A 288,358-nucleotide genomic window follows, 5' to 3' on the forward strand; every position below is an offset into this window, starting at 1 on the left:
AAGAAATAGGTGCCAGCTGAGAGATTGCCCAGGAGAAAAGAGACGTGTATAGAAGCCAGATGTTTTATCTTCCTATAATATCAATATGTATCTCTGGACCATTTTGGAGAGAGAATGAAAATCTGTAACTTAAAATATTTTTAAGTTAAATGTTTTAAGTTAAATATCTTAAAATATTTTTTTAAGTTTTAAAGGAACATTCAGACTTCAAAGCAAAATTCTCCAGAATTTTTAAGTTAAAACATAAAATTGCTAAGAAATTCTTTGCTGGTAGGAGAAAATTCTGGCTCCTGCCGGAACTGGGGCTGATCCCCTTTGCTTTTAGGTTTGGGGGATAAGGCCTCAACGCCTGGCACCGAGTGAAGGCAGCTAATGTGATCTCCGGAGGCCTGGGAAGGGAAGCTCAGTGCCCAAGGGTATGACTCAGCCAGAGGCACAGGGAAGAGCAGCCTGGGGTCCCCGCGGTAATCTCAGCGACAGCGTCAAGCACTATCAGCCCCAAAGTCACCGGCTCCGCCTCCTCTCTCCCGCTCCGCCCAGCACTGGCTCCTCGTGGTTTTCACCAGTTGCAGCGCAGACCGGGTGGTCCCGAGGTATGTCCACGGTGGGGTGGCGCGGCAGAGAGACCCGCGAGCCCCCAAGGGGTCGGTCTGTGACCACTTTCCGGAAAAGAGCGAGGAACGCGTTCTGCGGGCAAAACGGGCCTCCACCGGCTTCCGACGACCAGCTTGGGACGCAGAGCCCTGGCGTCCCGAACAAGTGAGCGGCCCCAAAGGAAGGGCAGTCCAGGGTCACCAACCGGACCGCCATGGCTGCGCCCGTCCGCCGTCTGTGCCACATTGCCTTCCACGTGCCCGTGGGGCAGCCCCTTGCCCAGGATCTGCAGCGCATCTTCGGCTTCCAGTCCTTGGCGGCGCGGGAGGCAGACGGCTGGCGGCAGCTGGCCCTGCGCAGCGGCGACGCGGTCTTTTTGGTGAACGAGGGTTCGGGGACCCGGGAGCCGCTCTATGGCCTGGACCCGCGTCACGCCGTGCCCAGCGCCACCAACCTGTGCTTCGACGTGCCTGATGCGGGCGCAGCCGCCCAGGCGCTGGCGGTGCGGGGCTGCAGCGTGCTGGTGCCCCCCGTTAGCGTGCGGGACGCGCAGGGTGCTGTCATCTACACTGTTGTCAGCTCGCCAGCCGGCAACCTCAGCCTGACGCTGCTGGAGCGAGCCGACTACCGCGGACCCTTCCTGCCCGGCTTCTGGCCCCTGCCCTCTGCAACCGGCCGGGACTGGATCAGCCACGTGGACCACCTGACCCTGGCCTGCACTCCCGGCAGCTCCCCTACACTGATGCACTGGTTCCGCGATTGTCTGGGCTTTCACCACCTGCCACTGAGCCCAGGTGAGGATCCAGAGCTGGGCCTCGAGGTGGCAGCAGAGTCCGGGCAAGGGGGGCTGAGGCTCACTGCCCTGCAGACCCCTTCAGGCAGTACTGTCCCCACCCTCGTGCTGGCTGAGTCCCTGCAAGGGACCGCCAATGGACAGGACCAGGTGAAGCAGTTCCTGGCCCGGCACAGGGGGCCAGGCCTGCAGCACGTGGGGCTGTACACGCCGGACATCTTGAAAGCCACTGAAGGGGTGGCGATGGCTGGGGGCCAGCTCCTGACTCCTCCTGACGCCTACTACCAGCAGCCAGGCAAGAAAAATCAGATCTTAGCTGCAGGGCATGAGCCTACCCGGCTGGCTGGACAGGGAGTCCTGCTAGATGGCGATAAAGGGAAGTTTTTGCTTCAGGTCTTCACCAAGTCCCTCTTCGCAGAGGACACTTTCTTCCTAGAGCTGATTCAGAGGCAGGGGGCCACAGGCTTTGGCCAGGGCAACATCCGGGCCCTGTGGCAGTCTGTGGAGGAGCAACACACCAGGGGCCAGAAAGCCCGAGGAGAGCCAGAGCTGGGTACAGCCACCTGTCCTGGAGGTCTGGGGAGTCCAGTACAGGGCCTGCTGGAACTGAGAAACACCTAGGGGCCCAGGGTGAAAGGCTTTGTTCCTAGGGGCAGGTGTGGCCTCCATCTCATCAGTACCTGCCAGAAGTTGAATCTCTCACTGGGATCCAGAGGTGGGTTTGTGGTGGTGTTTTTTTTAAAAAGAATGAAAGGTTTCTTACACAGTCTATATCTAATATACATGGTAGATATAAAGAATAAAGGAATTACACCATTAGGAAGTAGAACATAACCAATACTTTTGAAGCCTCCTTTTGTGTCCTTCTCTGATCCCATTTCCCTCTATCCTGCCCCCAATTTTATGATTATTAACCCTTTGCTTCTCTGTATTGTTTCACTACATATGTAATGAAACGCTAAATAAATGATTTTGTATTTGAGGTAGGAATTGAAGACAGAACAAATCCTCCCCTCTGCTTCCCTTCTTAGGGAGCAGCCTCTGACAGGGGAGAAGGAAATGGGTCAGGGCTGATCCCAACCACCTGCTCAAGAGCAATACCACTACTCCAATCAGAGCTGAGCAGAGACCTGGAATAAGGGTGTGGAGTGTCGACCACTGGCAGGGACTCCCGGCAGCTGCCTCCTCCCTCTCTCCTAGGGGTTGAGGGAGGAGATCACTCTGGACAGAACACCCCCCCTCCATCTGCCCAGGGCAGGCTGGGAGTTCAGCCAGTGGAAGACAAGACCAAGCAGGACTTTATACCACTTTCTGGGTCCCTCGGAGGTGAGGAGGAAGAGGGCTAGGGAGAGGGTGGAAAGTCTCCAAAACAACTACAAAAATAAGCACTTTATTAAAAAACAGCATTCTCAAGGAGTGGGGGCTTCCAGAGGCATCACTGGGCTGCAATGTTGAGTTTGGATGCATCAGTGGGAATATGGGGCCGAAAGAAACTATCCAGGGTTTGCTGGCCTGGGCTGGGTCTTTTCCGGCTGGCTGGAATAGACACCTGGGATCTTCTGGAACTCTGTGCAGAAGCCGAATAAGGCACTGAGCGGGCAGCAAGGAATCCTCTCCTTCTACCCCTCCCCTCACTCCACAGATCTAGCTCATGCTCTAGCCTAAATGTTATAATAAGGCTTCCAATCTATTTCCAGGATCTGCCTCTTCAACTCTCTAAAAGGCTAATCTTCCTCAAATGTAAATCTGACTCTCTCCATCTAAAATGCTTCAGTGGCCTGGTGTTCACAGCCCTGACTCGCTGGATAGGCCCTGCTGACAGCTCCACCTAAAAAAAAACACTCACGGCTCCTCACCCTGCGGACTGAACTGTGCCCACCTTTACTCCCACTTCTGCTGGGCCTGGAAGAACAGGCTTATTGCTGATTCCCTTCCCAAATCTGGAGAATATTTATTTCTAGGACCCAGATTACCATCCGCTTCTTCCAAGCAGCCTTTCCTAATCCTTGCCTCCCAGATAGAACTGAAAGCCCTCTATCTTATATCCCACAAAAGCTAGTACAAACATTTCACACACCTGTGACACTATTATTTCCATCATTTGCTCTTGTCCCTTTTCCACCTAGACCCCAGACTGTAAGGTCTCCAGGTCAAGAACTATTCCTCTCATCCCAGTAAAACCTGGAATGGACAATGTTCACCCAAACGTGTGTCACTTAACTCACTGAAAACCTGTGGATTCAGGCCTAGGGAGAGATGGCTGGGTGAGGGCCAGGGAACTCACCTTGCAGGTCCCTGGCTGTTGGCCCTCATACACACGGAACACCTAGCCAAGAGAGGGAGAGTGCAAGGCTGGCATCTTCCCCCAAAGAGCCAGAGCCCTGTGTTCTAGCCTCAACTTCATACCCCGACACCTTTGGGTTTTTGGTTTTTTTTCTGTTTACATAGTAATAGGTTCATGCAGAACATGTAGGAAATACAAAAAAGGGCAACAAAGACAACAAAGGTAATGCCTTTTTCATGGCCGTGGAGACAGCTGCTGTGTGAAACTCCTCCCGGGTCAGCCAGCGAGCGCCAGATGGTGTGGTCACTGGGGTTTGCCCTTCCAGAGCCAGACCGTATACTTGATATGTCAGCTTGATATGAGAGAAGGTGTGGACCACCTGGGGGGAGGGCCAAGGGGCTGAAACAGGCCTGTGCATGTGGTCACAAAAGCATCATCCCTGGCCCCTCCATTGCTCACTCACCTGCCCAAGGTGCTGGAGGCGGGAGGCTGGGAGGGGCCCGGCCCAACTCTGTAGTTCCTGCAGCAGGGCCTTGCGCTGACATTGCCCTGACGGCACCACAGTCACAGATGGGAACTCCCACAGTCCTGCCAGCAGACCTGAGGTGGAGGGCAGCCAGGTATGGCTTGGGCCTTAGCTTCTGACTCCTCCATCTCTCCCCTTTTGCTCATGACACTGCCCTGCACTCCCAAGATCCAGGTACCTGAGTTGGGCCTCTGCACCAGCAAAATTCGGGCATCCCCAAGGGCCCAGGGCTGCTCTAGAACACAGATGGCAGAGCACTCCTCCCTGGGGGGCCTCCGGCTGGCCTTTCTGGGAAAGTTGGCAACTCCCAGGGTCTGGTCCCAGGGCTCTGTAGGAGGCGCACACAGCTGGCACTGCCCAGTGTTAGGAGCTGGGAACAGAGATCCCCCAAGTGGGCTTAAGTACCAAGTCCAGAGAGCAGGCCTTGGTCAGCTCTGCAGAATATTACTCAGGTTGTAGGATGAACCGGAACGAGGCTTCCACAGACAATGCAGCGAAGGGCTGGGGCTAAGGCTGGCACTCACCACATTCCTCCACGTCAAGACTGCCTGGCAGGCTCTGTGATGTTAGGAGCTGCTCCCGCTCCACCTAAGGGGCATAGAGCAGGATATCACGGTGCAGGGGTCATGCCTTAGGACCCCTGACTGCCTCTTCCCCAGATGGCTCACCCTCTGGTGTGCGCGGCACAGGCTCTGCACAGGGCACTGGCTGCAGAGTGGGCGCTGCGGGGTACACACTGTGGCCCCCAGCTCCATGGCTGCTTGGTTGAAGTCCCCTGGCCGGGCCGGGTCTACCAGCTCCTGGGCTAGGCTCCTACAAGAAGGGAACATCGCTGTGATCCAAAGACTGTTTGGAGGCACCCTTCCCCAAATCCCTCATTACCCCAATATCCTACCAGAGCTGCTGGGAGACAAGGGTGCTGCTGGCATCAGCACCAATGGCTCGGACACGGCAAAGCACTCGTACTACGTTCCCATCCACCACACCGGTTGCCTGGCATAGAGGAGGCCAGGAGTCAGCCTACTCTGGAGGAAGGTGGGCATGCCCAAAGTGGGGGTGGGCTCATGGGCTCACCTGGCCGAAGGCAATGGAAGCAATGGCTCCAGCTGTGTACCGTCCTACACCAGGCAGGAGTCGCTGCAAAGTCTCTGCTGTACGTGGCACATGGCCCCCTAGCTCCTCTACCACCTGATTGGGGTGGGAAGGCTCAAGGTTAGGAGACACCCAAGGCCCTGGGGCTCCCAGCCTGCCCCACTGCCTTACCTTCCGGGCTCCTTCTTGCAGCCGCCGGCCTCGAGAGTAGTAGCCCAGGCCAGCCCAGAGCTGGTTCACCTCCTATGGGTGGGGTCAGAGGTCAGAGAGCTCAGCAGTCAGTCCTCTATTATTCCCATTTCCTCTACCCTAGGGTGGCTCTCACCTCCAGGGAAGCCCTGGCCAGATCCTGCAGTGTTGGCCACTTCTACAGCCAGAGGCAGGCAAAAAGAGATGAGGTCAACGGTGAGAGGTAGAAGAAGCATTTTATATCCCCACCTCAAAGGACAGGCTCTCATCTGGGGTCAGGCCCACGACCCTCCCTTTCTTTCCCTGAAGTCACCTGCATCCATCGGGTATAATAGTTGATCACCGTGGCAACCTGCGTCTGCTGCAGCATGACCTCTGAGACCCACACTGGGGGAGAGGGGTTGGCATGAGGGCACTGCTGACCTGCCCTGCTCCTAGCCCACAGCCTCTGACCCCAGACCTGAGGGCATCCCATCAAAGTAGCTCTGCTCTCAGGAAATGTACTCACCAGCATACGCCCGCCTGTCCAGGTCCACCTCGCCCTTTGCCTGCCAATGCAATCCCAGATGGGGAGTTAGTGTGGCAGGGGCTGGGCACCAGCTTCCCGCCCTGCAATTCTTGTGCCTTGTCTGCCTACCCGCCTTCTCCAGGGTAAGTCCCGCTTCTCTTGGTCGTACCAGCTCAGCAGTCTCTCCCGGAAGACTGTGACCTCAGCTGCATCTCTGAATAGGTGGTACGGAGAGACAGAGGCCTGCAATACCACCTCCTCCTGCGGCTTGGCCAGGCCTGCGGGGGCCTCAGGAAACTCAGGAATTGTCCCTGCACAGGCTGTGAACCCGGGACCTCGGGCACTGCAGCCTGGCTGTAGTCTGCTCCCACTTAGGGCTTCCCCCAACCCCAAGTCCTTGCTTAAGCTTTGGACCTGGAGTAAGACCAGAATTCTCTAGCTGTGTATAGCCTTAGCTAAGTTTCTAGCCTTAATTTTCCCAGATGGTAAGCTGACTCCTTTGACTCTAGGTCATAATGAAAATTCAACAATTTCAGCCAAGTATAACGTATGTTTGTGCAGGACTTTCCCATTACAAAATATTTTCAGTTTGATAAACTCATTTGATCCCATACAAGCCACAAGAGGAAGGAAATGCATGTATTGCTCCACATAACTTATAAGAAAGCAACCATTAAGAGCAATTATCCCAAAGTCACATAGCAAAGTCAGAATTAGATCTTTAATTAGTTCCTTAATGCCTTGATATATACCATGCTCCCTTCCTAGCCTGAATCTGCCCTCTTTCATGGCCAATGAAGCCAGCCCAGAGTCCGAGCTCCTCACCATCAGGGGCGGAGGGCTTGGCCTGGCTGCTGCTGAGGGCATGGTTTTCCCTTCCCGCCTGGCTGGATGCCTGCTTTCTGCAACGCCTTTCCACAGCTGCTCGTGGCTTCTTCATGATGGCCTAGAACACAAAGGCCAGGCCAAAGTAGTCAGTCACGATGGGGCTGAATCTTTCGGCCCTGCAGGGGTGGAGCTCCCTCCCTCTCTACACCATTCACATGAAGTCTAACTTTTCTCAAGAACTCTCCAGATGTTCATGGGTTTGCTATTGACCATCTGTGACACTGAGGTATGACCAGTAGGGCTGAGCTTCTCTAAGTGGCTTCAGAGGGACCGGCATTACTATAGTCCTGGAGACACACAAAATAAGAGGCCAGGGCTGGGCTAGGTCAAGGACCAAAGCTTCCTGTGTGGGAGCACCTGTGTATCCCTGATGCTTACTGTGATACGTGTGTGGACAAGGGTTCTTGAGCAGTGTCTAGAAGCATGGGGGTGGGTAGGAGATGTAGAACATTTGTACTGAAATGGTATTTAGCAGTCATCTAATCCAAAACTTCTATAGAAAGGAGAAAACAAGGATCAGAGAGGGGAAAAGATTTGCCTAAGAGTAAATGGCAAGTTGGGGAGGAGAGATGAACTATTTTTACTCCTAGTCTTTACCTGATCTAGAAAACCATAGCTGGCTGGCCATTACCATCAGGTTGCTCTTCACTGCTCCTTTACTTTACTTCTGGCTGCCTTTTCTCTAATAGCTAAATGTAGCTACCATGTTTCCCCGAAAATAAGACCTACTGGACAATCAGCTCTAATGCGTCTTTTGGAGCAAAAATTAATATAAGACCCGGTCTCATATTGTATTATATAAGACCGGGTCTTATAGTATAGTAAAATAAGACCCGGTCTTATATTAATTTTTGCTCCAAAAGACGCACGATTGTCCGGCTAGATGTTATTTTCAGGGAAACACGGTAACAGTGAGTGCATGCTTACTACATGGCAGACCCTGTGCTAAGTGCTTTACCAGACTTCTCACTCAATGTACTGATGACTCCATTACGTATATTCTAGTATTGCTTCCATTTTAGTTATGAGGAAACTGAGGCTTGTAGAGATTAAGCATTCTGTCTGTTCCAACCCAGATCTGCCCCAGATCTTACTCTTGCACTCTGCTGTACTGCAGTCCCTGCTAAGCCGCTGGTTCAAACTCTCTCCTCAAACTTTTGACTTCATCAACTCATTTTCATCAAAAGAGCTTGCTTCCTCCTTCAGAGAAACAAAATAAATGTACAACAAACTTACTCCATCTGTACTCTCCTTCTCCTCTCCCCTATTATGTGAAAGAGTGGTCCCTTCTCCTAAATTGTCCAAGTTCAGGATCCTACTCCTTCAATCCCACCCCCCGTAAGATCCCCACTTTTCCCCTTCATAGTCAAACTTCCTTTACCAAATGGACTCACTTCCATAATTCATTCTACAATCCATTCTCCATAGAGTAAAACAATCTTTTAAGACGTGATCAAGTTATTTTCTAATTCAATAGCTTCCCATCAACACTGAACAAATATTTATGGAATGCCTACTATGTGTCAAGCAGTTTTAGGTACTTGGAATACTTCACTAAATAAAACATCAAAGGTTCCTGCCCTCGTGGAGCTTATATTCTAATGGGAGCAGACGATAAATAATACACATAAGTAAATTATATAGGATATTTGGTGGCGATAAATACTAGTATAAAGAGGAATAGTAAAGCAGGTGAAGGGGATAAGAAACGGGATAGGGGTGGAAGGTTGCAATTTTAAGGAATGTAGTCAAGGTGGGGCTTAAAGTGATATTTGACCAATGACTTGAAGCAGAAGTTAGCCACGTGGATACCTGTGGGAAAGACATCCTATGAAGGAGCTAGTGCAAAGGCCCTAAGGAAGGAACCTGGTGTGTTTGTAAAATAAGGAAGCCAGTGTGGTTAGAATGGAATGAGGAAGGGGTGAGTAGTAGGAAATAAGGTCAGACAGGTAAAGAGTGTGGGGGGCACAGATCACAAAGTTCCTTGTAGGCTATTGGAGGACTTTGGCTGTCACACTCATTGCTCTTAGAATAGAAGCCAATCCTCTTAATACAGCTCCAGGGTCCCATCTGCTTCATCCCCTCCATCCCTATGCTCAGCCATGTTTGCCTGAAATAGATGCTGCAATCCCCCAAGGGTCTGTCCACCTTGAAGCCTCACCCAATCCATTTCTTCTACTTGGATGCTCTTCTCCTATGCTTTAGCTAAGATCTAATTCTTCATGTCTTGACTTAAATGCCCATATCAGATCCCTCCGGTCTTACCCTCTTCTGAACTTCTCCATTGTAGCTCTTATACCAATTGCAATTTCACATTTATTTGTGATTCTTTGATCAGTGTCCACTTCCCCTTGACTGTAAAACTCCATGAGAGCAAGGACTGAGTCTCTTTTGTTGACTGTTGTGTCCCCTGAGCTGAGCACAGCGCCAGATAAATTGTATACAATAAGCATTTGTTAAATTAATGGGATGAGGGATAGTAAAAGGTTGAAAATGAACTATAAAGTGAATAACCAAGGAGAAAGGATTGAGCGTCCCCGGTGGGCCAAGAGGATGGGAACAGGAGCTCTTGGGAAAGGAATGGTCTCTAATTGAGACCATTCCCTCACAGTAGCAGGAGTCATGTTCAATTACCCCTCCAAGTCAACCATACCTCCTACCGTGTTTCCCCAAAAATAAGACTGAGTCTTATACCGTTTTGCTCCAAAAGACACATTACGGCTTATGTTTAGGGGATGTCCTCCTGAAAAATCACACGAGGGCTTATTTTCCGCTTAGGTCTTATTTTCAGGGAAACACGGTACTTGCTTACAATTTATCCCTTCCTTGTTGTCCCTACAGGCGGAGCCTTAATCCAAGTCCTTATGATCACCTGCCTGAATTATTTCAAAAGCTTCTCTGCTAGAAGCCCGCTCTAACCCCTCTGTGGCCTCCTCTCATGTCCTCCTCCTGCCTCTTTTACTTCCTGGAACGCAGCGAGCTCAATCCTCCCAAGGAACTTGCCCATTTCCAGAATATCCTTCTTCCTCCCACATTTCCCTGTCTTTGCCTAACTTGTATGCGTGCTTTAAGCTTAGCTCCGGCAGCGCCACCTTCTCTGGGGACCCTCACCCACACCCCGGAGCTGTGTCGATGAGGACAGCACAAACACACAACCCCCATTCCCGGCGGGTTGTACCCGAAGAAATAATTACCTCCCACGCTGCGTCCCGCGCCCAACGTTTGCTAGGGGGCGTGGTTCTGGCCACTCCGGGCGGCGAGTCGGCCCGCAATAGCCAATGGGCTCCAACGCGCTCGGAACCGACTCCTCCGCGCCAGAGCCGGGAGGTCTGAACGGAAGTCCGACCCGGCAGCGACTCGCGAGGCCAGCCCCCATCCTCGACTACAGGAGTCGCGCCAGAAGACGAAGCGGAAGTTCTGCGTACCCACAGAATACTCAGGCGAGGGACGCGCGGTGTCATGGCCGCCGACAGTGACGATGGCGCAACCTCAGCTCCAGCAGTCTCTGACGGTGAGTGGCTTTTCAGGGGCCGCCTTAAAAGCTTGTGTGCTCCGGGGGAGAGGAAGGCCTCGGGCCTTCTAGAAATCGACTTCACGTTTCAAAAGACGAGCCTCTTCCTTCTGAGCCAGCCACGAGGAGACTACAAGTCCCGGTGTGCCCTGCGGCTCGGGCTGCAAAACCCTGGAGCGTTGGGAGCATAGTCAGGGTGGATGGGGGCATGTCGGGAGATGTAGTGTGGAACTCATGACTCTTTTTAAGTAGGGGCAGGTTGGGAGTTGTGGTCCAAAGGAAGTGGAATATACTGAAAGTTCTGGTGTGAAGCATTATCTATCATACTTACAGGCTTACATGCTACTGCTGCTTGTAGCTGCTAGGGCACCATGGAAACAGTAGTATGGAGCCTAATGGGATATTAAAGCTGAACTTCTCAACCCGTGCCAAATAGTTCTGCAGGACATGGGAAAAAGAACCTCACAGATCATCTAGTCCAACCTTCCACTTCTACGGATTGTGATGCTGAGGGAGAAATGATTTTCCAAAAGTCTAACATAAGCTACCGCAAAACCTGGCTCTCTCCCAAATTTCAGGGCACTATTCGCTAAGCAAGGCCTGGGTGTAGAGCATGGTTGATACAAGGGCTTGAGGGGAAAGCTGCCGTTTCTTGCCTTCATTGAAAATGACCCCCATCCGCAAGCCATAGTCTAGCTTGGTATCGGTTCCCCCAGCCCTTGACTGAACGTTATTACCTAATCTTCCTCCTTAGCCCCAGGTGGTGTCAGCAAAAGCACAAAACCTGGGGAGGAGCTAGTGGTCCTGGTTCCCGTGGTGGATGTGCAAAGTGACAACTTCAAGGAGATGTGGCCATCCCTTTTGCTGGCCATAAAGACAGCTAGCTTCGTGGCTGTGGACACGGTGAGGGTTGGGGAACAGGGAGGGCAGATGGCTGTGAAAGCACTGGTGCTGGGCACCTAACTCAACTCTCCCTTTACCCACCCATAGGAACTGAGTGGGCTTGGGGACAGGAAGAGTTTGCTGAACCAGTAAGTATCAGCTGAGATCTCTTTAGTTCCAGCCTTGGGGTGGGGGTGGGGGTAGGGGGACAAGACCTTAACCTTGGAGTGGAGGTCGCAGTTCTGGGTGGTTTGGGTCCTTCATGAGGCTTATTCGCAGCCACAGTCACCCCCAAACCCAACCCCAAGGTGCATCGAGGATCGTTACAAGGCCGTGTGTCATGCTGCCAGGACCCGGTCTATCCTCTCCCTGGGCCTCGCCTGCTTCAAGCAGCAGCCAGACAAGGTATGGGCTGATCTCACCCTCAGCCCAGGTCTGTGGCTGGGTGGGGAGCAGGGTTGAGATCCTGGGGAACATCAGGTGTGAGGTTTCTTCTTACAAGTCTTGATGTAGCAGACCCTCCTTCTCTCCTAGGGTGAACACTCATACATGGTCCAGGTGTTCAATCTGACCCTGCTGTGCATGGAAGAGTATGTCATAGAACCAAAGTCTGTGCAGTTCCTGGTACAGCATGGCTTCGACTTCAACCGGCAGTATGCCCAGGGTATCCCATACCACAAGGGCAATGACAAGGTAGGCCTCCAGCCTTGAGACTGCCCCTCTGTGACTTAATTTCTCCACATCCTGGGCTGAGTGCATGGGGAAAACCTGCTTCTTTGGGAGTGTAGGGCATCACTAGAGACAGGGCTGGGGGCTGGGGAAACAAGACTGAAACATGGGTAAATAGCATTGGGTTGGGCAGGGAGGGAGAGCTTTCCAGGTGGGGGAGCTTGGGTTAAGTATCCTGTAAAGGAAGCGCCCTAGGGCATGCCGTCTTTCCCGATGACCCCTTTCTTTCCACCCAGGGTGATGAGAGCCAGAGCCAGTCAGTGAGGACACTCTTCTTGGAGCTAATCCGGGCCCGCCGGCCCCTGATACTGCACAATGGTCTCATAGACTTGGTGTTCCTATACCAGAATTTCTACGCACACCTGCCTGAGAGCTTGGGAACCTTCACTGCTGACCTATGTGAAATGTTCCCAGCCGGCATTTATGACACCAAATATGCTGCTGAATTTCATGCCCGCTTTGTGGCCTCCTATCTAGAATATGCCTTCCGGAAATGGTGAGAGACTGGTTAAGTGAAAGGGATGGGGCCTGGTGTAAACCTGTTTCATTCACTTAAGATATTTATTGGGCGCCTACTATGTGCCAGGCACTGTTTTAGGTGCTGAGGATTCAGCAGTGAACAAAACAGACAAAAACCCCTGTTCTCTTGGAGCTTATATGCTACTGGACCAATACCTTCTTGCACTATTGCAGTGAGCGGGAAAATGGGAAGCAGCGGGCAGCTGGCAGCCCACACCTCATTCTGGAGTTCTGCAGCTATCCTTCTAGCATGAGGGCCCATATTGACTACCGCTGCTGTATGCCCCCTGCAATCCATCGTCCTCATTCCACCAGTGTCTGTGACAACTTCTCGGTGAGAGCACCTGTCCATTTCGTGGGAGAGGGGAGGTCCTGATGTCTGGAAGCCCTCTCTAAGCCTCTTTCCTACCTCTAGGCCTATGGCTGGTGCCCCCTGGGATCACAGTGTCCTCGGTCCCACGATATTGACCTTATCATCGACACTGATGAGGCTGCCATGGAGGACAAGCGGCGACGGCGACGGCGGAGGGAAAAACGGCGGAGGGCTTTGCTGCGCCTGCCTGGGAAACAGACCTCTGCGGAAGCTGAGGATGGTCCTCCCATGAAGCAGGTCTGTGGGGATGGCCCCAAGCCTCAGGATGTGGAGCAAGAGGTGGCTGAGGATGAGACTAACAACCAGCCTAGCTCGGAGCAAGGTCACAAAAATGACTTGGAGATGGGACTTAAAGCAACAAGGCCTGAAACAGCTGACATGGCTACTTTAGAAGTGCCAGGGAGTAAGGCCAGCCCTAACCCAGTGCCTGGGGATGGACTGCATCGGGCTGGCTTCGATGCCTTTATGACAGGCTATGTGATGGCTTATGTGGGAGTGAACCAAGGACCCCAGCCCTGTAGCTCTGGACCCTGGCTACCTGAATGCCACAACAAGGTGTACCTGAGTGGCAAAGCTGTACCCCTCACAGTGGCCAAGAGCCAGTTCTCCCGTTCCTCCAAAGCCCACAACCAGAAGATGAAGCTGGCTTGGGGCAGCAGCTGACCCAACTTCTACCTAGCACCCAGAGCCCAGGAAGAGAACCCAGGGTGAAACTGAGGGGGTCTTGGTTCCTCTAGCCTATGAATGTCCTACTCCCAACTACTACAGAGTTGGGGAGGTGGGGCTCCCAACAAATACTGCTGCATTGCTCCTGGACCTTCTCCTTTACCCCAGAGACTGAGGAATAAGGGCGCAAGTAAGAAAGCTGACCACCTGTAACACCGACTTTATTTATTTTTAAATCTGAAAAGTATCTTGGGAAAGTTTTACCAAAAAAATCAGCAGAAACAAGTTATGAAAATATCTGACCAGCTTCATCTTTGGTTATTTCTTATTGCAGCTCTGTAAAGACAGACTGTTCCGGTAGCTCCAAACATAGCAGGGAGGGAAGAAAATCAGTCCATGTATAAAACCATTTAACCAAATGGGTGTATCACATGTTGACAAATACATAGAGCAGGCCCTAGGGCCTACAAAACCAGCCCCACTCCCAACCACAAGGTTGAAAGTCTTATAGGGCAGAACATTAAGACTCCTTCATAAATATGAAAATAGATTAATCAACTGGAAAAGATCCTTGAATAGGTTAGCTTAGAGCCATGACCACCACGCTGCCTTGCCTTCCCGTTGCATAGAAATGTAGTGACATGGTCTGACCGTGCAGTAAGTGCAAACAGCAATTATTCAAGTGTCTTAGACATAACTGGCAAGAAGCACCCCAGTCTTCAGGTCTGAGATATAGTCATGCCCTTTACGGCCTCCTGGTCAGTTCCAGGTTTCATCCAGTAGCTTATATGCCCCAGGAAAGGGCAAGAGACAGACCTGGGGTGGGAGAAGAACCTGGGGTAATAGCTGCCTGCCAGCTCACACCAGAACTAGGAGTCCTCTGGTCCTGTCTGCGGAAGTGCATTGGGGAGTCAGGTGGGAGCCAGAGCTCCTTGCTGGATTTCCAAGGCTTTTTATCAGCTGTTGGCCCTAACTAGGAAGGCCTCTCACTGCTGTCTCCCCTCTCATACACGCCAGTAGGCACTGGGAACCCCACAGTTGAGCCTGGCTTGGCCTAGCCTGCCTGCTCTGTGGACCCCAGGGAAGAGTCAAGGCTATGCACCAAGGGGGGGCCCTGTGGCTGAAGGTCCATCCCCAAGGTGAGGCAGGGATTAACCCCTCTCACCCATCCTGCTCTCCCTGGGTTTTCAGGCCTATGCCTGAGATAGAGAAGGGGACTGGAGCCAAGCCTCTTGGCTTTTCTTCTTCTACTTCCATCTCCTCAGAGGTACCTGCAAGGCATGGACTGGCACCTTCAGGCCTGGGCCCAAAACCGTTTTCTTCCTGGGGACTGGAGCAGTCCATGGCCTCATGAGCTGGAGCAGCTGGTGGGGCGGATGGTCGGAATGGTGGGATCTCTCTTACTCTGTACTTGAGACTACTGAGGCGCCGTGGGGGCCCATCAGATAGTGATTCTTCTCGGCCCACAAATGGACAGGCCTCTTGATGCAAGAACTCGGGTGAACCTGGCAAAGAACGCCACCGGCGGGCCGGTGGGGCCAGGGGTTCCTGCCAATCAGCCACAGGCAAAGTTCCAGGCCCTGGTGCATCCAGGTCAAATACCAGGGAGATGACAGACTTGCTGGGCAGGTCAAAGAACTTGATCTTGCCACCCTTGAGGTCCTGGCGAGCACTGAAAGGATTGATTTTTGGGGTGCGGGCAGCACCACCTCGTGGCCGGTAGTAGGGGTCCAAGACGTTCACTGTATGTGAGGGCTTACGGGAGAAGATGTCTGACTGGCTTCGAGACAGCCAGATAGTACGTCTTGGGCGTGGGGACTTGGGAGGGATCTTGTCATCTAGTGAGCTCAGTCGCTTCACCCCAGGTCCTTTCTCCAAGACTCCTGAAGAACAGTGCATCAAGTCAGGCTTATTTTCACTAGTCATAACAAATAGAAGCAGCACTTTGTACCACAAAGTGATTTCATTTGGGAAAGCAAAATAGATACTGTTGTCTTAATTAATTTCACCAATGAGAAAAACAGACTCAACAAAAAGGAGGCAATATTCCAAGTCACAATTCTTTAAGAGTCCAATATTTTCCCCATCCCCTGCCCTTCCACCTTTCTTCTGGATTTGGGATCCTGCAATCACTGCCCCGGAGGGTAAGACCTTGCATCCCAATTTCCTCCCTTGGGGTCAGATTAGATACGCTGGTCTAATCTCTTACCCTTGAATGTGGGCTGCAGCTTCCTGTCTGTCTCCAGCTCTTCCTCGTGTAGGCGGCTCAGAATTTCCTCCAGGGTCTTCCCAATCTCCACAAAGGATGGGCGCAGTTTGGGGTCCATCTGTAGTCATCCACACCAGCCATTAGACCTGCCTCCCTACCTTCTACCCCAAAGATGGAATTTGAGTCTTTCTGGCATCTTTCAAGACTCAGATGTGCAGCTAAGAGATCTTTTCTGAAGGCTGCAGATCATGAGGGTGATTCCCAGAGCTAAAGTCAGGAAAGGTGCTATTGTCTAATACTTTCCCCTAACTCAGCACCCTTTCTGTGTGTCTTAAACCCTTGTTTGGCAAAGAATCCTTCACAAGGGTATGCTCACATTGGTTTGTTCTTTCTTGAGCTCTGCTGCTAATGTGTTTTTGGGAGCTACATAGACAAGGCCCAGCTCCCCCTTGGTCATAACAGGTAGGTCCAGCCTGAGCTGTATGAAATGAAGGCTAACGAGCCTTTCCCATGCACTTTTAGGACCAACGACCCACAGTCCAACTAAAACCTGACCAAAGCTTCATCAACATCCAAGGCAAGGGGTGGTGTGTCTACCCTGCCGGACGAGCACTGGATATTACAAAACAATTTTCCTTTCTTTGGTCCAGGGCTCTGGAGAGTCTGGCAGGCCCTCCAGTCTGGCAGAGGAGAGGAAGTAGGCACTGTTATTCATCAGTGAAAATAAAGCCCCTCACAAGGCTAATTAGCAGCCTCTCCCTACAGTGATAACCAGGTGAAAAGGGTTCGGTGAACCCCTGACCGAAAGGGGGAGGAAAGACACTCACATTACAGCAGTTGAAGGTGAGCTGCAAAAAGTCTGGGGGACAGTCTCCCACCATGTGCTGGAAAGCGTCATAGTCCAGCCCGAAGTTCTGTGGAGGGATATGGTGGGGAGAGGGCAGGGGACATGGGTAGAGAGGTCATTAATCCCTCCATCCCTCCTGGCCTGCTCAGAAAGGCTGGGAACTGCCCCTGAGAAGTAGCCACACTGACTGAGTTCCAGCAACTCCACCCCAAGGACAAAACAGTTCCACAGCCTCAAAAGCAACCCCACCCCATGGTACTGACCCCATGCCTACAGCTCACCTCTGTGCGGGGAAGATAGTCCGGATCAGCCTGGATGCGCGCGATAATCTCACAGAGGATGATACCATAAGAGAACACGTCCGCCTGGTAGGTAGTGAAACCTCAGTTTCCCTCTCAATGGAGTGAGAAGTGGGCTTTCTGCCCCTCATGTCCACCAGCCCAAGCCTGGGCCCTCCTGCCCATATTTCACTTCATTGACTGGGTAGCTGCCAACTACCAGCCCTGCACTTTGCAAGAAGGATGTAGATCCCCACCCTGAATAAAGGGTGATCCTGACACCTTCTGCTAAGAGTGGATTCTAAGGAGAACCAGACCTTGGGGTGCCCAGACTCACCTTCTCATTGTAGGGCTCATCTCGGAGTACCTCAGGTGCCATCCAGAAGGGTGAGCCCACCACAGCCAGCTTCTCACTCCCCATGCTGTGGGGTGAGATTATACGGAAAATGAGCTTGCTGCTGGCTGGTGCAATGGGCTATCTGAATATTGGGAATTCTTCTCCCCCAGGGATGGGCACAGATTAGGACTGACCAAATTTAGGGAGCTAAGATGAGCTGTGACCAAGTCCTGGCCTCTGGGGAGGAGGCTGGAGTTTTCCTTTTACCTCAGTCCCTTCTGTAACCCCAGCACCCCTTAGGGCTACCTACCTCACATCGGGGATCTTCTCAGCCAGGCCAAAGTCAGCTACCACAGCAGAGTAACCATTCTCATCCCTCTTTATCAGGCAGTTCTAGGGTTCCCAAAGAAGAAGACAGTGTGGCTTAGAAGTAGGGACCAGCCAACCATTAAATTACCACCATCCCTCCCTGCCACGGGTACCTTGCTCTGTGATGAAACCGTACTCTTAGGCTGACCCCAGTGGTCAGATGACTTGGGGGCTCTGACAGCCATGTGAGATGAGTTAGGCCTGGGTCTTGGTGGCTGCCCTGGGATTCTCATGCTCCAAACACAAACATTTGTCTTTGCTTTCTATGTGCTAGGCATGGTTCTAAGTTTCAGAGGTACCTCAATGAACAGAAACCCTTGTCCTCTTGGAGCTAACAATCTAGTGGAGGAAGACAGACTATCAGGCCCCGGGCCTCCCTTTCTCTTTTCCTCAGAATGAAGAAACCAAAGGCCAGACCTGACCTTTTGCCAAGTAATGTAAGCACAGGACAAGCACCCAAGCCTACACTACCTCTCACTGCCAACAGGATCATAACCAACCTCCTCTCTGGTATTAAAAGTCTGTGATTTGGCTCTAACCAGCCAGCCTACCTCCCTACTCGCTCCCCTCTGCCACTGGTACCCCTATGCTCACATCTTCACCAAACTTCTCACAGACATGTTTGACTTGTGAAGCCTTTGCTTATACTGTTCCCTTCCATTTGGAATGCTCTTCCAATTCTTTCACCTCAGAAAATGTCATGTGTTTTAAGGCGAGCTACCTTTCCAGCCCTGTCCTCTCCAGCTTCACCTTTATTTCTCTCTCCTCTCAGCTCGTTTAATTCCTCCTCTGGGCCACTTCCTCTTACAGTCTAGCAGGCTATCAGCTCTTCGGGAGCAAGTTCTGGTTCCTCGCAGTATTCAATTCATGAAAGAGGTTCAGGTCGTGCTCACTGAACAAATGCTACTGTCTTCAGAGAAACGATGAACCCAAATAACTTATAAAGAAACCCAAAGCAGCAACAAGCTCTCTCCAAATAGCTGCATTCAAAATAGCCCTAAAGCACTCTGGCTCAGGAGGCACCTTACTCTACCCCTCTTCCTCCAGAGGCAGCAGAGTAGGGATACTTGGCTCACAGGGACATTTCTGGGGCCAGCAAGGCCCTATGTGACCCAAACCAGCCCTCCCTCCTCCTCACCAGCCTTGGCATCCAGTTGCCAAGCCATTGCCAAGTCACCTCCGGCTTACTCCACATTAGGTACAAATCAGTCCCTTACTCTGGCCTTGAAATGATCAACACTATTCTCTCTTCCTGATCTGGAAGAAGCCTGTGATTTCATCACATCCTCTCCTACCTTGGATCCCAGGTAGACGTGCACCAGCTCCAGCTTTCAAGCAGGACCGTCCTTGTGCTCGTCCTGGCGATAGTACTCCCATCAGTCCTGCTGGCTCAGCATCCCTCAGCTCCTTGACTTTGAATGTCTTTGAGACTATGGGCCCTAAGCCAGCTTGACTATTAGCTGAAGGCCGGGCTACAGGGCACTGGTCTATGAGGCAGCGGCAGCTCAGACCTGTCACCTGTTTTTCTCCCCTCCTCTTTCACTAACAACTTAGGGTCCTGTCTCCAAGGCTCAGTCCAAAGTCCTATTTACTATTTGCTTTATAGCCCTCAGAAACCTTGTTAAATTCAGCTTGTAAATTCAGCAAGTAAGGAATAGATCATGGCCGCAGTGCCCTGTCTTGTCAAAGCTGTTCAGTTTCTGCCTCACCTTCACCGTTCCTCAATGCAAACCACCCATTCAGAAGTAAGTGCCTTCAGAGTAGCTTCTCTGAGCAGCTGAGAAATGGCTAAGGCACTGGTGGATCAGAGCTCTACAACATGGGACAAGGTTGCATGCCTCTGGTCTGGAGTAAGACCACTTCCCCTCTTAAAGCTTCTCCACAGCCAATAGATGGGTATTGGAGCCAAAGACAAAGATGGGATACTGAAAACCACAAGTGCCCGACTTTAGGAGTCTGTATCTGAGGTGATAAGGAAAATGGGGAGGAGCCCTGACCAGGATTAGCCCCTGTGGGGTTTTCCAACAAACCCTGAGCCTGCCCTTAACAGGGCCTCACTCAGCCAGTGAGGTTTGTCTGGCAGCACTTGCTGTTTTTACTTTCTTATCTCCCACTCATTCCTCACTGGCTTCTGCTGGAAGAATTCTCACAGCGGACCCCAATGAGTTCTATGGCATTAAGCTCAATAGACAAAATTCGTTCTTATATTACTTATCTTTCTGCTGTTGACTGATGATTACTTCTGTCAGTGTTTTCACATCTCATTCAGGAATCATTAGTACTGGGCATGCGGAGGATAATTTGTTGTGGTCCTGGTACTAACAGACTCTATTAGAGGCTATTCCTGTTCCTTTTTGATTCTTCTCTCCAGACTAATATGACACAAGTTTTGGATTTCCTTTTCTACCTTTAGCTACTCTGCAGACTCCAGTGCAAGCTCTTCTTCCCATTCCACGAGAACGATGCTCTCAGGGTTCTATCTCAGGCCGACAGCTCCTGTGCTCTTTTGTGGGGAATAATCCACATTTCTCTAATTACCACCACTGTACTGATGACTCCCAAGTGTATATCCTCAGCCCTGACCTTTATCCTCAAGCTGCAGATTTGCACAAGCTGTCTATTTCTGGACATCGCCTCCTGGATTACTCATATTCTCCATACATGCAAACCTGGACTCATTTGTCCAAAAGCTAAAACTCTAGCTGTATTTTTGTGTCATCTGGTACTGTCAATTTCCACCCAGTTCGTTAAGCTAGAAACCTGGGATGCATCCTAGATTTTTTACTCTTACTCCAACTAATTTTAGCTTCTAAATGTTTTTCAGATCAGTCCCTCCCTCTTCATCCCCACTACCATTACCCTAGTTCAGGTCCTCACTCCTCCACTGAATATTGCAATACTTTTCTAACTGGTCTCTCTGGCTTGGCCAGGGCTTCATCTCCCTGATGCATCTTCTCATTCCAGCCAGCATGATCTTCTTAAAATGCAAATCTAACTGTGTTACTCCCCTATTTTAAAAGCAACAGTGACATATTGTATGATTCCACTTATATCAAATGTCCAGAATAAGCAAATCCATAGAAACTGAGACGGACTGATGGGAGAGGAGAATAGGATATGGGGTTTTCATTTTGGAGTGATGGAAATTAAATAGTGGTGGTTGAATATATAAAAAAACACTGAAATGTATACTTTGAAAAGGTAAATTTTATGTGAAAGTATATTTCAAAAAAGCTGTTACTTTATAAAAGTCGACAATAGTTCTTCATTTCCTATCTAAAAGATAACATCCAAGTTAGAGAGTATAATATGATCACACTCCTCTCTTTTCAAGTCTTATCTCTTACCACTCTAACCTCAAAGTCTGCACATCATACTGTTTATGCCTCTATGCCTTTGTTTATGCAATTCCCTTTACCTGGTCTCATCCGAAACATCAATGCACCCCCATGCCCCCCACACAAAACTTACTTAGTAGAATTCAATTTTCAAGATTCAAGTTAGGCATCATTTCTTCCAAGAAGCCTTCTCTATACCCTCAGGTTGGGTTAAATATCCTTTTTTCAAAGCATCCTAATACACTCTCCTCTCTCTAACCTTAGCAATTGCCATATTATAATGAACACGTCTGTTTCTACAGTCCCTTCCTATAGCTATAGATTGTAAGCTGTAGACTACCAGCTTTAGGAAAGCAGAAATGTCTTAAGAGGGAGGTGGCCTAAAGAATATTTCCTAGCCCCGTGGGTAAGGGAAAGATTGCCTACTTCTGTTTGTTCAGTACCCTAGAAATTATAAACTTTTTTTTTTTTTTTTTTTTTTAAGGAGGGCACAGCTCACAGTGGCCCACGTGGGGATCGAACCGACTATCTTGGTGTTATCAGCACCATGCTCTAACCAACTGAGCTAACCGGCCACTCCCTATAAAATATTTTTTAAAAATACAGTCCTAGTTCTTCTTCAAAACAACATTGTGAGGTGGGCAGATCTGAGATTTTTACAATTTCAGATGAGAAAAGTGAAGCTTACAACTATAAGTGGTAAAAACCCAGATTTCCCATTCTAAAGAGTCCCTACCTGATGATTTTGGCTTCTCCAGAGGAACAGGCTGAAAAGCTTTCCACTGGAGACGGCACAGCAGGAACAATGTCATCTTAAAATAGCAGCAATAGCTGGGGCCCATGGAGAAGGCAGCACTGTTTGTGTAGGCACTACAATAAAACCTCTTCATTTGTGATGCAAGCCCCTACCTCCAATGTGGGTTAATCCAAGGGTATCTAGTGTAATGATTGCATTTCTCACCCAACTTGGACATAGCCCCAGTACAGATTACAAAATATGAAGCTCAGACCATGGTGGGGTTCTGAAGAAGCCAGACCAATTTTCAGGCTGTGCGGGATGCAAGGTCCATTATACAGAGGATGAAAAATGCTTTATTCAAAGGTATCCTTGCCTAGAGTAAGCAGCAGACATCAGAGAGGCCCAGTCAGACTTCCTGAGGCGAGAGGGGACCTTTTCAGGTTCAAAAAGGAGCGCAGACACTGTTGCTGCCTGGCTCCTAGTCCTCTTCATCCTCACACTGCTACACGTTTACCTCTTCAATGGCGGGGAAGGATCCCATTTATCTCTATCTCTATGTAACCTGGCACAGACACACAGAAAGAGCTTAGCAAAAGTTTGTTACATGAAAGTTTGAATAAAGTGAAAATAAGAGAAAAGTTTGGATAGATGGCTGAAGCAAAGGGGCTCCTTTCAAAAGTATATGTCAAAGGCATACACTACTCATATGTACATTCGATTCTCTAGTGTGGGGACTGAGCTAAGAGACTCAAAGGGGTGGCCATGAATGCATTTCTGGAAGCCAACACAAATCCTTCAGAACTGGGTCAGAGCAGACACTTGAGAGCACTTCCTGAGGTCTCCTACAACAACTGCACAGTCAATATTGGCACTGAATAAAACCACCACAGCACAGGGAGATCAGAGACTGAACTGCCTTCCTAAATGCCCACAGACTGTCTCTTATAAGATGATCTGGTTTGCTGTCTCAGCCCTTGCCCTCCATCCCACCATGTGGTCCCATATCTTAACGGTAGCTCTTGTGTAATAATCTGCTCTATGTAATACCTGTCTCCCCAAGTAGACTAAAAGACCATGGATGGTACAGAGTGGGTTCCAGTAACTTCTATGTCCCCAATACTATGTCCTCTAATAACATAGTATAAATGGTTCCCCAAAACTACTGATGATTCTCATTATAAAAAATAACTATTAAAGAAAAAAAAAAACCCTACAGGGTGCCCTAAAAAACACTCTCTACATCGCTCCAGTATTCGACTTTGTTCCTAATTCATGCTCTCTTCAGTCTCTGAAAATTGGCATTTTCTGTTCCTAGTTGTATGGTATAGCCTAAGACCACAGTTGGATAAGCTTTACACTCTGATGGATTCATCGGAGTAGCTTCTATGGAGTACGTGTACACACACACACACACACCCCAACAACTAAGAAAAATGGAATAATTCATAACTCGTACTCCTAGGGGTAACCAAACACAGTGGTGCCTGCCTGATCCTGGGCAGTAATGGTATTAAGCAGAAACAAACTGCTCTCTCAGCTGCCCCTAAGAGACAAGTCTCATGTACAGCTATACTAGTTATTCCTAGAGCTACAGCTAAAAGCCTGTATGTGGTTATTGCCACTTCATGATGGAGCTCATGAACTGAATATTTTTAAAGCCACACTTCCTTCGAAGTAAACTATTAGCATTGCCACTGCACAAATCAATTTCTTTTTTTTCTTTTTAAGTTTTTTTTTTTTTTATTTTATTGGGGAATATTGAGGAACAGTGTGTTTCTCCAGGGCCCATCAGCTCCAAGTCGTTGTTCTTCAATCTAGTTGTGGAGGGCGCAGCTCAGCTCCTGGTCCAGTCACCGTTTTCAATTTTTAGTTGCAGGGGGCGCAGCCCACCATCCCATGTGGGAATTGAACCGGCAGCCTTGTTGTTGAGAGCTCACGCTCTAACCAACTGAGCCATCTGGCTGCTACTCTGGAAGCTCAGTGGCAGCTCGTTGTCTTCAATCTACTTGTGGAGGGTGCAGCTCACTGGCCCACGTGGGAATCGAACCGGCCACCCTGTTGTTCAGAGCTCCTGCTTTAGCCAACTGAGGCATCTGGCCCCCCTCAATTTCTTAGAAGTCATTACAAAATTAGACTGAACAGCTATATCTGACAGACTTTTCACTCTTGAAAGCAGTATTGCTGTAACCACTGACATGTGAATCGTGCAAAGGCAATACTCTTTTCAGGAGGTGCTCTGATAGGAAAGTAGGGATCGTTTTTGCCTCTGCCACAGGCTCAGGATGACTTGGAAAACAGCATCGCACATGGAATGTGTTCCCACTCCTTTAAATCCCTCCTGTGAGCTCTGCTCTGAGAAGCCCAAGCCTGATGGCTTCTATGAGGTCAAGGACAGAAGCTATTTCATGGACTGGGAACACTGAGTCCCAAGGATACTGAAGTCATTTGGAGGGGTGGGACAAAACCGGGTCTGGGACTCAAAATCTCAGCTCTTGAGCAGATGTTTTGGCCTCTGTGCTATCAAGGGCATTCTCTGAAAGAGGACCGGGAAGCCACTTCTCGAACAGGCTCTGTGCGAGGTGTGAGACACAACACGATAGTACAAACAAATATGAAGTGAACGCTACTAAAGCATACGTAAGCCTTTTATTGTCCTTCAAGAAAGCAAACTCAGACCCAAGGTTGACAATGAGGAGATAATTGGAAACCTCAAAACCCTCCTCTGTCCCTTTAGCCTTATTTCTCCCTTGGGGTTTCTCATTCTTATGGTCACTGTCACCACCATACAGGTCTCCTGGATGGGGCTGCTCTGGCCTAGGTGTAGACATGCAACTTTCTCCCTAATCGTTGCAACAGAGTTACAGTGAGGCTGAAACATTCAGACAAAAGCTCAGAGATGATAAAAGGGCAACGAACACAGACAGTCTCTCCTACTGGATGGTCTGGCTTGTAAAATTCACTTGTTTTTCTTCAGTTTGAGATTGGCTACAGTGTACTCCAGTTTGCAAAATCATTTGTTCTCACCACCTGGAAGTACAAGTATCTTCAGTACCTCCTTAAAGTTTAGACCCAAGAAAGCACAGCCCAGAGACACAGTTCTTTCTCCTAAGTTCCTAGTTTCTCATCTCAAGCCACTGACACTGGGCATACCTACTCCCTGTTAGGAAAACCAAAGGATAATAGTCTTACCCTATGGGTCCAAAAAGGTTACAGTCATTTTTTACAACATGACAAGCCCAGACAAAACCACATTCAAACGCTATCACAATGAGATAAAGTGCTGTGGGAGCACAGAAGAGAATATGCTGAGGTCTTAGGCACTCACTGGGGAAGCTTTCCTCCAGAAAGCCTAGCGATATTTCTTTTCTCTGAAAACCTATCGTCTATGGCTGAACACTCAATTGTGAAATGCTGTAGGCTGTTTTTCAATTAATTCCTAACAGGACTCTAAGTACCTCTAGGTCAGAAATTGTCCTTTTCTAATATTCCTTCATCCATGGTGCCAGGCACAGGAGACACTCATGTAAGTGTGGGGTGAATATCTGTATGGCTGATAAATAACTTGTCATGATCTCCTTCCACCTGGGAGGACATGATGCTTTCTGAGTAGGAAGCAAAAATTTGATTTTGGCTGCATGCCCAAGACGAAAACAGCCTATCAACTTAAGGCAGTGTCTAAGTTGAGACAACCCCACCCATTTGCCTGGAGGAAGTGCAGTTTTCTTAGTCCTGACTTTCTATAACATTCCAGGTATGAGAAAAAGCTTATAGAGGGAAAAGATACCACCTTCCATGTCCCAGCTGTCCAAGTATTTAGTCCTTGCTGATGAAAACGAAGGACTCCTCACAACTAGGCCTCAGATTGTCACCAGATTCCACTTGCCAGTCTTAGGGCTCCTTCACTAACAGTGCAGTTGACTACAAATGGCCCTGCCACAACCAGGGGGTCCTATGGTCACCTCCCAAAGCTATTTTCTGTGTAGTAGTTTATAAACCAATGACCAGGGTCCCTCAGGGACAGTACTACTGTTTGGAACACCAGAACCATTCTAGGGTCAGATAGCCAGAGATTGACTGCTCTAGGCCTTATTGGCTCTGAATGCACAGCCTGCTTTTGTTTCCTTTGCAAACGTTTTCTTATAACGGGCTCCCTTACCCCTCATCCATGACAGAAGGGGTGTAGGAGTATGTGTGTGCATGTATGTGTATGTGTTGAGGGTGGGGAACGAAATGACAGCTATTCGTGAGCAATTACAGAACTCCCATGTACCTCCCTAGAAGACCTTAAATCAGCTCTTGGACTGAAGTCGTATTAGATGATTTATACTTCTCACATCAGTGATCAAACACTATTATGTATATAAGCCTTGTCCCAGTGGTGTCCTGGGCCACTTGGCCCTGAGGTGTCTGCCCTGTAGCATGGCCAGCTTCCTCTAAAAGCAACTCTTTTCTAACCTGGTCACACAGCAATTTGGACAGCAAGAGAATACTACAGAGACCAGCTGACGCCAGAGAGGAACTGGCAGGATGGCAGAAACTCAATCGCACAGACAGAAAATGGGTCAGTACATTATGGCCCTCAAAACCTGCACTCAAGTGACTAAAAATCACTGAACTCCTGCTCTCAGTGAAGAGCTACTTCCTGGAGGTCATGAGAGAGAACACTAAGAGACAGGCTCCCACACTGTCTGGACTGCTGTCACTCCTATGGAGCAAAAACACTCTTAACCCTCCTCATGCCATCTGCTCCTGCAACACCCGTATCTAGGAGGCTGAAGTCAAGAGTGAAGGTTTTCAAGATGTATGTTGCCTGGCTCAACACTTAAAGGTACCTACTGTGAGCTGAGATTGGCTTTTGAAGGACTAGCTATACAGAGTAATAAGTTAAATCCTCTATAATTAAATGTTAAATCTATAAGTGATCTCCATCATTCTGAATCTCATTAATGACTGGTTTCTTAACAAAGCTTTCTCGGTAATGGAAGAGAGTGTCTCAAAGAGTTGTGCAAGTAAAGCCTTCGTACCTTAGATGTGAGGTCCCGATGGAAAATGCCTTTGAAGTGAAGGTAGCTGAGGCCCACTGCTATGTCATAGGCCAGTTTCACCCTCACAGTCCAGGGCAAATGCAGGTTACTGTCTAGCAACTGTTCCAGGTTTCCAGAGTTGATATACTGCAAAACAGAAGGAAAACCCAGCTACCATTTGTCGGGCTGTGAAACCACTACAGAATAAACACCAACAAGATAGAGAATGTATGTTTTTGTTTGTTTATTTCTTTTTAAGTTACTGAGGGCTTATTCTGCTTCTGGGCACAGTGGTAGGTGCTACACACAAAGATACCTTTCTTTAAGGAGATCACAATCTATTACGGGACATAGACAAACAATATCATGTCGTAAACGCTAATATATAGCAGTGTACGTGTACAACAGCACTGGGCAGTGCAGAGCAAAAAGTTACTCAATCTGAACATGTTAGAGAAAGCTGCATAGAGGAAATAAGGAGTCAAAGGATAACCGAGGGAGCAGGAAAGACAGACCACACAGAGGGAGCAGCATATGCAAAGATATAGGTTAAATGCATGGTCGTATAGGAAACTAATTTACTCGATATAGCGATAGTTCATGAACAGCAGAGGCAGGTGAGGCTGATATGCTTTGCTATTTTATTCTGCCTATAAGGAACAAAAGAAAGCCTTTTAAGCAGAAGAGCAAAATGTTCATGTTTGCTTTTTAAAGAACAGATTACTTTAGCAACGGTATGACAGATGGATTAGAGTGGAGAATATGGAGAGGGCAAAACAGGCTAGAAGATTATTACAATAATCCTGGTGAAAGAAGGGTGCCTGAGTTATGGCAATAGTGGAGGCGCTGGAATAGAGCAAGATTCAAGATGTGTTTAGATGGCAGAGTTTAAAAACAAACAAACACTTGATGGCTGCCTGGATGGGGGGCATGAGGGCAATGAAAAGCTATAGGTTGATCCCAAGCGATCGGTCCCTGGATGCCATTATAAATATCCAGAATACAGAGACAGAAGCAGGTTTCTGAAGAAGAGGCAATGTTAAAACATAGCGAGTTCAGCCAGGATGTGTTGAATTTAAAGGCTTGTAGGGCAACCAAGGTGGAGAGTCAGTTTAAAGTTCAAGAACAAAGGCTAAAGGCTTTGGAGGCAATTACATTGAGAGGAAGTCGTCACTGAGGCCAAGTGACATTGCCCAGGGGCTAACCTGTAAGGTGGGAAACTAACATTTAAAGGAGCAGGCAGCAGAATCAAGCAAGCGTGTCATCACAGAAATCAAAGGAGAACATTCCAAAGAGGAAAAGACCCAAAGTATCAAATACTACAGATCAAGTAAGATGAGCATTAAAAGTGTCTCCTGAATGTGTAACTACACTGGCAACCATGGCCAGAGCAGTTTCAGTAAAATCGTCAAGATCAGAGTAAGACCAAAGTGGACTGAGGAGTGAGTAGGATAAAAGCTATGGAGAAACTATGTGAAGATGCACTTTTTCAAGAAATTTAGCTGTTCATCATTTCTACATACCCGTGAAGGGCTGCGGGGCTTTTTTTTAAGAGCAAATAAGCATATTTATATAGAGATGATAATAAAAACAACAACAGGTAATATTTATTTATATAGTACTTACTTTGTGCCAAGCACTATTCTAAGAACTTTACATTAATTATCTCATTTAATCCGCATATAAATATAAGCCTATGAGGTAAGTATACTAATATCTTCATTTTACAAAGGCATTTAGAGGCTAAGAAATTTGCTCAAGTTATCCAGCTATTAAGGAGCAGGGCCAGGGTTCAAACCCAGGCAGTCTGGCTCCAGAGTCCATGCTCTTTAGCACTGCGTTACTACACTTGAGAGTCAGAGGACACAGCACCTGAGTCAGAGAGTCTTATGTAGAACACGAGCTCAAAGTCTTTTTGCCAATTATGTTACTGAATTTATTCAAACCATACATGATGTATTATTAGCTCCCTCCTCCTCCCCCCAAGGAAGAAAAGGGGGCAAATTCCTCTAAGCCTAAAATTAAGCTTTTAATACCTATTATAGGGGGCGTATTATTGAATTTACAAAAGACTAGGGAACCTAATGTAACAGGAGGTAAGAGATCTGAATTTTAGTCCATTTTTGCCTCTTAATAGTCATTTAACTTTGGACAGATAAACTAATAAGGCTATCCTTCAGTTTTCTCACCTATAAAATAGGTATGATAATCCCTGATCTATATAACAATGTTATAATGAGAATCTAATACAAATATATGAAAGTGCTTACAAAAATTGAAGTGCCAGACAATCAGATTTTCTGACATGGTAATATAAGCACCGAAAAGAACCAGCTGGGGGCAGCACGACGCTACATTTCAGATCCTTGGATGAGGCAGATAAGCTTGGGCAAGGCAGAGAGAATGGCTAAAAATACACCTGTCTTCTCAAAAGGGAAACCTGTCCATCGGCTTCATCCTGCTCGATAATCCATCTTTGGAAATCTCAAAATGAGATATAATGACGGCATTAACATAGTGCCTTCGTCTCTTTACGCTAGTTGAATTATTCATGGTTCACATTTGAGGTGCTCATTTGCTAAAAAGAAACTGAACCTGCAAACTCCAAGCTACGTGGGAGCAACAAAGCTGATGCCTAATCATGCAGATAAATTTCTTTAGTTCTGAGAGTCAGAAAGGTCTGAGAGGTGGTTCTTTCCCTTGGCATGGTGACAATGTGACATGGAAGGCCTGACTTCTGGAGCCACTCAAGTTTCCCAACTGAAGGCCAGGCAGAAAAGACCATGATGAAAAGGCTGTATATGCACTGTCTGTAGGCCAGACTAAGCCAAGACTTTTGATTCTAGTTCAGAGAAACACATGTTTATTCTGTTCAGCCATGTCTCTGAAGGCCTGAGAAATCCACAGACCAAGCCCAAGGGTGGAAAGCAGAGGAGAAAGGTGAGACAAAGTAAGGAATCACACAGACTAGTAGTGGCTGGATTTTCCAGGCAAGATGGGAAAAGCACAAACCAAGACCAGAGAGGGAAACCAAATGGAGTTTGTTACAATCAATTTCTCTTGCTGGCCTTTGGTGAATACTTTGGTAGGGCTGATAAACTTCTGGGCCTTCAGAAACCACAACTTCTCAATATCTCAAGATCTTTTGCATCTATGAGGACAGGAAGTTTGAGATCTGCCAACAAGGAAAATTTCTAAGTTGCTACACACACTGTGTGCCCATTAGTTGGAACGTTCACTTCCCCATAAACAACTCCCCGTGCAGACTCAGCTGCTGTGTCCTCTGAACAGCTCCCTCTACGAGAAGCAGAGGCAACAATAACTGCACTAGCACACTCAGCTTTCAGAGTTGAGGATAACAGCTGTTTGCTTTCATTTTCTTCCAGACCACTTCGTCGGGCAGCCCTAAAAAACAACTTAAGGCACTGGCTATACTTTAAAACTGGCTACACGTTAAAACTAGAGAGAAGTTTTACATTTTACATTTCTTATTATTGTTCTTTTAAACTTTCAAGTTCAGAAAACTATAATATCAGCCACTCACATGTGTTACAGGTTCTTCGATACCTCTTAGGGACTATTCCCCAACTTCACCTATACCAAAACCTGCCTCTCCTCCTCATGATCTAATAAAATTTTATAACAGAGTTTCTGCCATTTCACTTGTGCTTGATGCTTGGCTTCATTAAAAATTCTTTTCCTAGAAGGCACTCAATAAATAAATGTATGTTCATGACTAACCAATATTATATATGCAAGAAATCATATGCCAAAAGTCACCCTAAAAAGTCACCAAAGGGACAGAGAAGTGGACACTCAGTTCTCCACTTGGCAATATCAATTCAGGTTATTTCTACAAACACTTATTTAGCATTCCTCCCCTTTCTGACACACCCATATGAGAGTAAGAACCTGTCTGTTTACATTAACATTATAGCCCCCAGTGATTAGAAGAAAGCCTAGCACATAGTAAATGTGGATATATAAAGATGAGTAACATTCAGTTTAAAAAAATTTATTTTTTTTAATTTTTTTTTTCCTTGGGAATATTGGGGAACAGTGTGTTTTTCCAGGACCCATCAGTCATTGTCCTTCAGTCTAGTAGTGGAGGGCGCAGCTCAGTTCCAAGCCCAGTCACCGTTTTCAATCTTTAGTTGCAGAGGACGCAGCCCACCATCCCATGCAGGAATTGAACCAGCAACCTTGTTGTTGAGAGCTCGCGCTCTAACCAACTGAGCCCCTCAGTTTATATTTTAAAGAAGTACAGTGAAAGACATACACGTAAGGAAATAATACCAATACCCCTTCAGCAGAGGTAAATACCTGGGGTATAAAAGTAGAAACTGACTCTGCCTGAGGAGTTTAGAAAGTTTCAGAGAGGAAGTAACATCTGAGTTGGATCCTAAAAGATAGTTAAAAGTTGTCTAGGCTGAGAATACGGTTCTTCCCATGTATCCCCTGTGGCCTCTGATGGTTCCAACTCAGGCACAGACACATAAACATGCCCACACAGAGAATATTCTGGAGCAGCACGAGGCAATACCTACCACGCACTACACCCCAGGGCTCCTGTGCCAATTCTTGCTGATTCTAGTCAGCTACAGTAGCCTCACCCGATCATAAACAACCAGTAAGAAGGGTAAGACAAAATGGTTAGTTTTGCTTTTTTTTTTTTACTTTGAATTATCAATGTACTGATATCTGCAACCAGTACCTTATCTCTAAAAAGTGGTTCAAACCTACATTCAGAGAAGCTCTGAAGAAAAGATCAACTGCAAGAATTATTCCTTTTTGAAAACTCTACCTAACTGGCCAGGAGCTAGAGCGCTTACCCAAAGCAGATAAATGTGCTGCCGTCCAACTAACAGAGATCGTTTTTGGCCACCTAATTAGCAGGGTTGTCCTGAAGAAGATCCATCCACCTACACAAACACTGAAAACCTACTATGTGAAAATACAAAGGTAAATGGGGCCAGTCTCTGCCCTCAGTTCACAGTCTAGGAGAGATGACATATAATCAACTAAGAGCTTTTTTTTCCACATAGGACAATAACATGATTAGACATGCTACATAGAAATATCATTCTAACAATAATATAAAAACTGTATGGAAAAATCAGGAATTGAGGCTTAGAGAATAGTTAGGAAGCTTCTGGAATCTTCCAAGTGGGAGGTAAAAAAGCCCCGAGTAAGATAATGGCAGCAAGAATGGAAAAGAGGTTAATATCTAGAGACATCTCAGAGGCAGAATCAACAGAATTTTGTGTTTAATCAAAGGCAGTGACTAATTAAAAGAGATAAGGCATACAAAGTATGTCCAGCACAGTGCTTAGCTCAGAGTACACAACTCATTCTCCCCTATCAACACCTTATCATCATTCTTTCTGTGGGTTACTCCAGTAGCTTTCTAACTAGTCTTCTGGTTCCCTTCTTACATCTTGAACACACTTAGCCCTCATTCCAATCCATTTTACATAATACAGCCAAGATAATCCTTCTGAAATGCCAACCTGAAGCCACTCCCGTTAAAATTATTCAATGATGCCCTACTTAGGATAAAACCCACAATCTTTAGCATGGCATACAAAGCCTTTCACTCCTGCTTATAAAGGTTTCACTCCCGGCTTACCTGCACATTTGTACACACTGCTGATCCATTTACCTGGATTATCCTTCCCCCACCTAGGCCTGGCTAATCACTCATTGTTGACGATTCATTTCCCTTTCATGGATACCCAAATGTAGGGTTGGGAGTAACAAAGACATTCTATGCAAAAGGAACACAAATATAAATTGCAGAGATTAGTAGTTATTCTTTTTTTTTTTCTGCATAAAGTAGGGGAGAAGGAATGAAGGGAAGGTACTGCAACAGTCCAGATGAGAGATGGCCAAATGCCTGCTTTAGAGTGCTATTTTAGGCTTGAAAAAGTGGGCTAGAATTAGGATATGCAGAAGTAGAATCTAAAATATTTAGCAACTGAGTGATACATATGAGAACTGAGGAAAAAAATTCACAGGCAACTCAGAGATTCCAAATTGAGGTGCTCGGAGAAACAGCGGGAAAAGATGCTGTAATCTTATGTGTCGTCAGTGAGTCAGAAACCAGCACCAATGTCAAATAGCCAAATCAGTGGCTCGTTGAACCTCTGTTCTTTGGATGGGCCCTCTATAGAGGAGGGCCTGCGCCCCGACCTACTTTTCACTGAAGCCCAACAATGCCATTGTGTTGGCCACTGTATGTTTCTTGGTCGGCTCTAAACACAAAGGCTAGCAGACACCCCATCCTGCTGGCTTGGTTTAAAGAAGAAAAGAAAGCTTTGTTAGTGCCCTGGGTAATTCCAGGACAGGCATCCCAAGAGCACCCTGTGGGAGGCTTGTGCTCCAAAGGAGCCTCCTGTTCTCAGCTCGAGGCTCCACAGCCACTGCAAGCGTACATCGTATATCTGCCAAGGCCCAAGTTTGCCATGGCTCAGCCTCCATTCCAGGAGGTCCACCAGGGCCTGCTGGACTGAAACAGTCAGTAGTAATTAACTCACTCAAAGAGAAAGGGAATTCAACATGTGTTTCAAAATATTTAAATGTTTCATTCTCTCTGCTTTCAAATATGCCTATCTACTTCCTAGAATACTCTTCTTCCCCTTCATAGCTTTGCTAATTCTTATTCATCCTTCTAAACCCAACCCGAGTCTCTTATTTTGGAAAGCATTTCCTGATACCCCATCCCATATCTTGTGTCACTTTAGCCTCCTGTATGTATATTTTTATCACATTGTAGTATATATAATCTTGATGGCAGAGACCAAGTGTTTCTCAGCTTTGTAAGCCCAGTATCCATCCAGTAAAGTGAACAGTAATTGTTGAATAAACAAAGGATAGAGTACATTTAAATAAATGGAGGCCGGTTTTAAGTTCCCTCTTTTATTAGAAACCTTCCCAATTCAGTCATTAATGCAATTTAAGATCAAAAAGAGAAATATGTTTTTAGAGGAATTTTCTGATAAATACCATGTAAAACAAAGATTTAATAATGCCCACTGTACGGCAGGTACTATGGTAGCATTGGATAAAGTGAAATATAAAACAGTGTGTTTGGCCACTCAGTGATATGAAATTCGGAGAATCACTTTACCACCCTTATCAGCAGACTCCTTAAAGTGGTCAGAATCACATGGACTTAAAAAAATATGACTGAGATCTCCTTTTGGAAATTATAGAAGATATTTCTTTTATCAGTATCTAAAAGCCAAGCAGAGGAAGCTATAAAGATATCTCCCCTACTTCCCTCACATTTCCCACAGATAGACACTATGAACCTATTCACCACTTTAAAGAATATACGTTTGTTTAAGGTACCTGAAGTAGTACGAGTGTTTTTCTATGCATGTAAGCTGCTATAAACATCAACACGATTGCTTATCTACAGATTCAAAAGAATATGATTAAGTTTTCCCCATTGATTTTTAACTCTAACATCATCTCATAATTAAAATCTAATTTGTTAAATAAAGTAAACGTTACAAGATAAATCTGTAGAACAAATCTTCTCAAAGAAACAAACTAAGATAATAAGAAAACTGTTCCCTTTGTTCCATGAAGCTCTACTATAATAGCGATCAATGGTCTCAGACATCATTTAAGATCAGGCCAGGGCTCCTGACACTCCATCCTGTCTGCTTTCCTACCCCCAAATCCATAACTCTACCAGCAACATGGCTATTGGAGCCATGTTTAAAACCATTCTTCCCTCCGGCTTGCTACCCCACGCACATCTACAACAACCCTGCACTGTCCAGATCCAGACAGGAATATCTGACATTCACCTAGTGATTTGAGCTCAGAGTGAATGGAGCTCAAAGCAATCCCTTAGGAAGACAAAGCTCCTTGCCTGCCCACCAGATCTGACAATGGACAAAATGAAAATGGAAAGCAAAACAGGTTAACTTTCTAATTAACATGATTTATATTGAAGGAAACTGTTCTCAAATGAACCAATCATTTCTTCTACCTCCTCTGCCTATATCAGAACACTGTTTGGCCTCTGGATAAGGAAGAAGTCAAGCAAAAGTTAAAGGAGCCAAATGACGAGCTCAAATGTTATCTTGTAATGGCAAATGTTAGGCAGTAGGATAGGAAGGGAGGAAAGGTTTCAAAGGTTTCCAGTTTCCTATGTGGAAGACAACTGCCCAGCCCAGTAGTCAGTCAGGATAAGGGTCAGATAGGTAAGTAAACCCCCTTAAGTTCACAGAAATGCACAACGATTACTTGGAGCCATCAAAGGAAGGGGTGGGGACAGAGGAACTAGCCAGTTCTGGTTCTACTGCAAAGAAAACAGATTTGAGGTCTGGTGTACATATTAAGTATCTATATCCTCAAGGAAAAAGGGAGAGCCTTTTTTTAAACTTGGTTTCAGACCATCTCAAGTATCAGGATGATTTACCCTCCTTAATGAGAGAGTAATGAGGAAAATCAGATGGTTAATCTTGAGTGAAGTAAGTCTAGATTTATTTTACCAACTTGTTTAAAATTATCATTCATTTGTCAGCCTCTGGGACTCTTTGGGAAGCAGCTGATGCTGGTCTAAGGCCAACTCTCAGTTAGAGCAAAGAAGCAGATCTGGGCAGAATGTCTCTCAAAAGGGTTTTAGGGATTCTAAATTGTAAAACTTTTTTCTGAGTAACTAGAAGCAGAGAATGACCATAACACTGAATTCTGAAATCCTTTCCAAATAAACTCAGAAGGTCCTGACACACAACTTCATTGCATGAGTTCACTGAGAACAGGTTCAATGCCATGTTTAGATCAGTGTCTGGCAGATTAGGCCCCAATAAATACTTGTTGAATGAATTAAGTAAAGTGTCCCTAACCATTATGTGTCCCTAACCTATATATAGGGATCCCTTCTCCACTCTCCATGAATCAGTGATCACCAGCTAACTCAGCCTTCAAGCTTATGGTCTTGTCCAAGGAAGGATGCAACAGTGTGCTATCCTTGAAAGGCTCAAAGATCGAGTCTGCTGTTTCTTCTATAGTGAAGAGACTACAGACGGTCCCTGATTTACAATGGTTCGATTTAATGAGTTTTCAATTTTATGATGGTGTAAAAGCACTATGCATTCAGTAGAAATTAGACTGCAAATTTTGAGTTTTGATCTTTTCCCAGGCTAATGATATGTGGTATGATACTCTCTCCTGCTGCTGGGCCGCAGCAGCAATCCACAGCTCCCACTCAGCCAGGGGATCGTGAGGGTAAACAACCAACACTCTACCGTGTACTGTGTTGCCAGCATTTCTGTTTAAGGTAGGCTAGGCTACACTATGATGTTCAGTAGTTTAGGTGTACTAAATGCATTTCGACTTACAATGTTTTCAACTTATGATGGGTTTATGGGGACATGACCCCATCGTAAGTGAAGGAGCATCTGTATACTGATTACAGTGTTATGTTCAAAAAAACCTCCCAGGCAACCCAGCTGAGGGAGGCAAAGTATTCCAGCTGCACGCTCCAAGTTGTTCACATCTCAGGAAATAGCACTACCACTTACCTAGAAACTGGGCATCAACTGATTCCTCACTCTTCTTATCAAAGTCACAACCAAGGCCTTATGCTTCTATTTCCAAAACAGGCCTTTAAACATCTTCACAGATAACACCCCAGTTCAAGCTACCCACATCTCTTATATAATTTCTAACATAAGTTTCTGCTTCTGGTCTCTTTGCTTCCACTTTGTCCCTCTAAAATCTATTCTCCACAGAGCAGCCAAAGGCTATTTTTAAAATGCAAAATGTATCATATTACTCTCCTGTTTAAAATCCTTTAATAGCTTCCTTCTGTATTTAAAATACAATTCAAAATCCTTACCATGGCCTATTAGGTCCCACATAATCTAGCCTCTAGCTCTCAAAATTTTAATCAGGAATATCTCCTTGGCTTTTAGGTATTCTCAGAAAAGTGTTTCCATGACCTTATGTACAGGATAAATTAGTTGGTGTCAACATATATACATTACATTGCCCTTACTTATTTCATTTGCCATGGATGGAGAAAAAAAATTTTCTAAGGTACATGTTCATAGGGAAAACAATGCCCAAAGGCATGGAATAACAATATGATAGAATAGACCTGAAAGGCAAGACATTCTAAGCCCCACTGCATACTTTCCTTCTATAACATCCTTTCCAAGTGACCAAAGCTACTCATATTTTAGCTTTATCAAGAGAAACAAGTTAGTGAAGAGAATAAGAACCACACTAAACACAACTATCCTGAACTGGTGCCCTCGTAGCCAACACTCCAGCCTCTGGACATCTAAGAATCTGGTCTTTAGCTTCCCTGGCTTGATGGAAAGGCAGCGCCTGAAGAAGCCTGACTATTTCCTTCACCCAACTGCTACATTTTCAATGACCTGCTACCTATTTGTTGCTGGTGGTAAACAAAACAGAAAATGGTCCCAGTCCTCATGGAAGTGACATATGGAAGAGACAATAAACAAACATTCAAATAAATGAAGAATTATATGTTATGAGAGGTGCTACAATGAAAAAGGAAAGAATGCTATCCAAGAGAATGAGTCAAGTCACGATCTAGATGGGAGAAGGTTATTAGGAAAAACCACTACAACTAAGTAAAAATTTAAACGAAGACTTGAAAATTGAGGAGTTAAGTAGGTAAAAAATGGGAGAACAGCTTTTTTTTTTTAAGAGAGTTTATTTAATCTCTCTAATTCTCAGTTTCTTCTTACATAAAATAGCAATAATAATGGCTATATCTCAGGGTTGTCATAAGGATGAAAATAGAAAGTGCATGTAAATATTCCAGAAATACGAGCTATTTCTTTGATGAGTATGTATGATTTTATAATCAGAAAATAAGGCATTTAAAGGAAAAGTGTCCCTGATACTGCTAAGTACAATAAACCATTGGCTAAAACAAAACAAAAAATTTTTTTTCATCCAAACACCTTAGTTGACTTAAAGACTTATCAGGTAAGGAACACATCTGTTGTTTTATTTCCCAAAGTTCAGTGCTCAGTTCTATTCCTTTTGAGTGTACCAGAAATACATAACTGATTAGCTGGATAGAAAACAAGTTGTTGAGCAAATTAGTTACAGAGTCAAAGGATGACTATGCAAGAGGTCTTACAATTGAACAACGCAAAAGGCCGTTTAGAAATTATTCCATTCATGAGGCAAGAGCTCCAGCCATTCATACAGGTGCTAAAATGTGATATAAAATTTTCCTCAACTGCACTTTTTAGATGGCATAAAATGTTTGCTTCCCTTTCCCCCCTTTTACATCATCCAGCCAATATCCATAAAGTGCCTTCTAAACACAGGGTACTGCTGGAAGATTAGGAGTATTCAGATGAGTAAGACACTATCCTTGCTGTCATACATAATAACCAGCAGCACAGCACTTACAAAGCACTTTCATAGTAACCTCATTTGATTCTTGCAGCATCCTGAGACATTCTTGTCATCCTTTTTCTTTCTTCTTTTTTATTTAATTGGGGAATATTGGGGAACAATGTGTTTTTCCAGGACCTCAGCTCCAAGCCAAGTAGTTGTTTTCAATCTAGTTGTATACGGCGCAGCTCACCGGCCTATGTGGGAATCGCACCAGCAACCTGGGTGTTAGGAGCGCTGCGCTCTAACCAACTAAGCCAACCAGCCACCCTCGTGTCATCCTTTTTTAATAAATAAGGAAATGAAGCCCAGAGAATTTAAATAATTCGCCTATGGTTATTCAACTAGTAATGGGGGAGCCTGGATTTGCACCCAAGCCTTTTGACCCTGAAGCCTGGGTGCCTTCTCCTCTTGGAGCTTACACTTGTATCGGGAAACTAAAGCAAAAACAACTTAAGTACATGGCAAAATATGTAATAAGAGAGGTACAAAAACATTATCTAAGAGAAGAAGGTCAATGTAGGGAAACATTTTAACCGAGTAAGACAGGGTGGGGCACAGCAGTCGCAAAGAAAAAAAATCAGAAAACGTTTTATGGAGAAATAAGTGAACTTTGAGCCGAGTCTTGAAGTGAGGGAAGATTTCCATAGGATAAAGAAAAGAGTATATCTCAGGCTGAAGATATAATATGAATAAGGAGGCAGGAAAACACAGATCATGTTTAGTAAACACATAAAAACCAGTTTGCCTGTGGAGAAAAGGGAACCCTGGTGCACTGTTGGTGGGACTGCAGATTGGTGCAGCCACTATGGAAATCAGTATGGAAGTATCTCAAGAAACTGGAAACGGAACTACCTTATGACCCAGCAATTCCACTCTTAGTTATCTATCCAGAAAAATCCAAGACATTAATTCGAAAAAATATACGCACCCCTATGTTTACTGCTATTTACAATAGCCAAGACTTGGAAACAACCAAAATGCCAATCAGTAGATGACTGGATTAAGAAACTGTGGAACATTTATACAATGAAGTATTACTCAGCCATAAAGAAGAATGAAATCTTACCATTTGTAACGATATGGATGGACCTATAGAACATTACACTAAGTGAAATAAGTCAATTGGAGAAAGACAAATACCATACGATCTCACTTATATGTAGAATCCAAAGAATGTATAAATGAGCAAAGTAAACGAAATAGTCTCAGAGATATAGAGGAAAAACTGATGGTTGCTAGATGGGAGGTGGGGTAGGGATGAAGGAGAAGGGGAAGGGATTAGCATAAATTAGTAACTAAAATATTGCCACGGGGATACGAAAGACAGTTTAGGGAATATAATCAATAATGTTGTAAAGATTTTGTAGGGTGTCAGATGGGCCCGTGTCTTATTAGGGAGACAACTTCATGGACTGTGTAGATGCTTAACCACTGCACTGTACATCTGAAGCTGAAGCTGAATAATATTGTATGTCAACTATAATTTAATATATATATATATAGTCATGGGATATGGAGTACAGCATAAGGAATAGAGTCAATGGAATTGTAATAGATATTCATGATGACAGAGGGGCAATAGATTGGGGGAAGGGGGTTATCACTTTGTGAGAGGTGAAATGTCTAACTATTACATTGTTTTGTACACCTGAAACTAACATAAAAAAAAGAAGAAAAAAACAGTTTGCCTGAATTATAGAGTACTTGTTAAAGAAGAGAACTAGGAGCAAAAAAAGCAGAATGATGCTAGAACATAGAGGACTAGGATATCAGGCCAAGACAAGAGTTTATTCTGAATTCCATGTTTTAACCCTAGCTATACATCAGAATAACCTATGGAGCTTTTTGAACTTATTTTTAAATATTACAGATGCCTGGGCCTCACCCAAGACTTTAATTCAATAGGTCTCGTGTAAGGACCTGGCATCTATATTTTCTAAAAAGCTCCTAAGCAATTCTGGTAAACAACTAAAGTTATACACTGTAATCAACAAGAAAACCACTGGAGGTTTTGAGCCACAAAATGCCACTGATTTATTCAATCAATAAATATGATAACCAGCTATCATTTGTTGGGCACTGTGCTAGGAACCAATGGATATAAATGTAAACAAAATAGTGAAGAAATTTATAATCTACATATACACGCAAACAGTGAATTAAAATCAATAATACATACTATTGTATTATGGGAACATTTAAGAATGTTACCTAACTCATCTTGGGAGACCATAAGCTTCACAGAGAAAGTGATATCTAAGCTGGGTCCTAAAGGCTAAGCCAACGGGAGATGGAGAGGTTGGGTTTTAGGCAGAGGGAAGAGCTGGTGTAGAGGCCAAAGATGAAAGGGTCATGTCCTATTTGTGGAACCGAAAGAGGTTCAGTACAGCTATAGTGCCCAGTTGAGATAGGAGCAAAGAGGTCAGAGAAGAAGTGAGCAGAGATAAACAGCAGGACCAGATGTTTTGAGACTTTACCCTGAGGGCAATAAGAAGCCACAAAAGGGTTTTTATGCAGGGAGAAACAAAATTAGATTTGTATTAAACTCTGTGGTGTTGGCATAAAGACAAATAGACCCATGGAATAGAATAGAAAGCCCAGAAATAAACCCTCATGTATCAATAGGAAAGGACAGTCTAGGTAAAAAATGAGAAATGCAAATCAAAACCACAATGAGCTATCACCTCACACTCATTAGGATGACTACTATAAATAAATAAAATTTAAAAAAACAAACACCACAGATAACAACAAGTGTTGACAAGGATGTGGAGAAATTGGAACCCTTGTGCATTATTAGTGGGATTGTAAAATGGTACAACTATTACAGACAACAGTATCGTGGTTCTTCAAAAAATTGAAACTAGAACTATCATCCAGCAACCCTACTTCTGGGTATATATCCAAAAGAATTGAAAGAAGGGTCTCGAAGAGATATCTGCACATCCATGTTCACAGCAGCATTATTCACAACAGCCAAAAGGTGGAAGCTACCCAAATGTCCATTAACAGATGAATGAACAAGTGGAGTGTGGTATATACTTACAATGGAATATCATTCTGCGGTAAAAAGAAAGAAAATCTTGTCACATGTTACAACATGGATGAACCTTTAGAACATTAGTGGTAAGTGAAATAAGCCAGTCACAAAAAGACAAATGCTATATGATTCCACTTTTCTGAGGTACCTAAAGTAGGCAAAACCATAGAATTAGAAAGAATAGTGGTCACTGGGGCTGGAGGGAGGGGAAAATGGGGAGCTATTTAGTAAGTACAGAGTTTCAATTTTGCAAGATGAAAAAGATCTGGAGACCTGTTACACAACAATATAAACACATTTAATACTATTATACTACACTTAAAAATAGCTAAGATGGTTTAAAAAATAGACGTGTATTTTAAAAGGATCACTCTGGCTGGCAATATGAACAATATGGATTTAAGGTGAGGAACAAGACTGATAGGGAGACTAGTTAGAAGTTTGTGGGAAGAGATGATGATGACAGAAGGAACTGGAGAAAGATGAATAGATTCAAGATAGTTAGAAGGTAAAATGGATAGGACATGGTGATTGATAAGAAGTAGAAAATGGGAGAGATTAGGGATGAAGGAAAAGAGAACTATCATTTGTAAAAAAGCTAAGCACTATACTAATACTTCTGTAAGTTATTAATTACTCTCTTGACACAAAGTGCTTTATTAATTTGCTAAATAGGAAATAGGTACAAGCAACTACTACAGGAAGGTGAAATGTGCTAAAATGAGCATGTTAAGGAAAGAAATGCTTGTGATTCATTTTGGAAATCACTGATCTAAAAATTTACTATCTAAGTAAACAATGGTGACCATGATAACAAGAAAAAAATCAACATAAAGTGCAAGTAAACACAGAAACAGATAGTTGATTATGTTATCAGATATGGGAATGTTGAAATGCCCTTGAGTAGCAGGAAATGTGTGAGAGGTATATGGAGAGACCACCCTCCTTTCATTGTCCTACTTGCTATGGAATCCAAAGTAAACACAGCTCTCGACAGCCAACACAGACCCAATTCCTATGAATCATACCACTTTTCAAGTTAAGAAAAATACACTTGTCAAAACTCCTATTAGAAACAGGATTAGCTTAAACTCAAAAAGAGCTCTATGAATTCAACTGGTACTCTAGATTCACCAATCATGGAGAGGATTAGGAGAAATATTAGCTAGAAATCCCCTAAAGCATTTTCTAAATCCTTCTGCAGTCTTATCACTACCAACACTATGAAAAGATTCATTAAATGGATGGTCAAAACAACTGATAACCCAAAAATAAAAAGCCTTTCAAAGTGAGAGGCAACAAGCATTTATTTGAGATCCAAAAAAAGAATACCTATTTGGAAAGCACTGATTTAGGCAGAAGCCCCAATAATGGTCCAATTAGGAGGCAAAGGCAAGGGTATTTATGAGAAAGGGAAGGCGAACAATTACATCAATAGAAGGAAGGCATTTCTATTGGTGCACATAAGCTAATATAGTGATGTTATATTCTAAACAATGTTAATTTTCAGTCCAGGAGCCATCAGTCCGATTATCATACCATCTACTTTCTTGTTATCTTTGCAAATGGTTCGTCAGGACACAAGGTTGCTTTAGGCCCAGTCCAAAGATTATTTTGCTGTTTTAACATTTCAAAGATTTGACTCATGAGACATGCAAGGCAGCTCCTCTGGGATGGCAGCTCCGGCTCCATTTTAAAGTGGCTCCATTTATATCATTTTTTTTTTTTTATACAACCTTTGAAAAGGCAGATAGATGTCTTGTGACTAACAGTTTAACTGCTGGAAGCTCAAGTGTTGGGAAGCAGTGTTCATTCATTCATCCATCCATTTATCTATTCACCCAATTAATATTTATCATACGACTTTATGTGCCAGTTACTGAAGACTCAGCAATAACAAAATAGCCAAGCCCCAATCTTATAGTCTAGTAAACACAGGATTATAATCAGCCAGAACTTGATGCAAATCCCAGCTCCACTACTTAGCTAAGAGACCTTAAATTAATTTTTTTCTGAGCCCTCAGATTTCTCATGTAAAACAGGAAAAATACCACCTATGTTGTAGGATTGTGTGATAAATAAAAATACACGGGGACGGAGGGAAGCTTGGCAAGTCCTGGCATGCAGTCCTCCCTGGAATGCTGATGCTCTATGAAGTTATCTCCACTTGATGTCCAATAAATATTTCAAACTCAACCTGTTCAAAACTGACCTCTTGATCATCTCCCATCTTGTAGCTCCTATAGTCTTCCCCATCTCCGTTAACAGCAACTCAATCCTTCAGGTGTTCAGGCCAAAACTTCAGAGTTATCCTTGACTTCTTTCATCTTCTTACACCCCACAGCGAATGCATCAGTCAAGTCTGTTTTCTCTATTTTCAAAATAGATCCAGAACCACCAGCTCCACTGCTACCACTCTGGTCCAAGTTACTTTTGTTCATCTGTCACTTTTTTTGCAGTCTTTATTTATTGTGCAGACTCTATTGTAATAGTCTCCTAACTAGTCTTCCTGCTTTCACTCTGGCCTCCCTTTCATTCCAATTCACTGTACAGTAGTAGCCAGGGTGATACTGTTCAAAGATAAGTCACATCATGTTGATATAGGATTCTGGTGTCTGGTGCCCAGAGATCACGGTCTCACGTACCCGAAGAATGAAAACGTGGACTCGGAAGGAGAGGTAGAGGAGCAAAGAGTTTTATTAAAGTAAAAGTATAGCTCTCTTACGAGAGGGGGTACCCAAAACTGGGAAGCCCCCTCTCATAAGAGAGCTGTACTTTCTCCTCTACCTCTCCTTCCGAGTCTGCATTCTCATTCTTCGGGTATGTGAGACCATGATCTCTGGGCACCAGACACCAGAATCCTATATCATTTGGGGGCTCGTACAGGATATAAGGAGAGGTAAACACACTTCATGTTTCTGCTGCTGCTTGCGGGGCTTCAGGCTTCCATTTTAAGATTCTCTCTCTCTCTCTCAAAAAATCAGGCCTCCGTCAGCCATTTAAAAGGACTAGCGTAGCTGCCGACCTACAAGACTCAGAGGACCGGTCTTCCGGGACCAGAGGCGGCTGATCCCTGGATCTGCATCAGGAATGTTGGCTGCCCGCCGCCTGGCTATTTTCCTAATGAAGGGAGACACCGTTGGCGTGCGACTAGCAGCATAGATCCCGAATGACAATTGAAGGGGCGCGGCCATGGCGACACTCACGTGGGTCCCAAAGGTCTCCCAGGTCCCGCGCTAGTCCGACAGCCCCAAGTGGGTGCCTTAGATCAACCCTTCCACCACTGTCGCTCTTTCCAGTCTTTCCTGTCCTCAACACCTGTGAGATACTGGTCCGGGGTCTTTCCTGTTTAACCTCCTCACCCGCCTGACATCTTCTCCCCTGCAACACCTGAGGTAAGACAATAGAACTAATGGAACTGTTAGTTCTGTCCAGGGCTAGAATTGGGACCCCTATTCTACCCACAAAGGGTCTATTCTTAGCTCACCTTGCCAGGGCAATTATGGGCCCACATCCGGCTCTCTTTGAAGCCTTGGGCAACCGATGGTCCTGCAGTCAATGTAAGGAAGAAGCATGTTGTTTTTATGTAGAACATACTCGGTGTCAATTTTCTGGTGATTGTACCGTCTACCATATACACCTAGGACTACATCCCTAGCAGCCAGAATATCTCAGCCAGTTACTAGTCCACCTCTCCCATTGCCGGAATAATAGTAAGGCCTTCACTGACCTTACACATCTTGGCCATGTAGCATTTCTCTATAAGTCTATTATAGGATGTCTGAATTTCTTCTCCTCTAGTTATCAAAGTTTGTTCCCGCTTATAATAAAAGAGGCCCCCCTCCAAGTTCTGAGTATCATCTCAATAATCCGCTTCCTGTTAGATGAGGAAAAAGATATGGGCAACGGTCGGCAGGCCTACAAGATGCCAGAGGTCGTGGTATACACACTTCCACTACTGGGTGTTTAATCATTGGCCATCATCTCTATCGCCCAGGGCCAGGTCAAAAACAGACAACCACAAAGAAATACCCCTCCCCATGGGTACAACAAGGCAAGGTTTGGGAGTATGGGTGCACAGTCCAGGCAAGCATGACTACTCCCAGTGGCCCATGCCTCCTCAGTTGCTGGCATCTGGTCATGCAGAGCGTCGGAACACACAAGTAGCACCAAATATAGGGCTGCATCACGGCGAGGTTCAGAAACATGGGTGGCATGGCCCAGGTAAGTGTAACTACTCCTGGAGGCCCATGTCTCCTCGGTTACTGGCGTTTGGTCATGCAGAGCGTTGGAATCCACAGGTCCAGGGGACGCCTTGGAATTAGGTGACGGCAGGGAAGAGACAGCAAAGCTATGTCTTTCTTTTCTCCCTCTGCTTTTTCAGATGGGCAACAAGGCCTCAAGCACCTACACCTCTTTGGGCTGCTCCAAAATATTGGGACACTTATTCTAAAACGTTGGGACAAGTTTATCTTGGCCACCTGTTGTACTGCTATTGAAAGGGATCACATTTTAGAAGTGGCCCACTGAGAGGCAGATGAAGTATTTGCCAGAAACACACAAGGCAATGCCCCAGGACCAGATATAGTACCTTCTGCTGATCCTAACTGGAACTATAACACTGCAGAAAGGATGGCCAGACGTGACAGGTTTCTAAAAGCCCCCATCACGAGCATAGGAAAAAAAAACAACTAAACTAATAGTTCAGAAAAAAGGGAACTCTACCCATCTCCTAATCCACTTATAACCAGGAATGCCTGAAGCTGAGGTAACTGAAGGTAAAAGAGACACTTTTTAAACCAAGCGGCTAATTCTTAATCAAGCCAGACCTCCCACCCCTTGTTCCAGCTTCTTTGAAATTATAGGGGTAATTATAAAATCTCAGGACCTCTCTGTAATTGTTAATAATTCTGTTTATATATATCTGATCTCTAATATCTGTGCTTGTCTGTGTTTTATATATAATAGTGTTTTTGCCTCTCGATGGTATTGAGATAGAAAAATCATTGGCAGTCAGGGACATGGCCATAGTGGAGGGGATTAAGGCCGAAACCATAACAAAAGCCAAAGGAAATGACTTTAAAATAGCTAACAATTTCAAACTGCAGGGCCCGTCAGAATAATCAGCCCAGGTGCAGGGGACCAATCAGCTTGTAGTTAACAATTTCAAACTGCAGAGCCCACTCAAGTTAACTGCCCAAGTACAGGAGACCCATCAGCTCTGACTCAGGGACATTATAATTCCTAGCATAGCCCTGTTGGGGGGGTGGGGGGCCTTCCACTTTCGGATCCCCCCTCTCTCCGGAGAGCTTTTCTCTTGCGCTTTACAATAAAACGGTACTGCTTAAACCTTGCCTCTCCGATCTGCGTTTCCCATTCTTCGGCGACTGGGAGATCACGATCCCAGGAACACACCGGATACCTATATCATTGTCATACCTCTACTCAAAAACCTCCGAAGACTCCACAATTCATCCTGAGTAAAAGCTGAAGTTCTTACAATGGTCTGTAAGACTCGATGTGATCTGGCTTGTGTTTCCTCTATGACCTCCATCGACTACTATTTTTCTTACTTTCACTGCTGCAGCCACATCACACTCCTTGGAGTTCCTTGATCACACCAGGCACATTTCTGCCTCCATGTCTTTGTAGTTGCTGTTCCCACTGCCTAGAATACTCTTTCCCTAGATATTCACCCAGCTAGTTCCCTTATCTCCTTAATTTTTGCCTTTTCTGTAAGATCCTCCCTGTCCACATATTTGAAATTGCAAACCCCACAGCACTTAACACTATATATATCATTTGTTTTCTTATTTCGTCTAACTCCTCTGTCCACCCCCTGCTGATTACAATGTAAATTCCAAGAGGGCAGAGATTATTATTTGTTCATTATCATATTCCCAGTACCTGAAACAGTGTTAGACACATAGTAGGAGCCCAGTAAATATTTTTTGAATTAATAAATGAGCCAGAAGCAAGTTAGCAAGTTAGGGAAAAACTGCTTTAAGAATAAAGTAAACTAAAGGAACTCCTGCATTATTCGTGGGTTAGATTGCCAACTTCAAATGTCATAAGGAAAACATGTATAATTTATTTAGAGATTTTTTTTTACTAGTAAATGACCAAACCAAAAAAATTAAATAAAAGCTACTTTTTCAAAAGTAAAGACGATGCCAACATGTATTTATAGGAATACTTTTAGCTTTTTTACAAGTATAAATTAAATAAGCAAACTTCTAATTGTGAAAGGACTTGAGATGTGACATTTCACACTATGTTTTACTTCTGGCTCTTTCCACTGGGACTAATTCAGCTTTCTTTGAGCTAGGTCTACAGTAAACAATCATCTATAACCACAACCTAAACATATATAGTTGACCACGGAACAATGTGGGGGGAGGGGATGGTTAGGGAAATCAACCCCCATGCAATTGAAAATCCATATATAACTTTTGACTCTCCCAAAACTTAACTACTAATAACCTACTGCTGATTGGAAGCCTTACAAATAACATAAACAGTTGATTAACATATATTTTGTATGTTATATGTATTATATACTGTATTCTCACAATAAAGTAAGCTAGAGAAAAGAATATGTTATTAAGAAAATCATAAGGAAGAGAAAATACATTTACAGTAGTTATTTAAAATACTTTACAGTGTTTATTGGATGTATATTGAATACACATCCATCTATCTCACAGTTCAAACCCATGTTATTGAAGGGTAAACTCTACTATGGGCCCAGCCACACAGGGCATTATTATATGCCCCATTCAGGAGGCTGAGCTCTAGTAGAGAACCTGGGATTTGACATAACCTAAGAATGTGAAAGGGAGAAGTAAAGGCATTCCAGGTCCTGAAAGGCACATCTAAGGCCAGCATGTGTAGAAGATAGCAAGAAGACCTACCTAATTAAAGGGAGGGATTCATATTCTGAAATCAGGTTAGAGAGAGCCTAGAATGTTAAACAGAAGTTTTTAAACAGGAGCATCACATTATCAAAGTATGCCTAATGAAGAATATTTAAGTAGTAGCATATCAAATTGAAACAAAGAAAGACTAGAGACAGGAAAAAGAGCCACAAAGTATTTGTAGGAATCCAGCCATGGAATAAGATTGTGGCAGGAATAGAAAGAAAGAAGAATCAGAAAGACAGTAGAATATATTAGGATAGGATTGGGAACTAATTAAATTCAAGAGATGAGAAAAAGTTAAAACTAACTCCAATTTTTTTATTCTTTTATTTTTTTTATTTGGCTGAACAAGGATTCTAACAATAGAAAATGGTAAGATTTAAAATGGTGACCTAACCGAGCTAAGTTTTATTTGAAATAGTGGAAAACAGGAGATGATAGGGAAAAAAAGAACTATAATGAATAATAACCATTAATATATATGGAGATCTGAGAGTTAGCAGCACGAAGCAACAGCTGGATATTAAAAAAAAAATAGTTTCTAAGAAAGGGCACAGTACGAAATTTCTCAATATCCTTGTCATTAAACACTGAGTTCATGAAAGACACTATAGTGGAATAAAAATGGTCTTTGAGATGTAGCATCGAATAATTCACCTTTCCTTGAACCAAAGCTGACCAATAGGGGTGGCCGGATGGCTCAGTTGGTTAGAGAGTGAGCTCTTAACAACAAGGTTGCCGGTTCAAGTCCCACATGGGCCAGTAAACTGCGCCCTCTACAACTAGATTGAAAACAACGACTTGACTTGGAGCTGAGCTGTGTCCCCCACAACTACATTGAAAAACAATGACTTGACATCCCGGAAAAACACACTGTTCCTCCAAATTGAAAAAAAAAAACAAAACTGACCAGTAAAATGCAGCTTAAGTCACTTTTTGGAATTTCCAACGCTAGATCATAGGAAGTCTTGAGGTTCCCATTTGGGTGGCTTGTTCCTCTCACCAGTCACCATGTAAAAAGTCTGACACTATCCTGAGATCACCAAGCTGTGGGAAACTCAAGCCATATGGAGATGACCTAAACAATGAGACACCATGTAGTGAAAGAGAGGGAGCCAGGAGTAGTACCACGGCACCAGGCATATGAATGAAGAAGCCATATTGGAAGTGGGTCCTTCAGCTCAGCTGCCCCAGCTGACATGTGTGGATCAGAGACTCAGCAAAACCTTTCCGACTACCTGACCTACAAAATTGCAAGCAAAATGAAATGATTTTTTTAAGCTACTAAGTTTTAAGGTAGTTTGTTATGCAGCAGTAGATTGGGGAACAGGCTTTTGTTTATCCTGATAAGCCCAGAGCCTAGCAGAGTGCCTAGATTACAGCAGATTCACTTAAAGTGGTATGTATAAAGTGAATCTCTTTCTTCCCTCATAGACGTTAATTCATATCTTTGTCATTTTCCCTACTCTCATCATTCCTTTAGGAAGTCTTGAGTCACAGAGGCAATCATTGTTGGTACCTTTGGTGAGTCCTCTTAATTACCATTTGGTAGTAGTAGCCTCCCCCCTAAACAACCCCACGCTTGAAAGATTGGTATGGCTAAGCTGCCAAAGTTAACCCAAGGCAGGCACCAGATAATTTCACATGTGGCTCAAGGTAAATAAGGCCAGGAGAATACTCTGTACTGAGCCACACAAAAACAAAACAAGAAGTAGGCACAATTAATGGCAATATCACAGCACACCAAGAAACTGGAATCGGGGTCTGGCTGCTCATTTTTATAAATAATACATGAGTTTGGTTACTGAACCCACAGAGTTTCCTTTCATTGTAAGCTCTCTGATTATATAAGGCTTCTTATAAGTCTGAGAGAAAACAACTCAGAAACAACACGTTTCAACCCACATAAACAAGGTATTTCCAAAGTAACTATTTTTTAATAAAGAAAGAAGGTGTATAGTAGGGGTGGAAATGGTGAGTGAGAAGAGGATGAGGGCTCTGTGAATAAAAAATTCTCTTCAGCTGTCTGCTGGACTGATCCATTCCCTCATCAGCTAAAAGCATTTCCTTAAGTACCCAGTATCTGCCTGACTGAGTTTAAAGAGACTGCATCACCTGACTAGGCCAAGCAATTGCTGTGTTCATAGCAAAGTGGTTCTCATTGCCATTGTGGAAAAGAAACAAGTCTCTCCATGGCAGAAAAGGCAAGACAGACCCCCAAATATCCTACCTGCCAAGCAATTCTTTTGCTGACTCCTTTGACCGGAGACAATTATCACCTGAGACCCCTGCCCCACAACCGTATGCCCTCCTCCTTCCCCAATTCCCAATCTTCTAGGCACTGAGAGGTTCTACACAAAGAGCTTCTCTAAACTGTTTGATTACAAAGATGTTTCCCTCTTTGTGCCTTTCTGAACAAGCTCAAAAAGAATAGTGTAATGAGATGATGCATGATCGACCATCTCACTCTCTCTCCTCTCTTTCTTTGACCACCCCCTCCATCTTGTATATGGAAGAGAAAACATACAGCATGTAAGTTGGCGGCAGCTCCTTTTCAATTACAAATGACAGTCAACCTTAGGATAAAGTTGACAATGTAAAGACAGAGAAAAGAAATGGAAAGAAATGGGGTCTCTGGACCCCATCAAACCAACCCTTCACCTAATATACTGCTGGAATTCCAGTTATATGAGTCTTGCTGTTTAACACCATTTAAATATGTTCTGTTACTTGCCCCCACACATTTTAATATACACCATAACCAGGAAATACCTTTTGCCAAATAACCCGAAATATATGTAAAGTTAGTCAGACTCAAATTCTACACATACAACACATGCTACACATACAGGAATCTGTGCTTAGCACTGTGTGGAATACATAAGCGAATTAAGGACAGCATGTTGTAATGGGAAGAGAATAGGCTTTGAAGTCAGATGAAACTGGATCCAAATCCTACTTTGGAGAAGTCAATTAACTTCTCTAAGCCTTAGTTTTCTCACCTATAAAATAAGAAACGGGATTACAGAACTGTGAGAATTATGCTAATATATAACACACCAAGCAGAGCACTTGTAGTGGATGATTAATAACTGGGAATTATAATTTTAAAAATGAAAGTCTTTCCCCTCAAGTAGGGTAGAAAAAGCAAATAATTATGATCTGCTAGTTGGGAGTATTTATAGGGTATGGAAGAGTGCAACAATGGTTGCAGTTCTTCACACCTTACTGAATGAATGCATGCCCTTTGACACTTAACTTTGCAGTATGCTCCCAATATGGACTCAGGCATGTGACTTGCTTCGTTCAATGGGCTGTTGACCAAGCAAATTTGAACATAAGCAGAATCATGAAAAGCACTTGTGCAAATGGGCTGGCATACTCTTGCTATTCTGGTATCATCTTAAAAAGGACATGTCCAGGCTAGCCCACTGGTCCCACAAGGAACGATGAGAAAGAGCTGGAGCAAAGCTGCTCCAAGAAAGCTCAGCCTAGAGCAGACCAGCAGTTCACCTACAGGTGCATCCGTGAGTCCACGTGAGACCAGCAGCCTGCCCAACTGGGCGCAGCTCAGCTCAGCTAAACCCTGACAACTTGTAAGAAATAAATGTTTATTGCTGTAGTCTTTTGAGGTTTTTGTGGTTGGATATCATATAGCAATAACTAACTGACATATGGGTTATACTTTCTGTATTTAAAAACAGAAGATTTCCACTTCCTTGATATTCGTGACTAAATGAAAGACAAGGTTAATTCTTCTGAATCAAAGACCATACTTGAAGAGCATTCCTACTCAATACAATATGGATTCTTAATTCAACTAATTAAACCTAAAAAACGGTTCTGATCTTTTATCAAACTGTGTAACAAACACTTATTTGCTTAAAAACTTAGAAGTCTATTCTTACTTCACGCAGTTTAAGAAAACACACACACACACACACACACACACACACCCCTAAGTGTTTGACTTTTCCAAGTTCAATTAATGTCTACAATTCCAATCAAGACTCGTGGAAATGGTTCAAGCCCAGAAAAGTCCAGATCACCCTGTACATGAAAAATATTCCTCCTAATAATATCAATACTTTATAGACATTAACAAAAGTTGTGCTTGCCTACTGTAATTACTGATAAACAAGGAACTTTTTAGAGAAATAAGGAATGGTGCTCACATTTCTGCAGAGGGCAGGCATCCCACCCGTCAAGAAATATCTACTAAATATCATCCAAGTTCCAAGTGTTGTAGTAGATGTTGTTAGTAATTTATTTTTGTGATTCTTCTTGAAACAAATAGCTGTGCTGCACAGCCAAAAATGAAAGGCAATTACAACAAGTGTTGTGAGGATTTGGAGAAAAGGCAACCCTCGTGCATTGTTGGTAGGACTGTGAATTGGTGCAGCTACTGTGGAAAACAGAATGGAGGTAACTCAAAAAATTAAAAATAGAACTACCTTACGACCCAGCAACTCTACTCCTGGGTATTTAACCAAAGAAATCCAAAACACTAATTCAAAAAAATACGAGGTCTGACAATTAAGTTAGCAAACTCATCCTAGAAAAAGTGCTACATACCTCATTGCTGAATATCACTATGGTCACCTTCGAAGTCCTCCCCTTGGGAAGCTATGCACTGACCCAGCGCCTAGTCCACCCTTCAAAGCAATTTGGAAATCTTTTTCTGGAATTGCCATCAGAGCTGTCGTTGTATTACCCTTGATGTCCTGAATGTCATCAAAATGTCTTCCTTTTAATATTTTCTTTATCTTCAGGTAAAGAAAGAAGTCATTGGGGGCTAGATCAAGTGAGTAGGGAGGGTGTTCCAATACAGTCATTTGTTTACTGGTTAAAAACTCTCTCACAGACAATGTTGTGTGAGCTGATGCATTGTCATGATGCAAGAGCCATGAATCGTTGGCAAAAAGTTCAGACATTTTCCCGCAGCCTTTTCAGCATTTCCATATAGTAACTGTTTTCCATATAGTAAATCTTGGTTAACTGTTTGCCCAGTTGGTACAAATTCATAATGAATAATCCCTTGATAGCAAAAAAGATTAGGAACTGTGTTGCAACAAGTTTGCTAACTTAATTGTTAGACCTCATATATGCACCCCTATATTTACTGCAACACTATTCATAATAGCCAAGATGTGGAAACAAGCAAAATGCCCATCAATAGACAACTGGATAAAGAAATTGTGGTACATTTATACAATGGAGTATTACTCTGCCATAAAAAAGAATGCAATCTTGCCATTTGCAACAACATGGATGGTTTAGAGGATATTATGCTAAGTGAAATCAGTCAGACAGAGAAAGACAAATACCATATGATCTCAGCTAAATGTTGAATCTAATGAACAGAATAAATGAACAAACAGAACAGACTCAGAGATACAGAGAACAAACTGATGGTTGCTAGATGAGAGGGGTGTTGGGGGGTATGGGTGAGAAAGATGAGAATGGGTGAGGAAGTAAAAACTGGTAGTCATAAAACAGTCATGGATATGTGAAATATATTAACAGTATGGGGGATATAGTCAATAATGTAAAAACTACGTATGGTGAAAGATGGCTACTAGACTTAAGGGGAGATCACTTCATAAATTATATAAATGCCTAACCACTGCCTAACCACTGAAACTAATATAAAATAATATTGAATGTCAACAATTATATAGGAACACATACATATACATATATGGACTGTGATCAAAATATACAGTGAATGTTTAAATTAAAAAAAAATTATTACAGTAAAAGACACATTGCTATGAATCCCCCTCAAAATACTGCCCCCTCACTTCGAACACAATTATCCCATCGTTCTTGCCACTTTCTGAAGCAGTTCTGAAAGTCCTCTTTTGTGAGTATCTTTAGTTATGCTGTCGTGGCTGCCTCAATGTCCTGAATTGATTCAGAACGTTTACCTTACATGGTCATTTTGACTTTGGGGAAGAGCCGGAAGTTGCACTGTGCCAGATCTGGTGAATAAGGTAGATGAGGATATACCATCATGTTTTTAATTGACAGACATTACCATACCAGAAGGGATGTGTGACACAGAGCCTTTCCATTGTGATCACAAACTATGGTGAATGCTGCTGCCGAGTGCCGTCCAACAGAAAGGCAGGGATCTTCAATATGGGAAGCTGCACGTTGAACCTTAGTAACAGTGTGTGACAAGTTTCAACTTGTTTGGTGCCATCACTCAGGTGTGAGCTAAAGTTGAGAGGTGTGTTTTCAAGTATGTTGTAAATCATCCTCTAACATGACAATGCTCCATGTCACACATTGCTTCTGATACAGCAATTTCTGTCAAATACAAACATTACGGTGTGTTCTCATCCACCTTATTCACCAGATCTGGCACCATGCAACTCTGGCTCTTCCCCAAAGTCAAAATGATTCAGGACATCAAGGCATCCACGATAGCACAACTAAAGACACGAAAGAGGACTTCCAGTACTGCTTCAGAAAGTGGCAAGAACGATGGGATAAGTGTGTTTGAAGTGAGGGGGAGTATTTTGACGGAGATTAATGACAATGTGTCTTTTACTGTAATATTTTTTTATTTAAACATTCACTATATTGTTTGATCACACCATATATATATATAATACAGTCACAGGATATAAAGTACAGCATAGGGAGTATAGTCAATGGTATTAGAATACCTATGTACGGTGTGAGATGGGTAGTAGACTTGTTGGGGTAATCAATTTGTGAGGTGTATAAATGTCTAATCATCACCGCATTTTGTACACCTGAAACTAATAAAAAAATACAAAAGTGAAAAACAACTGTAAGGCAATTAAACGTAGGAGTACCCAGAGATCTATGTCATGATGGCCTTTGCCATCTGAAAACAACCAAGACCACTTGGATATTTGGACTTCACATCAGCCTAGTAACATAACAAAAATTATTAATGTCGTAGGCTATGTCAATACCTCATTAATAATACTGGAAATACATACTCCTTCACAAAACATGCACTGTATATTGTATATGACTATACACAAGCTATAAAGCAACAGAAAATATTATTTAAGTGTAACATGGCCAAGAGTATGTTGTATTAAGATCATTCATTTCTGCCATTTCCATTATACTCCACTTCTAAATTTTGTGACGTGACCCCAAATATTAAAGTATCTTCTTCTTTGTCAGAAAAACCAATACACAAGCCCTTCCAATGAACTCACATTTCAGAGAATAATGATATAAGCTGGGAGTACAACAAATATGTTTTACAATTAGTACTGTCAGAGCTTTAGCAGGTAGAAGGCTTGAGAGAAGGAGACAATTGTCTTTGAAGAATTTATAGACTCACTTCTGAGAAAAGAAATACACAGAAAATGTTTCTGTGATCTGGGATGCTGGTTTATGGGTGTGTACATTTGCAAAAATTTAGTGAGCTGTATACTTGTCATATATGTGCTTTTTCTGTTATGCTTTACTTGAATAAAAAATTTTCAAAACATTTAATGACACTAACAACAGTATAGAACTAAGTACCAAATGAAAAAATGTTGACAATTCAAAGAGTTCAGGAGGGACTAGTCACTGTTAATAATAAAAGCTATAATAGTTAAAATGTATTTAACAATTACTGTATGCCAGGCACTGTGCTAAATAAGCATTTTACATTCATCTTCAAAATATCCCTCTGAGGTGGTCATCTTATCAGCAATATTTGCCACAATTAATTACTCCCTTCTCCTTGAAACTCCTTCTTTCTTTTTATTCCAGGTCAATATGCTTTTCTTCCTATCTCACTAGCTACTCCTTCTATATCTGCCCTTCTCCCCAGACTTTTAAAATTGAAATACTCTAGGGCTTAGCTACTAGTCCTCTTCTCTATCTAGACTCCCTGGGGCAGGGAGTGTAATGACTATTATCATTATTCCCATTTTACAGATGAAAATATTGAGGCACAGAGGGATTCAAATCCAGGCAATCAAGACTTCAGAGTCCATGCTGTTAACCACTTCACTATTTCACCTTCTTTGGCCTTCCATATAAGAGGCAGGACATAGCTATACACATTCCACATTTTGGTGCTCTCCATAACTGAGAAAACAGATATACTCAAAGAGTGAGGCACATGAGATGCTCCTTCATAAGATATTAAGGCCTAATAACAGACACCAAGCCAGTAGGAAACCAATACTCTTGCAAATTCTGTTAAACAATTTTACTTCCTAAGTTTCTTCACTTTGTATTTTGGCACGCACTTCTTAAGGAGGAATGTGAAAACATTCTAGAACACAGATTCTAAAATCTAGATGCTCATGAGACTAATCTAGGGAGATTTAAAGAATACACTTGGGCCCTATGCAGACCTACGAAATCTAAAAGATTCCAGGAATCTGTGTTTCTGAGAAGCACCCAAGCAAATTCTGAAACTGGTAACTCAGTACCTGAATTTGGGAAGTCTTTGTTCTAGAGAGGATTCTCTGTTCCTCAGAGCCTCAGAAATGACTATCTCATATTTATCTGCCTAGAAGAGGCAGAAAATGAAATGAGAATGGAGAAGTAAACTGATTCCAAGGGGTAATGAGACCAATCAGGAAACTAGAGCAGTGACAGTGGAATTCTAGATCAGGACACCAATCATTTCTTGGTAATCATTGTTTTCATGATAGAATCTGCAGCCAAGTGATGCCATTCCATAGCTTAGGAGGGGGTCATCCAGGCATCGAGAACCAATTTAATAATTGAGCACTCGTATTCTCGGAATATTCAACAAGTATAATGAGAGAATCCAAGAGCATTAAGAGATATGGTCATTGTTTCCAGGCAACAGAAGAAAACATTGTTAACATTGCCATTTTTGCATAAACATAAATGCACACAAATTTTCCTTATATGTGCATGTAACAATCACTATGGAACCATAAATGCTGAAACTAAGGCAACAAAGTCACTTCAACACGCTATTGAAGTCTTACCTCTGTAAGTGCATGCAATTGTCCTTGATGTACACACACACCCATGAACCTACAAAACAAAACAGGTTGGTTTTTTTTTTAAATAAATGAAAAGAACATGAACATAACTGCCTACAGAGAAACTAGTTTAATTATCATATTTAGAAACAATCCAATACCTGTGAAGTCTCCTGGGTTCCTGTACAACCCTATAGCTCTCAATCTTTGACACTAGGCCGGTAAGTTTCTAAGTTTACCATGAAATATGTAGTTGTGGTGGCAAGACTTAGTGGTAAAAAGTAATGGTGGAAGAGGGAGAGGAGTAAGCCTTAAAACTAGCATAGTATAATGAAAAAAGCACCAAACTGGAAGTAAAACAACTTCATGCTCATTTCAGCTCTGTCACTATCTGACTACATGCTCACCCCCGACCCTGCCAAAAAAAGTCACCAACCTTAACACTATTTGGGGCTAGGTTTCCTCATCTATAAAGTAAGCAAGTTGGACTACCCAATCTGAAGGTCTGTAATTTATAAATAACAAACAGGGGAGATGGGGGAGCCCACATTTGCTGGATGACAAAGGACAAACTCCTTAACATTAAAAAAAAACAAAACAAAAAACCTCTTCCAAATATGTAAAACACACAACAGAATTCACAGAAAAAAAAGTATAAATGACTAATAAAAATATCAATATGTGCTCGAATTCACTCATAATTAAAGAAATGTACATTAAAACAAGAAGATAATTGCTTTTTAAATCTATCAAGAGAAAAAAGATTAAGATTGATAATGCTCAGTGTTGTCCAGAAGGTAGAAAACAAGAATGAGAAACACTGTTGAATTCTTGGCACAACTTTTTCAAAGGGTAATTGATCATATTTAGCAAAAATTTTAATTGCTCTTATTTCACTTCTACAAATTTATCTTACAAATATACTCAATTTGGGTGAGCGAAAATACATGTAAAAGGACATCTACTTCACCAGTATATATGAATTTAAATACCCACCAATAAAAGACTGGTTAAATATTTATAATATATTCCTAGACTGGAATACTATATAGCCATTAGAAAGAATGAAGTAGATCTTTATGCACTGATATGGGAAGGAAGATATCCAAAATATACTGTTAAATGAAAATATTTAGCTACAAATACCATTTGTGTGAAAAATGTTTGTATATTAATAAAAAAAGTCCAGAAACATTAATAATAAGTGGTACTGAGGGGGTAAAGTGGTACTATATACATTTTTTAGTGTATACACTTACGTTATTTTTCAGTTTTTTTAAACCAACAGGTTATATTTATATATAAATATAACTGGGTTATATTTCACAGATCAATGATTTCAAAAATCACAGATCAATGATTATGACTGATGATCATAAAGTGGGTGGAGACAAATGTCATAAAGTCAGTGACAATTGGGGTTTGCATTGCCAGGAAGGAAGTCTCACTAGTAATACCCACAATTAAGTTCTAGTTTAGAAGAACTAAGAAAAGGGAAGAGACTGACTACAAGTGAGCGGTGTAGCACAGCAGTGACTACGCTGGAAAGGGCTGTGAAGTTCCATGAAGGCAGAGGTCAGGTCATACTCTTTCCTGTGACCGCAGCACCTAAACAGTGCCTAGCAAATAGTATGCACATGCATTGATGAGTGAAAAGAAACTGAGTGAGGGAGAATGCCTGGTAGGCTGTGATATTAAAGCAGTTTTAAAGACATGCTGCTTCCACCAAAATTACTAATGTGGAAATTTCAGAGTTTCTCCAACAGGTAGTTTCTGGATCACTGTTTTTCTTCTAAGTGCATCCAGAGATTTGGGAACCTGAGAAAGGGAGGCAAGATCTAGGCAGTACTGAAAACAGGATGCAGGCTCCAATGACTAGTTGAAACTTACCTCTGGATTGGGAAGAAATGGAAAGCAAAACAGAGTTGGTTAAAAGGGCTCTGAAGTTGGCAGGTTTGGGTTCAAATCCTACCTCCACCTTTTATTTGGCAAGCATTAGTTTCCCTCTCTGTAAAATAGGACAATAACCTCCATCACTCTTTTGTAACTTTCCTTACTGCAGAAGACTCAGAGTTTTATTTAGCTCTGCATTTCTAGTACTTAGTATAGCATCTGGCACGTAGTAAGCAAGCTCAAGTAATGACTGCTCATTTGCATAAGTGAAGTGGTCCAGGGTCTGCAGTCAAAACTGCTTGGATTTGAATCCTGCCTCTGCTACTTACTGATGACCTCTCTGTATTTCAATTTCTTCACTCACAAAATGGGACATTAATATTCTAACCTAGATGGTTACTGTGAAGATGAAATGAGATAACTTGGGCTCCTGGAATATAAGCACTAGAAAATGTTAGCCCTTCTTCTTCGTTTAACATTTCTGACTCCTTCTCCAGACTAGAATATAAGAAAAGTTTTTAAGAGTACAGATCTCATCTCATTTGTTTCTATATACAGTGCCTGAAACACAATGCTTTGCACATAAGATGCTAAACAAGCATTTCTTGAATGAAAAAACAATCATCATCAAATTAGCTTCACACTGTAAACTCATTTTATAAGAAAGAACACTCCCAGCCAAGAGGTATTTATTTTATTTAGTCAAATATTTATATAGAAGCTAGGCTTCTACTAGCAAAATGACGGCTACATTCTAAAGTCATGGGTCTCCTAGAAGCTGGAGAGACCTGGTTTGGGGGTGATACACCCTTGCTTCCCTTGCCCCCAGGAACACCATCACTGTGACCATGACATCCACGGAGGTGTCACAGACAGCACATTCAGACAGCCGCTCACTTCGTGTGAGTTTTCTGTCTGCCTTCTTCCCCACCCCCTACTCACATCACCACATCACAGTGGTGTCGCACAACTCTACTTCTATGTGAAGCTTCTCTGCGTGACCTCCTTAACCTCATTTCCTTTCCACCACCATCACGTCCACAACAGTGTCACAGAGCTGGCAAGCTGAGACGGCATTAGCTTATATTGGAAGATGAGCTTGAGCGGAGTTAATCATTCCAGTTGCTATAAACAGAATATACTTTAAAAGGGAAATATTACTCATCCTTCACAGGGAAGTGATATATGTCTAGGAAAGCATTTAATATTAACAGTACATTTTCACTAAAATTTTTATTGCTAATTATATCAAAATCTAAGTTGTGGATAAAACCTCAAATCTTTTTTGGTATGAGACAGGACCTAAAAAAGTTACATTTTGAATGATTCTTATTCCCCACTACCACCACCCAAAAATCATGCCAGCTAGAATTACTTAGCTCAAGAAGGGAGTACTTTCTTAATGCATATGCATGAGAGGAAGTGATTACTCAACTTGTTATTTTTAGTTTCATATTACATATACGTACATGTTGAGAAGTAGGGAGACTTGTTTTTTCGTTTTTGTTTTTTTTTTAGATCAGTGCTTCCTAAATTTTAATGTAGAAACAAATCATGTAAATCATGTAAATTGCAGACTCTAATTCTATGGGGGCACTGAGAGTCTAAATTTCTAATAAGCTCCCAGGTGATGTTGTTTGGTCCATGGACCATACATTGAGTAGCAAGGCTCAATCTACACAAAAGACAGCTAATCTCTAAAGTTAGTAAAACTACAACAGGAAACTCCCACCTACCTCTGATACCGCTAGTAAATTAGACTTTGACCAGAGACTTATATTGCCTCTCAGTCTTTCCTGTAGCATGACTTAACCATTCCCCATAAAGTATCATTACCATGCTTTCCCACACCTTGGCCTTTTTTCAGGCTATTCCCACTGGCTAGAATGCACTTCCCCCCTCATTTCCACAGTCAACCCATCCTCAAAGCCCAGTTCAAATACTTCCTTTCCCACAAAACAAGTGTGGCTCCCCTCTGAACTGACATGCTCCAGAACTACCAAGGCACTCCATCTACACCTCTCCTATAGCATCATCATTTCCTACCTTTATGTCTTATAACATGCCTTATATTAATATCTCCTCTACTAGACCATAAACGCCTTAACAGCATTCTCTTGCCTGGCATATAACAGTATATAAACACTTGCTGAGTAAATTTAAAACACAACTCTGACCACTCAAAAATTACTGAGTACCTACCATACTCATATGCCAGACATTGGCAATGATTATAATGCTTATGACTAACTCTTAACTCTTAAAGAGTAGCTTACTATGCAAGCATTATTCTAAGCACTTTACATTATATTCATTTAATCCTCACAACCCAGTGAAGTAGTAGTTTCATTACCTCAATCATATTGATAAAGAAACTGAGACTCAGAGAAATTAAGTAACTTGCCCAAAGTCATACAGCTACGGTAATAAGTGACAGAGCGAGCAGTCAAACTGGAACAGTGGGTTCCATTATAATTACAGTGTTATATTACCTCTTCATATAGTTATAAAAAATATATAAAAATGAATAAGACACAATCCCTTCCCTTAAGAAGCTACTGGCTACTCAGAAAGCTTTTGTGGCAGCTCACAGCTCCTGATCAAAGTTCAAATTCCTTAGTATGTTATTCAAGAGTCTGAATGATCTGACTCAAACCTCCCTTACTTTATCTCCTATTACATCCACCTGCATTCTCCATGTTTTAGTTATACAACCCGCCACTCCTAAATATGGAGTGGGATTCTCCCACTTCCATATGTTGCTAGAATGAGTCCATCTGGAATCCATATTTCAAAGCTCTACCAAACCTTAAAAACTCAGTTCAAGAATATCTCCAAATAACAACATCAATAGCACCAAACATTTATATACCTTTTAGTATGCCAGGCACTGCCACATGTTGTCATTTAATTCTTAAAGTAGCCTTTTGAGGATGGTTATAATAATCCCTATCTTAGAGACATAATTTCAAATATTTCCCTAATCTTTCTAATCAAAATTAATCTTTCTCTTGCCTTTACACTCTTATCACTCCTTATAAACCTCTGTTGTAACACTTATCAGGCCTGCCCTTCTACATAAAGTTTTATCTATGCCTGTTTCTTCCACTAAATTAAAGGGTTCTTGAGGGCAGGGATGTTATGTGTGGAAGGGAACGGCTACTTGTTCACTAAATTGCTTTCCTTTTCCTCCTGAAGTAGACTACATGTCCATAACAATTGATTAAGACTATAAGAGTGCTGGCCAGTGGCGGAGTTCTAGGGGCAGAAGTGATGATGTCATTTTAGGCCTGTCCCATAAAAACCTCAACACTATCTTCCACACTTTATTTCTTCATTTGCCTGCAGATGAAGAAGTGGAGGAAACTAGTGCCCTGTCCTCAGTAAGAATTGCTCCCCTTCCACCTCCACCCAACATGCATTGGACTGGAATATGAATGAGAAACAAGCTTTTAAGCCAACAAGAGTTTAAGTTGTTTACTGCAGTAGTTAGCCGACCTGGATTAAACACACCATGTAGTTTGTGCTTCTATAGATACTAAAACACTGCATCGTGCTCAGTAAATATTTACTGAATTCAATTAAAAGTTAAAATTCTTATTCCGGGGCAGGCCCTTTCCTAGGCCCCACTATTATCAGCCAAGTTTCCAAAATGGGAAATGAACAAGATTATCCACTGAAGTATGGGAAGGAAATGAGAATTTTTACTTATATTATCTTTATGTAAAAAAGAGAAATTGAGTTTTATTAATATTTAATACGGGTTAATAGTAGCACCTAGGGATGCGCACAAAAAGGTTTTCCTGGGCCGGCCCGGTGCCTCAGGCGGTTAGAGCTCCATGCTCCTAACTCCAAAGGCTGCCGGTTCGATTCCCACATGGCCAGTGGGCTCTCAATCACAAGGTTGCCAGGTCAATTCCTCGACTCCCACAAGGGATGGTGGGCTCCGCCCCCTGCAACTAAGATTGAACACGGCACCTTGAGCTGAGCTGCCACTGAGCTCCCGGATGGCTCAGTTAGTTGGAGCGCGTCCTCTTAACTACAAGGTTGCCGGTTCGACTCCCGCAAGGGATGGTGGGCTGCACCCCCTGCAACTAAGACTGAAAGGACAACAACTTGAAGCTGTACAGCACCCTCTACAACTAATATTGAAAGAACAACTTGACTTGGAAAAAAGTCCTGGAAGTACACACTGTTCCCCAATAAAGTCCTGTTCCCCTTCCCCAATAAAATCTTTAAAAAAAAAAAAAATGTTTTCCTAATGGAATATCATGGTAGGCAGAAGCTGTCCAAAGATGTCCAAGTCCTAATCCCTACAACCCATGAATATGTTGTTATATGGCAAGGGGAATGAATTAAAATTGCAGATGGAATTAAGGTTGCTAATCATCTGACTTTAAAATAGGGAGACGATCCTAGATTATCAAGGTGGGTCCAATGTAATCACAACGGTCCTCAAAGGTAAAAGACAAAGGCAGAAGAATCAGTGTCAGTGTGAAAAAGACTGAATCAGTCACGTCAGATGTGGAGATGGAAGATGGAAGTGTGGAGATGGAAGAGGGCTGCAAGCCAAGGAATGCAAGCAGCCACTAAAAGCTGAAATAAGTAAGGAAACAGATTCTTCCCTAGAATCTCCAGAAAGGAACACAACTCTCCCAATACCTTGATTTTAGTCCAGTAAGACCTACGTTAGACTTCTGACCTATGGAACAATAAAATAATAATTTTGTTTTAAGCCAGTAGGTGTGTGGCAATTTGTTATGGCAGCTAGAGAAAAAATGTATGGGTCACTATCCTATGTCATCATGGTCACAGATCTAGAATAGACTTTGGGCTCTGACTCTTTCTAAACAAGCATAAGAAAAACAATATTATTATGTTCCTTGGTGACATTTATATCCAGTAAAATATTTCTTGACCTCACAGTTCTGTATAAAACTCAGAGCTAAACACTAAGTTAAAATGTCATCCCTCCTCAAAAGTTTATTACCTATACAGAAGAGCGAAGGAGACGCATGACAGGAGTCTAAAACGCATCTAGCTGTCCTCATTCTGGAACAAACAAACAAAACACTGACACTACTGTTAGACTTGGACCTCTCAATACCGCATAAAAGTACCTAGTAAGAGTTCTGTGGCCATTACGTCAAAGCTGTCAAGAAAATTACTACTTATTGCTCACCTACATTATACCTGGAAACTGTGCTAGGTGTTTTATATGTACATATTACCTGAGGTGGAATTACCTCCATTTTATCATCTAGGAAAATGAGGTTCAAAGCATTTACATGATTTGACAAAGGTCGGAGAAGGTACTAGAATCTGCATCTGTTTGGCTCCAAAGCCCATGTTTTGTTCTGTGACAATGGGTATGGAAGAAAAAAGTCAAGTGTTTCAATAATAACTTCATTTTTGATTTATAAATGCCTATCTGTAAAACAATGAAAATCTAACTGGTTTGCTTTAACAAGCCTTTCTATTGCCAAAATTTGAGCAATTAGCACCACGTGTATTGAAGGAGTTTTTCTGACCTGTACTTGTCTTTCCAGAAAAATGTCTGACTCCAAAGTTATGGTAAAAAAAAAACAACTAAGAGGCCTGAAGGGGCGGCCGGATGGCTCAGTTGGTTGGAGCGCAAGCTCTTAAGAATAAGGTTACCGATTCAAATCCCACATGGGAAGGTGGGCTGTGCCCCCTGCGACTAAAGATTGAAAACTGTGGCTGGACTTGAAGCTGAGCTGCGCCCTCCACAACTAGATTGAAGGACAATGACTTGGAACTGATGGGCCCTGGAGAAACACACTGTTCCCCAATATTTCCCAATTTAAAAAAAAAAAGACAAAAATAAAGCGGCCTGAAATAAACCTACAATAGAATATTAAAATGTGGGCATGATTTTTATATTAATATGCTTTCTAAAAGGCCTACATCTGAGACCTACTTAGAATGGTTAACTTTAAAAATGTTTTTCCAGAAGTTTTGATATATTTTTATCTGATTTCCTCCCATAATTTTGAAAGGAAAGGTCCTGTAACATACTCCACCAGATTCCACTAAGCTTTAACATGTGGCACTAAAAGGAACTGCTTTGCATTTTACTCCCAAATAAAGCAAAGATATCATTACACTCTCGAACTAGAAAAAATTACCAATAAGTAAAAAGGAAAAGAAAGGGTGATATCTCAGGTCTCAAGTTCCCAAAAGAGCTATGAATCTAAACCAATGAAAAAAGCAATAACATCCTTGGGTAAGGCTTGCTGCAGTTCAAAAGTGTGTTAGAGATATTACATCATGGAAAACTGGTTGTGCTAGGTCCTGGATATAAGGACACATAAGGAAAATTCAGCTGAACAGACATTAATCACCAAAGACTCACATCAGGTGACACTAAACAGCTGGTTCAGTCTGTCTTTTTCTTTTCTACCTCTGGTTTTTACAGCCCAATTTTAAGATAGCTAAAGGCAGAAGAAACATTGCTCAGCAATCACTAGAGCACTACATATAATAACAAGAGGACCAATCAGGTTGATGTTCTAATTTTACACTTTTTTAATGAAACAATATAAAATTCTAAAAAGGTAAAATTAGATATGCTTGCTTACAAATATTAAGCTACTTTAACAAATGCAAAAACATCCCAGATTTCTGAGAGAAAAATATCCTCTATCATGAATAACAACTGAAAGTAAACTGAGACCAAGAACGAGTTCATTCTGTAAGTATTTTCTTTATTTCACAAAAAATTTTAAACCAGATTGCTTAAAACTGCCATGCAAGGAGCAAAATAGCAAGTCTCTTGACAAAGGCAGAACTATTAATACATTTATGTAGTGACTTTAAATGTTCCCAAAATGCTTTTTCTTTAAATCTAGGAAGTTTACAAGAGAACTAGTAATATCCAGAAACCCAACTATCCACACTGTCTCCCCAAGCACAGAAAAAGCTTCCTCCTCCTTCCAAAGTTATCCTTTATTCTAAGATTACTCATAAACTCACACCAAAATAGTAAAATATAAACACAAACTTCAATTTATGTCAGCATACTTTTAAAAAAAATTTTATAAGAGTTTATTTGAGCCAAAGTGATGACACATGCTGGGGAGCAAAATCTCAAATGCTCTGATGTAAGCATACTTCTGAAACAACACTCTCAAATGTTTATTTCTTTCCCCTCTCCCAAAGTGGAAGAAATGTATAGAGGAAAAAGAACAATTCAATCTAACAAACATGTATCAAGAAATTACTATGTGCTCTCCATAGATATACAGAGCACTTAAATTTTTTTTTTCTGTCACATATATTCTAAGCATAGTGCCAGGCAAAGGATTAAGTAGGGGCTATAGAAAATAAACATGATGGTCCCTTCTTCAAGGAGTTCACAGACAAATGATGATGATGATGGATAATATTTATTCCGCACTTAACAATGTGTCAGATGCTGTTCTAAGTACTTTACAGGGATTACTTCATTTAACGCTTATGAAAACATTATGTGGTAGGTACCATTATTATCTCCATTTTACATTTTTTTAAAAAACTGAAGAGAGATTAAGTGGCTTGCCCAACATCACACAATTAACAAATGGCAGAGTCAAGACTGGATCCTTAAGTTTTGTGCTATTCAGCCTCAATCTCAGCTTCAGATGATTAGATATTAGTAATAACAATAATAAAAATAATAACAGTCAACGTTTAATGCCTTGCACTGTGATAAGTTCTTTTTTTCTTTTTTTTAAGATTTTATTGGGGAAGGGGAACAGGACTTTATTGGGGAACAGTGTCTACTTCCAGGACTTTTTTCCAAGTCAAGTTGTTGTCCTTTCAATCTTAGTTGTAGAGGGTGCCCTTCAGCTTCAAGTAGTCCTTTCAGTCTTAGTTGTGGGGGGTGCAGCTCAGCTCCAAGTCTAGTTGCCGTTGCTCGTTGCAGGGGGTGCAGCCCACCATCCCTTGCGGGAGTCGAACCGGCAACCTTGTGGTTGAGAGGACACACTCCAACCAACTGAGCCATCCGGGAGCTCAGCAGCAGCTCAGCTATAGGTGCCGTGTTCCACCTAGTTGCAGGGGGCGGAGCCCACCATCCCTTGCAGGACTCGAGGAATTAAACTGGCAACCTTGTGGTTGAGAGCCCACATGGACAGTGGGCATCGAACAGGCAGCCTTCGGAGTTAGGAGCATGGAGCTCTAACCGCCTGAGCCACCAGGCCGGCCCTGTGATAAGTTCTTTATATACATTATCTCATTTAATTCTCCCATCAACCTGGTATGGAAGTACTATTATCTACTACACAGATGAGAAAAGTTACTTGCATAATTTGCGTAAGCTCACCCAACTAGTAAGACACAACCATCCTGAACGTCTCCTCTGAATTCCAGACTTGTTTATCCAACTGCCAACTTGTTATCTCCTGATCTCGGATCCTCAAAATCTGTCTCTCACACAGACTTTTCCAGTGTAGTTAACCGCAACTCAATTCTCCCAGTTGTTCAAGTCAAAAACCTAAGAGTCATCCTTGACTCCTCCTTCACTTGTGCTAATATCCCACACCCAATCCATTAGGAAATCCCCTTGCCTCTACTTGCAAAACTATCCAGGGTCCAACCATTTCTTCTCCACCTTCACTGTTACCACACAGTCCAAGCCACCATTGCCTCTCTCTAGATTACTGCAATAGCTTCCTAACTTAATTTTCATGAATTATAAACACTTACATAGCTTCAAATAGGTATATAATGAAAAATAACAGTCCCCTAGCCTGCCTATATGACCACTGAATCCTACTCCCAGAGGGAACCACTTTCAACTCTAAGCTGTTTCTTCTATTCACCATCATAGCTCTAATACACTTACACTGCTATTTCTTACCTTCTACTGACTACCAACAGGGAGGCTGAAGATTCAGCCTTCTTAAATTACTTCCCTTCCAATACTGTTATAAGATAATTTTGGGTAAAAATCAATATTCCAGAGAAACAAATCAAGACTCAGCATTTACATTATTATGACTGATTATAATTATTACTAGTGCATTATATTTTCTTTCCTTTTTTTCCCTCCCTTTCTTCCGCCCCGCGCCCCAACTCCGGTTCAAGCCGTTGTTTCTCAGTCTAGTTGTGTAGGACACAGCTCCCTGGCCTATGCCAGTATTATGAGCCTTGTACTCCCCCAGCTGGGGCAGTAGGTCGCCAGTTGCTCACAGCAGCTCTCTCTGGCTGCCGGCTGCTCACGCTGGATGCCGGCCACTCACGCTGGCCACCAGCTACTCAGGCTGGCCACTGGCCACTCATGGCAGCACACGGTAGCACACAGCAGCCCCTGGCAGCACACAGCAGCCCGCAGCTCACGCCAACCTCAGGCTGCTCACCACAGCCCAGCTCCAGGGAGAGTTATTGTTCATAATCTTAGCTGCAGAGGGTGCAGCTCATTGGCCCATATGGGAATCACATGGGGAACCCCCGACCTCGGCGTTAGGAGCACGGTGCTCCAACCACCTCAGCCATCAAGTGGGCCCCTATATTTTATTCTTTGTATAATGTTTTTGTTTGCCTAATTTTTCATTTGCTTAGTTATTATATGCCTATGATTATTTTTTCCCAATGCCCCCAACAGACTTGTAAAATTTCTACCCTGTCAAACACATCTGGAAATCTCTAAATTCTTTCTTCAGACCTTCCTCCCCAACATCTCTCCCAGAGCTCTTAATCCTTCTGCTCCAGTCTGAACTGCTTGTTCTCTAGACTGTTGCCCAGCAGTCACCCTGGACTTGCTACCATCTTTCTACCTGCTTCTTTCTAGAGCTTATGGATTTCCTTTTTATTTTGTTGTCTTGTTCAGTCCCTTGTTTTGACGGGACACATCCTCTAGTAACTTCATAAGAAAAGGCACACGAGAGGCAAAATTTTCAAAACCTCGCATGTCTGAAAATGTCTTTATTCTACCCTCATACTTGACCGGATAGCTTGGCTGGATATAGAATTCTTAGTAGGAAACAATTTTTTCTTAGAGAACACTATTCCATTGGTCTAGTTTTCAGAGCTGGTATTGAGAAGTTTTATGCCACTTTTAATCATTTGTATGGAATATGTTTTGACTTGTTTTCCTCTGTGGACGTGCTTAGGATCTTATTTTTATTACTTATATTCTAAAATTTCATAATGATATGCTTATTCACTGTGCTGGTCACTGAGTAGGCCCTTTCAATCTGGAAGTTCATGTCTGTCAGTTCTAGAAAATGATCTTGTATTAATCAAAAATAGACTTCCTGAATTGATTGTTTAATTTTCTTATCTTTTCTCTCAATTTTCCATCTTTGATTTTTCCCTATTATGATTTCCTCAACTTTATCTGCTTTACCTTCTTCTATTCAAATGGTTTTATCATGTTTTTTAATTTCTAAGAACTCTTTGAGCATCTTTGTGGTTCTCTAATTATTCCTATTTTATAGTATACTATTCTTGTTTCACAGATGCAGTATCTTCTCTTTATCTCCTAGAAGTAAATAATTATAAGGTTTTTTGGTGGTTACTTTTTAAAGTTTTCTTCTTTTACTCAGGAGTATTCACTTTCTCCAAATCCACCGATTTCCTGGCAAGTGGTGGGACTAAGGGTGGGAGAAGGATGATTCCTGCCTGTCTGACAGCCAAGTGATAGAAGAGGACTAGAAGTATCAAGAGCCTCACTACTGTGTTTCCCCAAAAATAAGACCTAGCCAGACAATCAGCTCTAATGCGCTGATTAACATAAGTCTTGGTCTTATTTTACTATAAGACCCAGTCTTATTTTACTAGAAGAGCCGGTATAATATAATATAATATAATATAATATAATATAATATAATATAATACCGGGTAGTATATTAATTTTTGCTCCAAAAGACACATTAGGGATGATTTTCCGGCTGGGTCTTATTTTCAGGGAAACATGGTATTGAGCATACAGACAATCCTTTCCTCTCCCTCTTCTCAGTATGGTATTCGTTCCCTATCTTCTGTCATGTTAGATGCTTACCTAATATGAAGCACTTCTGTTTCAATTTTTCTCCAAAAAATAAACTCATCTCTTGTCAGGATAGATTAGAGTTAACTTATTAGATTCAATGAATAGGGATGGTGACTTGCTGGCCCAGTTTCCCCCTTAAAAGACTTTCAATCGTTCTCTTGTTTTCAGCCCAAGCCTCACACCCACCTTTAGTTCCTAAGCTTTTGTAGGTTTCTGTGATGCAAACTGGCTTGCTTCTAATTGGTATCCATTTCTATAGCTAGTACTCTATAAGGCTGGAAATATAATAGTGAACAAGAGAAAGTTTTACCCTCAAGGACCTCATCCTAGACTGGAGGCTACAAACAATAAGTAAACAAACAAGATTATTTTCAGAAATGATATGAGCTATGAAGACAAAGCAGAGGAAAGAGATCAATAGTGATATGGATGGCTGTTTTAGACAGGCTAATCAACAAAGATCTCTTTAAAGAGGGGATATCCCAGCAGAAGCATGCCATATGATTCTGGGATAAAGACATCAAAAGAAAAGAGAAAAGTAAGTACAAAGACCCTACAGTGAGAAAGAGGTTGGTGTATCTGAGAAATGAAAAGGCCAGTAAGGGAGGCTAGAATGGTGTAATTTAAAGGAAGAGTAATCAGAAATAAGGTCCAAGAGGCAGGTAGGTCAAGTCATTTCAGGCCTTGGACATCTAAGCCCAGAGTTTGGATTTTATTTAAAGGGTAACAAAATGTCATAGAAGAAAATTCATCGGGGGGATGGTATGATCTGATTTACCTTTTTAAAGTTCAGTTTCACTAGGACGGAGGGGGTTGCGGGGCTGAGTGAAAAAGGTGAAGGAGTTAAGAAGTACAGATTGGTAGTTACAAAATAGTCAAGGTAATGTAAAGTACACCACAGGGCATATAGTCAATAATATTGTAATAATTATGTATAGTGCCAGGTGGATACTAGATTAATTGGGGGGATCACTTTGTAAATTACATAAATATCTAACCACTATACTATATACCTGAAACTAACATAAAAGAATATTAAATGTCAACTGTAACTGAAAATTTTTAAAAAGTTCAATCTGGATAGTGGAGATTAATTAGGAAAATGGAAGTAGGATGGTGGCTACAGAGGTGACATAAAATAGTCAGTCTCGGGACATATTTGAAAGATAATGCTGAACCACTTGATAGTTTGAAATGGGGTGTGAATGGAAAATATTAGGATGACTCCTACAGTGTTTCCCTGAAAATAAGACCTACCTCGAAAATAAGCCCTAGTTAAGATCGTCAGCCAGACGGACGCATTTAGTATGTATGACAATGTTCCAGAAGATGATGACATGATTGTATTTGAATAAATGTAGATTGTTGTACATGAGAAAAATAAGACATCCCCTGAAAATAAGCCCTAATGTGTCTTTTGGAGCAAAAATGAATGTATGACCCGGAATTATTTTTTGGAAAATATGGTATAAGACCCGGTCTTATTTTCAGGGAAACACGGTAGTTTTTTGGTCTAAGTAATAGATGAATGATGGTTTCATTTGCTGAGATGGGAGTGGTCTAGAAAGGAAAAATTGGCGGTGGAGTAGGAAAATGATCAGTAGTGGTCCATAATAGGTACTCAATAAATTAAATGGTGGCCACTGTATGCATTAAAAATCATCTGTCGACAAATTATTAATCGTATATTTGTTGTTTGAATTAAAAATGCTTCTATTTTCCCCTTGGCAAAAAAAAAAATCATCTGTCAATTATATCTCAATAAAAATAAATTTTAAAAAAATCATCTACTTTCTAGGGTTCTACAACTTCACTACCCCACAGACAATTATATAAATATTACCGAAGCTTATTCCATATTTTATTTTACAAAATTTTTCTAGTTACATGAAATTAGAACTTAGACTCAAGTCCAAAGTCCTTATACCTTCTACTTTGGCACAGAAAAGAGAAAAAAAATGTTAAGACTCCCTTACCAATATAGTGTTATAAAATTTGCATTGAGGGCTATATTGAGACTCTTCCATCTAGTTACTCACTAGGATTGCAATGATAAAATCAGAAAGATCCACTTTAATCCATCATTTTTTTTCAATTTCCAGTATCATTCATTTTTCCTAGAATCTGGATACAATTAACTGTAACAAGACAGTGTTCAATACTATTTAGGCTTAATTTTAGGTTCTTTAAACTACCTCAGTATCTGTAAATGTGAATATTCACATTCCAATAACTGGAAAACTAAAATTTGACATAACAAATTTACTCAGTATTGATGTAACTACACACAACTTTATATGCAACACGTGGACTTTAATATTACAGAATTTGGCCTTTATAAACTAGCTTACACATAAACAAAGTCCCTCTTTGCTTATCTGTCCTAACCTATGAAGGTGCTGCACCAACAGATCCCCTCCCACAACTTTTTACTATGTAAACAGATGATTCCTCCCCTTAAGACAAATTGAAAAACCCAAAGTTCCCACCCAGGAAAAATCATTAACCCAGAATTATCAAATTCTAAAGCTTCAGCAGATGTAACACCAGAAATACATTATGGGTAACTCTCACTTATGTCTTTTACCTAAGTAGTACCATAGGAAATTATAATGGTGACCAAAAGAACACACCAGTTTCTCATTAAATTTTGTTTTAATGGATCTCAAAATTCTGTGATAGATTTTGGTCAAGTTGTTTACATTAAAAAGAACTGATTTTAAAAACTAGTAACTTAAAAACTGCCACACAAGAAAAAGCCCAAATGGTCCACAAAACGTTCTCGCCTTTCCTTCTGAAGGTTTTATGATGCATTGTAATCATTAACCAGTCTTTTACTATTAAACTTAAATGACCAATTGAGACAAAGAGTTCTGAGACCATTCTTCCACCCCTGATTTAGATTGAGGTGGCTGTTATTGTAGTTATTATTCATTTAGCCTTCTGAACTTTCTGGGCAGACTTGGTGACTGTGCCAGCACCAGCTGCCTTCTTGCCCACTGCTTTGATGACACCCACAGCAAATGTCTGTCTCATGTCATGAACAGCAAAATGGCCCAGAGGAGGAGAGTCAGAAGCTCTCAACACACATGGCCTTGCCAGGAACCATATCAACGATGGCAGCATAACCAGATTTCAGAAACTTGGGCCCATCTTCCAGTTTCTTCCCAGAATGACAATCCATCTTCTCCTTCAGCTCAGCAAATTTGCAAGCAATGTGAGCTATGTGACAAGCCAGCACAGGTACATATCAAGCACTGATTTGGCCTGGATGGTTCATGATAATCACCTGAGCCATGAAGCCAGCTGCTTCCATTGGTGGGTCATTTTTTCTGTCACCAGCCACATTACCCTGTCGAACATCTTTGAAGGACAAGTTCTTGACACTGAAGCCCCCATTGTCCCCAGGAAGAGACTGAAATGCTTCATAGCGCATTTCAACAGACTTTACTTCAGATGTTAACACTGATGACAAAGGTGACCACCATGCCGGGTTTGAGAACACCAGTCTCCACTCGGCCCACAGGGACGATACCAATACCACCAATTTTGTAGACATCCTGGAGGGGCAGACACAACGGCTTGCTAGTTGGACACTTTGGTGGCAGGATGCAATCCAGATCTTCAAGAAGCATGGTTCCACTGACCATGCCATCTTTACGGGCAAATTTCTATCCTTTGAACCAAGGCATGTTAGCACTTGGCTCCAGCATGTTGTCACCATTCCAACCAGAAATTGGCACAAAGGCCACTGTATCAGGGTTGTAATCAATAATATAGGTGCTGGCTTCTTTAATGATTTCCTTGTATCTCTTCTGGCTGTAGGGTGGCTCAGTGGAATCCATTCTGTTAACAACAATAATTACTGTGTTTCCCCGAAAATAAGACCTAGTCGGTCAATCACCTCTAATGTGTCTTTCGGAGCAATATATATATAATATAATATAATGTAATGTAATATATAATAAATATAATACTGGGTCTTATATTAATTCTTGCTCCAAAAGACACATTCGAGTTGACGGTCCGGCTAGGTCTTCTTTTCGGGGAAACACGATAGTTGTTTCACACCAGTGTGCAAACCAGAAGGGCATGCTCACCAGTCTGCCCATTCTTGGAGACACCTGCTTCAAATTCACCACCAACAATCAAGACAGCACAGTCAGCCTGAGTTGTGCCTGCAATCATGTTTTTGATAAAGTCTCTGTGTCCTGGGGCTTCAGTGATGGTCACATAATACTTGATGGTCTCGAATTTCCCCAGGGAGATAGCAATGGTGATCCCACGCTCACGTTTAGCTTTCCATTTATCCAAGACCCAGGCAGACTTAAAGGAGCCCTTTCCCATCTCAGCAGCCTCCTTCTCAAATTTTTCGATGGTTCTTTTGTTGATCCCACCACATTTGTTGATCAGATGACCAGTAGTGGTAGACTTGCCTGAATGTATATGTCCAATGACAACAATGTTGATGTGAGTCTTTTCCTTTCCCATTTTGGCTTAGATTTAGTGGTGGTTTTCATGATATCTGTGTTCCGGAAGCAAACCCATTGTGAAAAAGTTAAGCCATCATTTTTAAACACTTTCCATTTATTTTGGAACACACACTCACACATACACAAACCATACACACTTCTCAGATAATGTATTTTTTATACCTGAACACTTACAAATTATTCAATATTAATTCAATGTGATCTCTAACCACTGATCTGGTTCATTCCCTAATTAAAAAGGAAATACCAAAGCCCAGAGATCAAATAACTTTTCCAAGAGAATACAATTAGGAAACCATGGAGTTGTATTAAGTGAATAAGAGGAATAATGGAATACAGGGCTGGAAAAACATATCAGACCTTAACTATCAGTCTAAAGAATTTTTGACTTTCAATTTGATTTCAATTCTGAAATCAATGGAAGCCACAAAAAGTTTTTAAAGAAATAAGTTATACAATTAGAGCTATGGGTCAGGAAAAGTGAGAAGAGGGGCAGGGGACTAAGGGATAGGGAAAATAATTCACTCCAGGCAAAAGAGAAGAGGGCAGAACTGACAGATTGTAAGGGAAGGAACAGATATAAACGGCTTTGAAGATTTAGAATCAAGAGCTTAGCTGCTGGGCCAGCCCAGGGGCTCAGGTGGTTGGAGCGCCGTGCTCCTAACGCCGAGGTCACTGGTTCGATTCCCACATGGGCCAGGTGAGCTGGGCCCTTTACACCTAAGATTGTGACAACAGCTCTCCCTGGAGCTGGCCTGCCATGAACAGCCAGCAGCCAGAGGTTGGCGTGAGCTGCCGGAGCTGCCAGAGCAGCCGGCTGCCGCCAGCGAGAGCTGCCGTGAGCTGCCGTGAGCTGCCACAAGGCTCCTAATATCAGCATGGGCCAGGGAGCTGTGTCCCACACAACTAGACTGAAAAACAACGGCTTGAACCAGAGGGCAGGGGGAATGTGGAAGAAGGAGGGAAAAAGAGCTTAGCTGCTAATTAGAAGCAAAAAATAAAAGGAAAAAACTAAATTTGATTTGGGGGTTTTCAGAATGAGGGTAACTTAATAACTGAGATTAGGAAAACACCCTGCCATATCTTTATAGCATTAGCTGATACTAGTCTGTTTCTTAAATGTATGGTTTACTTCCTAAGGAGACTTTCTGGGAGACAGCCCTCTACTTCTCTTGTATTCACCATGATATGACCTTGCCCATGGTTGGACTGAATATGAGTAGTTCCAAGTAAATATTTGTAGAATTGAAAGCATATTCTCCATTTTAACAAAATGGCAATCATATTGTTGCAAATGGATTTTGAAGGAGAGCTAAAACAATTCTGAACAAAAATTAGTAAATAGGAAAATAAGTTCAGAATGTGGCCTAAAATATAAGTTAGCATAAGAATGTGAATGAAGAGTCTAAAAGAAATATTAAATTTCTCATGGAGAATAACAAAGAAGTATGAGAACAAATCTTAGTACAGGTCCTCAGAAAGGCCATTGGGGAGTGGAAGTGAGCAGGGCATGAAATTGGGTTACAGATCTTGAGCACAAGACTTCTTGGCATAAACAACCTTATTCACAAGAGGCCCAAACAATCAATCCCTGCACTCAACAAAGTACTTTATTGTTCCTTTTTTTAACTGATAACTTAGAGCAACTGATGATAAAACAACCAATCTTAACTGTATCCATGTATTAAAAAAATAAATACACACAAACAAAATATATATACCTACTGACCCTATGACTTACCAAGCCTACTCTTTTCCTTCCAACTAGAAATCTTAGGAGAAAGATAAAAGGAAAAGAGGAAGTAAGGAGGTTGGGGTCAAAAAAAGGAGAGAATAAAACTGTGAAAGTTCAGCTCATTCACTCTTGCTGGGCACAGAACAGCTGTGCCAGCAGAGGCCAAGGCATGCCTGGAGGATTCGATGCCTAGCACCTGGCAGGTTACAGATAAGCCCTAACTAGACTTTCCAAATCACAAATACAATGATTTTGAACTTTTTATTTTTTTTAGGCAGGAGACCCTTCCGTCAAATCTCTTATGCAGAAGTTCAATATAAAACAGATAAAAAGTAGAGCTGCTCTGGGTGAATAAAGAGAAAGGATGCGAAAGCTTCATCTGCTCAGCAACCTCCTTCCTGGGGTCAGCCCCATGGAGGCATGGCTGTGAAAATCCTAGGGTTCCAAGAGACGGATTCCTGCCAATTTAAACCTTACAATCTCAATTTGAAGGAAAACTTTGGTTCATTCTTCTTACTCAGCTTCTGCACCTATAAAAGAGAGCTTATACCTATAGCTTAAAAACAAACTATAAGCCATACTAACAGTCATAAAAATTTTTAATTATAAAAAAAATAAAGTATTAGTAAATTTCTAAGACAACTAGAAAAGCATTTAGGAAATAAATATTCTAAGAATTTTGAGAATAGAACAGAGTCATGCTTAGTTTAATATTTAAGGCATCCTAGGGAAGTATAATAAATGTTTCTACTGCTATAGTTAGTACTTCCCTAGGTAACAAAAACCAAGAGTACTCTGCTTGCTCTAGGCCACTAGTAGGGCAATTTCCTTTTGTTGTATTCAAAATATACAATGAAAGTGAAGACACAAAAAACATAAAGGATACAAACAATTAGAAGCTTCTTTTAAAAGTAAACTATTTCCAGCCTTTTAACTGCAGTATATTTGAGACAGATGGCTTATGCAGAACAAAGAGTCACCATCAGAGTGCAAACCCACCATGGGTAACAATAATTATAATTTTCATGTATTATATACTTGTTGTGGATTATAACAGATCCATAGGCTTAATATTATTATCTCATTTGTTGGCTTATTGTGAAGATCAAGATAGAGTTAACACTACCTTTTATGTATTAGAAAACTTAGCTGAGAGCGAAAAACACCACTTCTTGTAAATTAAAAGGGAAGGGTGTGTCATTCCTAAATAATGGGGCCAAAAAGAGATAGGCTAAGAAAGTAGATCAAGGAGACATCAGAATAGAAATGGTATCATTGGTCTCATCACACCACGTTTCTAGACTGGAACACATATATATTTAGCAAGAGCAAAGATATAGGTGGACTCTAGCCCAGTATTGTCCATTACAGTAACCACTAACTTCATGTGGTAATTTAAGTCAAATCAAATAAAAAATTCAGTGCCTTGTTCGCTCCAGCCACATTTCAACGTTCATTAACTATATGTGGCTATTGGACATCACAGATAAACATTCCCATCACTGCAGAAAGTTCTATTCAACAGCATTACTCTAGCAGAAAACCCTTGAATGTATTAAAAACAGTGGCAGACATTCAACAAAAGTTTGGTGAGTGAATAAATGATAAAAGACAGGCCTCGGTGGGCCATTTAAAGAACTAGCCAGAGGAAAAGAAACTAATACAATAACTAACACTTACTAGGCACTTAACATAAGCCACTAACATAAGTACTATTCTAAGTGCTATACATATACATATATATATATACACACACATACACATATGCATATATATATGCTATATACATATATATATGATATATATATATGTGCTAATTTATTTAATTCTCAGTAACAACTCTATGAGGTATTTACTGTCATTACCCTCATTTTATAGATGGGAAAACAAAGGATCAGCCAGGTTAAGTAACTTTCCCAAGATCCAAGATTTGAATCCAGGTAGCTTGATCTAGAATCTAGAGCCTTCATTTCTAATCACTATACTATACCGTACTACTTCTATTACATAACAACTATATTTTTAAAATTTTGCTGTGATGGAATAAAATTTATTTAAAGTCAATCCTCCTGTGCATTCACCAGTCAAGTTTACAGTGAAGAAAGTAAGAAAAATTGTGAAATTGAAAAGATTGGCAGGAAATATACCAAATGTTAATACTAGTTTGATCCCGAGGTGGTGAGATTAAGGGCAATTTTTATTTTCTAGTTTATGCTAACTCTATTTTCTAAATGTTCCACAGTAATGATGTATCACTTCTATAATAGTAACAAAAATAAAAATAGTATTTTTTAAGGAAAATGAAAATATGATCAGCTTAAAAATTTCTAAGCAGAATATCAAATCAAGACTCCTTCCATCTCACTCTCAAATATTAGAGGCCACCTAACTGATCTCTTGGCCACCAGTCTCCCCAACACTAATTACATCCTGTGTTTGCCATCAATTATCCTCTGTCATACTAGTCCCTGCTCAGAATCCAATACACCGAGCATAAAACACAATCTTCTTGGCTTTATGCAAAGCATTTCTGAATTATTTGGCTCAATTCTACCTTTCTACCTTTATCTACCAATACTATCCTATCAAATCCTCAGTTCTTCTAGGAGAAGCATGGTAGAAAAGTCCAGGCCTCAAAGTCACAGACCTTAGCCAACACAATCTCTTGGCCTCAGTTCCTTCAATGGAGAATAGTTGTGAAGATTAACTCTTTAAACAGGCACAAAGCACCCATCATACAACAAGCCTTCAATAAATGGTTTCTCATTATTGGTATTAATAGCCAAATTGGTTTTTATTCATTGACTCCTCAAAAAGCTTTACATTTTTAACTTATGTGCTTTATTTATTACTATTTTGCTCCTTTCTGAGTTCCTTCCCTATCTTCTAAAATCTATTAAAATTCAAATTCCATTTCGAGTCAACCTCCTCCAAGAAAGCTTCCCTGGCTCTGCCAAGTCAATATGATCTCTCACTCCTTTGTACTTCTATAGCACTTAGAGTTTACTCTACCCAAGTGGTGGTATCCTAGCTGATTTTTATTAGTTCTCTTCTCTTGTATGTATGCATAAGTCCTAGATCCCCAATTAGAGTGTAAATTCTGCTAGCAGACATTCCATTTTATATATCTAGATGCCTGACACATCACCAAGCATATACTAGATGCTCGAAAAATGTGTTAATCTGATTTGTGGATTGGGAAGAAAGTCATCATAATAAAAATACCGGCTGAACATTTTTGTAGTGGACTAGGAAGCCAATAATTCTATATAAAGATAGATGTTTCAAATAAGTAGTATAACCTAATTCCATAATTTACTACCGTGTTTCCCTGAAAATAAGACCTAGCAGGACAATCAGCTCTAATGTGTCTTTTGGAGCAAAAATTAATATAAGACTCGGTATTATATATATTATTATATTATATTATATTCCCGGTCTTATATTACAATAAAATAAGACCGGGTCTTATATTAATTTTTGCTCCAAAAGACACATTAGAGCTGATTGTCTGGCTAGGTCTTATTTTCGGGGAAACAGGGTACCACTGACCAAACATGTAAATCATACTTAAGCTGTATGATTTCTCTCTAATTAGCAATAAATGACCCTAGGTAAATAGCACTTTTAACTTTTCAAAGCATCTTACACATAAGCCCTACTTAAATATATATTGACTTAAATTGTCTTATTTGGTTTTGTAGGGGCTCAGAACAAGTCACCACACGATGTGCCTCTGTGGTATGCAGATTATTTTGAGCTAAAGGCAACCTAGACCCTGCAAGCTCAAGAGAAACTTCTGTCCCCCACCCCTTTAACTACCTAGAAGAATCTGAATTAGGGGCCTTGCTCATGATAAGAGATTATCAGAAATAACTTTTTTGACCTATCTATATGACAGGGCAAACTACGACTTACTGAACATCTGCTCTTCTTATCACCCCCGCAATGACCCTCTGAAGTCCCAAGGTGCCTTACCTCATCCATAGCTCAGAATATCAAATATACCTCATTTTGCCTCTCTGTCACTGAACCTCTCATGCATGTGGGGGTATTTAACTCTTTCATGTATGTGGGGTTCTCACGTGTATGTATGTAATTAAATTTGGTTATTTTCTCTTGTTAATCTGTCTCATGTAGATTTAATTATTAGACCAGCCGAAAGAACCTGGAGGGTAAAGTTTCTTCCTCCCCAATAGTTTCACTTGGAAATATACTCAACTCATTAAAAACAAAACAAAACAACACAAGACAGAGTGAATTATATACAAAAATAATTCTCCTTTAAAAAAGAAAACTATGAAATAAGTCAGATAAAGTTGAGAACCATATGACTTCACTGATATGTGGGATATAAGACTGAAAGCAACAAAGGAACAAGACAAACAAATAAACAAAAACTCAGACACAGGGCCAGCCCAGTGGTTCAGGCAGTTGGAGCACAGTGCTCCTAACTGAGGTCACCAGTTCGATTCCCACATGGGCCGGTGATCGGTTTAAACCGGAGTCGGGGTGGAGGAGGCTAGTGGTTACCAGAGGATTAGTGGGGAGGAGGGTGGTAGAAGAGAATAAACGGGGTCAAATATATAGTGATGGAAGGAGAACTGACCCAGGGTGGTGAACACACATGATGTATTATAGAATTGTATACTTGAAAGCTATGTAATTTTACTAATCATTTTTACCCCAATAAACTTTAATTTAAAAAAAAAGTAAATTGTATCACCACAAGTGAGTGCTGAAAGTTTAGGGTAGATAATCTAGGATATAATTTAATTTTTATTTTCATTTACTGATTTAATTACAATTCCTTATATAGCAATTAAAAATTAAATAACTGTATAAAGATTAATGTCTTTTCTCTTTGATACATTATTAAGTCAGCAATAGGAAACAACAGGTCTAATGAGCTGCTGTTCATTAGAGTGAAGCAATTTGAGAGACATAAGAAGTTGCTTTATTAAATTATAGTTAATTATCAGAAAATTATGCCTCAATAGGCAGAAAAAATCTACAGCATGCCTAAACCCCCAACAAGATAGATTCAGCAGGAAATCACGAATCCTTCTTTTTAGCTGTTAATGCTGTTCTAACAAGCCTCCAATAATGTTTCAGCTTTCTCAGTAATCCCCAGAAGGAAAGAAAAGCCATTATTACCTAAGGATGTTGGGATGGGAGAGTCTATTCATGAGCTGCACTTCCTTCAGCATGTTTGCCCGGTTACTGCTCAATGTGTTCATCTTAAGAGCCATCACCTGACCAGAAGCTCGGTGACGTACCTGGAAAATAAAACAGAACAGGAGGCTAAGGGCAGCAGCTACAGATGAGGTCAAAGTCTCCACATATAGAACATGCCATGGTGTTTTAGTGCCAGTTTAGATAAAATAGACATGATAGGAGATGTTTTTCTGTAAACTATGATTACACTAGGGTTTCACTTCCATTTAACGAAGATGAATTTATTCAAGAGCAAAATTATTTCACATTATGCTGGCCAGAAAAACACTGTTACTGTGTTTCCCCGAAAATAAGACCTAGCCGGACAATCAGCTCTAATGCGTCTTTTGGAGCTAAAATTAATATAAGACCCGGTCTTATAATAAAATAAGACCGGGTTTATAATATAGTATAATATAATATAATATAATATAATATAATATAATATAATATAATATATAATATAATACCGGGTCGTATATTAATTTTTGCTCCAAAAGACACATTAGAGCTGGGTCTTATTTTCAGGGAAACAGGATAATAACACCTCAAGAAATCACGTTTTTTTTTTGTAGTACCCGAGAAAAAAATTGGGCACATTTGTTAGGCTGGTTCTTCATGATCAACATTGCTGAATCTTAGGACACTAAAAGGAAAAAGTCCCTTTTGTGGAATTTTAAGTGTGTACAGAAAAGATATACACATAAGCCTCATAGAACACCTAATGGATAATAAAACCGTCTTTATAGGACACGAAAGACACATCCACAAAATCTTCTTGAAGCTCCATAAAATACATTATCTATAAGGGAAAAAAAAGCATTGCATGTTAAATATAGAAAAAAGTCGGTGAACCTTTCAAAGCCAATGTTGTAGTAACCCAGCCTAAAGTACCTTATAATAGTTTAAACACACTCAAGTCAGATACAAAACATATGAGCCACACCAAACACACTATTACCCATATGTACAGAGGAAAGTCCACTTCTAAAACATTCATCCTCTGCAGAATTCAATCTATTTTACATGTAAAAAATTATTTTATAACTTTAATCCACACTCCACAAGTTTCAAAAATCACAATACTTTACTTGCAAGAAAATTAACTGTTTTCACCTTCTAAATGTGGTCTCAGTAGAAGCAAAGGAAGACCACCAGAGAAAACAGTTTTTCTTACCCAAAAGAAACTCAGTTATTCACTGAGATGAGTGTTTCCTACTGAGATTTTATGAATGAGGCAATAGAAAAATGAAGTGCCAGGGACCTTATTACTTTCTTGTTTAAAAAATTCATGTCAGATCTTGTACAACAGGGACTTACTATGCAAAAATGTCATCATCCTATGGACTTTAAGAGTATTATTTCAGTATGTTGTACTTGAACAAGTGTAAATTCCAATACAAAACATGCTAATCTACTTAATTCTTCAATCTCCAGAAATTTCTTGAAAGGACAATAGCCCCAGAAGCTTAGCACATTTATTAATACAGGACAGATATCACAGCTTATCTCAGAATTCAAAGACACAAGGTTCAGAGTGGCCAGACAGAAGAGGGAGGAGGAAGGAAAACACTCAGAGCCACAGGAACTCTGATCAGAAAAACTGAGGCAGAACACTGGCAGTCTCTCCCCTCTTCTAGATCACTTAGTGAGATTTGGAACCCAACTCTCTTCTTAGTGCATCAATGCTGCTGTTGTCATGTACCTCGTGATAGATAAAAGAGAAGTGGCTTTCCTTTTCAGATCCTGCATGGATAACTTAAAAGAGACATTTATATACAAAGACCACATTGACAGTATTTTTCCAACTCTATTTACAGAAGACATCTGTGTTTTCATAAGAACTCTTCATTCTGAAAGTCACTCTTCATTTTTTTTCCATCATCTGAAACCTGTCACTCTGACTTTTTAACAAAACGTCTGCTTTTAAGAAAGTTTGATATTAAAGCAATGTGAAATTCAGGGATAAACAATCTGTGTTTCAAATTAATCAGAAGAAAAAAGAACCCTACTTCCTTAAACAAGAGGACAAGAGGATGCATGTGTTCATAACTCATTGTATTTTGGCTTTCATCTGCATAAAATATTCTTCTCCTTTCTTCTAGCCTCTCAAATTCCACTTATCTTTCGAGCCACATTCAAATATCCCCTCCTAACTGAAGTTTTCCTTGACTCTCTCTGGAAACTATTTGCGGTTTCCTTCTTTATACTACTTCAGAACAACCTTCATAACACCAGTATATCACTTATCACATAGTTCTATACATAAATATTTCCTCACTAGGCTATAAAGCATCTTGAGACCAGGAAGTATATTGTATTTATTTTTGTCTTACAGCGCCTAGGAGGTCTGGCACATGGTAGGGGAACAGGGAGAACAATAGCAACAACAGTTATAAACAATACTTCTAATATAATTTCTAAGGGCCAGCGAATCATTTATTTATCCAGGTGATTTCTTTGGGGGTTGGGGGATGGGGAAAAGAGTGCTTTTCTTTCTTTTTTTTTTTCCCCCCAGTGGCAGAGTTTGAGGGGAGGATGTAAACAGAAAGTATCAGGTTGGTGCAAAAGTAACTGCCGTTTTGGCAATTCTTTTTAACCTTTTAAAGAGCAATTACTTTTGCACCAACCTAATAGTATAAGATTTGGTCAAAATTTTCTGGAGTTTACCATCTAGAAAAGGACAAACAATAAGCTATATGGCTAGTCACATTAGAAAGAGAATTAAATACAGCATAAGAGTTATTTATATAGATATTGATGTGATGAGCACTTAGGGAAAAACTGCATAGGACTTCAGTGAAATCTCAAAGGGTTAATAGATTTGGATAGATTTTTTTTTTTTAAGTACAGAATAGACTACAGGTGATAAAGAAAGGAAGAAGTATCATCAAATATAGAGGTCCACAAAATATGGGGAATCTGCCTAAATGTAAGTTATCAAAACCACAAAAATAATCAGCCCTCAAATCTACTTTGATTTTCAGAGTAAAGAGAAGGTTTATTTCTACTTAAGTTTTAATCTTTGTTACTGAGAGGATTCCCAAGAGATCAATATCTTTAAATATCTTTAAAAATAAAGATAAGACCTCAAAAAATTAAAAATAGAATTGCCATATGACCCAGCAATTCTACTTCTGGGTATATACCCAAAAGAATCGAAAGCAGGTGTCAAAAATATACTTGTACACGGCAGCATTATTCACAACAGCCAAAAGGTAGCAGCAACCTCAGCATTTATCCACAGATAAATAGATAAACAAAATGTGGTATATACATACAATGGAATATTATTCAGCCTTAAAAATGAAAGAAATTTGATATACACTACAATATGGATGAACTTTATAGACATGCTAAGTGAAATAACCAGTCACAAAAGAAAAATACTGTATGATTCCACTTATATAAGGTACGTAGGATACTCAAATTCATACAGCCAGAATATAGAATGGTTATTGCCAGGGACTGTGGGAAGGGGAGGAATTTGGAGTTGTTTAATGGGTACAGAGTTTCAGCTTTGCAAGGTGAAAGGGTTCTGGAGATTGGTGGCACAACACTGTGACTGAATTGTACACTTAAAATTGGGTAAGATAGTAAATTTTACGTTAGGTGTATTTTACCACAAAAAGGAAGGGAGGGAGGGAAGGAAGACGGAGGAAGGGAGGCATGGAAGGAGGGAAGGAAAAGAGAAGAGAAAAATGAAAGAAAAGACAACAAATGAAAGAAAACAAATCACCAAGATAAGAAAATTACTACCTCTCCTTGACTTTTAAACTCATCTGATGCTGTATCACAGGATCTCCAAATCTACTTTCTAAAGAAGAACACAGCAGAGTGGTAAAGTGCAAGAGCTTTGGAGATGAGCAAACTGAATACAAGTTTTAACACTTAAATGATTACCGTGACTTCTCTTTGAATTCTTCTGTTGTAAAATGAAGAGAATGACAGTCTCTATCTCACAGAACTGTTATGGAGGATAAAATAATGCTATTTACTAGATAAATGAGATAGATAAATAATAGATAGCTAGAGATAATGTATATAAATTACCTAACATGGTGCGTGACACAATAAGCATTCAATAAATAGGTATTGTTTTTAATAAAATTAGAAAATTATATGCTCATAAGAATTTAGAATATCAGGTGAGTTTGAGATGCACAGAAAATGCATATAGTAATTTTAAGTAAAAATAGCAATATTCAAATCTGAATGTGCTACCAAGATTACTCATGTATCACAATGGGGAAAACCCCCCTTTACAATGGAGAGATCTGGTGGCTAGCACCTTAATCAAAGGGTCATATTTAACTTTACCAAAAGTGAAACACCCAACGTTATCAACCTTCTGATGACAGCTTGTTGAAATGTTTAACGGGAGTCTAATCATAAGAAAACAATCAAACATGTCCAAAACATCTAAAAGACAACTACACTCTTCAAACAAACAAAATGTGTGGGAATGTTCTAGATTATAAGAGGTTAACAGATATAACCACTGAAATGAAATCAAGGTATAAGACCCTGATTGGATTCTGGGTCAAAAAAACTACTAAAAAACATTTTGGAAGCAAATAGGGAAATTTTAATAGGGACTGGATATGAAATGATTTTACTGAATTAAGGTTAATTGTCTAAGGTATAAATAATGATACTACGGCTTTGTAGGAGAATGTATTCTTAAAAGATACATACAAGTTGAGAATCTCTTCTCTAGCACAGTGCCTAGCATTTAGTAGTTGACTGTTCAAAAAATGTTTGCTGAACTTAAATGGTTAACTTGAGTCAGGAAGCTTATTTTTTAGAGGTGAGGAAAAGCATAAACCTCTGACCAGAGAAATAGTAAGGAGAAAAATAACAATAAGTACAATAACATAAACTGTCACCAAAAAATTAATCATAAAGTTAACTATTTAATGAGTGCCTGAGGACTTCCAGTCAAGAAATCACAGTGAGTATACAAAAAGTATACAGTAAGCTGGTATAGCAATATTAATATTAAATAGAGTTTAAGGCAGCAGCTTTTCAACAGAGGTTATACCACCTCAATATGGAGGTGTTTCTGAAGTTTTCAGGTGAAATATTTTGGGTAAAACAATGATGCGGGAGGGAGTGTTGCCAGCCCGATATGCTAGACATCCTGCAAGGTACAGGACAGAACTATACAAGGAAGCATTGTTCCATGTTCTGCGTGAAATTCAGAAGTCTTGTCAGACATTCAGGTAAATGAAGAGCATATTTATTATTACCTCAGCTTGGATTCTGACTCCATTTTACATAAAAACAAAGTCATCGAGCATGGTTTTAATATATACTGAATTTTCTAGGAATGCAACTACCTTCTAAATTGAAAAATTGCTTTTTTGTTTTGTTCTGATCATTAAGAATTGGTCAACATTTCAGAAAATCAGACAACCAATGGCAATGCTGCTCCTGGTATCTGAATACCACTTCAACACATATGTATCAGAATCCATTTGTAGTTTTTATATTCATGGGGATTTATTTAGCCTTTATTTCAAAACATCAAATGTAAATAAAAAATGTTTTTTTGCTCTGCCCACAAATAAAGTTATCAATGTGCCTACTCTGCTAACTTTTTCCCCAATGAAACATTCAAGATTAAATGAACATTTTACAAAGAAACACTCAGATAAAGTTGGCAATGATATATCATACCTCCTTGTTTTCTCTCCATCAATCTGTAATTTGTCTTGGCATGCTATCCCTGTTTCAACTGAGGTTACTTCCCTTTTTTCCTATCACATACAAATAAGTCTGATCTGTTATGTTATTTGTATTCTAATATCCACTGGTATCTCTACTCTAATTTTTCTTCTTGCATGGAGTGTCTTCTGATTGTCTTCTCTTATACCTAAAACTAGTCATTTATAACAGGATAAAAGCATTTGACTGCTTCCTTATGTCTCCTAGAATAGTCAGGCCCCAAAATTTGCATACTGAAATCTTTATTTTTACTAATTTAATCTTCTTTTACTTTCATTTGTCATAGAGTTAGGATATCATGGTGATGTTTTATAATTATGAGCAATAGTAACCTAAATTACCTATCAATTTCATTTCAGCGTAGTTAAGTTACATTTTTTAAAAAAAATTGTTACAGCTTTTCACAAAGATGGTACCAAAAGCAAAGGAGGCCCCTGCCCTTCCTAAAGCTGAAGCCAAAGCAAAGGCTTTCAAGGCCAAGAAAGCAGTGCTGAAAGGCGTCCACAGGCGCAACAAAAAAGATCTGTACATCACTCCCTTCCAATGGCCCAAGACACTGCGGTTCTGAAGGCAGCTCAAATATCCTCAGAAGAGTGCCCCCAGGAGAAACAAGCTTGACCACTATGCTATCAGCAAGTTCCTCCTGACTACTCTGTCAGCCATGAAGAAGATAGAAGACAACAACACATTTGTGTTCAATGTGGATGTCAAGGCCAACAAGCAAACAGGCTGTGAAGAATTTCTATGAAACTGATGTGGCCAAGGTCAAATCCTGATCAGGCCTGATGCAAAGAAGAAGGCATATGTTCAACTAGCTCCTGACTATGATGCTTTGGATGTTGCCAACAAAACTGGAATCACCTAAACTGAGTTCAGCTGGTTAATTTTAAATATGAAATATTTCTCATCATAAAAAATTGTTATATCAATAACATAGGTCACATTTTTAGCACTTGCTACATAGTAGGTTCTGCTGTGTAACTGCTTTACATATAGTAACTCATTTAATCCTCAAACTGATTCTGTGAGGTAGGTATTATTACTATCCCCCATTTTATAGCTATGGAAAATGAGGCACGGAGAAATTAAATGACTTTCTCAAGATCATACATCTAGTAAATGGCAGAACCAGAATTTGAACCCAGGTAATGCAAAGAACATTGGGCCAGACAGGTTGAGAATAACCAACCTAAGGAAAAAAGCATTCTGTGCACACTACATAATAATTATTCTGTCAAGATAATAACAATCATGGTCTTATATGTATCTAACAACATAGCCTTATAATATATCAAGCAAAAACTGACAAAATGCAAGGTAAATTTGACAAATCCACAGTCTTCACGGGATATTTTGGCCTACCCTGCAGAGAATAAAAGTTGAAGCAGATAAGAAATGAGTATGGATATAGCACATTTTAATAAAATTGACACGCTTGATCTAATCCTGTCCTAACAAAGATGAGTTTGGTGTGTTTTTTCCCAAGTATACATGAAAAAATTTGCCAAAATGCACGGGTACTACATCATAAAGGAATTCTCAAAAAATTTCAAAAAATCAATGTGGTTCAAAAACCACATTCCTAGACCACTATGAAATACAATTAGAAATCAACAAAAGATCACTAAAAACAAGCATAATGGACAATACTAACTGTTTACCCATCATCTATTTTTTTCCCTTTGCATGACTGACAGAACCCCAATTAGATGGTAATGTTCTCAGTTAAAACATTCCACCTGGCAATCTTCTTTGCCGCTAGGGTGTCCAGGTGACATGGTCCTAGTAAGGAGATGAAGCGGGAATTAATAGGTGGGAATTCTGAGAATGCTACTGTATTCCTGGTGAAGTTGTCCTTTTCCTTCCTTCTCTTTATAGACTTGGAGCAAAGATGTAGTGCTTGCATCAAAAGCAGCTATCTTGTAACCAAAAGGACAAAAGCCACACGTTACAGACAGAGGATGGTATAGAAAGATTGGATTGTTGACGACTTCCTCAAGCAGCTGCACAGCATAAGAATTTCTCAAAATTTCTTGAGAAAAATTAATCTCTTATTTGAATAAGCCACTGTATTCTGGTTTCTGTAACATACTGCCAAAGATAATCCTAACTAATTTGCAAAAGATGAAAAATAAATGAGTTAGAGTTCAACTAAAAATGCTAGAAAACAAGAAAGTAAAATAATAAAGAGAAAAGCAAAAATTAATGCAACAGAAAACAAAGAAATAATAGACAGGTTCAAGAAACCAAGGGGGTTTCTTGGAGGGGAAAAAACTAATAAAATGAAGAAACAAAGCTCCAGTGACTCTGGATCAAAAAAAAAAAAATCTTTAATTTTCTGGTCCCTGCCCTCCCAGACTCATCACAGGCTTGCCATTCCTTTACATGTACCCACCAGACTTGAAACAAACCCAATTTCTCCCCAATCCTAGAATATTCCATGCTCACATTCCTCTGTGCCTCCACACATGCTTTTCCTCCTGCTTGAAATGCCTTTTCACTGGTTGTCATCAGACAAGCTCTCTTCCTCAAGAAAACTCAAGGGTGACCTCCTCTGGGAAGCCTTCTCTGACCCTTTCAAGTAAGGTTTGTACTGGTGCCCTGCATTATATTCCTTAGCACTTTATGAATATTTTCACACACTTAACAACTATGTATTGAGCAATTTTAGGCTCTTGCTAAAGGCTCTACTTTAGCAAATACTGTGTTTCAAATACATTTCCTGTCTTCCACTCTAAGCAAAGAGCTCTTTTACAACAGGAATTTATTTATTTTTCTATCCCTAGCATCTAGCTCAATATCCTACACCTAATGAGCATTAATTAAATATCTAATAAATAGTAAATAAATAAATGATTAAGATAGCAAACAATTCTAATGTTTATTACATGCTGGGATAAAAGTATCAGCCGAGTGTTATGAGATCACAAAAGGGAAGTAATTAACTCATCTCCTCACTGCAAAATAATATACTCTAGTATCTTTAACATGCCTTTGCATATATCATATTATTTACAGAAATACTTCCATGTATTGAGTGAATTCAAGTTGTACATACAACTTGTGTGCTTCCAGTTTTTGTTTTTCCAGCTGGATTAAGAGTTAAGGTGAAGGATCTTGGGAAATATTTCTGCATAGCAATATGCACACAGTAAAATTTGCTACCTGATAAATTATCCCTTTATGTCACCTAGTGCTGAGCTCAGCCCACAGAGACATCTGCAAAATTCTTTACTAATTAGTAGCCCAACTTCCCACATCAGCGCTGGAGGAAACATTAAAATATGTACTGAATGTGGCCAAAAGCTACAATCATACACTTGTGTGTGTGAACCTTAAGCATATATGTGATACAAATACAGAGTCTCCTTACAAACACATCATTTCACACAACCCCAAAACACTGAACCCCTGGTACCTCCAAGAGGATGCCAAACCAGATAAATGCAACAAGAAAAACAATAGGAAATTTAGCAAGAAGTAGTTTTGACAGACAATAAAGCTATATGCAACAAAGGCCATTTCTAAGGTGCAGAGCTCTAAGAAGCATTGGACTGCTATTATCCTCTTCCCGCCAGGCTTTTCAACGCTCGACTCTTTTAAAAAGGGGGTGGGAGGTGAAGAGGGAAGTTCCTTTTCCTCTTCATTCCTTCTTTTGTAAACCTCTATAATATGGTGTCAGCCCCTTGGAATTTGTCTGTGGTAGATTTGGCAGCTTCCCTGATCTTTAGGAACCTATCGCTGACTGCTGTTTGTCTCTTTTTCTTCTTCTCCACACTCCCTTCAAATAAAGATACTTCTCAAGGTTCAATCCTTGATGCTCTAGTCTTCTCTGTCCATTCTCTTTTCCCTGACTGTTTTTGACATCGAAAACAGTTTTCTGATGGATAAAAATATGCTCAATTCCTCCATAACATTGCTTTCATGCCAGAGTAATATTGTACAATTAAGGGTTTTCTCTATTTTCATTCTTCCTTAATGCCATTCTTGATATTGAGGGTTACTTTAATTCTCTGATTACCTGGGGCAGTTTAATTCTGAAATGGCTAATTTGATATGAGGAGACAGATAAGCATTCTCTCTCACACACACACAACACACACACACACACACACACACACACATCTTGCTTATGGATCATGTTTTGGAGTTGGGGGTGGTTCAGATCACTCCTCGGATTCATTCTTTTGCTCCCCAAATTACCTTGGTATAAACTGACGTCTCAGTCAGAGCCAAACCTGAAACCTGGTAGGTCAGAAATGCCTGATAGGCTTTCTTCTCCTCACCACCCTTAGATAAAATATGTACTGCCTCACATCATCCTCACGGTCCAGTTCTTAGCTATCTTACAACAGATGCCTTATCTACCTCCAAGTCATAGAGCTTAACTCTTTTCTGACACAGTGGTTATTAAAACATGCAGGCATTACATCTTGTTAGAACAGGACCACATATACACGGTGTTGATAAAAAACACTTTCTACAGGGAGATCTCAGAAAAGCATCTAGAGAAGGACAAATACAATCCTGATGTAAAACATAGACAATTTAGGAAAAATCCTTGTGCTTGTAGATTCAGGTTGCAACAACGATCACAATTAAAAAAAAGATTTACTCTCTTGAAAACTTTTGAGAGATTGAAAAATTACAGTCAGTTGGGGCACTAAGACAATTTTACAACACCCAGTATCTCACTTCTCAAAGCAGACAAGGCTACCAGAGAACACAAAACCTTTACCTTCCTAAGCACAAAAATAAAACATCCCAGACCAAATAACATTCACATACCGAAATGTTCCCCTTACTTTCCTTATACCACAACTGTTAATACTGCTACAGACGTAGAGTTTGCATGACAAGCTTCATGTGTACTAAATAATAAACGTATAGCCATGAATGTGAATAAATCAATTTTTCAGTACCAAGCAGATGGCAGGTATCTGGCTCTTATAGCTTGGTGTTTCCAAACCTAGTGCTGTCAATTTAGGAAAATATACCAGGAGGAGAAAGTGGGAACTTAAGCGTCTATCTTATATAACTAGTTTTATATTTGCCACACAAACTGAATCAGATTGAACTCTGTAAGAAAGTGTGTGTGTGTGTTCCAAAAATATAGCACAAATATGTAAAAATTAATAAAATAATCTACTTTTGTAGATTGGATCAAAATTACATGTACTACTCCATTTATCTATCAATTAGGTAGATAGGAATTCAAGTCCTAGTTGTACCATTTACTTGCTGTGATATATGTGGCAAGATACTAAACATCTTTGAACCTCAGTTTCCTCATTTATATAATGGAAGTATAACTACTTATAGGACTGTTGTGGTAATATAAAAAGATAATATATACAAGTTCTTAACACAGTACTTAGCACAAAGACCTCAACAGATCTTAACTGCACACATAGCAGAAATAATAATAACTAGCCCTCATGTAGGCTGTATTTTGTGCTAGATATTATTCTGAGTACTTTACATATATTAGTTTATTATATCTTCTCAATAACCCCATAAGGTAGGTACTGTTAAAATTTATGATAGAGACCTTAACCTGGACAAAATCAAGAGGGCCTGTGGGAAGAAGTAGGGCCTGTGAGAGATCTATCACACTCTATGTCATTGCAAGAGCCCTACAGGATAACTATGCTTCCAACATAGCTCTGTGATTGTAACAGCTCCTCCCCTTAACTTCCTCTTCCCCTCTATAAAGTACACTCTTCATCTTTGGTTCAGTTCATGCATAAGGCTCACCATATCCTCATGTACCAGATTGCAATCCTTTCTTTGTCCCAAATAAATCCTTTTTTGGTGACAAAATATCTAGGTAACATTTTTTTTTGGGGGGGGGGAAATCTTTTTATTTATTTATTTTTTTTTTTTTTAAGGAGGGCGCAGCTCACAGTGGCCCATGCAGGGATCGAACCAGCAACCTTGGTGTTACCAGCACCATGCTCTAACCAACTGAGTTAACTGGCCACCCCAATTAATTAATTTTTATAACTAGTTTCAGGTGTACAAAACAACATAATGATTAGACATTTACACACCTTACAAAGTGATAAGCCCAACAAGTCTACTACCCATCTGACATTGTACATAGCTATTCCAATACCATTGACTATATTCCCTATGCTATACTTTACATCCCATGACATATATATATATATATATATATATATAATTATAGTTGACATTCAATATTATTTTATATTAGTTTCAGGTGTATAGTGCAGTGGTTAGGTATTTATATAATTTATGAAGTGATCCCCTCGATACGTCTAGTACCCATCTGACACCATATATAGTTTTTACATTATTGATTATACTCCCCGTACTGTATTTCACATCCTCATGACTATTTTTTAACTACCAATTTGTACTTCCTAATCCCTTCACCTTTCTCACCCATCCCTCCAGCTCCCCTCCAATCTAGGAACTATCAGTTTGTTCTCTGTATCTATAAGTCTATTTCTGTTTTGTTTGTTCATTTATTCTGTTCTTTAGATTCCACATATAAATGAAATCATATGGTATTTGTCTTTCTCTGTCTGACTTATTTCACTTAGCATAATATCCTCTACGACCATCCATGTTGTTGCAAATGGCAAGATTTCATTCTTTTTCATGGCAGAGTAATACTTCACTGTATAAATGTACCACAATTTCTTTATTGATGGCCATTTCTGTTATTGATAGGCATTTATTTCTATTGATGGGCATTTCAGTTGTTTCCATAGGTTGGCTATTGTGAATAGCACTGTGGTAAACATAGGGGTGCACATATTTTTTCAAATTACTGTTTTGGATTTCTTTAGATGAAGACCCAGGAGTGAAATTGTTGGGTCATAAGGTAATTCTATTAATTTTTTGAGGAACCACCATACTGTTTTCCATGGTGGCTGCACCAGTTAACATTCCCAACAGTACACAAGGGTTCCCTTTTCTCCACATCCTCGCCAACACTTGTTGTTTGTTAATTTATTGATGATGGCCATTCTGACAGGAGTGAGATGATATCCATTGTGGGTTTTATTTGCATTTCTCTGATAATTAGTGATGTTAAACATCTTTTCATATGTCTACCTGCCATCTGTATGTCTTCTTTGGAGAAATGTCTATTCAGGTCCTTTGCCCATTTTTTAATTGGATTATTTGGGTTTTTTTGGTGTTGAGTTATATGAGTTTTTTAAATAAATTTTGGATATTAACCCCTTATGAGAATATCATCTCCTATTCAGTAAGAGGTCTATTCATTTTGTTGATGGCTTCCTTTAAAAATGATGGTTAGATGCCATAAAGTAAGTGGCAATGCCTTAACCATGTGCATATTGTTAGGCCCGAGGGCCTAACTTCTTCCATCCTTGTCAAGGGGAGTGCTAACCTCTCTTTTCATACAACACCCTAGTCAATTTTGTTTTATGGTTGACAGTACTATTATTATATCCATTTTGCAGATGAGGAAACCGAGACACAGAAGTAACTTACCCAAGATCAGAAAGTTTCTAAGTGGTGGAGCCAGGATTCAAAGGGAGATAGATAGTCTAGCTCCAGAGTCTCGCTCTGCTATGTTGCCTGTCAGTGTACTCTTATAACATACACATATGGTTTTTTTTCCTCACACAACACAACAAATATTTAGTTAGTGCCTTCTATGTGGCAGAGTCTGTGTTACGTACTAAAGATATAGAGATGAAAAACACAGGGAGTTGTGCTATAACAGAAAAAGGCAAACATGTAAACAAGTGCCATAAAATGTATCATTGTTCTGATAAAAGTCTGTATGTGACATACAGGAGGCATAAAGGAGGGAATAGTCAATCATGTTATGAAAAATATGATAATGGTAAGAAAGAAGCCATCTGATTTCACATAACCATCAAAAATGAAATCACATCTTAAAAAATAGTGGGCTGACAAAAGATTAAATTTAAACTGTTGTGTAAAACTGAAACAGAAAATAACGACATCAAAAATAACAAAAGCTACTATTTGCTTATTGAACTAGACATTTACAAGGTGCTCTCTATATTTCAGCTGATCCTTCCAACACTACAAGGTAGGCATTGTTATTATACAGGGTACAATGAAAAGAAGACAAACTTTGCCCTCATCTTAGATTAAAATTTCTTCGTAAGTCTCTCTCTTCCACTGACTAACACAGATACACACACACTGGTTCTCTTACCTCTCTTGCTACTCCTATGCAGGCTCCTTTGCCAGCTCTTCCTCCCTCTACTCAACCCTTAAACATTAGAGTTCCTGAATGCTTGGTCCCAGGCCTCCTTTTATTCTATTTGGCCCTATATAATCTCATTCATACCCATGGCTTCCATTGTTCTATGTTAATGGCTCTTAAATCTATATTTCCAAGCCATACCTGTCCTCTGAGCTCCGTATCTTTATAAGCAAGCAAACTGCTTACTGATCATTTCCACGTATGGTCTTATAAGCACCTCAAACTCTGAAATAATCAAATGTGAAATAATCCAAATCTGAAATAATCCAAATCTGAAATAATCAAACATGCCCCTCCTTCAGGGTTCATATATCCAGCTGCTAATATTTGGAATCATCTTTGATTCCTTCTTCTTCTCACCATCAAATCCAACCATTCACCAAATGCTACAGATAATACCTTCTAAATATCTCCATTTTTTTTACAGCATACTTACTTGTTATATTAAAAAGTATGTCTAGTATTTCAAATCGTTTTACTCTTCTCCAACCCCACTGCCACCACACAAGTCACTGTCATGCAGGAGACCCTGCTCGCTGCGCCATGTGTCGTGCGGGGCGGCCTGCGGGGTCTCTGGTCCCGCTCCCCACATAAGAACGCAGGACATGGTGAGGCCAAAAAGGAACACCCACAGAGCCATAGGCAGGGGAGTCACACCACTATACTCTCGCTGGCAGCTGGATTGGAGAAACAGGAAACAGGAGCCACACAATTCTCAACCCTCACTGCGCCGTTTGCAGGCTCAGCCCCCATCTGCTTGCTAGCCCCCATTTTCTGCTAGCGTAGCCACGGCAGTTATATTCATGGCTAATGGCTCATTGGTTACAGCTGACGGCCAACTAGCCACAGCTGATGGCCATCCAATCACAGTTGATGGCCATTTACTACCTGAGCCAGCACCTTTCTATGTGAGGCCGAGAGCCTGGAAACTGCTTTTTGGGGCTCTGTCCCCACAATCACACATTACATCTTTCACCTGGACCATTGTCAAACTTAATCTGTTCTTACTCTCTCCAATTCATTTGATAATTTGTAGTCAGAGTGATCTTTTTATTATAATCCATATCAGAACATATTACACCCTTGCTTAAAAGCAATCTAAGATGAAGTCCAAAATCCTCATCCTTGAGGACCTCTACATGATGAGGTCCTGAACAACAAATCCCTGCTTACCTTTGCAGCAGCATCTCATCTCTTACCAATCTCCCCTTAACCTTCTCTGCTCTAGCCATTCTAGATTTCTTTCAGAAGTTAAAGTGCACCTCACACTTCACTCGTCTAGGCCTGTGAGTAGACTGTTCCTTCCCCTTGGAATGTTCCTGTCCAACCTACTCCTTCACTTACCTAGTTACTACTAACCTTTCATGTCTCACCTTAAATTTCATCTCAAGAAGACCATCCTCCCTTTCTAAATTAGATTTTGGCTTTTTCGTACTCCCCTTGCAATCTGTTTGTGGCAACAGACTCTAGGTTGGCCTCCATGACCCCTGCCACCAGGTGTTCATGCCATTGTGTGACCCTCTCCCCTTAAGCCTGGGCAGGACTTGTGACTCACTTCCAACCAATGCAATATTGCAAAGGTGGCTTTAATCTAAATTTAAAACATTAAAAAGAATTAACTTCAACCTAAATGTTATGATGTTATACAAGATTGTAACCCATCTTGCTAGGAGACTCTCTCACTTGCTGGCTTTGAAGAAACAAGCTGCCATATGGAGAAGGAGAGACACATGGCAAGGAACTGAAGGCAGCCTCCAGCAAGAATGTGAAGCCCTCAGTTCAGCAGTCTACAAAGAACTGAAAGCTGCCAACAATCATATTAGTAGCCGATCCTTTCCCAGATGAACCTCAGATAAGACGGCAGCCCCAGCTGACACCTTGACAGCAGCTTCGTGAAACCATGAGGCAGAAGATCCAGGTTAGTAATACCTGGACTCTTGCTTGAACCACAGAAACAGATACAATAAATGTTCTCTTAAACCAATGCATTTGTGGTAATATTATTATGTAGCAGTAGGTAACTAATATACCACGTTTCCCTTTGTGTTGCATTACCCTTGTAAGTATTTATCATTAGATTATAAATTCCACAACAGCAGGAATAACAAGTCTTAATTAATCCCCACTGTATCTCAGAACTTAGCATAGTGGCTGGCATATAGAAGGACAACAATATATCGGATGGATGGATGGATGCCTACTCTGTGCCAGGCACAATACTATACCCTGGAGAAACAAAAGTAAATAAGACATGATCACTGTTCTAATGGAGCTTAATGCTCGGTAGGATGATAGATACTTTAAACAGACAATTTCAACAGAATATGATAAAGGTAACATAGGGTTTCTGTGAAGACACAGAATATGGGCATTTAACTCAGACTGCAAGGGTCCAGGTATGGAAGAAAAGAAAATCACCTCCCCAAGAGCAGTAAGATAAACAAGGCTTATTTTGGTGACCAAATCAGTACTAACAGTACCACTCTTCCAGGATTGATTTCATTACCAGTAATGCCTTTAGAATATAACCTGATTCTAACGTGACAAAGTATTTTGAGGTGGTGGGCTTAAAAACAAGCAGCCATACTTCTTGTGATGTGGGAAGACACATTTGAAGTACAATATTGGTTAACAAGAAAATCTGTGATTCCAAAGAAATTCAATTAATCTTCTCAAGGAGTGTTTGAAGATTGCTTCTCAAGAGATCATCTACCGTGTTTCCCCGAAAATAAGACCTAGCCGGACCATCAGCTCTCACGCGGCTTTTGGAGCCAAAATTCATATAAGACCCAGTCTTATTTTTATATAAGAGCGGGTATAATATAATATAATATAATATAATATAATATAATATAATATAATACCGGGTCTTATATTAATTTTTGCTCCAAAAGACGCATTAAAGCTGATGGTCCAGCTAGGTCTTATTTTCGGGGAAACACGGTATGTAATCAGGATTTATACTGGTCAGGTGACATGATCTTGTATATAGAAAATTCTGAAGAAAAAAAATCCACACCACAGAAACTATTAGAACTAATAAGAGTTCATTCAGCAAGGCTACTGGATACAAGATACACATATAAAAATCAATTGTATTTTGCTACACTAGCATAACCAATCTGAAAATGAAATTTAGAAACCAATTCCCCCTGCAACAAAACTGCTAGATACAAATTCCTATCCCTACAACTGAAGGTAGCTGGGGCATTCTCATTGTAGCACATAAAGTTCTCGAAGAGTCAAAAAGGCTGCAGTTCTGCCTGCGCTTTCCCAAGCAGTATGTCCTGTTGTCACTTTGAAGGACACCAATTGGCTTTGGCCTGATGTTGGCATTCTTTTCCTAGCTTGATCTTAGCCACTTCATCCTCCAGCACTCCCACTGCTAAACTTAAAGGAAGGGTCCTCATTGTATGAGTATAAGAATCTTCCCAAACCAAAGATCATTCTCTTAGTTTTTTGTACAACCCCTTTCATTGTAGTCACTTTTGTTTTAATAAAAATTTCCTTCTTTAATACCTAAAAAAAAGAATGAAACAATTCTTACAATAGCATCAAAACTTACAAGCTAAAACTACAGAACTCTTAAAACATTGGAGAACATTTGTGACATTGAATTTGGCAACAATTTCATGGATATGACAGCAAAAAAGCAAGAATACAAAAAATAGATAAATTGGACTTCATCAAAAATAGAGACAAATTGGACTTCATCAAAATTAAGAACTTTTGTGCATCAAAGAACACTATATAAAGAACTACAACTAAACAAAAACAACCCAATTCAAAAATGGGCAAAGAACCTGAATAAACATATCTCAAAATAAGATATACAAATCTTATTTTGCCAATAAGCAACTGAAAAAATGCTCAACATCACTAGTCATTAGGGAAATGTAAGTCAAAACCAAAAGGAGCTAATACTTCACCACTAGAATAGTTATAGTAATTTTCAAAAGAGAGAAGAAAAAAAACAAGTGTAGGTGAGGTTATAGAGAAATTGAAACCCTTGTACATTGCTGGTAGGAATGTAAAATGATGCAGCCACTGTGGAAAAATTTGGTAGTACCTCAAAAAGTAAAACATAGAATTACTATATGACCCAGTAATTCCGCTTCTAGATATATACTCAAAATAATTTAAAACAAGTACTCAAATAAATACTTGTACATGAATGTTCATAGCTGCACTATTAACAATAGCCAAAAGATGGAAACAATCCAAATGTCTATCAACAGATGACTGTATAAACAAAATGTGGTATTATTGATATATTGGAATATTATTGGGCCATAAAAAGTAATGAAACGTTGATACATGATATGACATGGATCAATGATGAAAACATTATGCTAAATAAAATAAGTCAATCATAAAGGTCACATATGATATGATTCCATTTATATGAAATGTCCAGAACAGGCAAATCCATAGAAATAGGAAGTACAATAGTGGCTACTATTAGTGGTGGAGCTGGGGAAAGGGAGAAATGGGTTTCTTTTTAGGACGATAAAAATATTTTAAAATTCAAGGGTGATGTATGCACAACCTTGTAAATATACTAAAAATCATGAATTGCATATTTTTAAAAGAATTTTACGGTATGTGAATTATTTTTCAGTAAAGTTGTTTACTACCGTGTTTCCCCAAAAATAAGACCTAACCGGACCATCAGCTCTAATGCATCTTTTGGAGCAAAAATTAACGTAAGACCCAGGCTTATATTATATTACATAAGACCCAGGATTATATTATATTATATTATACCCAGTATTATATTATATTATATTATATTATATTATATTATATTACATTACATTATACCAGTTCTTATATTAAAATAAGACTGGGTCTTATATTAATTTTTGCTCCAAAAGACGCATTAGAACTGATGGTCTGGCTAGGTCTTATTTTCGGGGAAACACGGGATAAAGAAGAACATAATATTGATACTTTGTTCTGAAATGGGATTCCAGTTTTATAGTTTTTACAATACATGCTAAAGTACAGAGTTATCTCATGGGGTAATAAAAGGTTGAGATATCTCAAGAGACTGAAACAATCACCTTCCTAGAAAGTCTCCTTCCAATTATATTCCTAAACAAAACAAGCACCAGTATTAAAAAGTAAGAGCCTTCTACTGTATCCCATATTAAGAAGCACTCTTAATTTGAAACAGTAAACAGGTTGACAACCACTGCTACACTGGCGCTGAATAAATTTTCCACTTCCCAGAGGGTGAAAGGCTGGGGCCATTGTACCATTTGGTTTTACGGTTACGTACCGCAGTTCTTCCCTAAATAGATTTCACTAACATCCAAAATATTCTAAATCATTTTCCTAGAAACAATGAAATTACCTTAGTTTCTGTTTTATGGTTTTAAAAAAAATGAAAAAGATTAGTAATCAAAATAAATTATTTGAAGCTCACAAACAATTTTAAATGTAAATCCAACCCATTTTGTTTCTAAAAGTATGTTTTCTTCCTAATTCAGTAATAGAGATTACAAAATACTTTCAACTTTTTTAATGCTTTTAGGCCAGGAATTTATAGTAATACTGACATTTGGGGCCAGATAATTCTTAGTTGTGTGGGGCTGTCACGTGCATTGCAGGATGTTTAGCAGCATCCCTGGCCTCTACCCACTAGATGCCAGTAGCACCCTCCTACTGTAATAACCAAAAATATCTCCAGACATTGCCAAATAGCTCTTCGGGGGAAAAACTGCCCCTGGTTGAGAACCATTGCCCTACTCCATCAGTCTTAATTATTTCTTAACAGAGCAAATTCGCTAATCTCATCATTAACCTTAAAAACAAATATATTTTTGTGAAATACAGTAGCTGACTACACCTAAAAGAGAAGGTCTCTTTTTCGGTTTGTTTTTGTGTGTGTGTGTGTTTTAAATTTTATTGGGGAATATTGGAGAACAGTGTGTTTCTCCAGGGCCCATCAGCTCCAAGTCGTTGTCCTTCAACCTAGTTGTGGAGGGCGCAGCTCACTGGCCCATGTGGGAATCGAACCCGCAACCCTGTTGTTCAGAGCTCACGCTCTAACCAACTGAGCCATCTGGCTGCCCCTGTTTTTGTTTTTTAATAAATCAGTTTTTAAGCATTCATATATATTCTCAAATACTCAGTATGGAAAAATAGAACTATGCTTCACAACTAACGAATTTAGATTTTCTTCTACACATAACTTTCCCAGAATACAAAAGTACCAGCTTCTCTGTCTCTCTCTTTTTCTTTCCTTATGATCAATAATTAATAATGTATCCTCATAATCAATAATTATGTAGGCATCGAAATGGAATTTCATATTCAAAACTTTCTACTTATACCACACTAATCTGTAGAATAAATTAATTGCAACCTAAAATATACCATACCCAATAACAATTTAATATTTTGGGGGATGTCCTAAGAAATTTACAATCCATAAACATAGCCCAAGTTTAACCAATAAAACTACCAGGTAGGTTAATTTAAGAAATGGGCTGCACGGTCTAAAAGAGTCCAAGTTCCTTCCAAACCAACTAATCAAAAAGATATTTTTACAACTGTACAACTAAAAAAGATTGCTTAAGCCAAGGTAATTTTTTAAAATAAATTTTGGTAAAGAAAAGGACAAATTATTCTAATTGTAATTCATGGGACTATTGACCCACACGACGTAAAATAAAGATCATGAGGACTTTGCTAGTAGTAGTTTCTCATCCTTCATAAAATATAGCCTATTTTTGTTACTTATCTAAAGCCAGGCGTCAGAACTAAATGAAGAATAGTATAAATTGAACAGATCACATAACTAAGGTCCATTTTAAGGATGAATGACCAGAAGGTCCTAAATTCTAAAACTGAATTACTTTAAAGGAATACAAATAAGCCACATAAATCCACATTCCTCAATGTGAAGTCACCCATCAACCAGTCTTCCTTTTGCTATCTAAGGCAACTAAAAGTTCTTAAGTTACCTGCCTAATTTATGTCTCCCAGAGCAGAAGTCAAATATTTCCTTTTATTGCCATGGATATACTTTTTATTTAATCCGACCTTTAAAGCTCTATAATCATTTGTACTTTGTAACCAAAGATAAAAACTAACCATTACCTAGCTGTGCAGTATAGTTATTATTGGCAAACTTTCTGTAAAGGGGTTAGATAGCAAGTATCTTAGGCTTTGAGGGCCATATGGTCACTGCTGCAACTACTCAACTCTCTCATTGTAGCACAAAAGCAGCCATAGAACATACATTAACAAATGGGTGTGGATATGTTCCAATAAAATTTTATTTACAAAAACAAGGTGCAAGCTGGATTTAGTCCAAGGGCTATAAATTGCCAAACTTTGTAACAAACTATTACATGTAAGAAGAAATAAATAGACCTATTCCTCTCTTTCCCAACCGATAATGTTCTCACCACAATACGAACTAATTACTTCCTAAAATACCATAAAATACAATTAACTAGCTTTCTCCTATTTTGTAATAGGCATTCATAATCAGATAATGTTAGACCCTATTGCCTTAAATGAGGAATAAGAACCAACTATGAGAATCAGGTTCGGGATTGAGATTTATACTATATACACTGTACAGAAAGCCTGAGCCAAACATAAAAATAAAGCCTTTAGGTTCAGATCTAGAACCTATATGACCCCAGCAAAGGCAGATGTGAGATCACTGCATTGGGACACATCCATAACCTAGAACACAAGAACTCCAAGGAAAAACATTTCCCCTGAAGATAGGCTTTAAATAAAATATAAATCACAGGAGAAACAAAAAACCATGGAAAAGAACCAGCAGACCAAATAGCAGCAGCATCCACACTCAAAAATTGCAACTAATCTGAAAGGGACTTAAAATAAACAAAAAATTTTAACGGTCAAAACTTACTCATCTCTGTGCAAATATATTAGAAAACCTATAAGGAATAATAATTTTCTAGTAAAACTAATTAAGCAAAATTGACTCAGAAGTAACAAAAATCTAAATTACTTAAAAGAATAGGAAAAGTTTTCAAAGTAATTGGCCAAGCATTTCGCAAGGGACTTCTACCAAATATTTAAGGAATAAATTATTCCAGTATCATTTCAATTGTCCCAAAGCATAGCGAGGAAAATACTTCCATATTATTTTTATGGGGCAAGCATAACATTGCTACCAAAACCTACAAACAAAAGCATGAAAGAGAAAACCACACACCATTCTCACAAATATCAAGGCAAAAACATCCCAGCAAAAAGAAGTTAGCTTCACATTAAAGAATAATACACCAGGAATGCAAGGATGGCTCACTATTAGAATACCTACTAACATAAATTTACTAAGAGATCAAAAGAAAAAAATACTTTTATCACCGTAAGTATTAAGAGGTCCCCCAGAGAATCAGAACCAAAAGGATATACAGATAGAAAGAGATGACAGGAAATTGGCTCAACAATTATGGAGGCTAAGAAGTCCCAAGGTCTGCAGTCAGCAAGCTGGAGACCCAGGAGAGCCAATCGTATAGTTCCAGTCTTAGTCCAAAGGGCTGAGAATCAGGATAGTCAATGGTATAAATTCCAGTCCAAAAGTTGTCAGGCTCAAGGCCCAGGAAGAGCAAATATTTCAATTCCAGTCCAAAAGCAGGAAAAAGACCAACGTCCCAGCTCAAGCAATCATGCAGGAGGAATTCCCACTTAATCATAAGAGGGTCAACCTTTTTGTTCTATGCAGACCTCAAATGATTGGATGAGGATCATCCACATGAAGTATCTGCTTTATTCAGTCTACTGATTCAAATGTTATTCTCATCCAAAAACACTCTCTCTCCTCTCTGGGTTCGGATCTGTTTGTAGCAACATGGCTAAATGCACCAGGAAGGTTGGCATATCAGTAAATACAGGATCCGTTATGGCACCTCCCTCAGGAAAATGGTGCAGAAAATTGAAATCAGCCAGCACCCCACGTACACTTGCTCCCTCTGTGGCAAAACCAAGATGAAAACACAAGCTATGGGGTGGCTGGTTAGCACAGTTGGTTAGAGTGTGTTGCTAATAACACCACAATTGCCGCATCGATCCCTGCATGGACCACTGTGAGCTGCGCCCCCCTCCTTAAAAAAAAAATTTTTAAAAATAGACAAGCTATGGGGATCTGGCACTGTGGTTCCTGCATGAAAACAGTGGCTGGTGGTGCCTGCACGTACAACTGCACTTCTGCAGTCACCGTAAAGTCATCTGAAGATTGAAGGAATTGAAAGACCAGTAAGTAGAAGCTCCACAATTTGAAACATTGCTAGCCTATAAACAATGGGTTAATTTATGTAAAAACAGACAAACAAACAAAAATCTCTCTTAAAGACACACCCAGAATAATGTTTGACCAAATATCTGGACGCTCCATGCCCCGGTCAAGTTGACACATAAAATTAACCATCATACCATAGATTCTGAAAAAACACTTGGTAAAATTAAACATTCGTTCTTCATAAAAATAATTCTTAACAAATAGATGATATTTTGTTAAGATTTTCAAGATCCAGTAGAATAAAAGATATTTATTTCAGCCCCCAAATCAGAAAACACAACAAGTTTTCCCATCAAAGTCAGGAACAAGATAAAGATATTAAGATATTAAATATCATTATTATTTAACATTTTAGGAAGCATTAGTCAAGCAGTTTGTTGAAAAAAACATGTGAGGTATAAAAAAATGGGAGATAAATTTATCATCATTCACAGCTGATATGATTATATACCATGAAAACCAAAGCAAGTCAATGAAAATCTGTTGCAAACATTAAAAAAATTTAGAATGCCAGCTGCATCAAATTTATATTTATATTTATTCTTTATATAATATAAATATATTTATTCATTAAATTTATATTTATATTTATTCTTGATATTGCATCAAACATCAATATGCAAAAATTAATAGCCCTCATATGCAAGCAACAAACAGAAGATAAAATGGAAGGCGAGTTCCCAATTACAACTTCAAGAGAAAAGAGAAAAAACTAAGAATAAACACTATAAGAAATGTGCAAGATATATATATATTTTTTTTAATTTTTTAATGTCTACTTAGGGACACAAATATTTGAACAGATGTAAAAGAATGCTATGTGCTTATACAAAAAGACTCACTATCATCAAGTTATCAATTCTCCCTAAATTAATCTAAAAATATACTCTAATCTCAATAAAAATGGCAATTGTATGTTTCTGGAAACAGGCAAACTGATTCTAAAACTCACATAAAAAAATAAGGAAGAAACACCAAGAAAAACTTGAAAAGAAAGAATAATGATGAGGAACTAGACTAAAGAGATATTAAAATAAAGCCACAATTAAATTATTATAACAGTGTGTACTGGTATATGAATAGACAGGTGAATGCAATAGAATATAGTCTAGAAACAGACCAAAATACTTAGGAAAATTCAGAATAAAGGTGACATTTCCAATCGTTGAGAAAAATATTAACAATATAATAAATGCTGCTGGTACAACTGTATAGCCATCTTAAAACTGAATTCCAGATGGATTATTTAAATATAAGTAGTAAAATCATAAAAGTGATTATAAAAAATGATAATTTTATTTATAATATAAGAGTGCAGAGGGCCATTCTAAATAATAAAAGAAATGGGAGTCAAAAATGAAAAAATTAAGACAGTAAACAACAAAATGAACTATTTGTAAAAATTGTTACAAGCTAGTTTAAAAAACACTGCAAGCTTGGAAAATATCTATAATTAACAGAACAGATATAAAGAAGTCCTACAAATCATTAAGATATAAGAAAAATGACCTTGTAAAAAAATGGGTAGTATGTGTTATGTAGAATTCTAGGCAATGAGGATACAGCAGTGCATAAACTGATAAAAAGAGATAAAATCCCTCCCTTCACTGAACTTACACTCTTGTAGTCTTCTATCTTGCAGTAGGTAAGTAAAAAAATAAATATAGATAACTGATATATAAATACACACATACACCAACACACTCTCAGAAACACACATACATATATTTGCTCATCTATGCACAGAATATCTCTAGAAGGATACATAAGGAACTATTAAATATTGGTTGCATCCAGGGAGGAAAACTAGGAGTCTGAAGAAGGTAAATGATTATTCATTGAATAACATTTATAGATTCTGAGTTTGTACCATGTGATTTTAAAAATAAGTTCAATTAAAATTAAACAAAATTAGATGTTCAATGAAAAGGATATCTGAAAAGAGAAACACATTTAAGAAAAACAAATAGAAAGTCTAGAAAAGAAAAATACAGTAAATGAAATAAAAAATCTCAATGGATGTTTCAACAATAGAGTAGAACACAAGTGAAAAGTAAGTAAATAGGAAAATAAACTGAGAATCACCACCCTTCCAAAAAACAAACAAAAAAAGGTAAGGAAATTAAAAATATGAAATAGAAATTAAGAAACATGAAAGATAGCATGACACAATCCAATATGCACATAATGGGGCCTTAAGAGACCAAAGAAAAGAGCAGAATTTAAAAAGATAATGCCCAAGAACTTTCTAGAATTAAAGACAGACATGATTTCTTAAACTGAAGTATATCACATCCTGGGAAGAATAAATATAAATAAATCCACTCCAAGACCACCACAGTGAAACTATAGAACAAAGAAAAAGATAATTCTAACTACCAGAACAAAAAGACTGATTACTTAAACAGGAGAAACAACCAGACTAAAAATTAACTTACCAGCAACAATAGAGGTCAATAAAAAAAAAAAGGGAAGAGTATTTGCGAAATGCTGAGGAAAATAACTATTGTCCTTAATTTTATAATCATTACATTATCATTTAAGAGTTTATTCAATATAAAGACAGAAGTAATCACAATAAATATAAACAGATTACAATCTGTCTCTTTATTGGCAAATTCAAATTCACATCAAAAAATTTAAACATAAAACTGTTTCATAGAGCACACAAAAATGTACTATCACAGACGAAATAAAAATAGAGATGAAAAAAGATATACTGGGAAAATAATAACCAAAGCAGTAGGCAAATGCATACGACGAGAAAGAACATTTATAACAGTGTGGTATGACAGAGGAATAGACAAATTTAAACAGTGGAACAGAACAGTGTTCAGAAAAACAGAGTTGTGTTTAAAAGTTTATTTTCGTTTCCCTTTTGATTTAATTAATAATACAAAATTTCATACAGGTTTAATTAAATGAATCATACACACACAGAAAGACACACACACAGACTAAAAAGTTCTAAAGAGCCTTGTACCACCCCTCTCCATAAGTAACTACTATTCTTAGTTTCTTATTTATTCTCAGAGTTTCTTTTTTTTTTTTTTGAAAAATCTTTATTTATTTTTTTTATTTATTTATTTTTTTAATTTTATTTTTTAAATTTATTGGGGTGACAATTGTTAGTAAAATTACATAGATTTCAGGTGTGCAATTCTGTATCACATCATCCATAAATTACACTGTGTGTTCACCACCCAGAGTCAGTTCAGAGTTTCTTTATGACTACAGAATCAAATACAATTTCTTACTTTTCTGTCTCTCTTTTAATAAAATGCAGCATAGCATACAAAATACTCCGAACTTGCTTTTTAAACTTATATCTGGGAGATCTTTCTGCCTCAGAACTTCAGAGCTTCCTCAATACTTTATATACTTGCAAAGTATTAAATTACATGGATGCTTAATAAGTTATTTAACTAGTCCTCTATGAATATTTGGGCTATTTACAAACATGCCATTACAAACAATAATCTTATAAACATGCTATTTAGCATGCTTGCAAGTATATCTGGATGATAATCCCCAAAAGTGGAATTTCTAGCTAAATGAAAGAGAATATATCTTTGTAATTTTGATAGCTATTTTCCATTTGCACCCTCCTTCCACTATAGAAGTTATTTACCACTTTACTTTCCTCCCATTAATATATGAGAATGCCTATTTTCCCATAGCCTCACCAAAATAATGGCATTATCAAACTTTTAGATTTTTGATACGGGATGATTAAAATGGTATACTCGTATATTGCATTTTAATTTGCATTGCTCATTATTTGGGAAGTCGAGCAACTTTTCATATATTTAATAATCACTTATGTTTCCTTTCCTGAAAACATTCTGCTCATAACCTAACTCAGCTTTCTACTGAGCTACTGGTTTTTCTATTGATTTCTAGGCACTGTATGTTAGGAGATTAACATTTTGTCCATGAAATAGCACATACTTTTCCCCAAGTTAGTTCTTGTCTTTTGACTTTTCTTAATGCTTTTTTGTCATGCAAAAACTATTTTGTAATTTTTGGGTAGTTGAATTTATCAAAATAATTTCTACAGCTTTTGAATTCTGAGTCATAGTTAAAAAGACCTTTCCTACTCCCACATTTTTCACAGGTGGAACAAACCATTCTTAAAAATTTTGACTCCAGCTTCTAGTCCCACATGTAAGGAGCTTGGAAGTAAAAAGCTGAGCAAACTGAAAAATGAACAAGTCTTAGATCTATCAGGGAAGTGAGGTCACAAGTCAAACCACTTGCCCCCAAAACTAAAGAGACAGGCAGGCAGATTCAGAGAATCAAAACTCACCAGAGCAGAAACTCACGAGCAGAAACTCCTGGCTGAAACAGTGCTGGGGTAGAAATACCTCAACTGTAATTGACTTAATTGCCAGAAGCACAGTATGGACAATTTTGAGAGTTAAAAACTCCAGGGGGATCCACCCATAGAGGTACCCCCATACTTTTGTTTTACCTTCAGGAACTCTACCAGGTTCTCAAAGTGAAGGCTAGAAATAAATCCCCTCTGATTTCCAGTCAGGGGAGGGGAAAAGGAATAATTTTTGAAATACACCAGAAGCTTCTTAACAAAGCCTGCCCTCAGGAGAAACTATTTACCAGAGCCTAACTTCCTCACGGGAAGGGAAAGAACCAATTCCAACACTTGTGTGCATCAAAGGACACTATCAAGAGAGTGAAAAGGCAACCATTGGGAGAAAATAATTTCAAATTATATATCTGATAAGGGATAGATCCCTTATATACAAATACAACCTAATTCAAACATCGGCAAAGGACTTGAATAGACATTTCTCCAAAGAAAATACAACAAAGGTGGCTCAACATCACTAATCATTAGAGAAATGCAAATCAAAGCTACAATTTGATATCAGTTCATACCCACTAGGATTGCTAATATTAAAAAGAAAAGAAAAGAAAGAAAGAAAATAAAAATAACAAGTGTTGGTGAGAAGGTGGAGAAATTGGAACCCTTGTGCACTGTTAGTGGTAATGTAAAATGGTCAGCCACTGTGGAAAATAGTATGGTAGTCCCTTAAAAAGTTATACATAGGCTAAGTGAAATAAAACAGTCCCATAAAAACAAATACTACATGATTCATTTATATAAGGTATCTAGAGTAGTCAAACTCATAGAAACAGAAAGTAGAATGGTTGTTGCCAGGAGCTGGGGAGAGAGAAAGGGGGAGTTGTTGTTTAATGGGTATAGAGTTTCAGTTTTGCAAGATGAAAAAGTCCTGGAGGTTGGTTACACAACAATACGAATATGCTTAACACTATTTAACTGCAGATTTAAAAGTGATTAAGATAGTAAATTTTATGTTATGTGTATTTAACCATAAAGTTTTTTAAAAAGTTAAACATAGAATCATTAATACTATATGACCCAACAATTCCACTTAGAGGTAAATACCCAAAAGAATTGAAAGCAAGATCTCAAACAGATACTGTACACCAAAGTTCACAGCAGTATTATTCACAATAACTGAAAGGTGGAAACAACCCAAATATCCATCAACAAATGAATGGATAACCACAATGTGGTATATACACACAATGGGACATTCAGCCATAAACAGGAATGGAATTCTGATATATGCTACAACACAGATAAAACTTGAGGACATTCTGATAAGTGAAATAAGCCAGACACAAAAGGACAAATATTGTATGATTCCATTAATACAAGGTACCTAGAACAGGCAAATTTATAGAGACAGAAAGTAGAATACAGTTCACAGGGGCTGAGAGGAGGGGGCAATAGGGAGTTATTGTTTCATACATACAAAGTTTCTGTAGGAGGATGAAAAAGTTCTGGAAACAGATAATGCACAACATTGTAAATGTATTTAATACCACTGAACTGTGCACATAAATATGGTTAAAACGGTAAATTTATGTTACGTATATTTTATCACATTAAAGAGAGAGGGAAAGAGAATAGAAAGAAAGGAATAGGAAGTGGTAAGTTGAGATAACTTTATGGAGGTGTTTTGGTCCCAAAGAGAACAAGCAACAAGGGATCATAAGGTCAAAATAAGTCACATGTCCCCCTTAAAAGAAGATTTTTTTGAAGTGAGAGAAATAACAGAATGCTTACATGCAAATGAAAATAATTTAATAGAGAGTGAAGTATGCCATAGAAAAGAGAGGGGAGATTTGTTAGGTAATGTCTTTGAGTAGGCCAATGGAAATAGGATATACCATAGAAATAGAAATACGGCTTAGATAGTTCATCCATAGACACAGGTATAAAGGCCAAGCAAGTGGGTAGAGGTGTGAGTTAGAAGCCATAACTGGTGACGGGAGGCTGCGGAAGTTCTCAGCTTGCTGCAGTATTCTAAGTGAATTAGGAAGTAAGCTCATCACTGAGAGAGAGGACTAGAGAAGAAGTCCTGGGAGTTTGGTGAGAGAAGAAAAAGGTATGAAATAATCTTCTGGGAGAATAAATGAACTTAGGGAAATATGATTGCTTGGGAGCATTAAAGGCTCAATTTTACTAAAAATAAGCAAACAAAAACTATATGTGTGGGTACATTATGTATGTCTGTGTATATATGTATATATATCTTCTAATACGTGTGTATAAATTTTTATATATGTATATAAGATGTGTGTATAATACATATATGCATAAGCACAGGAAAGGGTCCAGAGTATACATACCAAATTGTTAATAGTGCTTATTACTGGAGATATAGATATAGATGGGAGAGGGGGAAGTGGAATAGACTCCTAGATTATTTAGATTTTTGATCAGCATGCATTATTTTATAATGAAAATGATAAAATATCTCACAAGTTCATAAATAGCTTGAAGGCACAGTTTAGAATACTGCTCGAGATACACAGCGCCCTGACTAGGCAAAGCCTAAGTCCTAATTAAACACAACAATCAATTCTGCAGTGAAGCTGACCATCAACAAGACCATATGAGAAAAGCTGAGGCATCACTCACCTTGAACACTTCAGAGAAGAAGCCAGACCCTATTTTTTCACAGGTGAAGTCATCTAACCGTGTCAGTCTGGAAAAGGCACTTATAAGAGCCCGATAGGAAGACGGCCAAACTCTTCCCACCTGGGTCATGTTCCCATCCCCTCCACCACCTCCTTCAAAATCTTCAAGACGCTCCACACGTGGAGGAAATCCTGCAATCGAATTCCGTTTGCTTCGATCCATAGTCACAATAATCACTTTTTTCTTCTTTTAAGAAGGAACTCCACACATAATAACTTTTTGTTGAGTTTTACTTCTCTTCCGGTTTGACACTAAACAAGAGATCAAAAAGATACGACATTAAAACCATTAACAAATAAAAACATACAAATCAATGAACTATCAATGTAAAAATATTTCCTCTTTCACATTCAAGTTCCTGATTTTCAGATCTCAAATACACTTTATTCCTTTACCTTCAAAAAACAGTGATATATTTAAAACTGACGATGTAGTCAGTCTTTAACATGAACAGAATACAATGAAGATCACCTACTACATTCTAAAAAATAAAACAACAATGATAATCTCTCTCATTCATTGAGCACCCACTACCTAGGAAACATAGTATAAAAGCCAAAAATATGTCATGTCATTTGATTCTCAAAAAATCCATGATATGTGGTCAAGTAATCATACAGTCACTAAATGGCAGAGATAAAATTAAAATGCACGACTCTCTGATTCAAAAGCCTGTGCTCCTACCAATGCCCTTCATAGCCTCACATAATTTTCTCTTCATTTGAAAAATTATTAACTCCAAATACCAGGGATGCCAAAAAAAAGTATACATTTTAAGAGATCTTATCTATGTACTACTTTTCGAAGTTGAATTACGGTAACAATGTGTAGTATGATGTTCGCTCAAAAGATGGCATTAATCAAATGAATATCAGCATCATATACAACTTGAATACAGTTTTTCCTTTCTTAAAATGTGTATAGATTTTTTTGGCACCCTCTGTATACAAAACAAAGGTGATCAAGATTTTATACTTCAAATTATATAATTTTAGAAAAAGAAAACTACATCCAAAAGCAACTTAAAAATTCACTATTGATTAAACAGCATAGTCCAGCAGAAGTGACTGTAGAAGGCTCCACCCTATCTGATACATAACAAAGAATAAAAACACAAGCCCACTTTTTTCTTTTAGCCTGTCTCTCCCTACTTCTACTTCTTTCCAAGAGAATCAATTTTAAGGGTCTTATGCAAAATACAACCATGTGACTGAATATGACCCTGCTTCCTAAGCAATAGCCAGAAGTCAGTGGCACTCTACCCAATATGAACCAATCACAGTTCCTTTTTTAGCAATTTGGAATTAAGATATTCCAGCCTCAGTTTGGCTGCTTTCTAAAAAGGAAGCCATATAAACTCAGGAGTGTTGACCATGGCCATTTTCTATCACACAGCCTGGAAAGCAGAAAAAGTCAAGTGACTAACATAAGGCCAATTTACAAAGAAGAAAAAAAAAAGACAAAGAGAACTTCTTGATTTTCCTAATATGCTCTATCTAGTCCCCAATTCCTGAGGCCCAAATGCATCCTAGCTTAAGGTTCCATGATATATCCCTGTATCTTCAAAAATAAATTATTTTTGCTTAAACTAATTTCACCAAAGTCCACAGAAGGAAGAATAATCCAAGTTCTCAAAGAATAAAACAATTAAGTACCACTATTGAACCTCTGCCAAAAAGTGGCAACAGATCACTACATCAAAAATTTAGGATTATAAAACCAAAATTTTTTTTAGGTTTACAGCCAGTAGAGACCATAAAGTTTCAGTCATTCATTTTATATCTGAGGAAACATAGGCCCTGAAAGTAGAAATGATTTTCCCACAGCTATAAGCTAGTTACCAGCAAAGCTAGACTTGCAACCAAGAGTAGTAAGTGCACTTCTAAAAGTGTGTGTTAATTATCTGTTTAAAAATTACCCAAGGAGCTTGTTTAAAACCCAGATTCTTGGGTCTCAACCTCGACCTCCTAAATCAGAATCTCTTGGAGTGGGACCTGGAAATTTTACCAAGTTCCCCAGTGATTCTTTTTTTATTTTATTTTAAAGTTTATTGGGGTGACAATTGTTAGTAAAATTACATAGATTTCAGGTGTAAAATTTTGTATTACATCATCTATATATCACATTGTGTGTTCACCACCGAGTCAGTTCTTTCCATCACCATATATTTGCTCCCCTTTACCCTCATCTACCACCCCACCGCCCCATCCTCTGGTAACTGCCCAGTGATTCTTATGTACACTAAGAGTTGGAGACACTTTACAGCAGGGAAGGGGAATATTAATAGCTTAACACACACACACACACACACACACACACACACAATTTTATAAGTATTTTCTCATTTAATCCTCAAATTATACCATCAAGGTAAGTGTGATCCCCATCTTACAGAAAAAGAAATGAAGCTCAGGAAGGAACTTGCCTAAGGACATACAGCTGGTAGAACCAGAATTGGAACCAAAGCCTATCCAGCACCAAAGTTCAAGCTTTTCCCGTTTCATCATTAGGGTTTGTCCTCTACGAGAGTTGTGAGAAGTTAAGCTAGTCCTATCTGGGTAGAAAAGAGGACCAGGATTTGAGTGCCAAGAAAGGCCAAGTTAATTGTAATTTGGACAGAGATAGAAAAGAAGGAAAAAGAAACTTTACTTTAGAAAAATAAAATATAAGCTACTGAAGTTAAAATTGAATATATAAAACATACTTGCCTGCAAAATTAACTGAACAACTTGATAGGCGTGCCATCTACTGACCTTTTCATTTTTTAGATATATTTCATTTTGAATGAAACACATTGTTAACCTCCACAGAGCCCTCAAGAATAGAATCTGCCCTGGGATTGGCTTTGGAAGACAGAATTGTTTTTTGCAGCTCAACAGGTAGGGTTTTACATTCTCAGCTGGGTGACAGGAGGTAAGAAATTGCTAATTCCAACTGAGCTGGTTTGGGTGGAGTCTATTACAAGCTCACAATAGCACAAAAGACTGACATTTTTTATATTTTTATTTTGAAAAATAAATAGCTTTGTATCTTGGCTCACAGAACTTTTCAAGAGGGGGAAAGTATTTTTTAAAAGGTATATGCTTACAGAAACTCTTGACACATAAGCACAGGAGACCTGAACAAAGCTATTCATTTCATTTCAGCATTTTGTATAATAAAAAGGGAAACAAAGAAAATCCAAAGTTAGTCAGTAGGCAAAACAGTAAGTTGTAGCATATTTTTCAATGAAATACACAGCACTTACAATGAATTAACTATATCTAGCAACATGGATGTATTTCAAAAGCATACTGAGTAGGGAAAAGAAGCAAATTGTTAGCAGTATCAAAATTCAAAAAAACTGCAGGGATATCACATCCCTACAATATGATATCATTTTAATAAAAATTGTATTTTTAAAAATATATAAAATATACATATTATAGGCAAGATAGCATATTGATTAAAGGTATAGCCTCTAGAGCCAATGTGGGTTCAAATCCTTGCTCTATAACTTGTAGCTATATGAACCTGGTCAAATTATTTTAAAACCTCTCTACATCTCCAGTTCACCATCTATAAAATGGAAATAAAAATAGTACCTACATTATAACATTTTACATGTATTAAGTCATTTAATCTTTACAACAACTATAGGGTTATTGATTAAAATGTACAGTACCTCGCAGACAGTAAGCATTCAAATCTTGTTGGTTATTATAATTATTTAAAGATACATTTTTATAGTAAATGTCTAAAAACATGAACTGGAAAGATAGACACTAAGTTCATAGTAGTAGTTGCCTTGGTGGGAAAGAAATGAGATAAGGGAAACAAAGGAGACTTCATCTATAGCACTAATATTTTGGTTCCTTCTACTAAAAAAACACAAAAAACCTGTAACAACACAAAATGATAAATTTGCTAATTTTTTTGTTAATATTTGTTAATTCTGGGTGGTATTACATTGTATTCTTTTCTATATTTAATAATTTCATATTTTAAAATTATAGAAAAGGAATTTAATGGGGGCTGTTTTTGTTTTTTTCTTTTGTTTCTTTTCTTTAAGTCTACTGCCAATACAACAGCCACACAGTATGCTTAGGCCACGAAAACTGAAAACAATTTGGCAAATAAATAGCATCCCAATATGCAAGCCACGTCTTTAGATTCTCAAACTTTCATTCCGCAACGGTTCCATTATAGTTTTTGGTCCAAGAAGTATTTACGTCTTATGATAAAAACTCAAAAGTATTGAGAGAATTTTTGGATAGCCTAACTTATTTAAGTCCACAAACTTAAAATATGAAAGCATTCATGACAAAGAGATTGATATTTAGTTGTAGAGCCTCTATCATATGCTAAAGTAATACTAATTACTAAACAGTTGAAATCATTGGTAAAAAGTACAGACCCCTCAAGGGAGTAAGAACTTTATTAATCCATTTTGGAGAAATGCTGAGCATGGGAAAACTGCAAACCATGTCTTCTGCTCCTTTGGCCAGCATACCAGATGACCACATTTTAAATGAAATCAACAAAGCTATGAACAGCTTTCAATTCAATCTGACAAATTTTAATTAGCCATAAACAGCAGCAATGGTGTGTATAAACAGACTCTAAAACCACACCCTATTTTTTAATTCTGAGAATGATCAATTTTAAAATCAGAAAATAAAAATAAATAAAATCAGAAAATACATTCATTGCAATATGTGACATTTTATGATGTTTTCAGTCTCTGGATTACCTCTCTTGGTCTTATTTATGGAATATTACCTTTTGGTGCTAATAGTGCTCCTTAAAGTATACATTTTGAGGAAAACAGAGACAACTACAATTACTCTCACATTTACTAGAAAGATTCAATTTTTTTAAATGCACGTTTTGCTCTAAAGAGGCTACTTAATTCAAGAGACTACACTTTGTTGATCAACAATAATTTTAGTGATGTTGAACATTTTTCCATATGTCTGCTGGCCATTTGTATGTCCTCTTTGGATAAATGTCTATTCAGGTCCTCTGCCCATTTTTTAATTGGATTGTTTGTTTTTTTGTTGTTGAGTTGTATGAGTTCCTTACATATTTTGGATACTAGTTTGCAACAATATGGATGGATCTTGAGATTATTATGCTAAGCGAATAAGTCAGACAGAAAAAGTCGAGAACCATATGATTTCAGTGAGATGTGGTATATAAAATTGAAAATAACAGAAGAACAAGACAAACAAATGAAGAAACAAAAACTCATAGACACAGACAATAGTTTAGTGGTTACAAGAGGGTAAGGGGTGGGGGGGTGCTAGATGAGGGTAAAGGAGATCAAATATGTGGTGATGGAAAGAGAACTGACTCTGGGTGGTAAACACACACTGTGATACACAGATGACGTATTACAGAATTGTACACCTGAAATCTATATAACTTTACTAACAATCGTCACCCTAATGAACTTTAATTTAAAAAATAATAATTTTAAGCTTGTAAAAACTTGTAATTCTTAAATGAAAACTGATGATATTGTGATCTGCTTTACTAAAAATATTTCAGCTAGGACTGAATAACTCTCTAAATGTGACTATGAAAGAGTTCACGTACTACACACCAAGCGTCAAATTTTCTGCTAGTACTGAGGCACTCAAGAAAATCAGACTTAATGTATTTTCAACTATCTTGATAACATGCTGTATTCAATAAATGTTTCCAATATAAAAAAAAAATGTTTTTCAGCTAGAGTCCCAGTGGTTCTCATATAAAAATTTAGGGGGGAGGGAGGTCCCTGTCAGGGAGGATTTATTGTTACAATGGTGGAGGTGTGGGGTGGGTACTATGGACATTTTAGTGGATGGGGCCAGAGAAGCTAAATGTCCTACAATGCACAAAACAGTCCTGCACAACAAAGAACTGCCCTGCCCTAAATGCCAATAATGCCCCAGTTGAGAAACACTGGTTAGAAACGTTTAATCAGTTTTGTTCTTAAACTAGGAAATAGCCTTTCAAAAATGCCAAAATTATGTTGCTTACCAGGACACAAATAATTTTTTAGTAACTGTGTTCTCAATTTCAATATTTATAAACTTGGAAGTCCAAAAATGTTTTTCTTTTCTACATAGGTGGGTTTCTTTTCAAAGGCTAATTTCCACTTATATTGGGATTGATTTATTTTTCACACAAAAAGGTACAATTAACAGCTCTGATTGGGGAAAGAAATTTTAAAAGCTATCCATAAAAGTTAGTGAACTAAATATCCTATACACAATATTTCACATTTTATCTTTCCAAAGTAGGAATTCCACAAATCATTTTCCAGACAGTCAAGGAAACCTTTTTAGGACTTCCAGTTAGACCACAGTCCCATCTGAAATGCTTCTTGAAATAATAACAACTGCAGTCACCATTGACCATGCACCATGCATTCTACCAAGTATTTTGCGAATGCTTTCTCTAATCTTTCTGACAATCCTGCAAGTTTATCTCCAGTTTAAAGAGGAAGAAATTAAGACACTGAGAGATTAAAAGACTTGCCCAAATTCAAACAATCTATGACAGACTCAGGATTCAAAGCCAGTAATTTTAAATCCAAACAGTTCCCATTATGACACGTCTCCTCCAGGAACACGGCTAAATTTCTGTCAAAAAAGATTTGCATATTAGCTACATAGAAAAGCTACTATTCTCCACCCTACCTTAACATTGGAGACGAAAGAGTATATATAGATGATAGCTCCACCAGCCTCAGTCATTCAGTAACATTCTAGTCATAAAAATTAATATTGGTTTAGACAGACTGTTTAAAGAATGGATACCAAGCTGACAGGGAAGATATGCCAATTCCCAATCATTCCTTCTTTTCCATTCTAATGTACAGTACTTGTTGTTTCTTACTCTTTCATTTCACAGGAACAAAGTAGATGAAACTTCACAATAGTGTAGATGCAAATAAAATCCTGCAATGCACTGAACCAACAGGTAGCAGGATATTGCAAAGTATTAGCCAACAACCAAAACTCTTCTGTATCCATCCAAATATGGAATCATGAGTACACAGATGAGTACACAGAAGAGTTGGTTATGAAGTCCTACAAAGTGAGCGAAAAGAATTTCTAAGAATTCAGTGGACTTACACCCTAATATAAAGAGTAGAAAAAGAATGCAAACATAATACTTTATTATATTTTGTTTTCTTTTTATAATCTTAAAAAGTCCTTAACTAATTCAAAATAAAACAAGGATGTTATGGGTAAAATGTAGCCCAGAAAACTGGCCATTCTCCAGAATAGGAATACTGACAAGTACATTAACTGTGTTTATCAAGACCAACCACATGGAAAATCTACATGACAGGTCTGCTCAGCAGCTTCTAAACTTTCTATGGACCAACATAGCAAATACAGATGCATTTCAGGATGACTGCCTAATTAAAAATAAAAGCAGTACTGCTGAACTTGTCATCCTACTGTGAAATAATGAGCTGCAGTTTCCATTCAAACCAAAAGCAATCTAACATAAAAACTGGCATCCCTATTTAATTTGCCATGAACATATACAATGACTTATATTAGTGACAGATCAAAAGTCAGTTCTTAAAACTATTATCTCTTTTGGATAAGCACCTTATTTCCTGTTATAACTACAATCCACCAGGCCTTAGGTCATGACGTAACACAGAAACTTAGGTTGAAAATTGTAAAGGCATTTAGAGGTTAACTATTCGAATCTTTTGCCCAATTCAGAAATTCCCTCTATTAACTGACTCAAATGTTAACTGGTTCCCACTAGGTACAAGACATTATGGTAGGTGCCATATAATATTTACTGAGCATTCACTATAATCCACTTTTCCAAGTGTTTTATATTTAACATTCATAGCAGCTTCATAAAAGATACTATTATTATTTGTTTCACAAATGTGGAAACAAGTATGGAGGAATTAGATAATAACTTGTCCAAGCTCTTATAGCTAAGAAATGGTAGAGCCAGAATTCAAATCCAGAGCCTGTACTCTTAATCACTATACTAATACAGTACTACCTCTCTGAGAGAAGGATATAGAAAACCAAGTAAAACATGACTCCACCCCTCCAGGGATTTAGTCTCCCAGGAAAAACACATGTAAATCTATGAGTACAATTCAGTATGTTAATTGCTAATGACAGATTAGAAGTAAGGAGGACTTAATTAAGGCACTGGCAGGCAGGACAGAGAAGTAAGAAAGGAGACAAATGACTAAAAAGGTAAGCACGGTAAGGCCCGGTGGCTCACGTGGTTGGAGCTCCGTGCTCCTAACTCCAAAGGCTGCCGGTTCGACTCCCATATGGGTTAGTGGGCTCTCAACCACAAGGTTGCCGGCGCCCTCCACAACTAAGACTGAAAGGACAACAACTTGAAGCTGAGCTGCACCCTCCACAACTAAGACTGAAAGGACAAGAACTTGACTTGGAAAAAAGTACTGGAAGTACACACTGTTCCCCAATAAAGTCCTGTTCCCCTTCCCCAATAAAATCTTTAAATAAATAAATGAAAAGGTAAGCACCTGCATGTAGGAGGTACAAGAAGTACCTAGGATGACTCCAAGTTTAACTAGAACCCTTCCCATGTTTCTGGTTTGGGTGATTGGGGTAATGACGAGGGAAAAGATCTGTGAAGAGATGCAAATCCTTTTCTGATCTGAGTTTGAGGTGCCTGAAGGGAAACCAAGTGGCAACATCTAGGAAGCAGTTGGAGACACCACACTGAAGCTCAGGAGACAGGACTAGACTGGAGACACAGAATTGAAAGTCATGAGCGGGCCAGCCTGGAGGCTCAGGTGGTTGGAGCACCATGCTCCTAACACCGAGGTCGCCGGTTCGATTCCCACATGAGCCAGTGAGCTGCGCCTTCTACAGCTAAGATTGTGAACAACAGTTCTCCCTGGAGCTGGGCTGCCGTGAACTGCCACAGGCTGCTGAGTGCTGCCGCCACGTGACGGCCGGCAGTCATCCTGAGCGGCCGGCAGCCAGCGAGAGCTGCCATGAGCTGCTGTGAGCAGTGAGTAGCTGACTGGCAACCGACTGCCAGGGGGAGCCCAAGGCTCATAACACCAGCATGGGCCAGGGAGCTGTGTCCTACACAACCAGACTGAGAAACAGCAGCTTGAACCGGAGTGTGGGGGGGAGAAGGAAGAAGGGGGGAAAAAAGTCTTGAGCATTTACACATATTCTACAGTTTTCCAGAGCAGAGAATATGAGTAATAGCTAATATTTACTGAGTTGCTACTATGTGCCAAAATCCCAGTCTCCTTCGTTATGTCTGTCCTTAGGTGCCCTTAGATGAGATCAGATAAGAGTCCAAGTAAACAACAACACACATAGGACAAAACAGAAGCAAAAGAGGTTAAGAAAAAAACAAGAGAAAGTATGTCACACAAAAGTGGAAACAACGAACATATCAAATAATGTGAAGTAATCACAAAGCAGCCAAATAATGTGAAGAAAAGTGTCCACTGGATTGGACACTACAGACGCCAGTGGCAATTCAGCGTACATACCTCATTACTCCCCTTGGGAAGCTATGAACCTATGCCAGCGCCTAGTCCACCCTTCAAAGCAATTGTGGAACTCTTTTTCTGGAATGGCCATCAGAGCTATCATCGTATTACCCTTGATATCCTGAATGTCATCAAAATGTCTTCCTTTCAATATTTCCTGAATCTTCAGATAAAGAAAGAAGTCATTGGGGGCCAGATGAGGTGAGTAGGGAGGGTGTTCCAATACAGTTATTTGTTTACTGGCTAAAAACTCCCTCACAATGTTGTGTGAGCTGATGCATTGTCATGATGCAAGAGCCATGAATTGTTGGCGAAAAGTTTAGGTCCTCTAACTTTTTCACGCAGCCTTTTCAGCACTTTCAAATAGTAAACCTGATTAACTGTTTGTCCAGCTGGTACAAATTCATAATGAATAATCCCTCTGATATCAAAAAAAGTTAGCAAGATTGTTGCAACAAGTTTGCGAACTTGTCAGACCTCGTATATGACGCACTAGGTAGGGTGCCTGACACAGTGACCATTTAATAAATATGAGTCCCCTTTCTTCTCTCTCCCCCACCCCACCCTTAATCTTAGTTCTGGATACTGCAAGTATATAACAAATTAAGTCTGGGTTTTTTCTTCTTTATGACAGCCTTTCAGTTACTAAGTCTTCCCCAGGGCAAATATACACAAATCTTTCAGACTTCCCATGGAACATGGATGGCATCAAGACCTTCCTGGGTACCTTCTTTAAAGTTTAGTCTTAATTGCCCTCCAAACTGTCAAAGCCCCTCTAAAACACAATAGCAAAATATGTACACAATATACTTATATGATCTAAGTAGGGCAAAACTGAGTAGGGCTATTATTTACCATAATCTGGATATTAAAAAATCATAGTTTCTGATCTTCTAAGTAAACTAAATGTATCTGTAACTTTGTATAGTGGAATACGAAACTTGACACTAGATAAACTGATATTAGACCCCTTCAAATAAGCTTAAAGATACTAAAGTATCAGGGGAATGTATGAATTTTCAGGATATCTTTTTTGATAAATTTTCCTATTTGAGTTTAAGAAGACCTGAACATGACCACTTAAGTCAGAAAGGCAACTCACCTTTTTTTTCTGATACAGTTAAAAGACTATTTCAAAGACTGGGGGAAAGAAAGCAATCAAAAGGAAAGAGGAGATTAGGTTCCTAAGGTTAGGGTAGGTTGTTCTATAGTTTACATGACAAAGGTCAAAGAAGGAATCTGATAAAAGGGAAAATAAAAATTCATCACATGAAGTATTATAAAAAAATTCAACAAAAAACATTTTTTATTCAACCTTGTATCTCAAATATATTATTTCCATTAAAGGGGATATTTAAAGCTACGTATTAAAAAATGACAGTTACCATAAGCACACAAAGATATACCAATATACACAAGAATATTAACTTACATGTTGTCAGTAACAGAAAAAAACTGGAGACAATCCAAACGTCCATCAGTACGAATAGGTTAAATAAATTGTAGTATATCCATATAATTTAACATTATATAATCATTAAAAGAATGTGGTAAATTGTATACATGCTAACATGGAAAAATGTCCAAATTTCACTGTTAAATGACAATAGCAAGTTGCATAATAGAAAGTATAGTGTGATCTTGTGGTGTTTTTTTTTAAATATAATAGTAAACATTAGTATATGCCCAGAAAATAATTTAAAGGAATACAAATAATACACTAAAATTGTCATCTTGGTGGATTGATTGTAAGAGACACTCATTTTTTATGGAATACATTTCTGTATAGTTTTTTACAACGATCATGTATTACTTTTGTTTAAAAAATGAAGACAAAGTTACAACTAAAAACCATTTTCATTCCTTCCACAATAGTAGCTTAGACTACCACAGATAAAATTTATGATACAGAAGAAAAAGGGACAAAGAATGTAAAAACTGAATAATTATTATAATTACATAAATTTATGCACTGGAAAAAAATAAAGGAATTATACAAAGTGACAATGTTATTTTAGGGTGGAAGGATTATGACTTATTCTTTACTTATTCTAAACTTTCTGTAATGCTACATTGCTTCTAAAATTTTATAAAACACTATCAATTTATTGACAAGAAATGTAGCAAAGTACACATAATTTAACAAGCAATGTATAATGAACCTGAGTCTCTTAAGACATTCAATTATGAATATACAGAAATACAAATACAAAAGATGTAGTTATTAAACTGAAATCATATTAACTGCAGGGTATTACCTGGCATTTCTTTAACCTTCTGATGAGGGTTTGCTGCCTTGAAATATTTTCTTTCTGATTTAAGATCAGGAAAAAAAATTCAGTTCCAGTGAAAAATGTATTCACTATGTAATTATGGAGCTTTAACATGGCTTTTAATGTGATTTCCTTAAATCTATGAAACCTCAACAAGACTAGAGCTTTACTATGCCAGAATCCAGAGAGACAGCAAGTAACTATTATAAAAGGTTGATTTTCACACAATGCCTATTTTCATGTGTCTTTACTACATAAATATATTTCTTTTCAAATAAAGGATTATTTTTCAGTCCAAAATTTCACTCCAGTTTAAATACAACTGTCTTTGATAATATTTCTACTATTTCATGGGCATGAAAGATGTCACCATCATTTCAGACTAGCCAGGGGAACGGAAATATTAACCTGTAACGGTTCACATAACACACATGACAATTAAAAATCTTCGATGGGGCCGGCCTGGTGGCTCAGGCAGTTGAAGCTCCATGCTCCTGACTCCGAAGGCTGCCGGTTCGATTCCCACATGGGCCAGTGGGCTCTCAACCACAAAGTTTCCAGTTCAATTCCTCGAGTCCCGCAAGGGATGGTGGGCAGAGCCCCCTGCTACTAAGATTGAACACGGCACCTTGAGCTGAGCTGCCACTGAGCTCCCAGATGGCTCAGTTGGTTGGAGTGCATCCTCTCAACCACAAGGTTGCCAGATTCGACTCCCAAAAGGGATGGTGGGCTGCGCCCCCTGCAACTAGCAACGGCAACTGGACCTGGAGCTGAGCTGCGCCCCCCACAACTAAGGCTGAAAGGACAACAACTTGAAGCTGAATGGCACCCTCTACAACTAAGATTGAAAGGACAACAACTTGACTTGGAAAAAAGCCCTAGAAGTACACACTGTTCCCCAATAAAGTCCTGTTCCCCTTCCCCAATAAAATCTTTAAGAGAAAAAAAAATCTTCGATGACATTTGTTGCATATTAAATTCAAAGACTTTGCTCTACTAAAACTGGCCTAATCATTATCCCCCAGACTTAACCCACCTCTCAAGTGTAGCCTTCCCTTCCTCTCCCAGCTTAAGTGATGGTCATCTCATTCCAGCTATTGTACCCAACTAATGTCTTCTTGGTCTTCCTATCTCACTCTCACATCTTTTCCAACCTATTCTCCAAGGTGAGTAAACTTTTGAGAACTCTTCATGTGTGATATAAAGGCTCGTTCTCATCTGACCCCTACCCACATCTCCAGCCTCATCCATCTGCATTCCTCTACCCACAGACACAATCTGCTGCAAACATAGAGAACTTCATGTAGAGTCCTGCTTACACTTCAGTGCCTATGCATGTAATATTCTTTCTCCATGGTATGCTTTTTTAAATGTATTTGTCAATTGACAGTTGACATACAATATTATATTAGTTTTAGATGTACAACATAGTGATTAGACATTTATATATCTTACGAAGCGATCGCCCTGGTAAGTCTAGTACCCATCTGGCAACATACTGGTATGTTCTTCCTGACCTCTTCTACATGACTCTCTCAGTAATCATCTCATGTAGGATATGTTCTCTGACCCCTCAATCTCCGTTTTCTGTGCTTTGGTAATGCCTTGTACAAATCTCAGTTATTACAGTCATCACACACTATTTTAATTGTTGCTTATCGGTCTCTTTCACTGAACTATGAGCTCTATGAGGGCTTAGACTTAAACTTAAAACAAATGAAATATGGCATACCAATTCTAATACTATTACATGAATTAAAATTTACAGTGGAGAAAAGAATAAATAAGACACTGAGATTCCATAATTTCCATGTAAAAACATTCATTCTTTCATTCACTCAGTAAAAAAATATTTATTTAGCACCTACTAAGGGCCAGGCACTATGCCAAGCCCTAGAGAGTTGGTGATAACAATACAGACACATATACAAAAAGAATTCTGAGAGGATATAATCCAGAATGTTAGCATTGGCTATTAACACTTTGAATCTTGGGAAGATCTGAATAATTGTATCTTCTCCTTTAAAACCATCTCTACTTCCAAATCCTTCCTTAATAAACATACATTAATTTTATAATCACAAAAAAAGAAATGTGAGGGGTCCTCCCAAATTACAGATTTCTACCAATGAGTTGGAATACAATACCCAAAGTAAATAATGTGCAAATTTGTGAACCATAGCTAATGTGAAAACAAAACAATTTTTGAGAACTTTTAGTCAGATTCTAATTATACCTAATACAAAGAACAACAAGACTACAGTATGCAAAAATACTTGAGGATTTTCACAGTGCCTACTTTTGAAAAAGATCCCATGCAAATTGTCCAAGGAAAATACTGACCACAGTTGCAGAAAGGAAATATTTCCCACATTGCAGAAAGAAAATTATATCATTCTATTACATTTAATGCAGAAGAGCTGACAGCCTCTATACAACTTGTTCAGAAGACAAATTAATAAATAACACCATATTTCATTTGTATAATGATTTACAGCTTATAATTTACAGATGACAAAGCACTTTGACCTTCACAATAATTCTGTTTTCTTGCTCCCACTGGATAGTTTAAAAAATTAAGGACTGAAATGGAGAAGGCCTTTCTAACTATGACTCAAAATCCAAAAGCCATAAAGGAAAAGATTAAGAACTTTATCTATCGAAAAATCTAAAATCACTTCCTGAGAATAAAATAATACGTAGAAGTCAGAAGACAAATATCAAAATGGGAAAGCATTTGTAATACATACCACAGACCAAAAGAATGTACCTTATATATTATATTTATATATCATATATAGAGACCTAGAAATCAATAGGAAAGAGACCTAAGACTCAACAGAAAAATAGGTAAAGAATTTAAACAGAAAAAAAAAAGAATTTAAACAGGTAGTTTACAGAAAAGGAAATATGAGTGACTCAAACAATATAAAGAGAGAGATGCTTAACCTTAACATAATGTTTTAAAACTACTCTAATATATCATTTTTCTCTATCAGATTGTCAAAAATTCAAGTATGATATCAAGCAAAACACAATATTAACAACACTGATCCTGGAGCCAAGGTGCTTAGTTTCAATTTCTGTCACAGTAGCTGTGTGATTTGAGCAAGTCACTTAAATTCTCTATTCCTCAATTATTCATCTGAAAAATGGAGATAATAATAGTACCTACCTCAAAGGGATGTTATTAAGATTAAATGAGGTAATGTACATAAAACACTTAGAATAGTATCTGGCACATAGTAAGCACCATAGCTAATTTGGTGAGTGAACAAGCAGTATATATCGGAACAATCCCTAAGGAAAGCAATTTGGCAATATATCTCATAGTTATTAATGCATATATTTTTTGACTTAGAAATCCCACTTTCTGTAAATTTATCCCACAAATTCTCTTGCACACATGTAAATTAACATATGTTCAAAGGTCTTCATTATAGAATTGCTTATAATATCAAAAGACTGGCAGCAACACAAATGTCCAACGACATTTGTTGTTAAATTATGGTACATCGATTCAATGGAATACTATGCAGGTGTTTAAAAAAAAAAGAAAGAAAGAAAGATAGCAAAAGCTCTATATATACTGATCTGGAAAGGTTTCCAAGATTCATTAAGTGAAAAAGCAGCATGAGGGTGACGGAGAAGGGTGCATAACAGTGGGGAACCATGAGCTAACTTTTGCATGAAAAGTGAGAAAAATAAAATTATATATTCATATTTGTAAGCATTTGCCTAAAAAATGTCTAAAAGAATATAAAGAGGTGCGGCCGGTTAGTTCAGTAGGTTAGAGCACGATGCTTGTAACACCAGGGTTGCCAGTTGGATCCCTGCATGGGCCAGCGTGAGCTGCGCCCTCCACAACTAGATTGAAACAACTACTTGACTTGGAGCTGATGGGTCCTGGAAAAACACACTTAAAATAAATTAAAAAGTTAAAAAAAAAAAAAGAATATAAAGAGACTAGTAAAAGTGGTTGGGAGGGGGCACAGAACTACGTGGATGCGGGTAGGCATAGGAGTGAGATTTTCATTGTTTATATAAAACACAAACATGTAAATATTTACTTAACCATTTGAATGTATTACCTATTCAAAGATTAAATTTTTAAAAAACTAAAGCTCACAGAGGATAAGAAATTTGCCTACAATCATATAGCTAACAATAACAGGGTTGATTATAGTTAGGACTTCCATTGCTTTTCCTTATATCACACTGTCATTCTGAAATTTTCAGGCATGAAAGACTTAAAATTTATCACAAGTAGGCTTTTCTCTGAAACAACCACTACCTCTGAATGCTCAGCAAAAATAACACTAGTGAGACCACACTGAAGTCATCTCCATATGATGACTTAGGAAATAGTATAACATTCTGTTGATCCAAAACATTCACCACCACCCACACTATACAATGTAATGATTGGGCTTCATGTACCGGAAGGGGAGGAAATTCTCATAAAAGCCCTTATCATAGGTTTCAAATTCCAATACAACATTCATTTTGCAGAACAATAAAGTGTACAATACTAAGAATATGTCTATAAACACTTTTATGAAGTGTACGACACTAAGAACATATCTATAAACACTTTCACATAGGAAGAAAAGCATTAAAGCAAGTCATCTTTCTACTCATTTAAGACAGGGAACGAGTACATGTAAATATATAATTTTCTATTTACAATTAACATAAGTACAAAATGTTATTGGGGATCCTTGTGTGGAGAGTCCCTAACTTAGCCTCCCAACACATTCACTTTTAAACAGAATTAAACAGGCTCATCATATGTCAAATTGCAAAGGATTTGTGTTTGAGACCATCCCAAATATACATCTGTATGAGAGAATACATCATACATCCAAGGCACCAAGTATCTGAGGATCTCCACATTAATTTCACACACAAACATCTGTACCCTCTAGTACTACTTTCTAACAAGTGCCATGGAAGCTTCAACTCAATTCTGAGTCCCTCAAATCTGAGCAGCCCTACCTATTGGACCCAATATCTCCTCTGTTCCATTTCCTGCTATCATACTGGGTAATTACGACAACCATATTGATGACATATTCAACATATTTCATAGCCTTTTAACCTCCCACAACTTCAATAACCTATACCTTCATTCCCCTTCAACAGCACTGAGACAGTTACACCCTGTTGTTTTGTTTTTACCTTGAAATATTGAACTCTCAGTGATCCCATTCTGTATTTTTTAGAAAATCTGAATTCTACCACATTTCTGTTTGTCTCCTTATTCTCTAAGGATACCAGCCCCTCTGAAGATTTTACTTCTCATAACTCCAGCTTGGACCCTCAGGGTCCATCATATTACGCAAACTATCACTAGCACTGTATAGTTACTCTCCATTTTATCTTTTTTTCTTGTAAAATTACAAGTCCGGATCAACCCAACCATCCTTCTTGCCCTCCTGGTCTTAGGCTGCTGCAAAAAGTGTAAATTCCATGCTACTGGGCCATATTACAAATATACTATTTCTAATTTTAACTGCGCCTTCAATGTGGTCAGCAATCTTTTTTAAAAACTGCTTAATCCATTCCTGTTTTATTTTCCACTGAAGATTTCCACGGCCATAACCATAATACTCAAATCAGAAACGCACTATAGTTCCTTGGGTCTCCAGAGATCACTTGACTTCACAGATAACTACTGATCACATCAAGAAAATAAGGCCATCAAACTTTCTCAGTCTTTCTCTTCTATCACATCATTATCCATCTTGACTTCTATCCTTTGTGTTAAAGAATGAAATGCCCAACGTATTTCCTAGGTAAAATTTCCCCTCAACTTACAAAACTGTTTCACCCATACTAAAAAGAAAAATACATATGCACTGTAGAAGAAAGAACACAGGTTTCAAAGCTGGACAGACCTTGTTCAAATTCTTGTCTAAAGTTTTCCCAACTAGAAAAGAGGGATACTGATAACTAAATCACAAGGCTGCTGTGATCTATAAAGTATCTTTATAGCACCTGGCATAGTATATATTCTAAATAAAGATGCTTCACTACTTACTATCAGCTTTCCTTCACAACCACACATGTTGAAAGAGTAATTTTACTGCCTCCCATTTACTCCTCAATCTACCATGATCTGACTGTTGCCATCATTGTCACCATTATACCACCTAAAATGTTTTTCAAAGGAAACAAGTGATCTCCTAATTGCTAAATTCAGTGGTGTCTTCCTAATCCTCATTCTACCTGACCTCTGGAGCACCTGACACTGATGGCTACCCCCTCCCTTCTTGAAACTCTTTCTTCCTTTGGCTTCTATTATAATGCCATTCTGTTCTAGTTCTAGTCCCATTCCTTTAACCTCTCTTTCTTAGTGTCTATTACCCTTCAAACAATGATGTTCCTTCTGGTCCACAGCCCTTCTCTCCTTTCAGTATTACCATCCATACTAAGGCTTCAGATATCCCCCATATATTCTTTGCTGATCCCTCAAATTTACGTATTCAGTTCTAAACTTTCTCCCAATTTTCAGACCAAAATTTCCATCTACCCACAGTAATATCTGAAAAACACCTCAAACTGTATTTGTCCAAAACCAAATTCATTACTTTCCCTCAAAATTGCTTCTTCATGTTTGCTACTCCAATTAACACCACCAACCAACCCATCACATCAGCCAAGTCAGAAGCCTCCCCCGAATTCTCTCAACTCTATTTTGAAACCTCATGGAATTGCATGACAGTCCCTTCATTTTCCCACAGCCATTCCAGTTCATTCCCTCAGATCTGGATTAGCACACTAGTTTCCTGCCTACCTAGGCCTTCTGCCTCCACTTTCGATTCTTCCTCCACATATTCGCCAGAGATAATCCATCATACCAAACTACTGCTTACAAAGTGGCTCCCCATACCTACAAAATAAAGTCCAAATTATTCAGAAAGGTTTTCTTAAAGGTATAAATTGAAAGGTTTTTTTAAAATCAGACAAACCTGACTTTCATTTATCGCTAAATCTGATTACTGGCTTAGTCCCGAGTCTTCAAAGTAAAAGACAGAGGAGGGAAAACGAGGGATGCGGAGGATGATGACCGGAGAAGAGAAAAGAGAGGGAGACAGCAGTGTCTGAGGGGAAGGAAGTATCTTTCCAGGGAAGAGTAGGTTTGAGGGAAGTAAAGTGAAGGGAGTCCAGATCTCTGAGGGAGGAGGGTGAACTGAGACGAAGGAGGCTCAGTGTGGAACTGGAGGTCTCAGGAACAGTTCTCCGAGGGAATGAAGGTTTCCTGCCCAGGTCCCTGATATGAAGCAACTTCTAATGGGTTCCCGGCCTCTGAGGCGCGAGCGGGGTGGGGGTGTGGGATAGGGGAAAGAAGGGGGTTGTCCCGGGACCCTGAGGGAAGTGAAAAGGGAAGAAGAGGAAGGGGTCGAGCAGTGTCCCCGGCCACTGCGAGGTGCACCTCTGGGAAGCGAAGGGGTCCTATAGGTGTTAAGAGACCCGAGAGCCAATGCTCCGGAGCCGAGGCGGGTGTAGCAGCCGCGCGCGCGGGCCGAGGTGCCCCGGATTTGTGCCCTACGCGCTCTCTTGGCGTTACCTGAGGCGGGACTGAGCAGCCAGAGGGGTGCCTGCGCGAGCGGGAGGGGGAGGCGTCGGCAAAGAGGGAGCATAGTAGCCCTCACAGCTCGAAGGCGGCAGCGGCTCTTAGCCTGCGGAGGCGGTGGGGGTCCCTCGCGTAGAAGCCGATGATTCCGTTAAGCTAGCGACGGCGGAGGACGAGGAGGTTACTGCCATGGCCCCGCAGTCGGGGCGGTTTCCCCCGCCTACTTGGCGGGACCAGGAGGATGATCCGGCCCGCGAGCCAGAGAAGGCAGCTGAAAGATCCGCTGGGCTCCCTGGCCCCCAGCGACTGAAACGCCTGCCCAGCCGGTCGGAGGAGCTGAGGGCGGGGCTCTGGTGAGCCACGCCCCCTCCTCAAGCATATCTCATAACAGCCAATCAATAGTCAATCCTTGATAAACGAACTAGTGGATTTGCCCAATTAGCACCAGGAATGACACGTGGTATGAGGGTGGGCACAATGGGCGTCCAGAAAAGCCAATCAACAGCCGTAGGCGCCAACTCTAGAGGACGAAGGGAACCAATAGGAAGGAAGTGGGGGTAAAAACAGAAGAGGCAGTGTGTTTGTAAGGCGGAACCAACGCGGAGGGAATACACCTGGGGGAAACCTAAATCCAGGAGCCTCGCAGAGGGCGGGACAGTAAACACAAAACGGACCAATCAAAATTCCAAACATATAAGGGATTGGTAATTGAGAAAGCCAACAGAAAATGGATTAAATTGGCGCGGCTTTTGGGTTGGTGAAGGTGTATTTGAGTAAGGACTATCTGTTTACGGAAAAGTCCTCTGAACGCCGCGTCCTGCAGGATCTGAGTATAGTGTGTGTGTGTGTGGGGGGGGAACTGATGTTACATAAATAATTACTGTATTAACGACTTGAGGCAGTAGTAACAGCAGTGGGCCGGGTCAAACAAAATGCTGCGGAAGCAATTCATCTAGACTGAGATTAATTTCTGTGAAGATTTATTGGAAGAGGTAACTCTTGAGCTGGCTTGAAAACAAAGGATTTTGAAAGAATGGGGTTGGGATTAAAAATTTTGTTCAACTGTTCAACAGGCACATATTTCCTTACGTTTTCCATATGCCTGCACCTCAGGCGCTCATAATCTCATGCGTCAGTAGGGCTTTTAGGGCAAGTGCAGGCAAAGAAACGGTGGAATGTAGGTCTTCTTGCACCAGCATTCTCTGGGATTATAGATCACCTTTCCTAAAGACTGGTCTTCCACACCTGCTGTCAAAGGTCTTTGACAGATGAGTGGGATTTGAATATAGTAGTCTACCCTAATCCTTGGAAAGTTTCACTTTCCATAGTTTCACTTTCCACAGGGTCAACTATAGTTCAAAAATAGTAAATGGAAAATTCCAGACATAAAAAATTTTAAATTGCAGCCATTCTGAGTAGCATGATAAAACCTCACGTAACACGGCTCCATCCCGCCTGAGTCATAAATCATCCCTTTGTCTAAAGTATCTATGTTTATATGCTACCCACCTGTTGGTTACTTAGTAGCCATCTTGGTTATCAACTGTCCTGGTATCACAGTGCTTGCTTCAAGTAACACTCTTAATAATGTCTCATTCACCTCACTTCATCTCTTCACATAGACATTTTATCATTTTACATGGCAAGAAGGGGGAGTATAGTACAATAAGATACTTTGAGAGACCACATTCACAATTTTTTTTGCAGTATATTGTCATAATTGTTCTATTTTATTATTAGTTGTTAATCTCTTACTCTGCCTAATTTATAAGTTAAACTTTATTATTGGTATGTACATATAGGAAAAAAATGTATATATAGGGTTCAGTACTATCTGCGGTTTCAGGCATCCACTAGAGATAATTGGGACATATTCCCCGTGGCTAAGGGGGACTACTGTGGTTAGAGTATAGGTGGTGTGCATTCCTGGTGGCAATAAAGTTTAAAAAACGTGTGACAGGAGATAAAATGTGAAGAGGTTAAATGGGGGTTGGGCTTCAATGCCAAATGTGTCCTTTCTTTTTTATGCTGTGAGAGCTATCAAAGGTTCTTGAACAGGAGAGCAGCCTTAACAGGACACTGTTTTAGGAAGATTAATTAATTGGTAGCTTACAGGATCTCTGAAGGGAGAAAAGACATCACTCTAGTCCAGAAGCCTTTTCTGTATCATTCTTCTGGCAATAAGTCATGTGCTGCCACCTGGTGACAGTTCAAATACCATTGTTCCACATAGCTATTTAATGTTTCTACCTAACAGTAGCTCTAGCGCCCTCGCAAACCTGCCTCCCACAGAGACTGATGCAAAGTACTTGATAAATAAGTACCGTGTTTCCCCGAAAATAAGACCGGGTCTTATATTAAGTTTTGCTCCAAAAGACGCATTAGGGCTTATGCTCAGGGGATATCATCCTGAAAAATCATGCTAGGGCTTATTTTCCAGTTAGGTCTTATTTTCAGAGAAACACGGTAGGTCACTGGTAGCAAGTAGAATTGAATAATGCCACCATGCCAGATGTATCACCCACCCAGTAAAAGATGTAAAAGACAGAGGTCCCTTTCACCTGGTTCAGCAGGAAGACGAGCTTTGATGGAAAGTTTTCTGTTTTGTTTTTTTGTTTCTGTTTGACCCAGGTCTAATCTCTACCATTCCACTCTGAGCAATCTCCCTAATGCTGAGGGTAAAGAAACAAGGATTGCCTTATAGCTATTCAGGTGTCAAAGGCCCACTCTTCATGACCTGTCTGCTAGTTAGGCCAGGACCTTGAATGCCCCCTATAAAGGAAGTAGTTCTTGCCCTCAGCCTTTTGTGATGCTTTTATTTTAGATAACTGTCTCCTCTTCCCAGCTAGACTGAGCTAAGAGCTGGGACCTTTACATGAGCCCACTATACATCTTAGCTCAGGGCAAATACATACTACGACCGGTATGTATTATGCTCAATAAATATCCACTTGGTAAATGAAAAGCATCATATTTTGGCTGTATTTAGCAGTGGAAGAGACCTCATGAAAACTCAGTGACATACTGTTTCTACTAAGGAAATCCTGCACTGCACTATCTAGAATACAAAGCCCAGGCAAAGAGAAAGTAAAGTTTCCCTTAGTCTACCTAGGAAGATATAGGTATTTTCCAGAGAAAAACCAAATGGTCAAAGGATCAAAACCAAAAACCACAGGGTGGCCAGATGGCTCAGTTAGTTAGAGTGTGAGCTCTTAACAACAAGTTTGCCGGTTCAATTCCCGCATGGGATGGTGGACTGCACCCCCTGCAACTAAGATTGATAACGGCAACTGGACTTGGAGCTGAGCTGTGCCCTCCACAACTAGACTGAAGGACAACAACTTGACTTGGAGCAAATGGGTCCTGGAAAAACACACTATTCCCCAATATTCTCCAATAAAATTCTTTTTTAAATTAAAAAAGCCAATAGCCACAAGGCATTTTTAAAAATATGAAATATCACAGTGTATCACTCCTAGTAGAAATAAGTATTGAATCATAAAATTTGTTTCATGATTAATATATACATGTATATTTTCTGGGCTATAAGGTAAACTATTTCTTACTGGAGGTACAGTCAAAAAATTCTGAAAGCCACTGGATTAGAGGCAGAGAGACTGAAAGAAGAGAGACCAAGGAGGAGACGTCTACAGAAATGTAGGCTGGGCAACTGAGGATGAGGAGGTGTGGAAGGCTGCAGTGAGCCTCAAAAGCACAAGCTGGAGATGAGGAGAGGAAGCCCCCTATTGCCCAGGTCCAGGGCCCACCAGAATGTCTCACCCTCCCTGCAGCCCCACAGCAGTCAGCTCGAGCACTGTCTTACCTCATTCTACCCACCAGAATGGGAGCTCCCACCTCCTTCCAAGTCCCACTGAGCACAGGGCTTGAACTCAGAAGGTACAGCTATAACTGTCTAAGAACATGGAATTCAGAGAGGAAGGTGGCAGGAAGCAGTCATGTTACAAGAGGAAGAAACGGTACGATGAGTCTATCCCATGTGGGCACTGATTCACAGAAAACACGTCAGGGAGGGTTAAATCATTTTACTACAGTTGGTGGGCAAGGATGTGCAGGCAGTGACAAGCCGCAGGAGGGAGGGCAGATACCAGCTAGATCAAGAGGGAAGGGGCAGGGGGACCAGAAACAGGGCTTTGGAGAGGCAAGTGAGCAAAGAAGACTTCATCCTATTACTCTTATAAGTCCTTCCAGGTCAGTCAGGAGCATCTTGGGGCCCTTAAAGGACAGGTCCTCCTGCTCAAGGTTCTGGGCCTAGAGCTGAAAGTTGCTGTGTTCCAGGTTAGAAAGGGTGCTCTTCTGGAGATCTAAGAGGAGAGAAAGGGAACAGAAAACCAACCATCAGCAAACACTGTGATACACACATAATTAGGCCTTGAGCCTGTCTGATGGAGAGGGACATACAGGCCTCATTTGGGATAAGTAGCAACAGAGGTCAATGGATTCACAAAAAAAAAAAAAAAGAGGCCAAGACTCCATTCTATCCAGGGCCAAACAATCACGCAGCTGGCATTTGGGCACCATTCAGATTCAGCTTCACCCAGAGCTGGGATCACTGTCCTTACCCCTACCTAGCTTTCTTAAAAGTTCCCAGGTATTGTTGTTATACAGAAGACTGTCTTCAGAGCTAAATGAAGAAAGAGACATGGCAAAGGTGGCAGCCAGGGACAGCTTAGATTGGAGAACATGAACAGAGGTGCTGCAAAGGGAAACAGAATCAGAGGCAGAAATGGTGATGGTGGGTCAATGAGGCCCTTTTAGCAAAGAACTGTCCTCCTTCCTGAGGCCAGAAGTCCCCCTTTATCCTCCAAACATATAAAGATACCTCAGTGATTCTGTATCAAGTGAAAAATACCCAACACTGCCCTTATGGGCTGTAACCCAGATACTCGTACTACCCCTACTGGTCCATGTCAAATCTAGGATAGCTGAACTTTGGTCCCCAATGCCTGGCCTCTATGAGACAATTCCCTTCCACTGCCACAGGCACCCACAACCCCTGACCTGGGGAGGTCATGCTCCTGCTGGGCATCCTGGGCCTCTGTCCTGACAGCCTCTTTGCTCTCCTGGCCACTCTGCAGCTGGTCCAACATCTGCCAGACCATGATCGCAGGTAGAATCAAACCTCTCTCTCTCCAGGAGGAACCCCTTTCCCTATGACTGTCCTCTTCAGCACACTTGAAACCCTCAAGTGGGCAAGGACAGTTTCTCCTGGCCTGGAGCAGAGGGCTTGGGAAGAAGAACTTTGGAGGGAGGAAGAATCAACACGAAAGAGAAAAGAGATACAGGTAGGAAAGGGTATCCAGGCCTGCCTGCAGAACAGGACAGGTAGAGAAAGGGGACTCCACAGGGAGATATGAAAAGATAGGTCCAATCCTGGTCCTACCTTCCAGCTGCAGGCCTGAGCTTGCCATCCCTCAGCCATCTATTTCAGCAACAGCTCCTGGTGCTGGCCTGCAAATGAGAGAAAATGTAAGAAGACTCTTCTCCAACTTCTTTCCTTCTCCCTCTCTGCCTTGTGCCCAGTCTGGTGCTGAAAACTGAGCTAGAAGCATTCTGGTCCAGCTGATAGGAAGCTTCCAAGCTGACCCAGGAGAGTAGACTCACACCTCTAGAGATAAGACAAAATACTTGGCCAGATTTCTGAGTAGCTTAAGCAGTTAGAGCTATGGCCACTTACTGGGAAAACAAGAAGGCTTTCCAGAAAAGTGGACCAGTGAATTCATACCCTCCCCCAATCTTTTATTCATTCAGCTCATCACACAGCAACTTCAGTTCCTCCCTCAGAATCTTTGACTCCTCCCAAATCAGTTGCGCCTGCAGGGATGACAGCAGTGCCATTCTAAAGCCAATCAACAAGCCCAGAGGAAGTTACCAGAGTTCCAGGAGGACTGAAGGAGAGGTCTTGCCCATCCCTTACTTACTCATTTTGTAGCTCTTGGTGAAGGCCACTGGTAGCACTGCACTTTCATGGTCCTGTATGTATTTGGGTTTGGACCTGTTCCTGCACCTGGCTCTGAAGGCCTTGCAGTTCCCTTCTCAGCCCCTCCAGGCGTTGCTCCAGAAGAGCCCTCCACTCTGGGCCCCCCTGCAGCAACCTTAGTGATGCTATAATAGGAGAAGTTGAGTGTCAGCTCCTCTAAGAGCTTCACACTTGAGCCCAGACTCCACTTGCAAATCAATACACAAGCACACTCACAACAGGTGTGTAACAAAATTGTGTGCATACATGAATGAGGCTATGTGTATGAAGAAAAGAACTGGCCAGATACCTTCCAGGATACAGATCTGGTACTTCTGCTGCTCTCGTTCTTCCAGCAGGCCCTGTACAGCCTGCCTTACTACCTCAGTCACCTACCCAGGCAGAAAACCACATGAGCTATTGGGTAAGGGGCTTCCCCAGCCCCTGGTATCCTCAGCTCACACAAACATCGCACATATACACATAGGATCCCAGGCCTCACCTGAGCCTGGGATCTAAACTGGGATCTGAGAATAGTAACTTCATCCCAGCGAGAAAATGCCATATGGGCCTCAGCCCAGCTCAGCCTTTCTGGAACAATAGGAGTCTCTAGAGCCCAAGACTGTTGAGCTTCGACTCCTGACTGGGGAGGCAAGTGATGAGGCGAAATCCAGGTCCCAGTCAGGTCTGCTGAGGGAATAAGGAAAGCACAAGTGCAACACTTCTGTGTGTGTGTGTGTGTGTGTGTGTGTGTGTACACGCGCGCGCGCGCCCGCGCAGTGGGAGAGGGGCAAAGGACAGATGTTTGTTCAGGAAAGGAAATAGCTGGACACTTGAAGGAATAGTGGATGGTACATGCACTGGAAAAGGAAGATCTTGGAAAGAGAAAAGACTGGGGGATAAAAAAAAGAGACAATACTTACGTGCAGCAGAGATGCCAAGGGGGAAACAACCGCTGCTGCAAAAGAAACAAGTGCTTGTCCAGTGAGATCTGACTCCTTTAATCCACACTCCCAAATCGGGGGCCTCAGGCGTCCCCTTACCTTAATCCTGGCCACATTTCTGTCAGTAGCATTGAGAAGCGCGTGGAGCTGCTCAGACCAGCTCAGGCTCTTACTCATAACCTACGGCAGGGGTCTGGCTCCATGGCGTATTGTGCCCTTGCTCTCCCAGCCCAGGACAACCTATGCACTGCCCATGAAAGGCCACAACGTCAGATCAAAAGAGGGTAATACCAAGGGTGAGGATGCAATATCAGACCAAAACTGAGCCTCTGGCTAATCAGGGATGAGGTGTTCTTGGGGAACTGGGATAAAAGCGGGATACCCTGATATGCACCTATCAGGTGGGACTTGAAGGTGCCAAACCTTGGTCGAGACCTCCCCAGATACAGAACACTAGCGCCATCACGCCGAACCTGTGCTAGCTACTACTGCCGCCGCCGGGTTCAAAACATTCCAGTAAGCCAGGAAAGTCCGACTTTAGACTGGCTGCCCGGGAGCCGCTTGAAAAACAAGAGTTCGCTTCTCACCGAGACAACTGGCGACGGAGGCTACCGAACTACGTTTCCCCGGAGGCGATAGGCGCATTCACACCCTACCGTGAAGATCGCCGGGAAACCGAGTCTTTCTGACTCTGTGGTGGTTGTTTCTAAGGACAAATGAACTACGTATCCCAGGATGCACCGCTCAGAGTCAACGCTATTCTGCTGCTGGTTCCAGAAGTTCTTGGGAAATGGAGTCCAAGCTGTCTCGGAACTTAACGGTTCAGGTTATCCTTGAGACTCCATTCCCCAGCAAGCTCAGCGTGTAGCGTGCAGTATGGAGCCGCAAGTCGCAGAGCTGAAGCAGAAGATTGAGGACACGTTGTGCCCTTTTGGCTTCGAGGTTTACCCCTTCCAGGTTGGTTTATCTTGTGGTGCTAGAATGGGGTGTATGATTAGCCTCGGTGCTACCGGCATGAGGCCCGGAAGCCTTCTGATCCTTCCTAAGCTCCTCTGGCCCCGAGTCCATCTGACCTACCGAACAGTGTCAACGGGGACTTGGGTTAGGTAGAGGAGCTGTCGCACGTTTACCCTTTTACCCCATATAATGCCGGATTGATGAGTGGGAGACACCATATGATCCAGTAACCGTGTGGCTCTATCATCTACATAATTTACAGGCAGAAAGGGACCTGTGGGGCCAGAGTCACTTTGAAGGACAAGGCCTGGAAGGTTTTTGCATGGCTCGGATTTAGGACATCTGAGGAGGGAAGGGGATTCCTGGTGTTGAACAAGCAAACAATTGGCTGGTTTGTTCCATCCACCAACAGAAGGTTAATTCATGATGTTGCCAATCACCAGCGCTGGGCTGGGTCTAGAAACCCTGCACCCGACTGGCACCACCACCTACCCTTGTTTACATAAGTCGATTTCCTTGTTATCCAGTGTCCCCTGCACAGAGCCGTCAGTAGCATTGAGAAGTGTGTCGAGTTGCTCAGACCAGCCCAGGGTCCTATTCCTAGCCTGCAGCAGGGGTCTAGCTCCCTGGCATCTTGTGCCCTTGCTCTCCCAGCCCAGGACAACCGATGCACGGCCCAGGAAGGCCACAACGTCAGATCGAAAGAGGAATACTGCACTGTATACTTGGACACAAAGCTAAATTAGCTCAGCTTGAGCCCTTTGCCTGATGCTTAAGACACTGCTCATTCCCATTCCTTCCACTGGCCCATGGCAGTGCTAGGAGAGGAGACAGAGGAAGAAATAGGTTAGATCTAGTTTGAGAGAGGACTTCCCAGAATAAGTGAATTTGAGCTTTATTTGAAAAGACAGATTGGAAGAAAGGAGGGTTATTTACATGCCAAATATCAGAAACAGCTTGAGTAAAGGTGTGGAGGTGGTGGATGGCAGGTATGGGGGAGTAAGGATGCCTATCTGGTGGGTCAGGTAGACTTGGGTAGTTATTGTACTGAACAGAGCTATCTGCAGCCCTGCCAGTCATTCTAGACTCCTACTTCTCTCACTCCGTACCCCCATATCCAGTCAGCTACCAAGACCTTCAGGAATCTGTCTCCTGAATCTCCCAAATGCATTCCCTTCCATCCAACCTATCTATGCTCTGGTCCAGGCCACTATTTCTCTTTTGGATTACTGAAATAGCATCCTTGCTGTCATTTTGCTTCCAATCCATCCCCCACACTGCAGCCAGATTGATCTTTCTAAAACTGATCATGTTAGTTTACTCCCTAACTTTTCAATGGCCCTGCATTATCACCAAATTAGACCCATATTCCTTAAATTGGTATTCAAGGCCAGTTACAGCCTCACTCCTACCGATCTCTCCAGCTTCTCTCCCTCTGCTCCCCTCTACAGACCTTCATTTCTATCAAACTAGACAGTTTGCTGTTCTCCATATATACCCTGTACTTTTTGCCTATCTTTGTTTATGCTGTCACCTCTATTTAGAATACAAACCAGACTCTCCCTCCCCACATCAGCCTGTCAGCTTCTTTCCCAGCCTTAAAGACTCAGCTTCTAAGAAGCCTTTTCTAATTTCAGAGGACCTTCATCTGGCCCTGTCATTGCACTAATCACAGTACAATTTTTGCTCCTACCGTGTTTCCCTGAAAATAAGACCTAGCCGGACAATCCGCTCTAATGTGTCTTGGAGCAAAAATTAATATAAGACCGGGTCTTATATTATGTAAGATAGTAAAATAAGACAACATTAATTTTTGCTCCAAAAGACACATTAGAATTGTCCGGCTAGGTCTTATTTTCAGGGAACGGTAGTTGTTCATGAATTCTCTGCCTCTCTATTCTAAACTCCATGTCAAATTCAGACAAGTTCCCCATAAACACACATCACACAGCATCAGTAGAAATCCAACAATTGAATGAGATGGAGGCTGGGGCAAAATATGAGGTCTTGAATGCCAGGCTAAATTATGCATTTTCTCTGTTCCAGGTGGCATGGTACAATGCACTCCTGCCTCGAGCCTTCCACCTGCCCCTGCCAGGACCTACCCTGGCCTTCCTGGTACTCAGCACACCTGCCATGTTCGACCGGGCCCTCAAGCCCTTCCTGCAGAGCTACAACCTCCAATCACTGACTGACCCTGTGGACCAGTGTGTGGCCTACCACCTGGGCCGTGTTAGAGAGGTGAGCAAGGCTCATATTCTCCCCAACCTTCCAAACCTGCAACTGCTTCCAGCTCCTCCAAGCTCAATGCAGCATCTAGACCAACCTAGGGCTAGAAACCACATCCCAGGTTGGATGATATCCTAAAGTCAGCCTTGACATTGTGATCTCTCCCCATTCTGCCTGCTAACCCCAGGTTTGGACACCTTCCTCTAGTAGCGCCCGCAAGTCTGAAATCAATCTCACTCACCCTACACTGATGGACAACTACCATGTTTCCCTGAAAGTAACACCTAACTGGAAAATAAGCCTTAGCATGATTTTTCAGGATGACATCCCCTGAACACAAGCCCTAATGCGTCTTTTAGAGCAAAACGTACTATAAGACCCGGTCTTATTTTCGGGGAAACATGGTACCTGAACCTCAGACCAAACTTCCCTTGGCCTCCAAGTGAAATAGGAATAAGCCCAACGTCCCCCATGCTGTCACCTATCTTTGCCCTACACCTGGAAGCTTTATGCTGCCTTTGGAGCCTTTTGAGGACAAAACAATATTCCCCCACCACACACTCACATAGTTAGACTGAGTCTCCCCAAAGCTGGGCCATGTCTTCCTCCACACTGGGACTCCAGAAGGCAGAGCCAAGTCACCCCTCATAATGGAGGTTTCTGAGCAAGACCTTGTGTATTTCCTTTCAAATATAGGCCGTCCTGTATATCATTTTCTTCGAACTGGAACCCCCCACAAGTTTGAAGGTTGTGTTCCCTTCAAATGTGACTCCTGAGCACAGGACCATGTTCCCCCCACCCCAAATTTGAAGGTTATGTGTTCCCTTCAAATATGACTCCTGAGGACAGGCCCATGTTAACACAAATCAGGGATCTCTAGGACAAGCTCACGATTCCCCTCATGCTGAGTCTCTATCCTTTCCTCTATTCCAGAGCCTCCCAGAGCTGCAGGTAGAAATCATTGCTGACTATGAGGTTCACCCCAACCGGCGCCCCAAGATTCTGGCACAGACGGCAGCCCACGTGGCAGGGGCTGCTTACTACTACCAACGACAGGATGTGGAAGCTGACCCCTGGGGGACCCAGGTCAGAGGGCAAGTGTGAATGTCTCCAGACTAAGGCCCCTCAAGATATCAGGTCCCACATTCCTCCACTTCCCATGGGTAAAGGAGTTTGTAGACACAATCCAAGACAAAGGTGTGCCTTACCCAGGAGTCCAGCCACATGTACTTTCTGGAGTCTACCTGGGGACCTAACAGGTCAGAGAACCTTGTCTGCTTATAAAACCATTACAGGATGGAGAGGGCAGAGCATTGATGAGTAGTGAGAGAGTTGAGGCTCAGCCTAAGAAACCCTTCCTCTCGGCCAGTGAGCTCATAAGGTTGCCCAGATGGAATGGGAAAGCCCAGCCACAAGAGGCTCACAGGTAGAATCAGTGTCCATTAAGAAATGTGAACAAGCCTAGTTTGCAGTGATGGTAGTTGAACTTGGTGCCAAGGAGACGTCCCTGACTTTGCTTTTCTTTACCCTCCCTAGCACATAGCAGGCGTGTGCATGCATCCCCAATTTGGGGGCTGGTTCGCCATCCGAGGGGTGGTGCTGCTGCCAGGAATAGAGGTGCCAGATCTACCACCCGCTAAACCCCTCGACTGTGTACCAACAAGAACAGACCGAATCAGCCTTCTTGAAGGCTTCAATTTCCACTGGCGTGACTGGACTTACCGAGATGCTGTGACACCCAAGGAGCGATACTCAGAAGAGCAGAAGGCCTATTTTTCCGCTCCACCTGCACAACGCTTGGCCTTGTTAGGGTTGGCCCAACCCTCAGAGGAGCCTAGCTCTGTATCCGCTCAGTTTCTCTTCACCACACTCATACCCAAGAAGCCTCAGAATCCCAGAAGAGCCAGCGACTGGCTCAATCCCAGGGTCTCACCTCCTGCATCCCCAGGCCCTTGATGCCTTCCTCCTTGGTGGGATACCTATTTACAGTGGTACTTGCTAGGACTTATTTGGCTTTGGCAAGGCAAGAGGTTTTATTATGGATACAAGATGATTCTTTTTTATGAGTTATAGTAGAGATCTTCAACGAAGATAAGGCTCGAAGAAGTTTGGTCAAGACAACAGAAAATCAAAGACCAAGGTAACCAATATATGTCAACTATACTTCAATAGAAAAAAAAAAAAAAACCAAGGCAGATCCAGAATTCCCACCTGCTTTGGAATATGGGATTTATTTATTGCCTGTTACCATTTCTCTGCAGTGCTCCAAGAGGCTACTTGTTAACAGGGCCTAAGGGGCAACCATCCCCGAGTAATGGTATAAGTAATGCTTCAGGGTTGTTGTGGGGACTGAATACTAAATACCTGTAAAGCATTTCTGAAATTGTGCCTAGCATATAGTAAGCCATGTGTCAGCTGTTATTGAAGGCCCTGGGGAATCCTGCAGTGCTCACAGGTCCTTCTCTCTGAACACTGGAGGGGATAGGTAGGCTGGGAAGCTGATAAAGACAAGTGTCTGGACAGGCACCATACAATACACTGAAAGATCCTCAGCTCTGAATCTGCCCTAGCCTTAAGGGTCCAGGAGGAACCCACCTCCCCCTGCCCACACACTACCTCCCTCAGGACAATGATATGAATGAGGGCCAAAAATGGACTACCTTCAAGGAAGCCAAGAAGTGTTCAGCTCTGTTGTTTTGATACCAAAAGCCCTACCCTACAAACACCAGCCCTACCCTACAAACACCAACCCTGTGTGTCTCCTCCTCCTGTTTTTAAAAGTTACAAAAGTACAGAGCCTCTAATTCTGATCTTTTACTGAGCCAGTACCAGGCTTTTATCAGAAGCCAAGCTTCAGGATCTCATGCAGCCCTCCCAATAGTATAAAGGGTAAACGCCCAAGCAATCAGTCATTGGGGCCCTAATCTACAATGCAGCCTGTAACAAACTGAAGTGCCTTAGCCAACACTGTAGCAGGTCTTGCACTTCTTCCCAGACATAGTCAAACAAAATGGTTAACACCTTGGTTCAGTTCCAGTTCCTGTGTCTACTTGCATTTCCCCTCTATAATTTCCTGATTTATACAGCTCTCGCTCCTCATTTTCCCCTAAGGAAGGAAAGCAGAGTAAATCAAAGGCAAATGCCACCTTAAATGAAGAAACAAGGTCTCAGTTCCAGTTTAATAGAAACTACAAAAGATCAAAAGTGATGCCTCACTACTGTACACATCAATTGGTCTGCCTCATAGCAAAGTTCAGGCCATTTCCTCCACAGGAATAAAGGCCTGTCTCCCGTACCACATCTGGGCTAAATCTAAGGACTTGTGTTTTAAGCATGACAGTAGTACAAGAGGTTTTGTCTCATGGCTATCCACTAGCCCAGCACTCATTTCTGCTTAGAGAAATATTCTTTGCTCTTCTGGACATCAGGCTTGATGGTATCACTGCCAGGCTTCCAACCAGCTGGGCACACTGCAAAAGAAAGGTACCACTAATTAATAACCTGCTCAGTGGTGAGCACTACCCTCCTCCCAAGGACAAATGGATGCCTCAAAACCAAATCTGAGCCCTCTATAGCCTGAACACTTAAGCACCAGGAAGCCTAACCTACAGTATGTCTAAGATCATTCAGCCTTTTAGTACAAGGATAATAAACATATAATTTAATCCTCACCACAGCCCTAATATATCTAATTTATTCATGCAGCACCTGAAATGTAAAGAAATTAAGCAACAGCTTCAACTGTATGCACTTTTCTAAAAACAACCTTTCTAAAGCATGTATGGCAAGATTCGTTAATAGTAGATAGGCAAATGAGTTTTCATATTCTCGCTAATTTTATGTATGCTTCAAATACATTTTTTAAAAAATAAGTCTAAATGCCCTTCAAAAAAAATGGTGCTGAGTTAGCTGGATTTCCACATGCAAAAGAATGAAACTGGACCCCTCCTTACAGTTAATAACTCAAAAATAGGATCAATGACCTAAGTATAAGAGCTAAAACTATAAACTGAAGAAAACATAGGGAGGTAAAACTTAATAACCTTGGATTTGTAAATGTATTGTTAGATATGATAATGAAAGCACAAACAAAAAACAGATAAATTGAACTTGATCAAAATTAAGAACTTTTATAAAGGACACTATCAAGAGTTAAGGGGGCTTGGCCAGTTAGCTCAGTTGGTTAGAGCGCATTGCTCTGAACAACAAGGCTGCCACAGTTCGATCCCCACATGGGCCACTGAACTGTGCCCTCCACAACTAGACTGAACTAACTACTTGACTTGGAGCTGATGGGTCCTGGAAAAACACATTTAAATAAAAGTTAAAAAAAAAAGACAACCCACAGAATAGGAGAAAATATTTACGAGTCATATCTGGTAAGGGATTAATATCCAAAATGTATAAAGAATTCCCACAACTCAACAAAAAGACAACCCAATTCAAAAATGGGCAAAGGACTTAACAGACATTTCTCCAAAGATACACAAGTAGTCAATAAGCACATCAAAATATGCTTAGCATCATTAGTCATTAGGAAATGCAACTCAAAACTAGGTTTTCCGGGCAGGACCCCCTCCCCCCCCAATTCTCAGGAATTTTTCACTTTCCCCGTTCCCAAATCCCGCGATATGAACTGTTTTCTGTTCTCCACGATGAATCGTTTCCACAAAGTGATGGCTGATACTACCAACCACCTGGGTTCAAGGAGCTGATTTTCTTGATTTCCCAACCAACTTTTCTTGGGATTCAGAACGGGAAAGCAAAAAAATTCACGAGAACAGGCAGGAATTCATTCCCGCCCGGAAATCCTACTCAAAACTATGAGATACCATATCCACAAGGATGGAGATAGCATAAAAAAATTTTAAAAGGCAGTGTTGGTAAGGATGCAGAGAACCCCTGATATTGCTGAAGGGAATGCAAAATGGTGCAGTTGCTGTACAGGAGTTTGGCAGTTCCTCAAGAAGCGAAACATAGAATTATATGATCCAGCAATTCCTATGCATGTACACAAAATAATTAGAAACAAAGACTCAGACATCTGTTCACCAGTATTCTAGCAGCATCAGTCACAATAGCCAAAAAGTATAGAAACAACCTTGTATCCAAAAGATAGATACACAAAATGTGGTATGTAATTAATCAGCCTTAAAAAAGGAGGTTCTCGGGGTGGCCGGATTGTTCAGTTGGTTAGAGCACAAGCTCTGAACAGGGTTGCCGGTTCGATTCCCACATGGGCAGTGGGCTGCGCCCTCCACAACTAGATTGAAGACACCAAGCTGCCACTGAGCTTCCAGAGGGGTGGCCAAATACCTCAGTCCATCAGAGCGCCAGCTCTAAATGACAAGGTTGCCGGTTCAATTCCCGCATGGGATGGTGGGCTGCATCCCTTGCAACTAAAGACTGAAAATGGCAACAGGACTTGGAGCTGAGCTGTGCCCTGGAGAAACACACTGTTCCCCAATATTCCCCAATAAAAATAAATAAATAAATAAAAATGAGGTTCTAATACATGCTACGACACCGATGAACCTTGAAAACAGTATGCTAAAAAGACACAGATGGACAAATATTCTTATGATTTCACTTACATGAAATATCTAGGATAGGCAAATTCATAGACACAGAAAGTAGAAGTGACCAAGGACTGGGTCAGGGGAATGGGGAGTTATTACTGCTTACTGGCTACAGCCTGTTTGGGGAGATGAAAAAGTTCAGGAAATAGTGGTGATGGATGCACAACATTGTGAATATAATTAATGCCACTGAACTGTACACTTAAAATGGCAAATTATGTTATATATTACAAAAACACAAAAATTTATTTAAAGAAACTTAAATGACTTGTTTCCATACCCAAGAAAAAAATAAGCTAAATAAATGACAAAACGTGAACTTTGTAAACCCGTAACACGAACCTATTTCCTCATGCTCAGTGTTACTTTAACTCTGCCAAACTGGATAGTGTGAAATACAAAGGGACAGGAACTCCACAGAAGGCCTTGCACATTTCACTTAGTCTGCCTTGTACCCTCCTTCATAAGCAAAAGATCTGAGTTTGAATCTTTCACACACATGCAGAAAAGCACAGCCTTCAATGTTTTCCTACAATCCTGAGCTAGCAATGCTCCTTGGGCTAACCTGACGGAAGTGAGGGAAGGGGACCAATTGCTGAGTTTCCACTTCCATTAATATTTATTATTTGTCTAAGAGACATGTAGTCACCAAAGTCCAGTAATAGAGGAGCAAAAGTCTCACTTGTTCAAGTGAAAGGGGGTAAGACCCTTTCAGTCCATGGATGCCAGAGCCTCAAACCAGTTATCTGGGAACAACGTATAGATGGCACAAGTGCCAAATGGCAGACCCAGCTGCCATTACTTTCCTGAAATTCCCATTTGTTACATAGTTATTGTCTTTAGTGGCACCAAAGGGTTAAAACACAGATCCTAAGTACAAACAAGAACAAAGAGCAGCATAAAAGCAAAGACCAGGCCAGAGGCAGTCAAAAGTTTGGCAGTAGGTGCGAACAGTATACCAAAAAGATTCTTTTGTGTAGGAAGGAAACAAAGCTCTAGAACAGCCCAATTGTGACACAAAAATAGGAGGAATATATTTTAAAAACGTACACTTGAAACCTACATAATTTTACTAACCAATGTCACCCCAATCAATTTAATTTAGAAAAAAAAAAAAAGGAAGGAATAATGAACCAGAAAGAAAGACCTTGTCTGGGCACTAAAGCCTCAAGGCATTTAAGACCACACCAATTGTAACAGGACAGAAAGATCAACATTTGGATGTTTCAACACTTGGATCCAACAGTGTTGGTTTTTCAAAATCCACGGAGTCCAGCAGAACTGGTTGAGTTCTACATAAACCAGCCCTCAAGTGCCAGGTACTATGACTCTCCAAGGAAAAAATTACACCAGTCATGAAAATCTCAGTAATCTCAGACAGAAGTTCCCCAACACAAAAGGCCCTAAACATGACTTTTTCAACATTTCAATTACCTTAAAAAAAGGAGGACTTTGAATTTGGATTCTAACATTTACTATGAATTAAGTGCTATGTTTAAGTATTAGTTTTATTGGTCCTTAACAATAGGAATGTAGGATATAGAAATACAAATCATTATGTTGTACACCTGAAACTAGTATGTCAATTACATCTCAAAAAAATACAGTAATGTAGGGTTATTTATCAAATAAACAACACATGTAATATATCTCATACAGAGTGCTTGGTATTCACAGGCTCTTAAATGGTAACTATCATAAGCCATAAAGGTTGCACAAAGAAAGGCTGTTGCCTGTTCTAGAGGGATGGAAAGCGGCAGAGAGCAACAGTCTGAAGAAGCAAGCATCACAATCATGAAAGCTTGGGTTCAAGAGTCTAGCCTATATGCAAGGTCCTTTATTGGAAGATCCAGTAAAGGGCAAATTTTGCCACTCCTTCTCTGTGCTGAACCTCACCCCTCACCAGGGGGGTGCAGTCTCAACAGATATCTGCTCCTTCAATCTACTCCCACACAAGCTTCTGCAAACGGTGCCTTCTGACATCAGTACTCAGTGATCCCTATTAGCCTTCAACTCTAGCCACGCTACCGTGTTTCCCTGAAAATAAGATCTAGCCGCATTGATCCCTGAAAATAAGATCGAGATGCATTGGCTCTAATGCATCTTTTGGAGCAAAAATGAGTATAAGACCGGGTCTTATAGTAAAACAAGACCGGATCTTATATTCATTTTTGCTCCAAAAGACGCATTAGAGCCAATGGTCCGGCTAGGTCTTATTTTCGGGGAAAAACAGTAGCACTTTTGAGTCCCCCCAGAGAGACACCACTAATCCAGACTAACAACTTCCGTCTTCTTTAAATCACAAGATCAGGGGTGAATGAGCCTTAGAAAGCCAGTTATGAACGACTTCTAAAGAAAATGAGATATAGTAAGAAATGTATCCAAGTCTCCCTGTGCACTCCATCTGATATCAATAGCACTTAATCACAACTATCTTGTCCTCAATTACATTAAGCTCAGGGGTTCAGTGGTTCAAGATTCTCTTTCCTCACATACCCTGAACCTATAGCCTCAGCAGCTGAGTCCTTAAAACCAAACTAACTCTTAGATGGGATAAGGCTGTCTCATTTCAGCAACAAATACACTGAGAGGTAGAGTAAAAAAGCTACAGCCTTACAAACTCAAAAGCTGGGATCAAGTAGTGCAGTACTTTATCACAACACTGCAATGAGAATATTTAAGGACAGATGTATTAGTGTGGAGCAATAGGAAAAGGGCTTATATTCTAGTAAACGCTAAATAAAAACCTTAAACCAAATCAGCTTAGTCATGTTTAGATTTTAGAAGGGCAGACTCACAAAAACATGTGATCCTGAAACTTCTAAACGAAGAACATAGGTATTTCATCTGAAACCCTCTTGCCCTAAACTTTCCTCCTTAAAAAGTTCTACATTAAATATTTATAATATTTGGCATTTTGTGACTAATTCTTACAACTACAACCATTATACTGTACATATTTTTAAAATATAAAACTGCATTAGCTGTATCTGCCTATTGTCTGTCTTTGGGTAAGCTGTCTTAGTCTTATTTTCCAAATTTCAAAACTGGTCATATGTTACGTATTTTTAAAACCCAACAAAACAAATATGGACTACAGGGATTAACTCTTCTCCCAATAAACGTTTGTCAAGAATGGCATGCTTTATCTCTAGATATGATTCTCAACCTTTTGTTTCGCCCTTATATACCTGAGATCCTCCTACTCTCCTTTAGTAAGTTAAATCTGCAGCAGTGAAGGATTCGAAATGAGCAGGGCAGAAGCTGGGAATATGAAGTTGGAACAAAAAGCCTGCATATTCTCTTCCCCAAACTTTGCCATTACCCCACCCCCACAACCCACTATAATTCAGACTTCAACTTCTTGAAGAGACATAATCACCTTCTTCTTGTTCAACTTTGTTCCTACCTTCTTTCCTCCTTACCACCATTCTGTTGCCCCATCACCAGGCAGACTGGCTTACCTTCTCCATGTTTGTCAGTGAACTGGAAGGCCTGAACTAATCTCAGAGTCTCATCCACAGAGCGGCCAACAGGGAGGTCATTTACAGTGATCTGACGAAGGATACCTTTATCATCAATGATAAAGAGGCCCCTGGGAAGAAAGGATTGAAAAATGAGGAAGAGGCAGTATTGGTTTAAAAATTGTTTTGTTAGCATAGAGAAGTAATGGAAATGGGCTGGTCTCCCAAACTTGCACAGGCGTTGTTGCCCTTAGTGAGGAGGCCGCTACATAAAGAATGAAATGAGACCATCATGCTATACACCTTAAACTTAACACAGTGATGTATGTCAATTATTTCTTGATAAAACTGGTTTAAAAAAAAAAAAAAGAGAAGAGTCTCTACAGATCAGGGCTCTACCTTTCTCCAAACGAAAGGCCCTCGCAGCCAATCAGATAAGTCTGTTGATGAATGTCAGCCCCCCCGTAGGTATATACCTGAACGAGATGCCTTCATCAGCCTTTAAGACCCCATAGTCCTGAGCAATGGTGCGCTTGGGGTCTGACACCAAGGGAATGTTCATGGGTCCCAGTCCTCCTTGTTTCTTGGGTGTATTGATCCTATAGCAAAAGGCACACAACAAATCACATTCATTCAAACTCCTGTGTAGCAAATACATTAACTGTATCTATATTTTCCCCCTTTCCAGCATTTCTAATCTCGCTTCCCCAAAAAACTTCAAACTTTTTCCAGCAGTAAAGTGAATGGCTGAGGACAGTCACCAGGATATACTCAACTGCAACCCAAGCAGTTCCTCCTCTGCTGCTAGGTAGTAAGAAAGCAACAAGAAGTCAGAGCCTTTGCACTCCCTCTCCACAAAGGGCTAGAAGCCAATACTTGAGAAAGTCTATTGCCAAAGCCTCCCAGTCCCAGTTGCTGCTTAGTTTAAAAAGTCCATATGCCAAATGGACCAAGAGATTTACCATGCCAGGTGACAGAAGTGAGAATCCACAGAAGCACCAATCACTTGGCAGTTGAGTTTCTTAAATTCTTCTGCCCTATCACTGAAAGCAATGATCTCCGTGGGGCACACAAAGGTAAAGTCAAGAGGGTAAAAGAAGAACACAACATATTTTCCTGGGGGAAAAAAAGAACTTAAAGTTAGCCTTTGAACACTTGTCTCATTTGGGAGACCATCTCAGGGATTATGTAGATGCCTGATCACTGCACTATGCACCTGAAGCTGAACAATAATGAATGTCCACTATAAATATATATATATGTGTGAGTGTGTGTGTGTGTGTGTGTATATATATATGTGTGTGTGTGTGTATATTACAAGAAGTGGAGTACAGCATTAGGAATAGAGACAGTGGAAATGTAATGGCTCTGTGCGATATCAGAGGGGTAACAGATTGGGGGTAGGGGGTTATCACTGTGTGAGGGATATAAATGATAAATGTCTAACTATTACATCGTTTTGTACACCTGAAATAAAAAATTTTTTTAAAAATTTAAAAATTAAAAAAATTAAAAAAAATAAAGTTAGCATTTGAAACAGACATCCTTGCTTTATAGAGAATGGAAAACTAAAGACATTTTCCTATGGAAAAAGAGGCCTTTTTAAGTTGACAGCAGGCATAACAGCTAAATGCCAAGATGCTCACACACAGATGTCTCCTAGCAGCTACTTTCAGAACCTCTTACAGGAGGGCCCGCGTGAAAAAAAAAGTTCCGTCCAGTTCCATGCTTTATTTTTCTGCCTTCCTTATTAGCTGCCAACTACATAACAAACACTGTTCAGTCTAATTTTGATCTTCTGTGGGTAGTTAAAATTAGCATAAGCACCAAGTTCTCCAAAGAAAAGCAAGGATGCAGTTATCTACTGGATAGTGCAATGCCAATGCTTACAATCAGTGCCCAGAAAAGGCTGAATTGCAGGATTCTCTGCTGCAAGGCAGTAAGAGATCAACAAGAGGAAGTCAGAGCCTTTGCACTTCTTTCACAATGAACCACAGTAATAGGACGGGTAAGGTTTAAGTGATCACCTGAATCACCACAAACAAGTTCCAAACAAGACTGATAAGAAAAAAATTATCAGGCAAATGTTCCAAAAGTCCTGGTAGGAAACAAGACTTCTAGTTGGAATTTTACTGAAGTTATTCAGATTACCAACTGAAGTAGATCTTCAACGGGCCAGGTAGCCTCTCACACCTAATGGGATGAGATATTGGAACAATTCCAAATATTCAATTATTTCCAGGAAGCAACAATGTTTAAAACTCAAAACAAGTTGCTGTTAACATTCACTTTGAAAATCAAAATCATGACAAACTCCTCTAAACAACCTATGCAGGGCTTTGCCTAACAAACACACTGAAGTCTCAACAAGTCAAGCCCACGGGAGCAGAGGAGCTCTTCCTAAATCTCCTGTCTTTATACCCTTGGGCCAGGGTCACCACCCTTTGGTGCCAAGCTTCCCTCCATAGGGCCCCACTAACCTGCTCTCATTCCAACCAAGTGTGATGTATCAGGAAACCTAGTCACATGTTCTACCCAAAAGTTGACTCCAGGAACTGATTACTACATCAATAAGAAAGGTATACTTGACAGCTGAGTTTCAGGTTTGCTTACTAAGGAATCTGTATTCTCAATTTGTCCCAAAAGACCCAGCTGGCCTCACCTGCAAGGTAAAGGGGAGCCTTACTAGAACCTGTCAAGTGTCTGCATGAAGCTATAATAGAAAACAGCTATTCCAAATGTGGTATCTACTCTTCTCTAGGGGCAAAACATGAAGGGAATGTGCCTAAACCCTCTGCTTAATAACACAGTAGCTGTGACACACATATTTCATAAACTAAACAAGCAGCGTCAGAGCTCCAAATACAAGCTGAGACTTTAAATTGTTGAAAGTCTCTTACAATGAGATGAGACTATCTCCAATAATACAATTGACAAGTACTAAGAAGATAACTGAGCTAATACCGTGTTTCCCCGAAAATTAGACTTAGCTGGACAATCAGTTCTAATGCGTCTTTTGGAGCAAAAATTAATATAAGACCCAGTATTATATTAATTAGACCTGGTCTTACAGTAAAATAAGACCAGGTCTTACAATAATTTTTGCTCCAAAAGACGCATTAGAGCTGATTGTCCAGCTAGATCTTATTTTCGGGGAAACATGGTATGTTCAGGCATAGCGAAGTATGTGCTTTCTCCAGAAGCAGTCTGGACCTACGATAACTGCCTTGTGGTAACTGTTGACAATCACCTCACTCCAACACAAAGGCAATATAGCCTCCCAACCTAAAGACCTTGACCTAGGAAATATAAATCATTTTACAATCAAATGTAAGAGATACAGAAATTGAACCAGCCATCCATCCCTAGCTTGCAAAATAATTCCATTTTAATGAACCTAATATAATTACTCTTACCTTTGTATTCAGATAGACTGATATCTTTGAACTGACCATCTGGCATAACAGCTGTAGCTTTGAAGTTGGGGGCAGGGTGCCCAATTTTAGCATTTCCTGAAGACATCTTGCTATCAGCTGGTCAAGATAAAAGAGGAAATGAATTAGAAACAAGCCTTCTTTTTCTAGATAACTAGTACCCTTCATCTACTTAGACTTAGCTGGAGAACAAAAAATTAATCCAGTGGCCCTGAATATAGACATTAACTTTTCTATTATTAAGAAGCATAAGCTGATGGGGCCAGCGGTTGGAGCACCATGCTAACTCAGAAGGCTGCCTGTTCGAGTCCCACATGTGCTAGTGGACTCTCAACCACAAGGTTGCCATTTCAACTCCTCCAGTCGTGGCTCCGCCCCCTGCAACTAACATTGAACACAGCACCTTGAGCTGAGCTGCCTCCTGGATGGCTCAGTTGGTTGGAGTATGGCTCTCAACCACAAGGTTGCCGGTTGGACTCCCACAAGGGATGGTGGGCTGCGCCCCCTGCAACTAACAAGGGCAACTGGACCTGGAGCTGAGCTGTACCCTCCACAACTAAGACTGAAAGAACAACTTGACTTGTAAAAAAGTCCTGGAAGTACACACTGTTCCCCCAATAAAGTCCTGTTCCCCATCCCCAATAAAAATCTTTAAAAAAAAACAAAAAAAAGCATAAGCTGAGCTTTTCAACTTTTGAAACAAAACCAGATATACATATCTTTGAATATTAGCTTTTGTTTTCATTTAAAAATAGCAATTTCTTTATAAATTTAAGTAACCTCTATTAATTTTTCTTAATCATTTGTGCGATGGCATTTTCCTCTGTATTTTCATTATGCAGAAGCAGAGAAGGGAAGGTGGTTGGAGACTCTCAAACCTGAACCCAAATGCACAATGCAACACGGTGCCTGACTCCCTAAGGTGGGTCCTGTTGCCCTCCCTTTCCCTGGACTCCGCCTCCATCTATCTTTACAATATGAGAAGCACACATGATATTCTCCAGGTAGACTTGCCTGAGAGCAGATCCTAGCCAATACAACTGTTTGAGAGGCAAGACCAGGATTCTGGCATCTGCTCAATTTCAAAACTTTAGATGTTGTATTTAAGCCCTAGAAGTCCTTTCAAAAATGGGTTTCTAACGGGGGGTGGCGCGGGGGGGAGGTCAAGATCCTGGGGCAATAGATAGAACCAGATTCGATTTATCGCTAAGAAGCAATGTTACAATGGATTCACAGAGGTCAACGCCAAGGAGTTAAGATTTAATCCAGTAAGCCACCGGTTTGAAAGTCCCAAGCAACTAATTTTCAAGTACCAAAGTTTTGGATTCATACGATCACAATCAAAAGAAACGTTGTAAGCATTGATCATTGCAATCTTCTAACTCCTTAAAACATTTAATATCAACAACAGAAACCCAGTAAAGCACATTGCAACTTGGCAACCAAATATAGGGTGTAACTTTAATATAAATGGCTATCTCGTCCAAACCTGCTTTTTCAGGTGGCCCCCACGTCCACTAAAGCCCGACCTATCTGGGAAAAGGCTGTAGCCCGTCTGCGCCTCCTCAAAGGAGCTGCCCAAGAACTTCCCTGGCGAAAACCACGCCCCCACACGCCACCTCAGGTACCCTCCTGCCACTCCCATCATCACCCCACCCTAGAACTTCGGAAAGCACCAACAGAAATGAGTGTGAGCAGTCTTCACCGAGGGCATTTGTAATTACCACAAACCCCATTCTGCACCGAAGCTCCACAGCTAGTCACGGCCAAGGAACGGGCACAGCCTCTACTCCAACCAGGGGACTTAAACGTTGCCTCAGATCAATTTCCAGGTCCATTCTAGAATCTTCTCGAACGGCCCAGTGGACCTCCACCCCCACCACCAGCTCTACCCGCCAAGCCAATCTGCGCCCTGTGCCCGGTTGCCAGGGGAAAAGGAGACTCGAGCCGACATTAGCCTCGAGGCTCACTCCAGATCCCCGCACCCACGGGGTGGAGGGCGGGAGATAGGTAAGTGAGGGTGCACAAACCGCTTGACCACTCTCGGGCGGTCGGCCTCCCCCGGCCGCCTCCCTGGTCACAGCACCTTCAGTGGAGCCAGAAAGGCCCCGGGAGGAGCTGGAGGAGGAAAAGGCGACGAGCGGGGTGTGGGGGTGCTTCCCTTCGCCAAGGCCGCGCTGCCCACATAACTCACCAGAGGCACCAAACCAGTCAGGAAGAGGACTCCCGAAACGTGCCCCCGACGCTGTCTTTATAGCCTGTACAGATCTCGCGAGAGTCAGAGAGGATCAGGGGTACTCGAGGTGGAGAGAGAGGAGGGGGATCTGGCCCGAGCCCCGCCCCAACCCAACGCAGCGGGAATGACTCAGCTCTTTTCCTCTCTGGAGGCGGGTTTGGGTGCCGAAAGTACCAATCCCCCTCCCTGCAGCCGAAGGTTGGGGTTGGAGAGTGAGGCACACCCTCTTGACCTGTTGCAAACCCAAACGCTGCAGTCAATCCGGGATCTCTGCGGGGGCGGTGGTGGGGGTGGGGGAGGCCTGCGTACCTTGCCCTCAAAGCCCAAACCAGGGTAACGGTCCACTGCTGTCCACGTAGGATCACATCCAACCACACCAAGCCCTGCGAGCTATCTATCCAAATATTTCTCAGATATTCCGGTCGGGTCCCAACCGCCTCTGCCCTAGTGCTGATCCTCAGTACTCCTCAGTGCTTAGACAGCCTCATTCATTGTTCTAATTACTGCATTGCTTGCCGCTTTCTGTCTCCCATCCATTCCTTCCACTGCTGCTGGAGGGACTCTTTCTGAAATCTGATCGTGTCACTCCTCTGATTTGTGGTTTAAAAAAACTGGGGCTCTGTAGTCAATTTCCTGAATTAAAACTCCTCACTATCATTTTACGTATGGCCTTCAGACAAGAGTCTTAATCCATTAGGTTCACTTTTCTTACCTGTAAAATGGAAATACTATTAATTCTTTGTTGAGATCATCTCTATAGTTTATTTAGCACAGTACCCAGTTCTTATATGTTAGAAATTTTAGCTATTATTATTACTATAACTCTTGCTTCTTGACTGTAACACTCAGAACAGAGTAGCTATTTCAAACCTTTAGGCTTTTGTTCAAACAGGAAGAATCTTGTTTCCTCCCAATTGGCCTAAAGAAAATGTCTTTAAAGACTCAGCTAAAGTATTATTTATTCTGAAGCTGTTTCTGACCTAAGCTCAATGCCGCGATTCTTCTGAAGTTGTTCTGACTTTCGAGTGTTGAGCATTCCCTACTTTGTGTCCAAACAATGGCCTGTAAAAAAAAAAAACACACACACACACACACACACACACACAACAAAGCAACTTTTAAACTATTTTACTTGTTTACATTTTTGCCTCTCCTTGCTAGACTTTCTGGAGGATAGGGTTTGGGTCACATCCATCTCTATGCCCCCAGGTCACAACAGAGCACTGATATAAAATAGGAGCATTTAATAAATAGTATTACGGCCCCCTTTCTGTCCCCACTGCCCACTATCCTACTAACCCCCTTGGACCTCATAGCAGGATAAGAAATGGGAAGTGCTGTGTCATGCTGGCTGAGCTCTCAAATTTTTTTGGTATTTATCATCCTTCCTTGCAATAGTAATGATTTTTTCCCCCTTCCCTGCCTAAAGCTGAGGAGTTATTTGGCTATTATTCATTCCTTCTTGAGGAGGCAGATGAGATACAGATTTCAGAGCTTAATAGTAAGTAGATTGTTATTGCTAAGGGCGGATTAAACCAAGAACACACCGTCCTACTTCAGCCAAAAGACAATTACCATTTATTGTATATACCATGTGCCAGGCCCTGGGCTAGGCACTTGGGTCTATTTGTCTCATTTAAAAATCAAAAGAGTTATCCTGGCCCAGGGAAATAGTAACAACCTGTCCTCATGGGAATATAAAAAATGAAACAGCAGGACAGAATTCTGAAAAGAGAAATCTGTTGAACACTTGTCTAGTTAAGTGATTGTGGAGTCTCCTTCCTCAGATAACAGTAAGATTTCGGAAATGGGGGCAAAGGGGCCTTTTCCTTTATTCTCTACAGGACTTGGTATATACCTCTATCTCCATTTTTACGAATTTCCCATTGTTTTATCCTTACTTGTTCAGCAGTAGGACTAGTTGGATTTAGGGTGAGGGGAAAGATGAAGTTCAGTCTGATTCCTTGATTTCTTATCTTGGTGACATAAAAGTGATGTCATTTACCAGTGACATAGGAAACACTGGAGGAGAAGCAATTTTGAGGTTAAAAATGACAAACATTTATTGAACACTATGTGTTTTATATATGAGATGCCTGATGCTCAAAGAATTTAAGTAAATTGTCCAAGGTCACAGCGAATAGGTGTTGGAGTCAGTTGCCATCCCAGGTAGCAGAGCCATCATGTTGCACAATATACTAATGTGATACTTATATAGACTATAATGTGAATCGTGCTCCTGGACTTGTGCTTTACGGTGGTCTGGCCAGGCTGTATGACTCTACTCCTGACCCCTCTTTTAAAGGAAAAGATAATCAGTTTGGGTTGAAGCAAACAACCTTGAGATGTTCACAAAACATCCAGGTGGAGGTGTCCAGAAGTCACCGTTGGAGATGTACATTTGAGAATCAGCAGCACAGAGGTTTAATTACATATTTATTACTGTTCTATTTACAGGAGACCTATATTCTGCTAGGTACCAGACATGCAAAGATGAATAAGACACCATCTACTGAGGTATTTTCAAAATTGGATGAAGAGTGGGGTAATTCACAGAAATGTAGTGAAACCAGTTTTGGAGAAGATGAGAAAGAGCCCACTTTGGGGCATGTTGAATTAGAAATTCTACGGGGGAGGGCCAGGAGGAAGTTGGAAATGTGTACATTTGAGGATAAGCCTATGCGAAGGCAGAGACCCTGCCTGTCGTGTTCATCATGTTATAACCCTAGTACTTAGCAGCATGTTTCCTGGCACATGATAGGTACAATAGATATTTGTTGAATCAATCAATTATATATTTTTAAATCATTCACAATATCAAGGGTACTTGAAACTGGGCGAGTAAATGCAATTCCTGAGAAAGTGGAAAGAGGTAAGCTAAGACTAGAACCTCAGAGAATTTCTATGAAGGTAGGAGGAAGGACGAAAGCATTGAAAGGCAACTCAGAAAGAACATTTTGTGGGTGAAGGGTGACTCGTGAAGATGGACTGTTTCTACCAAGAATAATTTCCTTTGGTCAATGCCATCAGCATTGAAGTTTATTGCACCTAGGAAAGGGTAACAAAAAAAAAAAAAAAGAAAAAAAGAAATAAGTTAAGAAATCAGTTAGTGGATATACAATCTTCCACCTGTGAATTTTACTTAGGAAATTTTCTCTAAAATCCTTTAAATTAAAAAAAAAAAAAATCTAAGTTGCTGGTTGCCCAGGGCTTTATGTGGGACTTTGTTAGGAAGAATTGCTTGGAGTAAGGGCAACTATTGAGAAAATGCATGAATTGCATTTTGCTCTATTTCTTTGAAGTGAGGTCCTTAAATATTTTCTCTGTACAATTCAAATAAGTAAGACTCTTCTTTGGTGGCAAAGCACTGATTCCCAGTTCAGTTTTTCAGAGGATTTAGCTCCCTCCATCTATTAAAATAATATTCTCGAACATGTCAGTAACAAGAGGCCCCTTGTGAAAGAAAAAATATTCTTGAGGACCCTCCCCATGCTGGTTTAATTTTTTTTTTTATTAAAGTTTATTGGGGTGACAATTGTTAGTAAAGTTAAATAGATTTCAGGTGTACAATTCTGTAATACATTATCTATATCTCACATTGTGTGTTTACCACTCTGAATCAGTTGTCTTTCCATCACCATATATTAGACTGGTTTAATTTATTAACTTTAATTTTATTTCATTTTTTTATTCAGACTATTTAGTATTTTAATAGGTTGCTCCAGGATGCAGTGTTGAAAATAAGTTAAAATACTGTTTCATTAAAATATTTTCTTTGTTAATTACTACTACCCTTGCTGCTGATGATCTATTGCAAGTTGAAACATACAAGATGAGTTTCCTGAAAGCAGTACCCTCCAGGAATATGAATATGGTCTTAATGCTACAGTGCATCTTCTTCTGGGTTCCACATACCTAAGAGATCTGACAATTAAGTTCGCGAACTTGTTGCAACCATATTGCTAACCGTTTTTTTTATATCAGAGGGGTTATTCATTACGAATTTGTATCAACTGGACAAACAGTTAACCAAGTTTTCTATTTGGAAGTGCTGAAAAGGCTGAGTGAAAAAGTTAGACCACCTGAACTTTTCTCCAACAATTCATGGCTCTTGCGTCATGGTAATGCACCAGCTCACACGGCACTGTCTCACAGGGAGTATCTAGCCAGTAAACAAATAACTGTATTAGAATACGCTCCCTACTCACCTGATATGGCCCCCAATGACTTCTTTCTTTACCCAAAAATAAAGGAAATATTGAAAGGAAGACATTTTTATGACATTGTGGACATCAAGGGTAATACCCTGTGTGGGGACAGAGTCCCAGACAGCAGTTTCCAGGCTCTCGGCCTCACGTGGAAAGGTGCTGGCTCGGTTTTTAGATGGCCACCAGCTGTAATCAGATGGCCATTCATTGTGGCTGGGTGGCCATCAGCTGTTAGCTAATATAACTGCCATGGCTACGGTATGGGGTGGGTGGGTTGGTTGGCAGAGAAGCGAACGACGGATTGCGGCTAGCAAGTGGGGTTAGCAAGCGTGGGTGGTGGATTGTGGATTGCGTGGATTCTACTTTCTGTGTCTCGCCCGGCTGCAGGCGAGACTGGGGTGCAGGAAGACCCCCTGTCGGAGTACTGCCGGATGTTTGCTTTTGTGTCTCAACCAGCCACCATCGAGAATATAGTGGTATGACTCCCCTATCTATGGCTCTGTTGTTCCTTTTTGGCCTCACGATATCCTGCGTTCTTATGTGGGGAGTGGGACCAGAGGCCCTGCATTACACCCTATTTCCCTGAAAATAAGACCTTTCCAGACAATCAGCTCTAATGCATGTTTTTGAGCAAAAAATTAATATAAAACCCAGTATTTATTATATTATATTATATTATATTATATTATATTATATTATATTATAACAGGTCTTATAGTAAAATAAGACCAGGTCTTATATTAATTTTTGCTCCAATAGACTCATTAGAGCTGACTGTCCGGCTAGGTCCTATTTTCAGGAAACATGATACAATGACAGCTCTGATGGCTATTCCAGAAAAAGAGCTCCAAAATTGATTTGAAGGGTGGACAAGGCACCAGTGTTGGTGCATAGCTTCCCAAGGGAAGTACTTCGAAGGTGACCATGGTGATATTCAGCAATGAGGTATGTAGCAGTTTTTCTAGGATGAGTTCACAAACTTAATTGCCCGACCTCATATACTGCCTATGCCTGTGATGGTAACTCAATACTCCCACTACTGTTCTCTGTTCAAGCTAGCAAGAAACCTTTGTTCATACAGTGTTCTTGGACACAATCTGGCTTTCACTTAACAAAGCAGTATTTACATCATTGCACTGATTTGCTGTGGTAGTTAACTAACTCATCAACAGCCTTTTCTTCATAGCTATATACAACAAGTAAGGCAATTCAATGTGAGTATAAAGCAGATGTCCTAAATCAGTGATCATTTTAACATTAATACTTGCTAACCTAACAGCAGCCTGCCATATAGTCATAAACCATTAAAGTTAAGCCTATAAACCATTAAAGCTAAATGCTTTCATGTAATTATAACAAATGCAATCATATAAATCAAAATCACAGGGCAGCACTCAGTTATAAGGACATCCAGATGATTCAAAAATATGTTTATGTTAATTTTTTAATTATCACTGACAAAAACATTACATTTAACAGTTCTCAGAGAACACTTGAATCCTTAAATTTATAAGAATTCAATTTATAAAATTATATTTGGGACATGACAGACACCAATTTGAGAAACACTGTTATCAAGGGTATGTTTGTTAGAATTGAATACAGCTGCAAATAACAGACTAAACTCAAACAACGAGCTGACCAAATAGTGGATTAATTTTTCCAATTTAATAAGGAGGCAGTCCAAGGCTGGTATGGTTATTCCATGCTACTCTCTGGGATCCAGACTTCTTTTAACTTTCTGTTCCCAAATCCCTAGCATGCAGCTTTTATTCTTACGATTACCTTAAAATCATAAAATGTCTGCTCTACTTCCAACTTTATACTTATATTCCAGACAGGAAGGAAGAAAAAGGCAGCCAGAGGGGGTAGGGACTATAATGGAGAAGCAAAGCATTCCCAGAAACCCTCAGTTTACATATCATTTACCAGAACCATAGCACATGGCTTCTCCTAACTGTATAAGGGAGGCTGGAAGCTGTCTATTAGTTGGGCATGTTACCATTCCTAACAAAATTGAAATTCTGTTAGGAAGGAAGGAAAGAAGGAGGACATTGTGAATAGGCAACTAGAGTGATTGAACTTGATGGAATTTGAAAGGAGAAACTTAGGATTTTGACTGTGGCCATGTAAGAAAGTTGAAATGCTTGATAAAGAGACTCTTGTTTTGTTTTTCTATCCTTGCTAGAAGTGGCAATTTGTTTTATTAAAATTGCCTCATATTTATAATAAAGGCCTCTGTGTTGTACAACTTCAGGGGTTGATACACACATTATATTCTTTGAGAATAGTGCCCCGGGAATTGGGTAACACAGCAACCTTATTTGTAGTAATAGTTTTGGTATTGCAAACATTTCTTGAAGTGATGTATAACTCTTAGTTACTTACACAATTAAATATTTACTTATGAACTGTTACCTCCTCAAAAAATATAGAGTCCTATACCTTCAGAGTTGGAAGGAACCATAGTTAACTAAGTTAATGAATTTAACTATTAAGTTCCCACTATGTGCCATGTACTATCCTAACCCTGCACCGAACATGGAGCTTAAATTAACGTCCAACCTTCTACCTGTTAGAAGAATCTCTTCTTAAATAGACCTAACAGCCCCTGGGCCTTGGCTTGAACACTTCACTGATTACCCCTTTCTGTCTGGATTACCTTCCTCCAGGTGTTCATATTGGGCTGTCTGTTACCCCTAGAAGAATGGAGCAATTCGGCTGCATAGAACTGTGGTATTACCATGTAGAATACAGTGCAACTGTCTCCTTGCCCTGGCCTGCCCACCAAGTTCTGGAGCAGTTTGTTACACAAACATAAGTGACTGAGATCCCATGTAACTTCGCTCAGTCTCAGTTCTCTTCTCATTAAAATGGGATGACAGAGACCTCGGACACAGAGTAAATGCTTAGCACATACTCATTCCCATCATCATCCATCATTATCCTTACTACTGGGTTGAAATTTGTTGGTTTGGCTTCAACCCATCATTAGAGTGCCCCGAAAAATAAATGTATCTAAAGTAGCTTTTAATCTAAGTTTATTTGAATTTGTTTCCACTCATATTTATGGTTTTTATGTTTACAAATCTAACATCCCAATTCCTACATTTTAAATCAGACTCCTACCTTTCGTTCAAGTGTGATTAGGTATTTGTCGTTCTTCTGTCATTGTCCAGCCAGCTGCTGTTCACAATTCATTGAGGCGTGTAGTTAGGATATTGAACTCTTGATTTTAGGCTCAAGTTTGCATCCTCCCACACCTAACCAGAAACCATCAAAGTGTTGATTTTTTTCATCTTTTCCTCCATCTTCCTTCCCCTCCAATTTTAGGAGAGCTGGAATGAAAACACAGATACAGTCCAAACCTAAGCAGTAAAGTGGAAGTGCCTAAACAGAATCAACCATGGCATAGTTGTAAGCTAGACTAGCAGGAGACTTGCAACCTACATTTTAGAATTAAAGTTGGTTTTTACCTGCAGCCACCTGAAGCCTAAGGGACTATTGCTCAAGCCCCAACCCCCCTCCCCAACCAAATCCTTATAAACATAAGCATTTATTAGTTATTTCTCAACTCAGTGTTATCAACATTTTGTGTCTGATAATTCTTTGTTGGGGGAGGGGCTATAATAGGATGTTTAGTAATATCCTGCCCTCTAGATGCCAGTAGCACCCCACACATACATTGCCCTAGGTCGAGAACCTCTGAGCTAGAGAAAGGCAAATAAATGACTTAAGGACTCCTAGTCTATCTAATCTTCTGTCCCATTTGTCTGGCTGGAAGTGTCTTCTCTTTCCCCTGAAAGCAGGGGGAAAATATTTCTCTCATGCATTCATACTTTACTTCTAGACATCTCAGCCAAATCTTCCAGAAAAGAGTGCCTTGCTTGTCAGAAGCACTGAAATTAGAAGAGTGATAATGTTGGAGCTAGAAAGACTCACCCATTGTAATGACACTCTGGCTTGGTCTTCTGAGGGCCACTCTGCCACTGACAGATGGGAGAGGAAGGGGGACAGGACTGTTGCGAGCGCCCGTAAGGGCAATTGCTACATTTCAGTCTCTTCCTGAAAGTCAAGGGGACATTAATCCTGCAGCAGGGCCCTACGTCCCTGCGTGGTACTCGTGACGCGAGTGGGGTTCAGATACAGGCCTGGCTCACAGGTTCAGATACAGTGAGTAACACAGCTCTCTTTGGGAACCAATGTCCCTCCAGAGGCCAATGCTCTGGTAAGCACAAAAGGTTATACAGAATAGAATAGAATTTTTTTGTTTTCCTCTTCGTCAGCCTCCCCCAACCCCACTCCAGTTCAAGCCGTTGTTTCTCAGTCTGGTTGTGTAGGACACAGCTCCCTGGCCCATGCTCGTATTATGAGCCTTGCGCTCCCCCCAGCTGCCAGCCACTCACGCTGGTCACTGGCCATTTCTTGCAGCCCATGGCAGCTCACGCCAACCTCGACTTCTCATGACACTCCAGCTCCAAGGGGAGACATTGTTCAATCTTAGCTGTAGAGGGCGCAGCTCACTGGCCCATGTGGGAATCGAACCAGCGACCTCAGCATTAGGAGCACGGTGCTGAGCCACAGCACTGAGGCCACTTGAGCCACTGGGCTGGCTCAGAATACAGAATAGAATTTAATAATGAACTAAGTCCCAGAGTCAATTGAGGTGGTGAAGGTCCCTGGTCCAGGAGAGGCGACTGGGCCCACGATGGGTCTGAGGTGAGTTGGTCTTGCAAGGAAGAACTTCGGAGAATCCCGGAGTATGGTGGTTTGTACCTTGCAGAGGGTCTTAGTTGGAGTGCCGAGTCAGACTTCTCACAGCATTGCTCTGGAGTTCTTCTTTTATTCTCTTTTCCTTGGATTTGTTTACCTCTTAGCTGATAACCAGAAGTTGTTTGCCAGGAGTTTTTTACCTCTTAGGTGATAACCAGAAGTTGTTTTGGTGAACGTGTTTATCACTCAATTTTGTTATGCTCTGTTTCACACAAAAACATAAGCATGTTTATTTTCATGTACGTGCTCTAAACACAAACATGTTTACCCTCACTGCACTCTTATCAGTCTCACACATGTGCAGCCATAGTTCTGTCCCTACTAGTAAACAACTTGTTTTGCAAACCTCAATCCACATATGTTATATATTCTATATGCTCTATACAAGGACAAAAAGCTCTGGGAAAACAGACAGGTAGAAAAAGAGAGCTTTACCTCTGGGCAAGAAGGCTTAACTGATTCATTCCTAGCCTCAACCACACCTCTAACCACAAGCTGGGGATCCGCCTTTCATGGCGCCTTTAGTCATGTTCCCTTGACCTTCTGCAAGCTGTAATTCTGCAACTAGAGGCTTATCCACATTCTCTCCTTCCACCTTCCCCAGAGGAACATCAGGGCTGACAAGTGGACCCTAACCTGAGAACTCTAGGACCAGAGTGGGAGAGAAGGCAGGACTATTCCATATGGTTGAACAGTTTGGGCACCTGACCAAAGAGGCTAATGGAGATCTAGTAACCTGCCCCTAACCTGCTCATCATGTATGGTTCACCAAGCCGGATAAAAGTTGGCCCTTTCTAATTCTGAAGTAACACAGAAGAAAAAACTCTGCAGATGTTATAAACTAGAAGATTTTTCTCCCCTAAGACTTCTCTTCTTCAGCTTTAACAGCTCCATTTCCACAACTGCTCCTTATGTGACAATTTCCAAACCTCTTGCTGGTATCTCTCTAGAGCATTTCGCTTAGCATAATGTTGAGCATAACCTTCCTTATCCTGACATATAGGCCCTCCACGATTTGACGCCTTGTGTTTCTTCTCTTACATACACTTTATGCTCCTCTAACCATAAAGCATCTGTGTAATTCCTGAGTGTATCATGATGTTACAGGTCTTCCACATTCTGTTGCCTTATTCTTCTTTGCCTAACTCCTACTTGTCTCTCAAAACTGGGTCAAGTGTCATCATCCAGGATAACTTTCCTGACAGCCTCTCCATTCTCAATCTGAGTTTTGATATTCATTCTGTATTTCTACCATAGCCTGTGCTTATTTCTATCATAGATAGCACTTATCATATTCTGTAGTTACTAATTATTTCTTTATCCTCCCCCCCCCCCAGCAGACCATGATCTTAGTGAGTCAAGGTTATGCTTGTGTTACCTCATAGCACTGAAGAGAAAACAGATTGAGAACGGTTGCACTGGACTGTCCATTCCTTGAGGGCAGGGCCATATCTTCACCTCTGCATCTCCAGTGTCCAGCACTTAACCTGTAAGCAGTGCTCAGAGAATGTGGAATAAATGCATAAATGCCTCAGACAGAAGGGCATTGCTCTCGGGGGGCTAGCCACGCATTTGATTTATTGTTGAGTGTCATAAGGGTGCAAAAGGGACCAAGTTGGAGCCTGGAGGCTGATGGGATCCTGCCCTTACCTCACCTAAATAAGTACACCTGTATTTATCATAGGTGTATAAATCTCTTATTCATATCAGGAGCAAAGAAAGTTCTATATTAATCAATGTCTCAATTTCCCTTCTTTCAAGAACTGGGGCTCCTGCTGTCTTTCACCATAGGCTAGCAAGAACATTACATATAAAATTAAAAACAGCCCTCCCAGGTATTTAGTATTACTTTCTGAGTTCCCTGGGGGCAAAAAACATTATGGTCAGCTTCACTAAAACTGAACCAACCACAGACGCTCTGGTCTGGATGGGGCCCAGAATTGCTGACAGGAGGGAGCTTTAATTATATAATTAACCTATGCCTGAAAATCATCCTGTGACTTCTGTCCTTTCTGGAAAAAAAAAGAACTGCAGGCATTTTTTAAGTGTGTACAAATTGGGCCCCTAGTACCTTAGGTGGGAAAAATCAACGTGGTGATTTTCACGGGAGAATGTTTTTGACCACTAAGAGTTATAAACTGGATTTATTACTTCAGCTCCAAGAGGATTTTCAGACAGGGCCTGGCCAGGGAGTTCCAGAGCTCTAATTAGCTACTAATTTGGCCAGTTAAGTATTAATAGCTTGTTCAGATCCCAAAATATTTCATATAATGAAGGCACTGTTTTGCTTTTTAGGATCTTACTGGAAGCCCAGGCCCTATGTGAAGCTTAATCAGTGTTTATTAAGTGCCTGCTATTTTATTTCTGGGGACTCTGAAATTTTATGATCTTCTTACCCCTCAGAAATGGACTCAACTCAGCCATAAAAATGAACGAAATCTTGCCATCTGCCACAACATGGATGGACCTAGAAGGTATTATGCTGAATGGAGTAAGTCAGAGAAAGACAAACAACATATGATCTCACTTATTTGTGGAATCTAAAGAACAAAATGAACAAACAAACAAAACACGAACAAACTCATAGATACAGAGAATATTTCATGGTTGCCAGCTAGGAGGGGGGTTAGGGAGGATGGGTGAAAAGAGGGAAGAAATTAAGAAGTACAAAATAATAGTTACAAAATAGTCATGGGCATGTAAAGTATAGCATAAGGAATATAGTTAATAATATTGTAATAACTGCATATGGTATCAGATGGATACTAGGTTTATTGGGGTGATCACTTCATAAGTTATATAAATGTCTAATCACTATGTTGTACACCTGAAATTAATATAATGTATGTCAACTGCAATTGAAAAATAAAAAAATATTAAACAAAAAAAGACATGGACTCAAATATCTCTCCTTTATAGAATATGACCAAGACAAGTGGTTTGCCTATAGTTGGTCCAGGGCTAAAAGGCGGCAGCCTTATGGCAAAGACTTTTCTGCTAGATTCCCTAGTAAAAGGAAATCAGCACTAGCAGAACTCAGAGAAGTCACCTTCTTACCCTGATGAAGTAGAAGGGCACCAGCACTTCCCCAGGACTTTAACCTCACCCACATTCTGCCCAGAGAAGGAAGTCAGATTCCATTGCAGGATCTGACTCCTGGGCTCTGTCATGGCTGTGGCAGAGTAGGAGAAGAAATCCCCACCCCCACCGCAGGCTCATGGCCAGCCTCCTCCCTCATCTTGCACAACTTTGATTCTGGGTTAGGAACTGGCACTCTGGCCTTCTGAAGTCCTAGGACTTTGATCTTTGAAGCTGAATCAACTGACTACAGCTAATGCCAAACCGACTTTTGGTCATCTTTTTTATTTTTTCCCACTTAAAACATGGGCATTTTTCCACTACAACACTTATTGATCTATTTTATCCTTGTGGCTGTATCGTTTTTAGTGTACAGCTGTACAATAATTTATTTTGCCAATTACTTTTTTATGAACATTTGGGTAGTTTTTCTCTCCTCTAAACAACACAATTTTTAAAATAAGTAAATAACACCATAAATATCCTTGTCACAGTTTCATTATTTTCTTTGGCTAAATCCTTAAAATTGCTGGATCAGAATGAATGCACATTTAAAATTTTAATATATATTACCAAATTACCTTTAGAAAGATTATACTGTTTGCAGTCCCATCAACAGTGTATAAGTAGATCCCTTTTTTCATTCTGTCCCCAACACTGGGGCTTGATCTTTTTAATTTTATCAATCTGTTACCAGACAGCAGACCCTTTTCGGCACGGTGTCCAGGTTCTTGGCATCTTGAGCAAAGAATTGAATGAGACACAGAAATATAGTGGTGAGAAAGCAGTTTATTAGAAGCAAAAGTGATACGGGAGAGTCACTTCACTATAGGAATTTTAAGTCCCCTCAATATAAAAATTTTAAGTCTCTTTTTCCCTAGTTTCTTAGCTCCTTAGTCCCTGGTTTTAATCATTCTTCTAATCAGTTTCTAAATCCTAAACCAAAGATTGCTCCTAGCCTAAATCACAGAATGTCTCTCACCCCTGCTTAATAACTATGTGAAAGCCTTTGAGCTATAATCATTGTAGCCCAACATTCCCCAACCCATTCCAGACCTAACTCTTGGATAAATAAATACCACCCCAGACACCAAATGTATTTTAATACTCCTCCAGGCCAGTCCATACCTAACCCCTGGATAAAGTTAAGATAATAGGGCTTCGAGTCCTATATTTGGAGCCAGTGCTTTAATTTATTAACTAACATCTGTCTCTCCTCATTAGGGACTGTCAGGATATGAATTATGTCCCAGCAAGGCTTCCAGTTCACCCTGACCAAAGCAGATATGAGACCTCTCCTTTTAGTTAAGATCAGGTAGAGTGAGAGTTTCGTGAATCCCCATTAGGTAGGGACAGCTCTACCCCCTTCTCAGCTTGAAGCAGATACAGAAGAAAGAGACCTCCTGTCCCTCAAGTCCCCGCATAGATATATGGGGATCATGTCTCTCAGGAGAAATAAGGCAGGCAATTAGAAACAGGTAATTGGGTCTCTGCATTCCTGCATGTCCAACACAATCTATGCGGAGCATTGCCTGGAGACCTCTCAAATTCTTCTTGTATTTGCCCTAACCATTAGCCATTGTGTGAAGACTAAAAGACAATAAGTTAGACCTGTCCTGTGCAGTAGAGGTCTACAACGACCTCCATCTCACCCTAGCCTCATTATACCATCATTGTAATGTCGTACATATGCCCAGAAGTTCATTAATATTATTGTAACAGACTGAACTCTGGGAAGGGACATGTGCAGTCTAAGAGGGTGAGGTAATAGCCCCTTATCTATCATAGGTGTCAATCAAGTGGTCCCAGGCTGGAGAGGAACTGCCCATCCCAGAGAAAAAAAGACAAAACCCCTAGGCTCCTGTGAGCCACTGCCCCTATTGAGCCTTGCCTTTGCTTGGGTCCACTCCAAACTCTTTGGAGTGTGCTTTTTCTCCTGATAATGACACCTTAAGCCATTGAACCTTGAGCCCTTTTGAGTCTTGCTTTTGCTAGGCCCACTCCGAATCCTTTGGAGTGTATTTTCCCTTCTGATAATGAACTTTGAGCCCCTTGAGCCTTGCCTTTGCTCGGGGTCCGCTCCAAACTCTTTGGAGTGTACTTTCTCTCCTAATAATAATGCCCCCTGGGCCCCTTGAGCCCCTTTGAGCCCCTTGAGCCTTGCCTTTGCTCAGGGCCCACTCCAAACCCTTTGGAGTGTACTTTTTCTCCTAATAGTAATTTCACGTTGAGCCCTGAGCCTTGAGCTGCTTTTCTTAGTGCTCGGCCTGCTCTTAATTCTTTGGAGTGTACTATCTCTTCTAATAAACTTCTCTCTTACCACTTACCTCTGTGTCTCATTCAATTCTTTGCTCTAGATGCCAAGAACCTGGACACCATGCCAAGGAGGGCCCAACCGCCAGGAACGTAGTGGTTAAAATTCCCAATTCTCCTCCCCAAGGCCCATGTTCAATCCCTGGTGTGGGAAGCTAGTCAGGGCACTGCTGGGTTTAACCCCCTCAGTGCAGAAGCCAAGCCCAGCCCCCCTTTCCCGTAACAAAAATACACTCCAAAGAGATAGGAACAGGCCTGAGCAACAGAGTGGCTCAAAAGGCGCTGACTGGCAAGGACTTGGAATTTTTATTTCTTTCTCCTCTATAATTGTGGGGCTGCTTGACTGATACCTGTGATTGATAATGGCTAATGGTTATGGTAAACAAGGGCAAGTTTGGGCAGAGAGGGGAAGTCTTTTGGGTGGTCATTTGCCATAGACTATGTTAGACTTGCAGGAATGTTACCTGACGTATCCAGGCATCTCGGAGACCCAATTCCTGTCTCTAACTGCCTGCCTTATGTCCCCCTTGAGAGACATGATCCCCATAAATCTCTATGGGAAGTTGAGGGACAGGAGATTTCTTCTGTGTCTGCTTCCTGCTGAATGTGGCCGTTGTCCCTACCTATTGGGGATTCACGGGACTCTCGCCCTATCTGATCTTAGATGAGGGAAGGTGTCTTGAGATCCGCCTAGAGGACCATGTTGACCTCTTTGGTGGTGAGGTACTGGAAGTCTTGTTGGGGTATCACTTGGGGGTCCCTAGATGAGGAGAGACAGATTATAGTTAATAGAGTTAAAAGTGTTGGCCCAAGAAGCAGGACTCAGAGCCATAGATGCAGGGTGACTGTGTGATGAAATATTTGTTCAGCTTCACGGAGCCTGTGGTTTAACTGGTGTTTCTTGTGGTTTAAATGGTCATTTAGTCATTGTTCACCTGGGAGCTAGGCCTGGAGAGAAGCTATGCTACAATGACCACAGTCAATAGACAAGCTTTAGGGTAATTATGTAAAGCAGGGGGTAGGAGATTTCTATGATTCGGGTTAAAAACAATCTATTGTTTACGATTAAGAAACTGATTTGAAAAATGATTATAACAAGGGGCTACAAAGCTATAACACTACGGAAAAGGAGAGTTTTTATAGTGAGAAGCCCTTTCCTTTGGCCTGGATCAAATCGAATGCGAAAGTGATTTGTGTTTCTTTCATTAGTGTGTTTGAATAACCTTTTTATAGCTATTTTTCTTCCTTCTCTTGAGAACTGACCTGTTAAGAACTTTGTCTATTTTTTTTATTGAAATACATCTTTGTCTTACTGATTTTATAGCAGTTCTTTGCAAAGTAATATTTGAATCCTTCGACCATTAATTATTATAAACTTTTTTCTACTTTGTCATGTCTTTTAATCTTGCTTATGCTGACTTTTGCTGCACAATTTTCACTTTTATGTAGTGAAAACTGTCAATATTTTCCTTTATACCGTATAACTTTGATTGTAAAATTAAGACAGGCCTTCTCCACCCCAAGATTACACAAATAGTTTCATTTGTGTTTATTTACTTATTTACTTATTTAATATTCAAATCTTTTAATCTTCTGAAATCTACTTTTGTGTCTAACTTTATTTCCCCCAAATGGTTACTCAATTATCCAGACATTTTAAAGTGACATCTAAGGCTCTTTATGAACTGGCCTCATCCTACCTTTCCAGTTTCATCTCCCAATTTTCTCCCAGGAATTCTATGCTCCCTTCTTATCAAACCTCATGTAATTCCTGGAACATATATCTTTCTTCATTCGTCCACAGCTTTGTTGTAGCCACAAGGCCCGTGTGCTCAGTACATCAAATATTTAATATTCAATAGATCAGAGTTTGGAATAAGGACAGGTTTTATTTATCGAAATTGCACCAAAACAAGATGAGGGGAGATTTCCAGTTTTCTCAAATGCATCCTAAGAGAGCCCAGAATTCAGGAAGGGAGAATGGGTAGGGCAAGAGGTGGAATCCAAGGAAGAGCAGAGAAATCTCCAAATCTCTTTGTCTCCAGTTGGTCAAGACCAAAATTTAATTCAAGTCTCAGGCAGAACTCCTCTGGTCAATTAGCATATCTATAAAAATGCAGGCGAGGATTAAGGTGGAGTCAGGGAGAGAAGCATTTCTTCCTGTTCCAGATTTGCTAGACCATTCCTCTGTCCAGACTGCCCTTCCCAGCTACCTTTAACTGTCTGATCAACAACTGTTTATCCTTCCAGAAAATTCCTGGCACACAGTAGGTATCATTAAATGTTTGTCAATTGAATGAATAAATCAATCACTTCTACCCACTTTTAGCACAGAGTGGGTGATGTGCAATGGAAGGATGCAAAATTGGGAAGTGAATTTCACAGGGGAAATCCACACTGCCATATGACAGGCTGTCTGCTTCCTGCTGTGGTTCTGCCTTGCCAGCCCTGCCCACATCACTCCATCCTCTTCCCCTCCCCTTTCCAGACCCAGACCAATGGTTTCAGTTGACTGCAGACTCCTCACCACTATTTTGCTGCAGCATTGATCTTTGTGAGTGTGATTTTGGCCCTGACATAGTTATATCCTGTTTCCCTGAAAATAAGACCTAGCCAGACCGTCAACTCTAATGTCTCTTGAAGCAAAAATTAATATAAGACCGGGTATTATATTATATTATATTATATCATACCTGGTCTTATATTAAAGTAAAATAAGACTGTGTCTTATATTAATTTTTCCTCCAAAAGACACATTAGAGCTGATTGCCTGGTTAGGTCTTATTTTCAGGGAAACATGGTAGTTTCTATACCAACACCTGGAGCTCTACATAAATATGTGTGTGGACACACTTGTGTGAGTATGAGAGAGAGACAGAGAGAGAGAAGAGAGTGCAGTCCTTCTGCAGAATACTCCTCTATTCAAAAGTCCTGCTGTCTCTCAGGTCTGAGGAGCAGTTTCAGCAGCTTCACTGGGTGGAAAAGGGATAGTTCTCCCCCAGCCAAGCTTGCAGCAGTTTATTCTGAATACAAGTAACAGCCACTACCATTCACAAAGTCTCTGCTATGTATTTCCAGACACTTTACATCTATCGTTTCATTTAATCTGTTGACCTTTAAAAAAAAGACAAAGAGCCAGTTATTTTACCAGCAAAATGGATTTATTCTGAAATAGCAGAGGAGTTTCAATTTGGGACAAGCAAACTATGGCAAAACCTAGGCAAGTCCAAAGAACAGAGGAGAGGGGTTTGCTGTTATAGAGGAAGGAGAAAGCTGGGAGTAGCTGTTTCGAAAGAGCTAAGGCTTCTCTTTGAATGAATGTGGCAATTTACTGTGCTATAACCAAGAGCCCAAATCTGAAGGCAACTAGCTAAAGAGGTTTAGGTGATGACTACCAAAGGTGGAGGAGTTTTGCTGGGAGAGAAATTCTTCCTCCTGCTGTGGTATGTCCTCCTGTTTGGGGTATAAGTGGCAGTGCATAAGGACTCCCCCTTCAGGGCTTGCCGACTCCATTTTAAATGAGGTTTCCTTTATTTTTAACAAATCCAAAAACATCTCAGCAAGGCAGGTATTACAATCTCTGTTTCACAGATGAGGACACTTACCAAAGGTCACAGCTACTAAGGGGCACAGTAAGGATTTAAGCACAATTGTATCCAAACAACTATCCTGGTTAATTCACAATCAATCTAGGTGGGTAGATTGGAGAACCCAGGTTGGAGGTTCAGGGCTGTGAGATTCCCAGTCCCCCAGCCTGACATTCTTGGCACTGTATAACTACTATCTAACTTCTTTTTTTAATAACTTTTTTTTTTATTATTGGGGAAGGGGAACAGGAATTTATTGGGGAACAGTGTGGACTTCCAGGACTTTTTTCCAAGTCAAGTTGTTGTCTTTTCAATCTTAGTTGTGGAGGGTGCCATTTAGCTTCAAATTGTTGTCCTTTCAGTCTTAGTTGTGGAGGGCGCAGCTCAGCTCCAGGTCCAGTTGCTGTTGCTAGTTGCAGGGGGCTAATCCACCTAGGGAATCCTCTGAAAAACTATGAAAACCACACTTCAGACTTGTCCTAGCGGAAGCTGGGGAAACTGGGGCGTTCACCCACAGATGTGTGTCCCTCGATTTTTTTGAGGGTTTCCCCCGAAGACCTTAACTCCGTCACTCTTGCAGATTGCAGCTGCACACAGCCAAGCAGCTTGCTGAGGAGTGCACAAAGTCCTGGGACAGCAAAACTGAGAGCCACTGTAGAACATGACTAATACTGTGCGTTACTGATTTCTATATCTGTGTTAGATCTGGCAGGTTGATGCATCATACAAATCTCCTACAGCAAGAAAGACAGAATAATAATTGTTGGGAAATTGTGTACCCAACCTAGCTCACTTTTATCTCCAGCAGATGGCACCTGTACCAGTGCCTCAGGGTGTATGCTTTCCATAGGTGGTACTCCTGAGAATTACTGACCGACTGAAGCCTGACTCTATTCACGTCTTCCCTACTACTTTGTTCCTCCTTTGAGTGCTTGGAACATATGTAAACACAATTTTCAGACATTTGCTCATTGAGCCCTTTGTATGAGCCAAACATCATTCTTGGCACCAGGGTTACATCCATACAGATCAACAACCCACTAGGAGAGGCAGTGTTATCCAGGAAAAGTATGGACTTTGGAGTCAGAGATGTAGGTTGTAGTTTCATTTACTGTGTGACCCTGCACAAGTCATTTAGGCTCTTTTTTCAACTGCAAAAGGGGGATAATAATGGTCCCTACTCCTATGGTTGTTATGAAAATTAAATAAGGCAATTTCTATGAAATATTCAGTACAGTGCCTGATGCATTTAGTAAGAGTCCAATGAACATTAGCTATTGTTTTCCTATTAAAAATGGTAGCTAAACCATGTTTCCTAATTCAGTCTCTGGCCTTGAAGAGGGGTCCCAATCCTATAGGAAAGACAGGATAAAGCACACAATCATAATCCACAGTGAAGTATGGTACAGCGGAATCATCACCTCCTTGGAAGAAAGGAGGGGAACCAAAAGGATGAGGAAGTCGATCGCACAGTACAGCAGACTCTTGAATTGGACTACAGTATTCAAATGGCTGAGAAGGAGAGTAATGCCTCTGTGCATAAGGCCAGGGCCACTCCAAGTATCTACCCAGGCCGGTTTCTCACTCTTTTTGGGAAAATTAGTCCCCTTTATTGCTCAGATTTGCATATGGGTCCCCTGGGTACCTGAACTTTGTTTTTTTGTTCTTGGTTTCCAGCTCAGATAGCCCAACCTAGAGTAAGCAGGAAGTACCAGCAAGTAAAACACTGGGATAGCCCAGAGATAGACTCAGAGACTTGAGAAGTGGGCATTTCCTCATCCCTCCGACCTGATTACATTCCTCTCTGATTCTAGAAACTTCTGCCAAATGCTGAAATGCTCAGTGTGGCAGGGCTGAGAAATTCTTCCAGGGTTGTTGTTTAGAGTCAATAAAATCACACAGTCTAGCAGTGCCTGGCACATAAATGAATGGCCAGGGTCCACAGTCCATATACAGAAACGACGAACTTTCTATCTCTTGGAGTCTAGAGACCTGCTGTCTTCCTTGTTATGGTTGATCTTTGTGTTGCGGCTGCTCTCTGGGCCTCATTTTACCTGACCAAATAACGACCCAGCTTAGGTATATTGTGGGAACCCATCCAACCAGACTGTAAGGGAAAATGGAGCAAGAGCTTGGGTTAGTGAATCCGGAGGGAGAACCGACACCAGACGAACCTGCAACATGGCATTTGGAACCCTTCTTCCTCCCGCAGGAGGAGTTCGAGTGGCCAAGAGCGGCATCGCTCCGGCACGAATGCAATGTGGGCCAGCAGAGGCGCTGCCTGGTCTAGCTCCTAGGATCCGCCACGTGACCCGCGGCTCACGCTTCACTCGGCCCGCGAGTCCTCTACACCGCGCGGTCAACTGTGTCTAAACTCCAGCCAATCCGACCAACAGCTCCTAGAGAAGGAGATGGTGCAGCCTCCCATCTCTGACTTCCTCCCCAAAGCTCCTTCTCCGGGGCAGGAGCGGGGTCCACCCCTGAGCGTGAGGCTGAATGGCCGGCGTTCGCCCCTCCTCCAGGAGGGGCTTCCTCCTCACTGCCAGACTTAAACGTGGTCCCTGCCTCCACCATCAGGCCAACTTCCTTGCAGCTCAATCCCGGAAGCTGATGCTCATTGGGTCGCTAGCAGCAGAACTGAGCCGAGATCACACTATCCTGTTCACGCTCTGTGCTCGGGCGGAGGTGAGTTTCTCCTGCTACTGCCCCACCTTCCTTGCAGAGGAGATGGCTGTGATCCTTCACTACTGAACTGTTCGCCCCGGGATAGAGAGCGCTCTTATCAGTACACGGTAGAAGCCAGAAGTTTAAAATGCTAGCTGAAGGATGAGCAGCAGTTAGCCAGGCAAGGGTGGGACTGGGGGAAGGAAAGTGTGCAGAGGCGTGGAGTCAAGTTAGTGTAGTGGCTGCTTCTGCAAAGTCTCAAACATGGAGTCTGAAATGAAGAGGTGGAAAAATGAGGAAAGTGGGAGCCAGATTATGAAGGGTATTGCTAAGGAGTCTGGACTTTATCCTGTGTGGGAGAGAACTGCTGGAAGAGTTTGAACCTGGGAGTCACATGGTCAGATTTAGTGAATAGATTGTGGGGCGAGGGGCCGCACAGGAAGCAGAGTGATCCCTGGTTCAGGTAGGGGTGGTCAGAGCTAGAGCAGTGGTAGCGGAGGTAGATACAAATGGACTGGAAAAAGATTTAGGAAGTATATTAAAAAAATTTTTTCACCTACATCAAGAAGTGTATGTGTTATTGCAGTTTTAGGTTTTACATTAGTTTAGAGCAAGCAGTATCTTTTTTTATGTTTACTAGTATTAACAGGATTTTTAACCCAGCCAAATAGACTAAATCTTGGCCACCAGTACAAACAGAGGATGCCAAAAAAATGTATAAACATTTTAAGAAAGGAAAAAACTTAAAATTATGCCGATGGTAACTACTTTGAGCACCTCTTGTAATTGCAGAAGTCAGATATGACTTGTAGTATTCATCTTTTGTTATCGGAAGATATTGAGTATTACAATTTTAATATAGTTTTCCTTTCTTAAAATGTGTATGCATTTTTTGGCACCCTCTGTATATGGTGGTTTTTCCATGCTGACTTCATAAAAGTACAGGAGAAGATATATTTCCTTCCCATCACTTGTCAAAACCATAATCTGATAGTACTCAGAGATGCCTCAAATGAACTGAAATATGCTGTTTAAAGACCCTGTGGATTATACTGTGAACATGTTGTCTGGTTTGCTTTGAAGGTTGTTATCCAGGGCCTTGAATCCCTGGTGAGATAGAGTGTACAAAAAGAAGATCATGGGTCAGACACTGTGCAAAGTGCTTTAGATGTAGTATCTCTTAAAAATGGGGGGCAAAGGCTGAGGTTCAAACCCAGGTCTGTACAACCCCAGAGCCTGAACTATTTTCTCTGTGCTCTGCAGCTGGATTTGACAATTTTGGACATGTCAAGTCTCAGATACTTATAGGACACACAGAGGGAGCTGAATATGTAAAACTGGGATGGGAAGAATCAGTGCTCAAGGTGATAACTGAAGACATGAACTTGACTAGGGAGTGAAAGTAGGATTGGGGTCAACCCTGAGGGACACCAACATTTATGGGAGGAAAGGCCCGTGCAGCCAGGGAACGCTTATAGGAACACTGTTTTCCTCTTTTTTCTTGTGTTTTCTAGTTCCCTGCATTCAGGTAGCAGCTGTAGAGCACTCTGAGAAGACTGAGCCCCAGTGAGAAGCAGCCTATGATCAGGTAAGGATTAACATAGGTTAACAGTCGTGGTTGCGGATTAAGGTTGTGGCCCAGGCTGGTTGTGGTTGTGGTCCAGCAGGTTGCAGTTGCAGTCTAGCCGGGCATATTGTGCCCTGAGTCAATGTCAGTTGTTGCCAGACAATACACAACTGAATTCTGAGAAAACCATCCCCCAAAAAGCTCCCTGCTATTATATAGATGTATTCAGAAACGTAGCTTGAAAAACCCCCACGTACCTTCTCATCAGTGCAGTTGTCTCTCTTACACTCTGCCCACTCTAAGCATACTTAATAAATCTTCTCCTCGTTTCGTCCTACTTTGTCTTGTGAATTCTTTCACTACCTGCGAGCAACCATGACAACCTAGGTGCCAGCTTGGGAATAATATAATAAAATCTGAGTTCTGATGCTACTACCTCTTCCCCCACACATCCAGCTTCTCTTCTAGAATCTCTCCCAAGATAACAGGGTTTCTGAATGCTGCCAGAGTTCCAGCTAGGCAGTTGCTGATAAGCTCAAAGCCTATTAATGCAGCACTGGGCTGGAAAGCCATTGCCTCACGCTGAAGGTGAGGAAGTCAAGAGCTGGCAGAGAATGACTTTCTGTCCTAGAGAAAAATTGCTTCTGCTGTGGCCCCTCTATTCCCTCCTTTGGATCTCTTGTTCTTTACAGATTTTTTTTAGGTCTTCCTACCTCTCTCTAAGATTCCCAGCCCCCAGTTTCAATACAAAAGAAAGGGAGAAGCGAGCATCAGGTTTCTTCTTCCTTTTCCCCTTAGACCAGATTTTTGTTCCAGCTCTTAGCCCAGGTGTAATTTCAGAACCCTCCCATGTATGCTGGGAAATCTGGGAGAGGCCAACAAATTACTTTCTTGGGGATCAAGCTCAGGAAACCAGCCATAGACCCTAGGGGCAGCTGGCAGGCTGGTTCCTCCTGTGAAGTCCAGACATGCTTGCCTGATCCCTGGTAAGTTTTGTACCAAAGAATACGACGTGTGATTAAATGATACGGTGAATGTTTAAATTAAAAAAACTTTATTACAGTAAAAGACACATTGCCATTAATCCCCCTCAAAATACTCCCCCTTGCTTTGAACACACTTAATCCTATCATTCTTGCCACTTTCTGAAGCAGTTCTGGAAATCCTCTTTTGCGAGTGTCTTTAGTTCATCCTCCGTCATGACAACACTCCATGTCACACATCGCTTCTGCAATTTCTGTCAAATAAAAACATCACAATGTGCCCTCATCCACCTTATTCACCAGATCTGGCACCGTGCAACTTCTGGCTCTTCCCCAAAGTCAAAATGACCATGAAAGGAAAACGTTTTGAATCGATTCGGGACATCAAGGCAGCCATGACAGACCAACTAAAGACACTCACATGTACATGTGTCTGCTGCTGGCACGTGTATTTTATAGGTCTGTTTACCTGCCTGTTTCTTGCCTTTTTCCATTAGTTCCTCCTTGGATCCTTGACTCTGCCACTTCTTAGCTGTTGATTTGTGGCAAATAACTTCATGTCTCTAAGCTTGTTTTTTCATCTAAAAAATGGTATACTTCTCTTGTAAGAGCCCCTTCAGGCCTAGCAGCACGGTGGATGAGACCTCTGTGAGAGGATATCAGCGAATCTCGGTAGTTCTTACAACCTCCTGGGAACGTTCATTTCATCCTTAGAGAAGTGACGCTTTCCTGAGCCTGTTTTGTCCCTCAGTCTCACTTTGTGTCATAATGGCCTTTGCCTGTGAGGTCTCACTGGCTTGAGACCTTTTGTAGTCAAGACTAGGTACTTCTGGAGAGCCAGCCCACCTTTGTTTTAGGTACTGGAGCTCTTTAACACAGACCTTTAGCTTGGTAGAAGGAGGGGCAGCCAGGCTGGTTGTCTAGTTAGTGTTTATCCGGGAGTTACTGGTTTTGGTTAATTCTGAGCACCCTGTCTCAGCTGCTTCTGCTCACGGGCACATACACAAAACCGCATTTTTATTCTGTCATCTCTATGCCCACTTTACCACCCATATTTTACAGGAGTCTTAACCAGTGGGTAGCTGAAGGGGTCTTAACCAGTGGGTAGCACTGATCCCTGCACCATTCTCTTCCCATCTGTGTTTCAGGGGGCAATGGCAGCTTCCTGGGTCCTCCTGCACACTGGGCAGAAGATGCCCCTGATTGGACTGGGCACCTGGAAGAGTGAGCCTGGCCAGGTGAGAGATGGGGGAAGAAAAGACGGGCTTCTTGGACCTCTGCTAGGGAAAAGGCAGTATTTGCGAGACCCTGCATGTTCTTTAGCAACCCCGTCCCTATCCTTCACTTAAAGTGGGATGAGCCTGGAGGGCAATGGGAAGAAACAAGGGAAGAATGGCCGAGCAGTGTGCCCTTGACTTCCCCAGCTGACTCAGAGGAGGGGCCGAGGGGGTCAGTAGGGCCAAGGGCATGGAAAGGAACCTTTTCTATAACTGGATTTGCACTGAGTGCTGTGGCAGCTGTGGGACCCCTATGCTGACCCCTAATATGGCACTTACCACCCTCTGCTGTGATCATGTCTCCTGTCCCACTGGGCTCTGTGAGTGCTAGGCCTCTTTCACTAGTCTCATTCCAGAGGTAGGCAAACAGTAGGTGTCAGGGTTTGAAGAATAACTAGGTCAAGTGTATAGACCAAGGATTAGCAAATTTTTTCTTAATGAACCAGATGGTTAATAATTTAGATTTTGCTGGACAAGTTGCAAAATACTTATGTAACCATTTAAAAATATAAAAATCATTCTTAGCTCAAGGGCTGAAAAAAACAAAAGGCTGCTGCAAGACCTCTGCTGTAGACCCTTCCAGCCTCAGGGAGCCTGGGAATGGAGACTTGCTTTCCTAGGGTTGACACAGCTAGAGATTCAGCGTCCACCTGGCAAGGAGCCTCTTCCCAGCACTTGGTCATATTTTCTTGGACATCTGAATCAAAAGTTTGGGGACTAAGTTTGGGAGGGACGCTTCTCGGGCAGTGAAAGCAGCTTCTTCTCTCTGGGATTTTGACTAGTGTTTGAGGTGTGGTTGGATGACCTCGGCCTTTTTTCCCTTTGCTTTCCTTCCTATACCTTCCTAGGACCCTAGAGCCCTAGGAAGGGGTCTTTGTGCTCCAGGCAGGCACTGACATAGCCTGGGATAAGTCCAGGAGCTAGATGAAGGCAGCAGTGGAGGCCAGAGCCAGGGCCAGGAGCTAGACGAAGGCAGCAGTGGAGGCCAGAGCCAGGGCCAAGATGGGCATGGAGCAGCAGGGGTCGGGTCAAGGGGAAGTACATCTGGATATTAAGAGCTGCACCTAGATGGGGATCTTGAATGGCAAGGGCCTGGCACCTGGTTCTGCTTCTGATACCACGTTTTTAGTTGGGTTTTTAGCAAATTGACCTGTACTTCTACTTTGTGCCTGCTTTCTTCTCTCCTGATGGAGCCTCTAGGCCCAACTTCCATCTCACTTCTCCACCTTCCTTAATTTTTTCCTCCTCTCACCTCTTCTGCTCACCTGAGCTCCCAGAGCTTGCTTGGTCTACATGTCACTAAGGCTTTCTCTCCAAGAAGCCTAGGAATTATTTACCGGTGTATCATGTTTCCCTAACCAGCTCCTCAAGGCTGGGGACCTATCTCCATGACCTCTGCAGTGTATCCATCCATCTTCTGAACATGTTTGTAACGTGTAGCTGGGAACATATTGCTGGTTTTTTGCTGGGCCCTACTGAGATTGCTTGGGTAGGAAGGAACCATGGAGGTTAGTGGGATGGGGACAAAGTGTTTGGGGGTCTCTGAAGAGGGTTCTGTTCCCCTAGACTAGAACCGTCTTCCATCTTCTCACCTCCACTGCATGGATGACTGCAGTAGTATATTCCTGTCCACTTTCATCCTCCCCCCCCCGCCCAGTCAGTGACCCTTAGGAGGGCAGTTTCTGGTTCAGCCCAACAGAACTGAAACCTTTGCTTCTCTCACCTGGCAGGTAAAAGCAGCTGTGAAGTATGCCCTGAGTGTAGGCTACCGCCACATTGACTGTGCTGCTGTCTACGGCAATGAGACTGAGATTGGGGAGGCCCTGAAGGAAACTGTGGGGCCCGGCAAGGTGAAGACTGGGGCCACAGTGGGGTGGGGTGAGAGATCTCAGAGGCTGGGGCTGGGGCCTGGCTGGAGGCGTCTAGCATCAGCTCCCTTCTAATTCCTCTCCCAGAGGTGAGGGTGGGTGAAACTGGGTGCCCATGGCTCTTCTCACTATGGGCCTTGCCCCCTGTACCAGGTGGTCTCTCGGGAGGAGCTGTTTGTAACTTCTAAGCTGTGGAATACTAAGCACCACCCAGAGGATGTGGAGCCTGCCCTCCGGAAGACACTGGCTGACCTCCAGCTGGAGTATTTGGACTTGTACCTGATACACTGGCCTCATGCCTTTGAGTGAGCTTTGCCAGGGTCTTCATTCAGGATATCGGGGTGGGGGGGAGTCATGTTAATAACTTATCAGAAGTCACAGTAGCAGAGCAGGAGAGGAACATTCATCTGTGTGGCAAGCTAAGGAGCTTGCCGTGGGAATTCAGCCTTTTCTGCTATAGCAGCCAAGAGTTTAGCTACAGAAGAAGGAGTGTAGCTTCACATGGTGTGTTTCCTAGGGTATGCATGAATGGTCCCTCCTGCTCCCTTTCTGGAAAGAACTAGCTTCTGCTGAACTATGCCCTGGGGTTGCAGTAAAGAATCAGCTCCTGCAGAGGGTGTGAGAGGAGCCTACCATCAGCTCTGTGCCCTGTGCTGGAAGAAGGCTGCAAGAATATGCAACTCCCTGAGGAGGAAGGTGTTAAGAAAGACTTCCCTGAAGAGAGGAGATACAATCTGTGTCTAGGAAGAAGAGGAGGGGAAATGGTCATTCCATTTAGAGTTAACACCTGAGTCATGATCTGGAAGGGTGAAAAACCATGCTTGTTTCTCATTCGTGGCCCTTTGCCCTTTCTGGGCTTGGAGTATGGGGTATAGAGTGGCTGGATAGGCAGATAAGGCAGAAGTCTGGCATTTGTGCTAACTCTTTTGGGGGGTTGTCTTTCTCTCAGACGAGGGGATAACCCTTTCCCTAAGAATGCCGATGGGACTATGCGCTATGACTTCACCCACTACAAGGAGACCTGGAAGGCTCTGGAGGCACTGGTGGCAAAGGGGCTGGTGCGGGCACTGGGCCTGTCCAACTTCAGCAGTCGGCAGATTGATGATGTGCTCAGTGTGGCCTCTGTGCGTCCAGCTGTCCTGCAGGTGAGCACAGCAGAGCAGATCAGTTGGGTTTGGGCAGGGAGGTGTGCAAAAGCATGAGTGAGCAGATGGTGTGTCTACTTCATAGAGATGACTAGCAAGTTGTCAGAAATTTTGGTGCAGGATTCCTCTGCATAAAGAAGAACATTGAAATGTGGGAAGAGAATTAGATGGACAATGGAAAAGAAAGTGAGAAAAGCAGGCTGAGGGGAAGTGGGGGGTCAGCAGTGCAGGGTTGGCCAGGACAGCATGTCTGAGTGTGTGGCCAGGCGAGCTACGTGTGGCTACCTCATGGTGATTGGTTGTTTCTTGGCTCAGATGGAATGCCACCCTTACCTGGTTCAGAATGAGCTGATTGCCCACTGCCAAGCACGTGGCCTGGAGGTGACTGCTTACAGCCCTCTGGGCTCCTCTGATCGTGCTTGGCGCGATCCTGGTGAACCTGTCCTGCTTGAGGATCCAGTGGTCCTGGCACTAGCTGAAAAGCATGGTCGGTCCCCAGCACAGATCTTGCTCAGGTGCGGGCAACCTTGGAGAAAGGAGGTTAGGTCAGGGAGAAGGCTCTTGGGTTGGGAGGCAAGGGTTTAGGGGTTCCTTACCCAAGTGCCTGGATGAGGCCGAGAATCTTGCCATGTGGTCCAGGGGGAGGTCACTGTAAAGCATGTCTGCCATTCCAGTGGGACTCGGAGTCTCCAGGAGCTTAGAGAAGGCTGCATGGAAGACAAAACAATGCTTATGAGTACTGACTTCTCTTCCTCATCTCCCTCAATCCTACACCTTAGGTGGCAGATCCAGCGGAAAGTAATCTGCATCCCCAAGAGTGTCACACCTTCCCGTATCCTTCAGAATATCCAGGTACTTGGTGACGGGTCCTAGCTTCTTTAGCTCATTGGGACATAGTCTGGCCCCGACACTGCCTGGCTAAGGCAGTGTTCTGGAACCCCAACTTCCACTCACAAAGCTGGCTTTCCTGACCCCCATGCCCCATTCCCAGGTTTTTGTTTTTTAAGGAGGGTGTGGCTCACTTTGGTCCATGAGGGGATTGAACTGACAACCTTGGTGCTACCAGCACCACACTCTAACCAACTGAGCTAACCAGCCACTTCCTCCCCCGACCCCGCCATCCCCAGGTTTTTGACTTCACCCTTAGCCCAGAAGAGATGAAGCAGATAGATGCCCTTAATAAAAACTGGCGACTCATTGAGCCCATGGTTACGGTGAGTATGTATCACCTCCCAGAGTCAGGGAATGTGAAATTTGGAGCAGAATTCTGGCCCAAGTCTGGCCTCAGCCTTGCGAGTCAGAGGACAGGCAGAGTGGTGTTATTGGTAGGATTCCTGTCTAGACACAATGGGCTCTTTTCTCTTTATTCAGTTCGGGGAAGTAGTATGGCTCAGGGATAAAGGTATATAGCCTATGAGTCCCAGTCTGGCTTCTCAGTATCTTGTAAGCTGAAACATTGTTTAACTTCTTCAAGCCTCATCTTCCTATCTGTAAAATGATCCCAGTTCCTGACATGTAGCAAGCTCTCAATAAATATTATAAATGAGGGGAGCCTAGAAGGCATTTTCAACCTTGATAGAGGATTTGAGGTCAGGTTGAAGTCTGTTGCACATAGGGAAATAAATCGTTCCTCATCCTGGCTGAGACTGCACACTTGTAGGGACGGGGTCAACTATGTACCAGGCTTGGGTTTGGTGTTGGAATGCTGTGGATACTGTGGCCGGGGCCCTGTCAGTGCTGTGTGGTATCATGTTGTACACAAGTGAGGTTGTTTGGGAAGATTCGGGGAAAGATGCCCAGTATCTTTGAAATATTAACTCCTAATGGAGTCATGTCTGCCTCTCTTTCCAGGTGGATGGGAAGAAGGTCCCCAGAGATAGAGGGCACCCTCTGTTCCCCTTTAATGACCCATACTGAAACCACAGCTTCCTGGCTTCCTTTCCAGCTCTCCAGCTAGGAGGTCCTGCCATCCCCAGAGAAGGAGTTAATAAAGTCATTGGAGTATCTACATTGCTTACTTGTCTTATTTTTCTGGTCGGACCTGGGATGGAAACTATTTTCCTTAGGGATACTGGGTGCCACCTGCTCTGTGCCCAAACTTACCTTTGTTCTGTAGGAATCAGAATAGAGCTCAATTCCATTTCTAACTTTCCTGAATTAGGTACGTTAGTGAAGTGGCGCTATCTAGTGGCAGCTCATAGCACTGCATGCTGTCCCAGAGTCTTAACTGAGAATGCCAAAAATTCGTCACCTCAGTATTGAGATCAGGGCAGCGAGAGTCCTGTGGTTTCATGGAACTGCTGGGCCTGAGTCTTGAGTTCCCACCCATCCCCTACCCTGGTCAGTGCCTAGACTTAGGAATATGAAGAGGAAAAAAAAACTTAGCTTGCAAAATCAGGAAAGGTGGGAATGGACTTTTTCTCTTAGACACTATAGTCTGTGCATAGGCTACCTAAAGGAGGCAGAGTCAGCCCCAAGGCTTGTCACTCTGCACCTAAGGTCCTATCTTAACGTACTTAATAGTCCCAGCAGAGGCCACTGAGGTTTTAGGAAAATTCCTCTAAACTCCAGTCACACAAAACTCAGTTTTCCAGTCAAACAACTGCTCTTCGTTGAACAAATATTTATTGGGTACTTATATAGGTTAGGCACAATGCCTAATTCTGGGGAATATAACTATAACTAAGACACATAAGTCCTTACAGTCTACTTGAGACAGACTTTAAAGTAATTGCATAATTAGTTTAATTACAGTTGGAAGAAGTGCTATAAAAAAGTGCAGAGTGAGAAGACTACTGTTTTAATCAGTAGATCTGAAGGATGAATAGGGATTAATTAGATGAGAATCGGAATAGTGTTCTGTGCAAATTAGGTAGCTTGGGGGAAAAGCCTTGAAACTGGAAGAAGCTTCTGGAAAAACCTAAAGAAGGCTTGTGTGACAAACTGAAAGTGAGCAGAGGTGGAATGACATGAAATAATGCTGGAATTATCTAGTGGTCTGGTGACAGAGGGCCTAGGACAGTGGGTTAAGATTTGGGTTTTTTACAATGGGATTTATAGATAATGTAATTGTCGTGCGGGGTGTCAGGCGGGGTCTCTGGTCCCACTCCCCACATAAGAATGCAGGACATGGTGAGGCCAAAAAGGAACACCCATGGAGCCATAGGTAGGGGAGTCATACCACTATACTCTCACTGGCGGCTGGGTTGGAGACACAGGAACCAGGAGCAACACAATTCTCAACCCTCAATGTGCCGCTTGCAGACTCAGCCACCATCTTCTTGCTAGCTCCCCCTTTTTTGCTAGCCCAGCCACGGTAGTTATATTCATGGCTAATGGCTCACTGGTTACAGCTGACGGCCAACTAGCCACAGCTGATGGCCATTTGATCACAGTCGATGGCCATTTACTACCTGAGCCAGCACCTTTCTATGTGAGGCTGAGAGCCTGGAAACTGCTTTTTGGGGCTCTGTCCCCACAGTAATGCAGAATTGTACACCTGAAATCTATGTAACTTTACTAACAATTGTCACCCCAATAAACTTTAATTAAAAAAAAAAAATTTTTTTTTTTTTTTCATCCTGAATGCAGCAGGAAGCTATGGAAGAGTTTTTTGCAGGAGTAACATGGTATGATTTGTCTTAGAAACACAACCCTGGTACAGTGGATTACAAGGATAAAAAGTAGATAGAGGGAGGCATGTTGGAAGTTAGTCTTTTGTTTCTGGTCCTTTCGACCTGGAACATTCCATCCCTTGGCCCACTGTGTGTACTATTACTCAAATGTTCGGTTTAGCTGTCACTTCTTTAGGACTTCTTTCCTGACTTCACCTTACCCAGATGGCTTACTAAGTGATTCCATAGTTCCCTCTCACACTTTCATCATCCAAGTTTCCACGAGTATGAGGTAGTTTGAGAATGATGTCTATTGGTTTGCTGTGCTGCCACAATGGATGGCTTAAACCAGGGGTGTCCAAATTGCGGCTTGTGGGCCAACTGCAGCCCGCAATCCATTGTTGATTGGCCCGCAGCAAATTCCAAAAATGTATTTAGTTTACTTAAATAAACCAGGTGAGGCAATACGTACTTCACCTCGAGTGAGTGGCCCGGCTGTTTGTGTATTTTACCGCATATGGCCCTTGGTGAAAAACATTGAAAAAAGTTTGGACACCTCTGGCTTAAACAAAAGGAATTTATTTTCTCACAGTTCTGGAAGCTTGAAGTTGGATAACAAGGTGTTAGCAGGATTAGTTTCTTCTGAACGTCCTGAGGGAAGGATCTGTTCCAGGCCTCTCTCCTTAGCTTGTGGATGGCCATCTTCTCCCTGTATCTTTACATTGTTTTCCCTGTGTATGCTTCTGGTAAGAAAACCAGTCATACTGAATTAGGGCCCATCCTAATTACCTCATTTTAACTGAATTATCTCTTTAAAGACTGTCTCTAAATACAGTCACATTCTGAGGACAGGGGGTTAGGACCTAACTACATGAACTTGAGGGCGGAGGACACAATTCAGCCCATATAAGGAAGCAAAAGTTATAACATGAAGTTATTCACTAATAAGCTGACTACTGAAAAATTGTTCTTGACTCAAACATCTCACCCTGCTTAACATTAGCATTTCTCTATTTATCTTTGTCTAATCAGTGGACAGTACAGTGCACATTACCACAAAGTGAAATTACAAATCTTGGAAAAGATGCAATACTTTATGAAGCAATTAAAGTGATGTTGGGAAACTTCACACATCATACCCAAAGCCATTGAAATGTGAGGATTTGACAGTTAAGAAAATCAAAGACGAAGACACTAGACTTCAAAAAAAGATGTTTGGAATATCAAAATATTAAGGACGGCCTTTGGGAAAACTGGAGTCCTCAAGTATTTTTGCGAAAAGGATCCTTTATGTGATTGTTGTTTTGAATAAAAGACCACAGACTCACAATTTAAAAATGAGACTTGTTTTTATAAGACTATATTCTAGAAGGGAGTACTCATTAGCCAGAGGCTAGCACCACCATGTTCCAGTTCCTTACATCAAAAGTTTTTATATACAAATACAATCTAAGACCCCTTTCAGAAACTGTCTTATGGTTTGCAAGGGAGAAGGGGCTGTCTAACACTTGAGTAGGAAAAATGAGACCTTGTGACATTTTTCAGGGGAAAAATTGTGAACCTTGTAGTCAAAGGTTGGCAAACGGGCTGGCCCGGTGGCTCAGGCAGTTGGAGCTCCATGCTCCTAACTCCGAAGGCTGCCGGTTCGACTCCCACATGGGCCAGTGGGCTCTCAACCACAAAGGTTGCCAGTTCAACTCCTCGAATCCCACAAGGGATTGTGGGCTCCGCCCCCTGTAACTAAGGTTGAACACAGCCCCTTGCGCTGAGCTGCGTCCCAGATGGCTCAGTTGGTTGGAGCATGGGCTCTCAACCACAAGGTTGGCAGTTCAATTCCTCGACTCCTGCAAGGGATGGTGGGCAGCGCCCCCTGCAGCTAGCAACGGCAACTGGACCTGGAGCTGATCTGAGCCCTCCACAAGACTGAAAGGACAACAACTTGAAGCTGAACAGCACCCTCCACAACTAAGAGTGAAGGGACAACTTAACTTGGAAAAAAGTCCTGGAAGTACATGCTGTTCCCCAATAAAGTCCTGTTCCCCCTCCCCAATAAAATCTTTTAAAAAAAAAAAAAAGGTTGACAAACTTGAATAAGGATACTAGAGAAGGGGGACTGATAACATACATTTGAAAAAGATCACAGTATTTTTTCAGGAAAACATGATCTATGAAAGAATCCTGATATTTGCCCAAAGAATTAAAACATTAAAAATCTCTTTATTGGTTGAGATGTTAACGTCTAGAATAGTCATGACAAGTTCTGTTGATTTTCTTCTTTATATTCCTCTCTTCCATCCATAATTTGACACCTGTATATTCATAACATTGTATGCCCGTCCAGATATATATCTTTGTTTTTTTCTCTACCTCTTGGGCCTTTGGCCTTTCAAGATATTAATAGGTTGTCTTATACAACAGGACAAGCAAGCCCAAGCTAGCATAATACATATGTGGAGAACACATTTTTACCAGTGTAATTAGTCCATATTTAATTACTTTTAAATCTCATTCCATCTAAATTCCCTACAACCAGGATCTATCATAATCAATCAGAGTTTCTCTCAGAGTGGGGAACCAAGACTGTTTCTTTAATTGTAGGGGTATCCCTTTCTAATTGACTTTACAGTTTAATAGCTTGTGTTAATAAGACTGCAAACATCATCTTGAGCTGTGATCATGAGGTCAAGAGCCATTTGATTCTACCATAACAGAAATGAGATGACACTTCTATTTGTGGAGATCCAGGGTGCCACTGTTTGCATTAAAGCTTTACTTTAGTATTCCAGAGACATTAATATGACTGTTCTGGCCAGTGAAAAGAAACAAAAAGTGGTATGTGTTGGTTTCAGGTGGAAGCTTTAAGAACAAATGTGAGTTCCAACACATTCTCTCTTTCCCTCTGAAACAATGACAAGCAATGCTCTATATTCTTTATGGTCACTGTTCCATCAGCTTGAGACCCAGAGTGAGGATGAAACAGCGAAATCTCCAGCTGACCTGAGATGAAAATATAGTATCAGTGGAAACTGAATCTTATTGTATAAAGCTGTTGAAGTTTTGGGGTTACTTTGTACCACAGTTAAACTTACCCTATCTCAATTAGTACAGTTAAGCTAATATTTTATTTAGAATATATGCAATGACATTTGCAAGTGAAAGGGGTCTGTAATTTTATTTTTCATATTATCCTACTTTGGAATTAAGACATTAGCTTTTTTGCTATATATAAATGTGCTCAACTCACCATCTTTAAATTAAAGTCTTCCCTAAATTTTGTTAATAAAAATCAGAGTTCTATTACTATCATAGAAAAATTTTTGCTTTTTTTCTACATCTGGAAATATTTCTTTCTTTTTTCTTTTTTCTTTTTTTTTTTTAAAGGAGAGCGCAGCTCACAGTGGCCCGTGCAGGGATGGAACTGGCAACTTTGGTGTTATTAGTTAGCACCTAACCAACTGAGCTAACCAGCCACCCCCTGGAATTACTCGTTGAAAATGTGTTAATCATACCTATAAAACCATCTGGGCATTTTGGGAAATGGAAGACTTTAACTACAATTTTCAATTGTTTTATTATTATTATTTTATTTTATTTTTTACTTGGGGAATATTGGAGAACAATGTGTTTTTCCAGGACCCATCAGCTTCATGTCAAGTCATTATTTTCAATCTAGTTGTGGGGGACACAGCTCAGTTCCGAGTTAAGTTGTTGTTTTCAATCTAGTTGTGGAGGGCGCAGCTCACTGGTCCATGTGGGAATCGAACTGGCAACCTTGGTGTTATGAGCACTGCGCTCCAACCACTGAGTCAAATGGCTGCCCAATTGTTTTATTATTTATTGATCTACTTAAGTTCTCTGTTTCTTTTCGTGTCAATTTTGGCACTTTGTTTTTTTCTAGGACCACTCCATTAGGTTTTCAAATTTCTTAGCATATAATTATTCTTAATATAATTACTTTAAAATTGTGTCTATAGTTTCTATAGTCATTTCTTCTGGATTTTAATTTTTGCATTGCTATCTATATTATATATATCACAGATATCTATACTATATAATATACTGTTTTTCAAAGAACCAGTCTCTAGTTTTAATAATCTTTTATTTCTCTCTTTTTTCTTGATTTCTGCCCTATCTTCCTTATGTCTTTCCCCCTTGTTCAGATTTCTCTATTGCTCTTTTTCTCACTTCATAAGTTAAATTCTTAGGTTTTTTCTTTGTTTGTTTCCTGGCAAAATTTTTCAAGAGCTGGACTTCTTTATCTAAATACTCCTTAACTGTGTCCTATGAATTTTGACATGTAGTGTATTCATTATGACTCAATTCTAAGTATTTCTTAACTCCCTTCATGATTTTTTAAACCAAAGGGCTATTTATAGTATATTACTTATACCATATACAAATGTTAATTTTCAATGCAAGAAAACTTTGTGGGGAAGACAGTCTATATGATAATGATAATGATTTTTTAGAATTTATTGAGACTTTCTTTGTGGCCTAATACATGGTCCATTTTTGTAAGTGATCTATGATGTTTAAATATAACGTGTATTTGCTGTGTTTGAATCTAGATTTCTCTATATTTGGAGTCACTTGAGCATATTAATAGTATTATGTCTTCAGCATTTCTGCTTATTTTTATCTGCTTGTCATAATTTCTGAGTGACATGCATTAAAAATTTCAGCTACACCTGTCAATTTATCTCAGTTTCTTTTGCAATTCTGGTAGTTGTTACTTGATATATGATTGATATATCTAAGAAGTTTATTTCTCTCTTATGTAACATTTTGGGAGTAAGCAGCCCAGAGCTGGTATAGTGGCTCAATGATACTATACTAGGAACCTAGGCTGCTTCTTCTGTCTTACTGCTTTGTCATTCCTGAGACATTGTCCCAATTGACACGGTCTAATATAGTTCACCACCATGTCTTCTGAAAGACAAGCCTCTTCCCTTTGGAGTCTCTACATGGAAGTTACACACATTGCTTCTATTTACTTTCCATTAATCAGAATGTCATCATGTGAGCATTCTAGCTCCAAGGGACATTACAAGTTTGTTTTTTATTTTGATGGCTGTACACTAAAATAAATAAATAAATATCAGAGTTCTATTGCTACTATTCTATAGAAGGGAAAAAATAGATATTGGGAAACAAGTAGCAGTCTGTCACACGGGCTCAACATTTTGTGTGCAATCTTTCATTTAATCCCTTTCTTTTCAATATCTTCCTTCTACCCTCAACTTTCACTCACATCAACATTCTTTTTGTTTTGCCCTTTCCAGAAAATAATCTTCCAGTTTTTCTGTTGGTTTGTGGGAGAAGATTTAGAGGGTATAATTTCTTCTTAAAATTTTTCAATCTAACCCACTTTTTCAGCCCTATCTTTATTCCCTACTCCAAGAGGTACCTGTCACAACCAATTCCTGAGGCTTTTTGTGGTTTCTGTACTGGCAGTCTGGTTGCTTCTTGGCTTTCCTTATTGGGATTGGGATTCTCTTTTAGTCTGCTAAGTCAGTTACTACTTGTCCATCTCTTTTCCAGCTTTTAAAATTTTGTCGCTGTTGCTTCCTCTCCCACTCTCTTTGATCTTGTTTTACCTTTAAAAACAAATAAAAAATTCCTTCATTGTTATGTAGATGTATTTCAAAAGGGAATGAGTGTAAATTTATGTTCAACCCACCATCTTTAACTGGAAGACCTCCCTAAATCTTGTTAAATATAATTTTATTTTTCCCCCAAGATAGAGTCCCATTTACCCGCATTACTTACTATGAAATATTGGTTTCTATTTTAAGTATATATATATATATATATATATATATATATATATACACACACATATATATACACATTTAAATTTTATTTTGTTGGGGAAGGGGAACAGCACTTTTTTATTGGGGAACAGTGTGCACTTCCAGGATTTTTTCCGAGTCAAGTTGTTGTCCTTTCAATCATAGTTGTGGAGGGCACAGTTCAGCTCCAGGTCCAGTTGCCGTTGTTAGTTGCAGGGGGCGCAGCCCATCATCCCTTGCCAGAGTCGAGGAGTCCAACCGACAACCTTGTGGTTGAGAGCCCGTGCTGCAACCAACTGAGCCATCCAGGAGCTTAGCAGCAGCTCAGCTCAAGGTGCCCGTGTTCAATCTTACTTGCAAGGGGCAGAGCCCACCATCCCTTGCGGGAGTTGAGGAGTCGAACAGTCGAACCTGCAACCTTTGTGGTTGAGAGCCCACTGGCCCATGTGGGAATTGAACCGGCAGCCTTTGGCCTTAGGAGCATGGAGCTCCAACCATCTGAGCCACCAGGCCGGCCCCTCCCTTAAGTAGATATATTTTGAGTGAAATTATTTCCAGTTCTAATTATGATTATATGATGATTACTTTATTCATTCATTCAACAAACTCACTTTGGACATTGAATATGAGTCAGCCACTGTTGTATGCATTAGGGATTTAGCTGTAAACAAAACAGAAAAGATCACAGGGTGCCTATATACTTAGGAGGGGAAAAGAGTAAAACAAAACCAAGTAAATAACTTTAGAGTTTGGTAAGTACAATGGATGAAATAAACAAAAGGAAACTCATTTTGATTGAGTTTCCAGGGAAGGCCTCTTTGGAACAGTATTAATAGCCTTGCACATAATTGCTCAGTGAATATTATTAGTTTAAACAGATGAGTGGGTCACACGTTACTGGATTGGATTTCTCAGGCCCTAGCCCTGGCTCCAGAGAGAGATCTCCCCTTTCTCCACCCCAACCCTCCAGTCACCATGTTATCAGACTGGCCAGCCAGGCACAATGCTTATTGTTGAAGCAAGCATTACCCCTAATTCTCACAATATCCTTAAGGAGTCGATACTAATATTGTCCTCATTTTACATTTAATCTTAAAACGTTACATGACTTGGCTCAGGTCACCCAGTTAACAACAGGAGAGCCAATTTTTGTTTGCCACAGGAATTGGCATTTTCAGGTCCAGCTCTATACCCCCAAAGATTTCAACCTGCCTGAGCCTTGACAGACTAGGATAAGAATCTCCCAGTGTGCCTGAAAATGGACGTAAATAAAATCCTATACTGATGTCATCTAGGCTACGGTGGAAAGCAATGGATGATGCTCCAGGTGTGGGGAAGTGCAACCATTTCAGCCTGCCGGTTATCTTTCACTCAGTTGCAGGAAATTAGGCATACTGCTTTCCATAAGCTACTTGTCTTGCAACTTTCTGAGCAAGTCACACCTTCCTTGAACCTTGGTTTCTATTTCTATCAAATAGGGTTGATAATACCGATCTCACTAGCAGCATTTAAGATTAAGCAAGACGGTTAAGCTGTAAAATTTCTAAGCAGAGTACCCTCGCATGTACTGCGCAAATAAATTGTAGTTCAGAGTGGACCAAAAGAGGTGGGAACAGGCTAGTCAGAGTTGGAGTCTGGGTAGAGCCTAAGCGGATGGGGTCCGCGGATTGGGTCAGACGAAGGGGCCGGGCCAAGAAGGAGGAGTCAGCAGTGTCCTTCCACAGCACTGAGCTTTGAATCAAGCGCGGTAGTTTCAGGTGTAGCCAATCCTAGACTAGCATTTTCTTCCGTCAGTTGTTGCTAAGGCTAATAGCCACGCGTCTCTCACCGAGATCGGTTCTAACCGTTGCTGTACCCGTGCTCTGCTTTTGCGTGTCCATCCGTTACGACTCAGAGAACGGACAGAAAGTTTTAGACACCTCCCCAAGTATCCGGGCTGGAAAGAGGCTACTCGCTCCAAACATGCAGAGCAGCACCAGCTTCCCCTTTTGTGGAAGTCGCTGGCTGACGCCGAGTCAGGAGTTGTAATACCAATATTCCCGTTCTTCTTACACGACTTGCTAGAAAAGTAGGAAGTTGCTTTTTTTGGGGGAAAGCGGGCCAGGCAAGAAAGGTACCCCGTAAAACCAGAAGCCACGGTGGGGGTGTCCTTGGGTGAGACTAGGCTGAGTTCTGGCCCTTTAAACTCGAGGGGGAGGATCCGGAAGTGGATGGGCGGGATGAAAGGCCCTGATATATAAGAGGGCCCAGCCGCGCGGGGTCTCCAATCTGCCATTTTCTGTCCGCAAATAAGTCTCTGGCATCCGAAATTCCCTCTATTTTCCTCACAGGCTGTATTCCGTCCGCTGGCCCACCACCTCAGGGGAACGATGGCCGCAGACTCCACAGCCACTGCCGCCATCGCCGCGGAGCTGGTTTCCTCCGACAAGTAAGCAGGACCGTGGAGAGCTTGAGGCACTGGCCAGTCCACGGGAAAGGGGTGGTGGACTGGGGCTCCCCGGGAGAGGAGACCGGTGGGCGGGAGGACTTGCTTCCCAATGAACAACCGTTGCTGTTAGGGAAGGCCTGGACACTGGAGAAGCCCACCTCTTGCAGAGAGCCTGGAGTATTAGCCGTAACGCGGGTCGGCTGGCGCCCCCTGCCCCGGTTTTCGCGGCCGCCATCTTGCCGGGGGCAGCGGCGGCGGTCCTCATCGCCTGCCCCTCTTGTTCCTCCCGCGGCCCGGGGCTATCCGCGGGGAGGCGGGGCCCTAGCGCGTCTGTGTGCCTTTATGCCTCTACTGTCCCCGCACTCGTGGCGCACGCCTCCAGTAGCATCCCCAAACAACAAGGGGAAATAACCAATAGAGATTTGGCGCCAAAAACCAGAAAAGCCCTGCGCAAGGGAGGCTGGACCCGTGGGGTCGGGGGGCGGGGCCTCTCGAGGGGCGGGGTCTTGCGCCTTTGCGTTCACTTGCCTCCGCCGGCTCTGGAGCAGGGGGCGGGTACCTGAGGAGGCGGGAAAACTTCCATTGTTTGGGGCTGTGCGGCCGGAGCTTCGGCCTTCCGCAGTGGGGCGCGGTGACGCTAGTTCTCTGCGGCCTCTTGGCTCACCTGATGCCTTCCTACCCACAGCTATCCCCATTCTTAGGTCTGTGGTGGAGAACATCGTGGTTCTTTAGATTTTGGGGTGTTAGCAAGAGACCTGGCTGCTTCTGGGATTTTTTACGTGGACGCGAAGTATCTGCACCTAGTGCTACGTCTGGCTCTGCTCATTGGCCGCAGTGTTTGGTTGCTAGGTGAATAAGCAGTATGCACTGAGTGTAGTAGAATGACTGGAGGGAATGACATAAGACATGATTGCCACTCAGATCTACGTTATTTTTTGAATAGTGAAGGGAACACTCCGTTCATTAGAGGAAAAAACAAGTGCTCTTTTCCATCTAATAGGTCTGACTTCCGATCTTCCTTTATTTTTCAGGGGCCTTGTTTTACTTTTTTCCTTGTGCACTTTAGTAGAAGTTAGCTTCCTTCGCTATACAGGGACAGGCTGCTGTGAGGTTTTTGTGATTGATCCATTATAGGCTTACACTCTATGATTGTATCAGTACATTTACAGTTACCAGAGATCTACTTATCTACTCTACCTAGCACTTTTTGCTACCTACTACCGTACTTTTTGGGTCGTTTTGAATGTTTTTTTTTGCTTGATCCACATGAGTATACCGTGAAGTAATAATTATCTTCTATAGGTGAGAAAAATCAAGATTAGAACTCAGGAATTAATTCCAAATTGATAAGTGACAGAGTCTGCGTTAAACCCCAGTATTTCAAATTTATTTCTTCATTGCCAACCCTAAAGCTTACCTAGGAGGAAATTGCATGAAAACCTAATTAGCTAGTCTGAGAGAACAATAAAGGCAGCATTCCTCAGTTAATGTTGGTTGGGGCTATTCAAAGGTAAAACCGCACCTAAGGTGTTTAAGGGGGAGGGTAAAGAAAATGACTTTAAATTTAGACTTTAATAGGAATGCACATAATTCCAGCATAACCATCGAAAGAATAAAAACATGTATAACTTCCAAACCAGTAGAGAGAAAAAATCTAATGAGAAATAAACCTTGATTCAGAGTTGATTTTTAATACCAGCTTCGTAAGTAGTGATGTGGGACCACAGTTTTGTCATTATAAAAAGCTTCAATTGGGCTTCTGTTCCTCATGCCATTTAGACAACATTGCTAAAGGTAATCAATAATTGTCTAAATGCTAAATCAGTCCTTGTCATGATAGTTTTCTAACTAGTTTTTAACTGTTTTGTTTATGTTAGAAAAGATAAAGAATATAGCAGTTTGTACTGTAGTGATAAGGAGAAATGAGAGAGCTCAAAGTCTTGTGTGATGCATTGGATATTGGCTTAGTTATCTTATAATAATTCCTAAACTGCTTATCTGTTGCTTTTGATGACAGATGTCGGAATTGGTTTAGTTCAGTAATAAAGTTCTGGCAGCTCACATGCTAAGTGGCAAAGTCACTTGCCCTAATCCTAGTGATTCAGAATCCACAGCTTATTTTAACATCCTGATTTAAGTGCCAGGCTTTGTGCTTGATGCTAGGCTGCTACAGCTAGGATAAGATTGACATGGTTTCTCTCCTTAGAGCAAAACCCTGAGCAAGTTGTATATAGTTATTCTACATTGTTGTATAAATGGTTGCCTACTTGACATATTCGAGCACTTTGCACTATATCTTGGAGGTCATTCCTCATCAGGACATAATTTCCTTGTGGTTGCATTGTATTCTATTCTGTGTCTGTCTTACAACAAGTTCCCTATCGTTGGACATTTGAGTTTAGTTATTTAAAAAGAGTGCTGCAGTGACTAACCTTGTGATAAACCATGGACTAGTATATTGGTAAATTTCTACAAGTAGAATTGCTGGATTAAACAGTTAGTGTTCATTTGTTTTTGATAGATATTGCCAAATAGGCCTTCATAGACTTTTGTTAATGTAAACTTTTATTAACAATATATGGGAGCACCTTTATCCTGCATCCTTGTCTTTGACTATTGGATGGGGTAAAAAGCCCTTTCTCATTACAATTTTGTGTTTCTCTGAAGAATGAATGTGAAAATGTTTTCAAATGTTTGAGCTGTTCATGTTTTGTGTGAATGTGTTTATATCTTTAATCTTTCCCTGTTGGGCTTAATTTTATGTATATTTGCTAAGTTGACCTTTTGTAAAATGAACTCATTGGAGTAGAATTTATCAGCCTTCCATGGTTTCTGAATTTAAAAAGGCCTTCTCCAGATAAGTTACAAAGTAATTCTCCCATGATTTCCTCTAATACTTTTTGGCTTTGTATTTTACACGATGATTTTTCAAGAGGAGCAGAAATCCAGATTTTTATGTGATATCTTCATAGTTTTAAATGTAGAATTCTAATTAACATTAAAAAGTACTGAATAACATGTCTATGGATCAGGTAGGACATGAACATCAGTTTATAATTTTTGTTCTGATCCCTTGATTCTTAGAGTGTGGTCCCAAAACCAGCAGTATCAGTATTACCTGGGAAATTTAAGAAATACAAAACTTGGACCTCATAGTAGACCTACTGAATAAACTCTAGGGGCCGGGCTCAACATGTCCTCCAAGTGATTCTCATGTAGACTGAAGTTTGACAACCACTGCTTTAATCCATCTTCTGACTATACTAGTACTGCCTTAGTTCATGCCCTTTTTATTTGTTTAGGCCACTAAGTAAGAATAGAAGTAAATTCACTGTTGAGTGCTTTACAATACTTTTTAATAGTATCTTTACTGACTTTCTGTTTCTAACGTTATCTGCTTTGAAACTATTAATATCTTTTGTACTACCATCAGGTGTTTAAAAAGTAAATTTGATCATACTACACCTTCAGCTACTCACTTCAGAATAAAGATTTAAAACCTTATTAGGTTTGCATTAAACTAAATGATCTGGCTCTTGTATTAACTATCCATCTTCCTCCTCATTACATCTTGTGATGGGAAGCAGGGAGAAGCTAGTGCATATCTACTATAATTAAATATACATGTATATGGTAATGGGATATAAAGTACAGAAAGTTAATACTCAGGAATGCCTGCTTTTGGCCTTCTGAAATCTTCCAAATACCTATGACTTTATTCACTTTTTCAAACTATACTGAAAAGAAATGTGCAGCTATCCACCAAAATACATAAGCAAGTGACCCTTAAGTAACAGGTTTGAACTGCACAAGCCCACCTATATGTGGATTGTTTTCAATCAATATGTACTGTACTATAAATATTTTCCTATGATTTTAAAAAACATTTTCTGTTCTCTAGCTTACTTGATTTTAAGAATACTACAACTTATAATACATATAACAAAATATGTGTTAATTGATTTATTGGTAAGGCTTCTGGTCAACAGTAGGCTATTAATAGTTAAGTTTTTGGGGAGTCATACATTGTTCAAATTTTTGACTGTGCAGGAGGTCTCGGTGCCCCTAACCCAGGTGTTGTTCAAGGGTCAACTGTACAATGTTCATAGAAGCTGTTAAAATCACCAAAACCTACAAATGAGCCAAATGTCCATCAACAGTAGTATGGATAATCATTCTGTTTATATAATAGAATACAGAACAAGCTAGATTTATATGAATCATGGATGGATCCCACAGACATGATTAAATGACATGAAAGAATCTGATTTTGTTTACATAAAGTTCAAAAATCAGATAGAAACCAAATACTGTTATAGTAATCATTTTCAATGCTTTTGTTTATTTGTATAGATAAATTTCTACCTGGTATTTTCTTCCTAGACTTCCTTTAACATTTCTTCTAATGATAGCCTACCGGTGATGAATTCTCCCTGCTTTTATATGAAAGAAAAGGCTTTATTGCACTCATTTTTGAAAGATATTTCTCTAGCTATAGAATATGTTGCTAGTTTTTTCTTTCAGTATGTCAATATTGCTTCTCACTGTCTTCTGGCTTGCATTGTTTCTAACAAGAAGTTGGCTGTCATTTTTGTTCTGATTTTGTATGGCATGTATCTTTTCCTTTGCCTGATTTTTGTGGGGTTTTTTCTATCAATAGTTTTCAGCAATTTGATTATGATGTGCCTTAGTGTGGTTTTCTTCATGTTTCTTCTGCTTGGAGTTTGTTGATTGTTGGATCTGTGGATTTATACTTCTCATCAAAATTGGCACATTTTTGCCATTATTTCTCTTCAAAATTTATTTTTTCTTTAAAATTTTGATTTTATTGTAATTGTTTTTGCTATTATTTCTTTCAATATTTTTCTTTCTATTCCACTCCCCCCTACGCCCCCCATACTTTCAGGGACTCCAGGTACATGTATATTTGTCTGTTTAGTGTCTCACAAAATTCTTTGTGTTTTCATTTTGGATAGTTTCTCTGAATCTTTTCTTTAGGTCTGATTGCTGTTAATCCTGTCAAGTGTATTTTTTGTCCATAAGTTTGATTTGGGTATTTTTTTAAAAAAATACCTATTTCTTTCATCATTGTGCTTATGCTTTCCTTTACATTCTTGAGCTGGTGGGATATATTTATAATTGCATTAATGTCCTAATGCTTTAATGTGTCTCATTCTATTGTCTGTCATTTCTGGGTCTATTTCTATTGATTACGATAACTTTTTTCCCACTATGGGTTTTAATATCCTGCTTTTTTCACCTGATAATTTTTTATTTATATATTTTATCAGATATTGTGAGGTTTGTTGTTGGGTGTTGGAGTTTTTATTCCATTGAATATGTCTTGGCTGTTTGGGATGGAGTTAACTTGGAAACAGATGGTCCTTTTGAGGCTTGCCTTTAAGTTCTGTTAGACAGGTCTGGAACAATCTTTAGTGGTAATTTAACTCCATTACTAAAGCAGCACTTGATGCTCTCTGTGGTAGCAGGTCTTTCTACTCTGGCTGATGGGAGTTATTCTATACATCCTGTGTGATCTCTGAGGATTGTTTCATTTACTCCTTTCTGGTGGTTCTTTTCCAGCCTCAGTAGTTTTCTCATGCATAAACTGATCAACACTTAGCCTCCCAATCCCCAAAACAGTCTCCTCAATTCTGTGAGATGGACTCCGTTCAGGTTCCTTCTGTACTGTGGACAAAACTCTTAGGTAGTAAGCTGGGAACACTTGCAGGGCTCACCTCATTTGTTTCCCTTCTTTCTGATCACTGTCCTATGCCACTAGTTCAAAGTCTGAAAACCGATGTTTCATGTATTTTTGGCCTTTTTTTTTAGTTGTTTTGAGGTGGGAGGGTGAGCCATGGCTAACAGTGATAAATAGTATTATTGCACCTCACTCCTCACCTATGCGTGTGCAAAACATTTTGTGTATTCTTGCTGCCACTGGTGCCTGAATCTTTTTGTAGCCTGTATGTGCAGCATTAATGTGTTTATTTTTAGTACTGAAGCTGTTTTTGGACATTTGTGTTAACTACCACATTGTGTGGTCCATAGATTAGTGTTGGTTTGTGAACTGTTTTTTACTGGTCTACAAAGAGATAAGTATAAAAATTTGGAGTAAGTTTAGAAACAAATTTGACATTACTCTGACATTTCTGTATATTTTTTTTAAAAACCATCTGTTATTCACTGGAAATAAAAAAAATCTGGTCCTTCAATCACAAGTAATTTAAGAAGTTCTGTGCTGGAATTTGACCAGATTAACCCCTTGGTGAAACTATTTGAACATAACTCGCCTATGACAAACTTTAGATAAGGATCCCAGGCTATTTCAGGGTTCTGGGCAGATCTGCTTCTTTACCTGCAGCTGAAAGCCCTGCCTTATAAATTGTGTCTCATATGTGTGGCTGTAGCTGTGAAGTGTCTGCTTATTTTCAACGCTATCTCCCCCCGCCCCCCCCATTTCTTAGGGCTTTTCATCAAACTTGTGTTTACCAGTATAACATTCACAAAAGGATTGGGAGTTAGGAGCAAAGATTTTTGGATCTTTGCTGAAAGTAGCTGACAACTTTTTATCTTTAAGTCATGTTCTAGGACTCAGCCTCCAATATAGTTAGTCCCTACTTGTCATTTAATCTCTTCTACCTTTCTCTGTGCTTTTCTAAATAAGTTGTCCCTCTCTGCTTGTTTTGTTGGAGAGACTTTGTCTCCAATGCTTAGCACATAGTAAGTTACTAAAATTAAAATCTCTTTAGATTTATTTATTGAATTGAGTAAGCTGTTTTTTAATTGTTCATTTGTTTCATCCGTATATTGCATATCTATTTTCATAAATTTGGTGTAGCTAAACAAGAAAGTCCAGATGTGGAAAAACTGATCGACTCAGTTCTATTTGTTTTGTTTGTTTTAACCTTTTGGGGAGTTTTCAGTAATTGTCTATTACAGATAATGGAAAGCCCTTTTATCTTCTACAGTGTCTATTCTCTCATACTCTAGCTTTGTTTTTTCTGTACATACTCCAATTCTAATTTAATGCTTCCAAGGTGTTAGTACTCAGTAGTAAAGTTGCCTCTTTTCCCACAGTTCTTTCCTTTTTCTCCATTTCACCATCACAGCTAAGGGCATTCTCAGCTCTCATTTGTAATATAATGGTCTTTGTTTTTAAGCTCTGGTGTGCTTTGAGGGCACATTTATAAATGATGTCCTTTCTTATCTAAATATTGCCTTTGGGATATAGGTGAAAACTGATGATGGAGCAGATAAAAATGGCAAGGATTTAAATTAATACCAAGTGAATGGTGTCAATCTCTACAGGGTCCCTAAGCAGTAACTTAAGTTATCCCTGTCTTGAAACCTACCTAAGGCACAATTGTATTGTAAAGAAAGGGTTAAGCCTTCATTCCTTTTATTTACCAATTTTCAAAATAATGCAATGGTCTGTCGTTCTCCCAAGATGACTAATGAGTTTTTTTCTTTTTGTATTATTGAGAACTTAATGGATTTTAACATATTTGAAGTTTTTCAATCCATTGCAGTTATCTTTGTTGATGCTGAAATTGTCCCTTCTTTTGGCCTGTGGGATTTTTAGTCAGGTTGGTTCCTGAGTACTTTTGTAATATTTTTGTAAATACTTTGTAATATTTTGGAAATGTTTTGTAAATATTATTTCAAATATATAGAAAAGTTGCAAAAGTAGTGCAAAGAACTCTTCCTATGCGTTCCCATGGATTCCCCATATTTGCTTTATAATTCCTTTTGGCATGACCATAAGTAGATATGACTCTAAGTAATATTAAATATAGTTGTGTTGCTTTCTGGCATGAAATTGTCCCAGACTCACCCTTGTACTTCCCCTGTCCCAGCTTAGAATCAATTATTTCTCAGTGGAGTCTTGGTTCCTATTAGTGGGAAATAGTTTCGCAGGAATAGAGTCTGAGTGTTAAGGGGGTATTCATTGCTACTGAGTTGGTCATTATTGCCAAACCTTTTCAGTAAAACATTATGATATGTCTTAAAGATACTTACGTATTAGGACTTTTCAAAAATGAATGTTCTTGGAAACTTCTTTTTTAAAAAAACAGACCTTATTTTTAGTGAGCAGTTTTGTAGAATGAGGTTTGTCAGGAATGCACATATGGCATTATAACAGAAATACTGCATTCTCTTCCATCTAATCATAAACGCAAAGCTAGTATGACACCGTCTTGTTCATTGTGGTATACCTTATGCTTAGCAAATAAGCATTTAACGTATATTTCAATGAGTAAAATTAAGTAAATATTAAGATCTTAATGTCATATTGTGCTTCTAATAGTAAAATGGTAGCTCTTTTTATAGCATATTTTTCTTAATTTTTTACTTAATTTCCAGGCTTAAAATAACCTCTTTTTTAATTCCCCCCCCCTTTTTCATTACAGAATTGAAGAAGATGCTCCTGCCCCTTCTACCTCTGCTGAGAAAGTAGAGAGGTAAGATTTTTTTACATGATACAATTAGATTTATATATGGCACATAAACTATGAGTGTTACATAACTTGAGGGCAGTTATTTATTTTTTTCCTCTTCTTCTGTCCCTCCTCCCCTAACTCCAGTTCAAGCCGTCGTTTCTCAGTCTAGTTGCGTAGGACACAGCTCCCTGGCCCATGCTGGTATTATGAGCCTTGCGTTCCCCCCGGCTGAGGCAGTTGGTTGCTGGTCGGCCACTCACAGCAGCTCTCGTCGGCTGCTCCTGGCAACCCACGGCAGCTCACACCAACCTCGGCTGCTCACGGCAGCCCAGCTCCAGGGAGAGCTGTTGTTCATAATCTTAGCTGTAGAGGATGCAGCTCACTGGCCCATGTGGGAATCCAACTGGCAACCTTGGCTTTCCAACCACCTGAGCCACCGGGCCGGCCCGAGAGGGCAGTTATTTTTCATAGGTAACAAGACTGAATATTAGGGTACTTGTCTGTAATTTAAAATATGGAATCCTGACAATGATGTCTTTAGTTGCGTTTGTTTGTTTTTTTGTATTGATTAAAATATTCGAATAGTAACTTATTTAGTTCTGTTCCTTACTCAGTATACAACATGTCTGACAAATGCTAACCTATTTTTTGAATACTTTTGCTGATTTAGATCTGTATTTTGTAAGGTTGCCATTTTCAGTTTTGTTATTCTAGTTTAGAAGTCTTAAATTGTATTTTGAGCTCAAACCTACTTTCTCATGTTGATGTGTAACCATGGTTCTTAACCAGAGGTAAGCATAATACTTAAGTAGAAAGCTTATCCAAAAGATAGGTGCCTGGATTGCCTTCCTGGAGATTTTATTTGTTAAGCTTGAGATAGAATACATTTGTATGTTTTGGTTTGTATGTTTTGGAAAAGCTTTCTGATCATTCTTAAGCTCACTTAGGCCAAGAATCACTGTTTTAAATTCTCTTCAGTCCTTCCGTAGAATATCTCTGCACGTGTTTTTCATGAGTCTTTAGGGTTGTTTTTTTTAATGTTTTTCATGTTGTGTCTTAAATCCCCTTGTCATCTTGGTTATTTAAACTATGCCTTCTAGAAATACTACCTAATGATTTGTGAATCAGTCTGGATTTTGGGTGGAAGGAGTACTGCTCAGGATTGGTCTTAAACACACATTCACATAACCCTTTTAGAGGGTTAATCTTTGGATATACCATAATATTTAAATTTCTGGATTGAGCATAAGGGGTAAATGTAGCTAGTCTCTCTGACCCCACACAACACAGTGCTGATGTTTAATTATCAACATTGATAAGCATTTGTGATTTTTTTTTTTTCTTTTTTGAGGAGCATGATACTCTGATTCTGACAGAAACATGAAGGATGGTTGGGAAAAGCATGACTAGTCACATTATAAATATATAACAACTGACCTGAAGTGGATATTTAGTACTGCCTACCAGTTATAGCACACTTCCTGGTCAAGTCATTTTTCCATCTGCTAACCAAATTTATCTTAAACACTCAATACCATCATCTCTCTTCTTGCTCTTACTTGATTTTATTAATACTTTGTTTTTTGTTGTTTGATTGTTCAGTGAATAAGCAATAGGAAGAGAAATTTCTGAACACTGTGCCATAAATCTGTATAGTTCTCAGTGTATAGTCTACACCCTTAGGGTCCCCAAGACCCTTTCAGAGATTCTCTGAGATCAAAACTATTTTCATAATTGGAAGACCATTTGCATTTTTTTTCCTCCAATGAAGGCAGAAATTTATAATTCATTCTTTGTATAACCAACCACCTGTGATCATTTCTTGTCTTAACCATTCATTGCATAGCAGTTTTGAGCAGAGGAGTAAAATTGTGATAGGTAATGGCAAAATACTTTCTTGGTGGAAAGCCACAAAATAGTTTGGCTGATAATTAGCTGAAATACAATTTTTGAAAATATGTGCTGCTCTACATTACATATTTTTTATCTGCTAATTTCGACAATGATTTTTGTACTTAAATGTAAGATTTATATTCCTATTGCATTTATCCTAGTCAATTAACTCAGCCCATGAACATTTTCTTTTTAAAAAAATCGATATAAACTAAAAACAAAAACAAACAAAAAAAACCCCAGTTCACCCAAGTCTCCTACCTCCCACCCTGCCTCTGGCAACCACCAATCTGTTCTCTGTATCTACATGCTTGTGTGGTGTTTTTTGGTTGGTTGTTTTTTAGATTCCATATATAAGATAGATCATATGGTCTTTGTCTTTTGTCTTTCTCTGTCTGACTTACTAATATTTCATGTAGCTTAATACACTCGAAGTCCATCCATGTCACAAATGGCAAGATTTCATTCTTTTTTATGGTTGAATAATTTTCGATCATGTATATCAATGGACACTTAGGTTGTTTCTATGTCTTGGCTATTGTAAATAATGTTGCAGTGAACATGGGGGTGCAAATATGTTTTTTCGAGTTAGTGTTTTTGTTCTTGGATAAATACGCTGGATAATATGGTAGTACTATTTTTAATTTTTTGAGGAACTCCCATACTGTTTTCAATAGTGGCTGCACCAATTTACATTCCTACCAACAGTATACAAAGATTCTCCTTTTTTCACATCCTCACCACCATTTGTTATTTCTTCCTTTCTGACAATAGCCATTTTTCACTATGTTGAGATTGGCACTAATGGTACAAAAGCAGTGGTGGATAAATCTCCTGGTCCCTTAACATAAGTCAAAGCAGTGGCACCAAACAGTACAAGTAGTTCTTTTGTTTTTTGCTACCTGTTTGACTTTGGAATGTCCCTGATGTGAAATACTTCCAATTTCACTTAGGAATATTTGTAATAAAGTGCTGTAAGCTTTTAAGTTTATTCTTAGTCCTTCACTACATGGCTATATAATCTGAGTCAAAATGGGAAGCGTGTGGGTACTACTTCTGTATCCTGAAGTTTGTACAATGGTTGTCTTTAGGAAAAGCACTTGTGTAACTGAATTAAGGATTGAATTTTTCATGAAATTTTGGATTTACTTGGAAGAATGGCCATCAAACTCATTATTTAGACTTGGGTATTGGCAGACATTTTCTCTAAGTTGAGTAAAGTGAGCTTGTCACTTTAAGGGAAACAACTGAGAATATCTGTTACCAGTGATAGAAGTTGAACTTTCAAACGAAATCAAGTGTTTGGAAGTAATATTGATCACTGTGAGCTTGATAACATCCCAGTATTTCAAGACTCTTCTGATGAAATTGGTGGTGATTACAAAAAAGTAAAATGCACTTAACATAAAATTTCCCATCATAACCATTTTTAAGTGTGTAGTTTAGTAATGTTGAGTACATTCACATCATTGTGGAACCAGTCTCATTTTCATCCCAACTGAAATTGTACCCACTAAACAACAGGTCTCCGTTGTCCTCTTCCCCCAGCCCCTGGTAACCACCATTCTACTTCTGTCTCTGAATTTGTCTATTCTAGGTACCTCATATAAGTGGAATCATGCATCATTTGTCCTTTTTTTGTGACTGACTACTTAATATAAAGTCCTCAAGGTTCGTTCATGTGGTAGCGTCTGTCAGAATTTCCTTTTTAAGGCTGAATATTATTCCATGGTATGTATATACCACATTTTGTTTATTCATTCATCTTACGATGGATACTTGAGTTGCTTCCACCTTTTGGCTATTGTGAATAATGTTGTTAAGCTCTTGGGTGTACATCATCATCATCATTCATGAGTAGAACATCTATTCAGAGTACAAAATAGAGTAATGAGTACTGGTGTACTACCGTATTTCCCTGAAAATAAGACCTAGCCAGAAAATAAGCCCTAGCATGGTTTTTTTAGAATGCTTGTAATATAAGCCCTACTCCAAACATAAGCCCCAGTTAGGATCGTCAGCCAGACGGATGCATTTAGTACGTCCGTTGCAACACACGACGGACGTATTGAATTATAAAATAATATTATATAATTAAATATAAATAAATAATATTGACATTAATACTTAAAATAAATGATAATATAAATTGTAATTGTTTGTAAATACCTAAGCGGGCACCTTTGGACAAGAGGTAAATGCCTATGTAAACAGATGAACTCTAGACTTACTGCCGAATGACCAGTCGGAGTACAGACACACGCACGAATAACATGTGCACTTGATAATGAATGGACTTGACTGTCTAATATGAATCTTCATAATTCAATACATCGTGTGTTTTAACGGACGTACTTAATACACTGGTATGGAATAAAGAATCGTTTTCTGAATTTTGGTACCTGCAATTTTTCATCGCTTTTGTGTGGACCATCATTCTTAACTGTCATCATTTTTGTTGCCACTCCTGTCTCGTAAATCTTCAATTAACACTTGATTTAATGGTAATTTAAAGGGAATAATATTTTGACCCCCATACGAAGTAAGTCCAAAAAGAAAGAGCTATTCCGTCAAGTACAAGAAAGGATTTGTGGGGGACTCCCAGGGCAAGAATCTTATGAAAGAGAAGCAGGTGGATCTCCAAATGGTCTGAAAACGGCGCGCAGAGTACGATAACCTCGGTTAACAGGTGGACGAGGGAAATGCTAAGAAGCACAAATATGGATCAGGTGGGCAACCATTTACTGAGATGGAAGACATCATCTGTGAATGCATTGCTGACAGAAGAGCAAAGGCTTTGGTTGTGCTCAGGGCTGATATTCAAGCATTTGCCCTTGCAATGGCACCACAGTTAGAAATATCCCCAGAAGAATTCAAAGCATCACAACACTGGCTGGATGGCTTCCTTCAGCGATATGAACTGTCTCTAAGATTAACAACACTGTTCAAGCTGGAAGATACTGAAGTTACTAAATAAGCACTTGCATTCAAGTCCTTTGTTGATGGCATCGACTTTTCTAAATACCAGCTCTCCAACGTGATTGCTATGGATGAAACTGCAGTGTTTACGGGCCAAGGATCTCAAAGGGCAATTGATCAGAGGGGTGCCTCGTCAATCTACATTCCCTTCCCTGGTATGAAAAGTGCAAGTGTTACCTATATTTTGGCAATTCGTCAAGATGGAAAGAAAGCCCCACCTCTAATCATCACTAAGGGCTAGAAAGATAAGGTTGAACGTGTTCCAGGCATTTATGTTCTTGAAACCGAAAGAGCCTGGTGCACACAAGCAGTTATAAGGAAGTGGGTCGATTTAATGCTGCTACTTGTTTCGCGAGGTGGCCAAAGAGGTCTGCTAGGCTGGGATTCAGCCAGCACTCATCACGCTAAAGACATGAAGAACTTCCTTGCAGAGAGAATAGATCAAATAATGATTCCCGCAGGAATGACTACCTATCTCCAGACTCCTGATGTTGCAGTAAACAAGCCATTCGAGGACTATTTGCGCATGGAAATCAGTGACTACATTGAAAATAGAACGGAGAGAAATCAGCGTGGAAACTGTGAAGCCTAGCCTGCAAGAGGTCGTGACTTGGGTGAAGAATTCATGGGATAAAATCACTGACAGCTGTGTTGTCAATGCACTACAAGCAGGCTACATGGACAAGAAGTGCTCATTTAAGGAGAGCTCTATTGCTGGATTTGAGAAATTGGGGCTAATGGTTCTACAGGAAATGGATTCTCAAGAAGTTTAAGCCAAAATTTGGGGTTTGGAGAGAGATGGCGATGTTCCAGAAGAAGAGGACATGACTGTATTTGAATAAATGTAGATTTTTGTACATGAATAAATGTAGATTGTTGTACATGAAAAAAATAAGACATCTCCTGAAAATAAGCCCTAATGCATCTTTTGGAGCAAAAATTAATATAAGACCCGGTCTTATTATCTAGGACATTAGCAAATTCCAAAATAAGTACATTCAGAATCTAACCATTTCTACTATTTCCTGGGTCTTAGCCTAGATTCTTACTATCAGTCTTCTCCTATTACTGCTTTGTCTTATAGTCTCTTCATAAAGGTTCTACTGATATGATGCTGCTGTCTCCCTTCCCCTCCCTCGTATATATTCTATAGTCTTCCCCTAGCTTACTCTAACCACAAAAGTTTTGTTTCTTGAATACTTCAAGCAAGCTCCTATTAGAACTTCACACTTGTTGTCTGTGCTCTTCAGTGTTCTTCCCCTATATTTGTGTATTTGTATATTATATTTGCTTCGCCACTTTCTTCAGTTCTCTGCTTCAGTTCTACATTGTCAGTAAGTCCTTCCCATACCACTCTTGTTATATCCACAGTGCCTTGAACTCTGCCTAGCAATTTTAGGTGCCAAAATACTGGTAAATTGAATGTCAATTAAAAGTCAATTAAAAAAAGATTTACCTTTGCAAATAACTTGACTTCTATTAATGGAACTTAGACATCACTGATTCTTGCCCTTCCTCCCAGATTATTTTCTTAATATTTTTTACGATTTTATAAGGGTATAATTGACAACAGTAAACTACATATTTAAAGTGACTAATTTGATGAGTTTTTTAATGTGTATATACCTGTAAACCATTATCACAAGATAGCGACAGTCATCACCTCAAGGTTTCCTTACGCTCCTTTCTACTTCATTCCTTTTCCAGGCAACCACTAATCCGCTTTCTGCCACGGTAGAAGAGTGCATTTGGTAGAATTTTATCTATGTAGAATCATACTGTGTTTATTTTTTAATATGGCAGCTTTGATTCAGCATAATTAGTTTGAGATTCATCCATGTTATCACGTGTATCAATAGTTGATTGCTTTTTTGTTGGTATTTTATAATGTAGGTATATCACAATTTGTTTATCCATTTGGAATCCAGTTTAAGGCTATTAAAAATAATGCTGCTATGAATATTTATAAGTTTTAGTATGGGCATATATTTTCATCTCTCTTGGATGAAGTCCTTGAAATGAAATGCCTGGATGTCATATATGGTAGGTACATATCTAACTTTAAGAAACTCCCAAACTGTTTTCTAAAGTGATTGTACCATGTTACATTCCTATCAGCAGAGTACGAGAGTTCCATTTGCTCTACATGAACATCTTTTTATTTGCTTATTTACTATTTGTATATTTTAGGTAAGTGTCTGTTCATATCGTTTGCCCATTTTTATTGGATTATTTCTTACTGGGTCGTAAGTTCTTTATATATTTAAGATGCAGATTCTTCATCAGATCAGTTTTGCAAATATTTCTTCCAAGTCTGTGTGTTGCCTTTTTCATTTTAATAGTCTGTGTAGGTTATTGGTCCCCCTTTTTATAGTTTGTGCTTTTCTGTCATATTTAAGAGGTATTTGCCAAACTTAAAGTTAATCAAGATTTTCTTCAATGTTCTACAAGTTTTAAAATCTTAGATTTAGAAAGTCTATAATCTGTTTACGTTAATTTTGGCTTAGGACCTTGTCAGAATTTCAGTTGGCCAGATGAGTGAATTTTTTTGTATTCTGTTCCATTTGATCTATTCGCTTTTATTTATGCTATTTACCACATTGTCTTGATCTTGAAATCACTGCCTTTTGTCCTGTTTGCCTAAATGTTTCTTGATTTAATTTTTCTTTTAGCTAGTACAACTTGCTGTACGAATTTATGGTTTTTTTTTTTTTTTTTTTTAAAGATTTTATTGGGGAAGGGGAATAGGACTTTATTGGGGAACAGTGTGCTCTTCCAGGACTTTTTTCCAAGTCAAGTTGTTGTCCTTTCAATCTTACTTAGTTGTGGAGGGTGCCATTCAGCTTCAAGTTGTCCTTTCAGTCTTAGTTGTGGGGGGCGCAGCTCAGCTCCAGGTCCAGTTACTGTTGTTAGTTGCAGGGGGGGCGCAGCCCACCATCCCTTGCGGGAGTCGAACTGGCAACCTTGTGGTTAAGAGGAGGTGCTCCCACCAACTAAGCCATCCAGGAGCTCAGCGGCAGCTCAGTTCAAGGTGCCGGGTTCAATCATAGTTGCAGGGGGCGCTGCCCATCATTCCTTGCGGTCTTGAGGAATCAAACTGGCAACCTTGTGGTTGAGAGCCCACTGGCGCATTTGGGCATCGAACCGGCAGCCTTCGGAGTTAGGAGCATGGAGTTCCAACTGCCCGAGCCACCGGGCCGGCCCCTATGGTTCTTTTATAATTCTTTTTTATTTGTTGCTTAATTAGCAACTATTTATAGTAACACATAATATAGGCTTTGTGAGTAGGTAAACTTTTAAGAGAAAATATTCTAGTCAAGCTTTGAAAATGTTGCCTGTGAGATTTCTTTTGCTTTTGTAGTGATAAATGTGAGTCAGCTAAGCCTTGCCAGAGTAGTTCACAGGCTTAAAGAATTTATGGTTTAAATGTAGCAGGTATTCAAAAAATGTTGACTTAAAAAAATTTGACACATGAAAAAAATCTTTTTCTTCCAGTTTGGATGTGGATAGTGAAGCTAAGAAACTATTGGGTTTAGGACAGAAACATCTGGTGATGGGGGATATTCCAGCAGCTGTCAATGCGTTCCAGGAAGCAGCTAGTCTTTTGTAAGTACTGTGTTTTGCCATGATGTGATATATGTTCCTAATAAATTTGAGTTATCAAAAGTTGTGTTTTGGAGAAAAGGAATAAATTGCAAGAGTTTAAAAAGATGATTATTTTTCATGTACGAGCTTATTTCTATAACTAAAACTTACATATATACGAGTATGTAGGTTTTATAGAGCAATTTGAGCCTTTGATTTTCCTGAGTAACGTAATTTGTTTTCTGGTCATCACTAATTAGGGTGACCAACTTGTCCTGGTTTGTTCTGGAACTTTTCCAGTTTCAGCACTGGAAGTTCTGTGTCGGGGGAAATGCCTCAACCCCAAGCAAGCCATGATTGGTTACCCTATCACTAATGTTATTATTGGTGCAGTATTTTTCATATTCGTAGCATCTTTGTTATGTTGTAACTGCTAGGAAGTTGGTAGTTACCACCAGGTGACCATATATATAATATCTGTATCTTGGGGAAACAGGTTGGCTTTAGTGCCCCAAAATTGATTTATTTTAGCCAAAGACTTGAATGTACCACTGTACTCTCAGAGCGAAAAAGTATAAGTTAAATATTCAAGCAATAGCCTTTCAGCCTATGACTTGGTTTGAGCTAGTTTCCTCTAAGATAACTGTTACCAATAGCAACTGAAGTTAGTTATATTTCTTAATTAGTTGATTGGATTATATACAGTTGTATTGAAGAAATTTTCCTTATAAAAGAAAACCTTATAGTGAAGCTGGGTTTCAGGTTTGAGGCTCATCGTGATTAAAAGCCTTCTTCATTCCTTCAGTCAGTCAGGGTCATAGCAGTCCATTCTTTTTCCAACCTGACTTACCTTTCCAACATCTAGAACAGAATCTTATTCCTGGATGTCTGCAGTAAACTCATCTGATTCCTGGCTAGCTTCTGGCCTCTTCATTTGTCACTACCCATGTCTGAAGAACTGGGCCTCTGGTATTCAGTAGTGTGCTGGGGTAGAGCCCACAGTTTATCTAATGCTAAGTATTTAGGTATTTTTGTATAAAATTTTATGGTTATCTTAACAATGTAAAATGTTAAAAATCTAAGTAATATTAAGCACAACACACTTCTTAGCTTCCTCTAGATTCCTGAAGCGATTGGTATTTTTACTTTCCAGCCATTAAAAGAATTTAGGAGGAAAATTTGAGATGCAGTATTCTAATCTAGTAGATTACCCTTAAACATGGTCTTCATCATAATACTTCCTGCTTCGTTTCTTTAGTTACTCTCACTAGACTCTCAGGCTGGTAGGTGACCTGACTTTGCATAACTTCTGCCAATCCTTTATTCCATGAAAAGCAGTCTCCTTACTTTACGTAAAGTACCTCTTTCCTGTTTATCACACTTGTGTGATTTTTCACCTTCCCTCTTCCCTGTCTAGATATTAATAGCTCAAACTTACATATAGTGCTATCTGTATTTCTGAGCATTGTTTTAAATGCTTTTATATACATTAACTCAGTTCCTGCAGTAGCTCTTTGAGCAGTTCTTAACATTTCCATTTTGCAGATGAGAAAACTGAGGCACTGAGTTAACTTGACTAAGGCTATACAGCTGGTTAAAGGTTAGAAGTGGGATTTGATCCGAGGCATTCTGGCTCCAGAGAACGTGCTCTTAACTGTGTCATGATGCCTTTCCATGGACCTTAATCATCCTTTAGGTCTCAGCCGAAGGTCCTCTAACTATTCTGGCACACATAGACACCCATCTTGTAGCGAAGACATACCTATTAATGTAGTTTGGCTCTTACATTATATGTGGTAACTAGCAAATCGATGTCATTTAGAATATACAACATACGTAGATGAAGAACAGGCAACATTAACTTCATGCATTGTTTCTTAGGTCAATGTCCTTTTGATATTGATTAGAAAGCAAGACGGAGAGGAGAGTATTGGTTTCCTAGAAGGGTGTGTTACTGGAGAAATGTCATTTTATAATTAAAGAACTAGAAATAAATGTTTTAGGCTAGATGTTAATTCAGATCTTAGATGTTTATTCTCTTTGTAGAGGTAAGAAGTATGGAGAGACAGCTAATGAGTGTGGAGAAGCTTTCTTTTTCTATGGGAAATCACTTCTGGAGTTGGCAAGGTATGTCTTTCAAGCTGCAGTTTATAAGTATGATGTTTATGTTTTGTATCGCTATAATGGTCTATTTAAAACGAGCATGAAATATTGATGGAAGTTTTGAAAGGCACTTGATGCAAAGAGTAAAGTTACATACATAGTTTTTGTTTTGAATTTGGGGTCATTAGAAGCAGAGACCTATCCATTAGTGTGAACAGTCAATAATTTAGCAGATTCCAGTATAGAGAGAGAACCTTTAAAAAGCACCCTCAGCTAGTCTAAAATATTCATCCTTAGCAAGGACTGAATGAAGGACAATTTGAAAGCACTAGCAAGTAAGAATGTCTAGTAAATAAGACTCATAATAGTTAATAAGACTCATAAGTAGTCTTAACTGTCGGAAAGTTGTGTTTTCACCAGAATTTATTAATAACCAGAATAAAATACATTGAGGTTACACAAAACCAGCAAATGATCCGTGATCTATTTAATCTGAGTTCTGGTAAGTTTTCCAGTTTTGTATTGCATTCTGATGATTTCATGAAAATCTTGCCAGAATGTGTTTGGCCAATTAGGGAAATGTGAGTGGATGTGAAGTTTGGGAGATAATGGCCCTACTGGAAAGGAAATCTCTACTGATCTTGTTCTTTTGATAAGAGTCATCTGAAGGGTTTGCTTATTTCCTTAACTGCTCTCACAGCCTTAATTTATATTAGAAGTTTTGCAGGAGTACTTATAGTTTTATGTTCTCTGCAATTTGCTTATCCTTCTGTTGCGTTTATAATAGGACTGAAATTTCTGTCTTTCAAAAATTGTTAGGTTCTAGCCATCATACCTTTGGTACTTTTTCCTTTTGTTCTCCTAGAATGGAGAATGGTGTGTTGGGAAATGCCCTGGAAGGTGTGCATGTGGAAGAGGAGGAAGGAGAAAAAACAGAAGAAGAATCTCTGGTTGAAAATAATGATAACATAGATGGTATGTGGAGTTGCATGTGGCATTCAAGAGATGCGACGTATATTTCTTGTGTACAAGTGATGGAAATAGGGCTCTTCTTATCCTGTACGGTCTCTCTAAGATGCTTGGGTGATACGTACATCTGGTGGAGACTGCAGTGGAGGTAGCTGATTAGTTAAATCGACTGCAGGCTTTTGTGAAAGGATAGTTTCCCAAATAAATCTGTTACTTAAATTGATGTTGTAAATATTACAATAACCCTAAACATTTTTCTGATGCAAAGTTTTAAGTCTTTGCAGCTCAGTTATTTTAATAGCAATGTTTACAGAGTCCTTTTACATTTTTTGTGTATAAGAAAATTAAATTTCTAAGCTGAGTTTGGCTTCTAGTATTTTACATATCAGATGGAGGTCTATAATGTTTGGCGAATATTAAGCTTGGCATCTCTACCTAACTGATAATCAGAATGCTCAAGTAAAACAATACCTAATTTAAGGAGCTTGGGTTTCTTTCGCTATAAGTTGCTTTGCTAGCTGGGACTTATCCCTTTGCTTTTCTCAAAGGGGCAGATAATTTATAGGCCATATGCAAAAACTTAAACCAGGCTGTTTGAGGGTTTAAAAAGAATGTATTTTTAGTTTCCATTTATGCTTTTATCATTAAACTCGAAGACATGTTTATGCTTCATGTTCTTTAACCATGTAGAGGAAGCAAGGGAAGAGTTGAGAGAACAGGTTTATGACGCCATGGGAGAAAAAGAAGAAGCAAAAAAAACAGACGACAAGTCTCTGGTAAAGCCTGAAATTGATAAAGAACAGGAGACTGAAATGGAGAAGGGTGGAAGAGAAGATATGGATATAAGTGAGTCTGCAGAAGCAGAGGAAAAAGTTGAATCAACCCCAGATCAGTTAACTGAAACCACTGAAGAGGTGAAAGGAGCAGCAGCACCAGAAGAACTGAATGAAGCTGAGGTTGCTTCTGGGAAGCCAGAACAAGAAGCACCAGATGCTGAGGAGGGAAAATCAATTTCTGCAACTGACATCCAAGAAGAGTACAGAGAAAAAGGAGGCCAGGAGAAGCAGAGAGAAGTAATTGTGAGCATAGAGGAGGAGCCAAAAGAAGCTTCAGAAGAGCCGTCTGTTGTGACTGTAGAAAAGCAGGGCACTGCAGTGGAGGTAGCAGCAGAGCCTATAGATCCAACAGTCAATCCAGTGGATGTGGGTGGGAATGAGCCAAAGGAGCAGGTAGCTGCCTCTGAAAACGAGCCAGGAAAAGCTGTTCTTGAGCAGCCGGTAGGGCAAGAAGTGCCTCCTGCTGAAGAGTCACCAGAGGTGACACCGGAGGCTGCAGAGGCCTCAGCTGGAAAAGCTGGGTCAGAAGTCTCTGAGAAGCCCAGGCAGGAGGCCACAGTTCTCCCTAAAGATGATGCAGTCAATGGACTCTTAGCTGCAGGAGATCAGACTCCTGTTGAACCAGAGACTAATGCAGAAGGTTTGGCAGAAACAAAAGATTGCTCAGGACTAGAGGAGGAGGTCAGGGCAGAGTTGGTTCCTAATCAGGAGGAGACTAAGCTGTCCATAGAAGAGTCTGGGGCAGCTGGAGATGGGGTTGAGACCAAGGTAGCCCAGGGGGCTACTGAGAAGTCCCATGAAGACAAAGCTAAGATAGCTGCTAATGAAGAAACACAAGAGAGAGAAGAACAGATGAAAGAGGGTGAAGGTAACCGGGATATGCAAGAGCTGCAGTGGGTGGAGTACATTCTGGATTTGACTCACTAATCCTGGGTAAAAGCCAGCCTTCCATTCAGGATTTTCCGTCTGCCTTTGGATTAGGAAAGGGCTAATGAAAATGGGGCTAGTTTAAGAAGGTTCTGATAAGTTGAGCAAGTTAAATCAAAAGCAAGTCGTCTTTAGCTGGCTTATAAACTAATGCTTTTACTAACTGCAGAACAGGCCTCTGATTTCTGAGACTTGGCTAGCTCTCAGTAACTTGCTGTACCAAACTAGCCAATAAAGATGGATGGGGGGAGGTGGGGGAGGTATGGAAATAGTGGGCTAGGCTGGCAGAGAATGCTGAATGGATGTTCACTTGCATGCCTCTGGATTGTTTTTACTGTTCACACAGTTCCTTTTTCTCTGCTTTAGGAAGCAGGATAAGAGCAGTAGAATCCACTGAATTGGTACACTTTAAGCAGGCATGCCATTTAAATGAAGACAGTTAGCCCTTGAATGTTGTATCACCAGAGTGAAAGAATTCTGGTGATTTTTTAATTTTAGTCTGCAGGAAGTGTTTAGAGGCTTATTCATATTAGTTAAATTAGCCTCCTCCAAAAGATTAAAAAGCTTAACCATTAGCCCTCTTGCTGCTTTCTCCCCTCATTTCATGCTTGCTTTGGCTGCTAAACTGAAATTTTTGTTACTTAAAACATAAAGTGTGGATGCTTTCTTTGTAAAGTATTTAGCCTTAACTGTGATTCAATTTCATCAAGATATATAAGCCTCTAATTAGTAATTACATAATTGGCACGTCTGAATTGAGTTGTACTGTCATTTGAGGATTCTACTGTCTAAAGATTTATCTAACGTTGGTGTTAATAACCACAGGTATATACCAATTAATCATTATTACTTGATATAATTGACAGACTACTTCAAGAGTTCCCGAAAGTTTTAGATTTTCAAAGACTCATTATCAGTATTTCAGCTCATCCTGGTAAACTTCCTTCTACCTATGTGCAGGTCCCTGCACTCCAGCCAGCACAGGCATGGTAACCAAAAGTGAATTGGCTACATGGTAACACCATTGGGCTGCTTATGGGCTTTAGAAATTCTTTATGGAAAAAGCACACGACTGAATTCCTCAACTTAATTAAAAAAACCTCCCATGTCTTGATCTTTATTGATAGTGAGCAAGAATAGTAAAAAAAAAACTGCTGGCTCTCTTAAGTTGGACTTAGAATCATAAGCTACAGTAGAGATGTCGTGTTTCTCCAGTTCAAACCCTATTCAATTGGATCACAAGTAACATTCATTGTTAGTGCTCTCTCACATACATTACTTTTGATTCCAAAGGCTAGATCTGACTTGAATGTATTGTTCTTCCCAATGAACCTCACACTGAGCAAAGCAACTTTTATCCCCTTCCTTCTTTCATTTACCTCGTATCGGGAATTCATGTGGCAACACTAGCCTGCAGAAATCTTGTCAGTGGTTTTCTCTTAAAACCCTATTTCCTACCACCGCTTGGACTGTCCATATCTCTGATAAAGATCATTGGTCTTTCTTTCTAATTGTCAGGCTAGATATGATTGGTAAGTGAACAGAATTTTAATATTGTAAGCAAAAAGCTCAGTCATGCTCAGACGGGCTCTCCTGGTCAATCTTTCTTGGTTACCTGACTTTATCCTGTGGGAGTGCTAGAAAAACAGAATCAGCAGATTGCTTTTACTTTGCCATTAAGAGTCATTCTTGTGGTTTGCACTGTTCTGTACCCATATTGTTTTGAAGACGCTGTAAGATCAGAGAAATGGTATAAAACAATGTCTCATTTCTCTGAAGGATAATGATAAGCATACCACAAAGAAGAGTCCATTTTTAGAGAAGCTTGGAAAATATTTTCACGGCTCTCATGGACATCAGGGCATTTCCATTAATACCTGGTACAGATTACCAGGTTGCAAAGTGTTGTTTAAAGTAATGGCTTTCTCATTAACTTAGCTCCCTCCCTCTCCACCATTCCATAAAGGTGGTGCAGATTCCTCAAGAAAACCAGTGTTTTCTCAGACTAAATAATTTTAATTAAAAAATTTGATGTAAAACTGCAAATAATAGATGTTATACCATATTAAATGTCACCTTCTAACATTCTGGTATGAGTAGGAACAGATACCAGATCATTTAGAACAGTGTCTAGAATAACAATTACCATTTTGTCAATTTCTCCTGCAAATTGAAAAAATAGTGGTTTTTTGAGTCTGTTCCAAGAATACGCAGATCTGCTTCACCTGACTTGAATATCTGCTGGAGGATGGACTTCATCGTCAGAGTCAATACAACCACACATCTAGTCTAACAAAAGGGAACTAAGTACACAAACCACTTGAAAATTTAGGTATGGAAAGATAATGATGTGTGGTGGTGGGTATTTAAATACTAAATTACTTAGTATTAATATTTCAGAAATACTAAATTACATAAATAGGAGAGAAGTGAGCCACTTGATAAAACAGGGTTTGTTCACTATGGAGGTTAATTAGCTACTTGTAATTGACTCTTAGGGGATGACTTTAGTTTGTCCTACTTGATAATACATAAAAATTTTATGTGCCTGTTCTCATCCTGAAGCAGTATTGCTAGACTGATAAAAGTCCTTTTTAACCTGACTTCACGACTCTTAGGCCTAATTTTCATATTTATATTCCCATGGTAGGTTGTTAGGAGACAAAGACAATATTTGAGCTCTTTTGCTGGTGTTAAAAATGCTTAATGACAGAGATGACAGGTAGGCACATTATATCCAATTCATTAATTGTACCCCTAAAAGCCCATTTTAATCCCATGACATTCTGAACTTTGGTGTGTAGAGCTATTTATTAGCAACCTGTCCTTACATGCCGTTTTCTTGCAAGTGTGTGTCAATATGGTAAAATATGGTGTCAATATGGCTGCAGATTTTAACATGGTACTGGAGTGAAATAACTTGTGGTGTTACTGTTCACTCAAATTCTGTACATGCTCGAGCTGGCTGGAGTCTGTGGCATGCTCATTGGTTGAGAGTAAGGGCTATGCTTTTCTTTCCATAGCTCTGTTGTGGGAAAGCTAGTATCTTGGGCATTCTTGCTCTGAATGGACTGGAGTAATTTAACTTTTGGTACTTTCTCAGTCTGTGATTAGTATTATCTAATAAGTCTAAAGGCACCAGAGAAACTGGCTTAAGGATGCTTCCAACTGCTTCTGAGTAGATGGGAGCTTCTAGCCGGTGAATAAGAGGCAGTAGCTAATCTGTCTTCATCTGAAAGATGCAGGTTGACTTTTAGGAGAAACACTCAGCCTTTTGATTGTTGAAGGTCTGAACCATAGACACTATAAGATAACTCAATATTAGAGTGTAATCACTGGCCTTACATATATATCCAGTTCAAATGTGACTGATGTGGCTTAGCATCTGGCCTGTCCTACCTCAGAATATAGGTTATTTCACAGATACTTATTGGATCTCTGACTAGTCAGAAGATAGCCTTAGTATTATCAATACTGAGGAATTTTTTGCTTGTAGAAACTGAGGGCTCAGAAGAGGAGGATAAAGAAATGAGAAGGCTGAAGAAACACCCAATGAGTCAGTTCTTGAAAACAAGGTAAATGATGACTTGTTCTGTATCATTGTCTGCTTCCTTAGGTAGGACTGTGTGTGCCTTACTAATATAGGTGTGATTATTATAGCTAGCTATTTCTTGGTTAGGGATTGGGGATCCTTATTCATGCCTAGAATGGAAAGATCCATTTGCTCCCAGGGACCCAACACCTCACTTTAAATATCACTGACAAAGGCGATGGCTTGGAATAGAAACTTTGTAGGCACCCATTGTATAGGTGGTATTAGGGAGAACGTCTGAATTTTGAATCCTGTATCAGGTTTTTGTTGTTTTAAGCTATAATGAATTGTATATTTAGGTTTGTAATCTAAAGATTCCTGTCTTGTACTTCTAATGCCAATGATTTGAATGTACTTTAGTCTCTTCAAGAAAATGAAGAAGAGGAGATTGGAAACCTAGAGCTTGCCTGGGATATGCTGGATTTAGCAAAGATCATTTTTAAAGGTAAACTTGGTGATTCTAGGCTCAGGTTGGGAGCTGGGTGGCTGAAATAGAAACCAATTAGGGTTGGACAAATGCTTTTAAGGTTTCTGATCATCTTTCCTTTTAGGCAAGAAACAAAAGAAGCTCAGCTTTATGCTGCACAGGCACATCTTAAACTCGGAGAAGTTAGTGTTGAATCTGGTAATACATTTTCCATTTTTCTCCTAATGTTGCCCCCCACCTCATCTTTTTCAAATCTTTAACATCAAGCTTGATTGATCATAAATTGTGCGCAGTGGCTTTTAAAGACTGTAGGTGTGGGTTCCCTGCAGTCCCTAGGACAGTGAACAGTCTCTTCTGAAGACTTGATACTCTGGTCAAGTCTTTTAGGAGGTTGTTTTTTTGTTTTTTTTTTGTTTTTTTTTAATGTAATGAAGGGTCCTAGAGATGCTACAAAGAGATGTAAAACAGGCGTGCTCTGCAGAATGGTCTGAAATTCAAAGGACTGGACTAGAATACTAATTGCTGTTCGTTTGCTTGCTGCTTTTATCTTCATTAGAGAAATTATGTCCAAGCTGTGGAGGAGTTCCAGGCTTGCCTAAACCTACAAGAGCAGTATCTGGAAGCCCATGACCGGCTCCTTGCAGAGACCCACTACCAGCTGGGGTTGGCCTATGGGTATAACTCTCAGTATGATGACGCAGTGGCACAGTTCAGCAAATCTATTGAAGTCATTGAGAAGAGAATGGCGTGAGTTAGCACCAGCTGTTTTCACGATCTTGATGGATCCAGTTATTGACAAGGTTAAAAGTGGATCCATTTGTGGTAACTTACTGATCACTTCAGCCTGTTCTTTGTAGCTGTACTAAATGAGCAGATGAAGGAGGCTGAAGGCTCACCTACTGAATATGAAAAGAAATTGAGGAGCTAAGGAACTGCTGCCTGAAATTAGAGAGAAGATAGAAGATGCAAAGGAGTCCCAGCGTAGTGGGAATGTAGCCGAATTGGCTCTGAAGGCAACTCTGGTTGGTGTGGTTTCCTTTTGAAGTTTGATAATAGTGTGTTCAACTATCTTTGAAGGCATCATGGTATTGGTGTTCTGTTTGCTAGGAATCTGAGTTACCAAATTGGTTTCCAGGGAGTTGGAGGTCAGAGGGAATGTTAGAGCACTAGTTCTTCCTCTAGATAGTATGTATAATGCTGAAGAGAATACACTGGGGAGCCAGACTCTGAGTTTGACTTCTCTCTTTGCTACTTACTGTGTGTAACCATGGCCTATTAACATTTCTTTGCCTTAGTGACTCATCTGTAAAATGGGGATGATAGTATCTGTATGTTAAAATTCTTCTGATGGTATAAGACAAATAGTATTTGCATAACAATAGTAAACTATTGCTTCCATCTCTTCAAACTCCTCTATAGATTAGTGAGGTATTGAAAGCTTTTAACCCCGGATTGCCTGCCTCTGCTTTTGGGTGCTAGGGTGTAAGCTCCCTTTCTACACTGCAGGGGATGATAGGATACAGAGGGTTTAGTTTAATACCTGCACTCTGCCTATACACTAGGTGGGGGGTGGCAGGTGGCCCTATGGGTAGAGGCGGTTGGACAATGTTGCTGTTCTATGGAGGCCACTAGTATTTGAGGTCTTAGTAAGTTGCTGGGATGGTTGGGACCTGTTGTAGGACTGACTTAGTGGATTCTATCCTGGGACCCACTGGGGTTTATCATCTTTCACAGGTAGAGAGTTCGACTTCAGGTTTCACTCCTAGTGGAGGAAGCTCTTCAGTCTCCATGGTGAGTATTCAGGTGACTGATTTTTTTTTATTGAGGAACTGTTTTTCTAGGACCCATCAGTTCATGTCAAGTTGTTTTCAATCTAGTTGTGGAGGGCGCAGCTCTCTGGCCCATGTGAGAGTCGAACCGGCAACCTTAGTGTTATGAGCACTGCACTCTAGCCACTAAGATAACCGCCGCCCCTGATTTAGTTTTTTTGGTCACTTAATATTAGGTCTCACTGTCTTATGTATAGCTATACAATGCTAACAAAAGGCTTCCTTTTGCCAGATTGCCAGTAGAAGGCAAACAGATGGTGCTTCCTCATCAAATTGTGTGACCGATATTTCCCACCTTGTCAGAAAGAAGGTAAATCCACATGCAGTCATTTCTCTTTTTTTCTTTCTTTTTTGCTCCAAATAATGCATGAGGAATACCTTTCCTAATAACCGGGTGCAAAGGTATTTGCAAAGGTGGTAATGATTTGCGAGGGAAGGTCGTTTTACTTAAATATCTCTTACAGAACAACTCTTGCTCAAGGATTATCAGGAGAGCTGCTGGGAGGATTAGTCAGATCAGCCCCCCCACACCCTTAGGAAGCTGGCAGGTTTTCTTCGACAGTCATTCATTCATTCAGCAGACCTGCTAATACCGTGTTTCCCCCGAAATAAGACCTAGCTGGACAATCACCTCTAATGTGTTTTTGGTGCAAAAATTAATGTAAGAGCCAGTCTTATTTTCCTATAAGACTGGGTCTTACATAAGACCGAGTCTTACTTTAATTTTTGCTCCAAAAGACACATTAGAGGTGATTGTCCGGCTAGGTCTTATTTTTGGGGAAAATGGTAACTTGAATTCCTGTGAGTCTGCCTTCTGCCTATGTTTTGCAATAGTTTTTTTCTCTTGTGGGAGGGTCTTAACTCCTTTATTTCCTGATTCAAATGTAGGATTTCAAACTTGTGGTTTGGTTACTGTTCAGATCTACTCCTCACCCCACCGTTCCATTAGTGAGGCTGAATTTGTATGTTGGGCCAGACCGATTTATTCTGCAGAGTACAGGTTGGCTTCTTCTGTGGCTAGGGAGAGACCCTTAGAGCTGTGAATCCTGTTCAGGATCTTTGCCACCATGGGGAAGAGGGTTGTTAAGTGATTTTGTAGTTGTCCTTTTAAAACATTAAGTACTTTTGTGAAGACTTCATAATTATATCTTTAGAGGAAACCAGAGGAAGAGAGCCCCCGGAAAGATGATGCAAAGAAAGCCAAACAAGAGCTGGAGGTGAATGGAGGCAGTGGGGATGCAGTCTCCTGTGGAAATGAAGTTTCGGAAAACATGGAGGAGGAGGTGGGCAGTTAAAGCAGGGCTTGGACTCTTGCCTCATTTCCCCTTGTTTCAGGGCTTGGGGAAACCAGTTCTCCCAAGTGCATGTTCCCCACCTTGGGCCTGTTTGGATTGCTTGAGTACAACCCTCATTAAAACAATGAGGTTGTGCAGGAAACAGTTTGGTTATGGAATGCAGGATGTCTCTCTGACAAATGTAACCTATATACATACCACAGGTCCCGCTCTAACGAATGTATGAGAAAACAGTTAATTGGCAAGACCATTGGGTCACTTCTGCTTGCTCCTTTCCATGTAATGTGTCAACAATGTCTCTGTCAACCCTATTACAGAGAATTTAAGAAATGGCTTTCTACTTTGTTCATTGCCCTGTTAGTGTAGGGAGCAAAATGGAACTTAGGGATATGCGTTTACTTCCTCTGAAGCCTACTTAGTTGTGTAAGATAGAATGGCTTAAAGTGGGGTCACTTATGCCCAGGCTCCCTATTTATCTTCCAGGCTGAGAATCAGGCTGAAAGCCGGGCAGCAGTGGAGGGGACAGTGGAGGCTGGAGCTACAGTTGAAAGCACTGCATGTTAAGAGGGAGCAGAGCCTTCCTCCCAAGGGAAAGTGTTTTGTATATAATGTATTTTTTCACTTTTGGGGGATTCTTTTTGTATAACTTCAATAAAGATTGTAATCAAAGTTTGAGGCTTTGATGATTTTTTTTCTTAAATATTGGCTGAATCTGTGCCTTGGAGCACTCCGTGTTTTATATAGTGGCCAAAGGTACTTCCCCCACTTCTGTACTGGTCTCTGTGGAAAATTCTGATCCAAATTCCTGTCTGTTTAATGTGGAGCTGATCAAATCAAGTGTGGCTGCCGGCCCTTCGTCTTCCAATGGTGCTATATTTTTTCCGTTTCAAGTACTTGACTGAACCCAGCTGTCTTGCAAACTTTCAGTGGTGCTGTCCCTGGATGGGGGCTATAGAAACAAGACTTGGTGAAGATCTTGCTCTTTGGTGCTGATACTGTGTTGTGGACTCTGAGCTGATAACAGCCTCTAAACCAGGCCTTGGGTGGTACCTGTGTTTTGTCTATCCAGTCTCCAACGGGGCCCATAATTCTGTCCTGTAAAAAGAACTCTGAAGAAAATGGGGGTGGAACGGGTGTGATCCTCGAGGGAAACTGGTGTGCTGATTGTAGAGAATTGCGATTTCTGGTTTGAAGGTGGCTGAGGGGCTGACTGTGATGGACACTGTGGTTGGAAGAATTTGGGGAGGCTGGCTGGTGGAGTTATATTGTTTTCTGTACAGAAAGTTTGAATTATATCAACACTTGGAATTGTTATCTGTCTGCAGTTTTGACTTCTCAAATAAAGATGCTACAAAGAGCTCCTGGTCTAGACTTGTGTTTAAAGATCGTAGAGTGGGATCCTGGGCTGCCTGCCACACCTTTCCGTGTGGGACGTGTGGTTGGAAGGCGGAACCTAACCAGCAGTTCTGGCTGCCCAGTCTAAGGGTGCTGGTCTCTGGACACTGGTACTAACGCCATGCCCTGGGCCCTCACCGGTGTCCAAGGTCCAGGGCTAGTGTGAGACTGACTGGGCCGCCTCTGACCTGATCCTTAGTTGAATAACCTGTATGAACCAGGTTCTGAATTCCAAACAGTGCCTGGCCTACATTCCCCAAGGGGATTGAATAATTCTGACACCTACAGGGCTGCGTTACCACTTGGGACAGACTGTAGTTTAGAATCTGCTGTTTGAACATCCAATGTCAGGCAGAGGGGAGCTCTGCTTAACTCCATGTCAACCCCATTTTTCAGAGTTTATATGTTCTCTAGATAAGGAAAATGGTTGGGAAGTTTTTCTGGGCTGGTTACAGTAGAGCTGTGGACTCGCTGTGAACGTTTTCCCTGAAGATGCCCTTGTAATTTCTGAGGGGGGTGGTGTCAGGCCAGTAAGTCATGACATACTTTGCTCTCAGGCCTTTGACCTTGAGTTGACAGTGGGGCCTGGAGCAAGATTTCATTTGACCCTCCCACCCCAACCTCCACTTGGGAGGAACATTGGTTTGGGGCCCTGCCCTTAAATCTAGGTATATAAGGCTACAGGAGCTTTCTGTTTATGGGGACTTTGAGGGGCCTGGAAGGGCATCCTGGAGGATGTCCTGAAAAAGCTTGGAGTTGAAAGAAGTGTGGCAGTAAAACTGGCTTTAGCAAAACACAGGTGGGAATGAGTTTATCAAGTTCTTTTAGCTGGAATAAACAGTACCCCCTCAGTAACCTTTCCAAGAACTTGCTATAGGCCAGGTTATGATAACTGCAAATACCTGACATACTCAATCTTCACATCAACTGTTCTACAAAAAGAAAACAGGTAAAGAAAGGACAAGTAGTAAAGATACGGTTGGAGCTCATATTTTGTGCTCCTCTATTTGCTTTTAGGCTCTTCCAGAACAATGAAGCTGCAGGTCTGGGACTAGGGCCTCAGTCTAGGCCCTAGTCTTGTACATAACATAGTAAGCTATTCCCACATTCTCCTGGACTGAGACAGCCAGTGGGGGTGGGTCAAAGCAGTGGTACGCGTCAAACCCTTATCTCTACCCTTGACTGCTGCCAAGGGGCTCTTCTGCAGGAGGTGGGGGATCAACAAAGCCAGCTATTGGGTCAAGGGAGCTGGCTTCCAGTGAAGATGACCTGGACACCTGTGGAACGGAGAAAGCAGATGTTTATCAAAGGTTTACACAGGTTAACAGCACAGGTTCTGGAGTTGGACTACCTTAGAATGTTGACAACCAAGTCAGCCCATTGTGCTCTGATTTCCTTACTATTTACATAGTACTCACCTAACAGGATGTGTGAGGGTCATAGGAAAGTTAATCCACAGGAAGCATTTGGTAATGGTTTGGCATACAGTGGGCGACAAAGGCTGGCTGTTAACCACAGCAGCCACACCTGTGCTGTCCCTAGCTATAGTTGAGTCCTCACCGGAGGTGGGTACTGGTACTCGTGGGCACTTGCTGGATTGATTTCTGCCCATGTCTGGACATCTGCATCTCTCGCATTCACCATCCGTAAAAAGAGCTCAGCCTGACATACCTGGGGAGAGTGAAATGGTACTGCATCTGTACTTTTGAGTAGACCAGTTCCCATCCTCTACTCACCTGGGGAATTCCATTCAGCTGCCCAGGGCTAAGGCTGGGGTCCAGAGGAAGGGCCCGAAGTGGGAGACGCCAGTGGCCACTTAGCACCCTCTGATCCCGGTCAAAAGCACCAGTGAGGCCCAGGCCTTTGGCTGTGGTGCCCTAGCCCCTGCGAGCCCCTGCCAGGCATACAGCTCACAGACCAAGGATACTGATGGTGAGGGTGGTAGTCTAAGACAGAAAGAGGTGTTAGAAGCCAGAACTGGCTGTACTCCCTAGAACTTGGCCCTCAGAGCCAGTGGCCCTGTATACAAATGAGAAAACTTAGAATGAAGGACAAGTCTCAATTGTGGCAAAGAGCACCAGTCATAAGCCCACCTACTGACCTGGGTACAGGTTGCCTGCTGGCAAGGATGGCACAGTTGCCCATGGGCCCAGGAGCTGGAGGTGGGGGCAAGCAAAGAGCTGGGGGCAACATTGTGGTCCCTCCTGTATCCTGTCCATCTCGGACCACGCCAGTCATTAGTTGCACCCAAATCCAAGAAGCCTCAAGGCCCCGCAGGAAGTCATAGAAAACGACCAGGCCAGCCCTGGGGAACACGGGTGTCAGTGCCCCTATACACGCATTCCTCATCCCCACCCCCCAAGCCTCCAGCCAGTTTCCCAACCCTAGCTGGACCTTGTGGGTCTCCCTAACCAGCAGTGGTGGCCAAATCACAAAGGACATCAAAGGAGGGTGAAGGCCTCACCCAGGGTCGTAGGGTGCAGGACCCAGAACGTTGATTGTGGGCAGGAGGAAGTGAGGACCCAGGCCCAGGTTTCTAGTCTTGGCTCCAGAAAGCTGTGATTGTAGAGAAGAGTTGAATCTTCCAGGAAGCCTCCTAGGTGCCTACTCTCCCTCAACCGAACAGACTAGAGCTGTCCCCGACCCATCCCCAGGGTCCTTACAGCCTTTTCTGTGCCACCCAAGAATGGGATGCCTGTGGAGTGTGGAAGCGGGTGCAGCGGCGGTGCCACTGGTGGTGGGAAGTGTGGAGGATCTTCCCTCCTTCCCAGGCGAGGGCTGGGATTGGCCACAAGTCGCGGGTGTCCGGGCCCTAGGTGCAGAAAAGAGTGAGTGCCCCTGAGCACAAGCAGGACTCAGCAAGTGGCGGGGCTGAGATACCCCTGCCCGGTAGCTGCGCACACGCATGGATACCTGAAGTTGCGCGTGGACAAGGACGGACGGGGCACAAACACTCTTCTCATTCCCCATGCATGGTCCCTCTAAGCCCGGCCTGCTGGGGGGTGGGGGTCGGGCTAGGTAGGGTGGGTCTGGGGTGCTCACTGACCCCAGGGCGCCTGGCCTGTACCACTCTGCATCTGCAAAGCCAGGATTTCTGCCTCCAGGCGCCGGTTTTCGGCCTCCACTACTAGAAGCTCCCGAAACGTGGAACCTGTGGGTCTTCCTGCGATGAACCAGTCTGACCTGTCATTTTTGACTCTGGTGACCAGCTGGTCCGGCTCTGAGCAGCTCTCCAGACTTAGGGACTCTATATAAGGCTGGACTTGTCATTTAACATTCTAGCCACTGCCGCAAAGACCACCCAAGTTTTCTACCATGGAGTTTTTGCTTAGGTGATTCTCATGCCAAACATGCCCTCCCTCACCGCCCTTTTCTCCTCCCAGGACTAAGGCCACTGCTTCCGAAAAGCCCTCCTCGCTGGCCCCTCCGGTTCACCCCTGCGGGTCAGCGATTTCCGAAGTTCCAGAGCTGACGCCTCCACTTGTAACTTCCATATCTGGCCTAGAACGCCGCGGTCCCGGCCCCCCACCTCGAATGTAGGCCTCATGCAGGGCCCTAGGGAGTAGTGGACAAGAAGGCAACAGTGTCTTTCCAGGACTGATCAGCGCTTCGCCCACGCCAGTCCCGGTCCCCACACCTCACCGGATCTCGGCAGCCAGAGTCCCCGGGTTGGCCTGCAGCGCCGGACCCCAGAGTTCTGCCTCTCGCAGGGAGTTCGTCCGGGTCCTGGATAGGAGGATGACCGGCGTGGAGACACTGTCCCAGACCCGGGCCTCCTGCTGACCCTCCTCTTCCGGAACTCACGCGCGGCCTTCGGGTTGCTTAGGGACAAGGCCTCCAGCGTCCCGCCCCTCCCCGGCTTCCACCCCACAGGCCCCGCCCAGCCGCGCCAGGCCGCGCCCCACCAGACCCCGGCCCCGCCCTTTGGCCCACACCGCGGCGCTCTTGGATTTTGCGCTCGGTGTCTTACCCTGCCTCTGGCTGTAGCTGCTGAAAGCACGTTTGTAACACCTCTAGAATCCCCCTTGTTCGCCCGGCCTCTGACCGGAGTTCTCGAAGCTCCCGCTCCAGGCCTAATAGGCGTGATAAACCGCCCCGGGTCCCGGACAAACCTTGAAGGTGCCGGTTCAGTTCTGAGGAAGGGATTGAGTGAGAATGGGTACGAGAAACTTCAAGCCAAGGGGCGAGCTACAGGGTGGGTCTCTAGTATCCCCCACCTTTCCCTCACCCTCGCCGCGTAGCTCCAGGGCACGGCTCTGTGCCTCGGTCTCTGCCATGCGCCTTGCATGAGTCCGGTGCAGCGTCCGCAGCCGTTCGCCGGGGCTCCCAGCAGCCTCGGAGTTGAGGACCTGAGTTGGCGCCTCTGAACGCCTCCAGGGCCCCTCTGACCCCTTGGGAACCTCTGTTATCCGCGCTTGCATTTCCAGCAGGTACAGCCGCAGCCGCTGCACCTGGATATAATAGTAACCCGCGATCTCCTTGTAGGGGTTATCTGACCCACGGATGAGCGGTAGGCTTGGGGAGCATGCTGTTTCGAACCCGTGGGTACAGCCGGGTGTACCTCCTCTGTTAGCCTCCGTAGAGCCGATTTGCTGGCCTCCTGGTCTGCGAGGAGCTGGTGTTCTTGTGGCACAACCTAGGGACAGGGTGAGGAGAGGAATCCTGAGGGGCAGAGTCGCTTGAAAGCCCACCCATGGCCATGGAGGAGGACCTTACCATGGGGCTTTGTGGTGCAGTGGCTTTTGAGGGCTGTGCTCCAAGTGTCACCTCCTGGGCCACACGGCCAATGCAGAAGCGCTGCGTGTGGGTGGCCAACAGGGACCAGGACCGGAAAACCATGTCACAGGATCCACAGGGCAGGAGTGCTGGCTCCCCAGAGTGGGAGGCCATGGGATGGATGGCCTGACAGCAGCCAAAACTTGGAGACGACAGGACTGAGAGCAGGAGAGGAGGATGAAGCAAAGCCAGAGGCAGAGAGGAAAGTCCAGGTTTATTGGGTCTACAATATCGTTTGTTTGGGGGAGGAGCCTTAACTCCCTGGGCAGCAACTACAGGCCTGGGCAGGTCTGGAGAACGGGTGGGGAAGGGCTGGTCATCTTTGAGAGGAAACCCTGGCTTGATAAAAATGTGTCTTCTCCACCTCATTGTATGTGCATCGGCACGTCTCTAACACTACACTTGTTTTTCTGCCTCCTAGGCTAGCTAGGCCTGTATCACATACTCTATCATTGGGCATTTTAGCCTCTGGCAAGGAAGTGTCATCTTGTTCACTCTTGTTTTGCCCAAATGGATGTCATTCTCCATTCCTGGAACACCTGGGAGAGGAAGCAGTCTGCATTTATGTGCAAGGAAAGCATCCTTTTTCTTCTCTTTGCAAAAAGCGTGTTTCCATTTGGTCCAGGGCATGAAAGAGGCCTCCAGCGTGGTTGAAAGGCTGTTTAGTAGTTGCAGGGAGAGGCTCAGGCAGAAACCCAACAGCGGGGTGTGCAGACAGGCCCCTCAAAGGCCTCTGGGCTCTGGAGGATCCTAGTCGTGCTTGAGGGTGAGCCTTTTGAAAAGATACTTGCTTAGCCCAGCCTGGGGGCCAGGCGGCCTGCAGGTGGTCGCTCGTCTTCTTGAAAAATTCCACACCCTCATCTAGGAAGTGATTCTCCAGGAATTCAGAGATGGGGTATGTATGGGTAGAACTCAGGGCATGCAGATCTAAAAGGGCCTGGTTCAGGTTCTTCTCCATGACCGTGGCTGCTTCCATGGCATCCTGAGTTTTATTCCACTCATCTTGGAATGCACATCCTGAAGACGGTGTGGCCACAGCACTTATTTTGCATCTTTAAGCCCCCTGGGCTTCTCCTCAGCAAACTTGAGAAGTAGCCCTTTCCCCCCAGTCATATTGTTGGATCAAAATAGAAGCCCAGAGAGTAGGTAGAGGAGGCCCACAGATGTTGACCAGGTAGTTGACAGTGGCCTGCATCTTGGAATAATTGACAAATCTGGGAGCTCATTGTTGCTTCCAGAGTTAAGCTCAAAAAACAGTGTTGGTTGGTCCCAGAGGCCAAGGATCCCTGAGATAGTTCTGAAGGTTGTGACTAGGAGAGGCTGGAGGGTGGTTGGAGGCTGGAAGAAGGGGTGTCCCTGGCAAACACTGTTGGAGCAAGAGACAGACCTGCTGAACCACCAAATACATTCTCATGTCATCCCCCTTTTCTGAAAGCTTTTCCTTGCAGTGGACTTACTTCTCTGGAAGCAATCACAGCTTCTTCATGACCAAGTCCCACCAAAGCTAATGGTTTCTTCCTAACTTCCATTCCCGATTCCTGTTTTTCTGGCTGTAGAAAGAGGATTATCAGCACAGCACAAGATATGCAAGTTCCGAGAGAAAATGATGAGTCTATAAGGTGAGGGAATCAAATACAGAAAGGTAGCTTTTCATTTGAGACCAGTCAGGGGCCAAGCAGGCCCTTTCCTGCTGGCCCAATCTCCTGCCACCTCCCCAGATATACGTATACATCAGAAGCAGGAGCTCTGAGCTAGCTAGCCCCATGTTTCTAAACAAGACCCCTTTTCAGGGATTTACAGTTGTCCGCCCCCCACCATGTAAGACCAAAGTATGACCAGCAGTAGCAGGTTGCAAAGTGTTTCAAAATGTGATCTCAGTCCAGCTTAATTCCAAGTGATAAAACGGGTACAGTTTTAGAAATTTGTTCTGAGAAAACTAGTAAGTGGCAAAGCCCACGGCCAAATAGGCAGGATTACCTCTATTTCAACCTTCTAATTTCCAGTTAGTACTTTTACAACAGTTCATTTTATAATACAGTCATGAGCCACTTAACGACGGGGATCTGTTCTGAGAAATGCCTCCTTAGGTGATTTTGTCATTGTGTGTCATTGTGTGTCTCATCACAGAGAGCACTTACACACCTAGCTGGTACAGCCTACTGCACGGCTGGACTGTACAGCACAGCCTACTGCTCCTAGGCTACAAGCCTATACGGTACGTTACTGTATAAAACCACACGAGATTAAATCAAGCACAACAGAAAATGATAAAATCAAGAGACTCCGTAAGCAGAAGATGTATGAGGCTGCTGCCAGCATAACACGGCATACTGTTTTACAGAAAATTTTTATAAGTAAAAAGAATACATTCTAAAATAATAAAAAGTATAGTAAATTCATAAACTAGCAACATTTATTACCAAGTATTATGTAGCGTATAATGGCAGGTGTTATACTTTTATATGACCGGCAGATGTTTGTTGACACAAGCATCACCACAAACACGTGAATAATGCATTGTGCTGTGTGACCTTATGATGGCTGTGTCACTAGGTGATTAAGAATTTTTTAGCTCCATTGTTATGGGACCACTGTCGTATTATGTGGTCTGTTGTTGACTGGAATGTCATTATGTGGCACATGACTGTATTTCATTGATTCTAAGATGCACATTTAAAAACTTAAATTGACACGAGTGTCAATTTAACTGGCACAAGTTTCTATTAGTACATAAAATGTCATATATTGTCATATATATATATATATATATTTTTTTTTTTTTCAATGAAATAAGAGTTACAGTTCTTACTGCTCTATCTCAACCATTTCCACAGCTTGCACATGGACGGGTGTACCATCAGCAGGAGAGACTATAATACAGGATGGCAGATAGGGTCGCTGCCTTCCTAACTTTTAGAATCTAGCAAATGTCATTCTGGTCTCTCTGTACCCCTTCTGGAGCCCACATTTCACGTTAGTTGTCTTTCTAACATGAAAGCAGGCCATTCCTCTGCTTGTCTCCCATTAGAGTACGCTCTTAGACCTCTACAGCCACTCAGGACCATGCACTGTAGGGACAGCCAAAGAGTGCCAGTGTTAGTAAACATCTGTTGTTTAATTTACCCACTCTGCTTGTCCATCAGATCTTGGCCTAAGGTTTCATTTTTAACATATAACTGTTTATTCTCTTTCCTACTGGACCAGGCACTCCTTGCATCCCAAGAGCCTTGCCCAATGAGTGGGACACACAAAGCTTGGGAAGTATTTGTTGAAAAAAAACCCTGCTTCTTCCACTGCATCAGCCAGCATTGGCTCAAAGCCTTTCCTCTCATGTTTTTTTTAGCAGGCAAATTGAGGCACAGACCTACCTTAAAATACGTACATTGGTGAATACAAGGCAGTGAAAAAGTTTCAGGAAGGAAACTTGGGTTTCTAATTTTATTACTAGTGATTTATTGCACAGGTTTTCCCGCATCAAAAAAAAATCTGCTAAAAGGAGAAATGTGTGTTTGAATTCATATTTCTCTCAGACTGCTAAAAGTAGTTCTCCTAAAAAAAAGTTCATTCATCTAATTTTAAAGAAAATATACTTCTTACACAAGACAATCAAAACTGATGCAAAATATTTATTCCAAGTTAGTTATTTTATGCAGTAGTTTCCCCCTTAAGACTTCTGATAACCACATCTTTTAAATCTGTAAATAATGTTATCAAAATAATCTTAATCTTTGAAATCTCACAAAAATTTATATTTTACAATCCACCCTGAATATCAAGGCTGCAAGAATAACACAACATTTCCTATATCCAAATATTTTACAGTTGTACCCAAAAAGGAAAAAAGAAACAAGAAACCCACATATGCTTGGTTAAGGGCTAACGTTACCCGAGCAGCCAAAAATAAAATAAAATACCAAATTATTAGCATTAATTTAATACAATTATAACTTCAATAGTCACTTTGTCATTGACAATGATTGCTTGAGCACAGGGGTGAGTGCCCCAAGGGCTGGTGGAAGCTGCTGCCACAGACCAGTGTCTCCTCCTCTCTGCACTGCCAGCTTCCACCTGTGCATCGCCCCATATATACTGTATGTATGTATTTTAAGAATCTTTCCCACCACACAAATTTCTGTGTGAAGCAGGTAACAGGGAAGAACAACAACAAAAGCTAAACAAGCCAATCGCTCTCTCTTTGGGGTATGATTATTTCCCTTGTGCACGAAATATTCAACATAAGAAAAGGAAAAGAGCGATTTCTTTTGTACACTTCCGAAGCCCACGAGCTGAGTTTACGGGTCAGATTTAGCCGTGACCACTTATAGGACTACTTCCAGGCATCATCATCGGATGTCTCACTGCTACTGGTTTCTGTGTCTGAGTCCTCAAACTCTGCTTTACAAGTGCTTCTCCAAGGGGAGAACAGGCTGGAACTGCGGCTCTGCAAGAAGCCATTCTTCCCAAAGCCGTTTCTTCTCAGCTGTGGTAAGCATGGGAAAGAAAAGAAAAAAACAAAACAAACATCAACAACTAGACTGGCTCAGGAGACTAGGAAAGGCCAGGCCTCAATTCAATTCTAAGCAGAATATAGAGGGAGGCCCTTCTAAGAGATCAAAGATTTCTTATAGCAGCGCTCATCACACCTTAATATGCAAATGAATAATCTAAGGATCTGTATAAAATGCAGATTGAGATTCAGAATCTGGAGTAGGAAAAGAATCTGGAGTAGGAAAAAAATCTGAGATTCCCTGTTTCTACAAGTTCTCAAGGGATGACAATGATGGGGAAACAGTTCTGAGCAATAAAGTCTGTTTCAGCCTATATTTTCCCTGCATAGGACTTAACACAATTGTTATCTATGCTTTACATACATACCACCAGAACATAAGACCCGTAAGGTTTGTAGACCCCATTGGTCTTGTTCACTGCTGCAAACCCTAAGGTCTGGCAGTATTTTACTCAGAGAAAGAACCCAAGCATTTGTTGAATAAATTCAAACTTGGCTTTGTGGCTCTGGTTAGAGTACCAGGGGAAACCCACAGGGCTAGAAGCAAAGGAGGGTGAGACTGCTTCCCTAGGGACTAAGGACTCAGCCCGTAACTTTGGAACACAGCCTGTGGTTCTGACAAGGAGTTAAAGCTTCCAGGATGAAAGAACACACTACCTTCTGAAATATGCTAACTACCGATCTGGTTCTGGTACCCAGCACTGGAGATCCCTATTGCCTAGGCAGAGTGAGATGCTCTTCTGTATTTCTACTATGGTACCTCAGTTTTCGAACACAATCCGTTCCAAAAGACCGTTCGAGTTCTGAGAAATTTGAAGAAAAACAAAACAGCTAGGCCTCAGGATTGCACCCGCGGAAGCCGAGGCGTGACAGGTTCAACCAGAGGCATGCGAAAAACTGAAGCATTACAGGGTACAGCGGGAGGAAACGAAATGTTCATCAAGGTGACACGGTTGAAAACCAAGGTAGGACTGTACTTTCTTTTTCAAGGTCCTTCTCTCACACTAAACTGGGCTTCCTAAGGGCAATGACGGCCTTCATTCTCCTAGTCATTAACGGGTCCCCAGGAAAGGTTTCCGACATACCTGCTCTGTCTTCATATGGAACTCTCTGAGCTCTCCTCTGTGAGGGGAAGGCAATTCTCATCATTTTCAGGATACTCCTGCCATCCCATTGCTTTTAATAACCTGGAGGAGGCAGGTCAGGCAAAGAAAACATGACACCTTTCAGCATAAATGGGAAGCCCACAACTTTACACAGAAAACTTTCCTGCTCACTTGGATGTTACAGAAGAAACTTAGGTTCTTCTCTCCCCAGTGGGATAAGCTTTAATTATTGCTACTTAGGTGCTTATAATTAAATGTGGGATCTCCAAAGTTGCTCTTTTTAGAGCATAAGAGCTATAGAAGAGACAGTAAGTAGAAGCAGAACAAAATGACAGCATAAAGAGCCGAACTGCAAGGGCCGGCCCTCTGTCCTGTAGACAAAACAGGGACACACTTTTGTCTCATGAGCAAATTAGCAAACTTCCACATGTACTGAAGTTCTCTTTTAATTTTATGGCATTATGGTCTCCTTCATAACTGTGATCTTACTGACCCTTAAAGTTCCCCTGGATAGAAACCTCCTTTCAGGAAGTTACTATCATACTTGGCAGGTCTCATGTGCCATCCAGCTGGCCAGACAGCTGGCTGCTCTGTGTTCAAGGCCCTCATTTAACAAAACAGTTAAATGAGACATGGGATCTCATGCCTCCCAAAGACCCTTAAAGGGGTCTTATGGTAACTGCTAAGTTGGGCCAGGAGAGTCCAAGGGGACAGCACAACAGTCGCAGGAAACAGGTTGCCCTCTGCCCTCTCCAACTGGAGTCATAAACTTAGTCTGAAACTAAACTACACAAAAACCTTAGAGGATTGTGAAAAAGTTAGTTGAGTCTATAAAGGAGTGACCACTGAGAAACAGACCAATCTGGGACATAGAGAGAGAGAAAGTTGTGCTGGTGGGCACTTCCCTCTGTATGCTGGAGTCAATGAGATGTTTTCTTAAGTATGGTCAAGCTCCTTGCAGGCCACACACAGCATGCCTGATTCTCACTTACCTGTGCTCTGCTTCCAGAGAGTGTGAGAGCACCCCCCCTTCCTCCTCTATAGGGAGGGGAAGACCATTCTGATGACAGCCTTCCTCTCCATTTTCCTTTGGTTCAGGTGTGCTGTTGTCTTCCAACTGCAATAAGGAAAAGGACACAATTGATATAACAATCCTTTGTAGCAAGGTAAGAAATATATAAGGTCAAGGAGCCAGAACCCAGGGAAGTGCTTTCCAGATGACAACCACAACTTACAGTTTTCGCCATTTAAAAACGAGGACTTGGTCACCTGGTTAAGATATCCAAAGGATACTAACCGGTCATCATCTTAAGGTTATGGCAACTGTGGCAGAAGCAACCAGATACCTATTTTCTTATATTGCAAAAAAATATAATCCTCACTGACAGAAGCTTCTGTAATTAACCAACTCCTTACTGCACTGACCAATTCAAGACTTAAGCAGTGCTGCTCTGTTTAAAGCCACTGAATCCCAAGCCAAGTATTATTAAAATAAGCCCTCATTTGAATTCTGTTGAACAAAGGATTAAACTCACTCTAACTTCTCTGCACATTTTAAAAACTTGCCACATTTTTCTCCTTTAAGGAGGAAAAAAAGCACACATATAACATAGGAAAAGACCTATGTCGCCCCAGAAAAATCTCCATGCTCTTACGTCCTCCAGCTTGTCACAGTCTCTGTTTTCCGAGAAGTCTCCATTCCGGTCATCCTTCAGAGTCTTCAGAAACTCACTCTTCCGGTCGGCAGTTCGGCGGGTCAACTTGGTCAGACGAGAGGAGCTGATCTCAATTGGAGGAGTGGTGCTAGAGGGACTCTGGACAAATACCACAAATAGGTTGCTCCTGACAGCAAAGATCCAGAACTGGGATTCTCTGGATCACTTCCACATGGTACTGATTTCCAGAATCTGGTAGCCTATTTACTACTCTGTCTTTTACCAAAAATAAACTATCGTTTTCATTTAAACAGGGTTCAACTTTGTTGAGTTTTTATAGTTAAGACTGGATGGCTTATATAGCACCGCTTTGATTTTTCTACAGATGCCAGCATAATGCCAGTCTAATACAGGCTGACCCTGGTCTACCACAGAGCAACTACCCCACCCAGCTACTGCCCATCTTTGCATGCTAATGGGAATCACCAGTATAGAAATTACTTTGAGCTAAGCATAGCTACAAAGGAAATGGAGTTAGAGTCATACACGTCACACTGTACATCTCAGTAAATGGGAAATGGCCACTTTAGAAAAGGCTGCTCGGCTTTATCCTTACTCACCTCTTTGGGAGAGCTTAAAACTGCGCCACCAGCCAGTGCTACTGGTTTGGTAACAGAGATTGGACTGGTAAAAGCAGACTCCCGGCTAGAGGAAAGGGATCCTGATTTGTGTTCCATTCTGTTAGCTTTCCATACACTGGGCTACAACGGGAAGAAAGAACAAATCAGTCGGAACAAACAAGGAGAGACAGAAGCTTAGCCTGTAAGATCATAAGGCAAAGAGTGAAACATTACGTGGGAACATGAGTTTCCAGAGCTTACCTGTCTCAACATGTTTGGGAGATATGCAACCTCTTTTTGAGGTTACGCACTTAAAGGAAAAAGAAAAAGGCAGATGGGAACCAGAAGAGCCATGGGATATTAATAGGTGTTTCTCAAAAAGAGAGCTCAATTCAGTAAGCCTGGGAGACGCTGGGGTGAATATAGTTCAACAGATTTCTTTACTGTGCAATTTCTCAAAGCATTTAACTGTACATATGAATTTGAAAAGCAGATATAATATATAGCATTGTCCAAACTTATTTGACCCCCAATGTTTTCTTTTATGGTGTGTTTGTTAACCTCTAATGTAATCCTGATACCCTCAAAAAAAAAAAAAAAAAAGGCACATCAGAAAAATGATGTTTTCCAGAAACTTCAATGGCAGGAGGCTAGTTCCAGGCCAGGGTGGGCAATGTAAATGGCTGGACAATCCTGGTTAATCCAGAGGCCCTGTTTCTGCTGTCTTGTAGGGTGTGGGCCCATTCTGTCACTTTGGCCCTGGCCTCAAATACTCTCTTTTTTTCTAAGTCAATCATACTGTCTGAGGAGAATCGGGAAGATCAAGCGTGTCAATGGAATAACACTGAAACAAGTGAAAATTATCTTTTTTCCAGAATGAAACAATTAAAACCGAGAGACTTTCAGGACAAAGGAAGGGTCTAAGTGGAAAAAATGTCTTTCTTGGTATTAATGAGGATGCTGTAGGAAAGGAATTCAACTGATCACCTACCATGTTCTAGATGCTCAGCATATGATTTTATTTAATTCTTAACCCCATCAGGTATAATAATTACTGTCAACTTTTTACAGAGAATGACACCAAGGTTAAGAAAGTTATGTAATTGGTCCAAGGTAACTCAACTAGTAGTATGTGACACTGGTTTTTCACAATGACTCTAAAAAGAACATGCAAGCAGATGAGAGTCAATGACCCAACTGGAGATTAATTTTTTCTTGCACTGATGAAAATCTAAAGATAAAGATGGCTGCTAATGTCACGCTAAATATCAAAGATGATAGTTCCCCAGTAGCTTCGCCAGAGTTGTGGAGGGTCTATCTCCAGATACCTTGTCTTTCTTTTGCCATTGCCATAGCAGGGCACAGAAACACTTGGGTTTCTGCCACAGTAGTATGAAAGGTTTACAGATAGTGTTTCATACAACAGGATACCAATGTCTCTGCCCAACTTTAAGTTATCTTAATTTTCAGTAAACACTATGTTATATAGTTGGCTGCTCACTGGAGAAAACCATGATACCTCACACCCCCTTTTGTTAGAGAAATTATATGTAGAAATATACTAAAGTGAACCACATACCAACCATTCTTTTTCAAAATGTCCTTTCCTTTCCTCCAACTCCAAATCAACCCCACACTCCATTTCAAATGATCTTGCCTTCTCCTACTGGACTGAAAAGTCCAAACTTTCCCAATTCTCCTTTTGCACCTCAAGTTCCTTTGATAGCTTCCTCCTCTTTTCTACCATTCTACATCTGTTCATTTACTTTCCTTTGAGAATTTACCAATTATTTCTCCCTTGTATCTTTAATGTCCTTCTCTATAGTAAGTTCTTCCATTTTATTACAACATGCTAAGGCCACCTTATCGAAGTGAGGGGAAAAATCAAAACAGATTTATTTTCCCTTATACTATCATCCTTTTATTGCCAAACTTTTCTGGGTAAGTCATTATCTGTTGTCTTTCACTTGCTCATTATTACTTCCTATTTAATTCCCTGCAATACTCACTTCTATCCCCATTTTAATAAACTCTTCTTTCAATAAATCTTGTTCTTAAATTCCACTCAAAGGCCAGTTCTTAAAATCTCTTTTTAGAGAATGAGAGGTTGCTTGCTCATTATCATCTTTTTGGAACCTGTCCCTCTTTCCTTTCTCTATTCCCTGATGCTTTACTCTTCTCATCTGAATTCCTTTTGATCTTTTTCAGTGGATGCAGACATTGTCCAAGGTTCTAGCCTCAGTGCTCTCCTGCTGTAACCTGTTCCTATGTGAACTTCATTAGAAAATATAGTTATTTGTGACTTTTGTTTAAATTGTAAAATCATGTGAATAATATGTAAGATTGTATCTCTACCCCTAACCTTTCTCCTGAGCTTTTATAAAGACCTCCATGATTTGGCTCTAGTCTTACTTCCCTCATTACTTCCCAACTACCAGCCATATTTAATCATTTGTCTTCTCCCAAACATACCATGTTTGCCTCTTTTTTGGGGGGTGGGGGGTGGTAGTGGTGATAACAATAGTTCCTTCTGCCTGGAATGCTTCACCTACTTGCTCCTTAACAAACTCCTACTGTTTTTAAATTACTATTTACTGGTTACTTACCAGTGCTAGTACTATATTTCAAGTATTTTATTTTTATTTTTCCCCCCTTCTTCCACCTCCCTCCACTCCAGTTCAAGCCGTTGTTTCTCAGTCTAGTTGTGTAGGACACAGTTCCCTGGCCCATGCTGGTATTATGAGCCTTGCGTCCCCCCAGCAGTCGGTTGCCAGTCAGCTACTCACTGCTCACAGCAGCTCCATGGCAGCTCTCGACCCGCTGTAGCTGCTCACGCTGGCCACTGGCCGCTCATGGCAGCACGTAGCAGCCCTCAGCAGCCCACGGCAGCTCACGCCAACCTCCATCCAGCTGCTCACCCAACCTCCAGCTGCTCAAGGCAGCACAGCTCCAGGGAGAGCTGTTGTTCACAATCTTAGCTGTAGAGGGCGCAGCTCACTGGCCCCTGTGGGAATCGAACCAGCACCTTGGCGTTAGGAGCAAGGCGCTCCAACCACCTGAGCCACCGGGCCAGCCCTTGTATTTTTCTTAAGGTGACAGGTTTAACAAAATTAAATACCTTGCTCAAATCACAACACAGAAAGTACTCTAAAAGCTGAATTCTCAACTTTCTCCTTTTTATCCTTCAAGATGGGAAGCATTCTGGGGCAGTGGAAAAGAGCTGATTTGAAGTCAGACAAAAATCTGGTTCAAGCAGTGATGACCCATCACTTTATTAGCTATGTAACTTCATTACATAATTTTCTATCTATTAGGATTAAAGGAGTAAATGTTATATGTAAAAGGCCTAATGAATGCCTTGGAACATAGTAAGACGTCAACAAATGCCAGTTCTTTTTTCTTTGCTACTTCAAAACGCAATTCAAATATGACCACATATGTAAAGACTCTGAGGAACCTGTCCAGGCAAAGGAGCAGTTATTGTTATATCTGTCTCTCCCCTAGACAGCAAATTCTTTGAGATTATTTTGTGCCTCTAGTGACACACAGCTTTCAGTACATAGATACTCAATGTTTAATAATTGTTGAACATCTGGAGAAAATGAGTGAATGGATAAGCCCACATCTGCCTACTAATCACCTCACTTCTTCCTTCCTCTAAAATCTCACATTAAAGTACCCAGAACCACTCTCATCAACTTTTCCTGGAACTGATCTTTTTCTTTAACTCCAGTGAAATGTTTCCAGTTATTCCAGTTTCCCAAAGAATGCTCAGGGTCCTTTTCTTCCTCTGTCTAATTTGCTTCCCACTATGTGACATCAACACCTTCCTTCTCTGTCTACTTTCGCCTTTACTAGGGTAACAGCAGCAGTCTTTACATTCGTTTTCCTATTTTCAATCTATCCTTAGTTCTACACAACAGGGCTAAACCTATCTTAAGCTCCAGGTCATGACTTTTATCCTTGCCACTTCTTCCTCCCAAGATTTTTAGAGATCCCTGCATTGTCTAACTCATTTTTATATCCTTCTAGAGTCTCAAAGAATGCTTGTAGACATTTCAATGAAAGTAACACATGAAAACTCTTTAGGAATGGCATAAATGTAAGTTGTGCTGTCATGTTGATGGTAATAACATTTATTAGAATTTACTATATGTAGTTTTAAATTCTTCATAAAATTTTCTCATTTATTCCTCCAAAAAACCTTAAAGATGGGTACTATTACCTCCACTTTATAGATGATGAAAAAGAAACTTAAACTTAAGAAACTTGCCCAAAGTCGTATCACAAAGAAGGTGCAAAGTTGGAATTTGTCTACTTCAAATCCCTGCTATTAATTTCTATGCTACATTATTTCTTTCTTTATGTAGTTGTTCTCTTGACTTGAGTTCATTCTTTCCCTTCTACATCAGAGGAACCAGTGTCCTAAATCCGTTTAAAATAATCCCACTTGTCAGTTTTATTCCTACTAATTTCTTCTTGGGCCACGATCCTTCAATGACTTCTTTCAAGTATATTTCAAGTACCTCCCTGGAGATTCTTCCTAAAATTTTCTTCATCCTTACATGTAACTTCACCACCACCCATTATTCTATTTCCTTTTACTGTCAGGTCTCAAAGGTGCCACTATCTCCACTTACTCCCAGAATCTCCTGAAATCTTATTTCAGCCCTATACTACTCTCCTAAAACCTCAACTCAAAGATTACCAAAAACTTTCCAACTGCTAAGTTCAGAAACCCTTTTTTTCAATTATTTCCTTCAACCTGTTATCAAGCAATCAACAACTGTTGACAACTCTGGCTACTATCTTCAACTCATGCATCCAAATTTCTTTGATATTATACCATTTTTTCTATGTCTGAAGTACAATTTCTCAGTATAACATTGATTGTCATTTTCCTAATATTTATGAAATATTAAGTATTTCCCAAGTCTTATTTCCCCCATTCTTTACTCTTCTTTCCTCTTCCCTCAGAGATCTTATCTACCCTGAAAGCTTCATTATCACTAGGATAATGACCCCTAGTCCTGATGTTTCCCCAGGGCTACCAGGAGTAATTAAAATGATTCATTTGTTATCCCTCAAATATGCCTACTGTTTTCTGGCTTCAGAACTTTATTACCTTTCTTTTAGAACTTTATCTACCTCTTCTCTTATGATTTGCAATACCCTCCAGGCTCTTTTCTGCCTATCCAAATCTGGACCATCCTCCAAAGATCAGTTAAATTATAGTTTTTCAGTAAAATTTTCCTTGATGGTCATAGTCTGAAATGATCTTGCTGTTCTGAATTATGTAAATAAATTGTGTTTAATTAATTTAATTACTCCAAATTTGTTTAGAATTTGTTATTAGGATCTGTCATTATTTTATTTCATACACAATCACAGTACCTTTTATATCGTTTTATCTTATCATCCCATTTAGACTTTCAGCTCATGGAGGGCCATGACCAATGCTATATTTCTTTGTATTGCTCATAAGCACCACAGTGCTTCCACATAGTAAATTCTAAATACTTGTCTCCTTACAGTGGCTGCACTTCATTCAAGCAATTATTATGTGCTTTTGTGAGGGTGCTAGGGATACAAATATGAAAAGGGTCTGAAACCTGCCAAATAAAGAAATAAATAGACACAATAAAATATTACAAATATTGTGAGACGAAACAGAGTGGTATTCAATCTTTAGATGTTACAGAAAAAGAGGACAGGATGACATGAACTTGAAAAATGAGTAATTTCCCACATAAGAGAAAAAGAGGCAGTACAAAGTAAAGATGAATTGGGCTTGGGTTCTAAAGACTTACATATACCACTGCTAAGGAGTTTGGACACTGTATTATAAGCTCAGGGGTTGGCTAGCAATAGGCCAAAACTGTCTTGAGGCCTGTAATGGCCTGTAAGCTAATGTTTTTTACATTTTTAAAGGGTTTAAGAAAAAAAAAAGTAACAAAGACCATATGTCATATGTGACCAGCAAATCCTAAAATATCTATTATCTGGTCCTTTACAAAAAATGTTTACTAATCTCTTCTACATAAATGGTTTGGAATTATTGAAGGAATTTAGGAAAGGATGTGATACAAGAATAATCATTCTGGCAGTTCTGTGGAAGATGAATATAAAGAAATGAGGAAATAGGAGGTATGATCAAGCAATATGGTGAATGTCTAAATTTTAAAAAAGTTTATTATAGTAAAAGACACATTGCCATTAATCCTCTTCAAAATATTCCCCCCCTCGCTCTGAACCACACCTTATCCCATTGTTCTTGCCACTTTCTAAAGCAGTTCTGGAAGTTGTCTTTTGTGAGTGTCTTTAGTTGCACTGACGTGGCTGCCTTGATGTCCTGAATCGACTCAAAACGTTTACCTTTCATGCTCATTTTGACTTGATAAAGAGCCAGAAGTCACACAGTGCCAGATCTGGTGAATAAGGTGGATGAGGACACAACGTTTTATTTGACAGATATTGCCATACCAGAAATGGTATGTGACACGGAGCCTTTCCATTGTGATCACAAAATACGGTGAATGCAGCTGCTGAGTGCGATCCAACGGAAAGGCAGGGATCTTCAATAAAGGAAGTGGTGCGTGGAAACGTAGTAATAGTGTGTGACAAGTTTCAACTTGCTTGGTACAATCAGGTGTGAACTACAGTTGAGAGAAGGTGTGTTTTAGAGTGTGCTATAAATCATCCTCCATCATGACAATGCCCTCTGTCACACATTGCTTCTGGTATAGGGCAATTTCTGTCAAATAAAAACACATGGTGTGTCCTCATCCACCTTATTCACCGGATCTGGCACCATGCGACTTATGGCTCTTCCACAAAGTCAAAATGATTCAGGACATCAAGGCAGCCACAGCAGCACAACTAAAGACACTCACAGAAAAGGACTTCTAGAACTGCTTCAGAAAGTGGCAAGAACAATGGGATACGTGTGTTTGAAGTAAGGGAGAGTATTTTGAGGGGGATAATGGCAATTGTCTTTTACTGTGATACATTTTTTAAATTTAAACATTCACTGTACTGTTTGATCATACCTCATAGAAGGGTATACAATAGTAAAGGTGAGATGACAAGGCACAGGACATTATAGAAGGAATAACTAATAGGGACTGTAATTTCTTGGTAAAGGGAGTAAGAGGAAAGAAGCAGTTAAGATATTCAGCTAAGTGATCATATGGATGTTATTGCTATTACCGTGTTTCCCCCGAAAATAAGACCTAGCTGGACAATCACCCTAACGTGTCTTTTAGAGCAAAAATTAATATAAAACCTGGTCTTATTTTACTGTAACATAAGACCCGGTCTTATATTAATTTTTGCTCCAAAAGATGCATTAGAGCTGATTGTCCGGCTAGGTCTTATTTTCGGGGAAACACGGTAGTGGAAACTGCAAATCAGAAAAAGCAGGTTTTTATGAGTAAAGCTAATGAATGAGAGGCCTACTAAAAATTCAGTTGGTAGCAGTAGAGAGTTTGGAGACAGAGTATAGTACTATACATATAACAAGTACTGAATGAACATCTGGTAAATGACTCAACAGGAAAATACAAATTATTTTTTTTTCTGATTTATCCCTAACCTCTGTTGTATAGGTTCTTACACTGATACCAAATCATACCTTGGAAGGAGGTGGTGCAGGCTTAGGAACCAGGTTCTTATAGACACTTGGAACCATGTTTGACGATTTGTTCCCATTTGCATGGTGAGATCCTGGTGAGGTGAATGCAGCAGAGAAGGCAGCAGGATCTTCTTTGGAAACTTTTTTGATGACTAGCATTTTGGAGGGTTGCTTGGCACCAGGTGGGTTTTCTGTGAAATACAACAGTGGAGAGACAAAAAGAATGTCAAACCTATTGGTTAACAGGAAGTATAGTTTACAAGAAGGCCTCACTTGCAACAAAGAGCTGACAGTTGAGACTGACGGACCATTTTCCTGGTGTGCACTTAACAGATACTCTCAAAAGCGACACTATTTGGGAACCATAGGAAAAAGTGTAGCATCGTAAGCACTTGATTTTAAATTCATAAATCAACCAGAAAGCCCAAAGATGTTAGTAGTCTTTCAGGGCATAACATGTCTAGTGTATGGTGTGATCACTCAGGCACAGACCAAACAAGAATACTCTATCTAAGGTTGACAGCTCCTGTCAGCATGGGAATGGAGATGAGGAAATTTGGGGAAAAGTCTGCAATGGGACATTCTGATGAGACAAACTGGAGCAAAGCTATGTATCATTAACAAGGGAGAAATGACAAGCAATCACCCATAATCCTGTAACTCAAGACCCAAACCCAGTATTTAGATATGCTAAAGCCTCCCCAATAGATGCTTGGCTATCTGAACATGTCTAATGTAGAGACTAGGAGAGTCCAATTTATAAATGCCAAGATCCCAATGCTACAGATCAGGTTTGGTTTAAAATACACTGATTTGTCTATTAATTTTTTATAAGGCTCGTTATTCCCAACACATATATAAATGTGTGTTTATATATTTTCTCCTTGCCCTATACAACAACATCAACAAGCATTATTTATAACTGTCCCCTCCACAACACCCCAAAACTCAGCAACTGAAACCTGGTTGAACAAAATGGTTTACAGGATGTGGTATTATATAAGTCTTTCAAACACTTTAGAAGAATATTTAGTAATATGAAAGAATGTTTAGAATACAGTTATATATGCCTACCAAATATTTAGGAGACAATTATAACACATAAATTTTAATTATTATAAGCAAATTAGCAATGTTAATAAAAAATTACTTCTCATAAGCTTTATATTAAGCTTCATAAGCTTCTCATAAGCTTTATATTATTCTCCCTTTGCTTAAAAATCTGCTTTCAAATTTAGGGCTCTACAAGCTCTCAAAAATGTTTGTATTCTGACTTCACTATTATTATATTTCAATATTGAGGGGGCAGAGTAAGAGTTAATAGGTGTTAGTTACCATGTACAAATGGATGAGATGAGAAACGAGATAAAGAAACAAACAAAAAGAGAGATAAAGAATTTTTGCTCCTCTCCCTGCTAAGACAAATTTAAAGTTGTGCCTTTAAAATGGCAAATCTACCTACCCCACACTCCAGAAGGGGTCCCAATAGGTCTGCATGGCTGATTCTGTTTGCCAGCTTCTGGATTCAAAGAAGGCTAGGAAAAAAAGGGATATTAATGGTTGATACAGAAGCTAATCATTTTGGCACTTTCTGTAAAGTAGCCATCACCATGGAACCTATCAAATAATTGTATCAGCAGCACTTACTTAATGCTGTATTCAGAATTACAAACAGATAGAAGATGTTGAAATGCAAATCAATAGGTCTTATATTATATTAATCTTAGGCTCTTTTGGGTTTCATTTCCTTGAAAAAGAGGATTAAAATTTAAAAAGAAATAAAAAGACCAATGTGCAAGTTCTCATCTTCCTATAGGATATGTATGCCAAATAAGGAGGCACAGAAAGCTGAATGAGTAAGAACATGAATCATTTTTTTTCAGATTTATGGACAATCTGGTCAGTCAAATGTATAGTATTCATATAGCACTTCTAAGATTACTTTAGGACAGAGGCAAACCAAGTGCCAGGGACTGTGCTAGAAATACAAAGGCAATTAAACCAATTAAGAAAAGCCCTTGTCCCCACAAGTTTACAAACTTGTAGACAATATGTATAACAAAAGGTTTACAGGGGCTATGATAAATATTCACATTAGGGAAGAAGTACTAAGGAATAGTCAATTTCACTTGAAAGAGAAGTGATATTAGAAAAGGTTTCATTAGAGGTGATGACTAAGAGTCAGTCCTTAAAGATGAATTCCAAAACTGGAACATGGGTGATTCCAAGAATAGAATGTTCAATGAATACCAAGATAGAAAAACATGAAAAAGAATAGAATATTCAGCGATCTGCAAATAATTCAACATGATAGTGCTAAGGAAGCAGGGGACTTTTCTGTGGGGAGAGAGATGTCTGGCAAAGCAGGTGAGAAGAGGATTGTGAAGTATTTTTTAGGGAGATTGACTTTTACTCTGTAGGTTATAGGGATAGATCTTTCATACACAGTTTACATGATCCAATCATTAGTTTAAAACAGTCTGGTAGCAGCTTGAAGGATATATTTGAGGGGTTTAAAACATTAACGAGGAGATATTAGAAGACCAATCCCACAGTCCAGGAGAGTAATGAAGGCAACAGGAGTAAAGGAAAGATGAGGATGGAGAAGTAAGAGCAATAGACTAGACTTACTAGTAATTAATTGTATAAGGGGTGGGCGAATGACACTGGTGTCCAAGCCCAAAATGTACAATATAGTAATAGAGTAGGAAATGGCTTTTCATCACAATTGACCATGGAACATTAAATAAACAGACAGATGTCCAGACTCTAATATAGAGCCTTGAATCAAAATCCCCAGGAGTGGGGCCCCCAGCAAGTATGTCTTTTCAACCTGTGAGGTGAGAGCCACTACCATAGAACGAGCACAGATACAAATACCAACTCACTATATAAATAAACAAATCAGTGACAGAATATGAAGAATAGATTAATACACTCTTCTGGATGGAACAGTATGGGAAGAATGAGTCCCCATGGATAAAACTATGTTTTCTTGTTTTGTTTTAATAAGCCTAGAGAAGATGTGAACAAAACCAACTCCACCTCTCTGTCCTGGATTTCATTTGATTTTTTAAGTTTCATGCTGTGACCTTTGACCAACCTCAATGTCCTTCGCAAGCACACTAAAGACTTCTAGTCTGTTCCTTAAAATGAAGCCATAAATATTTTTGTTAGTAACAGCTGGAATGGCATGACAACTGAGATAAATATAAAAATGGTGATAGTATCGATTATAAACAAACTTATCCATCACAAGACCACCAGGAGGCATGGCCCCGGCACTACTGCATTCTTTGTCCCTTTGTCTTGTCAATCATTGGTACCCCACTTATACTGTTAAAAAAGTACAGTTAACAGGAGCCTGTAGTGGAGAATAATCTGCGCAGAATTGCTGGGTCTTCTGTTCCGATCCAACCCAAACTTCTTGTAAGCAAATTATCCTGTAATAAATTGTTATATTCTATGGAGTTGCCTGCTTCATTTGTCAGTCTTAAGATACCGTCTCTTTACAGTGGCCATTTACATCTTTGCTCCACCGTCGGACACCTGTGTTCTTAGTCACATTCTATCTAGGGTTTTCAGAAATATCGCCCCTATTTATGTGATAGCTTCGATCTCTCCACTGATTTAAAATTTTTTAAAAAAACAACTGCATAAAACAAATGGGCAAAGTTCTTGTAATCACCAGTTTAAGCAACATAACATTACCAGCCAAACCAGAAACATTTTATAAGCCTCATTCAAACAAATAAAACCAAATACCCTTTCCCCCTTCTAAAAATAACCACCATCCTAACAGTGATCACCTCTTTGCTTTTACCACCCAAATGTGTATACCTCAAAACTATAGTTTTGTCTCCAAAAATATCTCTTAACTCTCTTTATCTACAAAATTTATCTGTATCTACAAAATTTATCTGTAAAATTTTTGTACCTCTGTATTTCTTAATAAATTGGTAGCTGGTTCTAGCTACCCCCTTTACATTTTGGCAAGGCAACTTCTTGCTGGTTTTGTTTTTCCTTTAGGAGACACATACATCTGGTTGTGCTTCTTTTTATGATGCTGGCCGGCATTGATGCTCATAGCCGAAAACTATTAACTCACATGAATTGCAAAACAACAATCTTTTAATTCTATTCTATCATTTCCTTCTTTATTAGCTATTATACTTCTATAAAAAGAACCTTCTTCTATTTGGTGACTCAGTGGTACAATTCATATGGGAAAAAAATGCATGCTTGTTTCTAAGGTGATTTATCATTGTGAACTCACATATTTAATACTTGTTGTGATTCAAACCCTTTTGGTTATTATCTTTAATTGATATATGAAATATCCTGTTTGGCCAGTAGGAACCTCTTCAATTCGGCTTCTGAATCCTTTTGGTACAACCCTAGTAGTCTTTATTTACTTCTTTGCTAATTAGTATGACAAAATATTCCAAGCTTCTCTTATAAATATCCTATGGCATTTCAAGACCACAATCTGGGTACTAGGGATGCTCACTGCTGTGGGGTTGGTCATTGTTTTTAGGTCTTTCAATGGAAAGAGCCTAGAAAAACACATATTTTTTCAAAGATCAGAATACCTCATGACTTCTTAACTGATATTTTTAACTCAAATTGAGTACCTTGGGATTTTACTGAACATCTCTCCTTTATATCTGTAGCTCCTTTCTTCTACACCAAGAATCCTGATTTTCAAGGACACAAGGTATAAAATATCATATTCAATTGTTTTATTCCAATGTTCTCAGAATATCAATATTACACCAATACTATTGTTTTGCACATGCTCTTCCAAGTCTCCCATTAACCATATATTTAACATTTACCACCATTCCTTTTGTTGCTATCTTTCTGGTTAGTTTGGTTGTCTGAAGCTTGTTGTCTAGTACTTTCAAGAAAAGCCTTGGGAACAGTATTGTTTTTACACATTGATATTTGTGACCTTTATAACTGAAGTTTGACAGGGTATAAAATCCTTGCCTCGCATCTTTTCTTTGAGTACTGTAATTGTTACTCCATTGACTTGTTATATAGCTTTGTTGTCAAAGTGTTTCTGATTTTCTTTCTTTTATAAGTCATTTGGTCTTTATGTCTAGATGTCCAAAAAGTGTATTCTCACTTGAATCTAGTATTTTATAAGACTACCTAGGTGTTGGCTATTCTCACCGTCCTTCAATTTGTAGCTACAAATCTCACTGTATTTCAGGAAGTTATTCTTGAATTATACTTTTTAGCCTTTAAGCTGTTTCTTTGTTTGGGGTCTTTTTGTGTGTGGTGGGTGTGGGGGGTTGGTAGGAATCCTCTATATTGGATCTTTTACTGCCAAACTTCTGGATCATTCTGTCTCACTTCTGGCTTTTAATCTATTTGTTTCTCCTTCACTTGAAAATTCTCCTGTCTTCTAATTCTTGAAAAACATTAGAATTTTATTCTCCTGTGTTCTCGTTTGTTCTTCCTTTTTCTGAAATCTTTTATTACTTCTTCCCTGAGTTCTAGCACCTTGAGATTTTCTGATTTATGTTGTTCTGATTCTGTTTCTTAACAGTTAATTTCCATCTGTCTTGTGGAAATGGACAATGTCTTACAGGTGTTACTTTGCATTGTCTGTAAGGATGTTATTCTGCTCCTTATTCTCTTGATCCTTATGTGCTGTTCATTTATATGCAATTAATGTTTGTGAATGTAGGTTGAGATAGCTTTTTATTTTTTAAACTTTTATTTATTTTAAGTATGTTTTTCTAGGACCCACCAGTTCCCACAAGTCAAGTGGTTGTTTCAATCTAGTTGTGGAGGGTGCAGTCTCACACTGGCCCATGTGGGAATCGAACCAACAACCTCGTTAAGAGCACCGCGCTCTAACCAACTGAGCTAACCAGCCGCCCCAAGATAGCTTTTCTAACATCACACTTTAGAGCTCTCTGTTCTGTTGTTTTCATTGAGTGTTTCTATGATGTCCTGGCTGTTCCCCTACCCTATAGTCCCCCTTTTATCTGCACTTTCTCTTTCTTTTGTCTCTATTGTCTGTCTCTACAGCTCTGTCTGGATTCTATTTTCAACAGTTTTGTTCTTGGATTTTGTTCTAGAAGGGAATATTGGCTGGTTAGCATGAACAATGATAGAACCCTGTGGTAGTTATCAATTTATTGCCTCCTAATTCCAATGTCATATTTTCGATCTGTGCTGTGTAAATGTTTCTGGGCACTTTAAAAATTTTCCTTTGTCAGCAGGCATGTTAATTTTCATCAGAAGAAGATAACAATGGAGAGACTTTTGCTTCTAGTTCCAATGTGCTTACTCAGCAGACTCCTGTGCCACCCAGTTCCTGCTAAGCCAGGTTCTGAAGTACATGTGAGCTCCGACTTGAGTAAGTTTGTAGCAGAGACATTATAAGATACTCTAGAAGGCAGATTTTCAGCATGTTTCCTGGAGAAGTACTTCAGCAATTGCTTGGCCAGTGAGCCACAGCTAAGCCCTTTCCAACAAGGTCTGGATCTCAGTCCTGGGGTGGTGATGGGGGAACGGGGTGATTCTTTGGGCACTCTATCTTAGCCCCTAGGGTTAGTGACTGCTCCTTAATATCTGCTGTTTCCATATTCTTTAGTTTTCTTATTAGGCAATCATTCACTACCCCATCCTGTTATAGAGTTCATAATTCTTTAACTTTCCTTGTTCAAGTTATTGTGTGGTTATTCTCCTAATTGGTCCAGTTAGACCTTTCATACCTTATTTACTTATTTTTGAAATATGGAAAACCACATCTAATTTGTAGCTGCTGTTTTCAAATGAGCCCTCTAAACTTTCTAGAACAAGGGCTTGGTGGCTCTTTTGAGAATCTTAGTGCTATCTGATAACCTGTTGCTTCCTTCAATTTCTCCTGCACATGCTACTACCCAGGTCTTATATCTTTTGGTGGTTTGTCCCTGTGTTGCGATTCCTCACTATTTTGTTGTAGATGTCCATGGATTTTTTTTTGGTTCTTCAATCCCAGTTGCTTTGTGTTCTTCTGAAATAATTTCACTTATAAAAAAGTTACAAAAATAATACAAACAACTCCTATATATCCCCTACAACTCAATTGTCATGTCAACATTTTACTGCATTGCATTCACTCCACCATTCTTTGTAAATATATTTTTTTCCTGAACCATCTGCAGGTCGAAGGACTTGACACCATTCACCTTCAAATACTTTATTATGTATTTCCTTAAAAGGATATTGTCTTATATAATCATAGTACAATTATAAAAAATCAGGATGTTAACAATATTACCTAATCTACAACCCTTACTCAAACCGTAACACTGATGTCTTTTGTAGCAAACCCAAATTTAAAAAACATTGTTTTTCCCCTCATCCACTATCCAGTATCTGATTTAGGTTCACGGTGCCTTTAGTTGTTCTCTTTAATCTGGAACATTTTTTCATGATCATAACATTTTTAAAAAAGTATAAGCTAGTTCTTTCATAGAATCTTTTCTAATTCTTTTGTAGAAACCTCAACTTGAGTTTGTATGATGCTTCCCCATGATCAAAGCTATGAACTTTTAGAAGGAATTCACAGAGGTAATGTTGGATTTTCAGTGCATCACATCAGGAGGCTTATGTTTGTCTGTCACATGACTGGTGACGTTAATCTCCTTTTTAATAAAATAAAATTTACATATATGAAATGCTCCAATACTAAGTATGCCATTCCATGAGCTTTGAAAAATGCTTACACCTCCCCAACCTCTATAAAGATAAAAAAAATACTTCCTACAGCCAGCAAGTTCCCCCATGCCCCAGTTAACCCCACTCCACCCAAGCAGCCATTGTTCTGATTTTCTTTCCTACCTGCATTATTGGCCTATTCTATAATGTCATATAAATGAAATCATACAGTATGTACTTTTTATGCAAGGCTTCACTGAGATTCATATCAGTCATTCCTTTTTATTACTGAATAAAGTCCATTACATGATTACTTACAGCACAATTTTTCTATTCTTATGTTAGTAGACATTTAAATTATTTCCAATTTTAGGCTATTATGAATAAAATTACAATAAATACACATACACTTTCATTTCTCTTGAGTAAATACCTAGAAGTGGAAGTACTGGGCCATAGGGTAAGTTTATGTTTAGTTTTATAAGACACTGCCAGACTTTACTTTTCCCAAAATGGCTGTACTACTTCACACTCCTACTAACAATGTAAGAAGAGTTTTAAGTGCTCCAAAATGTCAACAAATTTAGTATTTTCAGACTTTTAAATTTAGCCATTCTGGTGGGTGTGTACCAGTTATCTCATAGTGGTCTTACATGAATTTCCAAATTTCCTTTATGACTAATGATACTTATCATTTTTTTCACTGGCCATTCATATTATCTTCCTTTGTGAAGTGTCTGTTCAAATCTTGCTCACTTAAAAAAAATTGAGTTGTCTTTATTATTGAGTCATAGGAGTTATTCATATAATGGGTATAGGTTTCTTGAGTTAAGTAGAAGTTTTAAGTTTTGATGAAGTCTGATTTATCAATGTTTTCCCCTTATGGTTATTGCTTTCTGTGTCCTAAGAAAACTTTTTCTATCGCCTAAGTCAGGAAGATATTCTCCTAAATTTTCTTCTAGAAGCTTTATAGGCCTTACATTTAGGTCTACAATTCATCTCAAATTCATTTTTTTTGTATACTACTAGGAAGGAGTAGAGATGTTAGCTTAAAATGTGTATACACTGTTTTGGTACCTTCTGTATATAACAACTATATAGATATAGATATAGATATAGATATATACACACACATATCTCTCTCTCTCTCTCTCTCTCTCTCTATATATATATGTATGTATGTATGTATGTATGTATGTATGTATATGCATGTATAGTTCTTCCAGCACCATTTATTAAAAACACATTTCCTTCTCCACTGGTCTGATTTGGTACCTTTGTTGGAAATTTAATGACGATATAAATGTAGGTTTATTTCTGGCCCGTCTCTTCTGTTCTACTATCAGTTTATCTTTATAATAGTGTAACATTATCTTGATTATTGTAGCTCCATATTAAGTCTTTAAGTTAGGTAGTATAAGTCTTCTAACTTTGTTCATTTCCAAGATTGCTTTGGATGTTCTATTTATAATATATTCTCTATATAAGTATATATCTAAATATTCTATTTATATTTATTTCAATATAAATTTAGAATAACTGTCAATTTCTGTAAGAAAGCATGCTGGTTGGGGTTGTGCAGAATCTATAGAATTGACATCCTAACCAATTCAAAGCCTTCCATTCAAAATAGTATCTCTCTCCTTTTATTTAGATGTTTAATTTTTCTTGGCAATGTTCTGTGATTCAATATAGGTATCCTTCACATCTTTTGTTAAATTTATTCCTAAGCAGTTTTTAAGGTTTTTTTATTTTATTTTACAAAAGGCATTTTATAAAATTCCATATCCCAATTACTTGCTGCTAGTATATAAAAATGTAATCTTTTTTTTATTGACTTTGAATCCTGAAACCTTGTAATTCTTTATAGAGTCCTTAGGATTTTCTATATAAACAATCATGTCATCTGCCAATAGAAAATTTTTTCCTCCTCTTAATTTGTATGCATTTTATTTTTCTTGCCTTGCTGCACTTGCCAGTACTTCCAGTACAATGCTAAATGCTCAGTGAGAGTAATCCTAATATTGTTCCTCATTTTAAAGGGAGCTCTGCATTTACAGGGGAATTTGGGGAGATTCAAAGGGTATGGTTACACCGTTGTCATCTTCTCAGAATCCCTTCTCTCCACCAATTTCTTCCTCCTCAGGTTCCAACCACATTGAAGTCTCTTGCTCCTAGAAAACTGTACCCCAACACCTGGCTCCTCTTTCTCCAAAGAGTATACCACTCATAACCGAGTCATTCTCTAATTCTTCCAACTAAGCCCATCATTTTTGAAAATGACATTTGAAAGGTCACTTCAAACTGCCAAATCCAAAACTCTCTCACATTTAATAATAGCTACAGTGCAAAGACCCACGTGTCAAGGTGCGAAGTGTTTCACATACATCATTCCACCTATGTGACATTTACTACCTACTACAATGTTGCAAGGTAAATTACTGTCTATCTATCAACTCAGGGAAAATTTGGGTCATTTAACCTGTCTAAGGTAACAATATAGGACTGTTAAATAATTAATACTATTTAAAACAAAAAAAAATTATATAAAATATAGTATAGAAAAAATATATGGAAAACCCACTGTAAAATAATTAGTTTCCAAAATACCTTTAATTTGTTGTTTTTGACTGGCTACTCTTTCTTTATATACCCCTTCTTTAACTAATTACTTCTCGGTTCCTTCTTACTGCTATCCATAGGTGCTGTTCTAGGCCTCCTCTCGGTATATATTATTCTCCTTGGGTGAGTCTACCCATCCACAAGCCATAACTATTCTCTCTATTTCCAGGTACACATCTCTAGATCTCACCCATGTCTTTGGTACCAAGAATTCGTTATCTTCTCCCTCCAATTCTGCTCCTCCTGTTTTACCTTTTCAAATTACCGTGTTTCCCCGAAAATAAGATCTAGCCGGACCATCAGTTCTAATGCATCTTTTGGAGCAAAAATTAATATAAGACCCGGTCTTATTTTATATTAGACCCGGTCTTATTTTAATATAAAATAATTTAATATAAAATAAATTATTTTAATTTAATATAAAATATTATAAGGTCTAATATAAAATATTATAAGACCCGGTCTTATATAAAATAAGACCAGGTGTTATATAAAATAACGTAATATAAGACCAGGTCTTATACTAATTTTTGCTCCAAAAGACGCATTAGAGCTGACTGTCCGGCTAGGTCTTATTTTCGGGGAAACGGGGGAGTAAAAGTTTATCAAAAATATACATGAGGATGATAAAACGCTGAAAATCAAGATGATGATTACCTCTAGGGGAAAGTGAGGAGAACAGATTAGGGAAGCTTTAACTGTATCTGGAATGTCTTGCCTCTTTGTTAATTGTCTAGCACATATGTGAAAAAATGCTAATATTTCACAAAGCTAGGTGATATGCTAACTTGACTGTTTTCTCCGTATTTTATGTACACTTAGAATATTTCACAAAAATAAATACAAAATAAATTTGCCCTTACTGACCTTGTTCAGGTTTGATTTGACAGCAAACTTCCCTTTAAATCACTTAGCAGGTGAAGATAATGCTACCTTAACATTTTTCTTTCCGTTGTCACTTCATCTCCCACTTGAAATGCCACAGAAGTGATAAAGGACCTTTTCAAACTATGCCAATAAGCATTATAATACCTAATTTAGAAGGTATTTTAAGTACCTTCCACTTTACCCCACACTGCTTTTTTTTGTTACAATCTCTTTTTTACCAAAGCACGTAAGAAGCCAGAACTATTAGATCCAAATAAATTTGCTTTCTATATGCTCAGCTGATTGTGGTCATAGTGTAAGATGTACTTTAGATAAATATTCATGTCAGATATAAATAATAATTACAGTGGAATAGAATTATAATTACGTGGAATAAAAGTACAAAAAGTACAAAAAGAAACTCATTTTATAATAGGAATAAAATTAAACTTTTTGGTTGCTGGTTTGATGAGGATTTCACCAAGTTCCCAAAATGTGATGAACAGAGATTTTGTTTCTTAATCATTCTTGGTCTTTCTTGGGTTTGCTTTATAAGTTTACTGAATAAATAATCAAAACTGTAATTTAATGTCATAATTAATGAACTACTAGACATCTAGAATATTCTGGACAAATATTCAAGATGTCAGGGCAGTATAGACCTTTCCAAGAATAGTTTTGAAAAATGGGTGTTCAGGGGTAGGAACTCACATTAATAAAGAACATTTAAATTAAGGACACCAGGGCATTTTCTAGACGTAAGAGGGAATGATGCCTAAATTTAACTCTTATTTAGTTGGTTTTATTGTAAAACAGCTCTCATAGAAGTGACTGGCTAATCTTATGTACTACTTAAAAATAACTCGAGTTGCACTATCTAATATGGTAGCCACTAGCCACACGTGGTTGCTGAGCATTAGGAATACGCATAGTCTATGGAAATGTGCTACAAGTATAGAATACACAAAGGATTTTAAAGAGCCAGCATACACACAAAAAGTAAATTATCTTAATTATTTAAACATATCAATTACATGTTAAAATGATAACAATTTTGATATATTTGGTTAAGTAAAATTATTACACTTTTTTAAGGTAAACTAAAAACTCCACTTTAGTTTAGAGCCCAAAAGGCATATAATTCAGTATGTAATAGCATAAAGTTTTACTAAATATATAGGCAACAGCTAGACTCTCCTAACTGCATATTTATAACTTACCACAACTATTTTATACAAGCGGGCAAAATCAAGAGAAAGAAACCTCTATTAATAGTTGGAGAAAAAGACAATTTACCATGTAAAACTACATTTTTATATAATTATATTTGAATATTGAACCTTATAAAACTTAAGGGAAATTTAAAGTTTTTTTTTTAGGTTCCAAAGGCATATTTTTTTTGAAGTTCCAAAGGCATAAAGATGAAAATGAAGATTTGATGAAAGTTACACAGGGTATTTGGTCATCATCTTCATGCTAATCAACTCCTTTCCTCTAAAACCAATAAAAATCTAAACTTGGACTCCTTTTAATAATTTCTGAAATGTTCTCATTACTAACACGGTCTTATATTTAAGACATTATTTGTTAGGTTTTAACCACACAACTAAACCTTCATACTTACAAAGTCTTCCTCTTCAAACTGCAACTTTTCCAACTTGTCTTCTTTCTTTTCTTCCCTAATCTCTGTAGGTGGCTTTTCCTGAAAGACGCAGCCTTTCCGGGAGTGAAAGCTGCCATTCCAGTGGCGATGGTTCCCTGTGCCACCCCCACTACGCTGGCTCATGCCATCATGACCTCGGGAAGAGCCATGCCAACCAGATAGGTTCCCTGTGATTCCAGCATATGCTCCCTTAGAGACACCAGAGTCCACAGAATCATGGCGGAACAGGGAGGGCTGGTGCCAGGAATCTAGAATAGTAAGGAAACGTAACACATTAGATTGTTTGCTTCCTGAAAATTCAGAAACAACTGGGCCAGATGCTTCCTGATCTGATTTATGGTACTACCAAAAGCTCTTCAGGGGACTTTTTAAATAAAAGATTAAGTCCATAAAACAGAATCACAAAATACATCTTTCTCTTTTAATATAATTTCTGTATGAGTTCTACTGAATAAAGGACTCATGAGAATGTAAGAATGTTAAACTTAGAAAGCCAACATAGCTGAGTAATGACTACTGGAGGATCTAACTGAGAACTATATTTACAAAAGTTCATTATTTCAAGATTATAGACATGCACCCCCAGGATGGGCTTGCCCTAAATGAGTAGCTTAAATATAGTCATGGAAGTTGGGCATGGCTTACCTCCTGTAGTTCGTAGAGGTCCATTGTTAAAAAAGCCATCAGAGGAATTATGTCGACGACGGCTTACTCCAAATCTACCATCTCCTCGGGGTAGGTGCTCTCCGTGTTTTTCAAAGGTTGCTGTAGGTGACTAAGACGGTAAAGTATAGAGAAACAAACAGATAAGTAGATGTCTCTTTCAGTATCTCAGGTTTTGCATCAGGCTTTTAGAAAACAAGTAATAATGGTGGCAGATACCTGCTATTATGAGGATATGGATCATAATAAGGGTACCACAGGCCTCTGAGTTCGAGAAGCTGTACATTACATATTCAATCATTAACTCATTTATATTATCCCTGACGGGGAGAAAATGCAGTTACTTCAATAATTTACAAAAAACCCCATCAGAAAGAATAAATCCCAACACTTTACCTTAAAAGTATTAAGTTAATCTTGCAATAGGACAGGCAAAGCAAGATGCTTGCTTAAAAAAAAATTCTAAACAGTTTATTATTTCTGTAAATTATTCTAGAATTGGAGAGAAAGGTGCGCTTTAACAAACACCTGGTGGGCCATTAACAACTCCATTAAGTTTTTATAGTTTTATAAAACACTTATTTCCAAACATTACTTAATAACAATACCATAATTTGGCATCATCCCCGTTATTACTCATTTACACATGAGGGAAGAGGTCAGGGAAAATAAGTCTTTGAGGGTACACAAAAAAGAAAGCAGTTTAAGAAACAGTATTATCGATGAACTCTAATGTCCCTTCCTATTCCACATAATTTTTTTTTTCATTAAAGTTTATTGGAGTGACAATTGTTAGTAAAGTTACATAGATTTCAGGTGTACAATTCTGTATTACATCATCTATAAATCCCATTGTGTGTTCACCACCCATAGTTCTCCTTCCATCACCATATATTTGTTCCCCTTTACCCTCAGCTACCATCCCCCAATAATTTTATTCTATAACATTCTTTAATCTCAAATGATAGAAACCAAAGTCTAAAAAGCCATTTAAAGTACAGATATAGTTGACAAGGGCTTATAGGAAAACTATAGGTTGGGGCACAGACATTTTTACAACTATTTTCTCACTAATATCTTCACCAATACTTAATATTGTTAGTCTCTTTTAATTTTATCTATTCTAGTAGGTTACAAAGATTTTCTCCTATTCTTTCCTGTGAAAGTTTTATGGTTTTTAGCTTTATAATTTAGGTTGTGATCCTCTTAAGAGTTAATTTTTGTGTATGATATGAAGTAATGGTTGAGGTTTTCCCTCTCGTTCCCACAGATACCCAGTTCTAGAACCATTTGTTAAAAAGACTATCACCTTCACATTGAATTACCTTTGCACTTTAGTCAAAAAGCAACTGACTGTATGTATAGGACTATTTCTGAATTCTCTATTCTATTACTTTATATGCCTATCCGTATGCCAATACCACACAGCTTTGCTTACTGTAGTTTTATTGAAAATACCGAGATCATATTGCCTATTTTGTTTTTTACTTAGTTCACTGTGCTATATGAATTATTCTTTGCAGATATAAGATCTGCATACTTTTAAATGCTTTTCTGGATCCCACACCTAATCCTTTAGGCCCACCACCCCAAAGACTTGTGTCAGATTATGTCAATTATGAAACCTTAGGAATTTCACAAGGGTAATTCAAACGGAAGTTCAGAGAAAAGGTGGTGGGTCTAGATAGACCAGGAACATCTTCCCCAAAATTCACTTTTAAAAATAGGAAAGGTAGACCTTTTTTTTTGAGACTACCTATCAACTTTGTCTTTCTTCCATTGGTTGGCAACATGGAAAGCATTTTTAAGTTTACCAGCTTCCCAAAGGTTGGTTGGTATGGAGTCCCACAGAGCAGTTTCCAGGCTCTTGGCCTCAGGATATATGCCTTCTCCAATTTCAAAATTCTACGACCAATCTCCTCCTGTCATCCTGGCAGGCGTACTGTCGCACTGTAACCACGTGTGGCTGCGGCCACACTTGAGGAGGGTGGGGAGCATGCCCACGTGTCACCACTTTCACCACTCAGATCTGGAGACGGAACTCTCCCACTGATGTCTGTAAACTAAGGTCATGTAGCACATCCACCCCTAGAACATGTTCCGGGACAGGAGAGACACACACTGTGTAGGTATGGAGGGGAAGCCTTCCTATACCCAGTGGTAAGGAAACAGCTTTTACCATCACAGTCTTTCCCCCATAGCCATCAATGCAGATTGCCGGTCCGGGGAACAGTTCTGGGCTCCCATACGTAAGACTGCAGTCTGAGCTTGTATCAGCTAGGGACAAAACCCTCTGCACATTAGAAGGGGACCAATGTATGGACAGTTGCATGTGGAACCTCCGATCCCCGCTCGTCCCCTCTGACCAGGTACCTTGGTCCCTCCTTAATCAAACTGAAAGGAATCAGCCTCAAGTGGCTGCATGAAGTCCTGGAGGGACACAGTCAAGCTTTCCCGGACTTCTTTAGGCTTCGCCGGAATTGCTGTTTCGGACACAGCTGTTTCCAAAGTTCCAACAAAAGTACATTGGGTTGTCACTCTATTTTTTCCTGATCAATCCCCGCTGCCAAGAGATCACGCCATATCTGCATGAGTGTTACTCTCTGAGGCCCGTGACCTCGCGCCCTTATTTTTGATTTGGGCTTCCAGGTCTCAACTTCTTGGACTTCCTGTCTTAACATCCCTTGCCACTGGCTTTCAACATCCCCCAGGGTGGCCACGGCAGGAGTAACTTCATGGATTTGCTGTCCAACATAGGGCGTAAGAACGGCAACCAAGGATCCAAAAGCACTTGTAGGGTCAGTATCCAAAATCAGATCTCTCATGCTGGTTGTAAAATGCTCATCATCTGCCCCCGCATTTTAGGTTGAACATAGCATGTTTCATACCCATTTCACGGACTTGAGTCTCAAGTTCAGTATACAACTGCCATTTACTCACAGTGTCTGGCAGCTCGGCAGCCTCTCCCGATACTGTGCGTATTGCAGCAGTGAGCCACTTTATTAGAGTGTGGTTGCCCTGGTCTTGGGCCAACCTATGGCAATTCTACAACCTTTGTCGCAGGGACGGATGCGCTGTCACGGAGGCTAGCTTTTCCTTCTCGCCTGGGAAGCAGAGAATGCTGTCTGCCTCCTCATCCCATAAACACAGCAGTCAAGCTGGCACCACCTCCCCAGCTCCTGCAACTCAGTGGGAGTGTAAGGGGTATAGGTTGTGAACTCAGCCACTGCTGGGTTGCCAGCAGCAACGCCCCCACAGCCCAAAGGCTGTTCATGCTTCACCTTTTGCTGCACGATAGGCCGGGAGTGGGGATTGGAAGCTACATTATTTCCACTCACAGCAGCCGCTTCTGCCTCAGTCTCTCCACCACGGCATACCTACTCTAATTGGCGGACCTGAGCTTCCAGCACCTCCTACTGGGGCTGCTGGTCCCGCACCCGGGCTATTTCAGCAAGCGCTTCGTCCGAGTTATGGCGCAACACGGTGACGGATCATCCAGTCCACACTGCCGACTGGACCCTTCGCCTCCTCCGGCAACCGCTCAGCTAGAACCTGCAGGGCCCTCTCCACACTGGCCGGAGAGCCATCCATGTCCTTCCACCCCTCCTCAGGGGTCCAACTCCTGCGAAAGTGGCTACCGGGTAACACACACTGTGGGGCCACATGTCCTCCTGCCCAGAGTCAGACACCATTCCTACCTGGCCAGAATCCTGCTCACAGCACCAGGAGTGGGTGGTAGGTCTCAGTGTAAGATGTTGTCGTGTGGGAGATCCTGCTCGCTGCGCCATTTGTCATGCGGGGTGGCCTGCGGGGTCTCAGGTCCCATACCCCACATAAGAACGCAGGATGTGGCTAGGCCAAAAAGGAACACCCACGGAGCCATAGGTAGGGGAGTCATACCACTATAGTCTCACTGGAGGCTGGAGTCACACGACCTGCAAACTGCTGTCCGCTTTTCTGCCCACTGACCGACTCACTCGCCTGACTCGACTCCTGACTCCCCAGTGCAGCCGTGGCAGTTATATCAGTGGCCAATTGGCAAACTGGCTGCAGCCGACGGCCATCTATTACCTGAGTCAGCATCCCTCCACGTGAGGCCAAGAGCCTGGAAACTGCTCTCTGGGACTCTGTCCCCACACTCCAACCCTACAGGGTCTCGCCTCACAATCTACACGAAAAGTGTCTTCTGCGAGGGGCCCCGTGCGAGGAACCTGGAGGTGAACGCAGTATCCTGGACACAGCCAGGCTTTCTGGGCACAGTCCGGGTTTCTAAGGGAACCACCAGACCTTCTGGGCACAGTCACACTTCCTGGACTTCTTAGGGTACTATCAGTCTCCTCCTGTCCTCCTGGAAGGCAGTACTGTCGCACTGTAACCACACGCCAGGGCTGTGGCAACACTTGAGGAGGGTGGCGAGCATGCCCGCGTGTCACCGCTTTCACCACCGGATCCGGAGACGGAACTCTCCTACCGACGTCTGTAAGCTGAGGCCATGTAGTACGTCCACCCCTAGAATATACTCCGGAACGGGGGAGACATAAACCTTGTAGGTATGAGGGGGAAGCCTTCCTATACCCAGTGGTAAGAAAACAGCTTTTACAGTCACAGTCTTTCCCCCATAGCCATCAATGCAGATTGCCGGTCCGGGGAACAGCTCTGGGTTCCCATAAACAAGACAGCAGTCTGCGCCAGTGTCAACTAGGGCTAAAACTCTCTGCACATTAGAAGAGGACCAATGTATGGACAGTTTACACGTGGGGCCTCCAGTCCCTGCTCGTCCCCTCTGACCGGGTACCTCGGCCCCACCGCTAATCAAGCTGAAAGGAGTCGGCCTCAAGCGGCTGCATGAAGTCCTGGAGGGAGACAGGTCGTGCTTTCCCAAAATTCTTCTTTAGGCTTCTCCAGAATTGCTATTCCGGATGCAACTGTTTCCAAAGTTCCAAGAAGAGTGCATTGGGTTGTCGCTCTATTTTTTCCCCAATCGACCCCTGCTGCCAAAAGATCACGCCACATCTGTGTGAGTGTTACTCTGAGGCCCGCAACCTTGCCCCCTTTACTTTTGATTTGGGCTTCCAGGTCTCAACTGCGCAGACCTCCTGTCTTAACTTCCTTCGCCTCCGGCTTTCAACATCCCCTAGGGTGGCCATGGCAGTTGTACCTTCATGGATCCGTCGCCCCACAAAGGGCATAAGAATGGCAACCAAGGATCCAAAACCACTTGCAGGTGCAGTATCCAAAACCAGATCTCTCATGCTGGCTGTAAAAAGCTCGTCATCCGGCCCCTGCATATTAGGGTTGAAAATAGCACGTCTCATACCCATTTCACGGATGATTTGAGTAAGTTCCGTATATGACTGCCATTTACTCATAGTGTCTGGCAGCTCGCCGGCCTGTCCCCATACTGTGCGTACCGCAGCAGTGAGCCACCCCATTAGAGAATGGTTGCCCTGGTTTTGGGCCAACCTATGGCAGTTCTGTAACCTTTGTCGCAGGGACGGATGCACTGTCACAAAGGCTAGCTTTTCCATCTCGCCTGGGGAGCAGAGAATGCTGTCTGCTCCCTCATCCCATAAACGTAGTAGCCAAGCCGAGACTGGCTTTCCACGGCTCTGTCTGTACCGCCTCCTCAGCTCCTGCAACTCAGTGGGAGTGTAAGGGGTGTAGGTTGTGAACTCAGTCACAGCTGGGTTGCCGGCAGCAACGCCCCTGGGGCCCAAAGTTTGCTCATGGTTTACCCTTTGCTTCAAGATTGGCCGGGCTTGGGGGTTGGGAGCTACATTGTCTCCACTTCCTCCGCCTCTGCCTCAGAATCTCCACTGTGGGGCCCTTCTTCTAACAGGCGGACCAGAGCTTCCAGCGCCTCCAACCGGGACAACTGGTCCAGCACCTGAGCTATTTCATTAAGCGCATTTTCCTTGTTGAGACTCAAGGCCGTGAGGAACATCTAGCCCACGCGGCTGGCTGTAGCTTCTCCTCCTCCGGCAACCGCTCAGCCAGAGCCCACAGGGCCCTCTCCACGCTGGCTGGAGAGCCGTCCATGTCCTCCCACCCCTCCTCAGGGGTCCAACTCCTGAGAACAGTGGCCACCGGGCACCACACACTGTGGGGGGCCACCTGTCCTCCTGCCCAGTCAGACGCCATTCCTACCTGGTCAGAATCTTGCTCGCTGTGCCATGTGTCTGAGTGGGTGGAAGCCTCTGTGTAAGATGTCCACAACCCTCGGAGCCTAAGGCCGCAGCAGATTACCAAAATGAAGGCAATGCCTTTCATGGCCAAAAGGGTGGTGTGCCATCTGGAGGCTTGAGTCACCCGGGCAGACTGCGCCTCCCGGTTCTGGTGTCGCTCCTCACGGGCCTCCCAAAGCTGAGCTTTCATATGCATCCACCATCCTTCGGTAGGTTTTGGCCAGCACCATATCCTGCTTGCTGCGCCATGCGGGGCGGCCTGAGGGGTCTCTGCTCCCGCTCCCCACATAAGAACGCAGGATATGGCTAGGCCAGAAAGAGTTACAACACCGACAGAGCCATAGCATAGGTAGGGGAGTCATACCACCATAGTCTCACTGGAGGCTGGATCTACATGATCCGTAACCTGCTGTCCGCTTCTCTGCCTGCCAACCGACCGCCTAACTGACTAACCAGCACAGCGGCGGCAGTTATATTAGTGGCTAACTGGCTAACTGGTTACAGCTGACGGCCACCTACTACCCAAGCCAGCACCTTTCCACATGAGGCCAAGAGCATGAAAACTGCTCTCTGGGACTCTGTCCCCACAAATGTCCACAACCCTCGGAGCCTACAGCAGCAGATTACCAAAAGGAAGGCAACGCCTTCTATGGCCAAATGGGTGGTGTGCTATCCGAAGACTCGAGTCTCCCAGGCAGACTGCGCCTCCTGTTCCTGGCGCCTCTCCTTACATGCCTCCCAAAACTGAGCTTTCATACATATAAACTGCTCCATTACCCCTTTGAAAATTCTGGCCCGCACCACACCCTGCTCACTGTGCCATGTATCATGCAAGGTCTCTGGTCCCACTCCCGCTCTTGGCGGGTGGACACAGAGTATGCTGAGGCCAAAAAGGAACACCAACGGAGCCATGGATAGGGGGTTCATACCATTATATTCTCTCTGGCAGCTGGGTTGGAGTTACAAGCAGCAGGATCCACACGATCCGCAATCCATCGTCTGCTTCTCTGCCAATCCACCAACCTGCCAGCGTTGCTATGGCAGTTATATTAGTGGCTAATGGCTAACTGGTTACAGCTGATAGCCAACTAGTTACAGCTGACGGCCATCTGATTACAGCTGATGGCCATCTAATAACCGAGCCAGCTCCTTTCCACGTGAGGCTGAGAGCCTGGAAACTGCTCTCTGGGATTCCGTCCCAACAGTTTCCTTTATCAATAATTTACGCTACCCTTCTGTGTACTGTGACTAGGGCTTTATTAGAACTGGTTGTTCATTTGTCTTTATCCCTAATGTAACACACATTTCCCTCTGAAATCTTAAAGTAGATTATTGACTCTAAAATAGACTTTAGAGGATTTACTCTGAGATCCATGCAGCAGGTAGCAGTCAATCAATCACTGTCTCTCCTTTTCCCATCTCTTCACTTACTACAGATGAACGTGCATTCATTGGAAAGGTCCATTTCCCCCAAAACCATTTTCCTTTTACCTCTGCCCGTTTGTCCTCAGTAACAGGTTAGTATGTGTTAGTTCCAAAGTGTGCTGTAGCTAATACAGAAAGCTCAGCATGTTGAAAAAAAAAAGGTATATTTGGCAGTAGCAGGGTATACACTGACTTGAGTTGCCTAATTGCTTATATCCTTTTAAAAGAAAGGTAATTGGTCTACGAAAACATATTTGAAACCCTTAGGCAAGGCTAAATATACAAAAGACACTTAGACTGTAAAACAAAGTCCACAGACAAGTTGGGGATGAAAAGAACTGGTATTTGGATAGTTAATACAGGAAGGGAACAATACCTTAACTGACTGTGGCGTTGAGAAATTTAGCCAAGCAGGAACAAAGTCATGCTGCGCCATTTAGGTCCAGTGTCTCTTTTCATCAAGATGAGGCATCCAACCTCATGGCCAGGATCTGAAAATGAGAAAAGTCAGATCGTTTGTACTTGCAAGAGGAGCCTGTGATTACTTAAGATCCCCCTCTTCACAGAAAGACTTGCCTTCTGAGCCTCTCTAGTTATCAGACTCCATACCTCAGAGAAGTTCTAAACAAAAGCAATAGTCTATGAATATACAACCATGAAAAACACATAAAAAGAAAAACGTGACATAGATCTGGAAAATTATATGAAAGAAGCTAATGAATTCTTAAGTTATATCATAAGAATCTTAAAAATAAACACCTAATTAAAATTACAGATACATATGAAAAGAGATTGTGTGCTTCAAGTAACTCAGGTAACCTCTGGCAAAAGCAGCAGAAAAAAATCTCCTAGAAAAGGAAGATGTAACCTTTCAAGAGTTCTTCTATTTAGTTCACATTAATTTCCTCAAACACCAACTATCATCAGTTTTCCCGAGACCCCTTGGTGTCTCCAAACCACCTCAAATATTTCCCCAAATTAAATGCATCAGAAAGAAGTATATTTTCCATGATACATATACATACACAGTCTTCTTCCAAAGTTAGACATAGGAGAATATTTACCCCAGAGTGTAACCTCTGTGGTCCTGTTTCCTGAACTTCTTGAGTCTGCCAGCTGGATTTCCCACGAGGTTCTCTTGTTAAAAGGCTGCTTAATAAAGGCTGGCCAGCAGCACGCCTTGTGATGAAGCACAAAGAAGCCAGGCTCTGTGTGGATCACTCTTTCAGTCCCTTCAATTGCTCATCTTAAACTATCTAGTTTCTGACACGTTTCCAAAAAGGGGAAGGGGAAAGGGGAAGGGGGAAGGGGGACATAAAAAGTATTTGTTACATTTAAAAAATGGGGGGAAGGGGAAAGAGTTATGTCTATGTTCACCTCATTCAACTTCCTTGAGTGATGGCACTACGATATTGCTTAAATAGGTAATACACGGACATTTGCAGTGAGTACAAATACTATTCATAACAAGGTCATAGCTAGAAAGACAGGTGGACTCGTGTGGGCAAATGTCATCAAAGTGATAGATCAAAAATGTAATTATTAAAGAGCTATAAAAGATCTTCTGAGCAATCAACTAAAGTGTCAAATCATCCACATGACAAAGCCCTTAATATACAAATCTCATTATTCTTACACGGCTATTAAAAATAGTGTGTAGCTATGTATTTATATTTGTTTTCTCATTCAAAATCTAAGGATATAAGAAATCTTGTTTAAAAAAAAAAAAAATCAGACAGGAACTTGATATACTTTTCCCTCCAAAGAATAGCAGCTTTCAAGGCGAATTTCTTGGTATAAAGCTCCCAAATGTATCTTCTATTTCTTTGGTCTTCACTATTTATAAATTCACCGCAAAAATTATAACAAGTAGAAAGATGGGTTAAGGAATAATCAAGGAGAAAAGACAGTTCCAAAGTGAGGTTTTCTTCTCTTCGGTTTTCTGAATTTCACTTGTTATGTCTCTTCCTGAAGACTGAGTTGAGTTACTGGAAGGTGATACGAAGAATCTTCTGCTTTAGTAGAGAAGTCACTTATTATTTTGGATACATTTTCATCATTACTCAATCAGTATAAAGGCCACAGGAATATAACACTATAAATGAAAAAAAAACAAAATAACACATATTATCATGAGGCAAAATCATTTATATAATTGCTAAAATGAGACAGTCAATCAAATAAAGGTTCTAGGAGTCAAAACTTTTAAACCCAATCAAAACTTTTAAACCCAATCTAGACATTAATTTCATGTGTCACCACCTACAGTAAAATATAACAGGCTATAATTCTTTTAAGGATTTCAGAAAAATCATCTGAATAGAATTTGCTTTTTTATATAACCATTTATCCAATTAGCTATCACAGGTAATTCAGAAATTAACGAGTCTGTTAGATTCACTTGTAGATAGTTTCTCATATATGGAACGGCTTGCTGTTATAGTGGTCAAAGACCCATATAACTGGCTGGTTTATTACCAGAGTCATCAACTATCTAATTATTTAATACACACAGCTAGATCCTTAAAAATAAGACGTCTGTCACAGTACTCCTCATATATTTACATATTTTTAGATACCTAATTATCAATTAAGAGTCTTAAGCTCTTATGTTCTGACTTAAGATATGCAGTAAGATATGACACAAATATTTCTTTGGCAAATTCTCAACATTCTTCCAGGGGCTAGAAAGTTTTCTGATATAACAGAATGTTTGCATCTGTGGGCAATTCTGATCTATGCTGATAAATTCTAGTTTGGAAGGTATTAGTCTTATAATCAATTGGCAGCCTTGCTCTACTGTTTTAAGATCATGGGAATAAAAATACCACATTCAGGATAGTAAATACCTCTGTGAGGAAATAAAGGGGAAGGAATCAAAAAGAGGTCCCAGGGGACTTCAACTGTATCCACAATGCATTATTTCTTGAGTGCTGTGCACATGACTATTCACTGGTTCTCTACACCTTTTTTCAATGTACCTATAATACTTAAAAAGTATTAATAGAACAAACATATAAGAAGTTGGGTAAAAGATTTAAATAATGTAATTTATTAGTTGAAATACATATATATGTATATAGACATACATATATATCAATCACTCAGAGTATACATATTCCTTCAGCAAAAATAGAAGTCATAAATATTGACCTTCTACTAGATATAAAAAGCTTCAATTAGTTTCAAAGAATATTCTATGTCCTCTAATACTGTATTAAAATTAGAAAATGCTTTTCTCTTGCAGTTCCTACTCTCCGTCCCCTTTCTGAAGAAATCCCGTCCAAAGCCATTAGGTGGGGCCAAGCAAGATAAGGTTCTGTGGGTAGCAGAGGGGGAGCTGCAGAGGCACGGCGCAGAGTGCTGGGGCCTGATCAGTAGCGAAGGATGTCCATGTGGGGTGGGGGATAGAGAAATGTGTGTATGGCATTAGTCCAGTGCAGGATGTCAGAGCCCATTAGGCAATGTAAAGTGAGTGTCCCAGTAGGAGGACAGCCCAGTGCAGAGTGGAATGAGGAGGACATCCTGGCAGAGGAACAAAGCCAAACAGGCTAAGGGCTTCCATGCAGCAACGTGCCTTGCACAGGTGTTGCAACCTGGGTGTGGTGAAGAAGGAACCCATTTCAAGTGAGGAGGTGGTAACTGGAAGTTGGTTAGATACTGGGAACTGATCAAAAAGTAAAACACATTAAGGAAGAATGGGAGCCCGGTTTCTTACTGTGCAAGAAAGGAGGCAATGATAAGAAAATTTCAAATACTTAAATAGAATGACAAAAAAAAACACGGAATAAATTTGTAATATTACAGGTAAAGCACATAGTAGAAAATAAGCTTTAAAAACATTTAAAACAACAAGGCTTAAAAAACAAACTGACCTAAGCATTTTATCAAGACGATGAGAAAAGAGCAATAAAGCAATCCTAAAACAGAGAAGCAAAAAAGAAAAGGTCAGAAAAAACAGAGATGATTTAAAAATTGTGATTCTTTTGAAAAATATTAATGAGACAAACTTTGGTAAATTGCTTGGGGAAAAAAGATACAAATGAAGACAGCATGAAAACGAGGAAACATAACAGTTAAAAACTATTCCAAGCAAAATATTATGAGCAATTACATGCCAATAAATGTGAAAATCTTAAACTAGATAAATTTCTATGAAATGGCAAAACTGGCACAGTAATAGAAAACTTGGATAGACCTGTACGTATTATTATATTATACATACAATAGACACTTAAATCAGAAAACTATCCCCTCCAAAAGAGTTCCAGGTGAAGAAGAGAAACTGAATTTCTCCCTTTCATTTGCTCTCTTGGGCAGCAAAGAGGTGCCTCATTAGTGAGCTGGGACAGGGCTGGCTAGCACTTTGGCTATAAAGGCCTGAAGTTTGGGGCCAGTCTGCACAAAGAAGAGCTAGCTCAAATATAATCCCAATATTGGTTCTGTGGTCCAGTCTCGATATTTTAAAAATCAGGAATAGCAAGACACACTCTGGGGGAAGACTAGCTTTTATTATAAATAAATTAAAAGAATCCAATTCACAAAATATTTAGGAAGAAGTGAAATGAACAGGACTTCACAACTATTGGGATATTAGAGGGTATGGAAGAAACATAGGCTCATACTCTGGTTTCTAGCTTGTGCAACTAGGTAGATGACCATCATATAATTCACTTACACAGGAAGTAAATGCTGACTGGTTACTGTTCCCTTCAGTATAATTCAGAGTTGTTTTTATGTGGGTCTACACCTGCAATCACCAGTAATAAAGGTATGATAATGTTCCTGTGATAGGGTCTTGTGAAAAAATACCAATCAAATCAAGCTTCCTTACAGAAAAGACAATTGTTTGCTGCATTCTTTCAGTCTTAAAAATTCTGGTTTAAACACAGAAAACCTGAAATTCAAGGCAGTGAGATGAATCACCACCACCCATCCATTAGGTTATGAAGCTGTTAGACATGAAGGAAAATGCCTCAATTTTAACTGTAAACAGTTCCCCCCTTCAAAATGCACTCGGCACGTTCCAGTCTTCCAATTCACACACGCCATCTTTTCAGTCAATACTCGATCCCAAATTTCTTTAGCAGAGTTCCAGGAGGAGATGACCAACAAATGGGAGAGTATTTAGTAAAAAACAAACAAACAAACAAACAAATAAGAGGACAGATAAAAGAAATTCCTGTTCTGGAAGCAAAAGACTAAAGAGAAAAGTGACAAAATGCCTATAACGGTTTTATTAGGATGGTGGAACTATGGGCATTTTGTTTTACCTTCTCTATTAGACAAATGTTTTTGTAATGAAATTACTTTGCTCTGCAAAATTTTATATCTTTTACAAAATTTTGTAAAGTTCTTTGGTGCTGCCTTTTGAGACTTTGACCATTTTTATAGAGAAACTCATTGAAGGGACTTTTGCTTAACCACTGAGAAATTCTGAGGAGGAAAAACACATCACTTAAAATCTTTAGAACATTTAAAAACATTGTGTAAGACTAGACTAGAGAGAAAAAAAAATCAAGATAAAACTAGTATAAATATGAGATGTAAACTATGTGGTCTGGAGCTCAGTGAGGTCTGTTCTGAAGACAGAATTCTGAGAACTGTCAGTATATTGTAGACGATGTTTAAAGTCAGGAGAAGAGATGAGATCTAGGGAGACTACAAAGATGTAAGATTTTCCAAGTCGTATATTCCATTCCTTAATTTCTATTTCTATTTGTCATTCCAGGTTCCAATTACTCTCCAATTAAAAAAAACCAAAAACTGGTTTCATAGGCACTATACTGGTCACTTCCACCTTCAGTTTCAGCCTCTCCTCTTGCCTGCCAGATTACTCTTCCTAAACTCATGCTCAAATTATATCACTACCCTGCTCAGAAATTTTCTGGCTTCCTACCAACTACGGAATAGGATTTAAATTCCTCAGTCTGGGGCCACTCGGATCGCTCAGGTGGTTTTAGCGCCTTGCTCCTAACAACCTCACGCCGAGGTCGCTGGTTCGATTCCCACATGGGTCAGTGAGCTGCGCCCTCTACACCTAAGATTATGAACAACAGCTCTCCCTGGAGCTGGGCTGCCCCAGGCTGAGAAACAACGGCTTAACTGCGGAAAACAAATCTTAATAAAAAATAAAAAATAAATTCCTCGGTCTGATAGTCAACAAATAAACCTTTCCTCACAAGTAATCTCCCCCTCTGAAATCCTCAAAGAATTTTAATTGTGCCTTCTAGTGCACTTAACACTTGCTCCTTCTAAGATAATTACAAATGTCGATCTTAACTCTCAGCAGGCCAAAACCTTTTTGCTTCTAGATTCCTGCCTTGCTCGTCTTTGAACTCACATGGTACTTTGTATGTGGTAAGAATTCAAAGGTTTAATGAATTAATTTTTATAAATTATAATAAAGCAAGGATGTAGAGAAATCGGAACCCTCGAACACTGCTGGAGAAATATAAAATGGTGCAGCTGCTATGGAAAACAGTTGGTGGTTCCTCAAAGTTAAATATAGAATTACCACATGACCTAACATTTCCACTCCTAGGTATACATCCAAGAAAAACGAACACATATGTCCACACAAAAACTTGTAAGTCAATGTTTATAGCAGCTTTATTCATAATAGCCACAAAGTAAAACAACTCATATGTCCACTAACAGATGAATAAACAAAATGTGGTATATCCTTACAATAGAATATTATTCAGCTATAAAAAGGACTGAAGTACTGATACATGCTACTGCATGGATAAACCTTGAAAACGTTATGCTAAGTGAAAGAAGCCAGATACACAAAACACATATTACTGTATGATTCCATTTATATGAAATACCCAATCCACAGACAGAAAACAGATTAGTGATTACCAGGGGCTGGCGGGGAGAGAGTGTGATTGCTTAATGCATACGAAGGTTATGTCTGGGACATGGAAAAGTTTGGAACTAGACAGTGGAGACAGATTGCAAAACATTTTGAATATACTTAATGCCACCAAAGTGTACACTTGAAAAGGTTACAATGATAAATCTTATGTATAATATTGCCACAATTAAAAAATTGTAATAATGCAGTTGTTATGTCAATAGAAATAGTCAATATTAAATATAAACAATGCTCTACATCATCCATTCTTTTTCAGGTTTTATCTAAGTGCTTTTGTCCTCTCCCTGCAACATACACATCAGAATTACCTGTATTTGAATACTTGATCCAACCACTCATTCATCAACATTTGTCAAACAGTATTTTACCTTTTCAAAACCTGTGACTTATCAGACACTTCATACATGCCCCAGCAATCTATGAGGTACTTCACAACATGGTCTAATTTTATATCTTATAATTAAGCTTATACTGCTAGAAGAGGATGTCTGTGCCGATTTTCTCTACCTTAGGCTCCCTTTACCACTTTACCTTGTGTTCCTGATCTCAATCTTATTTTCTCCACATTCTAGTGGTGTCACCATCTACTACTTCTGGTAAATACAACCTCTATCTACACTGGTTTCACTCAACTAACAAAAAACCACACCCAATTCTCCTCCAACTTTAAACAAAATTCTTTCCTGGAGTCTGTATTTCCCTCTAGGCGTTTATGTTCATTTCCCTTTAGCCTTAACACATCTTCTATAGAGAGGAGTGTACTCTTAGTGTCTTCATTTTGCCACTCCCCCATTTATTCCTCAATCCACAGCAAATTACTTTCCCCTCACCTATATCCAATAACTCAAGTTACCCCTATAACACCATTGAGGTTTTGGCTCTAATACAGCCTTTTAAAAAATAACCTATGGGACAATCCAAAAAATATGCATTGTCTAATTTTTAACCCATCTTGTTTTGGCGTATTATAACAAAATAATGGGAACACTAAGAAAACCAGGAGAATATGGGACCCAGAAGCTAAATAGAAGTGTAATTTAAGAAAATAGGAGTGACCAGCCATATCAAATGCTATTTAATGAGATGGAAGACTGAGAACTGCCCACAGGATTTAGCAACATGGAAGTTATCAGTGACCATGTTGGATGGAGGCAGTGGTGAAAGCCTGATTTGGGTGGGTTCTAAAGAGAAGGGATTGTAGACTTCAAGTGTGGACAACTCCTTTGAGTACTATGGAACAGAGAAATGGGGTAGTGGCTAGGAGGAGATATGTGGTCAAAAGAAGCTTTTTTTGGTACTCTGATGGGAATGACCTAGTAAAGAAGAACCTGATGCGCTGATGCAGAAAACTGCGGAAACCATGTTCTTGAGTAGATTGGGATCTGATACATGAGCAGAAACTGGCCTTCAATAAATTTGTACATACTTCATGTACAGTAATAGTAGAGAAGACAAAATACCTGGGTACTACTACAAATGAGAGCTTAGAATGTCTATCCTGATTAAGCGCTTCTATCTTAATGAAGTAGAAAACAAGGTCCTCAGCTAAGAGTGAGGATGAGCAGGAGGGGGAAAGGAGGGAGCTAGGGTCTAAGGAGAGTTAGGGTATGAAATGAGAACTGGACAGTAAATGAACTTAGTACAGTTTCCCAGCACAATAAGGGCTCACACTTGTAAATTATCATGAATTTAAAGAGAGACCAGTCAGCAAGTTCTGTAGTTTAAATTACCTAGTCCATCTCCATGACTCCCTCACCTCTCTGGCTTTTCTCTCTACGACCGGTACCCAATTCCCAAAACTCTAATCCCAGTAAAATCCAACTCTTCCTTACTCTGTTCATCACCCATGAGGCTGACTGTGGTTGAAGAAACACACATAACCTTGCTTTTAAATAAGCATTTCTGTTCTCTACTGCAAAGAACCCTGACCAACACACTTTCAACGGTTAGTAACTTGTGAATCCCCATCCTCAGTGGCTTATTTACACTGCTTACATGTTCCTGGGTCAATCCCACCTTACAATCCCTTCTGGTTTCCATGACATTACATTAGACCAGCAGTTTTCAGGTTTGGATTGCATCAAGCCATAAAATCTCAAAATGTTTCAATGATACAAGTTGTCAATTTTATTTGGATAAGTAGAAAATTAGAAAAAAATACAACTCATATTTTAAAAAAGAAATAAAAATCACCATCCTTACATTCGTAATATTCACAAAGGCCTGGGGAAGTCTGTCAGAGAGCAGCATGAGTGGTAACCACTGCATTAAGATATCTTGTCTTCTCCCTACCCTGTGATTATTTCTCTTTTTGTTTTGTTCTGTAAATACAACTGTTACTTAAAAAGCTTTGATGCAACACTTTTCTTGTTTCTCTGGAATCTCTTCACCGTCTCATTCATTTTCAAGTCTTCAGTTATCACTTTCTAAGTGAGTTATTTAAATTCCTGCTTCACAAAGCATTATATCATACACATAGTCAAGCATTCATCACAATGCATTACTTTTCCTTGTTTACATATTTATCTTCCCTACAATTGGGGCACACTTGTAGGGATTAACAGCAAATGAGATAATCTCTTAGTACATACAGGGTGCCCGTTAAATAATTTCTTTTTTTAAGAGATACTGACAATTCCACCAATTAGTATCTCCTTTATCTTACTGTTCTTAAGAGCTCTCCTTGAACATTTCTTATTCTTTAAACTGCAGAGCCCAAGATGGTTAACTTCTGAGTATCTTCAGATACTCACTGGCCCTAATATTTCCTTTCCAAATCTCATGATTTGAAAACTATGGTTAAATGTCTACCACTTCCACTTCCTCTAAAGGACTGAGTAACCTACAGTAGTCTATGCTCGTTTCCTGTCTGTACCTCAGTTTCCCTCCTAAGTCCTCAATAAGGAGAATGCCAGGGTTACAGGTCCCTTGCTTAGCTTTTTAATCCTCACTGATACTTCAGCAAAGGAAAAGAGCCCATTTTTCTACCTTAGTATTTAATTTCAGAGGACAAATTCCTAAGAATTCCTTTTCTGACAATAGATTATTTTTTACTAGGTTCAGGTGTACGAATACAACATAATGATTAGACATTTACACACCTCACAAAGTGATAACCTCAATAAGTCTACTACCCATCTGACACCGTACATAGCTATTCCAATACTACTGACTATATATATTCCCTATGCTGTACTTTCATCCCATGACTATATATACATATATACTTTTTTTTTTTTAAAGATTTTATTGGGGAAGGGGAACAGGACTTTATTGGGGAACAGTGTGTACTTCCAGGACTTTTTTTCCAAGTCAAGTTGTTGTCCTTTCAATCTTAGTTGTGGAGGGCACAGCTCAGCTCCAGGTCCAGTTGCCGTTTTCTAGTTGCAGGGGGCGCAGCCCACCATCCATTGCGGGAGTCGAACCAGCAACCTTGTGGTTGAGAGGATGCGCTCCAACCAACTGAGCCATCCAGGAGCTCAGCGGCAGCTCAAGGTGCGGTGTTCAATCTTAGTTGCGGGGGAGGGGGGAGGGGGCGGGGGCGCTGCCCACCATCCCCTAGGGGACTCGAGGGGTTGAACTGGCAACCTTGTGGTTGAGAGCTCACTGGCCCATGTGGGAATCGAACTGGCAGCCTTCGCAGTTAGGAGCACAGAGCTCCAACCTCCTGAGCCACCGGGCTGGTCCTACATATTTATTTTTAATTATAGTTGACATTCAATATTATTTTATATTAGTTTCAGGTATATAGCAAAGTAGATAGGCATTGATATAATTTATGAAGTGATTCCCCTGACAAGCTAATACCCGTCTGATACAATTTTTTACATTACTGACTATATTCTCCATACTGTATTTCACACCCCCATGACGATTTTCTGACTATGAATTGGTACTTCCTAATCCCTTCTCCTTTCTCACCTATCCCCTCAACTCCCCTCCCATCTAGCGACCATCAGTTTGTTCTCTGTATTTATGAGTCTATTTCTTTTGTTTGTTCGTTTATTCTTTAGATTCCGTATGAGATCATATGCTATATGTCTTCCTCAGTCTGACTTATTTCACTTAGCACAATATCCTCTAGGTTCATCCATGTTGTTGCAAATAGTAAGATTTCATTCTTTTTTTATGGCAGAGTAATACTCCATTGTACAAATGTAGCACAGTTTCTTTATCCAATCGTCTATTGATGGGCATTTCAGTTGTTTCCATATCTTGGCTATTGTGAATAGCGCTGCTGTGAACATAGGGGTGCATATATTGTTTCAAATTAGTGTTTTGGATTTCTTTGGATAAATATCCAGGAGTGGAATTGCTGGGTCATAAGGTAGTTCTATTTTTAAATTTTTGAGCAACCTCCATACTGTTTTCCATAGTAGCTGCACCAATTTGCAATCACACCAACAGTGCACCAGAGTTTCCTTCTCTCCACATTCTCGCCAACATTTGTTGTTTGTTGATGATAGCCATTCTGACAGGAGTGAGGTGGTAACTCAGTATGGTTTTAATTTGAATTTCTCTGATGATTAGTAACACTGAGCATCTTTTCATATGTCTATTGGCCATCTGTATGCCCTCTTTGGGGAAATGTTTGTTCAGTCCCTCTGCCCATTTTTAAATTGGATTGTTTGTTTTTTTGGTGTTGAGTTGTATAAGCCTTTTTTTAAAAAAATAAAATTTGGATATTAACCCCTTAGATATATCATTGGCAAATATCTTCTCCCACTCAGTAGGATGTCTTTTCGTTTTGTTGATGGTTTCCCTTGCTGTGAAAAAAACTTTTTAGTTTGACGTAGTCTCACTTGTTTATTTCCTATCTAAGAATTCTTAAAGGACATGAAATTTGAGCGGGAATAAACCAAAAGGGGACATAAGACACTTAAGAAAATACTTAAATCCATGGTTATTAATATTGACAAACGAAGCCTGCTATTTTATGATAGGGTCTACTAAACAACAAAAATTACTTCTAGTACAAATGCAATGACAACAAAGTAATTTCTGTCAGAAAGCATAACTGGATATTTAACATATTACCCTGCCCATTAGAGATGAGTGTGATACGCAAGTAACTCTGAAATAACATAAAGCACTACAGAAAACATTACCTTGAATCACTCACAAATTCACACTTTTAAAACTGGAGTCAAATCATGAGATACTATTTCACATCTGAGAAACTGGCAAAAACAAATTCTGAAACTATCAAGTATTGATAAAGATGTAAAAGCAACAAGGAATTCTCATATACTGCTGGTGGGAGTGTAAACCCATACAACCACTTTAGAAAACAGCTTGGCAAATATAAAGTTGAAGTCGTCAAACCTCTATGACCCAGCAATCTTAATCATACATGAAAACAAGACAAGACAAAACATATAAGAATGTTTGCTACAGGATTATATACAGTAGACAAAAAAACTAAATTACCCAAATGTTCCCCAATACAAGAACGACATAATTGTGGGATATCTGCACAATATTCCACAGGAGGAAATTATGTTAGAGATATACATAAGCAAAATAGGAGAATCTCATAAAGAATAAAAAATAAAAATAAAAAACTATATGATACAATTTAATAATGAATAACATTAAATAGTTTTGGGACATGTTCACATAAAACAAAATTATTTAAAAATGCAAGAAAATTATCAACACCAAATTCAGGATGAAAGACACAGGCTATACAACCAAAGAGGAATATATAAAGGACTTCAATGTATACTGACATAAGGACAGACACAGATAGAGATCAATGGAGCAGAATAAGGAGTCCAGACAAAAACATAATTATGGCCAACCGATTTTCAACAAGAGGTCAAGATACATCAATGGGGGCAAAATGGTCTTTCTTTTCAGAAAATGATGCTGTGATAACTGGATGTCCATTGGCAAAAAAACAAACAAAAAACCAACCAACACCTATTAGCTCCAGGTGGATCAAAGTCCTGGATATGAGCTAAAAGTAAACATAGGAGTAAATCTTCATGATCTTAGGTTTAGAGAATAATAAACTGGACTTCATCAATATTAAAAATGTCTTTCAAAGGACATCATCAAGAAAGTGAAAAGAAAACCCAAAAACTGAGAGAAAATATTTACACATCATGTACATAAGGACTTGTATCTAAAATAAATAAAATGAGAATGAGGTATTACCTCACACCTGTTAGAATGGCTATTTTCAAAGACAAGCAATAACAAGTGTTGGTGAGGATGTGGAAAAAAGGGAACCCTTGTACACTCACTGTTGGTGGGAATGTAAATTGGTGCAGCCAATATGGAAAACAGTATGGCAATTCCTCAAAAAATTAAAAATAAAACTACTGTATGATTCAGCAATTTCACTTCTGGGTATTTATCTGAAGAACACAAAATCACTAATTTGAAAAGCTATATACATCGTCATGTTCACTGCAGCATTATATACAACAGACAAGATATGGAAACAACCTAGGTGTCCATTGATAGATGAATAGGTAAAGAAAATGTGGTATACATACACAACGGAGTATTGTTTAGCCATAAAAAAGAATAAAGTCTTGCCATTTGTGACAACATGAATGGACCTTGAACGGATTATAAGTGAAACAAGCAGAAAGAAAGACAAATACTGTATGATCTCCCTTATTTGTGGAATCTAAAAAAAAAACCGAATTCACTGATAGAGACTCGCAGATTCATGGTTGCTGGAGGTAGGAGATGGGAGATGGATGAAATGGGTGAAGGGGATCAAAAGGTACAAACTTCTAATTATAAAACAAATTACTCTCGGGGACGTAATGTGCAACATGGTGACTATAGTTAATTTTACTGTATTGCATATTTGAAAGTTGCTAAGAGAGTAGATCTTAAAAGTTCTCATCACACACAAAAACTATACTATGGTGTTAACTAGACTTATTGTGGTGATCATTTCACAATATATAAAATATAAAATACAGTGGTACCTCAGTTTCCCCATAGAAATGCAAAATGGATTAATCCGTTCCAGACATTTAAAATCAACCCCTAAAATTGCAAATTTAGCATGAATTTTACTATCTAATGATACCATAGATCATAAAATTTACGGTTTTCGTAAACTGAAATGTTCGTCAACGGAGACATTCGAAAACCGAGGTAGCACTGTAATTTGTAATTATGTTGTACACCTAAAGTTAATATAATGTTGTATGTCCATTATACCTCAGTAAAATAAAACACTACTATATCTCAACAAAAAGACAAACCAATCAAAAAGTGGGCAATGGATTTGAATAGATCTTTCTCCAATGAAGATACATATACACAAATGACCAATACACACAGGAAAAGACGCTTAGCATCATTAGCCAGGAGGGAAATGCAAATCAAAACCATAATGAGATAGTATTTCACACTCACCGGGATGGTTATAATAAAAAAGACAGATCCAAGTGTTGCTGAGGATGTAGAGAAATTGAAATTATCGTAAACTGCTGATAGAAATCTATAATGGTGCAGCCACTTTGGAAAACAGTTTCTCAAAAAGTTAAACATATTTACCATATGACACAGCAATTACACTCCTAGCAAGATCCAAGAAAGACGTAAACATACATCCACACAATAACTTTTACATGAATGTTCATGGCAGCATTATTCATAATAGCCACAAAGAGACAACAACCCAAATGTTCATCAACTCATGAACGGATGAACAGAATGTGTTATGTCCAATAACAGATTATAAAGCAATTAAAAACAAATGAAATACCGATACATACTACAACATGGATAAACCTTAAAAACATTATGCTAAGTGAAGGAAGCCAGATACAAAAAAGATCACATACTTTATAATTCTATTTATATAAATTGTCCAAAATAGGCAAATCTACGACTGAAAGTAGTTTAGTGGTTGCATAGGGCCGGGGAGGTGAAAGGTTATGGGGTTTCTTTTCGGAGTGACAAAAATGTTCTAAAATTAGATAGTGGCAATGGTTGCACAAGTCTGTGAACATACTAAAAAAATAATTGAATCGAACATTTAAAATGGATGAATTTTATATTATGTAAATTATATCTCAATGCTGTTTTAAAGAATGAGGCCAATGATTGATAAGGGATTGGGAACTCAGTGCAAAGTAACATCATACAAATTAGTCTATTGTTACAAGGCAGAAAAACTTACTATTAATCCAAATATCAACATTAGCATTACAAAAGTAAGTCAACCAGGTATTATGTTTTATGATACTATGCAAAATGAGATATAGCTATGATGCATTCTAGCCAAAAATGTTTAGATGTGAATCCATCAAGCTTTAGCTGTAAAGTGTAGAGAAAAATACAGAAATGAAAGAAACAAACTAAATGATATTATAAGAATGCAACTATATAAAACTATTCTCAGGACAACTAGTCTAGTCTCAAAGTCACTGAAAAATAAAGACTTTGCTAGATTAAAGTGACATAAGAAAATTAAAGTGTTATATGCAACAAGGTCATGGGATCAGATACTAGCTTGGATAGCTAGCTGTAATGAACATATTTTGGACCAGCTGGGGAAATTTGAGTAGTACCTGGATATTAGAGAAAATGAACATTTACTCACATGGAAAGTGGGCATTATTGACTAAAAATCAAGTCTACAAGTTGACCCATTTAGTAAAATAAAAGTTGGGGCCAGCCCGGTGGATCAGGCGGCTGGAGTTCTGTGCTCCTACTGCCGAAGGCTACCAGTTCGATTCCCACAGGGGCCAATGCCAGATGGCTCAGCTGGTTGGAGCGCGGGCTCTCAACCACAAGGTTGCCGGTTAGACTCCCACAAGGGATGGTGGGCTGTGCCCCCTGCAACTAACAATGGCAACTGGACCTGGAGCTGAGCTGCACCCTCCACAACTAAGACTGAAAGGACAACAACTTGACTTGGAAAAAGTCCTGGAAGTACACACTGTTCCCCAATAAAGTCCTGTTCCCCTTCCCCAAAAATAAAAATAAATAAATAAAAGAATTTTAAAAAATAAATAAAAGTTAAGACATATATATACACTTAGAGAAAGATGTGGGAAAAAATGCACCAAAAGTTGTTAACAACAGCAATTTCTAGATGATGGGAATGTCGAGCTTTTATTTTTCATATCTATATCCTAATATTCTACCCAGCACATATACTACTTTTGTAATAATACAAGACTTATTAAAAGACAGAATCATGCAGGTATCTTTAATAAATTAATGGTGCCCAGGCCTTTCCCCACATAAACTTTAAAAGGTTGAGTACTGCTTTTAAGAACTGGGAGTGGATTAAAAAGGAAAATTTCCCTCCCCTCTTTCTCCCGCCTCCCCTTCCCCCTTTCCGGTTAGGCCGTTGTTTCTCAGTCTAGTTGTGTAGGACACAGCTCCCTGGCCCATGCTGGTATTCTGAGCCTTGGGTCCCCCCCCACCTCCCCGTCCCAAGGCAGTCGGTTGCCAGTCATTGGTGGGCTGCTTCACTCAAGCTGGCTGCCAGCAGCTCATGGCGGCACACAGCAGCCCAGGGCAGCTCACGCCAACCCCCAGCTGCTCACAGCAGCCCAGCTCCAGGAAGAGCTGTTGTTCACAATCTTAGCTGTAAAGGACGCAGCTCACTGGTCCACGTGGGAATCAAACCTGTGACCTCAGTATTAGGAGCACAGCACTCCAACCACCTGAGCCACCGGGTTGGCCCAAAAAGAAAATTACTGTCTACGATTATCTTTAAAAAAAAAAAAAAGACATCCATGGGAATTTTTCACTTTATGAGTTAGGAGACCCTTAAATAGAGACAGTAACAAACAAAATCTTCTAGGAAGAGCAAACTATATTAGCCAATTTTACAAATCAAGGTCCTTGGCTGAGAGAAACCATCTTTAGGTAGACTAAGCAGAAAAGAAATTTATCAGATACTGGGAATTCAGAGAATGAATGAGAGCCTCCTTGACTTGGCAAAGGTACAAAAACCAAGTAAAGCTTAGTCAAAACCACCAGCCAAGGTCACACCACAGGAAGAGTCTCTTAGGAAACTGCCCCACTAGACAATGAAATGGATTTGGAACTGTCCTTGCTTCTTTGCATTTCTCATTCCAAATCCAAGTCCCCAGTCAAGTGTATTTGAGCCGCACAGCTACCAGGAGTCCAGGGCAGAAAGCATAAGATATGTGTATGTGTGTATGCATACAGTTACATGCACACAGCCTTTCCAGTTTCCTTTCCCACTAATAGTCACAAAAAAGGCAATATAGGAAAGTGGTTAAAATGGTAAACAGACAAAAGGAACAACAAAGGCCCACTTAATAGTCCAATTAATAGAATGTCCAACACAAGAAGCCTTTCAGTCTTTTTCATTAGTAATAAACTAATCATTGTACCTTCTTCTGCTTCACTGCTCCAGAAAACATTTCCTGAAAGTAATTTCACAAAGTACAAAATTTTTAAAGACTAATATATGTAACCGTTCTCAGGTTAATGTCCGTTCCAATGTTTTGTCAAAGGTCACAAACACTTGCAGCAACCATGCCTAAACACTCACTATCTCACTAATAGAAATGGAATTTACTGAAATCAATAGTTCCGAATAAGAGTAGTATGATACATAAGTACATTAGCTAATGCAATCTGACAGATTAAATTCTGGCTGTAAGATTCAGATAACTAAATGAATTAGATTTATACAAATATCTGAAACTAAGGTTTCAGAACCAGGAAAAATGTTTTTAAAGCATTTGCTCCAAAAGTCAGTATATCAGCCACACTACAAACAAGTTACGTATTCAGTAGTGATAACTTTTATCAAATATTGGCAGTTACACTGACCTGAAAAGGCCCCAATTCCCTATGAATATAAGTAAACAGGCTATTTGTCACATTTAAAAAACTAAAGTTTTTATAATTAAGATTTCATAGTGACTACAGTATCACAAGACATACATTTTTACTTCAAGTTCATTTAACTTACAAGCATTTCTAAAAATCTCAAGAATAAACTTTGCTTCTCATCCAAACATTACTTTTAAGTTAGAACAACAGACGCTAGATCTAGCTGGCTCTGCTATTTACTAACTGTTACTTTGGGCAAGTCACTTCACCTTTTTGCTTCAAATTCTTATCTGTAACTTGGAGACTGTTAGAAAGTTGATGATTAAACGACTGAATATATATCAAGTGTTAAGAATAATGCCAGGATGTTTTCCTCTGGGGGTGGTGGGGGTGGGAAGAAGTGCTGCCCCAAGTGAATACACAGTAAATGTTAAGAATAAAATGTTTTTAACAGTAGGGGGCAGGGAGGATAAACAATAGGGGGAAAATGCAGTTTTGACAAGAGAAAATTTCAGACCAAATAAGCTGAAAAAACTATTTACTAGTAACCAAAACCAGAAAACAAAACAATGCAAACCCAGCATACTTAGCTCAATTTTATAACACAATAAATATATACTAAAAAGAAAAAAGGATCGAAAACAAACTACCTGAAAAGTTAATATTAAATGGGGCCTGGGAGCCAACCAAATCTCCATTTTACAAGCATATGAAAGGAGGGCAAATAACTCATACAATAACTCTATGCTGTTCAATAGAGAAACTGCCACAAAAAGATACAGAGAACCACTGAACCAAAAAAACAACCCAAACCCACAGAATCACCTATGAAGTTTAGTCTTCTATGCACTCCTCCCTCCCCCGCAATCAAAATTCAATCCAAGCCTCTATATCCAACTACCAATTAACAGGAAATCAGGAAAATCTAAAATGTGGGAAACTCTGCATGACACATGACCTGGTTTCTTCAACAAAGTGCAAGGAAAAAAACCAGAAGAAACATACAAATTAAGAGACTTGAAAGAACATCAGTCAATTCCAGTGTGTGGGACCTGGATTGTGATTCCAATAAACCAGAAAAATCAACAGAAATGTAGTATCTAAGAAAGAAAAACAAAACAAAAAAACTCCATTTACAACGATCTGTTCAGATTTCACTAAATTTCACTCGATCAGATGGTCATTAAAGAAATTTAATATATTTTATTTACCAATTATGAAGTGTTTGTTATTGTCAGGCAGTGTTTTAAGAACTCTACAAATATTTCACTTATTAACTACAATAAACCTATGAGAAGATACTATTGTCCCCATTTAACAGAGGAAGAAACAGGTACAGAAACCTCACCTACACCTCCCCCTAGGTCATAAAGCTGTAAGTGGCAATACTGAGATTCAAACCCAAGCTATGAAGTTGGTGCCCTTAATTACCATACCATACTATCTTTCTACTTGATGTGGTGGGAACAGCACTTTGGAATCAGATAAAGCTGCCAAAATCCCCATCTCTCCTAATGTTATGCAAATTACTTACCTTCTTGGAATTTCTGTACACTCACTTATAGCAGGGTTAATATCTAATATTTTAAAGTGTTTTAAGAAATAATGAGATTATATATATTGCATTCTATTACAGCCTCTAGCTTATGAAGCCCACAATAAATGCTTCCCACTACCATTCCCATCATACTTGGTAAGACTACCGTGTTTTCGCAAAAATAAGACCTCGCCGGACCATCAGCTCTAATGCGTCTTGTGGAGCAAAAATTAATATAAGACCCGGTCTTATTTTACTATGAGACCAAGTCTTAAATAGCATAATATAAGACCGGGTCTTATATTAACTTTTGCTCCACAAGATGCATTAGAGCTGATGGTCCGGCGAGGTCTTATTTTCGGGGAAACAGGGTAATTAAAAAATAGACCTAATAATTCATAAACACATAGCAGGAACACTGGACTAGCTCTACCTTTTAATTAACTAACTAAAGAGCTCCCAAACTAAATATTCGACATACTTATAAACTTCCAGGATAGCAATGATTCAGAAAATTTTTCCTATAATGAAATTTAAACCTATAATCAGCAGAAACAAGAGTTTGCAATCTAAATTCAAAGTATAGCCAAACTTAAATGAATTCGATTTTTTGAAAACAAAACAGTCCACACAAATAGACCTACTGGTCTCAAAGTGTACTAAAACTTTATCCTGGTGGTTAATATAAGGCAAAGTAGTAGTATCATAAGGAAGGAAGGTAAGTTTAATGAGTAGGTTAAAAACCAACTCCTTAAAGAAAGACAACTTTCCATGTTGTTATTTTTGCACATATTTGTTGAACTACTAGTAAGTTCTTTGGTGGCAGGAATGTTTTATGGTCATCTAGGTATTTCTAGCCCCTAGCCCACTGAAACTGGCACCACAGTACAGCTTCTAGTGTTTCTTAAAATGAGAATGATTGGCCTGTTTTGTCTGAAAAACGAAAAATAATTTGTCCAACAGATCAAGTAAAGGCTATTTGCCTTAGAAAAGGAAAATAATTATGAGAATTCTTTAAATATTTGCCTATAATATTTGAAATCACCTATACAAATTCAATTTGCGTAAAATTAGCAACATTTTACTTTATTAGTTAAGATATACTTTTGAACAAAAGAAGTTCAGTTCCCCTAACTGAACTATTTTTCAAGCTTGATTGTAGTCAGTTTTTGGGGGGACAGATTTCAGTGAGAAATAAAAATCAGAGTTTGATTTACAAGTGATTTGAGCAGCAAGGTCTCAGCACAACCACATATTAAATCATAGACAATGGAACTAATAGTCATTTATGAGGTACCATGTTATCTATGCACCATCTAGATTTTTTTCCCATCTATTTGAAAAATGATAAATACACACACCAAAATTTACCGTTTCCATAAACTACTTTTTGAGTCGGGGCCATTAAACATTTTTTGTGTCTCTCATCTTTCTGACAGCCTCATTTTCCAAGGTTCAAGGCAGCAGCCATAATGGTTAAGCACAATGACGTAGAAACAGATTGCTTAGGTTGAATACAGGCTCTGCTACCTACTAGCTGGATGAGTCTCTGGACTTATTTTCCCCAATTAAAAAATGCGGATAAAACAATATCTACCTCATAGCAGTAATAAAGTAATAAATATAAAGAAAGCACTTCGAGCAACCATGAGTCCCTGGCACATTCGAGTTATCACTGTTAAGGGTATACAACTTAACCATAAAACAAAGATACGCAACCTGCCGAAGTCTGATTCAGAATTGTGTTTGATCTTTAACTGCTCATTTAAAAATGAATTATAAGCAGAAGTGTGCCCCAGATTTCTTATAATCCAAAACTTATTAAAACGGTTGTATGTGCCCTCCTCAGCCAAGCTTTTAAACAGCCACTGATGGAGAAAACTGGTTAAATTCATTCAAAATAAAAAAGGCTTCCTAAACTAACACTTCCACCCCAAATTTCAAGAGCTCTGATAAGATACTATCCAGAATTAACTGAAAGAATATTTATATCAAATATGTACAAACCGTTTTTGAGTACCTTGAAAAAAAGATTAAAGTCTCACCTAAGTTTATGAGTCCAGTAGACAACGATGGCAAAACACAAAGAAACTGACTTGTAATTTCTATAAAGCACTTTAAATGGTTTTCTTTTCTTGTAAAACCACCAAAATAAGAAGAAAAAATCCTAGGGGAACTGACAAAAATAAACTTTGGTGTTGAAAGAATGTAGGAAGGTAAATTGAAACTGACTCCATAGGGAAGATGACAGTTTATTTTAGCGTTAATCCCAAAGTTCTCATTCACAATTAGCATTTTATTATTTTATCTTTTAGACAGACTGCAACTTGAAACTCAAGCACCTTCCC

The 288,358-nt window shown here is 40.6% G+C and overlaps 12 protein-coding genes, 2 long non-coding RNA genes, 2 other non-coding genes and 1 pseudogene across 30 annotated transcripts in view; 7 read left to right on the forward strand and 10 right to left on the reverse strand.

Moving 5' to 3' along the window:
* The first annotated feature begins 227 nt into the window (after positions 1-227).
* Positions 228-2,326, forward strand: HPDL (4-hydroxyphenylpyruvate dioxygenase like). The gene has a single exon (XM_033113218.1). The coding sequence runs from the start codon at positions 809-811 to the stop codon at positions 2,006-2,008; it is 1,200 nt and encodes a 399-aa protein (XP_032969109.1). The 5' UTR covers positions 228-808; the 3' UTR covers positions 2,009-2,326.
* Positions 2,327-2,758: 432 nt separating this feature from the next.
* Positions 2,759-11,090, reverse strand: MUTYH (mutY DNA glycosylase). 12 transcript variants are annotated; one of them, XM_033113359.1, is made up of 18 exons: positions 10,069-10,198; positions 9,140-9,289; positions 7,969-8,074; positions 6,812-6,932; positions 6,116-6,264; positions 5,987-6,026; positions 5,792-5,865; positions 5,615-5,656; positions 5,461-5,532; positions 5,272-5,385; positions 5,093-5,190; positions 4,866-5,010; positions 4,722-4,785; positions 4,376-4,567; positions 4,135-4,271; positions 3,901-4,050; positions 3,672-3,713; positions 2,759-2,954 (listed from the first exon to the last, which is right to left on the reverse strand). In XM_033113359.1, the coding sequence occupies exons 4-18, from the start codon at positions 6,924-6,926 to the stop codon at positions 2,823-2,825; spliced, it is 1,566 nt and encodes a 521-aa protein (XP_032969250.1). In that variant the 5' UTR covers positions 6,927-6,932; positions 7,969-8,074; positions 9,140-9,289; positions 10,069-10,198; the 3' UTR covers positions 2,759-2,822. The 12 variants fall into 12 exon arrangements, with proteins under 12 accessions (XP_032969250.1, XP_032969251.1, XP_032969248.1 ...); XM_033113360.1 differs by lacking the exon at positions 7,969-8,074; XM_033113357.1 differs by lacking the exons at positions 7,969-8,074; positions 9,140-9,289; positions 10,069-10,198 and adding an exon at positions 10,300-11,090.
* On the forward strand, positions 10,253-13,852 carry TOE1 (target of EGR1, exonuclease). The gene is made up of 8 exons (XM_033113367.1): positions 10,253-10,385; positions 11,140-11,288; positions 11,376-11,416; positions 11,576-11,672; positions 11,802-11,960; positions 12,233-12,492; positions 12,690-12,849; positions 12,931-13,852. The coding sequence occupies exons 1-8, from the start codon at positions 10,334-10,336 to the stop codon at positions 13,549-13,551; spliced, it is 1,539 nt and encodes a 512-aa protein (XP_032969258.1). The 5' UTR covers positions 10,253-10,333; the 3' UTR covers positions 13,552-13,852.
* TESK2 (testis associated actin remodelling kinase 2) lies at positions 13,765-131,345 on the reverse strand. Of its 2 annotated transcripts, XM_033113365.1 has the most exons (11): positions 131,007-131,345; positions 111,593-111,903; positions 81,290-81,411; positions 57,019-57,067; positions 26,696-26,842; positions 17,536-17,618; positions 17,226-17,310; positions 16,892-16,975; positions 16,591-16,677; positions 15,764-15,881; positions 13,765-15,437 (listed from the first exon to the last, which is right to left on the reverse strand). In XM_033113365.1, the coding sequence occupies exons 2-11, from the start codon at positions 111,812-111,814 to the stop codon at positions 14,716-14,718; spliced, it is 1,719 nt and encodes a 572-aa protein (XP_032969256.1). In that variant the 5' UTR covers positions 111,815-111,903; positions 131,007-131,345; the 3' UTR covers positions 13,765-14,715. The 2 variants fall into 2 exon arrangements, with proteins under 2 accessions (XP_032969256.1, XP_032969257.1); XM_033113366.1 differs by lacking the exon at positions 26,696-26,842.
* Positions 72,811-81,391, reverse strand: LOC117026570 (elongation factor 1-alpha 1-like; annotated as a pseudogene).
* On the reverse strand, positions 92,988-93,061 carry TRNAT-GGU (transfer RNA threonine (anticodon GGU)). The gene has a single exon. It is a non-coding gene; the product is annotated as a tRNA-Thr (tRNA).
* On the reverse strand, positions 94,358-94,485 carry LOC117027882 (U6atac minor spliceosomal RNA). Its single transcript, XR_004424008.1, has one exon. It is a non-coding gene; the product is annotated as a U6atac minor spliceosomal RNA (small nuclear RNA).
* Positions 104,178-104,557, forward strand: LOC117026569 (60S ribosomal protein L37a-like). The gene is made up of 2 exons (XM_033113368.1): positions 104,178-104,312; positions 104,447-104,557. Exons 1-2 carry the CDS (start codon positions 104,178-104,180, stop codon positions 104,555-104,557), a joined length of 246 nt encoding a protein of 81 aa, XP_032969259.1.
* A 3,695-nt stretch (positions 131,346-135,040) lies between the features above and the next one.
* Positions 135,041-138,593, reverse strand: CCDC163 (CCDC163 homolog). Its single transcript, XM_033114488.1, is given in 10 exon segments — positions 135,041-135,334; positions 135,599-135,726; positions 136,032-136,120; positions 136,414-136,481; positions 136,778-136,844; positions 136,948-137,135; positions 137,300-137,381; positions 137,492-137,679; positions 137,913-137,947; positions 138,001-138,593. Coding segments are annotated over 10 exon segments (1,098 nt in total). The 5' UTR covers positions 138,111-138,593; the 3' UTR covers positions 135,041-135,191.
* Positions 138,594-138,612: 19 nt separating this feature from the next.
* MMACHC (metabolism of cobalamin associated C) lies at positions 138,613-144,116 on the forward strand. 2 transcript variants are annotated; one of them, XM_033113915.1, is made up of 4 exons: positions 138,613-138,890; positions 140,937-141,131; positions 142,053-142,205; positions 142,656-144,116. In XM_033113915.1, exons 1-4 carry the CDS (start codon positions 138,810-138,812, stop codon positions 143,073-143,075), a joined length of 849 nt encoding a protein of 282 aa, XP_032969806.1. In that variant the 5' UTR covers positions 138,613-138,809; the 3' UTR covers positions 143,076-144,116. The 2 variants fall into 2 exon arrangements, with proteins under 2 accessions (XP_032969806.1, XP_032969805.1); XM_033113914.1 differs by lacking the exon at positions 138,613-138,890 and having other exon boundaries at positions 140,749-141,131.
* A 155-nt stretch (positions 144,117-144,271) lies between these two features.
* PRDX1 (peroxiredoxin 1) lies at positions 144,272-155,931 on the reverse strand. Its single transcript, XM_033113916.1, has 6 exons — positions 155,791-155,931; positions 153,579-153,695; positions 151,125-151,278; positions 150,639-150,761; positions 150,163-150,293; positions 144,272-144,589 (listed from the first exon to the last, which is right to left on the reverse strand). The coding sequence occupies exons 2-6, from the start codon at positions 153,682-153,684 to the stop codon at positions 144,504-144,506; spliced, it is 600 nt and encodes a 199-aa protein (XP_032969807.1). The 5' UTR covers positions 153,685-153,695; positions 155,791-155,931; the 3' UTR covers positions 144,272-144,503.
* LOC117026822 (uncharacterized) lies at positions 155,279-167,313 on the forward strand. Its single transcript, XR_004423828.1, has 3 exons — positions 155,279-155,606; positions 166,151-166,302; positions 167,109-167,313. It is a non-coding gene; the product is annotated as an uncharacterized LOC117026822 (long non-coding RNA).
* LOC117026821 (uncharacterized) lies at positions 157,714-164,336 on the reverse strand. Its single transcript, XR_004423827.1, has 3 exons — positions 163,983-164,336; positions 163,170-163,378; positions 157,714-158,880 (listed from the first exon to the last, which is right to left on the reverse strand). It is a non-coding gene; the product is annotated as an uncharacterized LOC117026821 (long non-coding RNA).
* Positions 167,314-176,318: 9,005 nt separating the features above from the next.
* Positions 176,319-185,305, forward strand: AKR1A1 (aldo-keto reductase family 1 member A1). 2 transcript variants are annotated; one of them, XM_033115816.1, is made up of 10 exons: positions 176,319-176,583; positions 177,970-178,043; positions 180,154-180,243; positions 182,013-182,132; positions 182,304-182,455; positions 183,100-183,295; positions 183,611-183,810; positions 184,075-184,147; positions 184,423-184,509; positions 185,147-185,305. In XM_033115816.1, exons 3-10 carry the CDS (start codon positions 180,160-180,162, stop codon positions 185,210-185,212), a joined length of 978 nt encoding a protein of 325 aa, XP_032971707.1. In that variant the 5' UTR covers positions 176,319-176,583; positions 177,970-178,043; positions 180,154-180,159; the 3' UTR covers positions 185,213-185,305. The 2 variants fall into 2 exon arrangements, with proteins under 2 accessions (XP_032971707.1, XP_032971706.1); XM_033115815.1 differs by having other exon boundaries at positions 176,320-176,476.
* An 8,451-nt stretch (positions 185,306-193,756) lies between these two features.
* Positions 193,757-225,365, forward strand: NASP (nuclear autoantigenic sperm protein). The gene is given in 17 exon segments (XM_033114839.1): positions 193,757-195,129; positions 203,544-203,594; positions 211,941-212,051; positions 214,077-214,157; positions 214,999-215,108; positions 215,793-216,806; positions 220,362-220,388; positions 220,391-220,440; positions 220,818-220,927; positions 221,009-221,080; positions 221,440-221,631; positions 221,728-221,808; positions 221,810-221,906; positions 222,619-222,675; positions 222,946-223,023; positions 223,868-223,996; positions 224,492-225,365. Coding segments are annotated over 17 exon segments (2,400 nt in total). The 5' UTR covers positions 193,757-195,070; the 3' UTR covers positions 224,573-225,365.
* A 684-nt stretch (positions 225,366-226,049) lies between these two features.
* CCDC17 (coiled-coil domain containing 17) lies at positions 226,050-232,881 on the reverse strand. The gene is given in 15 exon segments (XM_033115996.1): positions 226,050-226,680; positions 226,964-227,074; positions 227,140-227,252; positions 227,255-227,349; positions 227,505-227,708; positions 227,868-227,996; positions 228,116-228,215; positions 228,450-228,566; positions 228,839-228,929; positions 228,931-228,958; positions 229,046-229,129; positions 229,374-229,536; positions 229,632-229,854; positions 229,965-230,039; positions 230,120-232,881. Coding segments are annotated over 15 exon segments (2,067 nt in total). The 5' UTR covers positions 230,549-232,881; the 3' UTR covers positions 226,050-226,575.
* A 904-nt stretch (positions 232,882-233,785) lies between these two features.
* GPBP1L1 (GC-rich promoter binding protein 1 like 1) overlaps positions 233,786-288,358 on the reverse strand; it is a 56,134-nt gene continuing 1,561 nt past the window's right edge. Inside the window, 13 exon segments of the mRNA XM_033115129.1 lie at positions 233,786-234,659; positions 235,772-235,806; positions 235,809-235,873; positions 236,785-236,909; positions 237,448-237,606; positions 238,068-238,208; positions 245,701-245,891; positions 247,163-247,235; positions 258,476-258,762; positions 259,160-259,289; positions 267,164-267,278; positions 267,852-268,050; positions 268,540-268,882. Coding sequence (XP_032971020.1) covers positions 234,507-234,659; positions 235,772-235,806; positions 235,809-235,873; positions 236,785-236,909; positions 237,448-237,606; positions 238,068-238,208; positions 245,701-245,891; positions 247,163-247,235; positions 258,476-258,762; positions 259,160-259,289; positions 267,164-267,223 — 1,419 coding nt within the window. The 5' untranslated portion in view covers positions 267,224-267,278; positions 267,852-268,050; positions 268,540-268,882 and the 3' untranslated portion in view covers positions 233,786-234,506.

The sequence above is a fragment of the Rhinolophus ferrumequinum genome, chromosome 9 (assembly GCF_004115265.2).
Source record: "Rhinolophus ferrumequinum isolate MPI-CBG mRhiFer1 chromosome 9, mRhiFer1_v1.p, whole genome shotgun sequence".
Lineage (NCBI taxonomy): Eukaryota > Metazoa > Chordata > Mammalia > Chiroptera > Rhinolophidae > Rhinolophus > Rhinolophus ferrumequinum.

Coding starts and splice junctions, on each gene's coding strand:
- HPDL (XM_033113218.1), top strand. CDS start 809: ATGGCTGCGCCCGTCCGCCGTCTGTGCCACATTGCCTTCCACGTGCCC.
- TOE1 (XM_033113367.1), top strand. CDS start 10,334: ATGGCCGCCGACAGTGACGATGGCGCAACCTCAGCTCCAGCAGTCTCT. Junction 11,289..11,375: donor GCTTCGTGGCTGTGGACACG/GTGAGGGTTGGG, acceptor ACCCACCCATAG/GAACTGAGTGGGCTTGGGGA. Junction 12,850..12,930: donor GTGTCTGTGACAACTTCTCG/GTGAGAGCACCT, acceptor TCCTACCTCTAG/GCCTATGGCTGGTGCCCCCT.
- MUTYH (XM_033113352.1), bottom strand. CDS start 10,335: ATGACACCGCGCGTCCCTCGCCTGAGTATTCTGTGGGTACGCAGAACT. Junction 5,533..5,614: donor TGGCCAGGGCTTCCCTGGAG/GTGAGAGCCACC, acceptor CCCCACCCATAG/GAGGTGAACCAGCTCTGGGC. Junction 4,051..4,134: donor GCCTCCAGCACCTTGGGCAG/GTGAGTGAGCAA, acceptor CCCTCCCCCCAG/GTGGTCCACACCTTCTCTCA.
- LOC117026569 (XM_033113368.1), top strand. CDS start 104,178: ATGCACCAGGAAGGTTGGCATATCAGTAAATACAGGATCCGTTATGGC. Junction 104,313..104,446: donor GTGGCAAAACCAAGATGAAA/ACACAAGCTATG, acceptor ATTTTTAAAAAT/AGACAAGCTATGGGGATCTG.
- TESK2 (XM_033113365.1), bottom strand. CDS start 111,814: ATGGATCGAAGCAAACGGAATTCGATTGCAGGATTTCCTCCACGTGTG. Junction 26,843..57,018: donor AATTGCATGCACTTACAGAG/GTAAGACTTCAA, acceptor TCTGTTTTGCAG/TATATCAACTCTGGAAACCT. Junction 15,882..16,590: donor TCACCTTCAACTGCTGTAAT/GTGAGTGTCTTT, acceptor GGATGACTACAG/ATGGACCCCAAACTGCGCCC.
- MMACHC (XM_033113914.1), top strand. CDS start 140,799: ATGTCAAATTCAGACAAGTTCCCCATAAACACACATCACACAGCATCA. Junction 141,132..142,052: donor ACCTGGGCCGTGTTAGAGAG/GTGAGCAAGGCT, acceptor CCTCTATTCCAG/AGCCTCCCAGAGCTGCAGGT. Junction 142,206..142,655: donor CTGACCCCTGGGGGACCCAG/GTCAGAGGGCAA, acceptor TACCCTCCCTAG/CACATAGCAGGCGTGTGCAT.
- PRDX1 (XM_033113916.1), bottom strand. CDS start 153,684: ATGTCTTCAGGAAATGCTAAAATTGGGCACCCTGCCCCCAACTTCAAA. Junction 150,762..151,124: donor CACTTCTGTCACCTGGCATG/GTAAATCTCTTG, acceptor CTTTTGCTATAG/GATCAATACACCCAAGAAAC. Junction 144,590..150,162: donor CACTGACAAACATGGAGAAG/GTAAGCCAGTCT, acceptor TTTCTTTTGCAG/TGTGCCCAGCTGGTTGGAAG.
- AKR1A1 (XM_033115816.1), top strand. CDS start 180,160: ATGGCAGCTTCCTGGGTCCTCCTGCACACTGGGCAGAAGATGCCCCTG. Junction 182,133..182,303: donor AAACTGTGGGGCCCGGCAAG/GTGAAGACTGGG, acceptor CCCCTGTACCAG/GTGGTCTCTCGGGAGGAGCT. Junction 184,148..184,422: donor GTATCCTTCAGAATATCCAG/GTACTTGGTGAC, acceptor CGCCATCCCCAG/GTTTTTGACTTCACCCTTAG.